Source organism: Delphinus delphis, chromosome 7, assembly GCF_949987515.2.
Source record: "Delphinus delphis chromosome 7, mDelDel1.2, whole genome shotgun sequence".
Taxonomy (NCBI): Eukaryota; Metazoa; Chordata; class Mammalia; order Artiodactyla; family Delphinidae; genus Delphinus; species Delphinus delphis.
In genome coordinates this window covers 27,934,382-28,222,739 of record NC_082689.1, presented here as the reverse complement: position 1 = coordinate 28,222,739, position 288,358 = coordinate 27,934,382, and the positions used below count along the sequence as shown (strand labels likewise).

At 40.0% G+C, this 288,358-nt stretch overlaps 10 protein-coding genes and 2 long non-coding RNA genes across 19 annotated transcripts; 4 read left to right on the top strand and 8 right to left on the bottom strand.

Annotated features, from left to right (window-relative positions):
* Positions 1 to 17,924: 17,924 nt before the first annotated feature.
* On the bottom strand, positions 17,925 to 20,321 carry LOC132428039 (gamma-crystallin F). The gene is made up of 3 exons (XM_060015578.1): positions 20,313 to 20,321; positions 19,990 to 20,232; positions 17,925 to 18,197 (listed from the first exon to the last, which is right to left on the bottom strand). Exons 1-3 carry the CDS (start codon positions 20,319 to 20,321, stop codon positions 17,925 to 17,927), a joined length of 525 nt encoding a protein of 174 aa, XP_059871561.1.
* A 7,316-nt stretch (positions 20,322 to 27,637) lies between these two features.
* Positions 27,638 to 29,351, bottom strand: LOC132428038 (gamma-crystallin D). Its single transcript, XM_060015577.1, has 3 exons — positions 29,343 to 29,351; positions 29,020 to 29,262; positions 27,638 to 27,910 (listed from the first exon to the last, which is right to left on the bottom strand). Exons 1-3 carry the CDS (start codon positions 29,349 to 29,351, stop codon positions 27,638 to 27,640), a joined length of 525 nt encoding a protein of 174 aa, XP_059871560.1.
* A 16,389-nt stretch (positions 29,352 to 45,740) lies between these two features.
* On the bottom strand, positions 45,741 to 47,300 carry LOC132428037 (gamma-crystallin C). Its single transcript, XM_060015576.1, has 3 exons — positions 47,292 to 47,300; positions 46,943 to 47,185; positions 45,741 to 46,013 (listed from the first exon to the last, which is right to left on the bottom strand). Exons 1-3 carry the CDS (start codon positions 47,298 to 47,300, stop codon positions 45,741 to 45,743), a joined length of 525 nt encoding a protein of 174 aa, XP_059871559.1.
* Positions 47,301 to 54,967: 7,667 nt separating this feature from the next.
* LOC132428779 (gamma-crystallin B) lies at positions 54,968 to 57,037 on the bottom strand. Its single transcript, XM_060017079.1, has 3 exons — positions 57,029 to 57,037; positions 56,680 to 56,922; positions 54,968 to 55,243 (listed from the first exon to the last, which is right to left on the bottom strand). Exons 1-3 carry the CDS (start codon positions 57,035 to 57,037, stop codon positions 54,968 to 54,970), a joined length of 528 nt encoding a protein of 175 aa, XP_059873062.1.
* Positions 57,038 to 65,035: 7,998 nt separating this feature from the next.
* LOC132428035 (gamma-crystallin B-like) lies at positions 65,036 to 67,194 on the bottom strand. The gene is made up of 3 exons (XM_060015574.1): positions 67,146 to 67,194; positions 66,806 to 67,048; positions 65,036 to 65,369 (listed from the first exon to the last, which is right to left on the bottom strand). The coding sequence occupies exons 1-3, from the start codon at positions 67,152 to 67,154 to the stop codon at positions 65,094 to 65,096; spliced, it is 528 nt and encodes a 175-aa protein (XP_059871557.1). The 5' UTR covers positions 67,155 to 67,194; the 3' UTR covers positions 65,036 to 65,093.
* LOC132428036 (uncharacterized) lies at positions 67,057 to 97,450 on the top strand. 2 transcript variants are annotated; one of them, XR_009520058.1, is made up of 3 exons: positions 67,057 to 67,276; positions 76,849 to 76,938; positions 97,341 to 97,450. It is a non-coding gene; the product is annotated as an uncharacterized lncRNA (long non-coding RNA). The 2 variants fall into 2 exon arrangements; XR_009520059.1 differs by lacking the exon at positions 97,341 to 97,450 and adding an exon at positions 83,105 to 85,109.
* On the bottom strand, positions 77,204 to 80,372 carry LOC132428033 (gamma-crystallin A-like). Its single transcript, XM_060015568.1, has 3 exons — positions 80,364 to 80,372; positions 79,061 to 79,303; positions 77,204 to 77,380 (listed from the first exon to the last, which is right to left on the bottom strand). The coding sequence occupies exons 1-3, from the start codon at positions 80,370 to 80,372 to the stop codon at positions 77,204 to 77,206; spliced, it is 429 nt and encodes a 142-aa protein (XP_059871551.1).
* Positions 81,074 to 102,623, bottom strand: C7H2orf80 (chromosome 7 C2orf80 homolog). Of its 4 annotated transcripts, none has more exons than XM_060015569.1 (9): positions 102,550 to 102,623; positions 99,581 to 99,710; positions 97,512 to 97,593; positions 95,403 to 95,485; positions 94,008 to 94,095; positions 93,548 to 93,619; positions 87,592 to 87,679; positions 87,182 to 87,328; positions 81,074 to 81,528 (listed from the first exon to the last, which is right to left on the bottom strand). In XM_060015569.1, exons 2-8 carry the CDS (start codon positions 99,619 to 99,621, stop codon positions 87,213 to 87,215), a joined length of 570 nt encoding a protein of 189 aa, XP_059871552.1. In that variant the 5' UTR covers positions 99,622 to 99,710; positions 102,550 to 102,623; the 3' UTR covers positions 81,074 to 81,528; positions 87,182 to 87,212. The 4 variants fall into 4 exon arrangements, with proteins under 4 accessions (XP_059871552.1, XP_059871554.1, XP_059871555.1 ...); XM_060015571.1 differs by having other exon boundaries at positions 87,182 to 87,303; XM_060015572.1 differs by having other exon boundaries at positions 87,182 to 87,295.
* Positions 102,624 to 117,234: 14,611 nt separating this feature from the next.
* Positions 117,235 to 136,819, bottom strand: IDH1 (isocitrate dehydrogenase (NADP(+)) 1). Of its 2 annotated transcripts, none has more exons than XM_060016200.1 (10): positions 136,673 to 136,819; positions 135,589 to 135,654; positions 133,112 to 133,249; positions 129,454 to 129,745; positions 126,734 to 126,839; positions 125,275 to 125,452; positions 123,785 to 123,936; positions 120,685 to 120,825; positions 119,828 to 119,990; positions 117,235 to 118,170 (listed from the first exon to the last, which is right to left on the bottom strand). In XM_060016200.1, the coding sequence occupies exons 3-10, from the start codon at positions 133,231 to 133,233 to the stop codon at positions 118,080 to 118,082; spliced, it is 1,245 nt and encodes a 414-aa protein (XP_059872183.1). In that variant the 5' UTR covers positions 133,234 to 133,249; positions 135,589 to 135,654; positions 136,673 to 136,819; the 3' UTR covers positions 117,235 to 118,079. The 2 variants fall into 2 exon arrangements, with proteins under 2 accessions (XP_059872183.1, XP_059872184.1); XM_060016201.1 differs by lacking the exon at positions 136,673 to 136,819 and adding an exon at positions 136,574 to 136,592.
* Positions 136,820 to 137,010: 191 nt separating this feature from the next.
* On the top strand, positions 137,011 to 139,462 carry LOC132428032 (uncharacterized). The gene is made up of 3 exons (XR_009520057.1): positions 137,011 to 137,390; positions 138,026 to 138,133; positions 139,242 to 139,462. It is a non-coding gene; the product is annotated as an uncharacterized lncRNA (long non-coding RNA).
* Positions 139,463 to 140,809: 1,347 nt separating this feature from the next.
* Positions 140,810 to 178,068, top strand: LOC138413842 (1-phosphatidylinositol 3-phosphate 5-kinase-like). Of its 3 annotated transcripts, XM_069540839.1 has the most exons (15): positions 140,810 to 140,934; positions 144,396 to 144,576; positions 146,361 to 146,510; positions 146,764 to 146,796; positions 149,507 to 149,625; positions 150,501 to 150,672; positions 156,866 to 157,073; positions 158,878 to 158,967; positions 165,754 to 165,892; positions 167,284 to 167,441; positions 168,576 to 168,687; positions 169,665 to 169,812; positions 170,351 to 170,518; positions 176,170 to 176,229; positions 177,849 to 178,068. In XM_069540839.1, the coding sequence occupies exons 2-15, from the start codon at positions 144,405 to 144,407 to the stop codon at positions 177,980 to 177,982; spliced, it is 1,863 nt and encodes a 620-aa protein (XP_069396940.1). In that variant the 5' UTR covers positions 140,810 to 140,934; positions 144,396 to 144,404; the 3' UTR covers positions 177,983 to 178,068. The 3 variants fall into 3 exon arrangements, with proteins under 3 accessions (XP_069396940.1, XP_059872182.1, XP_069396941.1); XM_060016199.1 differs by lacking the exons at positions 176,170 to 176,229; positions 177,849 to 178,068 and having other exon boundaries at positions 170,351 to 170,529; XM_069540840.1 differs by lacking the exons at positions 146,764 to 146,796; positions 176,170 to 176,229; positions 177,849 to 178,068 and having other exon boundaries at positions 170,351 to 170,529.
* Positions 178,069 to 178,290: 222 nt separating this feature from the next.
* LOC132428398 (1-phosphatidylinositol 3-phosphate 5-kinase) lies at positions 178,291 to 218,840 on the top strand. Its single transcript, XM_060016198.2, has 28 exons — positions 178,291 to 178,586; positions 179,198 to 179,272; positions 182,348 to 182,455; positions 185,839 to 185,979; positions 186,651 to 186,777; positions 187,014 to 188,173; positions 190,125 to 190,225; positions 191,416 to 191,487; positions 192,169 to 192,340; positions 194,353 to 194,531; positions 196,164 to 196,277; positions 196,667 to 196,775; positions 196,880 to 197,034; positions 197,930 to 198,020; positions 201,438 to 201,498; positions 202,593 to 202,730; positions 203,547 to 203,667; positions 204,451 to 204,546; positions 206,097 to 206,180; positions 206,943 to 207,040; positions 208,681 to 208,845; positions 210,240 to 210,299; positions 210,985 to 211,161; positions 211,950 to 212,053; positions 212,955 to 213,083; positions 214,180 to 214,441; positions 214,864 to 214,938; positions 215,510 to 218,840. Exons 1-28 carry the CDS (start codon positions 178,425 to 178,427, stop codon positions 215,623 to 215,625), a joined length of 4,452 nt encoding a protein of 1,483 aa, XP_059872181.2. The 5' UTR covers positions 178,291 to 178,424; the 3' UTR covers positions 215,626 to 218,840.
* The last annotated feature ends 69,518 nt before the right edge of the window (positions 218,841 to 288,358 follow it).

Genomic DNA, 288,358 nt, shown 5'->3' with positions numbered 1-288,358 from the left:
ATAGTTTAAATATTGGCTTCCTGAACATGCTCATATTTGCTTCTCACAAAAGTCTGGTGAGGTAGATAGGGCAGGAATTCTTATAGGTATTTGAGAGACAAGGAAACAGGTTCACAGAGCATAAAGCCATGCAACTAACAAGAAGCACATTGGATGGGGAGGTAATGGACAGCACGGTGACTACAGATAATAACACCATATTGTGTATTTGAAAGGTGCTAAGAGAGTAGACCTTAAGAGTTCTCACCACAATAAAAAAAAAACAACGTTGTAACTGTGTGTGGTGATGGACTAGATTTGTGGTGATCATTTCACAATATATACAAATATCAAATAATTACGTTGTGCACCTGAAACTAACATAATGGTCTATGTCAATTATATCTCAATAAAAATTAAAATAAAGCACATATGAGACCAAAAAAAAAAAAGGACACTGGAAGTTTGAATTCAAAGATCTTGACCCCAAATCTAAACCTTTTCTTGCTGCACAATCCTACTGTTACAAGCAGGAGCTTTACAAAGCTTTGGTTTAAGAAATTTACAGAAGTCCAAAGTCTGGTTTTCAAAATGACGTAATAGACTGAAGGACCATATTAGGTGTTATGGTTATGGGGAGACCTGGCCAGTCAAAGGAATGCGATTATTTGGCAGCTCACTCTAAGACTTGCCCTTAGGAGATCAGCAAGTTCATTGCCCCTATTTTTTAGACAATTCATGGTACAACAATCTTAACTTTACCCAATAATTCCATTCCAGGGTCTACTCACTTTTATCAACAGGATAGTTTGTACCTAATCCTAAATCCTCCCAATAGCAAGTTAAAAAAAAAAAAAAGCATTCTAAGTTCCAAGGAAGAAAAAAAAATCACATTTTGCTTCATAAAGTCAAAGTGGACAATGCTGACCTGAGAAAGCAAAGGTGCCAGCAATAGACTCCACTCTCAGCTTGTCTTCCTAGTAACGATGGAGCTGGGAGCTAGTTTGCGCATTTGTTAGCAGGGCTGTTTGCTACATGCTGTGCCACAAATTAAGTTACCAGTTTTCTCTGAATTTTGTAGTGGGTGGCACGGGCCCCTGGGGGGCAGGCATCTGTGTTTTTTTCCTGCTTGGAATCCATTCCACTTTCCAGTATCCCTCTTTCCTTAGGTGAGCACTTCCTCATTCTCAAAGCTTGTGGTCTTGCTCATTCTATCCCTAACTCCAGGGATACGCTCGGGCTTCATTTCAGCCACTTAGAATATTCTATTCTACGGGCCACAGTGACCAGGTCAGGAAGAGGGAAATTAAATCAAACCTGGCCAGTGAGACTCAAAGCAAAGACTTTGTAAGAACTCCCCTTCGGGATTCTGAGTGTGCCTGGAGCTGTGCAGGTCCACCACGTGGAAAGAGCCTGTTGAGAGCAGAGCCAACACAGAGGAAAACAGAGCTGAGGAAGACAGAAGGCTACGAAGAATGACTTCTGATGATCTCACTTGAACCCCTGCATGCAGTCATGCCCAGGGCTTGTCGATCATGTGCACCCACACATCCTTTCTGTTAAAGCTTGTGTGGGTGAGTTTGCAGTCATTTGCAATTGGAAGAGTCCTGCCCAGTACAATATAAGTGATCTCAGTTCAGAGTTATCTGCATTCTGACCCCATGTAGGCTGATCTTTCCTTTCCTATTTTGCAAGAAGACAGAAATATAACCCAAGTATCAGTCAGACATAACAGCTGCTGCTAATCTTTTTTTTTTTTTTTTTTTTTTAAAGAATTTATGTATTTAGAGCCTACCTGGCTCTTTGGTGGGGCTGGTGGCGGACTCTGGGAGGACTCACACCAAGGAGTACTTCCCGGAACTTCTGCTGCCGGTATCCTTGTCCCCACGGTGAGTCATAGCCGCCCCCCGCCTCTGCAGGAGACCCTCCAACATTAGCAGCTTCTACTTTGTCTTTGGATGTGGGGTATCTTTTTTGGTATTTTCTTGGATGGGAGGGGAAATGAAAAATCTGATAGAGAGAATGGTTCTTCTTCTTGGCTACTGTTGGAAGCTGTTGGTCCTTGAGCTTCTGCAGACTTTGGAAGAGGGAATCCTTAGCTGAAACTTTCAAGAACCAGGGGGCGTCCCAGAGAGCCCACAGAACGATTAGAAGAATCTTTGCCGACCCACCAGAGATCCCTGGATTCCACATGGAGAACCATCGATCTAAAAAGCGACATCTTGACTTCAGAATCCTTCTTTTTTAAAAATAAATAAATAAATAAATAAATAAATAACTTATTTTTGGCTGCGTTGGGTCTTCGTTGTGGTGCGCGGGCTTCTCATTACAGTGGCTTCTCTTGCTGTGTGGAGCACGGACTCTAGGCGCGCAGACTTCAGTATTTGTGGCACGTGGGCTCAATAGTTGTGGCTCGCAGGCTCTAGAGTGCAGGCTCAGTAGCTGTGGCGCACGGGCTTAGTTGCTCCGTGGTATGTGGGGTCTTCCCGGACCAGGACTCGAACCTGTGTCTCCTGCGTTGGGGGGCGGATTCTTCACTGCTATGCCACCAGGGAAGCCCTGCTGCTAATCTTCTACTGAAGGCTCTCTGAGCAAAGTTGGATCCAGGATATTTGGGAGATTAAGTGTAAATCATTAAACACTTATCTTTAGCAAGTGAGATATTTGTTCATACAGGCTTCTTTAAACGGTCAGCTTTATCTCTAATTTTAAGTTTAGGTTAGGTTTTTTAAATGTCTACAAATCTCCATTGTTGAAAATGTAGGCTTGAAAACGTCTGCTAAGCTAAAAACTTATTTGCAAGACTTTAAAGGAAGGGAGAGAAATGCAGCTCATTAAAAAATGAGCCTTCTATTCTTGAGGAAAAGGTTCGATGAATTTCAGGTCCATATTTTCTGGTTTGAGGATAAATAATGCCAGTTAATGTTTTTCTTTTCTTACTACTATGGGTATCAAAACTAGAGAAATATGAGTTAATTTTTTTAATTTAAAAATAATTTTTAATTAAAAATTTTTAACTAAAAATAATTTTTTAATTAACGGAAAAATGTTTAATTAAAAATAATTTTTTAAATTAACAATAAAAAATTTTTTAAATTTGGCAGCACTGCACGGCATGCAGGATCTTATTTCCCCAACCAGGGATCGAACATGGGCCCCTACAGTGAAAGCTCTGAGTCCTAACCACTGGATTGCCAGGGAATTCCCAAGTTAATCTTTTTATTTTACTTATTTATTTATTTATTTATATTTTTTGCGGTACGCGGGCCTCTCACTGTTGTGGCCTCTTCCGTTGCCGGACACGCAGGCTCAGCGGCCATGGCTCACGGGCCCAGCCGCTCCGCGGCATGTGGGATCCTCCCGGACCGGGGTACAAACCCGTGTTCCCTGCATCGGCAGGCGGACTCTCAACCACTGCGCCACCAGGGAAGCCCCCAAGTTAACCTTTTTAAAGATTATAGTGGTTATTTGTGGTGCTTTGAATCTTAAAGAAACTCAACTTATGAAAATGCGAGTAACGCATTAACCACACAATAACACAATATACAATAATGATAATACAATAGATAGAACAGCAATAGAAGCTTACATATGTTGAGCATTTATTATATGCCCCGTTCTGTGCTAAAGGCTCAACATGCATTATTTAATTTATGCCTCACAACAACCCCATCAACCATCTTGTGTAATGAGGCAGAGTGGCTAAATATTCAATAACTTAGCCCTGGCCTCCTGGTTGCTTATTGGGAAAACCTGAGTTCAAACCCAGGGCTGTCTGACTGCAGGGCTTAATTACCAAACTATACTACCTGGATTTCCAATCCTTTCTTGGTTCCTAAATGTGCATAAATTTAACTGAGGGTGTTTTGCTTGCCTGATTGTCATGATTTATAAAATTTTAGATCAGTATTACAGATTGGTGTGGTGGGTGCATTGTTAACATCAGAATGTACAGTTCTAGATTTTCATGAAAACTTGGAAGTTCTGGCCACCCGGCCCCTCCTTTTCCCAAGGAGGGAGGCAGGGATTATGTCCAGCTGCCCCCTGTTAATGGGGCAGTTCCACTCCGAGCTGGCCCAGTTCTCTGTAAATGCTCTTGCAGCTCCCCGGCTTTCCTGCTTCCATCCCTCCTCCCAACTGCCTGTCCTTTGTCTTTAAGGAAATGCAGGTCCAATTGCATGAAGCCTGCTGAATGCCTTCCAGGGTCTCCAATTACCTGAAAGCACTTCATACCCTGCTCCACCCCACCGTTTTTTTGTTTTTTTTTTAACATCTTTATTGGGGTATAATTGCTTTACAATGGTGTGTTAGTGTCGGCTTTATAACAAAGTGAATCAGTTATACATATACATATGTTCCCATTTCTCTTCCCTCTTGCATCTCCCTCCCTCCCACCCTCCCTATCACACCCCTCCAGAAGACCAAAAGACAACCCTCAGAATGGGAGAAAATATTTGCAGATGAAGCAACTGACAAAGGATTAATTTCCAAAATTTACAAGCAGCTCATGCAGCTCAATAACAAAAAGACAAACAACCCAATCCAAAAATGGGCAGAAGACCTAAATAGACATTTCTCCAAAGAAGATATACAGATTGCCAACAAGCACATGAAAGAATGCTCAACATCATTAATCATTAGGGAAATGCAAATCAAAACTACAATGAGATATCATCTCACACCAGTCAGAATGGCCATCATCAAAAAATCTAGAAACAATAAATGCTGGAGAGGGTGTGGAGAAAAGGGAACACTCCTGCACTGCTGGTGGGAATGTGAATTGGTACAGCCACTATGGAGAACAGTATGGAGGTTCCTTAAGAAACTACAAATAGAACTACCATATGACCCAGCAATCCCACTCCACTGTTTTAGTGTCTTCTCTGGCCTTTGTCTCCACCCACTCCTTATATTCTGTCCTCTGGCCATGCTGGGTTTCTCACTGTCCACCCAACGCACCGTGCCCTGTCACGCCTCTGTGTGTTCACGCCTTTCTCGTGCTGTTCTGCTGCTATCATGTCCGTCTGCTCTTTCTCAATGGTTAAATTCTTACTTATAATTTAAAACCCATCTCCAATGTTATCTCCTCAGGAGACAGAGAATCCTCCTCGGGAATTCTCCTTACTTACCCAGGAAGAACTCACATATTTCTTCTTCTGTGCCTCTGTAGCCCTTCACATCCTCAGCTCCTACCCAGTTAACCACATTTTACTGCATCAAATTAATTGTGGGTCTGGCTTTCCTACTAGACTCTGAGCTCCTGAAGCGGAAAGGCCCCGTCTTGGTCCTCTGTATTCCCAGAACCTGATACAGCGATTGGCACAGAGTGGGGACTCCAGCAATCTTAGCTCCTTCCCGCCATCTCCTTGACGGCAGTGGCTGTCTTACCATCTCCAAAATTAACTCAGTGGCTGTCTTACCATCTCCAAAATTAACTCAGCAGCACTGGGACCCGGGACATAAAAAGCGCTCAATTAACCTGTTTTGAACTATCCATTAACTCTGTGGCTGGCACGGCAGGTCTCAACCTGTGTCTGACCCCATATTGACCTTAGCCTTCTCAGTATCCCTCTTAGTTAATTTCCCCAGCTGCCAGCAATACCTGTGACCTGCAGGCTCTGCCCTTCTAATCATTAAGCCAATGAGGAGGTCGGCAAGCTAAGACGTTAGGAAGCTTGACTACTCAGGAGCCAACATGTGTTGTGGCCAGTAGTTTCAGAAGCAATAGTGGTGAACAAAATCCCAGCTTTCCACCCGACCTCAGGCTACTTCTGCCCACCAGTCTGTCTGTCCCTCTAGTGGGAAGTAGGGCTTGACTGGCCTCACTTCTTGTCTGAGTTTCCTACCGGGACAGAAACCCGGATCGAAGCAGCATCCTCGGGGCTGTGGGTTCCTGGCACCTAGCCGAATTCTCAGCGTCCATCTTCTTGGCTCCCATCATCCCTTTTATTGACGCAGCATCAGGCACTGCTCCGAAAGTTCTGCCTCCATGTTCTTGTCTGGTTTCTGGGAAAACAGATGAGAACCCACTAGCATTTGTTCTTCCCTCTGGAACCTGGTGGCACATGCAGTAAACCTTCCCTTGGAGTAGGGCACCCTTCCCTGCTCCTGTCCTCGTGACTGCGGCCTGCTCCAGGCTACCTGCTCCAGCCTGAGCTCAGCCGGCCCTCCAGAGTGGTGTCAGCTCTGCCCCTGCATCTTCTCAGCCTCTACTTCCAAGTCGATCTTTTTCCTTTTGTTTTCTGTCTGCTAAAGATTGATCTTGGATTTCCTAGTCCTTCCTGCACCTATCTAGGTACACTTGCCCTTCTATTAAAAAGCAAAAAAAAAGCCCTTCTTATTTTCAACTCAAGGGAATGAATAATAATCATATGCTAACTGTACAGGTTTTCAGTCCTGGGCTGATAAGATACCTTTTCTTTTCCTTTTTTTTTTTTTTTTTAAAGTTTCACAGGGAAACCACCCCCATCTCTAAATCTCCGTATTGCAGAAGAGTTCTATGGCCACTTTCACAGATATGAGCTAGTCCCGTTGCTTCTAAAGCGGTAAAGTGACTCAAGTCCCTTGTTACTAATAGGATGCTTGACCGAAGCGCCATCCTGCATTCGTTTTCCTTTTCTGATCAGCAGCCCAGGGAGACAGGTTTCCTCTGCTCCCTAATAGGAACACTGGGAAGCACGCTTAGGTGCTACGTGAGAATTATTCCACACGTAGATTTTTTTTTTTTTTTTTTTTTTTTGCGGTACATGGGCCTCTCACTGTTGCGGCCCCTCCCGTTGCGGAGCACAGGCTCCGGACGCGCAGGCTCAGCGGCCATGGCTCACGGGCCCAGCCTCTCCGAGGCGTGTGGGATCCTCCCAGATCGGGGCACGAACCCGCGTCCCCTGCAGGCGGACTCTCAACCACTGCGCCACCAGGGAAGCCCGTAGATGTATTTTTGATCCTTTTGTGGGAGGAGGTAAGTTTCACATTCTTCTATTCTGCCATCTTGATCTCCCTCCTGGAGAGCGTCCTTCATGTTTCCTGATGGAGAGCCACTTACCGGCATGTTGCAGCACTTTCCATGCTTTCATTCTCTTCCTTGTTTAACTTGTACAAATAGTCTTTTTTGAGAAGAGCCTGCCAGTGACTTATGATATCGTGCCCTGGATCTGTGGTGGTTTATCAAACCCCTTCCTCCCCAAATGAAGGCAGGATTGTCATGGAGGACAAACCACTATTGTAACTGGAAGTGGGGGTCTGGCAGCTCGCTGCTCAAAAGCCAATAAAGAGGCAAGATTGGTGGAAAGGAAAGTTTGCTTTGTTTTGGATGCCGGCAACCGTGGGGGAGGGCGGACTCTTGTCCAAAGGCCGACTCCCCACCGCGTCCCCCCAGACAAGCAGGGGCAAGAGCCTTTATAGACGGAGGGAGGAGGCTACATGTAGAAACAGCACAGTCAGCTCTGACCGTCATGTCGAAGTTGGAAATGCAGTGATCTGACCAGCATCATCTTGATTGTTTTAAGTACAGTTAATCTCCAGTTCCAGGGTTGGTTTGTTCCCATTTTCTTGAGGTTAATTCTCAGAATTGTGGCAGTTTATGTCATGACTACAATCTGGTCATCACGTAGTTAACTTCTTCCACCTGGTGGGGCTTTTAGTATCTATAAGAGCTCACAAGCTCACAGGATATGGCTCAGAATATTCTCTATAGCCCTTGAGGAGGAGCTGAAGGTCCTTGACTGTGTTTGCTGACTGAACTATGATTATTCAGTCTTGTTGGACTGTTTTCCTTTGTTTCTGTACTTTCTCATTTCTCTGATTAAACTCATTCATTGGCTGAAGTTTTTCCACAGGCAAAAGGCAGGCTGAGGACACGGGGGGCTAGACCACAGGGTCCTGCTCCGTTTCACTATGAGGCCTGCAAACTCCCTTTCACTGTGGGACCTGTTGGCAGCAGGGAGCCCCCCAGTCACACCCTCCTTTATGGTCTTGCTGGCGACCTTGTCTAAAATGACAGAAGCTACTATAGCCAGTCTGGTTTCATGAGTGTTGCTTTTGAGTTTCAAAGATCCCTTTTTCCTGTTTCCAGCCCTCTAGGTGGGACCCTTTTCCCGCCTCTCCCTCTGCCTCTTTTCTCCTCATTTAGGATGAGATTACAACCTTTAAGTAAATTATTGCTACAAATGGCACATCCAGGCAATAGTATACAGTTGCCCCTTGACCGACACAGTTTTGAACTGCTTGAGTCCACTTCTACATCGATGTTTTTCCATAAACATACAGTTGGCCATCTACATCCACAGGTTCTGCATCCAGGGCATCCAATTTCAACCAGCAGCTGGTTGAATCTTCAGATGCCAAACCCGCGGATGAGGTCGGTCGACCGTGCCAGCCTTTTTATAGGAGGGACTTGGGCATCTTGGTATCCCCAGGGACTCCTGCAACCCATCCCCTGCAGATACTGAGGATCAACTGTACATGTTTCTGACCCTTCCAACCACCCCCCCACCCAAGTCTTCCTTTGTCAAAGCGTGTCCTTATCCTGCCAGAGGCAGAGCCGTATAACCTAATGGTGAACCGCGAGGATTCCGGAGTCAGAGAAATCTGGCTTCAAATCCTGGCTCTGCTCCTTCCATTTGTATGTGGCGCTGGATTAATCATTTAACTGTTATGAACTGGTATCCTTGTTAAATGCAGATACTGCCAGTACCTAACTCATATGGCTGTTGTGAAAAGATTGGAACAAGCAAATGGATGTGACGTGATTGGCACTGTGCCTGCCACACTGGAAACGCTGTAAATGTTGTCAATTATTATTGGCTACATGGCAGAGAGAAACATTGTCAAAGTAGCAGGACAGCCTTCCAACGCTGTTGTCCTTTCAGCAGCTGCTTGATCCCTGGTCACTGATGCGGGAGTTATATTACACAGTGCCACCAAGTCAGCTTTCCATGTCTGGATGTATATTCCAGATGTTTAAAGAATTTCAATATCTTCCTGTCATAAAGCATCAGCAGAGACTCGTCTGAACAGTGCCAATTAAGTCTTATCTCTAAAATTATAATAATGTGTATTATACCTCATGGGGGAATTCTTTTGTTTGCTTCTGAGCTAATGGAGATATTAAAACTGATAGGTCCAATGAGGAAGTGGGTAGAGAAGAGGCTGCTTCCCACTATGTCACTATGTTAAAAAGCTCCCTGTAGGGCAGCAGTTACAATGAATCCTCACTAGCCCAGGACAAGCTGAGACATAACGGTTTAAATGGTTCCAGCTTCTGTCATTAGGATCACCATTGGGTTGGCGCCTGTGTCTCTCCCTTTGATTTTTTTAGTATTTTCTTATTTTCTGGTACCACAAAATGTTCCATACTCACATTTATTTTCCCTGCTCCTGTCTTGGAATTAACCACTTGTCCTAGGAGCCCTGGTTCCCTTTATTGGAGAAGAGTGCTTAGATATAAAGAAAAAACATTCTTGTTTTCCCTACACCACACACAATACTCCAAACGCTCTGTACTCTGGTCCCCAAATGTGTGGAGGTTCCCCCCATCCTCCACATCAAGCAATTCTGCAGCACCAACTGGGTTTCATACAATATAACTCAATTTTGACACTATCTACCCAGAGATAGCATCAGATCCCGTGGGTTAAGGGCTCAGTTTACAAGACTGCCTGCATCCTCTTCAGATGCCAATCGCATCCAGGTTATCAACTGTGCTTCTGACCTACTGGCTATAAATTGGAGGTTCCCACAACCTCCTCCCTGAATTTCGTTAATTTGCTAGACTGGCTCAGAGAACTCAGAGAAACAGTTTATTTACTAGATTACAGGTTTATTAGGAAAGGATATTTTTTAATAAAAAATAGGACTTAATAAAAAATAAGGACTTTTAAGAGGTTTTAGTCTTAGTTTGTTTAAGGAGTATAAGTGGTGGTTTAAAGAAAAGACTTTTGCTAAAAATAGCTGGTGATAAGATCATGGCTATTAAACTCGTTTCTTTCACAGGAAGTGGCTACTCTTTTGTTTCTGAAAATTTGTTAGGACAGATTTAGTATTCTAAAGAGTCTAAAGTTATATATATGTCATTGTTGTCACTTAAAAATCTTGGGCAGAACAGCCAGATGGAAGAGCTGCATAGGGCAAGGTGTGGGGAAAGGGGCTCACAGCATCCATGCCCTTGCCTGGTGCATAACCCTCCCAGCACCTCCACATGTTCACCAACCTGGAAACTCTCCAAACCTCGTCCTTTTGGGTGTTAAGTAGGCTTCATTACATAGACATGGTTGGTGAAATTACTGACCACCTCTCCCTTCCCCACAGGTGGCTGGTGGCAGTGGGGCTGGATGTTTCAAACTTCTAATTACAGGTTGGTCCCCCTGGCTATCAGTCCCCATCATTATGGACTTTTCAAAAATCACCAAAGTTCCCAGGACACAAAATGAGACAAACAGGAAAGCAATAGTTGTTCCTGGGAAGGAAAGAATCAATAACCAATGGGTAGCCCCAAACCAAATTCATGACAGTCACAATTCAAAGAACTAATTCTTACAAATGGTTTTCTCCACTAATCTGAATTTGTAAAGAAAGGTCACATTAAGCCTATGTAAACTCATATTTCCATCTGTGGTTCATCTGCACCAAACTGAACCCAACTGACTCCTACTTTCCACTAGTTATTCCTAGAAAGAATTTCTAGATTACTTTGGTAATTATAGTCATCTATTCTTATAAACCTCTTAGAGAAGAAAAATATGGACCTATAAAGAAAAACGTTTACAAAAGGGAAAATAAGGTTTTGTCCATACTTTACCTCTGTGAATAATGGATAATACCTTACAGGAGAAGAGGATTTCTTGGGGTCATCCAGGGACTTTGGAGGCATAATTGTTCACATCTACGTATTCAAGCCTCCCCTTGTAGCAGATATCTGTTATTTTTGTCAGCCCTACATCTCTTCTCTTTGAGAACTGCTCCTCCACAGGTAGAGCTAGTAATCCCTAGGTCCTATCTCCCCAACACATGGTGGTCATGTGACCAAGGCTGGCCAATTAGAATATGCCACCCTCTAGGAAGCACTCATGGTTCAGGGCTGGCAACTCACCCCTGCAAGACTAACAGGAATCCTTTTAAGAGACCAGATCTAAATGTTCAGGGAGAGAGATGGGGATTTTGAACACTAGTGATCTGGTAATCCTGGATTCCTGTGGACTATCTCATGGGAAAGCCTGTTTAAGGATGAAGCCCACACGAAGGAAAGGATATCATTGCTTGAACCCTTGAATACATTTCGGCATGAAACAGCTGTGACTTCCTAGTTCTAATCCTGTTTCAGTTTAAACTCTTTTTTTTTTTTTTTTTTTTTTTGGCAGTACACGGGCCTCTCACTGTTGTGGCCTTTCCTGCTGCGGAGCACAGGCTCCGGACGCGCAGGCTCAGTGGCCACGGCTCACGGGCCTAGCTGCTCTGCAGCATGTGGGATCTTCCCGGACCGGGGCACGAACCCATGTTTCCTGCATCGGCAGGCGGACTCTCAACCACTGCGCCACCAGGGAAGCCCAGTTTAAACTCTTTTGAGTTGACGATCTGTCACTTGCAACAGAAGGCATCTACTCCACCTCCCTAGAATTGGATAAATAAACGTCCATGAGTAAGAAGGGATGCTCAGAGTTAAGTTCAATTCCCACCTGCACAGAAACACTATTATTCGGTGGATGCCTGAGCCCCTCAAAGAACAGGATGGTCACTACCCTGTGCCTATTACATTGCCGCTATTTCTACCTACTTTAAAGTCTTTTTTGTGTTGAGCTGATAGCAGTCTCCCCATAAATTATACCCATTGGTGTTGCTTCTGTACTGGACTCAGAACATTAGTCTGGGCTCTTTTTCACATGGGATCCTTTTAAATATCTGAAAATACTTTTTCTCTACAGTTTCAGTAGTCCCAGTTTCTTTACTCTTAGGAGATGGTTTTTAGACTCTTCACAATTCTGGTATCCTCTTTAGAAAATGTGACGTTAGTAATGATACCTTTACAATGTATTGCCTAGAAATGAGAAATTTATTTGACTAGTTTGGAGAACAGTAGATCTATTATTTCCTGTATTCTAGGTACTATAGCTCCCTTACATACTCTTATAATTACATTATTTTTAGCCAAGCTTTGGACTTCTTGATAATTTTTAAAAGTCCACAACAAGTACAAAATACAATACTTAGGACAATAAAAAGATAAATAAAATGTAACAACAATAGTTAACATTTAATGAGTTACTATATGTCAGGCATTTTATAGCATTATGTTATTATTTACATCTTACAAATGCCCCATGATCTGGCTTCTATGATTAGCCCCATTACAGTTGAGAGGTTAAGTGCTTGCCTGATGTCTCACAACTAGTGGATGGTAATGTTAGTATCTAAGTCTGATTCCCAAAATTAGCTCTTGAGAATTCAGGAGCAATGCTTCTAACAGAAAACCAGCTAGAGGGTTATGGTAAACTGTTAACTGTGAAACCTGAAGTATTTTAAAAGTTGTAATGATTATTAGTTAATTTAAATTTGTTGAGTTGAAATCTGTCGCTGCTGCCACTTTTTTTTTTTCTACTGCTGATGCTTCTTCAAGGCAAAATTGAGTACTGTGAATCCTTGAATGGAGGATTATAATGGAGGATGAAGGGGGAAAAGAAACATTTTAAATAAAGCCTGATTAAGGGACTTGCCTGGTGGTCCAGTGGTTAAGACTCTGCCCTTCCAGTGCAAGGGGTGCGGGTTCGATCCCTGGTTGGGGAACTAATATCCCACATGTCATGTGGTGCGACCAAAAAAATAAAAATAAATAAAAGGGAAGTATTTAAAAAAAAAAAAGCCAGATTAAGTAAGTATTAAACAGGAAGAGTTTTCAAGAACAAAAGAGGTGCAAAAAGTGAGCTGTAGGACCTGGAAACCATGGTGAAGAATCTGGTGAGACTTAGTTTAGAATGGACTAGTCTGATTTCAAGGAAAGAAAAGATGATGAGGTACAACAGGGTTTATCTTATTTTCCAAGCCAGGACCCTGAGAGGGTGAGGCAGGTGGCCACAAAGTCTGAGTCAGTGGGAACAGGGAAGTTTCCAAGTGGGAGTGTGGTAGACCCTGGTGGGTCTCTGGGATCTGGGCTGATTTGCAGCGGTCCCCTTTCATGTGGTACGTGTGGTGAAAGTTTTCTGGAACTCTTAACAAAGCCCAAAGGCTATGAGAACAGGAGCTATATTTATGCACTCTATCAACAGTTCCCAATTCCCACCTTTGAGACCAGCATAAGCTGGCAGTGGGATGATTCAGGCAGAAAGACAAACATTGTTTGGAGGATACTGCTCAAAGCAGCCTCAAGATGCGAGCTTGGGTGTTATTCTAAAGAGCCAAGGTCGTGGCTTTCAAATGCAAGGATGCGCAGAGGAGCTGCCCTACACACTGTTCTTCATCTCTGAATACACCTAGATTGATCTGAGACATTTTAAACCAGTGGGTTATGAACAACCATATATGTCTGTAGACACTGAGAGAGGGATAGAGACACAGAGGAAGTCAGCCAATGACATGTGGCATAGCTGTCCCTGTTTTCTAAAAGAGATGAATCAATATTCTGGTAAAAGAACTACTCATATACAATGGTAAGAAAAAATGTAAAAAAGAGTTGGTTGAGAAATCATAAGTAAATAGGTGTTGAGCTTGAAGGTGAAAGTGAAGGAAGTATCTGAACAAGGGTATGGGATCTATCTTACCCATGAACTCAAAGTTTCATAAATTAGAAATGGATCTGTCAGATGTTGGGAGATGGAGGAGAAGACATAGGCTCTGTGAAAAGGCACAAACAAATGCTGGATTCCCTTCTCTGAAGGGCCACAGCCGCTCCGGTGAACACAGACCAACCAACATGCCTTTCTTCACCTTCTCTTAGGAAATACCTAGGCTGTGTCACAAAGCTCTCAAACACTGCTATTTGAGTACAATTTACACTTACTTAATAAGCTCTTTGGCTAAGTTATAAGTTTATCTTGCCTACACGGCATAACAGTATATTTAAAAGGTGCAAAATAATCTCTTAGTAATTGTGATGTTGGGACAAACTTTTAAACCATAACTGCCTTCCTTCTGGTGAGCACTGGGTGGTGCTCTTATCTAAGAGGAAGTAAATCCAGGCAGTTGTGCACCAGGCCTCTGTCGCTCTGCCTACCACAGCTTCGAAGTCCTTAATCTCTCTCTGTTAGTAATTCTAAATGTGGGTGCATAGGCACCCTGGTATTTTTTGTTTGTTTGTTTATAACAGCTTTATTCATAATCACATTTATGTTCAAACTGAAGGAGATTTATAGATGTATACAGGGCATCCTGGTATTTTTAAGTATTCATTACAATTTTCCAAATTTCCTTGAAGAATCTGTATGTAGTGCTTTTTAATATAATGGGCAAAAAATTAAAAGTGATATAAAACAATTAGATTCCACTTCTCTAATTATATTGGCATTGTTCCTGCTGACTTCAATGTTTCTGGATGTATCTGGTCTGAAGAACTAGCTAAAGAGTCATTATGTTAAAAACAAAACCAAAAAACCTCTGTTTATTGTTTAACATTTTATTTTATTATTTTTTTAAATGAAAGATAAAACTTTTATTGTGTAAGTCACTGAACTGTTGGTGCTCTTTGTTACAGCATTTAGCTTTCCCTGACCCGTACATTCTTCTTTGTCTTGTGCTCTTAAAGCTGGAGTGCACCCCAGGCTTCTTCACCTACACACACTCCCTTGGGCATCCTGTTCAGGCTTATAACTTTCAATACCATCTACCCACCAATGACTTACAAAAGTAGATCTCCAGCCCAGCCTCTCTCCTGAACTCCAGGTTAGTATAACCAGTTGCCTGGTTAACAATTCCACTTAGATGTTCGCGGACACCTCAAACTCATCTTGTCCAAAATGGGACCTCCTGGTTTTCCTCCACAAACCTGCTCCTCAGCAGTTCTCCCTGTTTGGGTTGACAGCAACTCCTTCCTTCCAGTTGCTCAGACCAAACCTCTCTCTCACCTCCACATTGAATCCAGCAAGAGTTTTTGTGTGCTCCGCCTTCAGAATATGTTCAGAATCTCACCACTTTTCACCTCCATAAATGCCACACCCTGTCCTGAGACACCATTCTCTCATCGCTAGTATCTCTCTGTTTTCTTCCTCTCCCCTTCCTCTTTCTTTTTATTTTCAAGTTTCTTCAAATAACCTTAGCAATTAATCCTAACAGAAGCAATGCATATGCCCAAACAATGTATTCAATATTCTAGTTTTGTTCTTAGAGAAAAAAAGTTGTTTTTTAACGAGAGCTGGAAGGGCCGAGGAGAAAGTAACTAAGTTAAGCAGTTATTGGAATAGTTTTGATGAAAGGTAATGTGAGAAGGAGTGGCAGTGAAAATGTAAAGGTTTTAAATAGCTTGTGTTGATTATTACACAACCACCTTTTCTTTTTTAAAAAAAAGTTATTTATTTTTGGCTGCGTTGGGTCTTCGTTGCTTGTGTGCGGACTTTCTCTAGTTGCGGCAAGTGGAGGCTACCCTTCGTTGTGCGGTGCGGGCTTCTCATTGCGGTGGCTTCTCTTGTTGCGGAGCATGGGCTCTAGGCGTGTGGGCTTCAGTAGTTGTAGTACACGGGCTCGGTAGTTGTGGCTCATGGGCTCTAGAGCGCAGGCTCAGTAGTTGTGGCGCACGGGCTTAGTTGCTCTGCGGCATGTGGGATCTTCTCGGACCAGGGCTCAAACACGTGCTCCCTGTGCCACCAGGGAAGCCCCTACACAATCACATTTTCCAGTTCACAGGTCTGAGTAGGCAGCTAGCTTCGGCCTCTTGGAGGAGAATGGGGTCACGTTGCTTGTGGAGGAAGAAGCAGTGTTAGTGTTCTGTACTAATGCTTCTCCTTTACTGGTTTTTGCTTATGTGGATTTGAAATAATTTTGCTTGTTCCATTGCTCTCCTTTTATTTTTTAAAATGCTTTTGACTTTAGAGCTCAGGTTCTAGATGCTGGTTCTGAGCCTACTGACAATATCACTTCTGTCTCAGCCAAGGTCTGATGACTAATGCTGTTTCCCTCCCAGATCTGGCCTTAACTATCAGACCACCTTCTCTCTTACTTCTCTGGGCTCTTCATACTTTGGTCAACTCAAATTACTCATTGTTTCCCTCGTATGTGCCATGCTTTCTTCCCTGTGGGACAAGATTAGTTCATGGTGTTTCCACAACATTTATATCCATTTCTCCCAAATCCATAGAACTTAATAATAATAATGATGATGATGATGATAATAATAATTGTAGGCAGTTGGTGAGCACTTACCATGTTCCAGGCACTGTACTTAGTGTTTACAGGCTTTATATCATTTTAACCTCACACCATGCAAGGGAGGGACTTTTACTATCCCTATTATACTGACGAGGTACACTCTGCCCAGATCCTTTCAGGCCTTCTTTCCAGCTCTGAGTGCCCAGCTTCGGCAGGCTTTGCTGCTAACGCTTGCCCTGCAACCTTCTGACGATTGCCCCTCACCAGCCAGTGAGGAGAGTCCAAAGGCTCTGGGAGTTTTGTGTCTCCCTTGCCCTGTGATCAATGGCAAAGGGGACTGTTGTCAGATAACCAGCCCCCAGATCCTTTGCCTCCAGGCGGGAGAAGCTCGGAGGTATGATCCATGCTCTGGGGCTCTCCAAGGGATCCGGCTAAGTTGGCATTTTCTTCCCCATCTTGCTTCTTCAACTCCCTCACCTTTCCTTGTGGGAGCACTTCCCCATAAGTTACTTTTCCTGAACCCTTGGTTCATGATCTGTGTCTGGGGTAACCCGATCTGAGACTCTTGCCTGGCTCGTACAAGATATAGTTGAGATTCAAACTAATGCAGTCTAAGTGCAGTCATATTTTAGAGTGCTAATCCCTTCGTTATATTGCTTGTCACGTCGGTATGATCATCTGTTTCAATCTCTTTCTCCTACATTCTGTTAGAAATTTTACCAGAAGAATTTTGGAGCCGGGTCTTTGATAGTTCTCAGTGTGGTGGTGGGAATTCAGAGTCCTTCCTAGGGATGGATGAAGTTGCAGTAGGAGCGTCTCAGATACTCTGACAAGTATCTTGGGCTTCTTCCTCAATGCTCCCACAGTCGTGTAGACATACATGCAACAACCATGCTGCTGGGATGATTATTTTAAAAATTCTGTTGGATATTCTGCTCCCTCACTAGACTGTAAGCTCTTGGGGACAAGGACCCACTTCTGCTCATTGTTGTTTCCTGGTACAGAGCCCAGTGTCTAAAAATGGAGGTGTTCAGTCTTTTCAGATGTAATTCTGTAGTACAGGAAACTAGATTTAGAACTGCAGTTCTTAAATTTCATTTGCATATGAATCACCTGTGGGGTGGGGTTTAGGATTCTGTCTTTTAACTGGTGTCGCAGGTGATCCTCAACCCATTACTGATACTTTGTAATGTATCTGTACAAGGTCCAGATACTCAGTAATAACTAAGGAACACTTACGTTGTAAGTTCTTATTATATATCAGTTGCTTTGTGCCTGGCATCGTTATAAGAGAATTATGGCTCTTAACTTAATTAAGCCACATTTAACTTCTATGAAGAGAAAAGTATTATTACCCCCTTTTTTACAAATTAGAAAACTGAGACACAAAAATGTTAAAAGTGCTAACTTGCTCCATTGCCTATAGCTAGTAAGTGGATGTGGACCCAGGCATTCTGGCTCCAGAGCCTGTCCTCTTAACTGCTTCCCCACACCACCCTTTCCGCTGATACATGTAAGAAAATCCACGTTATCCCCAGCTTTAGTTTTGCTGAGCCTTTCTTTCCAAGGAATCTGAAAGGAAAAGAAAGCTACATAACTGCAGGAGACACACAGGAAATATTTTATTAGCTTCCAGATGGAGAAAACAGTAGAGTAAAAGTATTTCAGTAGAAATCCACGGCCCTCCTCAGGGAGCCCACTCTGGCATCCAGGGCCCCCCAGTCGTGGTAGTGCCTGTAGTCCCCCGGCCTCACTAGGTACTGCCGCCCGCGGTAGTTGGGCATCTCATAGAGGACCCACCAGCCCTCCAGCACGTGAAGGGAGCGGATCTCATTGAAGTGGAAGCGGTCGCGGAGCGAGGAGCAGTCTTCCGTGAGCTCCGCCACCTGGCCTCGGTAGTCCTCTCGCTCGTACATCCTCAGCCGGTGGGAGCTGGTCTGGGTTCAGCAATCAGCAGATGCGAAGGGTCAGAAAACCTAGCCTTTAGCAACCAATCACTCACACCGCTGGGGGAATGGGCATTTTTTAAAATCTTTTCTATATCAAAGATGACAAATTAAAAAGACAACCAACACCAGGGCCACTGGGTATAGTTGGGTAGATTGCACACTGCAAAACTGAAGAGGGGGCCATTCACACAGATCAAGACATTCATGGTGCTCCATAGTTTTCTAGGGCCACAACCTACATGAATCATATTTAGTACCTACTTAGTACCATTCTTAAGTGACAATTTTTATATATAATTTTTGCTCTCTCCTTTATAGACTTAAACAGTGGTCTGGAGCTCTCCTTGGAGGATATAAAAATAATTAGATATTAAAATAAAAAGACAAATATATCCCTGGCAAAAGGCATTATTTTCAATCTCGATAGCATTAGAAGAGGCTGGGAAGAGAGGAAGTCGAATTGCTTTCCCCAAAGTGAAGCACAGTAGGTGGCAGTCCAGCCCAGGCAACTCCTTAATCCCTTCCTTTCTGCTTTGAGTCCTGCTATTCTAAAATCCCGAGAAGCAAGAGCCATCGTAACGATTAGGTTTCAGTTCTCACCTCTAATATATGGTCTGGCAAAACACTTTTAGGTAATTAATAAAAATAGAAGCTCAAGATCATGAAGGAGGCCTGTCTAGATCAATAGATTATAAAACCTTTAGAAAAATGTAAGGGCAGGCTGTCAGTCCTGGGCAAATCCTGTCTGTCTCTTCCTGAGCACTTGTTCTTTTATCTGCTTGTTCCTTCGCAGCAGGTACCCACTCAATTCCTTCTTCCTTCTTCCACCATTAAATCCTCGTTAGGAAATGTTTTCATAAGCAATTCATTCTGAGGTATAAAAAACTGCTAATAAGGTATCTTCCATGGTTTGCAAAAGACTCACGTGTGCGTTGTCTAATTTGATCTTCACAACAGCCTGACACACGTGGAGCAACCATTCTTAGTCTTTTCTTCTTTTAAGTGAAACTAATGACTAGAGCTTTCAGGCTGTAATCAAAGGGTCAGGGCTGGAAAGTAAAAGTCCAGATTTCCAGGCTCCTAATGCCAGTCTGGGTCCTATCAAGGCTTTCAACCCTCTGAGGGGATTTCAAATTTCCCCAGAGTGGTACATTTTCCATAGGACTCTGTCATAGGCAAATAAAAGCCTCCCTAACTGTGGAATTCCAGGCTGCTCAGGCTTTACTTGGGTAGCAGTGGGCTTTGCAGGTGCTACTAGAATCACATTGTTGGTTGTTTGTTTTGCCTAATCAAAAAGCAGAACTTGAGGGACACTTGATATTCATAATGGTTAATATTTGGAGGAGGGGTTAGTTTGCCAGGTGCTGGGCAATCTCCTTTTGACCTCATCACAGCTCGATGAACCAACTGCCCTTATTAACCCCGCTTTACAGATGAGGAAGTAGAGAAGTAGCCCAGTAACTAGCCTAAGGGCACCTGGGTGTGAGGAGTTCACCTATTGCTTATTCCTCAGCGGTGGCACAGACGCTCTAAACTAATGCCGTGCACCACTTTTGCCCAGTAGAGGTGAGCTTAATTTTAGCAAAGGAGAATACAATTTCAATTAAGAGCATTGCATCACTCAATTTTTCGGTGGAAAGAAACCTTAAAGACATTAATAAAGGGAAAGAGAACCCGGTTAGAGCCAGCAAAAGAAGGCCACCGTCCTGCAGCCTGACCACTGTGTCTGGAGCACTGGTGTGACCCGAGGGCACGGCAGGCCGAGGGGAACCGGACTCACGTGGGGGATGAGGCGGCAGGAGCGGACGGAGTCGTTGAGGCCCATCCACTGCTGGTAGTCAGGGTAGTCGCCGCGCCGCAGGAAGTACTGGTGGCCCTGGTAGTCGGGCTGCTCGTAGAGCATCCAACAGCCGCTGTCCACCCGGATGGAGTTGCAGCGGCCGAAGCAGGGCTGCAGGTTGGCGTGGTCGCTGCTGCACTCGTAGTGGCGGCCCTGGAAGCCCCGGTCCTCGTAGAAGGTGATCTGCAGGGAAGGGAAGGACAGGGCTCAGAGGCCTGGGCTCCAGCCCGGCTGCGGGCCCCTCCCGCCGGCGCGGGGCTCACCTTCCCCATGGCTGCTGGATGCGGGGATGCGAGTTCAGTGCGGTGGGGCGGGCGCGCGGGTCTATATAGCAGGAGGGCTGCTGCGTTGGCAGGAACGACACAAAAGGGGCCCCCGCGTGAGGAGGATTTCCTCTCTCTCTTCTATATAATGACGCCGGGGGTGGGCGGGGGACTTATTGTATGTTTTCTCTTAGACTCTCCAGCGCTTTCGAACTGATGACCCGCGTAAAACTGTCACTTGGTGCCTCTGGGGCCTTTAAATGAAGCCTATTCAGGAGATTGGAAGCGAGCAAAAGTGCCTAACGGGGTTAATGCTTGTAATGAAACATTTTTTAACCTTTTTGAATTTCGAAATGATCTCTTTTTGAGGAACAACACCGGGTAGTGACCGGGTCAGAGGTCAGGATGGGCTCCAGCGGGAGGCGTTTAGATGAGAGAGCGTTTCCTTGGTGTGAGGATGTGGGACGTGGGATGCACCTGCCTTCTCCGCAGGATGTTTGAAGGAGGATGGGATTCTTCTCTAAGAGAACCTCCTACCAGCCTCCCCGCTGATGAGCGGGTGCAGCAGACAACACACCGGAGGAAAGGTGGTGGGGGTTGGACTCCGAGGAAACCCTCTTTAAGCACCTGGCTCGGCTCTGCTCCCTGGAGACTGGACCAGGGCCGCCTCCAGACTTAGCTGCTGCCTCCGGCCCACCAGCAGGAAGCCCGCAACTTTGGAGTTCATGAGGGGACTAACGGGTGGTTATTACTCACACTGTAACTTTTTATTTAACCAATAATTTTGCAAACCAGGTGCTAAAGTTAATTAGTTCTAGCTGCTGAAAATTCAAGTTAACATGCAAATGTAACAGATTTAAAATCCTACAATCTTGGGAAGATTCTGCTTTCTGTACCTTCCCCAGCCCTGAACAAGCCTGGTTGCTCCCTAGTTAATGCTCTGGTTCCAGGCGCTAGAGTCTTCCTTCCTTACCACCCACCCCCCCATCCCCCCAGCAGCTTCTGGGGCTCCACTCTTTAGAACAGGATTTCACAACCTCATACTATTTGCATTACTCTCAAGGTTGTGACAACCAAAAAATATTTCCAGACATTGCCAAATGTCCCCTGGGGGAGTGAAATCAACCCTGGCTGCAAACCACTGCTTTAGAAGGAGCTGGTCCTCAAACAGATGTAACCGTGATACACCTGTCTCATTCCTTAGTGTGGATTCTTGCTATTTAAGTCTAATGCTAATAAATTGTTTGCCCTGAACAATTTTATTTGAAACACATAAATTTAATAAGCCTGATTCACATTTTTTCTTTTAAAAATTCTAATTTTATAGAAAATTGGAAACTACAGAGAAGTAGAAAGGAGGAAAAAATTCAAACCATAGTACCGTATTTTAAAGATCACTGTGGATGAATATTTTAAAACCTCCTTTCAGTTCTGCAAGATGAAAAAGTTCTAGAGATCTTTGCACAAGGACATTCATGTAGTTAACACTACTGTATTGTGGTTAAAAAAATGGTTAAGATGGTAAATTTAATGTTATGTGGGTTTTTTTGTTTGTTTTGTTTTGTTTTGTGGTACGTGGGCCTCTCACTGCTGCGGCCTCTCCCGCTGCGGAGCACAGGCCCCGGATGCGCAGGCCCAGCGGCCACGGCCCACGGGCCCAGCTGCTCTGCGGCATGCGGGATCTTCCCGGACTGGGGCACAAACCCGCGTCCCCCGCATCGGCAGGCGGACTCTCAACCACTGCGCCATCAGGGAAGCCCTGTTATGTGTTTTTTGTCACAATAAAAAAGACACCTCATTCCTCCCCTGCAAAAAAAACCTTCTTAATTTTCATTTCTTTGATCTAATACTTTCGTTTCTAAGAATTTGTCCAAAGGAAATAGCTAAAGGTACATGAAAATATGATGCACAGTGGCATTTTATCAGACCACTGTTTATAATATAAAAAATTAGATACAAATAAAATGTCCACATAAGGCATTAATTAGGTAAGTTACAGAACATCTCTTTGATGAGATGCTACACAGCTACCAAAAATCATGTTCTCAAAGAATTTATTTAATGATATGGAAAATGCTCACCATATGTTAAAATTTAAACATGAGTATATTATACACTGAAAACTACAAAACATTGCTGAAGAAAAGAAGATATAGGGGCTTCCCTAGTGACGCAGTGGTTGAGAGTCTGCCTGCCGATGCGGGGGACACGGGTTCGTGCCCCGGTCCGGGAAGATCCCACATGCCGCGGAGCGGCTGGGCCCGTGAGCCGTGGCCGCTGAGCCTGTGCGTCCGTAGCCTGTGCTCCGCAACGGGAGAGGCCACAACAGTGAGAGGCCCACGTACCGCCAAAAAACAAAAAACAAAAAACAAAACAACAAAAAAAAGAAAAGAAGATATAAATAAATGGAAAAACATCTTGTGTTCATGGATTGGAAGATTTAATATTGTTCAGATATGAATACTTCCCAAAGTGGTCTACAGATATAATGCAATCCCCATAAAATTCTAATGTTATTTTCTGTGGCAGTAGAAAAACCCACTCTAAAATTTATATAGAATCTCAAAGGATCCCAAATACCTCAAACAATCTATTTTTGTGTGTGTGAAGCCATTTTTAATTTTTATTTATTTATTTAATTTTGGCCTCACCGAGAGGTTTGCAGGATCTCATTTCCTGGACCAGGGATTGAACCTGGACCACCACAGTGAAAGCGCTGAAGCCTAACCACTAGACCACCAGTGGACTCCCCCAAAACAATCTTGAAAAAGAAGAACAAAGCTGGAGAACTCACACTTTCTCATTTCAAAACTTACTACAAAATTTACAGTAATCAAAACAGTGTGGTACTGGCATAAAAATAGACATACAGACAAATGGAATAGAATAGAGAACACAGACACAAACCCTTACACATATGGTCAAATGATTTTTGAGAAGGTTGTCAAGACCATTCAATGGAGAAAAGACAGTCTTTTCAACAATGGTACTGGGAAAACTGGATATCCACATGCAGAAGAGTGATGTTGGACCCTTACCTTACACCACATACAAAAACTGACTCAAAATGGGTTAAAGAACTAAAACTATAAAACTCTTAGAAGAAAACATAGAGGAAAATCTTCATGAGATTAGAATTGGCAGTGATTTCTTGGATATAACACCAAAGCATAGGCAATAGATAAATTGGAGTTCATCAAAATAAAAACTTTTGTGCATCAAAGGAGACTATCAACAGAGTGAAGAGGACACCAATAGGATGTGAGAAAGTATTTGCAAATCATATATGATAAAGGATTGATATTCAAAATGTATAAAGAACTGCTGTAACTCAACAACAATAAAACACCCACCTCCAAAAAAAAAAAAACCCAATTGAAAAACAAGGCTTGAATAGACACTTCTCCAAAGAAAATAATACAATGGCCAATAAGCACATGGAAAGATGCTCAACATCACTAATCATTAGGGATATACAATCAAAACTACAATGAGATACTACTCCACATCCATTAGGATGGCTAGTATAAAAAGCAAAATCAAAACAGAAAACAACAAGTCTTAGAGAGGATGTGGAGAAATTGGAAAGCTTGTGCATTGCTGATGAGCATGTAAATTGGTACAGCCACTGTGGAAGACTGTATGGTAGTTCCTTAAAGATTAAACATCAAATTACCATATGATTTAGCAATTCCACTTCTAGGCATATACCCAAAAGAATTGGTAGCAGGGACTTGAACAGCTCTTTGTACCCCAATGATCATAGCAGCATTCTTTATTACACCCAAAAGGAAGAAACAATTCAAATGCCCATTTAAGAACGGATGGGTACACAAAATGTGGTATATGCATAGAATGGAATATTAATCAGCATTAAAAAGGAATGAAATTTTGATAAATGCCACAACGTGAACAAACCTTGAAAACACTATGCTAAGTGAAATGAGCCAGACACAGGACAAATATTATATGATTCAATGCATTTGAGATACCTAGAATAGTCAGATTTATAAAGAAAGAAAGTAGAAGGGTGGTTACTAGGGGTTGGGGGAAGCTGGGAATGGGCAGTTATTGTTTAATGAGTACAGAGTTTCAGTTTGGGATGATGAAAAATTTCTGAAGATGAATAGTGCTGGTGGTTGCACAATGATGTGAATGTGCTTTATGCCACTGAATTGTACACTTAAAATGGTTATAATGGTAAATTTTATGTTATGTATATTTTACTACAATTTAAAGCATCTTCCATGAGCAACAAGAAAAGAAGGGAATCAATATGAATTTTTTCAATATTAATTTCTTGATTTCAATAATGCTACTGTGGGTTAGGACTCCACGCTCTCACTGCCAAGAGCCCAGGTTCAATCCCTGGTTGGGGAAGTAAGATCTCACAAGCCTCACAGTGCAGCGCACACACACACACAAAATCTACTGTGGTTGTAAGAAAACATTAAAATCGGATAACTCCTAGTGGTTGAAAGGGAATTAAAAAGCATTTAAAACAGAGTTTATTTTAACTTACTTATAGTCCTCTTACTTTATAAGAAGGGAATAATTAATATAATTAATGTCTTAAAATTTTTTTTACATTTCCCTTCTTGGGCTTTCTTCCTCTTTCTCCCTTTATTCATTCCATTCTGACTATCTTACACCACCAAAGCTTACATTCAAGAACTGATAATATTTCAAGGTCCTCTTTAATCTTGGGAATTAGTGCTCTGGGCACAGTTGTGCTGTAGGCAAAGCTTGTTGGTTGATTTCCTTCACCCAACCTTCCTTGTGTATTGCCCTGCTTGCAGCTAGCAGCTATGGTTTCCAGGGACACCAGCTTCAGGTTGATGCTATGGTGGGAGATGGACAAAACTTGGGGCCCTGACGATATTGTTGAGCTGCTGAACTAACCATTCCTAAATTCCGTGCTACCCTAGGACTTCCTATCATGTGAGCTAATAGATTTCCACATTGTTTATCTATTGCTATGGTGTTTTGGCTACTTTCGGTCTAATGTATGCTAACTGATTCAGATCCATTTTTGGCCAAGGGATTGGGGTGAATTCTGATCAAGCTTTGGAGATGAGTAGCTTACTGGGTAGAAGGTGGGGAAAAGTAATCTGGGTGAGGAAAAGATGTGAGAAAACTCAGAGATTGGATGTGATTGGGTGACTTAACGTGATTGGATGACTTGGATGAGATGGAGTAAAGGACAACTGGGGTCAGGTAATAAGAGAGGAAGTAGGTAGGTTGGGGCCAGTTTCTTGAAAAAGGTAGAATTTTTCCCTGTGGTCAGTGGAGCAATATCAAAGGTTTTTAATCAGGGAACTGACTTGATCAGATCAGTCTTTGAGTACAAACGTAGTCGCCACTCCTTTCTAAGATTCTAGCAATGAGGGTGCAAGTAAGAAAACAAGCAGTAGAAGAACTAATGTAAGTGAATATAGTGCTATACTTCCCTATAACCTTACACAGGCAATATACTAACACACACAGATACACACACATATGGAGAGTGTATGTATACAGTTATATAAATATATATTACTGTGTGTGTATCATGTGTGCATTTATATGGACAGAGAATGCAGCTTTGGATTATCCTATATATTTAATTCAGTTCCTTGTTGGTTGGTTGCTTACCTCATGGTAAGAATCTGTAAGCTGGTGCTGTCGTTATTTTGACAAGCATCTTCCTGATTCCACAATGGAAAAGCACTGATTTTCTGAGCTGTGAGTTCTGAATTCTGATGCCACTTCTATTATTAACTGTTTGAAATTAGAATTGAACCTTAGTTTACCTTACATAAAATGAATGAGTGATCTACGTTAGATGACCTCCAGGTCTGAAATATGTTAAACACCACATTACTTCGTTGTGCTGTAGTGACTTGCTTTCCTCCCTCCCTCTCTCCCTTCTTCTTGGCGGGGGGGATTTTCCATTAGGAATTTCTTTGAGACTCTGAATAAAGTTCTAAACAGTCACCTCGGAAAAAGTCACATGTGCTCTGTGTCAGCTAGAAATGTGTATTGAACTACAAATAAAAGAACACCCAATGGTGGTGCCGTAATCAAATGTGGGTTTATTTTACTCCCATTACAAGAAGTCTCAAGGTAAAGGGTTGCTGGCATTGTGTGATGGTTAATTTTATGTCAGCTTGACTGGGCTAAGGGACACCCAGATAGCTGGTAAAACATTATTTCTAGGTGTGTCTGTGAGGGTATTTCCGGGAGAGATTAGCATTTGGGTCAGTATACTGAGTAGAGAAGACCATCCAATCTGCTGAGGGCCTGAATAGAGCAAAAAGGAGAAGGAAGGATGAACTCCCTCTTCCTTCTGCCCTCAGACATCAGCATTCCTGGCTCTCAGGCCTCTGGACTCAGACTGAACTATTCCACCAGCTTTCCTGATTCTCTAGCTTGCAGATAATGGGACTTCTCAATTTCTATAATCACATGAGCCAATTCCTATAATAAATCTCCTCATCTATATCTATATAGATCCTATGGGTTCTGTTTCTCTGGAGAGCCCTGACTAATAAACATTGATTCAGGGGCTTGACCACATCAAGGCCAGCATTTCTGAAACTGTGACATTTCCCTCGTACTTGTCAGCTCTTGAGTGTAAATGTCTGAAATAAGAGGGAATTGTGGAACCAGGGCAGCTGCTCCCTTTCATTAGGAAGGCAAACATTTTTCCAGAACCATCTCCTCTCTCCCCATCAGCATTCCTCCACTGAATGTTTCAATGTCCAGAGAGTGTCATGAGACCAGTTCAGCATCAAAATCAAACGGGAAAGAAAAAAAAAAAAAAAAAAGGCAAAATAATGAAAGGAGAAAAAAAAAGAGTCCGCCTGCCAGAGAGTTGTGAACTCAATTTTACATACAATTTAGGGAATTAAAAAATCTTCTGAAGCCCATTGTAGCCAGCTTCAGAATCCCTGATTTAAGAAGTGGGTCACACTATCTCTGAACCTCAGCTTTCAGATCCTCACTCCTCAAAGAAAAACTGAAGAGATATCTCACTATCTGGTTTGAAGAAGCAATATGTTTAAAGGCCAGAGAATCAAATAAGATAATGTATTATGAAGTGTTTTGTAAACTGTAAAGTTCTGCTTCATTTGAAAACATAGTTCTATTGTGAGAATTTTCTTTGTTACCCGTAGATCACACACCTTGATTTCCACGTGCATCTCGTGTGTATGTGCGTGTGTGTGTGTGAGTGTATAAATAAAATAATAAATGTAGGACAAAAGGAAAAATACAAGCAAACCATTGCCAGGAAAACAGAAAATATTTTATTACTTTCCAGATTGAGAAATGATGCACTTATTTCAGTAGAAATCTATGACTCTCCTCAAGGAGCCCACTTTAGCATTCACAGCCCCCCAGTCATGGTAGCGCCTGTGGTCCCCCGGCCTCAGCAGATACTGCCTTCCCCGGTAGCTGGGCAACTCATAGAGGACCCAGGAGCCCTCCAGCACATTGAGAGAGTAAATCTCATTGAAGTGGAAGCGGTCCTGAAGAGAGGAGCAGTCCTCAGTGATCTCTATCATCTGGCCTCTGTAATCTTCCCTCTCATAAAGTCTGATCCTGTGAGAGCCAGCCTGGCCCATCCGGAGGTGGAAAGAGGAGAAAAGCAAACCATGAAATGATTCCAACACATTCATGCCATTCAGTTTGGTGAGGACCAGCTCAAGCCATTTTCAAATATATGGTAAAAATGAATTATTTCTGAATCTTTGTATACTCTTCATTTTCAAAGGTGGAGATTCAGTACCTTTCCAAGATCATAAAGTGTGACTAAAAATTAAGAAGGAAATCTCACTCTTTAATATATTCAAATATTTCCCAGGATGAACTGTTAATCACGCTCAGGACACTGTACCATAGAGAAACCCAAATCCTTAACAGCTTATGACTATTTTTGCCATTTTGAAGAATTATTTTAAATTTTCAAGCATGTGTCTTTGAACAGTAAAGTCCGTTTATGAAATGAATTACTCTACATTGAGTTTAAAATAAATCTTGGAAAAATCACCAAGGGCTTAGATGCTTTTGTTTCTGTGGAAAGCAAAGTGAAACATCTGAAATCTCTCAGTTACATACTTGATTTTCATTTAGTAATTTATGAATAGAATGAGGAAAAATGGGAAAGAAAAATGAGTAAGCCCAAGGACTAATTTTTAAAAAACCTTAGTGTTTTAAGACACGTATGAATTATTTGTAGCCTGTGTATAAAATCTCTGCATTGCTCTCTACTGAGAAAAAGTACTTTTATTTGTACAGGTGGGGAAAACCAAAACATGCAATTGGGAGGCAAAAAGGGGAAAGAGTCTTACAAGAATGAACCCTTGTAAAATTTTCCTTTTCAACTCCTGTCAGCTCAGAAACTCACTAGCACCTAATTATTTTTCTGTTGGATATTAGTGTTTTTTCTACAACTCCATTGTAAATGATTCCAGGTCAGGACCTCTATTTTATACATGCCCGGGGCAGCGGATACATTCTTAATAAATATTTGTTGATTAACTGGTACCTGGGCAACAATTTACTTCTGTTCAAGGCAAATTATATTGAACTAATATACCATAGCTTACCTTTTCCCCAAACTCTCAATTATTCTAAATGATCACTACTTCAAATATTTAACCTTTGCTTGAAACTATCCATTCTGGGTCCAAAGTGAACCAGAATGATATGGAACTGGACTCACGTGGGGGATGAGGCGGCAGGAGCGGACGGAGTCGTTGAGGCCCATCCACTGCTGGTAGTCGGGGTAGTCGCCGCGCCGCAGGAAGTACTGGCAGCCCAGGTAGTTGGGCTGCTCATAGATCATCCAGCTGCCGCTGTCCACCCGGATGGAGTTGCAGCGGCCGAAGCAGGGCTGCAGGTTGGCGTGGTCGCTGCTGCACTCGTAGTGGCGGCCCTGGAAGCCCCGGTCCTCGTAGAAGGTGATCTGCAGGGAAGGGAAGGACAGGGCTCAGAGGCCTGGGCTCCAGCCCGGCTGCGGGCCCCTCCCGCCGGCGCGGGGCTCACCTTCCCCATGGCTGCTGGATGCGGGGATGCGAGTTCAGTGCGGTGGGGCGGGCGCGCGGGTCTATATAGCAGGAGGGCTGCTGCGTTGGCAGGAACGACACAAAAGGCGCCCCCGCGTGAGGAGGGGATTTTCGTGTACTCTTTTTTCTCTTTGCTGTCAGAGTCCATGGGGCTCATTGTGGGTTTTGGTCCCATTCTCTCTGGAGTTTCTATCACTAGCTGATGCTATTGAGACAGTTTGGAAAAAAAAAAAAAAAGTAATTTGGGACATTGTCTATTTAATAATAGAAGTAGAACTTCAGCCATTTCATATATAGTCCACTCTTTTATTTGTATGGGTTGGGGAAAAACAAAACAAAACAAAAAGCGGTGGAGCAAAAAAGTCAGAGTCTTAATACGGCAAATATAAACTGATCTGTACGAAGTATGTGCCATAATATTGAATACGAAGGTTAATAAGAAGGAAATGACCTGCACTGAATACTGAAAATTTCAAATTAGTCTTTTAAGAGAGCTTCCTCATTAAAGGGTGCAAGAAATTGGAATGTTTTACCAAGAAGGTTCACAAAATTTCAAACTTTCAGTGTGGTAAAAAAAAAAACAGCAAATGCAGATCTTTAGTATTTGGTCTGATTTTGTTGCAGTCATACGTGGAAGTAGACTGAAGATTGGAGGTTTTATCTTGGTTACTTGTAATTCAAAAGGGAGAATAGTTTTAAGATGATTAATCTTAGAAAGAAGAACGAAAAGGGAAATTTCTAAAAGCTTAAGGAAATAAGAAAAAGTAATACTTTTAAAATACAAAATCAGATTACCTCTTAGGTTATTTATAAAAGAAAACCAAATTCCTAAGAAACCCATTTCTGGTAGGATCTAGATACACGTTTGTTCTATGGGGAACAAGAGTACACAAAGCTTTTGACTTAGAGGAAATTAATTGCACGAACACAAAGAGGAGCTATAGCTGGAATGGTGTAGCGAGAGGGAGGAATAAACATCTAGAAGCTTGGACTCTAGGAAGACTTTAGAAAGTATTTATCAGCCTGGAAGAGGATAGTCTGATGGACTGGAAAGAGCGCTGGAGGGGAAGATGACCTATGCCTTTAGCCTCTTTGATGTTCAAAGAATTAGTCACAGTCCTATGTTGACTCATTGAAATACTTTGTCTTTCCTTTGGGTCATAAATCTTTGTAAGTTGATATTTATCAATTAGACACCAACTATGTATAATATGGTGTTTCAGTTCTTGTTATCCAGTATGTAAAGGCATGTATTTGCAGAGTTACTTATGTTAGCCTAGTGGAATATATGCAGCCAGAATCTAAAGAATAAAAATCATTTTAATTAAAAATGAAAAAAATAAGAATGAAAAATAATAATAAATTTTTAAAAACCCCTCATTTTGCTCAGAGCTGTTTCTGTAGGGAGTGTGTTCATGGGTGAAAACAGTAGAACATGAGAACCCTAATGCAGAGTCCCAGAGAGCGTCTAGAGGAGCAGCATGGGGGTGTCAGTGGGGACCACCACTTCAGCTGACATGCAGCTACAGCCGAAATTTAGGATCCAACTGGAGGACCAAAACAAGGGCACTTTGGGCTTGGCTTTTTCATTAACCGGGAAGACAGAAGGCTTTATTTCAGCCTGGAGAAAGAAATTGGGAAAACCCCCTACTCTTCTCATAGAATTGAAATGTGAATGCTGTGGGCCAAAATGTGGCTTAATTTCAGTGCTCTACAGAAAATTCTGGGAGTGACAGATGTGTATAAAACCTAAGTCCCAAATTGTACTTAGTGTGCTAAGTGAACATAGGTTGAGACCTGACACTCCTTGCACCTGTGGCACAGAAGCAGCGCTCTACACCAGTTGCCTGGAATGAATGATAGCAACTGTCTTTGCAGGGAGAACAAGAGAGAAGAAACACCCTGTTGTCCTGAGCTCTGGTCCAGGAAGTAACCCTTTGTCACTCTATAAATATTCACATGGTTTCAAACAAAAGTGAAGAAAAAAGAGACTAGTTCAGGTTCAGATTTTGCTGCATGCAGGGTTAATGATTTGTGTAGCTAGTGTAAATAGTCTACAAAATGAAGTGTATAAGAAATACCACTTTCCTTATTTTCTGTAACTCAGAATATTTTATGAATCTAAGTCTCATTCCACTGGGATGGAGAGAAAATTTAACTTTACTCATTGTTGGGATTTCCTCTCCTCACTTACCCAGGCTCTATGGTTGGGTTTCGAGGGCTTACATGGTACCAAGGCGTTTCATGGTGGGGGAGGATTCACTGGAAACTACTGTGATGTCCATTGTTGGTGGATCTTCCCAGTTTTCACACCAATGTGGAAATAAGAACAGCCTTGAGGGCTGTGGACTTGGAGATGTATTTCGCTTGGCTGACACAGTGTTTAGATGTTTTTGGTAATGCTTTGGGTTGGTTCATTCTTTCCACAGTTCACCATACTACCCATTACTCCTTGTCATCTTTTTTTTTACATCTTTATTGGAGTATAATTGCTTTACAATGGTGTGTTAGTTTCTGCTTTATAATAAAGTGAATCAGCTATACATATACATATGTTCCCATATCTCTTCCCTCTTGCATCTCCCTCCCTCCCACCCTCCCTATCCCACCCCTCCAGGCGGTCACAAAGAACCAAGCTGATCTCCCTGTGCTATGCAGCTGCTTCCCACTAGCTATCTACCTTACGTTTGGTAGTATATATATGTCCATGCCTCTCTCTCGCTTTGTCACAGCTTACCCTTCCCCCTCCCCATATCCTCAAGTCTCTAGTAGGTCTGTCTTACCCCTAGGTTCTTCATGACATTTTTTTTTCTTAACTTCCATATATATGTGTTAGCATACGCTATTTGTCTTGCTCTTTCTGACTTACTTCACTCTGTATGACAGACTCTAGGTCTATCCACCTCATTACAAATAGCTCAATTTCGTTTCTTTTTATGGCTGAGTAATATTCCATTGTATATATGTGCCACATCTTCTTTATCCATTCATCCGATGATGAACACTTAGGTTGTTTCCATCTCCGGGCTATTATAAATAGAGCTGCAATGAACATTTTGGTACATGACTCTTTTTGAATTATGGTTTTCTCAGGGTATATGCCCAGTAGTGGGATTGCTGGGTCATATGGTAGTTCTATTTGTAGCTTTTTAAGGAACCTCCATACTGTTCTCCACAGTGGCTGTATCAATTTACATTCCCACCAACAGTGCAAGAGGGCTCCCTTTTCTCCACACCCTCTCCAGCATTTACTGTTTGTAGATTTTTTGATGATGGCCATGTGACTGGTGTGAGATGATATCTCATTGTAGTTTTGATTTGCATTTCTCTAATGATTAATGATGTTGAGCATTCTTTCATATGTTTGTTGGCAGTCTGTATATCTTCTTTGGAGAAATGTCTATTTAGGTCTTCTGCCCATTTTTGGATTGGGTTGTTTGTTTTTTTGTTATTGAGCTGCATGAGCTGCTTATAAATTTTGGAGATTAATCCTTTGTCAGTTGCTTCATTTGCAAATATTTTCTCCCATTCTGAGGGTTGTCTTTTGGTCTTGTTTATGGTTTCCTTTGCTGTACGAAAGCTTTGAAGTTTCATTAGGTCCCATTTGTTTATTTTTGTTTTTATTTCCATTTCTCTAGGAGGTGGGTCAAAAAGGATCTTGCTGTGATTTATGTCATAGAGTGTTCTGCCTGTGTTTTCCTCTAAGAGTTTGATAGTTTCTGGCCTTACATTTAGGTCTTTAATCCATTTTGAGCTTATTTTTGTGTATGGTGTTAGGGAGTGATCTAATCTCATACTTTTACATGTACCTGTCCAGTTTTCCCAGCACCACTTATTGAAGAGGCTGTCCTTTCTCCACTGTGCATTCCTGCCTCCTTTATCAAAGATAAGGTGACCATATGTGCGTGGGTTTATCTCTGGGCTTTCTATCCTGTTCCATTGATCTATCTTTCTGTTTTTGTGCCAGTACCATACTGTCTTGATTACTGTAGCTTTCTAGTATAGTCTGAAGTCAGGGAGCCTGATTCCTCCAGCTCCGTTTTTCGTTCTCAAGATTGCTTTGGCTATTCGGGGTCTTTTGTGTTTCCATACAAATTGTGAAATTTTTTGTTCTAGTTCTGTGAAAAATGCCAGTGGTAGTTTGATAGGGATTGCATTGAATCTGTAGATTGCTTTGGGTAGTAGAGTCATTTTCACAATGTTGATTCTTCCAATCCAAGAACATGGTATATCTCTCCATCTATTTGTATCATCTTTAATTTCTTTCATCAGTGTCTTATAATTTTCTGCATACAGGTCTTTTGTCTCCTTAGGTAGGTTTATTCCTAGATATTTTATTCTTTTTGTTGTAGTGGTAAATGGAGTGTTTTCTTGATTTCACTTTCAGATTTTTCATCATTAGTGTATAGGAATGCCAGAGATTTCTGTGCATTAATTTTGAATCCTGCTACTTTACCAAATTCATTGATTAGCTCTAGTAGTTTTCTGGTAGCATCTTTAGGATTCTCTATGTATAGTATCATGTCATCTGCAAAGTGACAGCTTTACTTCTTCTTTTCCGATTTGGATTCCTTTTATTTCCTTTTCTTCTCTGATTGCTGTGGCTAAAACTTCCAAAACTATGTTGAATAAGAGTGGTGAGAGTGGGCAACCTCGTCTTGTTCCTGATCTTAGTGGAAATGTTTTCAGTTTTTCACCATTGAGGACGATGTTGGCTGTGGGTTTGTCATATATGGCCTTTATTATGTTGAGGAAAGTTCCCTCTATGCCTAGTTTCTGGAGGGTTTTTATCATAAATCGGTGTTGAATTTTGTCGAAAGATTTCTCTGCATCTATTGAGATGATCATATGGTTTTTCTCCTTCAATTGTTAATATGGTGTATCACATTCATTGATTTGTGTATATTGAAGAATCCTTGCATTCCTGAAATAAACCCCACTTGATCATGGTGTATGATCTGTTTAACGTGCTGTTGGATTCTGTTTGCTAGTATTTTGTTGAGGATTTTTGCATCTATGTTCATCAGTGATATTGGCCTGTAGTTTTCTTTCTTTGTGACATCCTTGTCTGGTTTTGGTATCAGGGTAATGGTGGCCTCGTAGAATGAGTTTGGGAGTGTTCCTCCCTCTGCTATATTTTGGAAGAGTTTGAGAAGGATAGGTGTTAGCTCTTCTCTAAATATTTGATAGAATTCGCCTGTGAAGCCATCTGGTCCTGGGCTTTTGTTTGCTGGAAGATTTTTAATCACAGTTTCAATTTCAGTACTTGTGATTGGTCTGTTCATATTTTCTATTTCTTCCTGATTCAGTCTTGGCAGCTTGTGCATTTCTAAGAATTTGTCCATTTCTTCCAGGTTGTCCATTTTATTGGCATAGAGTTGCTTGTAGTAATCTCTCATGATCTTTTGTATTTCTGCAGTGTCAGTTGTTACTTCTCCTTTTTCATTTCTAATTCTATTGATTTGAGTCTTCTCCCTTTTTTTCTTGATAAGGCTGGCTAATGGTTTATCAATTTTGTTTATCTTCTCAAAGAACCAACTTTTATTGATCTTTGCTATCGTTTCCTTCATTTCTTTTTCATTTATTTCTGATCTGATTTTTATGATTTCTTTCCTTCTGCTAACTTAGGGGTTTTTTTGTTCTTCTTTCTCTAATTGCTTTAGGTGCAAGGTTTTGTTTTTTATTCGAGATATTTCCTGTTTCTTAAGGTAGGATTGTATTGCTATAAACTTCCCTCTTAGAACTGCTTTTGCTGCATCCCATAGATTTTGGGTAGTTGTGCCTCCATTGTCATTTGTTTCTAGGTATTTTTTAATTTCCTCTTTGATTTCTTCAGTGATTACTTCGTTATTAAGTATTATATTGTTTAGCCTCCATGGGTTTGTATTTTTTACAGGTCTTTTCCTGTAATTGATATCTAGTCTCATAGCATTGTGGTCGGAAAAGATACTTGATACAATTTCAATTTTCTTAAATTTACCAAGGCTTGATTTGTCACCCAAGATATGATCTATCCTGGAGAATGTTCCATGAGCACTTGAGAAAAATGTGTATTCTGTTGTTTTTGGATGGAGTGTCTTATAATTATCAATTAAGTCCATCTTGTTTAATGTATCATTTAGAGCTTGTGTTTCCTTATTTATTTTCATTTTGGATGATCTGTCCATTGGTGAAAGTGGGGTGTTAAAGTTCCCTACTATGAATGTGTTACTGTCGATTTCCCCTTTTATGGCTGTTAGTACTTGCCTTATGTATTGAGGTGCTCCTATGTTGGGTGCAAAAATATTTACAATTGTTATATCATCTTCTTCTTGGATCGATCCCTTGATCATTATGTAGTGTCCTTCTTTGTCTCTTCTAATAGTCTTTATTTTAAAGTCTATTTTGTCTGATATGAGAATTGCTACTCCAGCTTTCTTTTGGTTTCCATTTCTATGAAATACCTTTTTCCATCCCCTTACTTTCAGTCTGTATGTGTCTCTAGGTCTGAAGTGGGTCTCTTTTAGACAGGAAATATATAGGTCTTGTTTTTGTATCCATTCAGCCAATCTGTGTCTTTTGGTGGGAGCATTTAGTCCATTTACATTTAAGGTAATTATCGATATGTATGTTCCTATTCCCATTTTCTTCATTGTTTTGGGTTTGTTATTGTAGGTCTTTTCCTTCTCTAGTGTTTCTTGCCTAGAGAAGTTCCTTTAGCAGTTGTAAAGCTGGTTTGGTGGTGCTGAACTCTCTCAGCTTTTGCTTGTCTGTAAAGGTTTTAATTTCTCCATCGAATCTGAATGAGATCCTTGCTGGGTAGAGTAATCTTGGTTGCAGGTTTTTCTCCTTCATCACTTTAAATATGTCCTGCCAGTCCCTTCTGGCTTGCAGAGTTTCTGCTGAAAGATCAGCTGTTAACCTTATGGGGATTCCCTTGTGTTTTATTTGTTGTTTTTCCCTTGCTGCTTTTAATATGTTTTCTTTGTATTTAATTTTTGACAGTTTGATTAATATGTGTCTTGGCGTATTTCTCCTTGCATTTATCCTGTATGGGACTCTCTGTGCTTTCTGGACTTGATTAACTGTTTCCTTTCCCACATTAGGGAAGTTTTCAACTATAATCTCTTCAAATATTTTCTCAGTCCCTTTCTTTTTCTCTTCTTCTTCTGGAACCCCTATAATTCGAATGTTGGTGCGTGTAATATTGTCCCAGAGGTCTCTGAGACTGTCCTCAGTTCTTTTCATTCTTTTTTCTTTATTATGCTCTGCAGTAGTTATTTCCACTATTTTATCTTCCAGGTCACTTATCCGTTCTTCTGCCTCAGTTATTCTGCTATTGATCCCATCTAGAGTATTTTTAATTTCATTTATTGTGTTGTTCATCGTTGCTTGTTTCATCTTTAGTTCTTCTAGCTCCTTGTTAAATGTTTCTTGCATTTTGTCCATTCTATTTCCAAGATTTTGGATCATCTTTACTATCATTATTCTGAATTCTTTTTCAGGTAGACTGCCTATTTCCTCTTCATTTGTTAGGTCTGGTGGGTTTTTATCTTGCTCCTTCATCTGCTGTGTGTTTTTCTGTCTTCTCATTTTGCTTATCTTACTGTGTTTGGGATCTCCTTTTTGCAGGCTGCAGGTTCGTAGTTCCCGTTGTTTTTGGTGTCTGTCCCCAGTGGCTAAGGTTAGTTCAGTGGGTTGTGTAGGCTTCCTGGTGGAGGGGCTAGTGCCTGTGTTCTGGTGGATGAGGCTGGATCTTGTGTTTCTGGTGGGCAGGTCCACGTCTGGTGGTGTGTTTTGGGGTGTCTGTGGACTTATTATGATTTTAGGCAGCCTCTCTGCTAATGGGTGGGGTTGTGTTCCTGTCTTGCTAGTTGTTTGGCATAGGATGTCCAGCACTGTAGCTTGAGTGAAGCTGGGTGTTGGTGTTGAGATGGAGATCTCTGGGAGATTTTTGCCGTTTGATATTATGTGGAGCTGGGAGGTCCCTTGTGGACCAGTGTCCTGAAGTTGGCTCTCCCACCTCAGAGGCACAGCACTGACTCCTGACTGCAGCACCAAGAGCCTTTCATCCACACGGCTCTGAATAAAAGGGAGAAAAAGTAGACAGAATTAGTAGAAGTAGAAAGAAAGAAAGAAAGAAAGGAGGGAGGGAGGGAGGGAGGAAGGAAGGAAGGAGGGAAGGAAGGATAAAAAGAAAGAAAGAAGATAAAGTAAAATAAAATAAGATAAAATATAATAAAGTTATTAAAATAAACAAATAATTATTAAGAAAGAAAAAAAAATAAAACGGACGGATAGAACCCTAGGACAAATGGTGGAAGCAAAGCTATACAGACATAATCTCACACAGAAGCATACTCTTACACACGCACAAAAAGAGGAAAAGGGGAAAAAAATCATAAATCTTGCTCTCAAAGTCCACCTCAATTTGGGATGATTCATTGTCTATTCATGTATTCCACAGATGCAGGGTACATCAAGTTGATTGTGGAGATTTAATCCGCTGCTCCTGAGGCTGCTGGGAGAGATTTCCCTTTCTCTTCTTTGTTCTCACAGCTCCCAGGGGCTCAGCTTTGGATTTGGCCCCACCTCTGCGTGTAGGTCGCCTGAGGGCGTCTGTTCTTCGCTCAGACCGGACGGAGTTAAAGGAGCCGCTGATTCGGAGGCTCTGGCGCACTCAGGCTGGGGGGAGGGAGGGGCACGGAGTGCGGGGCGGAGCCTGAGGTGGCAGAGGCCGGCGTGACGTTGCACCAGCCTGAGGCGCGCCGTGCGTTCTCCCCGGGGAGTTGTCCGTGGATCATGGGACCCTGGCAGTGGCGGGCTGCACAGGCTCCCCGGAAGGGGGGTGTGGATAGTGACCTGTGCTCACACACAGGCTTCTTGGTGGCGGCAGCAGCAGCCTTAGCGTCTCATGCCCGTCTCTGGGGCCCGCGCTTTTAGCCGCGGCTTGCGCCCGTCTCTGGAGCTCCTTTAAGCAGCGCTCTTAATCCCATCCCCTCCCCTCGCGCACCAGGAAACAAAGAGGGAAGAAAAAGTCTCTTGCCTCTTCGGCAGGTCCAGACTTTTCCCCGGACTCCCTCCCGGCCAGCTGTGGCGCACTAGCCCCTTCAGGCTGTGTTCACGCCGCCAACCCCAGTCCTCTCCCTGCGCTCCGACCGAAGCCCGAGCCTCAGCTCGCAGCCTTGCCCGCCCCGGCGGGTGAGCAGACAAGCCTCTCGCGCTGGTGAGTGCCGGTCGGCCCTGATCCTCTGTGCGGGAATCTCTCTGCTTTGCCCCCCGCACCCCTGTTGCTGTGCTCTCCCCCGCGGCTCTTAAGCTTTCCGCCTCCACCACCCGCAGTCTCCGCCCGCGAAGGGGCTTCCTAGTGTGTGGAAACATTTCCTCCTTCACGGCTCCCTCCCACTGGTGCAGGTCCCGTCCCTATCCTTTTGTCTCTGTTTATTCTTTTTTCTTTTGCCCTACCCAGGTACGTGGGGGGGGTTTCTTGCCTTTTGGGAGGTCTGAGGTCTTCTGCCAGCGTTCAGTAGGTGTTCTGTAGGAGTTGTTCCACGTGTAGATGTATTTCTAGTGTATCTGTGGGGAGGAAGGTGATCTCCGCGTCTTACTCTTCCGCCATCTTCCAGGAAGCCTTACTCCTTGTCATCTTAAAGAAGGTTGTTTCGCTTACAGGCATACCTCATTTTTTTGTGCTTTGCTTTAATGAGTTATGCAGATACTGTGTTTTTTTACAAATTGAACATTTGTCGCAGCCCTGCATTGAGCAAGTCTAGCAGGGTCATTTTTCCAATGGCATTTGCTCATTTAGAGTCTCTGTATCACATTTTGGTAATTCTCACAATATTTCAAACTTTTTCATCATTATTATATTTGTTATGGTGAACTGTGATCAGTGATCTTTGATGTTATTATTGTAATTGGGGGCACCATGAACTGCACCTATATAAGACAGAGAACCTAATCATAAATGTTGTGTGTCCTGACTGCTCCACCGACAGACTATTCCCCATCTCTCTCCCCGCCTTGGGCCTCCTTATTCCCTAAGACACAGTAGTATTGAAATTAGGTCAGTTAATAACCCTACAGTAGTCTCTAAGTGCTCAAGTGAAAGGAAGAGTCACGTGTATCTCACTTTTAATCAAAAGCTAGAAATGATTATGCTTAGTGAGGCAGGCATACGCTGGTTGAAAGGTAAGACAGGCTGAAAGCTAGGCGTCTTGCCCCAAACAGTTAGCCAAGTTGTGAATGCAGTGGGAAAATTACTGAAGGAAATTAAAAGTGCTACTCCAGTGAACACACTAATGAAGAAACTGAAACAGCCTCATTGCCTATATGGATAAAGTTTGAGTGGTCTGGATAGAAGATCAGACCAACCACTACATTCCCTTAAGCCAAAGCCTAAACCGGAGCAAGGAGAGCCTAACTCTCTTCAATGCTATGAAGATTGAGAGAGGTGAGGAAACTGCAGAAGAAAAGTTTGAAGTTAGCAGAGGTGGTTCATGAGGCTTAAGGAAAGAAGCTGTCTCCATAACATAAAAGTACAAGGTGAAGCAGCAAGTGCTGTTGTAAAAATTGCAGCAAGTTATCCAGAAGATCTAGCTCAGATAATTAATGAAGGTGGCTACACTAACCAACAGATTTTCAGTGTGGATGAAACAGCCTTATATTGGAAGAAGATGCCATCTAGCACTTTTATAGCTAGAGAAGAGAAGTCAATGTCTGGCTTCAAAGCTTCAAAGGACAGGATGAGTTTCTTTATAGGAGCTAATGCAGCTGGTGACTTTAAATTGAAGCCAGTTCTCCTTTACCGTTTTGAAAATCCTAGTCTTCTATAATTATGCTAAATTTACTCTGCCTGTGCTCTATAAATGGAACAACAAAGCCTGGGTGACAGAACATCTTTTTACAACATGGTTTACTGAATACTTTAAGCTCACAGTTGAGACCTACTGCTCCATGAAAAGATTCTTTTCAAAATATTACTGTCAATAACAATGCACCTGGTCACCCTGGAGCTCTGATAGAGATGTACAATGAAATTAATGTTATTCTCATGCCTGCTCATACAACATCCATTCTGCAGCCCATGGATCAAGGAGTAATTTCGACTTTAAAGTCGTATTATTTAGGAAATATATTTCATAAGGCTATAGCTACCATAAATAGTGATTCCACTGATGGATCTGGGCAAAGTCAATTAAAAACCTTCTGGAAAGAATTTACCATTCTAGGTGCCATGAAGAGCATTCACGATCCGTGGGAAAAAATCAAAATATCAACAATAACAGGAGTTTGGAAGAAGTTGATTCCAACCCTCCTGGATGACTTTGAGAGATTCAAGACTTCAGTGGAGGAAGTAACCACAGATATGGTGGAAATAGCAAAAGAACTAGAATTAGAAGTGAGCCTGAGGATGGGACTGAATTGCTGCAATCTCATGATAAAACTTTAATGGATGAGGAGTTGTTTCTTATGGATGAGCAAAGAAAGTGATTTCTTGAGATGGAATCTATTCCTGGTGAAAATGCTGTGAAGATTGTTGAAATGACAACAAAGTATTTAGAATATTACATGAACTTGGTAACATGAACTTAATAAAGCAGTGGTAGGGGTTGAGAGGATTGACTCCAATTTTGAAAGAAGCTCTACTGTAGGTAAAATGCTATCAAAGAGCATTGCATGCTACAGAGAAATTGTTTGTGAAAGGAGGAGCCGTCAATCAATATGACAAACTTTATTGTTGTCTTATTTTAAGAAACTGCCACAGCCAGCCCAGCCTTTAGCAACCATCACCCTGATCAGTCAGCAGCCATCAGCACGAGGCAAGACCCTCCACAGGCAAAAAGATTATGGCTTGCTAAAGGCTCAGATGATGGTTAGCCTCTTTTAGCAATAAAGTATTTTTTATTTTATTTATTTATTTATTTTTTTGCGGTACGCGGGCCTCTCACTGTTGTGGCCTCCCCCGTTGCGGAGCACAGGCTCTGGACGCGCCGGCTCAGCGGCCATGGCTCACGGGCCTAGCCGCTCCGCGGCATGTGGGATCTTCCCGGACGGGGGCACAAACCCGTGTCCCCTGTATCGGAAGGCAGACACTCAACCACTGCGCCACCAGGGAAGCCCAGCAATAAAGTATTTTTAATTAAGATATGTACATTGGTTTTTTTTTTAGACACAATGCTGTTGTACTCTTAATGGATTATAGTATAGTGTAAACATAACTTTTTTTTTTTTTCGGTACGCGGGCCTCCCACTGTTGTGGCCTCTCCCGTTGCGGAGCACAGGCTCCGGACGCGCAGGCTCAGCGGCCATGGCTCCCGGGCCCAGCTGCTCCGCGGCATGTGGGATCTTCCCGGACCGGGGCACGAATCCGTGTCCCCTGCATCGGCAGGCGGACTCTCAACCATTGCGCCACCAGGGAAGCCCTAAACATAACTTTTATATGCACTGGGAAACCAAAATTTCATGTAACCCATTTTATTGCGATATTTGCATTATTGTCATGGTCTGGAACTGAACCCACAGTGTTTGTGAGGTATGCCTGTATTTACATCATCTCCCTGACCCTTGAAGGTATTGAGTTGCAACCTCAGACAAGAGTCTTCAAACTCTGCTCAGTTTCTACTAGTTTTTGCCAAATAAAAAAGCCTATGAATCAAAGCAATATTCTCAGGCATTCTTTCTTGCTCTGAACCACACTTTATTAGAAACTTGTGTATTTGAGAGGATTGAAATATTCTTTTTTAAATGTATTTTTTAAAAATATAAAATGATGTAATAATGGATAGTGCTTAGTTTTGAATTTTTGTTTTGTTTTTAATTTCAAATGTCCTTGCTTGGCAAAATAAAAATCGGCAGTCCTATTTAAAGAAAATTGGTCTGGGAAATCTAAATTATTAAGAACCCCTCGATTTTAAAAATGTGAAAATATAATGAGCAAGTTTTGGGGGGGTCTTGTTTTTTTAAGATATTGATACTTCAAAATCTTGTCCTAGAGTTATTCCAGAAATTATCCCTCCAAGGGAGGAGGGACAAATTAGGGGTATGGGATTAAAAGATACAAACTACTATGTATAAAATAGATAAGAAACAAGGATATATTGTACGACACAGGGAATTATAGACATTATCTTGTAATAAGTTTTCAAGGACTATAATCTGTAAAAATACTGCATCACTATGTCGTACACCTAAAACTAATATGGTAAATCAACAATTCTTCAGTAAAATAGATCTAACAAAAAAAGAAAGAAAGGAAGGAAGGAAGAAAGAAAGATAGAAAGAAAGTTATCCCTGCGTAGAACTCCCCACATTAGGATAAGCATAGCAGTAAAGGACATGCTACAGTCCCATCCTTGCTTCTTACTGTGGGACACTGGCTGTGGGCTTTTTTAAAATAAATTTTTATTGGAGTATAGTTGCTTTACAAGGTTGTGTTAGTTTCTACCATACAGCAAAGTGAATCAGCTATATGTACACATATGTGCCTCTTTTTTTGGATTTCCTTCCCATTTAGGTCACCACAGAACATTGAGTAGAGTTCCCCGAGCTATACAGTAGGTTCTCATTGGTTATCTATTTTATACATAGTATCAAATATATATGTCAATCCCAATCTCCCAATTCATCCCACCCCCCTGGATGTGTTACTAAGTTTAATTTAGCCCCCATTTTTTCATAAGTGTTGTAAATAAAAGGCTTAATTTGTCCAATATATAAGCTTTTTATGTGATTGAGCTAATTTTTTTTCAACTTCAAGATAATGTCCATCAAATGGAGCTTATACTAGAAAACTATCATACTCTTCTTGTGTCACATGACATTTTCATTTTAAATAAAGTAGAATTACTCAAGCATTTTCATCCCTGTCTGCTACCAATATCATTAACTATAATGAATCTTTATTCTTCTCAGAATCCTTTACTAAAGATGTATGATTCACCAGTAAAGGCACAAAACCGACTGTAAAAGTGATTGGAACCTGGTTCCTCAATATTTCTCTTTTGGAATTCTGAAGAAGAAAAAGTCCACTTCTTTTTGGGTTGCAAGCTCCCTGTGATTTTGTGTGAGAGAAAAAAAGAGAGAGAAAATAAGACATTTATAAAATGTTTGGATTGTTATTAGAATTGCTGTATGTGCGTCTTAAGCGTGTTTAGCATAAGACAAAGGCAGATTTTGTAGTTCTGGATTGTTAAAATTTCTCCTGCGGGATAGGAGAGACGTTGGAGGATTCCAGTGGAGGCTTGTACCTCAAGACCAGTGGGCTCGAGAAAGGAATAAAGGGGCAGAAATTTAGGGGGTGGAGGTGGGGGTGAGGTGGGAGGAGGGGCGAGAAAAAAGGAGGTCAGCTGGAGAAGGTCATGGTAGAGAAACAGTGACCTGTGCCTTCCTGGTCTCCCGTTCCCCAGCCAAAAGGCCAAAGGCTGGAACTGGCTACTCCTGCGATGCAACATTTTGTCTGCTGTGTCAAAAACAGTTTTTTTCCTATTCACAGGAAACTGTTTTCCTTGGCGGTGTTGTTCCAAAACAGGAAAAAAAAAAGTGCCACAGAAAGGTAAGGTATGTAATTAAGTTCTAAATGTGTATGTCATGCCAAGAAAACACTTTCCCTCCCCAAATGTTAAGGAATAAAAACACATCTCACGAGAAATATATAAATAAATATTGCTCCATTTTTCCCCCTAGAAATGCGCCATGGGATGCCTTAAGACTTCTTAGCAACAGTACTGGATAAGCAAGTGATTACATATGTATTATTTAGCACTTGGGAAGTACTTGACCAAAAAAAGTGATTATGTATTTATTGTTTAGTGTCAGTATTTAGTATTATTTCTGTGTAGAGTTCTGTGGCAGTAGGGACAATGCCTTCTGTTTGTTTGTTTTGTTTGTTTTTTCTTCCCCAGTGCTGTACACGGCAAGCCTATGGTAGGTGCTCAGTAAATGGTGATGCCCCTAACTCAAAGAAGGTAGGCTCCTTGGTGGCTAATAATTGGGCAGTCCATTAAAAGAAAAAATAACTTGCACTATGAGTGGGCAGTCTCACTTCTAGGTCTCTATCCTCCAGAAACTATGGCGTGTGTCGATAAAGGTATATGTATGACGATATTCGTTGCAGCCTTGTTTGGAAAAGCAAAATTGGAAAAGCCCAATCACCAGTGAATAAATGGTTAAATAATCTAGGGAACCTCCAACAATGGAACACTATGCAGCCATTAACAGAATAAGGTACTGACCTAGATAGATGTCCATACCACATTACATTTTATTGATAAAAGCAAGTTGCAGACTAATATGTACAGCATGATTTCACTTTTGTAAAGAAATAAAAATATGTGTTTCATGAGATATCTATATAAATGAGGGAAAATTCAAGAAGGGTACCCACCAAATGTGCAGAAGGGCTAGCGATGAAGTGTGGGATCAGAGGGACCCCTCCACTTCTTTCTTGATAGGATGTGTAAAGTAGTAAGATTATGGGCGACTATCACTTTGGAGGGAACACTTCAAGTTAAAAATAAACTAATTTTCTACTGATGAAAGAATTTTCAATTTTTTTTTTTAATATGCAGGGCTTCCCTTGTGAGCAAGCAGATTTTACTTCAATCAGAGGGCTTTAGAAATTATGTCTTTCTTCAATGTGCCTTTAAATTTGAGCCTGGTTTTTTGTAGCAAAGAACTTTTTATTGTTTGTGGTACACTATATCAGGCAAATCTATTTAAAATATTAATGTGTATCTGATTAATTTATTTGCATTAGCTGAGCACTGTGAACAGCTGTGCAGTTTCTAAAATTCACTCAGTGTTTGGTCCAGCAGCTGTACTGGCCAAGAGGTGCACCCTGGTCGGGAGGTGTTTTAGAATAAGAAGGAGGGTCTTCAGCTGAGTCCAAAAGTATGGCAATGGCTGATGGCAGCCCTGGCATTAGTTATATATTACTGTGCTTGAAAGAAAACAAAAGTATAATTCCTTATAGAGTCTAATCAGGCTTTTTCCAAATGAGCTGCCCTCACCACTCATCTGTGACTCTGTGGCTTACAACTACTTCTTGGGTCCGATGGAAACTCCTGGAATGCTCTTCCTTAGGCCCTCAGCTGAATGCCTCCCTTCTCACCAGTCACCCTCTCCCATTTCTCTCGCTTTGATCTGCCTTTATTTCTCAGACAGGCTCTCTCCTTTCTCCACCCCCACTTCTGAGCCTTGTTCAAAACTCATTCTACCTTGATGCTCTTCTAGAACAGAACCCACCTCCTCTTATCCACTCCTCAACCTTTAAGAGGGAGTATTTACAGGTGAATTAATTGGCACACAATGAAAGAAAAACAGAAGCCAGCGATTGCCAACAATACAGACTAAATACTTTATTAGGTTCCAAATGAGAAAATGGTAGTGTGAAACTATTTTAGTATAAATCCACCACCCTCCGCAAAGAGCCGGCCTTAGCATCCATGGCCCCCCAGTCGTGGTAGCGCCTGTACTCTTGGGGTCGCAGTAGGTACTGCCGGCCGCAGTAGTTCGGCATCTCATAGAGGACCCAGCAGCCCTCCAGCACGTGGAGGGAGCGGACCTCATTCAGGTGGAAGCGGTCCTGGATACAGGAGCAGTCCTCGCTCAGCTCCACCATGAGGCCTTTGTGATCCTCTCTCTCATACAGCCGCAGCCTGTGGGAGCTTGTCTGCTTGGTCCACAAAGAGAAAGAGCAGAAAAAGCAACCAAACAAGAGATGAACTTGGCAGGTTGGGGCATGAGGTTGTCAGTGTCAAAACTGAGACTCTGAAATTGCTGTGAACGCTTCATGTGGATCTGTGTTCTACTAGCATTTAACAAATGCTCATTTTCTACTTGTGTGAGAGATGGAATTTTTAAGAAGTTCAAGGTCTGGGTTAGAATCCATCGCAAGCTCAAATATCTTGATTCCTAATTCTAAATTCCATAATTTCTTGATTCCTAGGTGATAAACCTACATTTTGGGGGGAAATGATAAGTATTTTGCCTGTATTTTAATATGACTCTTATCTCCAAAAGTTATATACATATACACATAAATTTACCACTAAAACAGGATTTTAAAAAATCACATCCTTTGGTGGAAAATTTGTGTAAATAGTCTGAAACGAGAATTCAACTGATTTTCCAAATTAAGAAAAATTACCTTTTCCAAAATTGGAAGATAGCTTTGAATAGCCTATATTAACAACCGACTTTTCCATTTTTACTAGTCTGCAGTGGAAACTATCTAATTTGTTCATTATAAATTCCTTTACTATAGGTAAAAGTTAATTTGTTAGAAATACTGCCTTCTTATGCCTAAACACCTTCCCACTTGCAAGTTTGTTTTATATCCCATTGTGATATTACATTTGTCACAGACAAGCTTTGACTGACCTAATGGCAGCAAAGATTAAAAATAAAATTCTTTCCCTAAGTGAATTCTTCCTTATATTCTCTGCTGTTTTTGTGCCGGGATCTACCTGGGCTTTGGCAGATACCCAAAGCCCACTTAACCTTAAGGTGTATTTAAAGGAAAACTTCCCTCGCCCTAACACCCATCACTAACAGAGTGAGGACACTCAGGTGGCATGATTGAAATCAAGTTGAACTCACTTGGGGGATGAGACAGCAGGAACGGATGGAGTCGTTGAAGCCCATCCACTGCTGGTAGTCAGGGTAGTCGCCGCGCCGCAGGAAGTACTGGTGGCCCTGGTAGTTGGGGCGCTCATAGAGCATCCAGCAGCCGCTGTCCACCCGGATGGAGTTGCAGCGGCTGAAGTAGGGCTGCAGGTTGGGGCAGTCGCTGCTGCACTCGTAGCAGCGGCCCTGGAAGCCCCGGTCCTCGTAGAAGGTGATCTGCAAAGGAAGTATAATTCAAAATGAAATCATTTGCTCCCCGTAATAGATCTTGTATAGAGGCATTTTTCCCCGCTCCATTTTATTTCACTTGTGTTCCGTTTACCTTCCCCATGGCTGGTTGACACGATGATGTGAGTTCAGTGTGATGGGGCCCCGGCAGCGCAGCGGGTCTATATAGCAGGACGGCTGCTGTGTTGGCAAGAACAACACAAAAGGGGCCCCGGGGGTGCGTAAGGGGGTTTTATGGATCCCTTTTGCATGCTGCATTCAGTGGAAATGCCTGTCTAGTCTGCCCTCATTCTCTGGTATATTCTAACGCTGTCTGTTCGGGCTCTGGATGAGTCCCTAGAGTTGCCTTTATTTGGATTTTTAGTGTTTTATAAATTTATCAGCACATCAGTCTGAACTTTTGACCTGAAACTCACGTCTCTATACATATGATTCGTTTATGCCCTGTGTATTTTGGGGGAAAAAATCCATGTCTTTATGGAAGTGCCCCAGAATTCCAGAGAGGCTGTGGGTGAAGCAGAATGCCACAAGCACTGATTTTCCTGGACCACGGAGACCCCTCTATCTTAAAACTGCTTTCTTCACAGGACTTGTCAATCCAGTACAGGACACAAATCTGGATTCTCATTTTTGCTGGTTTTGACAATGCTTTAAGGCATAGCTTTTAACTTCCTCTTTGGTGAGCACGCTTCATATAACTGGAAACCAGCCCATCGTAGCCGACTTGTGATAAGAACCAAAAGAAAGGTTTTTATGACCACGGGGTTCAAGACTGAGAAGTATATTGCTTTATAGATTGCTTTCCCTTTACCAGGGGAAGGCAGTAAAGCCTCGTGGACTCAGAATGTCCACTTAGTAGCCACATGAACGTGGCAAGCCACACAACCTCTCAGAGCAGGAGTTATTTCATAATACTTATCTCATGGGATATAGTATGTTGTATGAGAGAGAGAAAGAAAGAAAGAAAGAGAGAAAGAAAGAAAGAAAGAAGGAAGGGGCCTGCAGCCTCTGATATTTGAAAGCTGGTCTGGCCCTCAGAGCTAGGCCATATTTCCCTATTAGACATAAACAATCTCACAGAATACCAACTGAGGCAAGGTTACCCTGAGGCCATGATGAAATGAGACAAAATAAGGCGACTTCGTAATTTTGTCTAAGCATAGGCGAAAACAAAGTAAAGGTGCCACCCACAGAACCCCAGACACAGGCCCTCTCTCAGCCAAAATGATTAACTGCTGCTTCTATATCAATTGCAGCTTAATAATCCTTGTTCTTTGCTCCCTTCCCCATGAGTAGAACTATTAAGATATCCAATCATAAAATTATCCTTGCTGTCTGACAACATCCAATTTAGTGAACTCCTGCTTTTTATTTTATTGTTTATTTTATGTTTTTTTGGCCGCACCGCGCAGCATGTGGGGTCTTAGTTCCCCGACCAGGGATTCCCTGCGGTGGAAGTGCGGAGTCCTAACCTCTGTACCACTAGGGAAGCCCAACATCTGCCTTTTTAGGCACTTCCCCAAGTCACCCAACCAAAGTACAAGTCCTATCATAGTTCTTTCTAACCCTCTTACGGAGACAGTCCATGCTTCCCCATGATGTATGTTCTCTCCGTCACTGTAACCAGTAACAAATCCCTTTGTTTCACAACAGGTGTGTCTGGTAGCTTTTGGCTAAAGGACATTGACCTGAATAAATGGGGTTATGTGTTTAATGTGTTTGGCACATACTTGGCAGAAATGAGCATTGAATAAACTTTTTTTTTTTTTTTTGCGGTACGCGGGCCTCTCACTGTTGTGGCCTCTCCTGTTGCGGAGCATAGGCTCCGGACGCGCAGGCTCAGCGGCCATGGCTCACGGACCCAGCGGCTCCGCGGCATGTGGGATCTTCCCGGACCGGGGCACGAACCTGTGTACCCCGCATCGGCAGGCGGACTCTCAATCACTGCACCACAAGGGAAGCCCTGAATAAACATTTGATATTAGTAATAGTGAGACATTATTAAGGATGACTTCAGCCCATTTGTCTCTCTCAAAAATGTTCAATCTTCTCAAAGATGCCTGAAAAATGTCTCCACCACAAAGCTGTTTTGTGGTAAAAATGTAGATTTGGAAGGAACTTTAGAAATCATCTAGTGTTCTTCGAACTCCAGGGTGCATTAAGAATCACCTGTGCTTATTAAAAATGCTAAATGCCAGGCTCTACCCTCTTCTGAGACGCTGCATCATTAGATCTGGAAGGGACTCTAGGAATCTGTATTTTTAACTGACAGCAGCAGGTTGTTCTTGACCACACTTTGAAAAACACTACTCTGATTTATTCCTTCTTCTTTTCTTTTCCATTCTTTTCCTTGTGTGTGTGTGTGTGTGTGTGTGTGTGTGTGTGTGTGTCGGGTGTGTGTGTGTGTATGTGTGTGTGTGTAGCTGATTTACAGTGTTAGTTTCAGGTGTAGCGATTCAGTTATACATATATTTATATCTATTCTTTTTCAGAGTATAGTCCCCTGTGCTATATATGAGGTCCTTGTTGTTTACTATTTTATGTATAGTAATGTGTATATGTTAATCCCAAACTCCTAATTTATCTCCCTGCCCCTCCGCCCTGCCATCCATCTTTATTTGTATTCTCACTAACTGGAAAAATGAACTGGCCCATAAAGTTTACTCAATAAGTGTCTGGGGGATATGAACGTTATTCCCTCGTCTGAAATTCATCGTTGTAATAGTCCACGGGACCTCTTTCAAAGGCTCAGCACAACAGGCCTACACACTCGCATCAAAGTTCAGCATTTGCAACTTTCAATGTGTAGGATGACATAAGCACCCTGCATTTGATCTATTTAATGGGCATTTATAATAGGCGAGATGAGTAAGCAAAAGAGAGAAAACAGAACTGTGCTGTCCCCTAAGCCCTCTGCTCCTTCGTAATTCTAATTGTATGTCTCCTGAGATGCCAAGTTACTGTGACAACAGCAGTGTCCAATTCTGGAGTTTTGCTAGTGTCTGAGGTCCAATCAACTGTCCACCTTCCTACCCACATGCTTGCTTCCTAGTATTAATAATTAACGTAGCATTTGTATCATATATGAGCTTGGTTAAATGAGAAGAGGTCATTTGGTTGGCGGCCATGTAGACCAAACTCTCCCAAACAAGGAGACTGGGTAAGGACCCGGAGATCACCATCATAGCACCAGCCTCTGGTTCTGTTTCTCGGCTTGTCTTTCTCGGCCATTCATTAAGTGACGTGAAGACAGGAAGCAATCATTGACCCACCTCTGCTTAACTCCTATGGCATTCCTCTTGGAATGAATGAATTTTAACGAATGTTAAAAATGTGAAATAAAATTCATATTTTATGGTAAGGCAGGAAAAATATCAACATAAAAATTCTTTTCTGCCCTTTGGCCTCTCCTCTCCCCCACCCCGCATTGTGTATCTGCATTATACATCAACCAGACCTCCCCCATCATCAAGAATGCCTGCTCAACCATAAACAGCAACATTCTCCTAGCACCAAAAAGGCAACTCCTTAAAAAATAACATTCCTACTTTTTGGTTTTCGTTTTTAAATAAATATTTATTTATTTTTGGCTGTGTTGGGTCTTCCTTGCTGTGCACAGGCTTTCTCTAGTTGTGGCGAGCGGGGGCTGCTCTTCATTACGGTGTGCGGGCTTCTCATCGCTGTGGCCTCTCTTGTTGTGGAGCACGGGCTCTAGGCGTGCGGGCTTCAGTAGTTGCGGCTTGTGGCCTTCAGTATTTGTGGCTGGAGGACTCTAGAGCGTACGCTCAGTAGTTGTAGCACACAGGCTTATTTACTCTGTGCCATGTGGGATCTTCCTGGACCAAGGCTCGAACCTGTGTCCCCTGCACTGGCAGGTGGATTCTTAACCACTGTGCCACCAGAGAAGTCCAACATTCCTTCTAGAGCTTGTAAAGGGTCACGTGACCCACCATGATGGTGCTTAAATCTGGATTATGTAAACTGTCAATAATATGTCATTTAATGTACAGCCCTCTGTCTCACAAAACTTATATATACACTGTGTCTTGACTTCTAACAGGCAGAACAGTTCTCAGAGCTTCCTGAGGTGCTCTTCCCAGGTTATAATCCTCAAATTTGGCTCGAGTAAAATTTTCCAATTCTTTCTTAAATTGACTGATTAATTTTTCATCGACAAGAACAATACATCTCAGGACTTCCCTGGTGGTCCAATGGCTAAGACCCCACGCTCCCAATGACGGGGGCCAGAGCTTGATCCGTCGTTGGGGAACTAGATCCCACATGCATGTTGCAACTAAGAGTTCGCATGCTGCTACAAAGAAGTCTGCATGCTGCAACAAACATCCCACGTGCTGTAACTAAGACCCCACACAACCCAAAATAAATAAACAAAAATAAAATAAATATTTTAAGAAAACAAAACAAAAACAATACGCCTTCTTGTTTAAGCAACAGGTGGTTGTGACTGTCAGTTTTGCTTTAATAAACCCACAAAGAAGAAAATTTGAACTCCAAATGTCCAGAGGGAATGGAATAAGACACCTTCTTACATCAGGACCTACCCCTTGAAAATGGGGAAGGGAAACTGGAGAGGGGACCCATAGCGAGGAGAACATTTTGAGGGTGTAGTTCAATAGAGTGGGTCTTGACTCCTTTGTGGAATAGCTGCTACTTCAGTTTCTGTGCTTGGTGGAACTTTTATAAGGTTAGTCCAGAAGACACTGTAGATTCAAAGGGAGAAAAGAGGAAAAAAAGGGAAGAAAAAGCTTTAAAATCTGGACTTATAACAAGCTAGGATATATAGGAAATACTAGCGTGTGTAGGGTATGTAGGCTGATACCAGGGTTATCGAATTGTTGGTTCATCTTCATGGGGAGAAGTTTAGTGGGATCCTGTAGGGTATCCCTTCTCTGCTTTCACCTCAGACACTCATCTCTTCAAGGTCCCAGTGTTTAGAGAGAGGATAGAGAGAAGGAGGAAGGGTAGAATAGGAGATAGTTTGGGCATAATGTATTCCCCTGGCAACTCCCCACTGTTGACCTTTTCTTTAAGTTGGGATTAGAGGGTGGATAGCATTCTCTTTGCCTGTGCCCCAGGAAGGGAAGCAACTTGCAAACTTGATCAATGAGATCCAGGGTCTCTAGTTTTATGTGCCTTCAGTTCAGGTGTTTCACATGATTTCCATGTCTGATGCCTGTGATTTTATGCCTACTAGGCAAATAATGTAAAACTTGGCACTCCAAGAAGCTTTGGCTTTCTCATTCATGTTTGCTGTATTATTATTGGCAAACAGAGGACGCTGGCTAATGTCTCCAGGAAGCCAACACTAGTTTTGGGAGTTTAAAGGTTAAAGAACTGAGATTTAGGAACAATTAATATCAAATAATACAAGAATCTATTTTCCAGGGAAGGAGCCTTTATAAAGAGCCTTACCACGTGCCCCAGTTTGCCTGGAACGGTCCTGCTTCATGCCTCTTGCTCCAGTGTAATCCTTAATAGAACACACTCACTCTCAAAAATGACTCAGGATAAGCAACAAATTATATGCTTGTCCTGGTAATAAGCCACTTGGGTGGTGGATATGGAGCCCTTGATGTGTGAGATGGAAGGAGACTCTACAGAGAATGAACAAACATGTGGGTACATCTAAGGACAGGGAAGAGAGGAGCAAGGAAGGGAAAGACAGGCCACCCAGCAGCAGGTTGGAGCTTGCAGACTAGAGCAGGGTCATCCAATATTAAACTTGATATTGTTGTGCTATTGTGATCTAAACTTGCATCTCTCCCCTCACAACCTCTATAACAATGCTGGAGGCACACATTAATGCTTTATGTGAGAAATGGTTCAGGAGTTCAAGGAAAAGGCACTATGTCTCCACTTTGGGTCAGTGTGGATCCACTCAATGACAAGGTAGGAGTTCAGAGTGGAGAGTACCTGGGAAAAGCATAAATAACTTGTCCAGAATTCCAAAAAACATTGGGTATATGTGTGTTGGAAGAAGTGGGTACATAAGTCTCCCACCTGCTGTGAGATGAGCTTTGAGCCATTTATTAGAATCTCAAAGGATGGGGGACATCAGATGAATTTTGACCTGAAGCTGTCAGCTTCACTGGGGAACTTTAGAAGAAACAGTCCTAAGAGCCATATTTAATTATCACAGGATGTTATTGAGGACGTTGTTTACTCAGTATCTTCTTTACTAGGACCCACAAGAAAATTTTCTTTTAGGTTTCAGTACTGGGAATGGTTAGGCTAGTCTTGAATAATTAATTTGTCTTATGGACTCTGTCAGTCATGGAACTGATCATGTTTCCTTCTATGTCTTGGCTGCTGGATCCAAATCTGGTTCTAACTTCAGCCACCAAAGTGCCTTTATAGCACCCAGTTTGGGTTCAAACTTCACTCCTGGCTCCATCTCTCCCTCTCATTCACTCTTGTATTTCTTCCGACCCAATTTTTTCATTCACCTGTTTTTAATTTCTTTAATTTATTATGTTGTAATTCTTTATTAGTGACCTTAATCTATGTTTTTAAAATAAAGAAAACAACTGAATCAAACAAGCAAACTTGTCCAGAAAATTTTAGTGCCCTATTTTTGATTTAGTATTATTTTTCTTTAGTATTATTTTTCTTTTTGCTGCATTGGTCTTCATTGCTGCACGTGGGCTTTCTCTAGTTGTGGCCAGCAGGGGCTACTCTTCATTGTGGTGCCCAGGCTTCTCATTGCGGTGGCTTCTCTTGTTGCGGAGCATGGGCTCTAGGCACATGGGCTTCAGTACTTGTGGCATGCGGGCATTAGAGCTCAGGCTCAGTAGTTACGGTGCACGGGCTTAGTTGCTCCGTGGCACGTGTGATCTTCTCAGCCCAGGGATTGAACCTGTATCCCCTGCATTGGCAGGAGGATTCTTCACCACTGCGCCACCAGGAAAGTCCCTTATTTTTCATGTATGGTCACAGTACTTTACTCCTATTAAAATGATGGGAGGCAGGGACTTCCCTGGCCATCCAGTCGTTAAGACTCCAGGCTTCCACTGTAGGGGGTGTGGGTTCGATCCCTTGAAGGGGAACTAAGGCCCGCATTACAGCGTGGCCAGGAAAAAAAAAAAAATGATAGGAGGCAGAGTTTTCCTATGTGCATATGGTTTTTGGTAAAAATCCTGAAAATTTTGTACAAAGCACATACAGCAAAGAGACAGTGAATTCTATTGGGAAATCTCATGGCGGTATGAGGTATTGGAAATGGGAGAAAGGGGATGGAGGCTGTTAGAAGGATAAGGAGTGCAGTAGGTGAGAGGACAGGTTCATTTATTTGTTTGTTTATGGAGCTAAAGTAAGAGTCTAGATGAGAATGGCTTTCCTTATCAATTAAGACTTGGACTATATAGGGAAGATGATGGGGATAACCTGGAGGGGTAACTTGAGGTGTTTCAATAAGTACTTGTTTATTATTGTAACTGTTTATTTATGTAACTTGTTTATTATTGTAACTTGTAAGATTAACCACAGATGGGTTGAGCCCAGTTGAACTGAACTTTGAGCCCACATGGCCTAGCCTTTAAAAGAATGCTGGCAATAATATCCTCTACTTACTTCCCCTTATAAGAGGTTGTTCCCCATCTTGAAAGCATATGTTATCATGTCTGGTCAAGTGCCATTATTGCTTTTGAAGGCCTAATAGATTAAAAGAAAGACAGGACTCTGTTAGTGCCAGAAACACAAGCTAAATCTTTTATTAGATTCTAAAGGAGAAAAGTGGAGAATGAAAATACTTCAGTAAAAATCTGTCACCCGTCTTAGAGAACCAGCCTTGGCATTCATCGCCCCCCAGTCAAGATATCTCCTGTACTCCCCTGGCCTCAGGAGGTACTGCCTTCCCCTGTAGTTGGGCAGCTCGTAAAGGACCCAGGAGCCCTCCAGCACATTGAGGGAGTGGATCTCATTGAGGTGGAAGCGGTCCTGAAGAGACAGACAATCATCTGTGATCTCTGACATTTGTCCTCTGAAGTCATCTCTCTCATAGATTCTCATTCTGAAAGTGCCGGAGTGCTAGGGTGGCAGACAGAGAAGAAAAAGTAAGTGAACACAAACAGAGAGAAATTAAAGTTCCCTTAGTCCAAGTCTACTTTCACCACAACCATATCGCAGAGTTAAGGAGCCTTCCTGGTCCCCAACGCCCACCCGTGAATCTCACGGTGGATGGGCTAAGCTAGGAACAGAACTTAGCAGCTCTTCAACTGCTATGCACCAGTCTCTGTCCTTGGGAATTTAGGTTTGTCTAAAATAAAATTGATCATTTTAGTGCTTCTTATTGGAGAACGTCCCTCTCAAAGGAGAAAAGTGAGCATCATTGGAAAGTGAAGCCTCATTTGATATATTCCCCTTGTTATAAAGGAATCAACGTTTAGCTATTTTCTGTAGGACTAATGTTTTGGTTTTCATGCATACTATGGATTATTAAGCCCTTGCAAAAAAGTAAGATGACACATCTTCCCTACCTCCGTTTTCATAACTTCATTTTCAGTTCAAATTTCCACCTATGTGACTCTTAAGCTTCCTTTCTGGCCTCCTACCCTTCACTTCCTCATTCCCTCAGCAGCAGGAATGGTCTTCTTGCAGCTCTGTTTGGATGACACCATATCTCATGCTCCCGCACTTCTACACATTCTTCTAAGAACTCTGCCATCACTCTCTAGGAAAGACTGAATCTCAAACTGTAGTTTTGGATGTGGCCTTTCCTCTAATTTCTACCTCTAGGTGAGCTAATAGGTACTGCCTACAAAATCAGAATAGAAGCCAGGATGCCTCTTCTCTAGGAGGATAATCAATTAGAAAAGTAAGCCAAAGCAAGCAAAAGTATTTTTATCAACTAAACGGAACCAGATTGTATTTATAAGTTGTGATATATTGGATTTCTGCGTTGATATGGCTTGCAATGACCACTTTAAGAAATTATATGTTGGAGTGGGAGTTTAGGGTTAGCAGGGGCAAACTGTTATATATAGGATGGATAAACAACAAGGTCCTACTGTACAGACCAGAGAACCATATTCAGTGTCTGGTGAAAAACCATAATGGAAAAGAATATAAAAAAAAGAATGTCTGTATGTATGACTGAATCACTTTGCTGTACAGCAGACATTAACAGAACATTGTAAATCAACTATACTTCAATACAAAAAAAAGAAATTATACCTCGAACAGATGATAACTTCAGTCTCTTCTATGTTCTGCCTTTTGTTAATGAGTCTTTTCATTTTTGATTCCATTTAAAACATGAAAAACTGGGAATATGTGATTTTAAAAAAAACACCAGATTTCATGAAGAATGGCTTGCTATCTGGGACACCCTTCTAGAATGGACTGCATGCACTGGGCTCACTCCCCCTTTCTGCTCTCCAGTTGGAACCGTTTGGTTGAAGGATGACAGTTTTTAATGGCTTTCATTTCCAAAGAGAGGAAGGCAAAGACAGAACCACACTCACTGTGGGGATGAGGCGGCAGGAGCGGACGGAGTCGTTGAAGCCCATCCACTGCTGGTAGTCGGGGTAGTCGCCGCGCCGCAGGAAGTACTGGTGGCCCTGGTAGTTGGGGCGCTCATAGAGCATCCAGCAGCCGCTGTCCACCCGGATGGAGTTGCAGCGGCTGAAGTAGGGCTGCAGGTTGGGGCAGTCGCTGCTGCACTCGTAGCAGCGGCCCTGGAAGCCCCGGTCCTCGTAGAAGGTGATCTGCAAAGGAAGTATAATTCAAAATGAAATCATTTGCTCCCCGTAATAGATCTTGTATAGAGGCATTTTTCCCCGCTCCATTTTATTTCACTTGTGTTCCGTTTACCTTCCCCATGGCTGGTTGACACGATGATGTGAGTTCAGTGTGATGGGGCCCCGGCAGCGCAGCGGGTCTATATAGCAGGACGGCTGCTGTGTTGGCAAGAACAACACAAAAGGGGCCCCGGGGGTGCGTAAGGGGGTTTTATGGATCCCTTTTGCATGCTGCATTCAGTGGAAATGCCTGTCTAGTCTGCCCTCATTCTCTGGTATATTCTAACGCTGTCTGTTCGGGCTCTGGATGAGTCCCTAGAGTTGCTTTTATTTGGATTCTTAGAGTTTTATAAATTTATCAGCACATCAGTCTGAACTTTTGACCTGAAACTCACGTCTCTATACGTATGATTCGTTTATGCCCTGTGTATTTTGGGGGAAAAAATCCATGTCTTTATGGAAGTGCCCCAGAATTCCAGAGAGGCTGTGGGTGAAGCAGAATGCCACAAGCACTGATTTTCCTGGACCACGGAGACCCCTCTATCTTAAAACTGCTTTCTTCATAGGACTTGTCAATCCAGTACAGGACACAAATCTGGATTCTGATTCTTGCTAGTTTTGACAACGCTTTAAGGCATAGCTTTTAACTTCCTCTTTGGTGAGCACGCTTCATATAACTGGAAACCAGCCCATCGTAGCCGACTTGTGATAAGAACCAAAAGAAAGGTTTTTATGACCACGGGGTTCAAGACTGAGAAGTATATTGCTTTATAGATTGCTTTCCCTTTACCAGGGGAAGGCAGTAAAGCCTCGTGGACTCAGAATGTCCACTTAGTAGCCACATGAACGTGGCAAGCCACACAACCTCTCAGAGCAGGAGTTATTTCATAATACTTATCTCATGGGATATAGTATGTTGAATGAGAGAGAGAGAAAGAGCGAGAGAGAGAGAGAAAAGAAAGAGAAAGAAAGAGAAAGAAACGAAGGAAGGAAGGAAGGAAGGAAGGAAAGAAAGAAAAGAAAGAAAGGAGAGCGGGAGGGAGGGAGGAAGGAAGGAAGGAAGGAAAAAGGAAGGGGCCTGCAGCCTCTGATATTTGAAAGCTGGTCTGGCCCTCAGAGCTAGGCCATATTTCCCTATTAGACATAAACAATCTCACAGAATACCAACTGAGGCCAGTTTACCCTGAGGCCATGATGAAATGAGACAAAATAAGGCGACTTCGTAATTTTGTCTAAGCATAGGCGAAAACAAAGTAAAGGTGCCACCCACAGAACCCCAGACACAGGCCCTCTCTCAGCCAAAATGATTAACTGCTGCTTCTATATCAATTGCAGCTTAATCCTTGTTCTTTGCTCCCTTCCCCATGAGTAGAACTATTAAGATATCCAATCATAAAATTACCCTTGCTGTCTGACAACATCCAATTTAGTGAACTCCTGCTTTTTATTTTATTGTTTATTTTATGTTTTTTTGGCCGCACCGCGCAGCATGTGGGGTCTTAGTTCCCCGACCAGGGATTGAACCCATGCCCCCTGCGCTGGAAGTGCGGAGTCCTAACCCCTGTACCACCAGGGAAGCCCAACATCTGCCTTTTTAGGCACTTCCCCAAGTCACCCAACCAAAGTACAAGTCCTATCATAGTTCTTTCTAACCCTCTTACGGAGACAGTCCATGCTTCCCCATGGTGTATGTTCTCTCCGTCACTGTAACCAGTAACAAATCCCTTTGTTTCACAACAGGTGTGTCTGGTGGCTTTTGGCTAAAGGACATTGACCTGAATAAATGGGGTTATGTGTTTAATGTGTTTGGCACATACTTGGCAGAAATGAGCATTGAATAAACTTTTTTTTTTTTTTTTGCGGTACGTGGGCCTCTCACTGTTGTGGCCTCTCCCGTTGCGGAGCACAGGCTCCGGACGCGCAGGCTCAGTGGCCATGGCTCACGGGCCCAGCCGCTCCGCGGCATGTGGGATCTTCCCGGACCGGGGCACGAACCCGTGTACCCCGCATCGGCAGGCAGACTCTCAACCACTGCGCCACAAGGGAAGCCCTGAATAAACGTTTGATATTAGTAATAGTGAGACATTATTAAGGATGACTTCAGCCCAATTGTCTCTCCCAAAAATGTTCAGTCCTCTCAAAGATGCCTGAAAAATGTCTCCACCACAAAGCCATTTTGTGGTAAAAATGTAGATTTGGAAGGAACTTTAGAAATCATCTAGTGTTCTTCAAACTCCAGGGTGCATTAAGAATCACCTGTGCTTATTAAAAATGCTAAATGCCAGGCTCTACTCTCTTCTGAGATGCTGCATCATTAGATTTGGAAAGGACTCTAGGAATCTGTATTTTTAACTGGCAGCAGCAGGTTGTTCTTGACCAAACTTTGAAAAACACTACTCTGATTTATTCCTTCTTCTTTTCTTTTCCATTCTTTTCCTTGTGTGTGTGTGTGGGGTGTGTGTGTGTGTGTGTGTGTGTGTGTGTATGTGTGTGTGTGTAGCTGATTTACAGTGTTAGTTTCAGGTGTAGCGATTCAGTTATACATATATTTATATTTATTCTTTTTCAGATGCTTTTCCCTTATGGGTTATTGAGTATAGTCCCCTGTGCTATATATGAGGTCCTTGTTGTTTACTATTTTATGTATAGTAATGTGTATATGTTAATCCCAAACTCCTAATTTATCTCCCGCCCCTCCGCCCTGCCATCCATCTTTACTTTTGTATTCTCACTAACTGGAAAAATGAACTGGCCCGTAAAGTTTACTCAATAAATGTCTGGGGGATATGAACGTTATTCCCTCGTCTGAAATTCATCGTTGTAATAGTCCACGGGACCTCTTTCAAAGGCTCAGCACAACAGGCCTACACACTCGCATCAAAGTTCAGCATTTGCAACTTTCAATGTGTAGGATGACATAAGCACCCTGCATTTGATCTATTTAATGGGCATTTATAATAGGCGAGATGAGTAAGCAAAAGAGAGAAAACAGAACTGTTCTGTCCCCTAAGCCCTCTGCTCCTTCGTAATTCTAATTGTATGTCTCCTGAGATGCCAAGTTACTGTGACAACAGCAGTGTCCAATTCTGGAGTTTTGCTAGTGTCTGAGGTCCAATCAACTGTCCACCTTACTACCCACATGCTTGCTTCCTAGTATTGATAATTAACGTAGCATTTGTATCGTATACGTGCTTGGTTAAATGAGAAGAGGTCATTGGTTGGCGGCCATGTAGACCAAACTCTCCCAAACAAGGAGACTGGGTAAGGACCTGGAGGTCACCATCATAGCACCAGCCTCTGGTTCTGTTTCTCGGCTTGTCTTTCTCGGCCGTTCATTAACTGACGTGAAGACAGGAAGCAATCACTGACCCACCTCTGCTTAACTCCTATGGCATTCCTCTTGGAACAAATGAATTTTCATGTTAAAAATGTGAAAAATTTCAACATCAAAATTCTTTTCTGCCCTTTGGCCTCCCCTCTCCCCCCCGCATTGTGTATCTGCATTATACATCAACCAGACCTCCCCCATCATCAAGAATGCCTGCTCAACCATAAACAGCAATATTCTCCTAGCACCAAAAAGGCAACTCCTTAAAAGATAACATTCCCTCTTTTTGGTTTTCCATTTTAAATATTTATTTATTTTTGGTTGTGTTGGGTTTTCCTTGCTGTGTGCAGGCTTTCTCTAGTTGTGGCGAGAGGTGTCTACTCTTTGTTACAGTGTGCGGGCTTCTCATCGCTGTGGCCTCTCTTGTTGTGGAGCACGGGCTCTAGGTGTGCGGGCTTCAGTAGTTGTGGCTTGTGGGCTTCAGTAGTTGTGGCTCGAGGGCTCTAGAGCGTACGCTCAGTAGTTGTGGCACACAGGCTTATTTACTCTGCGCCATGTGGGATCTTCCCAGACCAGGGCTCGAACCTGTGTCCGCTGCATTGGCAGGTGGATTCTTAACCACTGTGCCACCAGAGAAGTCCAACACTCCTTCTAGAGCTTGTAAAGGGTCACGTGACCCACCACGATGGCGCTTAAATCTGGATTATGTAAACTGTCAATAATACGTCATTTAATGTACATCCCTCTGTCTCACAAAACTTATATATACACTGTGTCTTGACTTCTAACAGGCAGAACAGTTCTCAGAGCTTCCTGAGGTGCTCTTCCCAGGTTATAATCCTCAAATTTGGCTCGAATAAAATTTTCCAATTCTTTCTTAAATTGACTGATTAATTTTTCATCAACAAGAACAATATATCTCAGGACTTCCCTGGTGGTCCAATGGCTAAGACCCCACGCTCCCAATGACGGGGGCCAGAGCTTGATCCGTCGTCGGGGAACTAGATCCCACATGCATGTTGCAACTAAGAGTTCGCATGCTGCTACAAAGAAGTCTGCATGCTGCAACAAACATCCTACGTGCTGTAACTAAGACCCCGCACAACCCAAAATAAATAAACAAAAATGAAATAAATATTTTAAGAAAACAAAACAAAAATAATACGCCTTCTTGTTTAAGCAACAGGTGGTTGTGCTTGTCAGTTTTGTTTTAACAAACCCACAAAGAAGAAAATTTGAACTCCAAATGTCCAGAGGGAATGGAATAAGACACCTGCTTACATCAGGACCTACCGCTTGAAAATGGGGAAGGGAAACTGGAGAGGGAACCCATAGCGAGGAGAACATTTTGAGGGTGTAGCTCAATAGAGTGGGGTCTTGACACTTTTGTGGAATAGCTGCTACTTCAGTTTCTGTGCTTGGTGGAACTTTTGTAAGGTTAGTCCAGAAGACACTGTGGATTCAAAGGGAGAAAAGAGGAAAAAAAGGGAAGAAAAAGCTTTAAAATCTGGACTTATAACAAGCTAGGATATATAGGAAATACTAGTGTGTGTAGGGCATGTAGGATGATACCAGGGTTATCTTGAATTGTTGGTTCATCTTCATGGGGAGAAGGTTAGTGGGATCCTGTAGGGTATCCCTTCCCTGCTTTCAGCTCAGACACTCATCTCTTCAAGGTCCCAGTGTTTAGAGAGAGGATAGAGAGAAGGAGGAAGGGTAGATTAGGAGATAGTTTGGGCATAATGTCTTCCCCCGGCAACTCCCCACTGTTGACCTTTTCTTTAAGTTGGGATTAGAGGGTAGATAGCATTCTCTTTGCCTGTGCCCCAGGAAGGGAAGCAACTTGCAAACTTGATCAGTGAGATCCAGGGTCTCTAGTTTTATGTGCCTTCAGTTCAGGTGTTTCACATGATTTCCATGTCTGATGCCTGTGAGTTTATGCCTACTAGGCAAATAATGTAAAACTTGGCACTCCAAGAAGCTTTTGGCTTTCTCATTCATGTTTGCTGTATTATTATTGGCAAACAGAGGATGCTGGCTAATGTCTCCAGGAAGCCAACACTAGTTTTGGGAGTTTAAAGGTTAAAGAACTGAGATTTAGGAACAATTAATATCAAATAATACAAGAATCTATTTTCCAGGGAAGGAGCCTTTATAAAGAGCCTTACCACGTGCCCCAGTTTGCCTGGAACGGTCCTGCTTCATGCCTCTTGCTCCAGTGTAATCCTTAATAGAACACACTCACTCTCAAAAATGACTCAGGATAAGCAACAAATTATATGCTTGTCCTGGTAATAAGCCACTTGGGTGGTGGATATGGAGCCCTTGATGTGTGAGATGGAAGGAGACTCTACAGAGAATGAACAAACATGTGGGTACATCTAAGGACAGGGAAGAGAGGAGCAAGGAAGGGAAAGACAGGCCACCCAGCAGCAGGTTGGAGCTTGCAGACTAGAGCAGGGTCATCCAATATTAAACTTGATATTGTTGTGCTATTGTGATCTAAACTTGCATCTCTCCCCTCACAACCTCTATAACAATGCTGGAGGCACACATTAATGCTTTATGTGAGAAATGGTTCAGGAGTTCAAGGAAAAGGCACTATGTCTCCACTTTGGGTCAACGTGGATCCACTCAATGACAAGGCAGGAGTTCAGTGTGGAGAGTAACTGGCAAAAGCATAAACAACTCGTCTCCGCATAAACAACTCGTCTCCTCTCCAGAATTTCAAGAAACATTGGGTATATGTGTGTTGGAAGAAGTGGGTACATAAGTCTCCCACCTGCTGTGAGATGAGCTTTGAGCCATTTATTAGAATCTGAAAGGATAGGGTACTTCAGATGAATTTTGACCTGAAGCTGTCAGCTTCACTGGGGAACTTTACAAGAAGCAGTCCTAAGAACCGTATTTAATTATTGCAGGATGTTATTGAGGACGTTGTTTACTCAGTATCTTCTTTACTAGGACCCACAAGAAAATTTTCTTTTAGGTTTCAGTACTGGGAATGGTTAGGCTAGTCTTGAATAATTAATTTATTTGTCTTATGGACTCTGTCAGTCATGGAACTGATCATGTTTCCTTCTATGTCTTGGCTGCTGGATCCAAATCTGGTTCTAACTTCAGCCACCAAAGTGCCTTTATAGCACCCAGTTTGGGCTCAAACTTCACTCCTGGCTCCACCTCTCTCTCTCTCTCTCTCTCTCGTTTTTCTTCTGACGCAATTTTTTCATTCACCTATTTTTAATTTCTTTAATTTATTATGTTGTAATTTTTTATTAGTGACCTTAATCTATGTTTATTTTAAAAAGAAAACAACTGAATCAAACAAGCAAACTTGTCCAGAAAATTTTAATGCCCTTTTTTGATTTAGTATTATTTTTCTTTATTATTATTATTATTTTGGCTGCAATGGGTCTTCATTGCTGCACGCGGGCTTTCCCTAGTTGTGGCCAGCAGGGGCCACTTGTCATTGTGGTGCCCAGGATTCTCATTGCAGTGGCTTCTCTTGTTGCAGAGCACGTTCTCTAGGCGCATGGGCTTCAGTAGTTGCAGCACACAGGCTCAGTAGTTGCATGATGCGAGCCCTAGAGCGTGCAAGTTTCAGTACTTGTGGCATGCGGGCTCTAGAGCTCAGGCTCAATAATTGTGGTGCACGGGTTTAGTTGCTCCGTGGCACGTGTGATCTTCTCAGCCCAGGGAATGAACCCTTATCCCCTGCATTGGCAGGAGGATTCTTCACCACTGCACCACCAGGGAAGTCCCTTATTTTTCATATATGGTCACAGTACTTTACTCCTATTAAAATGATGGGAGGCAGGGACTTCCCTGACATTCTAGGAGTTAAGACTCATGCTGCCACTGCAGGGGGTGTGGTTTCGATCCTTGGTAGGGGAACTAAGGCCCACATGCAGCGTGGCCAGAAAAAAAAAAAAAAAATGATAGGAGGCAGAGTTTCCTATGTGCATATGGTTTTTGGTAAAAATCCTGATAATTTTGTACAAAGCACATACAGCAAAGAGACAGTGAATTCTATTGGGAAATCTCATGGAGGTATGAGGTATTGGAAATGGGAGAAAGGGGATGGAGGCTGTTAGAAGGATAAGGAGTGCAGTAGGTAAGAGGACAGGTTCATTTATTTGTTTGTTTATGGAGCTAAAGTAAGAGTCTAGATGAGAATGGCTTTCCTTATCAATTAAGACTTGGACTATATAGGGAAGATGGTGGGGATAACCTGGAGGGGTAACTTGAGGTGTTTCAATAATTACTTGTTTAGTATTGTAACTGTTTATTGTAACTTGTAATACTTGTAACTTGTACAATACTTGTACAAGTACAAGTGTAATACTTGTAACTTGTACAAGTGTAATACTTCTGTAATAGTGTAATACTTGTAACAAGTACACAATAGTGTAATACTTGTAACAAGTACAAGTGTAATACTTGTACAAGTACAAGTGTAATACTTGTAACTTGTACAATACTTGTACAATACTTGTAACAAGTATTGTAACTTGTTTATTATTGTAACTTATAAGATTAACCACAAATGGGTTGAGCCCAGTTGAACTGAACTTTGAGCCCACATGGCCTAGCCTTTAAAAGAATGCTGGCAATAATATCCTCTACTCACTTCCCCTTATAAGAGGTTGTTCCCCATCTTGAAAGCATATGTTATCATGTCTGGTCAAGTGCCATTATTGCTTTTGAAGGCCTAATAGATTAAAAGAAAGACAGGACTCTGTTAGTGCCAGAAACACAAGCTAAATCTTTTATTAGATTCTAAAGGAGAAAAGTGGAGAATGAAAATACTTCAATAAAAATCTGTCACCCGTCTTAGAGAACCAGCCTTGGCATTCATCGCCCCCCAGTCAAGATATCTCCTGTACTCCCCTGGCCTCAGGAGGTACTGCCTTCCCCTGTAGTTGGGCAGCTCGTAAAGGACCCAGGAGCCCTCCAGCACATTGAGGGAGTGGATCTCATTGAGGTGGAAGCGGTCCTGAAGAGACAGACAATCATCTGTGATCTCTGACATTTGTCCTCTGAAGTCATCTCTCTCATAGATTCTCATTCTGAAAGTGCCGGAGTGCTAGGGTAGCAGACAGAGAAGAAAAAGTAAGTGAACAAAATAGAGAGAAATTAAAGTTCCCTTAGTCCAAGTCTGCTTTCACCACAACCGTGTCGCAGAGTTAAGGAGCCTTCCTGGTCCCCAACGCCCATCCGTGAATCTCACGGTGGATGGGCTAAGCTAGGAACAGAACTTAGCAGCTCTTCAACTGCTATGCACCAGTCTCTGTCCTTGGGAATTTAGGTTTGTCTAAAATAAAATTGATCATTTTAGTGCTTCTTATTAGAGAACTTCACTCTCAAAGGAGAAAAGTGAGCATCATTGGAAAGTGAAGCCTCATTTGATATATTCCCCTTGTTATAAAGGAATCAACGTTTAGCTATTTTCTGTAGGACTAATGTTTTGGTTTTCATGCATACTATGGATTATTAAGCCCTTGCAAAAAAGTAAGATGACACATCTTCCCTACCTCCATTTTCATAACTTCATTTTCAGTTCAAATTTCCACCTATGTGACTCTTAAGCTTCCTTTCTGGCCTCCTACCCTTCACTTCCTCATTCCCTCAGCAGCAGGAATGGTCTTCTTGCAGCTCTGTTTGGATGACACCATATCTCATGCTCCCGCACTTCTACACATTCTTCTAAGAACTCTGCCATCACTCTCTAGGAAAGACTGAATCTCAAACTGTAGTTTTGGATGTGGCCTTTCCTCTAATTTCTACCTCTAGGTGAGCTAATAGGTACTGCCTACAAAATCAGAATAGAAGCCAGGATGCCTGTCTTCTCTAGGAGGATAATCAATTAGAAAAGTAAGCCAAAGCAAGCAAAAGTATTTTTATCAACTAAACGGAACCAGATTGTATTTATAAGTTGTGATATATTGGATTTCTGCGTTGATATGGCTTGCAATGACCACTTTAAGAAATTATATGTTGGAGTGGGAGTTTAGGGTTAGCAGAGGCAAACTGTTATATATAGGATGGATAAACAACAAGGTCCTGCTGTACAGCCCAGAGACCATAATCACTGTCTGGTGAAAAACCGTAATGGAAAAGAATATTAAAAAAACAATGTCTGTATGTATGACTGAATCACTTTGCTGTACAGCAGACATTAACAGAACATTGTAACTCAACTATACTTCAATACAAAAAAAAGAAATTATACCTCGAACAGATGATAACTTCAGTCTCTTCTATGTTCTGCCTTTTGTTAATGAGTCTTTTCATTTTTGATTCCATTTAAAACATGAAAAACTGGGAATATGTGATTTTAAAAAAAACACCAGATTTCATGAAGAATGGCTTGCTATCTGGGACACCCTTCTAGAATGGACTGCATGCACTGGGCTCACTCCCCCTTTCTGCTCTCCAGTTGGAACCGTTTGGTTGAAGGATGACAGTTTTTAATGGCTTAGATTTCCAAAAAGAGGAAGGCAAAGACAGAACCACACTCACTGTGGGGATGAGGCGGCAGGAGCGGACGGAGTCGTTGAAGCCCATCCACTGCTGGTAGTCGGGGTAGTCGCCGCGCCGCAGGAAGTACTGGTGGCCCTGGTAGTTGGGGCGCTCATAGAGCATCCAGCAGCCGCTGTCCACCCGGATGGAGTTGCAGCGGCTGACGTATGGCTGCAGGTTGGGGCAGTCGCTGCTGCACTCGTAGCAGCGGCCCTGGAAGCCCCGGTCCTCGTAGAAGGTTATCTGCAAAATGGAAGATGTGGAAGCATGAAGCGATTTGCAGCCCCGCTGAAGATGCCGCGACCCGGCAAAGGTTGAGCATCAGGTACCCAGCACTTACCTTTCCCATTCTGGAGAGAGGAAGCAGGAGGTGTTCGCTGGATGTTGTGTGCGACTAGGGGGAGGGCCGCTGTATAAATAGCAGCCCTGACTGCTGCCTCCGCAGGAAATACACAAAAGGAGCCCATTTCGGTGAGTAAGGGGATTTGCAAGCTCTCCGCCCTCCCTCCCCCTGGTCACTGCGGTTAGCTGAATGTTTACTCTTATTCTTTCTGGTAGGTTCGGGTTGTTCTAATTCACAAAAGCTGTTGTTGCCACCAAAATGAAAAGTCTTTAACGTAGAAGGATGAGCGGAATTCTATCCCCATGCTTTTATTTTATAGCCTAGTCTGCTTAATTGACTCCTTAAAGGTAATTAAACTAAACCATGTGTTCTGCTCAGGGACTGGTGTTTAAAAACAAAACAGAACAAAAATACTTCTTGAAAACCAGAATTTAAATAATAAGAAATCTTAAGGAAGAGGGAATCAAGTAATCTGTGAAAATGCTTTGAAAAGCATAAAGCGTAATTCAAATTCAAGATTCTGTGATTGAAAGCAGATTGTTGTGGCCTTCCTTTCTCACATCTCCCTTGGAGCCTACATCCTTCCTTCTGCTGGCGGCTGCCCAGAGACTTGCTCGCTCTTTGGGGTCCCTGGCCTCCTTCAAATGTCCTAAGATCTATCTTTTCTCTTCACCCTGATAAACTCTTGTTCACTTGGTAAGGGTGATTTGAGTTAGTGTAAGGAGTAATGTAGAAACCCTCAAGGTACAACACCCTCTACTTCCTCAGACTTTTGAGATGCTAGACAGCACCAGACAACAGAGCATCTTGATACCAGGCCAGACAACAGGGTATCTTTTTTTTTTTTTTTTTTTTTTTTTTTTTGCGGTGTGCGGGCCTCTCACTGTTGTGGCCTCTCCCGTTGCAGAGCACAGGCTCCGGACGCGCAGGCTCAGTGGCCATGGCTCACGGGCCTAGCTGCTCCGCGGCATGTGGGATCTTCCCAGACCGGGGCACGAACCCGTGTCCCCTGCATCGGCAGGCGGACTCTCAACCACTGCGCCACCAGGGAAGCCCCAACAGGGTATCTTGATAGTATGGATTTCACAGTGTGATATGGGGACCTCTAAGGTCCCCAAGACACTTTCAAGGGGTTCATATGGTCAGAACAGTTTTCATAACAATACCAAGATGTTATTTGCCCTTTTCACTCTTATTCCTTCACAAGTGTACAGTGGAGTTTTTCCAGAGGCTATATGACATTAAAGAGATTTGGTAAAATGTAAAGCAATTCCAGTCTTTTCATTGTTTTTGCTCTGGAAAGTATGGTTATTATTCATAAAATATGTTATTTATGTTAACATGTAATAGGTTTACTAAGGCTCTTCCTATAAAAAGGGGAACCCACAGTGAGTAGGAGTCCCTCTATTGGAATAGAACCAACACAGTATCCAGCAGATACCCAGGCCCTGACATGACCCTCCATGGGATGATAAAGAATATAGGTGGCTACAGGCTGGCCCCAGTCTATTTCATAGCCTATGTCATGTGACATTGTAGAATTCATCCTGACCTCTTGCAAAACTGGTGGCAGCACTAACAGAGCCCTGAGGCAAACAATTATATTAACACATTTTAGGGATCAAATAAAATACTAGAAATAGAGCAGGCCGTCCCTCGGTATCCGTGGGATTGCTTCCAGAACTCCTGTGGATACCAAAATCTGCAGATGCTCAAGTCCCTTATACAAAATGGAGTAGTATTTGCATATAACCTACACAATCTTCCCATATACTTTAAATCATCTCTAGATTACTTATAATACCTACTACAATGTAAATGCTGTGTAAGTAGTTGTGAATACAGTGTAAATGATATGTAAATAGTTGCCACCCTCTAGGTGGTCACAAAGCACCGAGCTGATCTCCCTGTGCTATGCGGCTGCTTCCCACAAGCTATGTATTTTACATTTGGTAGTGTGTATATGTCCATGCCACTCTCTCACTTCGTCCCAGCTTACCCTTCCCCCTCCCCGTGTCCTCAAGTCATTCTCTATGTCTGCGTCTTTATTCCCGTCCTGCTCCTAGGTTCTTCAGAACCTTTTTTTTTTTTCCAGATTCCATATATATGTGCTAGCATACGTATTTGTTTTTCTCCTTCTGACTTACTTCACTCTTTACGACAGACTCTAGGTCCATCCACCTCACTACAAATAACTCAATTTCGTTTCTTTTTATGGCTGAGTAATATTCCATTGTATATATGTGCCACATCTTCTTTATCCATTCATCTGTCGATGGACACTTAGGTTGCTTCCATGTCCTACCTATTGTAAATAGTGCTGCAATGAACATTGTGGTACATGACTCTTTTGGAATTATGGTTTTCTCAGTACCCAGTAGTGGGATTGCTGGGTCGTATGGTAGTTCTATGTTTAGTTTTTTAAGGAACCTCCATACTGTTCTCCAGATTGGCTGTATCAATTTACATTCTCACCAACAGTGCAAGAGGGTTCCCTTTTCTCTACACCCTCTCCAACATTTACTGTTTGTAGATTTTTTTTTTTTTTTTTTTTGCTGTACGTGGGCCTCTCACTGTTGTGGCCTCTCCCATTGCGGAGCACAGGCTCCGGACGCGCAGGCTCAGCGGCCATGGCTCACGGGCCAAGCCGCTCCGCGGCATGTGGGATCTTCCCGTACCAGGGCATGAACCCGTGTCCCCTGCATCGGCAGGCGGACTCTCAACCACTGCGCCACCAGGGAAGCCCTGTTTGTAGACATTTTGATGATGGCCATTTTGACCAGTGTGAGGTGATACCTCATTGTAGTTTTGATTTGCATTTCTCTAATGATTAGTGATGTTGAGCATTCTTTCATGTGTTTGTTGGCAATCTGTATATCTTCTTCGGAGAAATGTCGATTTAGGTCTTCTGCCCATTTTTGGACTGGGTTGTTTGTTTTTTTGATATTGAGGTGCATGAGCTGCTTGTATACTTTGGAGTTAATCCTTTGTCAGTTGCTTCATTTGCAAATATTTTCTCCCATTCTGAGGGTTGCCTTTTCGTCTTGTTTGTGGTTTCCTTTGCTGTGCAAAAGCTTTGAAGTTTCATTAGGTCCCATTTGTTTATTTTTGGTTTTATTTCCATTTCTCTAGGAGGTGGGTCAAAAAGGATCTTGCTGTGATTTATGTCATAGAGTGTTCTGCCTATGTTTTCCTCTAAGAGTTTGATAGTGTCTGGCCTTACATTTAGGTCTGTAATCCATTTTGAGTTTATTTTTTGTGTATGGTGTTAGGGAGTGTTCTAATTTCATTCGTTTATATGTAGCTGTCCAGTTTTCCCAGCCTGGTTTAGTGTCTTCAACAAGGTAATAACCTTAAGGGTAAGGGCCATGTCACACTTCTCTATCCCTCATGATTATTTACTAATTAATTATATGGATAGAGTCCTGGAAACAAGAAAAACAGTTAAGCAGTGATGCCCATTTTATTGCAAATGATTCTGATTTTATTTTGGAGAACAATAACTCACCCACATGAGGTCACCTATGTGGATGTTCAGAGACACAGCCATCATTCTCTCCCACTCAGTCCTCTACCACGTCCCCTGGTTCTGATAGCCTCCACTCCTGTCTGGTCCTTGGTGACCTGGGAAAACTTGAAGGGAGGTAAAAATGGCCCAGAAATTGGGCAGGCTGGTGTAGGCTGGCAGCAGGGAGGCCTTCCTGAGGGGAGGGGAGGTGTTAGAGCACCACTAGAGCTCTCCCGTGAAGGTCTCAGAACTTACCTTTAACTGCTAAAGGAGAGATGGCCTGAGAAAGAGAACAAAAATGAAAGAAAAGGTGATGAGCAACATTTTTGTGAAGAAAAATAATGAGATCCCCAGTCACTTCCTTGCATTTTAGAAGATGGATGGGTCAATGGAATAAGACATTGGGTCCCGGTTGCTGCAAGACATGCTTTGTTCTGTCTCTTTGTAGTATCAGCCAACACCCCAGTCTAAAATATGTGGGAGATTAAGGGACTGAGCCAATGAGCCTTTTAGCACAAATATTTGAATACCAAGTTTAAAGTTACATACAAGTTTTTTCTTTTTCCTTTAAAAAGAAGTGCAAAACTTGTTTTAAAAAAGACAGGTCTCATTTAAATTTTAAAAAATTAAAAAAAAATTAAAAACCATTTAAAGTTCTTTAGGAACTCATGGTTAAACAAACTCGTATATCAAAATACATAGACTTGCATGTCAAAATATTTGAATGGATCTGATATAACCCTGGTTTCTTCCAAAAACAAAATAGTTCATTTAAGAGCCATTAAGGGACTTCCCTGGTGGTCCATTGGTAAAGAATCCGCCTTACAGTGCAGGGGACGTGGGTTTGATCCCTGGTCAGGGAACTAAGATCCCACATGCCGCGGGGCAACAAAGCCCACGTGCCACAACTACTGAGCTTGTGTGCCTCAACTAGAGAGCTCATGTGCCACAGCTACAGAGCCCATGTGCCCTGGAGCCTGTGTGCCACAACTAGAGAGAGAAAAACCCACAACTAGAGAGAAGCCCGCGTGCTGCAACGAACAGCTCTCTCGCCTCAACTAAGACCCAACAGAGCCAAAAATAAATAAATCTTTAAAAAAAAAAAAGAGCCATTAAAGTTACCTGGGGCCTGTTAGAAGGCTCTGTGGAAATAGTTCATTACCCTCCCTGCCTCCCTTCCCCCATGCCAATGTTTTAGTTTGTCAGCTGGGTTTTCCTGAAGCGTTTGCAGACTTCTTTCTCTGGTAACCACTTATGTGTCTCCCAGATGAAACCTCTTGAGTTCATCAGCACATCATTGACATGACCCTGCTGAAGGAAGCCACATCTGCTCTCACTTAAGTAGGTAGGATTGAACCTGTAGCAAACTTTACAGCACTCACTTGGGTCATGATGATGGAAATAATAATAGTTAATAATGACAGCCTACTGTATGAAGAGTGTTTAGTGTGTTCTAGACATTGTACCAGGAATCTTATATAGAGTACGTCATGTAGCTAACACAGCACAATTATTATCAGTACTTCCCCAAATATTTGAGAGATCCAGGGCAAGAGCATAAATAGAGGCCCCCTCTACCACCCCATGGACCGCCCTCCTCACTTCTCACTCCCTCACATGTCCAAGCTCCACCCCCGCATCCCGACCATGCCCCCAAACAGCTGCCCTTTGAGTACCAGTGTCCTTGGGTGGGTGAGTGAAGACTCTCTCTTAGATTTTGGAAGCAAGGGTGTAAATGGAGGAAATTCTGGAGCTCCAGGTATAAGGAGTGTGGTCTAGAAGACGTGTGGGCATGTCCCTGTTGTTGCACACATTCCTGTCCTGTGGGGAAGATTGTATCTGGAGGAGGCCAGAGGAGGCTCTCTGAACACCCATTCCAAGCCGGGGTCCCCAGCTGACCAAGTCTAATCACGTACTGATCACTATGAGAAACAAATTCAAAAAGGTACACACAGCTAGTAAGTAGAGGCACTGGGAACTGAACTCAGGTCTGTCAGCCTTGAAGGCCTAAACTGATTGTTTCTGCATATAACAATGACTTGTTTTAGAGGTTATGTTTCCAGATGTGCATAGCTTATATTCTCCCTAATTATACACTTCTCATAGTAGGTTCAATGTCGTTCTTTTTTTTTTTTTTTTACCTTGCAAAGGGCCTAGCACCAAAGTAGCCTGCTCTCCCTACCAACCTTGAAAATATTTGGCTTTAACAGGAATTCTGGTAAATTCTAGTGGATTCTTCAATTGACTGATTGCTGCCAGGCTGATTTCTTCAGCCTGGCTCTAGGATCTCAGCATTAACTGACTGCAAAGGGTTCCTAAATCCCTGTGTCACTGATTTATATGTAGCCTTCTAAGACAGCAGTAATGGGTGACGATTAAAAGGACATTGAGGATTTTCACATTTCCTTGAATTAGAGAATTTTTTTTAGAAAATAGCTAATTTACTTTGCCCCCCTCCCTTTTTTATGAAGTCCATATATATAGCATAACAAGGTAAAACTGATGGAGGGATGACTGCTGCTTATTGAGCTTCTTTACAGGAGGCATCTCATTTATTCCTCATAAGAACATGCAAGTGGGAAAACTGAGGCTTAGGGAGCATAAGTAACTTGCTCAAGGTCACACAGCCATTAGGTGGTCAAGCCAGAAACCATGTCCATGGACCTCAAGGCCTACATTGGTAACCATTGAGATGCTCTACGTTGAAACCTAATACAGTCTTAAAGAATCAGAGCTGGAAGGAAACATGGAGCTCCTCTTGTCCACACCCCTTATTTTATAGAGAAGAAAACTTGTGGCACACCGAGCTTTCTTAGATAAAAGGCTGTTCTCTAAACCCTTAAGTTCACTAGATTAAAGCAAAACAAAACAAAACCTCAGTTTAAAATTATTTTCAGTGAGACATCTCACCTAGGTTTTACTCTTTTTTTAAAAAAAGCAGAGCTCATATTTCATTAGTCACCCAACAAAGGACAACACACTATGGTTTAACTAAGCTGGCGGCAAAACAAATCTTTCTGTGTATTTGGTATTGGTAAGAGCCACGGCAGTTTAGTAATATGTGTATCTTCATATTTATAATTTATACCATATGTTCCTTCAGCAAGAAGGAATCTTATTCTAAAAGATTATTTATTACTTAAGGTTCTGTGCCGGGCATTATTATTTTTAAACAGCTTTGTTGAGATATAATTCACATACCATATAGTTTACCCATTTAAAGTGTATAATTCAATGGTTTTAGTATATTCACAGTTATGTGCAACCATCACCACAGTGAATTTTAGAGCATGCTCATCCCACAGTGAGAAGTCCTGTACCCTTTAGTTTTCATTCCTTTATCCACCCATCCCCCATACCTAAGCAACCCATGAATCCACTTACTGTCTCTAGATTTGCCTATTCAGGTTATTTCATATAAATGAATCCTATAATATGTGGTCTTATGTGACTGGCTTCTTTCACTTAGCCTAATGTTTTCAAGGTTCATCCATGTTGTAGCATGTATCAGTACATCATTCCTTTTTATGGCCAAATAATATTCCATTGTTTGCATATATCACATTTCATTTGTCCAATCATCCACTGGTAGACATTTGGGTTGTTTTCACCTTCTGGCTACCGTGAATAGTGCTGCTATGAACATTCATGTATACTTTTTTTAAAAAATAAATTTATTTATTTATTGGCTGCTTTGGGTTTTCATTGCTGGGCGCGGGCTTTCTCTAGTTGCGGCGAGCGGGGGCTAATCTTCGTTGCAGTGCGCACGCTTCTCGTTGTGGTGGCTCCTCTTGTTGCAGAGCATGAGCTCGAGGCACGCGGGCTTCAGTAGTTGTGGCACACGGACTCAGTAGTTGTGGCTCGTCGGCTCTAGAGTGCAGGCTCAGTAGTGGTGGCGCACGGGCTTAGTTGCTCCACGGCAAGTGGGATCTTCCTGAATCAGGGCTTGAACCCATGTCCCCTGCATTGGCAGGCAGATTCTTAACCATTGCACCACCAGGGAAGTCCCCATGTATACGTTTTTGTTTGAACACCCATTTTCAATTCTTTGGAGTATAAACATCAGAGTGGAATTGCTGAGTCATATAACTCTATTTTAACTATTTGAGGAAATACCAAACCGTTTTCCACGGTGGCTGCAACATTTTCCATTCCCACCAGCTATTTATGAGAGTTCCAATCTCTCCACGTCCTTACTAACATTTGTTATTTTCTGCTTTTTTTTTCCCTAAAATTATTATAACCATCCTAGTGGGTATTAACCCACTAGGATGGTTATAACCCAAATCAAACTACCCTACTGTGGTTTGATTTGAATTTCCCTAATGACTAACAATGCTGAACATCTTCAGTAGCTTCTTGGCTATTTGTATATCTTCTTCATAAAGATGTATATTCAAATCCCTTGCCCATTTTTAAATTATGTTGTTTATCTTTCTGTTGTTGTTTTAAGAGTTTTTATATATTCTGGATACTAGACTCTTACCAGATAAAAAGTTTGTAAATATTTTCTCCCATTCAGTGGGCTGTCTTTTCACTTTCTTGATAGTATCCTTTGATTCATAAAAGGTTTTAATTTTGATGAAGTCCAATTTATTTTTTTATTGTTGTTGCTTGTGCTTTTGGTCATATTTAAGATATCATTGCCTAATAAAAGATCACAGAGATGGGGCTTCCCTGGTGGAGCAGTGGTTGAGAGTCTGCTTGCTGATGCAGGGGACGTGGGTTTGTGCCCCGGTCTGGGAAGATCCCACATGCTGCAGAGTGGCTGGGCCCGTGAGCCATGGCTGATGGGCCTGCGCATCCGGAGCCTGTGCTCCGCAACGGGAGAGGCCACAACGGTGAGAGGCCCGCATACCGCCAAAAGAAAAAAAGAAAAAGATGTATGTCTCTGTTTTCTTCTAAGAGTTTTATAGTTTGAGTTCTTTGATTTATTTTGAGTTAATTTTTATATGTGGTATGAAATGGAGGTCTAACTTTATTCTTTTGCATTTGGATATCCAGTAGTCCCAGCACCATTTGTTGAAAAGCTATTCTTTCCCCATTGAATGGTCTTAGCACCCTTGGCAAAAATCAGTTGAGCATAGACATATGGGTTTATTTCTAGACCCTCAAGTCTATTCCATTCATCTCTATGTCTACCCTGTGCCAGTACCCTGCTGTCTTGATTACTGTTGCTTTGTTGTAAGTTTTGAAATTAGGAAGTGTGAGTACTCCTACTCTGTTCTTTTTTCAAGAATGTTTCGGCTATTCTGGGTCCCTTGCAATTCCATATGAATTTTAAAATTAGCTTCTCAATTCCTATAAAGAAGTTAACTGGGACAGAGCACTATTTTTGCTTATGTAAATTTGTGAAAAGAATTAGCATTCTGGGAGAGCAGCTCTACTCTAGTGGAAAGAAATGTCAGAGGTATGCAGGATTATAAATATTCTTACTTCACTCTGCATAGTTGAGTCTTCCATAATTGAATCTTGATAAAAGTTCATACTGGAGTCCAAAATAAAGATGACTATACTGTACTGTTGAATTTGAGGAAACCCTGAGAATACATTAATTTCTTACATTTATATTTGTACAAACATTTAAAGATAACAAAGTGTGTTCACAATCTTTCCCCAGCTTTTCATCATAGTTATCCTGGAAATTAGTGAGACAGGAATTTATTATTGCCTGTAGTTTTCAATAAGGCAATTTAGGCACAGAGAATAAGAAATGACTTGCTCGAAGAGATAAGCTAGGAAGTGGAGTAACCAACTGTCCTAGTTTACCTGAGACTGAGGGGCATTTTATTAGTAAGTAGCAGAGGCAGGATAACAACTCAGGCCCTTTAACTCTTTTTTTAAAAAATTAATTAATTAATTAATTAATTAATTTTTGGCTGAGTTGGGTCTTTGTTGCTGTGCACGGGCTTTCTCTGGTTGCGACAAGCCCCAGGTCCTTTAACTCTTAATTTAACACTTCTCCTCCCAGATGACCTCATCATGCGTACTTGACCTTCTCTACTTTGGGAATTCCGCTTAAAACTTCTCTTTTCACTCAGCTTTTCTTGACTAATCTTATCTGAAACCTCAGCTGCCCTAACCTCTCCAGCAATCCTTTGTCTTTGGTATCCCAGCCACAACTGGTTCTATATTTTCTCCTGTATATGGGTTTCATAGTTTTTCATTATGTTTCTTTCCTCTCTCCCTCAGATCGTGGGTCATAGAGGCAGACAGTGTTTCTCCCTCCTTCCCGTGACATGAGTGGGGACTTCATAATTACTGCTGCCTGACCAGCAGGAAGTAAGTAGACATTCAAGACACTTGACCTTCAGGGTCAGATAAGTTGCCAAGGGTCACCATTTATTAAAATTCAGTTATCATTTAAGATGAACAAGAATCACTTAGTGCCAGGAACACAATCTGTGTATTTAGTGCAACTCTATGTGGATTATAATAAGGAAAACACAGCCTCGTACAAATCGATGATGCATCTCAGAGAGCCGACTTTGGCATCCAGGCCTCCCCGGTCATGGTAGCTCCTTTAGTCCCCTGGCCTCAGCAAGTACTACCACCCCTGGTAGTTGGGCATCTCGCAGAGGACCCACCAGCCCTCCAGCATGTGGAGTGAGTGGAGCTCATTGAGCTGGAAGTGGTCATGCATGCAGGAGCAGTCCTCTGTGAGCTCGGACACCAGGCCTCCGTAGCCATGTCTCTCATACAGCTTTATCCTGTGAGAGCTAGTCTGTTGTGACAGTAAACCAAAGATGAAAAATAAGTTGTGGGCATCCTTGATGTCAGTAAAAGTGACTCAATCAGCCTGCAGCTTCATGAAGCAGGGTTTTCAAACCATCCTGTCATATATGTATCCTTTCCTTACATGGTTGTTCTAACAAATTAGGGAGAGTATTAAAATAAAACTGACCTGACCAGGGGTCTATCCTGTGGAAGAAACAAGAATTGAAATAAAGTCAATAAAAGGGATTCCTTTCTAAAAAAAAAACAACTGTCACAACTGTATTTAGTTCAGTCTGCAGAGAGGATTTTAACTCCGTTTACCATTATGACTGTGTATCACTGAATCCTATCAAGCTTGGTTTTGGTTTTTTTGTATTTTTTTTGATTGGAGTATAATTGCTTTACAACGTTGTGTTAGTTTCTGCTGTAGAAAAAAGTGAATCAACTATATGTATACATATATCCCCTCCCTCCTGAGCCTCTCTCCTCCCGCCATCCCACCCCTCTAGGTCATCACAGAGCACTGAGCTGAGCTCCTCAAGCTTGTTTTTAAATATTTTTATTTTGGAATTTATTTATTTTTGGCTGTGTTGGGTCTTCATTGCTGTGCGAGGGCTTTCTCTAGTTGCGGTGAGCAGGGGCACCTCTAGGCATGCGGCTTCAGTAGTTGTGGCATGTGGGCTCAGCAGTTGTGGCTCAAGGGCTCTAGAGCGCAGGCTCAGTAGTTGGGTTTAATGGCTCTGCAGCATGTGGGATCTTCCCGGACCAGGGCTAGAACCCATGTCCCCTGCATTGGCAGGCAGATTCTCAACCACTGTGCCACCAGGGAAGCCCCTCAAGCTTGTTTTTAAGTCACTTTTGTACTCATCATGTACAACAATTCATATTTACTCTGAGTCCACATGTCCAACATTTTGCCAAGTCACTTGTAAGTTGAGTTTCTTGCCTCAAAGAAATTTCTGTCTTATTTGTACCTCTTTTTGCATCTGCAAATTTCTGCAGCCGAATTTTGGTTTCACTTCTTGAATCTGCTTGTCATGACACATAATTTGGTGTCATCAGAATGTAGAAATACAAATTCCACATGATTGAAAAACATTAAGCAGCACTTTGGTGAGGACCATGTCCCATGAAATCCTAATTAATGATCTTTTTCTGACCCTTGTGAAAAACTAGTTGATAATGACTGCTGAATACAAGGAGCCACCTGCAAGCGAACTGTTCTAGTTTCTAGATCCGTAGGTCATAAAGAAGGTATTGAAAATAATCGCCAATACAGTCAGAATACATTATACTTATGTTGTTCTCCCATAGTCTGTCAGTGTTCATTAAGAAATAATGATCTAGATAGATTTTTTTCTTTACTGAACAAGGTAGTTTTTATTTAGAAATTAGGGATCAGCTAGATACTTCCAAATTCAACTTTAGAAGCTATATTGTTGTGATTTCTTGTGCCTAAAAACAATCTGCCCATTTTTAATGCTTTATTGAAATGAGTTTTAATGTTTCCATATGAGAGCGTAGTAAAGGCAATCAATTTTTTGTTAAATGCTTGAGAGTTGGGCTTTGCTATTTCACCGTGAACACTAGTCCTGAGTTGAAACAAACAAACTGACTTTTATGAACAGGAATTTATGGCCATGGATCAGTGATGCTTTCACATGAGTCGTGTTGAACTAAGACTCACGTAAGGAATTGTGTGGCAGGGGCAGACGGAGTCGTTGAGGCCCATCCACTGCTGGTAGTCGGGGTAGTCGCCGCGCCGCAGGAAGCACTGGTGGCCCTGGTAGTTGGGGCGCTCGTAGAGCATCCAGCAGCTGCTGTCCACCCGGATGGAGTTGCAGCGGCTGAAGTAGGGCTGCAGGTTGGGGCAGTCGCTGCTGCACTCGTAGCGGCGGCCCTGGAAGCCCCAGTCCTCGTAGATGGTGATCTGCAGGTGGAAAGCAAGGTGACAGCAGGGAGTCAGCTGGGAGGTACATCCCCTCCACCCCACAGTAGATACCCAGCAGACACGTTGTGGCGTATGTTTATGTAGGAAAAAAAAGATTATAACAGTGTATGTATAAGCCCAAATGTCAATCATGGTTATCAATGAATGGCAAGATTATAGGTCTTAATTTTATGTTTTTATTTCTCCTTTTTGTTGTTTTCAATTGCTTTAATTTGTTGTTACATAAATATATATTACTTTCATGAGATGAAAAAATAAAATCAATTTGTAAATGTATAACTTTGAGTTACTGGTGAAAAGCAGCAAATTTTGTAAATAGCCACATTTTGTCTTGAGATTAAACACTTCTCCTTGGGCTAAAAAGCAAGAGGTCTCCCAAGACTCTCTGAGACGCTCCAGGAGTAGGAAAATATACGGAATCCTCCCATTCCCCTCTCCCCTCAACCCAGCTTCTAGGGATGCTTTTTGTTTTCAAAACTAGCATCATGTGGACCTAGAGTCTGTCATACAGAGTGAGGTAAGTCAGAAAGAGAAAAACAAATACCGTATGCTAACACATATATATGGAATCTAAAAAAAAAAAAAAAGAAAAGAAAAAAATCGTTCTGAAGAACCTAGGGGCAGGACAGGAATAAAGACGCAGACATAGAGAATGGACTTGAGGACACGGTGGTGGGGGGAAGGGTAAACTGGGACAAAGTGAGAGAGAGGCATGAACATATATACACTACCAAATGTAAAACAGATAGCTAGTGGGAAGCAGCCACATAGCACAGGGAGATCAGCTCGGTGCTTTGTGACCACCTAGAGGGGTGGGGTAGGGAGGGTGGGAGGGAGACACAAGAGGGAGGGGGTATGGGGATATATGTATGTGTATAGCTGATTCACTTTGTTATACAGCAGAAACTAACACACCATTGTAAAGCAATTATGCTTCAATAAAGATGTTAAAAAAAAAAAAGCTAGCATCGTGATTTTCCTGAGTTTTCCCTCCCTGAAGCAACACTGTTTCATAGGACCCAGGTGACTGCTTGAAAGCTTTTCCCATCGCTGCCAACCTATTGATTTAGAAGCACTCTCAGATATTCAGGGGTAGAGGGTGACCCCAATCCCCAACTCATCCCGTGTGTATGTAGAAAGATGAAATCAAACACCTTCATGGTTCATGACTCAGGGAGGGACATCCACCTACAGCTGGCAATATGTCCACAATGCATTTGTAAAAGTCCTCAGGCAGCATGTAAAGAAAATGTGCAGATGCTAAGAGGAGAGAAATTAATAGCCACAAAGAAAAAGTGTTCCCCTGCAAGTAGCAGAGCTAGACAAAAGAAAACTGGGCAGAGTCCTATGAAGTTAGACAGTATACCCAGGGACCAGAGGATATACCTAATGTGGCAGGTGTACTGGTAAACTTCAGTTACAGCTGTAATTGAACCAGTGTGGGAAAGGCTGCATTGGTCTCCCCACATCGGAATACACACCATTTTCAGCAAAAGTCAACAAATCACACACCAGTTTTGGCGCATGTTAAAGAAAACTGTTCTGCAGAAAGGTGACACATCAAAACCATAAGGTGGTATAATTTATACTTACATTCATTTGGTCAAATTGTTACTACATGTATTTATAAGCTCAACTATGTGCCTAATCAGAATTTTGGAAATGTGTTGAAAGACCAGATCATTTTCATTTCCTAGTAGTCCTTATATTCTACTGAAAGAAAGCCTGGACCTGTTTTTCTTTTAAGGCTTTATTGAAATGAGTTTAAATATTTCCATGTGAGAACACAGTAAGGGCAATCGATGACAGGTTAATTTAATTTGAATTGAAACTTTGGAAAATTGCCTCCTACTCCACCATTCTGAAATGTTCAGTGCTAAACATTTGTAAAATGTCCTACAAAGCCAGTCTGCTCTGACACAGAAATAGTATATATTCTCCAAATCCTCCAACCAACAATCTTCTAGTCATAATGAAGCAGCATAAGATACATACTTGTTTTTTTAACCACAATACGGCCAAACAATGTGATTCTAAGAAAGCTCAACACCCGAAAAAACACTTCAATGCACTTTGTATCAAAAGCTAATTGCAAAGAAAAATATGCCAGCAAGAGTTGCAATTTTAAGATGATGCAGAGACTTTTCTTCTCCCAGAGAATTTATTACGAACTCCCATGGTGCAATTCCAAGTTTCTAAGTGACCTGTAGAATAAAAAGATAATTTTTGTATCAAGCACATCAATTTAACATGGACACAGATATTAGCTTTCAATCTATAGGGAGTTAAGGTCAAATATCAGATACCAAATTACTGACAAAGATGAATTAAAATAAAAGTGGGTGCAGAAGAATTTCCATGGAATTTTTCTCAGACATTTGGAAATTGAGTTATATTTCTCAATTAAATACAATATATGATCCCACACAGGGAAAAATATATAAAAAAGGACAGTATTGGTCAATTGACAAAATTGATACCTATATGGTAAAGTATCAATGTTAAATTTTCTGAAGTTGATAACCATCCTGTAGTTATTTAAGAGAGTGACTTTATTCTTAGGAAATACACTCTGAAGTATATAGGAGTAAAGTGATATGGTGTATATAACTTCAGATGGCTTAGAAAAAGTTTTATATACTCAGTATAAAATATATGCTGAGGGGCTTCCCTGGTGGCACAGTGGTTGAGAGTCGGCCTGCCAATGCAGGGAACATGGGTTCGTGTCCCGGTCCTGGAAGATCCCACATGCCGCGGAGCAGCTGGGCCCGTGAGCCATGGCCACTAAGCCTGCGCGTCCGGAGCCTGTGCTCTGCAACGGGAGAGGCCACAACAGTGAGAGGCCCGCGTACCGCAAAAATAAATAAATAAATAAAATAAAATATATACTGAGAGAAAGAGAAACAAAGAGAGAAGAGAATAAAAGAGTGGGACAGAGACAGACAGAGAAAAATGGTAAAGATAATGAAGCAAAATGTTATGGTAACAATTAGCAAATGTGAGTAAAATGTATGAGAGCTCTTTGTACTATTTTTGCAACTTTTCTCTAAGCTTGCAATTATTTCCAAATTAAAAAAATAATACTTCTTTTCACTAACCATGACCAAAGCAAATCATTTCTTTGCCCCTCAGCAGTTGTGTATTGTGCCTGCACCATACTATTTTGAATTTCTTATATATTGCTTTGAATTTAAACTTATATTGCCCTCTTTCCATTTCTGATAGAGAAGTGTTAGTCTCCAACTATGAAAATGGAATCATTGATTTCTCTCTGCAATTCTAATAGTTTTTACCTCACATAGTTGGATGTTCTGTTGTTCGATGCGCACATGTTAAGGATTGTTATGTCTTCTTGGAGAATTGACCCCTTTATCATTATGTAATGCCCTTCTTTATCCCTAATAACTTTCCTTGCTTCTAAGTCAGCTTTGTCTGAAATTAATATAGCTAATTTTCTTTTTTAAATTAGTTCTAGCGTGATTTATTGTTCTCCATCCATTTACTTTTTTTTTTTTTTTTTTTTGCTGTGCTGTGCAGCTCACAAGATCTTAGTTCCCTGACCAGGGATTGAACCCAGGCCACCTCAGTCCAAGCACCAAATCCTAACCACTGGACTGCCAGGGAATTCCCTACATCCATTTACTTTTAATCTATATATGTCTTTATGTTAAGAGGGTGCCTTATAGACACCATATAATTGAGTCTTGTTTTTTGATCCACTCTGACAATTTCTGTCTTTTTTTTCTTCTTCATAATTGTATTATGAAAATTTTCATACAGAAACGTTGAAAGAATTGTACAATGAAGATACATATGCCCACCACCTGGATTCTGCAGTTAAGAGTTTGCTACATATATGTATAACTGAATCTCTTTGCTGTACACCTAAAACTAACACAACATTGTAAATCAGCTGTACTTCAATTTAAAAAAAAGTTTGCCATATTTGCTATATTTTCTTTAACATACATCTTTAACACATCTGCAGTGATGGGAATGCTCTGTGCTGTCCAGATACAGTAGTTTGTGGCTCTTGAGTTCTGTCTTTTAATTGGTGCATTTAGACCTTTGATGATCAAAATGATTATTGATATAGTTGAATTAATATCTATCTTATTTGTTAATGTTTTCTATTTGTTGCCCTTGTTCTTATTTGTCTTTCACTCTTTTTCTGCCTTTCCAAGGATATGGCATTGCTCATACCCATGTTGACTAATAAATGAGCTACTAATACCAATACAGTACAAAAGAAATCTTGAAAACTGTTTTCTAGAATACCTGGATTTTTAAAAAATAATTTCTCTTTTTCCCTTATTGAAGAAATTCAGTGACTGGAATCGAAATTTCTGAATAAGGCATTGATATCTTGCAGTTAAAATAAATGTTCATCAGCTAAAAGACATGATACAGTATCCATAAGCCACAAAAGAAAAGACTAAGAAGCTTAAACATATAAATGAAAAATTTCTTCAAACAATAAACTGTGAAAGTGTATTTTTCATACATTTAATAAACTATTTAATTTATTTGTTATTTCTAACAAACTAGATAGATGTGCGTATATGTATATGTACATGTATGGCAAATATTTGAATTGAAAATTATTAATAGTTGTTATTTCTGAGGAGTAGGACAAGGATATGGGAAAGTGAGGATTCTTTTACTTTTCATTATCTATATTTTGTACTTTTGGAATTTTTACTGTAAGCATGTATTACTATTATAGTTGAAAAACTACTTTACAACCCGATCAAAAAATGGGCGGAAGAACTAAATAGACATTTCTCCAAAGAAGACATACAGATGGCCAAGAGGCACATGAAAAGCTGCTCAACATCACTAATTATTAGAGAAATGCAAATCAAAACTACAACGAGGTATCACCTCACACCGGTCAGAATGGCCATCATCAAAAAATCTACAAACAATAAATGCTGGAGAGGGTGCAAAGAAAAGGGAACCCTCTTGCACTGTTGATAGGAATGTAAATTGATACAGCCACTATGGAGAACAGTATGGAGGTTCCTTAAAAAAACTAAAAATAGAATTACCAAATAACCCAGCAATCCCACTACTGGGCATATACCTGGAGAAAACCATAATTCAAAAAGACACATGCACCCCAATGTTCATTGCAGCACTATTTACAATAGCCAGGTCATGGAAGCAACCTAAGTGTCCGTAGATTGATGAATGGATAAAGAAGATGTGGTACATATATACAATGGCATGTTACTCAGCCATAAAAAGGAATGAAATTGGGTCATTTGTAGAGATGTGGATGGATCTAGAGACTGTCATACAGAGTGAAGTAAGTCAGAAAAAGAGAAACAAATATCGTATATTAACAAATATATGTGGAATCTAGAAAAATGGTACAGATGAACCGGTTTGCAAGGCAGAAATAGAGACACAGATGTAGAGAACAAACGTGTGGACACCAAGCGGGGAAAGGAGGTATGGAATGAATTGGGAGATTGGAATTGACATATACATACTAATATGTATATAATAGATAGTTAATGAGAACCTGCTGTGTAGCTCAGGGAACTCTATTTAGTGCTCTTTGGTGACCTAAATGGGAAGGAAATCCAAAAAAAGAGGGGATCTATGTATACATATGGCTGATTCACTTTGCTGTACAATAGAAACTAACACAACATTGTAAAGCAACTATACCCCAATAAAAATTTAAAAAAAAGAAAAAGAAAAACTACTTTATTAAGTACATTACCCAAGAGTTGGAAGAGATGCCTAAAGTACACAAATAATAAAGCATGAAAAACCCTCACGAATGTGGTTTCTGCTGTTTGATTGTCAAGAAGGGGCCTTATGAGAGGGATTCATGTCAGGATCTGATCCTACTGCAAAATGGGCACTTATTCTTTTGACACTTCTGGGCTTACAAGCATCGATTAGCCTATAGAAATGGTTGGTCCCTAAAACGAGCCTCTCAGGCAGTATGGGTAGGGCACAGTGGTTTGAAAGCAGTCACCTAAGGACCATTCACTTACTGCCAATTCACTAATCAGTAATAATTACTGAATATTACTGCCTGCAAAGCACTTTATACACCTGTAGGAAATAATAAGGAAATAAAAGATCTGCTTCCATCAAGAAGCCAACAGTCTTCAACGGTTATGGAAAAAAACATACAAGGAATGAAATTATACGTTCAAAATAACATACCAATGAGTAATCTTGAGAGCCAGATTTTCAGTACATAGGTGCATAGATGAGCCTCAAGGGGCTATGAACCCCTGTCTCAGAGATCTATTTTTTCATGATTAAGTTTAAGGTGTAGATTATCAGTGTATGTGTGTATGTGTGTGGATGTACGTGTATGTTATTTCTGGAGTTATTACTGTTTTTTGATTTTCTGTTGTCTGTTTTACTTTCTAAAGCTTGCTATCCCCAAACTGACATCTTAAAAATTAACATCATCTTACTCAAAAGGATCTTAAGTAACAAAGATATAGTTCTAGAAAAGCTATACCTTCAAATCTCATTATAACAAAGACCTTTAAAAGAAAACTCAATATCATAAATATTTCCTAATAGCATGATTTTTGTTACTAGAATAACACGTATTAAAGCCCTGATGTGACTAAAGATTTCAGGCAGTTCTTAAAGCATTTGCTATGATAAGGTTACATTTCTAATCTGTCAATAGTTTGCCTCAGAAAATCTGAATAAACCCTGAGCCCTGTGTGACCCAGTCTATTCAGAGATTCACATTTTAAAAATGCATAGTATAGCAACTGAACTACATAAAAAGGAATTTCAGTTTTCACTTGTGTTTCTTGAAGCAAACCCAATTCATAACCCAGTGGTTCTGTTTTCAAAATTCCCCTTTCCCTTTCCTACCTTACAACCCTCCAGCTGACCCAGAGTCTCTCATTCAAGAAAACCCTAAAACATCCCAGCCAGCCAGTCTGTACCACTTTTCTGATTCTTTCCCTGCTCAGCTTTGGTCTCTCTGACTTTTAAAATTTCCTTTTCACTTTGCACATTGCAATTGAGAACGCAGAGCTGGAACGGCAAAGAACCCTCCTTTCTTTCTCCTTACTTTCCAGCCCTGTCCATCTCTGACCATTCTCTGAATTCTGAAGCATAAATGTCAAAGGAATTAGATGGGCAGAGCAGAAGCAGCAGAGATGCAAAGCAGACAAAGATAAAATTTTCATTAATGAGAAAGGAACCGAGAATAGGAACATTTGACACAGATATTAATACAAATCCTCTCCTCAACACACTTATTTGAATCAACAGAATAATAGCTGATTAACTGTGGATAGTATTTCTCAAATGCTATAAAGATAATAATGGTCAATATTTATTTAGGATTTACTCTGTTCTCATCTCTCTCTTTTTTTTTTTTTTTTTTTTTGCTGTACGCGGGCCTCTCACTGTTGTGGCCTCTCCCGTTGCAGAGCACAGGCTCCCGACGCACAGGCTCTGCGGCCATGGCTCACGGGCCCAGCCGCTCCGCGGCATGTGGGATCTTCCCGGACCGGGACACGAACCCGTGTCCCCTGCATCGGCAGGCAGATTCTCAACCACTGCGCCACCAGGGAAGCCCTCTTTTTTTTTTTGTTCTAATCTCTTAACATGCATAATATCAGTTAATCATTTCAACGACCTTAAGAGATAAGTACCATTATTCTTCCCATTTTGCAGAGGAGGAGAGGTTAAGCAACTTGCCCAAAGTCATACAGCTGGTATATTATACAGTGGGCTTTAGTTTCAAACCCAGAGTATCTAACTCCCAAAGGCTAGACTTTTAGGCACAATATAAATAAAGTACTCCCCAAACACCTGGTATCAGTTGGGTTCAGTTTGCATTTTTAGACCTACTTTGTTCTTTGGCTGTGTGTCCAAAGATAAATTATTTTATGGTTTCCATTCTGTGACATTTGCTTCCTTTGTAGAGCTGCTGGTGGCATTTTGATTCGTTGCTCCCCTTCTTAACTTGACACCTAGAGACACATGTAGTCATCATGTCTGTATAAAAAACATTTTTTAAAATGAGTCCACCTCAGTTTTACATCCTTCCCTTCTAGGGTGCTTTGCTTCCATCACCAAAATTTCTGAGAAATGACTTCCCTGATTTCAATGATGGAGGGAAATCAAGTCATAAATGCTCCTGATTCTTTTAAATTCCACCAGACAGAAAGATGTTACCATAACAACTTTGACCTTACTTTATAAGTACATCTCCTAGTTTTACTTAAATTTTTGTAAGCAATGGAAGTAAACAGGCTTACTCTGTTTGCGGGCATATTCTGCTGCTTTGGGTGCTGTTAACATGGCAAAAGGGTGCAAGGAGAGGTGGAAGGGTGGAGCTCTGGGAACCTGAAAAAAAAAACAGTTCTACTTTTAAAAGCTGCACCCACTTCGTGCTGTCCACAGCTGCTGGTTATAGCACTTGTTTCAGGGCTCGGCCTGTTTCCCCAACCCGCCGTCCTGACGCGTTACTAGCAGTTGAGGATCATGTTTCATGGGTCATGCACTTTCCCACGCTGCCTTTTGTTGCCGTTCTTTGCCTAGAATGTTCTTTCACACAATGATGCTCTTCACATGGTTCCCTTTACCTGGAATAGCTTTTTCCTCCTCTTCTGCCTAGAGGCTCCTACTTTTCCTTTAAGATGTGGCTCATACATCACCTTTTCTGAGAAACTGACCCTGATGTCTCCCCACCTCCTCTCCCGGGCGCTGGCACCCCACCCCCCAATCCCATCCTAAGGCCAAATTATTGACTCACTCCTCTGTGAACTCAAAACACGTCGTCACGTAGAACACCCCCAGTGTGCAGTAGTTATAACCCGCTGTCTGCTGCATTGCACCGGAAACTTCCTCAAGGTTAGGACTGTCTGTCTCTTCAACCTTTCATTCATTCAACAAGTTTCCAGTGAGCACTACTGTGGGTCAGGCCCTGTTTTAGGAGCTGTGGTTGGTAAGACAGACAAGGTTCCTGCCTTTCCAGTGCTGAGTGAGGAGAAAAAACCAATAAACTATTAGGCAATCAGGGTACCCACACACTGTGATAAGTTTAATCAACTAAACCAGAGAACCTGCTAGCAAGTTACTGGGCAACTGCCACCTCACACAGAAAGGACAGAAAATTTGGATTAAACAATAAATGAAGTCGTGCTGTCTTTATAGACAGGACAGCTTATAGCCACCTCAGCAGGGCACGTCTAGATTTGACCTCAGCCTTTTATTCAAATGGCAAACATATTTATTGAGAGTTTGTGTCATATCCAGCATTGTAAAGAATTAAACATAAGCATGAATGGTGGCTTCTGACCTCAAGAAGCACGTAATCTATTCAGAAAGATGACCCTAAAACACAGAAAGTAATTACAAGGAGGCTTTGTATCTGTGTGGAGCAAGGGTGGCTATGATAACAGCCCTGCAGCGTGATACGTGCCACGTGTAAGAAAGAGAACCAGCTCGTATGGCATCCCTGATGCATTTTCTACCCTTAGAAGACTCAAGACAGGCTTTTGCAGTGGAATTCCCTGGTGGTCCAGTGGTTAGGACTTGGCACTTTCACTGCTGTGGCCTGGGTTCCAGGGAACTAAGATCCCACAAGCCGCGTGGCATGGCCAAAAAGAAAAAAAAAAAAAAAAGACAGGCTTTTCCCTGTCCACTGGAGAAGAGAGAACCCGAGGAGTTTAAAGTCACTTCCAGCTCACATGTTCTGTGACTCCTGATAATCTGATGATTCATGCAAGCAATTAATATGGCTTCCTGCGTGGTTTACAAGAAAAATTATTTTTCAAGTAGGATGACATTGAAATCCTAAAGCTAGAGTTAATCATGTGCTCTTTTTTTACTTCAAAGTTCCTTACTGAGATCTTCAGTGTACCACACAGCTAGCAAGTGACAGAGCTGGGACTAGACACCAGTCTGTTGGCCTCTGAAGAGTTTGCTTTGGATGTAAGTCTGGATAGAGTGAAATGATGGATGGTCAGACACTAGGGTGTGGAAAGAAGAGATTCTGATGTTCTCTAGTTACCTGCCTTGGTCTTTTTCCTCTCTCTGTTACACCAGTTTTCACTCTCTCTGCCCCCCTTTCCTTTTCCCCTCTTTCTCTGTCAAAGGGAGCTGAAGAATATTTTTATTGTTTGCTTTATTTGTTGAAGGAAGATTTATGCTCCTTTTACTTCACTTATGCTCCTTTTACCCTCACTTGTGTGAAGTTCTTAGTTACATTTTTTTTCCCTATGGGTCCATGTTCCTCAGCAGAAAAATGGCTCCCTGTCAGCCCAAACCAGCTCCCTTATCGGGAGTAGAACGCGAAGCGTAACAGACTTGAACAATTCTGAGTCCAGGAGGCCTTTCTGTCACTAGGTGGCAGCAAATAGCCCTGAGGAAAGCCATCAAGCCCACACACAGTACCCATGTGGTACCAAAGTGGCCAATTTCAGCGGCCAGAAATGCTACATAATCTGATTAGTATTCAACAGCGCTTTAAGCTCTTGTGTGGGAAGGATTTTAGCTGTTGCTTAGGAGACATTTTATCCGAAGGAATCAAAAGCGATTCATATACACGCAGCAGTTAGAGAGGAACCTTTGTCAATAACTTTTTTTTTTTTGAACAACCACACCTCCTAGTTAAAACCATTTTTTTGAAGTTATGTTAAATCCCAAAGGACTGTTTTAAAATAGCTCTTACAATTTAATCTTTGAAATGCTCCGTTTCCATTAAGAGGTCCTGCTAATTTAAGATGTGGAGGGGGTGCCTGAGTAGAGCCGACGTGTAGCCACAAGAGAGAGGCCTGAGCTGGCATCCTTGAGTCAGTGAGGAGCTTGTGAGGGCCACAGGGGTAGATGATCCTCAGATGCTTATGTCTGTATCTCACATCATCTCATACCCTTTGTGAGAACTTGCTATCTAAAATAGGCAAGGTTTATAATGTATTAATAATACAATGGATGCTTGATGAGCTATTTAATTTTTGAATATTTAGAGAAATGGTTCTTAATTAGCTGTGATTTTGCCTCTTAGTGGACATTTGGCAACGTTGAAAGACATTTTTAGTTGGCACATCACGGGGCAGGAGTGGGAAGCTATTGGCATCTAATGGGTAGAGGCCAGGGATGCTGCTAAACATCCCACAATGCACTGGACAGCCCTGACTCCACCCCCTACACACACAACAAAGAATAATCTGACCCAAAATGTTGAGAAGCCCTGATTTAGAGGAATATAGAGGAAATCAGATACACCCCCTTCCCCCTGGGTACCAGAACCTTAACCATAGCTATTATTTTGAGGTTACCATGTGCCAAGCACGAAGGACTTTACTGATACAACTCACCTCATTTCCCACAGAAACTCATCTTCTGGTCCCTGTTTTTACAAATGAAATCAAGGCTGATAGAGCTTAGATTAATCCTTGCCCAGGATTAATCTGCTGATAGCTGGTAGAGCTGGGGTTTGAACCCAGGCTACCTGGCTCTAGGATTCTCATGCTTAACCCTTACACAAATGGCCTGTCAAGTACAGGACACTCATATTCTGTAACAATAAACAAACTCAGGTCTTTGAAGGAAAGCCCCTGAAACCCAGTCCCCCTAAAACCAAGTTCCTCTGCTGAGTTATGATTAACCTCTCTATCCAAAACATTATTCTGTTTCTTGTCCAACACCTGTTCCCCTCAAGATTGAGGAGTATCAAAGAAAAGGGGGGACTGAAACCGAGCAGGACCCTGTGGAGCCCTCCTGGACACCAAAGCCTTTCCATGTCCCCCATTTTTTGTTTGTAGGAAAAAAGCATCAGACATTCCCTGAGTTCCAAAGGGCAGATTCAAACAGTTACCAATTAGGGGAGTGACTGAACGCAGAGAGAGAGCAGTAGTGCAGAGATGGGGGCTGGTCCTGGTTCCTCTTCAGGGGATGTGCATGGCAATCTGATACGTATCTCTGAGTTCTTCTATGGGAACTAAGGCTCCCACCCTGGTGGAGGAGGTCACTTCAGGCTGAGCACAAGCACACGGACCTCAGACTGGTTGGAACCAGAAGGCTGATGAATGAGATTCCCAGAACACCACCCAGTTACCTCATCACCAACCAATCAGAGGAGGGTTACATACTCTGCAGCCCTCTCCCCAAATTTTGCCTATAAAAACGTCTTCCCTGAAACCCATCAGGGAGCTCGGGTCTTTTGAGCCTACGCTGCCCCGTTGTCTTTGCTCAGCCCTGCAATAAACTTTGCTCTGCTCCAAACTTAGACGTTTCGGTCATTTGGTCTCACTGTGCATCAGGCATGTGAACTTCAGTTCGAGAACACCCCCTCTCTGAGGGTACGATTTGTTTCCCTGCAGAACTGGTCATTATGTAGTCTACCTGTACATCTGGACTTTTTGTTATTGGTAACTGATTGTGAAGACAGAGACTGTGAAGAACAGAGAAGGTGCTGAATAAAGGCTCTTTAATGAATGAATGAAAGGCCAGATGGATGGATAGAGACTGGCCAGCCCGCTCCTGTTCTGGCCCCTTTAATGAACCTGGCTCATCTGAGCTACTCTGACACCCATGTTTGCAAACCTTCTTGATGGATAACCCAGCTAAGACTGGAGGGGTTCACAGTGCCATTCCTTCCAGGATGTGATTTTCTGTATTTGCTCTCTGGCCACTTGAGCTGAGACCAACCAACCAGAGGTGCCTACGGCCTGCTCTAGACCTCTCCCAGGCACAGAAGATGAAGGGGGAGAAAACACAATGTCTGAAGCAGAGGAGCTTGGGCTCAGATATTTATATGTATGTGTTGGCGGGGAGGGTTTGAGGAAAGGGGAGAAGAGGGCAGCCTGGAAGGGAGAAAGCTGCAGAAAAAACGAACAGGAATGAAGCAGCATGGTTTGCTTGTCTCTGTAAGAACACAGAAGAGCTGGGCTTTCTTTAAAAGCCAAGAACAGCTTGGGTCTCTGAGGAGCACTGAGTCTGGTGTGGCTTATACCTCAGCCAAGGTAGAACGTCAGCTCCAAGATATGAGATCCATGAGAAAGTCATCTTTTCTGACTCACCCACCCTTGTATCCCTGCACCTACAACTATATTGAATGAATGAGTGAGTGAATGAATGAATGGATAGAGTTGAAACCAGAGTGATCAGAGAGGAGGTGCTGATTTCCTCTGTAATCAAGGGAACTTGAGTCTCAGGACCAGGCCAGCTTACATACGGATTAAGGTGAGAGGGCCATTGGATTCAGTTACAACACTTCTGAGGAAATGCTCGACTCCTAAGCTGGCCCTGGTGGACTTTTTACTTTATAGGATCCCACTGTCTGCAGTATGGTCTGCAGGTAAGAGAACAAAGGATGCAGGAATTCCTGTGGCCATAGCCCTGCCCCTGACCTCGCCTCCCTTCCAAATCCTGGTGGGGGGCATTGAAAGCAGCTGTGTGAGTAGAAGTCCTCATGTGAGGGTGTGGGTTCTCCCTGCTTCCCTCCCTGACTCCCTCCCACTACGCATCCCTGCCAACCCCACCCCATCTGCCCTTTCTTCTTCCCTTTTCTAGAAGTATCTAAAGGGATCGGTAGTTCACCTCTAAATAGAAGCCCATATGTTAAATGTTTACTAAAGGTTCATACATTCATAAACAGCAAAACCTGAACTGACTGTAAAGATCATTCAGAATACTCCGTTTCTGTTTTTGTTTTTTTAAGATTAGTATACGGAAGCCCAAGGAAGGAAAGGGACCCAGTCAGAACTCACCCTGGGTCTCTGGACTCCCAGATCGTTAGTGCTTCTATTAGACTGACTTCCAAGTAGTCTTGTGGGCAGGAGAAATGTGGCAGCAGTAAACTAGATAATTTCTCATGAGAATGAATGTTGTAGATCTTGTCCTAGTGCTAGAAGTTATAGTACATCATACAAGAGGAGCGCTTGGACTTACCAGATCCACATTATGAAAGGTTTAAGTGAGAAATTCTGTTAGTCAGAGACAGAGGCAGAATCTAGACTCTAAGCCTGGTGCTCTATTGGCTGCCTCTATTTGGCCTTCCATAAAATGCATTTGGTATTGTGAATATAGTCCTCTACCTAAGGAAAGCATCTTACATTTATTACCCAAGTAAGATATGGCTACATCTGGTTTTATCCATCATGATATAAAACTGTTATTTCATGCCTGGAAATGCAACATTATGAATTCATAAAATAAAGAAATTCTCTCTAAAAATCCCTTATATTGATAGTCTCAGGTCGTCCCTACCTTGGTAGCACCAGAATTGGTAGAAGAATCAGCCCCATAAATTTTAAAGACTTCCTCAATTGGGATGCTGTTCTGTTAAACAACAACGACAATAACAAAGATGTATTATCATACCATGGCTTTTCTGTTATTACAAAACAAAGCTATTATAGCTCCCATATATCCAGTACCATGCCTGGAGACCGTGGGCACCAAATAAATGTCTTCTAAACAAATGGATAAATCAGAGTATCCTAATACCAATTATCTATGTGTTATTTTTTCCCCTTAAATAAATGTTTTCACAATACAATATAGAAGTCAATCTTTTTATTAATCTTTAAAAATAAAAATTTAATATTAGTAAATTCTACATATTTAGAAACATTGGTTGAAAAAGTAAAATAAATATTCATTAATATGAAAATGCACATTGTAGATACAAAATCCCCATGTATGCCAATAATGTTCTTTTCCTTACCATTAAGATTCCAGCATAAGACGATAAAATCATTGCTTCTCGTTCTCTGTGGTTTGGATATATGGGTCTGCCCCGAAATGGCATTTTCCTAAGGGGGAATATGAATAAATAAGAATGGAGGGTTTATTCTTGTTTTGTTTGACACCTGCTAAGGTTGTGACAATAAGTAATAAGTAATTACCAATGGCTGTGTGCTTTGCTATTCACAAAATTGATATGATTAATCCATCATCAGTAAAGTGTACACTTTGAATTTTGAATCATCCAACAGTGGTGACGAATTTGCCCTCATCTATCCACATTTCCGCAGCTATCAAATCCTGGCGGACTGGCCACTATGGTGGAAAATTGTGGTTTCACCAACCTATATCCTTTCCCCTTCTTGTGGCAGTTTGCTTGGGGGTAACTGCCTTAACCCCCTGTAAGCCTGTAACTTCCAGGGAAGCTGATGACACCCCTAGATTCCAAGGATGGAAAACACACTGTGGCCTAAATTAGCTAGCACCCCCAGATAAGTCAGAGCAAACAGAGCCATTGAGACACAATTCTGTGATTTTTAAAAAGTCCATTCTCCCCTGGCCTGAATGTTGTGATAAAGTGGGCCGAAACTAGGAATAGCGTCCATGCAGAGGAAATAGCCAAGAGGTAGATCCTGATGACCTGGTTTGAGTTTTGAATTAAGCCATGCCTAACGAGGACCTAGCCGTGGACTTTCCAGATACAGAGGCAATAAATCTCTCCTCCCTCTCTCCTTTTTAAAATTTATTTATTTTTTTGCTTAAGTCCGTTTAAACCGGATTTTCTGCTTATTACAACTAAATACTGATACAACCATTCAGCACCAGGTGTGTGTTCTAAAGTCACAGAGCAGAAGAAACAGCTGGCCTCCAGGACACGCGATTCAATCCTGGCCTCATTAGTTGCATGTTCTTCCTAACTGAGTGGGTCTGCTCGGCACACATGGGAGAAGATGCCCGTAATCCCGGCAAGGATTCAAACTGCGGTGATTCAAGCCGCTCAGCTCAGGTGCACATCTGGTTAAATGCTGAAGAAGTTGCGTTTAATAGTTCTTAGGAAAAGATTGCAGCCTTACCCACAGAACTGATCTTTTTTTAAAAAAAGTCAAGGCATGTACACAATAAAGCAGTTTTATTTCTAAGGCAGAACGTTCTATGCAAGAAAGATCTGCATCTGACAGAAACCAGCTCACAGAGATGCAAAATATGTAAGCATGCATATGACTTCCTGGAATCGACAACTGTGAGGGTTTCTTCAGGTTTCTAGTTGGAGGGGGATACGTACCCCATAGTATTTTCAAATCTGAGTGCCTTGCGGTGAACTTCCTCTGTCATTACTCACAGTTAAAAGAAAAAGAAAAAAAACTATTCAACTTACACTTTCTCCCACTCCAGCCAAGTTAAGTCTTCTGAGTGATCCAGCCACTGCAGAGCAACATTGATGGCCAAGTCATAGTGTGCCTGGAAGCAGGAAGCACAGACAGCAAAGGAATGGGCTGAGACATTGGCCGAAGCACGTGCTAGGCACAATGGCAATGGCACTGCTAAGCCTATTCTACTCGTTTGTCATGTCCACAAAGGTGAGGATCACCAGCTGTGTCCAGTAACCTGATGCTTAGGCAGAAATAACTAGTGTTCTTCAGGCATTACATTTACCTCACACTAGAGCAGTGTGTGTGTGTGTGTGTGTGTGTGTGCGCGCGCGCGCGCGCGCGCGCGAGCCAGAAATGATAGATTCATGGAATACTAAACTGGAAATCAGGGAATCTGGGTTCAAATCTAGGTATTGCCAACAACTCATGGTACCATATCCTTGGGTGAGCAACTGCTGTTCTCTGGGCCACAGTTTCCTTGAATTTTAAAATAGAAAAAGGGGAAGATAGAGGAAGAGGGACACAGAGAACAATTTCTAATTCTGTGGAACATCAGAACTGAGTGCCCAGGGTCACAGGGGAGGTGGTGTGTCCATCTGAGGAGCTGGGGGAATCCCGGGAGGCTTCAGAGAGGAGGCATCAGTGGAGCTGGGGCTTGGGGAATGAGGAGAATGTCTACAGGTGGAGAAGCACCTCCCAGGAGGAGGGTCCAGCGGAAGCAGAGAACTGGAGGTAGACCAAGTGACTTTCTAAGAGTCTTAAATGCAGTAAAAAGCTGAGGACCAATTCCATGTTCATTCCTATCCTCCCCACTACCTTTTCCTGATAATTTCTAAGCATCTTTGCCATTTGTCTATCAAAACATTCCTTTTCTCCTCCCCACCTCCAGCCCCAGTAAAAGGAAGGTCAGTTTTGTTTCTGTGTTTGTAGATGGGTTCCAAGGCTCTATGTAACTCTAACATTGTGTAAACAATGTAATTATAACAATGTAATTATTTCTTTCAGGGAGTGAACCAAAGTGAAAAGGAAGGAAGGAAGGAAGGGAGGGAGGAAAGAAAGAGAAAGAAAGAAAGAAAGAAAGAAAGAAAGAAAGAAAGAAAAGAAGGAAGGAAGGAAAGAAAGGAGGAAAGAAAGAAAGGAAAGAAAGAAAGGAGGAAGGAAGGAACGAACGAAGGAAGGAAGGAAGGAAAGAAAGGAGGAAAGAAAGAAAGGAGGAAAGAAAGAAAGAAAGGAGGAAAGAAAGAAGGAAGGTAGGAAGGAAGGAAGGACCATGCTCACTTGTTGAAACCTAATACAAAGATTGATGCCTGGACCAGCAGCACTGACATCACCTGTTTGTTCATTAGAAATGCAAATTTCCAGCCCCACCCCTGAACTCCTTAATCAAAACGGTCTTGTAATAAGACCTCATTAAAGTTTGAGAAGCACTTATCTAATTGATTTAATTTCTCCATTTAATATGTGCACAGAGAAGTAGTTTAGAACACCAAGCCTTAACTGCTCATTCAGCTCCAGAGAAATCAGCCAGGGAAGGGGAGGGGGCGGGGAGGGACAGGTAATTTCTTCTTCCTCATTAGTGCAAGAATAGTAAATGGGTAGCATAAAAAGCTGAGGGTCTACTAATCTCTTTTGGATTAGATCTTTACATAGCTTCCTTAATTTATGTGAAGTGAACTTTGATTACATAGTATGAATCTGAGTTTCAACATGTATAATATAATAAAAAAGGATTTTAGGATTATTCAATTATTTGGTTTTCTCCATAAATGGTAAAAAATTATATTTGAGAACTACACGACAGTTAATCTCGTCAACAAGCTTTTAACATCATGTCTGTCACATTTAATCTTGTACTCGTTTTGCTTTTAAATCTTTTCTCTCCTAATAGTAAATAAAGAGCAAAAGTCTCATGACTTTAATTTTCTCATTCTTCTTGCTTTCAGTTTAATGAGTTGAAGAGACCACATGGAGAATCCTAGGTTGAGAAGATGAGGAAGAGGACATTCTGGGGGGATCAAGATTAACCTTGCTTGCGATAGATATTAGATCCCCGTTCTGTCCCCATAATACACGTATGACACAGATGTGACTCGTGGCAGCATGCCTTTCTTTACCATATCATCTAGAAAGGTGAGTTGCCTTCTTCCTTTGGGGTCAAATTCATTTTCCCGAAGTCTGATGCCAATATAATCTCCCCTTAAAAGCAAGAGAGCAGGATTGAACCAGCGGGAAAGACATGGGAGCACGGTCCGCAGAAGAACATTCCTTCCCCATCCCTCCCTCCTCCACCAAATACAAGCGAAGTCACCGATGGCTCTGGTAGCTGAGTTAATATTCATTTTGATTTAAACAGACATTCTGCTACCTTGCAGGTTTAAAGTGTCTAACCATCATGAACAAATCACATTTATTGTAAAATTAAACTCACATAGAACCGAATTTCTAGGAAAGCAGGGAGTATGATAAGTCCCCAAGGCAGAACAGATATTACAAAACCGAAAGGATTGAGACCCACTATTTAAAATAAAGATTCCCTTGCTGCCCTTGCTAAATTCAGGCAGGATGTCCAAAGTTGATAACTTCCAGATATATGATATTCCATACAGATGTGTTCTTTTGCCTGAAGGCTTTTTGCCCATTAGAATGCAAATACCGTTAGGAGGAGTTATGTGTAAAAACATATTAGTGATTCCACTTTAGTGTATCCTTATCAGATCCTTTCCTAACGGACTTTTAATAAGGGGAGGGTAGAATAAGTGCCCTGGGAGGTGAATAGAAAGGAGTACTACCCTGGGAAAGTCAATAAGAGGGAATGGATATAGGAAAAAGGACTCTGGGGTCTCCAAGGTCGATCTCACAATGTTACATAAGGACAGTTCTGTTTGTCAAGGTCTTTACCAAACACTTTGGGCAAGTTCCTATGCTGGGGATAAATTTGCTTTAGGGTTCTAAAAGCCCTTCTTCTGAGTCATTAAGCTATTCTAGATTGATAAAAGTTCTTGAAATTTTGCTTTGTAATTCCAAGACACTTTATTTAAAGTAGCCTAAATAGATTCTTTGGGTAAAATTAAACTATATATACATAAAAAATTATATTTATTTCAGTTTTGAAATTACAGTTCTTTCGATGAGATATGTAGAGGAACTGGCATTCCTAATCATGGCTTGTTCTTTATTATGTTGACCTCTAAGCACATGCATGTAAACATGTGTGAATTCATACATAGTTTATTGCAGCATTTCTTTTTTTTTTTTTTTTTTTGCGGTACGCGGGCCTCTCACTGTTGTGGCCTCTCCCGTTGTGGAGCACAGGCTCCGGACGCACAGGCTCAGCGGCCATGGCTCACGGGCCCAGCCGTTCCGCGGCATGTGGGATCCTCCCAGACCAGGGCACGAATCTGTGTCCCCTGCATCGGCAGGCAGACTCTCAACCACTGCATCACCAGGGAAGCCCCTACTGCAGCATTTCTTAAAGAACTTGTTAAAAGATAATTATCTTAGTAGACAGAGAAAGGACATTTAATGGAGACTATGATAAGATCTCTAATAAAAGGGTATTATTGTTGTGCCTATAATCATGAAAGAGAACATAATAACCTTTTTCTCCTCTTTTTATATGGTCTGTGATTTTCACCAACCTCTTAACAAAGTACCAAGTCAAAGAAAAGCTACCACAGGAGGAAAAAAATTTCCATGGGAAAACTTAATGTTTTCTTTATGTGTTTAAAACAAAGTTCAGAGGGCAGAAAATGGAGATAAATTATTTAATCAATAAGCCTGACAACAGAAGAAGCAGAGTCTGCAATTTAAATGCTGGGCCCTTGGGTACATTTTTCCAGAAATCTCTCCTATATCTTTTACCAGTCGGGCCCTTTCAAAGGCATACCCTGCCCAGCACAGGCTGGGACTGTGGGCTCAGATCTTAGACTCTAGAATGCGAATGCCTCGGATGTGCACGCTGCTGGCAGAAGCATCCTCCCAAGAGGTTCAGCATCCTGCTTTGCACCACATGTGAGGCCTCTTGGGCAGGAGACAGAGGCCAGATCATCCGGCTTTCTCCTATAGCCCAGGAACAGATTCTTCCTTAGGTTTTTACCCCACTGCCAATATCCAGACCATCTATGACATAAACCCCGCCAAATGCTCAGTGCAGTAAATGTAAGTTATTCTCAATCAGACTTACAGGAGTTTTCTCATTTCCTTCTTTAGTAGCCTTCTTTCCATGATTAAAGGCTTATCCAGCTGAGCAGGTATCTGCAGCTACACTGCACCTGTTTTCCTTTGAAAAGACCCAGCCTCTCTGAACCTAGAAGCTACAGCAGCAAATCAGAGAGAATTTGAGTTAGGGATGCTATCACTCCTAATACCAGTCATGGAGTCCTAGGCTCTGGAAGGGATCCGAGAGTGTGCAGGCCTCTTATCCAGCAGGTTCCAGGTCAGAAAGCTGTGTGGAGGCCAGCGCACTGTACCTTGAGTTGATCTGACACCTCTTGTTCCTTCCACACTTTTCCAATATTCATCATTTACTTATTCTTGCCATAACCTTGCAAGTATCCATACAACAAACACAGCTCATGTAATCGTGGATGAGACTAGCTAGACAGAAAAATCCAAGCAAAGATGGCTTGTGATCTGATTATGTTTGAGTTCTGTGTGCATTCAACATAGTGACTCTCCGTGAACCTACCTGGTTCCTGGCTCATGATGGAGGTTTCTATAGAACCCAGGTACAACTTGCTATGGCCAGCAGGTCCCAGTAAGAACGTGTGGTGATGGCAAAGGTGAGGCCATACCTTCAATTCTCAACCCCACATTGAACCAGAAATTGAAGTTCAGGTGATGGGGTCAAAGGGGGCCTGGAGTCACAAAAAGGACTTAATTTTAGAAATCATCACTATTGAATGGAGTGCCCAGGGAGAGGTATAAACGGGATATCAACTTTACCTGCAATGTTTTGTTTCTTAAAAAAGATTTAAAGCAAGTTGTAATGGTTAATTAATTTTATGTGTCAACTTGGCTGGGCTACTGTGCCCAGATATTTGGTCCAACATTATTCTGATTCTTTTTGTGAAGGTGTTTTCTGGATGAGATCAGCATTTAAATCAGTAGACTCTGAGTAAAGCAGATTACTCTCCATTATGTGGGTGGACCTCATCCAATCAGTTGAAGGCCTTAAAAGAACAAAGGCTGACCTTTCCTGAGCAAGAAGGAATTCTGCCAGCAGACTGCCTTCAGACTTGAATTGCAACTCTTTTCTTTTTTTTTTTTTTTTTTTGCGGTATGCGGGCCTCTCACTGCTGTGGCCTCTCCCGTTGCGGAGCACAGGCTCCGGACGCGCAGGCTCAGCAGCCATGGCTCACGGGCCCAGCTGCTCCGCGGCATGTGGGATCTTCCCGGACCGGGACACGAACCCGTGTCCCCTGCATCAGCAGGCGGACTCTCCACCCCTGTGCCACCAGGGAAGCCCTAGAAACTTTTTTTTTAATTGTAACATATAAACATTAAACTTTATTCGATTCAGCTCTCCAACAATAATCGGAGAGGAAACAGGATGCCACTGATTTAAATAAATTCTTCACCGAATTGGTTTAATTATTTTGGACCATTCTTGCTGTGGCTGCATCTGCTAAAGCCTTGGATGGGACGTAAAAATGGGAATAAAGTCAGAGCATTCCATAGGAATGGATTAACTATAAAGAGAGTAATGTTGTGCCCTACGGGAGAATCAGTTGGGAGAGGACACTGCAAGCCAGAAAGGTTGCCTGGTGGCCTAGACAAGGAAGAGTGCTGCACCTGGGGAGGCCAGACGCCAGAATGTGGAGTCCATTCCACTACTGACTGCTGTGGCCATGGCCGTGGCCAAGCCTCCTGGCTCTTCTGCACCCCAGTCTCAGGTGTGATCTAAAATGTGAAGAGCCTGGTTAACAGCACCCAGAGCACCTTTCACCCTAACATTCCACAACTCCATAAAGGCTGGCATGTGTTATCATTCTTCTAACTCAAAAATTTAAAAAACATTTGTTGGTAGAACATCTGTCCTACCTCAGTTCCTTGACTGGGGTGGGGGAGTGGCACTTCCTTAGCTTAGATGACTTTTTTTTTTTTTTGCGGTACGCGGGCCTCTCACTGTTGTGGCCTCTCCCGTTGTGGAGCACAGGCTCCGGACGCGCAGCCTCAGCGGCCATGGCTCACGGGCCCAGCCGCTCCGCGGCACGTGGGATCTTCCTGGACCGGGACACAAACCCGTGTCCCCTGCATCGGCAGGCGGACTCTCAACCACTGCGCCACCAGGGAAGCCCAAGATTCCTTTTTAAAAAGCAAAAGATTTAGCGTTTGCTCTAACCTATTCTTGTTTTGTAATTCTGAACCAGTCTTTTGAATTTCAGAAACACCAATTATAAAATGTGAGTCTCTTGGTTGTTGGGACAGCTTCCTCTTAGACCCATTCTTCCTCCCCCTTACCACTCAATGTGGCATAATATGCAAAGATTTTTTTTTTTCCGGCCATACCACACGGCTTGCGGGATCTTAGTTCCCTGACCAGCGAATGAACCCGCACCCTCAGCAGTGAAAGCACAGAGTCCTAACCACGGGACCGCCAGGGAATTCTCATAAAGATTTTTAAAATATGAGCATCTTCCATTCCCACTAGGCTGGAGGTTAGGAGACCCTGTTGAGGCTACCTTGGACGAGTTCATTTTCCTCTCTGTGTTTTCGTGTTTCCTCCTCTGTAAAAAAAAGCACTGAATGATTGAAGAGGTTTCTGCCAGCTGTCCAGTTCAGTGACTTCCATGCATTGAGTCTCTGTGCCTGGTTGAAAGAGGACCATTTGCACAGACTCTGTTCAGCTTAGATTTGAATTCAGCCAGTTGCCCCTCTTTTCTGTCTATAGAATTTTAATGAAAACAAGACTCTGGCTGGAAATACATATAAAAGAGCTGCTGGAAAGATGTCAGCTGCCTCATGCATTAGCTGTTTCATAGAAACCAACCCCCCCAGAAGTCACAGCCCCCATTTTCTATAGGAATATCATGCCTTGAAGAAAATCTGTACACTCCCTGCAGGTCCCCGCTCTGCACCCCGGCATCTATGGTACAGGTCCTTCAGACCGTGTTCTATTAACAGATTCCCCTTTCAGAATCTCTCACCAACCGAGTGATCCCAATGCTTCTGTTCTCTCCGTGCTTCTGGAGGCGTGCTTGAGCATCCACTGGGCTGGGGCTCACAGGCATCCGGAAAATAGATGCTTTTTTTTTGGTTGCTAGGAAACGGTGACTGAATGAAAATAGTTTGTTTTTTAAATACACCCACACTCCCTGAAGGGGGAGAAAAGGTCATACATTTGGGACAGGAGTATGATCCCGACCTGAAGTTCACAGACCTTTTTTATCTGAGCAGGCTTCAGTTTCCCATCTAAATGATTCATGGAAAGCTGAGAGCGTGTGAGCCGTCCACCTCCCCCAGGGGTTTTTGTAGCGCTCGGCTGCAGACTCAGGAGTCAACTGGCCAAGCGAGGATTTCTGGGGGAGCCAGTGAACCTCGGACTCCTCACAGGTAGGCTGATTCTACTTGGTGACCGTAGACATGGGGCAGGGGAAATCCTGAACAACTGTCACCATTTATCTCCTGCTAAGTGGTCTCCCTGCTCACACACTTAACACTTCCTCCCTTGCTTAAAGCTTGCTGATGATTTCCCATTGCTCTTAGAGTAAGATCTAAACTCCTAACCGTGGCCTGTGAGTGAGTGTCCTCTATGCCCTTGGACAGGGGCAGACTGTCGCTCTGCCCCATCTAGTCCTGGGTGTCTGTTATCATTACCACTTAACTCTCTTTTCCACCCCTCTCCACCATCCAAGTCTCTCATCTACCTGATATCTCAGGTGTTCTATGAGTGACAGTAACACTCTAGATTTGGATTTTTATAGGCTAGCTGTTCACTCCATATTGAATTTATATTGTACTCAGAATGTTCCAGGTTTTGTGAGCTTGAAGTTTATACAATTTGGGGACGCTTTTTAAGACAAGGAATGCAAAAATGTGAATACGAGATTGAATGTTTATTTAGGACTATTAATCACCACAAGTTGCACATTTGAAAGAGGTAACAAATACCACAAACATTAAAAATAAAGAAAAAACTCAGTATTAATATTATCTTTATTAGCTCACCAACATACCCTAAAATCTTTTTTTCTTGCATACTCTTTGATTACCTCTTGAGGTGACAAAGATTTTGTAATAATTATTTTCTATAGAGAGATTGGAAAGAAAATTGTCTTTCCTCTAGTGTAGTTGTTTACAACTTATTTGAAATTATAAAGTATTAGAATAAACTAAAAGTTCTTTTTCAGCTTATTGATTCCATGTTGGTAATGTCTCCTTCATTACGTTTTCCACAATTTCCTTCTCAGGAGATGCTCCTTCCTCAGGGCAACTCCTGGAAGACTTTAGCCTTGACCTTGCTAGGCTTCTTCACCCCTGCCCTCCCCCTCCCCTCAACCCCACACCCACACCCACCTCCATCCCCCCCACCAGCTGAGGTTGCTGAAGCTTGTCCAACTCAGCCAAGTACTCGTCAACTTCAGTGTTCCCCTCCCCAGCTCTGATCCTTGGAGACAGAGAGAAGGTTCGGGTGCTCAGTGGTCCGTCAGGGGCTGCTTGTTGCCAAGACTCATTGGTGGGACTTCCCTGGTGGCACAGTGGTTAAGAATCTGCCTGCCAATGCACGGGACACACATTCGATCCCTGGCCCAGGATGATTCCACATGCCGCGAAGCAACTAAACCTGTGAGCCACAACTACTGCGCCCTCGTGCCACAACTACTGAAGCTCACGTGCCTAGAGTCCGTGCTCTGCAACAAGAGAAGCCACCGCAATGAGAAACCCAGACACTGCAGTGAAGAGTAGCCCCTGCTCGCTGCAACTAGAGAAAGCCCGTGCACAGCAACAAAGACCCAACGCAGCCAAAAATAAAGAGATAAAATAAATAATAATTTTAAAAAGCCCAGACATTCTCTACTTCTAAAAAAAAAAAGACTCATTGGTGAAGGCAATGCTAGCAGTGTGCCTGTCCTGCCACAATGCCAGGACCACCTGCCGGGCACGGAGGGTGACCTCTGGCTGGGGCCAGCCTGCTGCCTCCTCCTCGCAACCCCCATGGAGGACACATTCAGCCTTGGAAGAACCCAGGAAAATGTGAGACCCTCCACCTTGGCTGCTTTAGCTTTGGGAGAAAACCCACCTCTCAAACTTCTTCACCTCAGGACATTAAAATCAAAACAAAACCACTCTTACACCTCAGTGAGGAAATTCTCTGTTCTCATGGCATGTCCTTGAGGCAGGTGTAAAAATAGTATCCATGTTTTATACATAAGGAAACCACGGCTGGAAAGGGGGATGGTTTGCTGGGGGAAGTCATTTTATCAGCTCTGACTTCCCAAGCACTGCATCTTCACTACACATTTTTTTTTTTTTCTTCACTAGACATTTTAATGTCTTCTTTAAACTTTCTAAAATCCCTAAAATAGTCATGATAGCTGCATGTAATATATTGACTTGATACCGTGGAAATGGAATTACATTTTCACAGAATGTTGGTATGAATTTTTTGTCTTCATCAAAATGTATATTTAAATTACTGAAGAATAATACTACTACATAGTATGATAATGGAATAGTAACTCTGTCATTTGGGGTAAATTACTTAACTTCTGCACTTTATTTCTCTGTTCTTTAAAGCACAGGGAGAATCTACCTCACAGGTTGTTCCAAACATTAGAAAAACTTTCTATATATAAAATATATTTTGACCTGAGACACTTACAGGTCTTTCACAGATGGTAGTCGTTAATATCGTAATGTTTGCATCTTAATTGTATTTATTCATCCTTTGCTCTTTAAAAGTACTCTCTTAGTGGTTTATGTTGAATCTCCTTATTTCAGTGGTAAGCTCCTACAGTGTAAACATCGTGTTTTCTATCAATATCTTTGTGCTTCTCAAATAAGATGCATGATAACGCTTTGTGCTTATCATGCATTCACTAAACATTATCTGGAATGGGAAATTGTTTTATGTTCTGAAGGTAATGAGAACTCTGAACACATTTAACAGATAAAATCTCTGCTCTCATTTTTAGGAATGTTCTTGCCCTTATTGGTTGAACAATTAGGGGTCAGCAGGGGTTGACCAGATGGTAGTGTTTTTAGCATTTGCATTTGGTAGGGGGAAAAAACCCTGCGTGCACACATAGATAGTGTATGGTAAGCCAGCATATGTGAGCATAGCTCACAGGTTTTACACGAAAAAAAAAAAAAAGAAAAGGCACTTTCCTGGTGGTCGGTCCAGTGGCTAAGGCACTGCGCTCCCAAAGCAGGGGGCCTGGGTTAGGGAACAAGATCCTACACGCTGCAACTAAGAGTCTGCATGCCTCCACTAAGAAGAGTTCGCATGCCACAACTACAGATCCCACATGCTGCAACGAAGCTCCAACGTGCTGCAACTAAGACCCGGTGCAGCCAAATAAATAAAATAAATAAATAAGATGAGATTTAGTAATCCTCTCTGTGAACACAAGAGACCAGACATTGAAGGGTAACAAAGCTATGACTATGCTCACCCTAGGATTTTGACAAGTCTGAGCATATCTGGGCAAGTCTGGAGGACCAGGGGTTGCAGAGTTAGACCAAGATTCTATTTGCATCAGTGGTTCTCAACATTGGCTGTACTTTAGAATCACCTGAGGTGCCTCTAAAACTCCCCAGAACAATTAACTCAGAATCTTTGAGAGTAGAACTCAGCCATCCATATTCTTTACATTTCTCCAGGGGTTCCTATAATATGCAGATGAGGTTGGGAAACACTGACATGTGAAAGACCTAGGAACATCCTAGGTAATGCTCCATTATTGCAGTTACACTAACCTTCAATCTGAGGGAAACTTTTTTTTTTTTTTTGCGGTATGCGGGCCTCTCACTGTTGTGGCCTCTCCTGTTGCGGAGCACAGGCTCCGGACGCGCAGGCTCAGCGGCCACGGCTCATGGGCCCAACCACTCTGCGGCATGTGGGATCTTCCCGGACCGGGGCACGAACCCGTGTCCCCTGCATTGGCAGACGGACTCTCAACCACTGCACCACCAGGGAAGCCCTGGTTAGTGTTTTAAACAGCCTTCTTCCTCTACGACTTTGTTATAATTCCCTGTGTTTGAGGGCAATCTGAGGAGCCCCGTGATTATCCATGTGTACTCACAAACGACCCCTCTCCTCTTTTTGGATGGTTCTGCAGAATCCTTGAGCAAAGCCTGAGTATTTTTACTTGATCCAGGGTGTGAATTCTTTCTCTGAGTCTCCTCCACCTCTGGAGCAATTAAATGCCAGAATCCTGGGTGAATATGCTCAGAAAATCCTAGATACATGTGAATTTGCCGCAGGTACACAATTTAGATTTTCTCTGTGATTCGTTTCAAAAAGTAGAGCTTTTAGGTAAGTAAATAAGATTTGGGGAGAATATTCAAAGTAGTTAATTTAATTTTTTTACGTTTCTTTTTAAGAGTGAGTAGTTAAAATGATACAACTAATTCTCATATACACCTTGTTAAAAACTCAAATGGTACAGAGGTATACTGAATCAATGTGTGGGGACGTCCCTCCATTTCCCCCAGTAATCTTTTTTCTCTAGTTGTAAGTGCTATCACATCACTCAAGACACTACACTAAACATTTACATACACAGGTAACTACAGAAACACTTGTTTATTTTAATATAATTGGATTATACTGATATTTTTTGCAGTTCTCCCACCTTCATAAAATATGTCTTAGAAAGCTCTCTTTATTAGGATATATAAACATATCTCATTCTTTTTAACTGTGGTGTATATTTCACAGTAAAACTACACTGTCATACATTCAATTGTTCCTCTATTGAGAGACATTTAGGATATTTCTAATTGTTTGCTACAATAAGCAATTTCGCAGAGACAGTTTTCTAAAAATACACATTTAACTTTGTGAATAAGCATGTCCTTAAGAGAGATCTTTCAGAGTGGAATTGTTGAATTAAGGGACAGGTGCATTTAAATATTGACAGAAGCTGATAGAATGGCTGTGTCCATTTACTTTCCCCCTAACATTGTGTGGAGTCATCAGTCTCACTGTCAGCTGAGTCTCCCTGTATGATGGGGCATCATCAGGATTTTGTGTGAGCAGACAAAGAGAGATTTTGGCAAATTTTCCAGAGTACATTGGACCCCTCAGCTATTGAAAGCAGGCCTTCAGTTCCTGAGTTGTAGAGTTTGCTCCAGTAGGTGATGGAGGACAGGATTTGTACGCTTGTGGTTTCTGAAGTAAGCATTTCTTTTCATGTCTGTGAGGTTTCTTTCATAATGCTATGCTTTATTAATAAAACTTTCCAAGCACATTTCCTCCCCTCTGCAGCAGTTTGTGTTCTAAGTGTGGTTACAGCTGTCAGTAGGTCAGTTGTAATTATCTGATCTGGATTGCAACCCTGTCTCTCCTCCTAAACGACTCAGCGGGGAGAAGCCAAAACCATTTTTTAACCCTAAAAATCATTCCCTTTGGCTTTTCCAGAGCTTACGTAGGAAGAGAGACCTACTAAACTCTTAGCTTCTCTCCAGTGAATAGCTTCATTTATTGTTCAGTGGTTAAGGAATAACACTGATAGCTGGTATTCTGTGCTGTAACCCCCTCTAATCACACTGTGCTCTCTTGTCCCTGCAATAGTCCCAGCTCTCAACTTTGCAGGACCCTCCAGGCCTATCTTGAGCCAGGGAATTAAAATGCCATAGTTGTCTTTTTTTTTTAGTTTATTTTATTGAGGTACAGTCGATTTACAATGTTGTGTTCATTTCTGCTGTACAGCAAAGAGATTCTGTTACACATAAATATACATTATTTTTCATATTCTTTTCCATTATGGTTTATGCCAGGATACTGAATATAGTTCCCTATAGGACCTTGTTGCTTATCCATTCTGTATATAAGAGTTTGCATCTGCTAACCCCGAAATCCCACTCCTTCCCTCCCCCACCTCCCTCCCCCTTGGCAACCACAAGTCGTTCTCTATGTCTGTGAGTCTGTTTCGTAGATAAGTTCATTTTTGTCATATTTTAGATTCCACATATAAGTGATATCATATGGTATTTGTCTTTCTCTGTCTGACTTACTTCACTTAGTATGATAATCTCTGGGCCCATCCATGTTGCTGCAAATGAAAATGCCATAGTTTTATGACACTTTATGGCTCCTATGACAATAAATTATCTGTAGTGGGGGAAAAAAGCTGTGGAAAATTAATATGTATTCTCCATATTACATGAAGTGGAGTGGTAATGGGTGAGGGGAGAAGAAGGCTGTAAAAATATTTGGATTTTAGATGTATTTTAGATCAGAAGTAGAAAGAAGAATGAAGCAGAAAATATAACAACAATTTAAGAGGATTAACCAGCGGACATCATCTTGTTGACCACTTGCTAGTTACAGCATTTGCTTATTTCTAATCCCCATGACAACTCTATGAAGTAATGTCATTTCTTCATCTGAAGATGTGGAGACTGAGGCTCAAAGTAGCTACATGACATGGCCAGAGGCTCATGAATAATAAGCAATTTTGCAGGATTCAAACCTATGTTTGCCTTGTTTCAAAATCTTTGCTGTTCTCACCATAGTACAGTTTGCTCCAGTCAAATGCGAATTTCAGTTAGAGTAAATAAGTTTTTTTAGAATAAGTATGTCCCAAATAATTCCACAGGGTTATACTTATCCTATAAAATTATTCATCATTTATCTGAATTTAACTAGACAGACTGTATTTTTATTTATTAAATCTGGCAACAGAAGACTCCCTAACCTAGTAGAGCCAAGAGCAGGGGTGGAGGAGAGGAAAAGGTGAAAATCTCTCTCCCTCTTATCCATTGTTCATTTCTGGGTTCTCTTTATAGCTCTTTCCCTGCTTCTCTCAAGGTAGCATGACCCACACCCGGTGATATTCTCACATATGCCCTAGATTTTGATAGTAGTTTCTAGAGAGAATGTGACTGGTTTTTTTTTTTTTTAGAAGATGTTGGGGGTAGGAGTTTAGTAATTTATTTATTTATTTTTGCTGTGTTGGGTCTTCATTTCTGTGCAAGGGCTTTCTCTAGTTGTGCCAAGCGGGGGCCTCTCTTCATTGTGGTGTGTGGGCCTCTCACTACTGTGGCCTCTCTTGTTGCAGAGCACAGGCTCCAGATGTGCAGGCTCAGTAGTTGTGGCTCATGGGCCTAGTTGCTCCACGGCATGTGGAATCCTCCCAGACCAGGGCTCGAACCCGTGTCCCCTGCACTAGCAGGCAGACTCTCAACCACTGCGCCACCAGGGAAGCCCAATGTGACTGTTTTTGATGACCTGTGTCCTAAATCAATGGGCCAATTTGGACACCAAGGTTAAAGATTGCCAATCTTGTTTTAGATAATGCAAAGAAGATGTTCCTTAGTTTTAAAGTTGTCAGATGTTAGCTTGGAAGATACAAAAATTTTTCTAAAGGAAGGATATGCAAGGTGGTGGGGAGGCAATCGTGCCCAACCGTGATTAGATATAGAATTTGTTCTACCGGGGTTGTAAATCAGCCAAAACTTGCTACCTCATAACAAGCACTGTTTGGTTTTCTGCAGAATTCAAAGATAACCTCCTATTCTTAAGGATAAGATAAAGGCACTAATAGAGAAATATGTTTGGAGATGGTGCTTTTACCAAGTTTGAGGACATCTGTAAAGCAACTATACTCCAATAAAAACTAATTAAGAAAAGAAAAAAAGGGCTTCCCTGGTGGCGCAGTGGTTGAGAGTCCTCCTGCCGATGCAGGGGACGCGGGTTCGTGCCCCGGTCCGGGAATATCCCACATGCCGTGAAGCGGCTAGGCCCGTGAGCCATGGCTGCTGAGCCTGCACGTCCGGAGCCTGTGCTCCGCAACGGGAGAGGCCACAACAGTGAGAAGCCCACGTACCACACACACACAAAAAAGTTTGAGGACATCTGTGGACACCCAGCTGTATGCCACTGGCACACCATCAAGACTGGGACATTTTAAAATGGCGGCTCTGGATGTATAGAAGTGGTGATGCCACAGACTCACGGGGTCGGGCCAGGAATGTCATATGGGTGTCAAACAGAGCTGTTATTGAAGCTGTTCCTCTTTAGCATTCACCTCTGCATAAAAGAAACCTCTGTGATTGCCTGGCCAGGTTTACTTCTGGCTGCTCTTAGCCTGGTAGCACCCAAGGTCCAGGAGGGCCCAGGGACCCTGCATCTACTCACCGTAACTCAGGGGTGATTGGGAGTGTTGCTGTAGCCTTGTCTAGCTTGGTGGAGTGGGGGACTGGGTGCCCAGACACCCTGCCAGTGCTGAGAATGTTCTTCAGCGTGGGATTTGTTAGAGTAAATGACTGGACACGGGCTCTAGGTTTTGAGTGACGATAGTTGCTTAAACAAGTCTTTCTATATAATAAGGAGTCCTATCCCAGTCTATTCCTGCCTCCTCAATTTCTTTTAGAATTTATGCTACATTCTAAAGGCATGTACTGTGCTGAGAAATGCTCTGAAAGGGGGTTCTATAAAGAACGTCATTCAGAAAGATGACAAAGATGACAAATACTGTACTGTAAACTCTTCACCTCGGAATTTGGAATAAATGAACCCACTATGGTAATCAGTATAACATTAGTAGTATACAAGTGACAATCTGAGGGGAAATCCAAAAAAATCAGTGAAAGGCTTTTTTCTCTAACTTTCCTTTTCACTTCTAATTCCTTACTTTCTCTGATTTATTTGCTTGATTAAATCCAACTTTTTTGTTACCATATTTGAACAGAGCTTAGTCTCATTCCTTCCAAGGTTCTAACTTAAAGTGAAAAGTTGGTAGGTTCTGTAGATTGTTTTTAAGAGTACTTTCTTACATTTAATTTTTTTTATGTTAAAGTATAGTTGATTTACAATGTTGTGTTTGTTTCAGGTGTACAGCAAAGTGATTCAGTTATACATATACATATATCCATTCTTTTCAGATTCTTTTCCCATATAGGTTATTAAAGATTGAGTAGAGTTTCCTGTGCTATACAGTAGGTCCTTGTTGATTATCTATTTTATATATAGTAGTGTGTGTATGTTAATCCCCAAACTCCTAATTTATCCCTCTCCTGCCACCTTTCCCCTTTGGTAACCATAAATTTGTTATTGAAGTCTCTGAGTCTTTCTGTTTTGTAAATAAGTTCATTTGTATCATTTTTTTAGCTTCCACATATAAACGATATCATATGATATTTGTCTTTCTCTGTCTGACTTACTTCATTTAGTATGATAATCTCTAGGTCAATCCATGTTGCTGCAAATGGGATATATCCAGAGAAAACCATAATTGGAAAAGATATTGATACATGCAACCCAATGTTCACTACAGTACTATTTACAATTGCCAAGACATGGAAGCAACATGAATGTCCATCAACAGAGGAATGGATGAAGAACATGTGGTACATATATACAATGGAATATTACTTAGCCATAAAAATGAGAGTACTTTTATTTGTCTTTTGGAGAGAGAAATGGATGCAGCTTAGTGATGAACCCAAACCCTGGAATAACAGAGATTTGAATTATCATCCTAGGTTTACCCTTTACCACTGCAGGGCAGGAGGTAGAGCTCAACTGATTGCTATGTTTATTCAGAGCATAAAAGTGCCAACTGGGGATTTTTATGGAAGTTTCATCACATAGGCATGATCAAACATTAACTGAATTTCCAGCCTCTCTTCAGAGAACTGGGTGGGTGGGTGGAGGTGAAAGTTTCAAGCTTCTAATCATGGCTTGGTCTTTCTGATGACCAGTCCCATCCAGAAGCCCACCAAGAGTCACCTCATTAGAACAAAATACATTCCTATTATCCAGGAAATTCCAAGGGACTTAGGAGCTTCGTGTCAGGATGCAGGGTCAAAGACCCATATTAGAATAAAAGATGCTCCTGGTGTATCTATTTAGGAAATTACAAGGGTTTTAGGAGCTCTGTGCCAGGAACTGGGAGCAGAGATGAATATATACATTTTCTATTATCTCACAGCAACAAAGGCTAAGCTATGAGAGTTGGTGCCAGGCTGCCTCTGCCCAGAGGAAGGGGTGTCTTCTCCTAATTCACTCAGAGGTGCCTATGGGCTAGTGATAGTCCTAGAGAGGACAGAAGATTAACTTATTTGGGGCAGTAACTGTGCTGTGGTTCCAGAATTCTTTCCTCTCAGAAAAGTATTCTGGACAGTCTACCTCTAAGATAGGGCTTTTTAGGTCCCAACTTCTGTTAGAGATCTTCCTAAGTAGTAAACATTCATGGAGTATTTCCAGTCAACAGAAAGCTAGGAGATCAGAAGTTCTGTAAAATGAAAAAGGAATTATATCTGTCTTTTTACTTCCAGGATGCTTACCTAAATGTTTCTTATCATCATTTTTTTTTTTTCAGTGAACATACAGGATTCTAATGTTGCTAAGCCTTTCCTAATTGTCTCCGAATTCTTTAAATTAAATATAACGAATGTTGCATATTTAAAATATGCTTATCAGCCTGTTCTTCAATTAAGTTTGTAATGATTTCATTCCCTTTGTTGCGGCAAGAATGGCCATGTTGTCACCCTAAAAATATGGGACCTGGAGTCAAACTACCCGGGTTTGAATCCCATCTTTGCCACTTACCATCTGTGGCAGGTTACATTTTCCCAGATGGACACACAGTCCTCCTGTTCCTCTTGCTCTTCTTCTTTTATTTTTTTTTCCCTTATAAATTTATTTATTTTTGGCTGTGTTGGGTCTTGTTGCTGCGCCCGGGCTTTCTCTAGTTGCGGAGAGCAGGGGCAACTCTTCATTGTGGTGCACAGGCTTCTCATTGCGGTGGCTTCTCTTGTTGCGGAGCACCGGCTCTAGGTGCACAGGCTTCAGTAGTTGTGGCACGCGGGCTCAGTAGTTGTGGCTCACGGACTCTAGAGCCCAGGCTCAGTAGTTGTAGCGCACGGGCTTAGTTGCTCCATGGCATGTGGGATCTTCCCAGACCAGGGCTCGAACCTGTGTCCCCTGCTTTGGCAGGTGGATTCTTAACCACTGCGCCACCAGGGAAGCCCTCTTATGCTCTTCTTATAAGGGGATATTGACTCCACTTTTATCAAGGTAGGGGGCAGATTTATCCACTTGAATCTGGACAGGTCTCTAATTGTCATAGAAGTAAAACTATGTGACTTTCAAGACTAGGTCTTAAAAGGCATATGTGGACCATTACACAGCAACACAAGGAACTAACAATTGATACATGCACAAGTGGATGGATCTGAAGGGCATTATGTGTAGTGAAAAAAAAGCCAATCTTAAAAGGTTATGTACTGTGCGATTCCATTTATGTAACATTCTTGAAATGATAAAGCTATAGAGTTGAAGAACAGGTGTGCTGTTGCCAAGGGACAGGTATCAGGGTGGGGAGGAGTGGGCGTGACTATAAAGAAATAGCACAAGGGAGTTCCTGGATGGAACAGTTTTGTATGTTGATTGTGGTGGCAATTACATGCATCTTAACGTGAAATCGAATTGCACAGAACACAGGCGCAGGCACACACATACACAAATAAGGGCATGTAATAACTGGTAAAATGGAGTAAGTTCACAGTCTAGTTAATTGTATGGTTAATTTCCTGGTTATGATATTGGCCTACAGTTACAGAAGATCACTACTGGGGGAAGCTGAGTGATGGGTTCATGGGACTCTATTACTATATTTGCAACTTCCTGTTAGTCTATAATTAACTCAATATAAAAAGTTTTTTTTTGTTTGTTATTTTAGGTCGTACAGGTTTCATTGGTCCTTTCAGGATGCTTGTTTTTGGAGCCCAGCTGTGATGCTATAGCTATGTCCAGGCTACATGGAGAGGTTATTGTGGGGTTCTGCATGACAGCCCCATCTGCGGTCCCAGTCAATAGACACATGAGTGGGGAAACAGCCACAGCTGCCATCTGACTGCAACCGCGTGTGAGACCCCAGGTGAGAATCTCTAAATAAGAACTGCCCAGCTGAGCCTAGTCAACCTCTAGCGAGGTAACAGTAAAGTAATATTATTGCTTTAAGCCACTAGGGTTTGAGATAATTCATTAGGCGACAAAAGATGACCGGAATACCATCAATGTGACCTGGGCACCTCTGTGCCCCAGGTTTTTTATTTACTTATGAAAAAGTAATAGTGCCTGCACGACAGTTTATTGCAAGCACGAAACAAGTAATCGAGTAAAGAATCTAGGGCAGTGCTTAATGAGGTTCATAAATGTTAGCTCCAGTTATTATTACTGTGTATCCAAATTATAACAAAAGGACAAGCAAGATATTAAATAGCCCATTTAGGTCTGGGTCAATTCCAGAATGACACTAAATGACTTGTACCCTCTTATCCCCAGAGATTGAGAGCAAGCCACAAGAACTTGGCAATGGAGTGGCTTCTATCTTGAGCACATCCTGGTATGACCTCTACCCTGTGGTTTGCCTGTGGGGTAAGTGTACATTCTAAAAATAAATAATGGTTCTATTAAGTTACCCCCCTCTACCTCAACCCCAGAGGGAGTAACTTATTTGTTCTATATGGGTTAAAAGTATTTGTGGGTGCTAATCTGCTCCTTGGGATGAAGAACATTCTTTTATGGAAAATGTCTGTTGCTTGAACAACACTTCAGCTAGTTGGAAACCCACTTTGTAATACACAGCATTAAAAAAGGCCTTCTCGGGCTCCCCTGGTGGCGCAGTGGTTGAGTCCGCCTGCCGATGCAGGGGACACGGGTTCGTGCCCCGGTCCGGGAAGATCCCACATGCTGCGGAGCGGCTGGGCCCGTAAGCCATGGCCGCTGAGCCTCCGCGTCCGGAGCCTGTGCTCCGCAACGGGAGAGGCCACAACAGTGAGAGGCCTGCGTACCGCAAAAAAAAAAAAAAAAGGCCTTCTCCCTTTCCCCAATTTGAGCACAGAGTGTGCTAAATCAAAGCCCTCTTTTCACTGTGCACCATTAAACAAAAAATTATCCTATAATTCCCACCCTACTCCTACCTCCTGACCACACAGTTATTGCACCTTCAGGTCAGGACAGCAGACAACCTTTGGAAGGAAGAATTGACAGAAGGGGAGGCAGAATTGATTCAGAGGAGCATGGTGTCCTGAGGTCACCCCCAAGGAGTCTGAATTTCCCTCCAGAGTTAGTGCCTGGTTGGAAACCAAGGAGGGGCCATTTCACCCAAAAGTGCTGACTACAGCTGCCTGGCAGCGCAGGGATGCACTGCAGCAATAGAAGCCCTTGGGCAGCATCTGGATAAATACTTAGAACTTCAGACTTTGGAAAATGCCGAATCATTAACCCTTAGGTTTTAGTCCTTGCCTGTGATCTGTATGGGTGTTTTTGGAGGTTGCCCTGAAATCTGGATTCACTATGACTAACTCAGCCCAGTCAACCTTGTCTGTAATACTTAATCCCTACACAGAAAGAAAAAACTGAGAGAGGAAAAAAACTTGATGTGTGGGACAGGGGGAGGAGGGTAGGGGTGCTGGGGACACACCCACACCCACACCCACACAGATGATGGAACAGTTTCTGCATCATCAATTTGAACTCTTTATCTGAGTTATCACAAAACACCATTAAAATATAACCTGAGGGCTTCCCTGGTGGCGCAGTGGTTGAGAGTCCGCCTGCGATGCAGGGGACACAGATTCGTGCCCTGGGCCGGGAAGATCCCACATGCCGCGGAGCGGCTGGGCCCGTGAGCCATGGCCACTGAGCCTGCGTGTCCGGAGCCTGTGCTCTGCAACGGGAGAGGCCACAACAGTGAGAGGCCCGCGTAACGCAAAAAAAAAAAAAAAAAAAAAAAAAAAAATATATATATATATATATATATATAACCTGAGCTATATTTCCCTGCTGCAGTTGTAACAATGTTGTGATAGCACCTCTCCTGATGTATCTGTGATTAATGGCCTTTATCATTAAGGTTTTCACATCCAAGGTGGCTTTGAATGCAAATGTGCATTTTATCCAGGAGATGTTGGGGAAGATATCATAGAGTTGCCTGAAAACTAGGACAAATATCTCAATAGCTAGAGAATCAAGAACTCCTGCTTTACACATGACCTGTTTTACAAAGTACCACAGCTGGCCCTGACACTCTCCTGACCTCACCACTGGGAGTTCTTAAAAGAATGACAGTGACACCAACCCTAGCTTAAGTATTTGATAAAGCCTATGGGTTCTGAAGTGGAAGAAAGGAAGGAAGTTGAAAACAACAGGTTGGATAGTGAACCTCAGAGAAAGTTTCTATAAATGAAAATTGCCAATGGGGCATAAAGTAAATAACACAAGGGGCGTAAATAATACAAGTAATTCAAGTAAATAATACAAGGGGCATAAAGTAAGTAATACACCTTAAATTGCACCTGTTAGGGATTACTCACAATTCATCATCATCCTCCTCTTTATTTTTTTTAAATTTTTTTTATGAAGGCTTTATTTTATTTATTTATTTATTTATTTTTTGCGGTACGCGGGCCTCTCACTGTTGTGGCCTCTCTCGTTGTGGAGCACAGGCTCCGGACGCGCAGGCTCAGCGGCCATGGCTCACAGGCCCAGCCGCTCCGACCAGGGCACGAACCCGTGTCCCCTGCATCGGCAGGCGGACTCTCAACCACTGCGCCACCAGGGAAGCCCAACAGAGACTTTTTAAAATCAAATTCCTATGGCTAGGACCTAGCCTGGCAACTGAAGTATACTTGATAAATAAAAACTCAGAAGACTAGTCATCAGCACTTAATTTTAATTAAAATTGACAGTTTCGATTAAGAACAGGACTAGAATAGTGTTTACAATCAACTTCTGAAAAATCACATATATATAAAGGAAATAAAACAGGTCAGCAGAAGTCCAAGAAAGGTGCAGCTTGTAGTATTGCACGTGGATGAAATATGCTGTTCAGGGTAGCATAATACTTAGGCCACACAAGGCAAGGAGGAGGAGACAAATACAGAGGACAAACCCCTAGTTAGTATTTATTCTGGATTCTTCAGTGAGCTCAGAAATATGTAGTATTTTTGAAACATTCAGCTAGAGCTCTGTACAAGGATGACTGTGTCTTCAACACCTTTTAGTTACAGCCATGCTTTTCATTCCAAATCATGCACAAGTTTAACGTACAGCTTCTACCTCACATAATGGGACATCTGTTAAATCAAAACCACCCAGTGCCACAGGCCATGAAAAGTGGGAAAGGGAATGAATTTCTACTTTATACAATTTTAGGGAATAGTACTGTGGCTATAGTTTACCCTTTCAAGCACTCTTCATTTTGGTCATTTATATCAGAACATGAAGAAAAGTTGACAGTGAGTACAAATGGACACTAAAAGTAATTCCTAGGCTACTAGTAGAAAGTAAAATAAAATTTAAAAAAAGTCCCCTGCCACGTTCACAAAGGTGGCATAACTGTATGGATAAGAAAAAGGCTGTAAACTTATAGAAAAGATAAACTCTGGCTTCTAAACAAATTACAGAATTGATTTTGCCTTTACTCTTGAGTGTTATAGAGAAAAATGTAAACCAGTGGACCTAGTTACCAAAAACACACATCCTCCAAAGACGAGGGATGACCTTAAAGTTTGGCCTGAGCTAGTTTTGTCTTCAAGTTTTCTCCGAGTTTATCCATGAACTCAAATGTATTCAAGTAGTCAGAACGCTGCACACTAATAGCAGAGGAAAAAGAAAAGAAGGAAATTTAGTTTGTCTTTGATCTGGTGGCAGGTAGAGGAAAAGTCCTAGACATGCTACTTAAAGTAACATTCTATTTATTTCTAGAAGAAAACTGATTAATGTGAACAAGCTATAAGTTTATGGCCGATGACTGCGTTCAAGGTTCAAGGGGCTAACCCAGGTTACAGGCAGTCTGAGCAGAGGCTGGGCCACACACACACTCACAGGAGGTTCCTGGCCATGTAGCTTTGAGGGTGAAACTGCCCCAGAGCTTCATTCAGACTAATGCCTGGGACACTGAAATCATCCCACTTCTTATTCCTCATTCTTAAAAATAATAGAACATATCCAGGTACAGTCATGCTTTTACTCACATCCCCACAAAATGTCACATGTCCTCAAAAAAAACCTTTAGTAAAAAATTTATTCCTAAGTATTTTATTCTTTTTGATGCTATCATAAATAGAATATTTCAAATATGTTTTTCAAATATTTCAAAAAAAATAGTTTTGCTCCCACTGTGAATGTGATGGTTCTTCCATTTCCATTTTTGTTTATTGGTGGTGTAAGGAAAAGCTACTTTGTTGTTGCTTATTTATCTAGTATCCAGCTACCTTAGCCTTTTTTTGTTGAATTGTTTGAATTTTATAGATATATAATTTATAACCTGAAAATAAAGACAATTTCATCACTTCTTTTCACATTAAAAAGAAAAAGAAAAGCTTTAGTGCTCTTATTTCTACCTTTGTCTTACTTAAAAAGCAAAAGACAATGGACTGGCTATCTAATCCTGCTAATAGGTGCCTATTCAAATCGGCTTGGAAGTAACACACCCATAGGAACATTTCAAACACTGTATTCTTGCTGGAAATTTAAGATAAGAAAGATGTAGTGATGGCGTGTATCCCCATTACTGAGGTATACTGACCCTAACAGAGATCTCTGAGGACACATGGATGGGACATGGGATTGGTGTTAAATTTTAGTATTGTTTCTTGATGTGAGTCATAGTAGCCAACTTTGATTGAGGGAGGAATCCCTGAGCAGCAGCTGATCCAGCTGGGATACAGGCTACCATGTTCTCAAAAAAGTCCTGGGCGATACAGGGGCCCTCAAGTATCTGACTGCTGGTTACAGATACTTAAGGAAGGGACTATGATAAACCGGACATCTTATACCTGCACTGCTTACTTTTCTTACTGTAAATTGAAGAAAATAAAGAGGTAGAATAAAATAGTCTTGGGGGTCCCTTTGTTTCTAAATGCCTATAATTTTCTTGTTAAATTAAGCAGAACCTTGCCACCCACTTGACTGTAACTAGATCAGGGGTGAGCAAACTACAGCTTGGCCCATGAACCCAGTCTGGGCTGCAGCCCAGTTCTGTACACAGGGCTTGATTGGAACACTGCCACACCCATTAGCTTTTGTGTCACCACTGACTGCTTTCCTGCCATGGAGGCAAAGTTTAATAATTGCCGTATGTTCCACAAAGCCTGAAATGTTTATTATCTGACAATTTACAGATGTCTGCTGACTCCTGAACCAGATGACAAATACTAATTCATGCAACTCCAAAAAGCACTTGATATTTTGAGTCCAGTGAGGATAAATGGTAATTTGACCACAGAGCTTAGGGCATCTTATACTTACTTGGGTAAACCTTTAATACAAGCAGCCAAGTCCTTGGTCATGAAGCCAGCCTCAATGGTCTCAATACAGACTTCTTCCAAAACCTTTGCAAAGAAGCTGAGGTCTTTATTGTTATCCAGTTTAGCTCTGTGGGCTAAGCCTCTGGTCCAGGCAAAAATGGAAGCTAAAAGAGAGGGAGAAAAAAAAGGCACACTTCAATCACACTGGTTAGAAATATTCCCAAGTGCCTCAGTTCCCCAAAATAGAACACTTTTTTGTTTGTTTAGGTAACTGACTTCATTGGATGCTATCTGCATGAGCTGTAAGTTTTAGGAAAGTTGGAAACATTTTACCAAATTGAAACTTTTCAAAAAACCTGCACTTTTGTAGAGGAAATGTTTTGGATTTTGTTAGACCTTTAAGAAAGCACATATTCAGGGTAGGAATACAAGACGCTTAAGGCATTTATGAATTTGGAAAAGGTCACAATCTCTTCTACCTCTTGTCTATATTGGTCTCTTCTCCTCTTTCCAGGCTATAATCTGTTTTAAAGTGCTATCCCTAAAACCTAGTTAAAAGGATCTAACAATGTGGCTTTAGATTCTTAGCTACATGTGACATTTCACTGCAGCAGAGGAAAAGGAAAATGCTTGTTGATAACATTCTTCTCTGTAATGAATATTCTCCCACAAACTGGAAAAGCATATACTGTGTGTATTTTAAGAAACATATTAAAACAGTTCTTATGAGTAGAGCAAATCAGCTGTTTGGTGATGATTTTATACACAAGGCACTGGGCAGCCAAAGGAACACATCTGAGCCCCTTTGGAGATTTCTACTCTGGTTGGAAATCAATGTAGCAGCAAACAATATCTTACCAATGGGATTGGTGGATGTCTCCTGTCCTTTCTGGTACATTCGGTAGTGACGTGTTACAGTCCCGTGGGCAGCCTCTGCTTCTACTGTCTTGCCATCTGGACAAACCAGCACACTGGTCATCATGCCAAGAGAGCCATAACCTATGAGTGGCAGAACATGAAGTATGGGATTCAACTGCATGAAGAGCACTGGGTCTCCCAGAGATGAGAGAAAATGACTTCGTCTTGACCGGTCTCAGTGAGCAAAATAAACATGAGCACATGGAGTCACCAATAATTCTTCTGCCTTTCAGAAAAGGCTGTGCTTTTACTTCACTTATCTACCTCAGAGGCACCTGCTCCATGATGAAGAACTCATGGTCGGACTGCCTGCATTCCACCCTAGTTCCGTGACTCCCTAACTACTGTGGCTCAGTTTTCTTACCTGTAAAATGGGAATAGTAGAAACACCTATTTCATAGGGTTGCTGTGAGAACGAGATGAATATGCATATGTTCGTGAATATATATGAAAAGAATACATAGTCCTATTCCTTAGACTAGTACCCGCCACAGAGTAAGAGCTCAATATATTACTGTCATGCTTACGTGCAGATACTCTGCTGTTCCAGGAAAATAAAGATTAATGAGTTGTCTCCTGCCATCAAGCTGCTCACAGGCTCATGTGGGACTGGGAAGAGAAAGCTGATTAAAAACAGAATGGGATGGGGCTTCCCTGGTGGCACAGTGGTTAAGAATCCACCTGGCAATGCAGGGGATACGGGTTCAAGCCCTGGTCCGGGAAGATTCCACATGCTGTGGAGCAACTAAGCCCATGTGCCACAACTACTGAGCCTGCGCTCCAGAGCCCGTGAGCCACAACTCCTGAAGCCTGCGCACCTACAGCCCGTGCTCCGCAACAAGAGAAGCCACCGCAATGAGAAGCCTGCGCACCGCAACGAAGAGTAGCCCCCGCTTGCCACAGCTAAAGAAAGCCTGCACGCAGCAACAAAGACCCAACGCAGCCAAAAATAAATAAATTTTTAAAAAGCAACAACAAAAAACACAGAATGGGATGGGTCCAAGCACCTCCCACTCGCCCCTGCTCTCTTTCACAGCCTCCCCAGAACGACTCTATTCTGTGGTTTCTTATTCAGAGAACCACATTACAACTTTTAAGTCCATACAACTGATTTTTCTTCTTTTCTTCTTTTTTCTTTTTTTACACTCGAATTCCAAGAACACTTTTCTCCATTTTTGCTACCTCCCAATAACACCTGTGGAGTTAATAATGCAAATTTATAATAGGCTGCTACTTTGTTTGTTTGAGAGTAAGTAAATAAACCCTTTTTAAACTCATCTTTGAGTACAATGGCAATTTCTGTGCTGAATTAGCAGCTCCTTTCCTATCACTGTGTTGGTATGAGGCTTTAGTAGAGTCTCAAATATTCATTGATTGGAGACGTTTAGGGCCATATCCACGGTGAATGTGTCTATCTATTTATATTAGGAGACACTAGTTGGTACCACTGTCAAAACTGAGGACAGAAATAAAATGTTTGGTGTGAGTCTAAAGTAGTTCATGCCTCTAGAGAAGAATGAACGTAAGAACAGCTCGGCTAGGGGCTTCCCTGGTGGCGCAATGGTTGAGAGTCCGTCTGTCGATGCAGGGGACACGGGTTCGTGCCCCGGTCTGGGAGGATCCCACATGCCGCAGAGCGGCTGGGCCCATGAGCCATGGCTGCTGAGCCTGTGCGTCCAGAGCCTGTGCTCCGCAACGAGAGAGGCCACAATAGCGAGAGGCCCGCGTACTGCAAAAAAAAAAAAAAAAAAGAACAGCTTGGCTGCCTTTTAATCTGTTTAGCTACGTTGAGGTCACCTTTATCTACAGGTACTGCTCAGACACAGAGGCTTGGTTCCAGGTATCTTTATCGGTGCACTGCTGGACACTGCAATTCCACATTCCTATTTTGAAATCCTTTGAACCTCCATAACTTGACAATTACATTGGAGATATCCCTCCAGATACCCTCTTCTTTTTTTTTTTTACCCTCTTCTTATTGCCATGAGGACATTTAGAAATGATGGAATCATTTGGGTCCCTTTCTAAGAATTCTGTTTACCAGGAAGCTTTTTTACGCACCACAGAATCACCACAAAGCAACACTCCTTCCTCTGCTGCATTCAATATAAACGATTGTGAGGACGTAAGAGAAACAGAAGGAGGGTAAAGAAGGAGAACTGGGTAACTCATTTATCTGACATAAAAGTTATCTTTAACCAGGCAGATTTACTGATTTTCAAACTGATAGGAGATGATTAACTTTTCATAAGAGAAAGAAAAAGTAGTACTTCCTGGGGAAAAGCAAACATAATTAAAGCTACCACAAATATTCATCGGGGGAAATTCAGTTTACACAGCTACCCTGAGTAACTGAAGTTGGAGGGCAACTTGGTGCTGAGGAAATCAGGGAAGGGAGCAATTTTGCTCATTTGGTCCTTATCTCTGGCATGAAGCTCCTGATTCCTGGAATTTCTGTGAAAAGCCCGGGGCTTCTTTGCTCAATTCTGTGTGTTTCAAGCTAAGCAGTAAACACATGTGTCTTACAGGGTGACAGAAGAGCCGTCAAGGCTGGCAAAAGGGGCATGATCTGTAACTGTCTCCAGATGAATGGGCTCTCGGAGGGAGGCCCCTCGCTTAGGAGACAACCCTGGGCCCTCCTTGCCCGAGTCCCCTAGCTTTTCAGGTTCTCATCAGAAGGCAGATAAGGGTGGGGGGTGGTTTTCAGATCGGGCCGCTGGGCTACCATTGGAGGCAGGGAAGCTTCAAGCGGGGAAAGGGCTGAGACATAAGCTATGTCAGCCTCTGAGGCTGGAGCTGGGAGTCTCAACCCACGAGTTAATTCCTGTGCGTCCCTGCCAGAAGTCGCCTGCCCAGTCTGAGCTTAATCTCCTCATCTGTCAGCTAAGAAGATGGACCTGGACGCCTTGTGGCGTTAACATTTCATGACTTTTAGCAGCAAAGGACTACAGAATCCCCCTTCCTGTACCAGAGACCTAGCAGGGCACGACCTGTCTGCTGCAGGCCAAGCCCACCTCCACTTGGTTCTCCAGCTCCTTACCTTGGGCCACGGAGTCCGACTGCACATCCCCATCATAGTTTTTACAGGCCCAGATGAAGCCTCCTTCTGATTTCATAGCTTGGGCCACCATGTCATCGATGAGCCTGTGCTCATACCAGATATTCTGAGCTTCAAACTGAGATTTGTATTGCCTAAGAAACAAGAAAGAAAAGAGAACAACAGACAAAGAAAACTGGTTTTGTTGGGATACCATGTGCCTCTCCAAAGGAGTTGGGGTGGGGTTGGAAGCAGCACATTTTAGTTGAAGCAACACAAATTTGGGAACCAGACAGACATGGGCTCAAATGTCTGCCCACTCATTTTCTAGTTGTGAAACCCCAATTTCCCCTTCTGTAAGGGTGGTTTCATCCACTCTGCAGAGATGTGAGAATTAAACAAGACGGTGGAGTGTTCCAAGTACTACTTCTACAGTTTTCAATACACCACTAATGAGATTCATGAGATTCAGCTTACTCTAAGAATGTAATCGGGGAGAAAAAGACTACTTTACTGCTCAATATCATTCAGGAAACTAGGACAGCTTCTAGGTTTGATATAGATAGATAGCAGAAGGAGGAATTAAAATGTTTCAGGAAAGATACCTAAAATCCTAGCCGTGGCCTGAATGCTCGTATCTAAACGGGAGGGACGCCATCTTAAACGTCAATAAGTGCTCAGGTATTGTTGAACTCAAGGTTGTTATAAATGTAGACTTAAGTTCAAATGACTCCACTAAAGCAGAGTTTTATTTATTTATTTTTAATAAAATCAATCAATTAATTAATTAATTTAAACTTTTTGGCCCACGGCTTATGGGATCTTAACTCCCTGGACCAGGGATTGAACCCATGCCCTAAGCAGTAAAAGCGTGGAGTCCTAACCACTGGACCACCAGGGAATTCCCAAAAGCAGAGTTTTATTTATTTATTTATTTATTTGCTGTACGTGGGCCTCTCACTGTTGTGGCCTCTCCCGTTGCGGAGCACAGGCTCCGGACGCGCAGGCTCAGGGGCCATGGCTCATGGGCCCAGCCGCTCCGCGGCATGTGGGATCTTCCCGGACCGGGGCATGAACCCGTGTCCCCTGCATCGGCAGGCGGACTCTCAACCACTGCGCCACCAGGGAAGCCCCCAAAAGCAGTTTTAAATCTTAACAGTGGGCTTCAGAAAGAATGGAAATGGGCCCAAACTCAAACTCACACCCATGAAAAATCAGAACTTTCTATCATTAACAGGGTACCTTTACTCACACATTAAATAACTCTGGCCCTGAAGAAAATAAACATGGGGCCTTTATCTGAGAACACACTTCCCTTCTAAAAGCAATTCAAGAGTTTCGTTTCACTCCTGTTAAATCTCAGTTTTGTCCTTATCTGAATGGGATAGTGATGGTTTTCACTCAATTTGTCCCACAATAAAAGGGATAAGCATACAAATTCTATATTATAAATGCCAGCTTATGTGACAAAAAAGAAAAAGAACTGTAGTTACTTGTCATATATCTCCTGAAAGATGTCTTTAAAACGTCCATCATATTTCTTTAGAATAGTGTTTTTGGTGCTCAGATACAAAGGCCAATTCTTAGACAGAGCCATCAGGAAGGAACTGTGTGCAAAATCTTTGATTGCCTTATCTTGATTGTACATCCCCATGGCAACACCACCACCCTCTGTGGGGGGACAACAATGAGGGAAAAAAGAAAGGTAAACAGGGTATAGTTGTAACAAGTCTATATACACCCACCACCCCCAAAACACCCAATTCCCAGCTCTCATGTCTGAGTCCAGGCTTCAAACTTCAATATTCCATGAGTTCTTGAGACACATAATCAGAGGAAAGTCAGTTCTAGGTAAGGACATTCTAACTTGCTCTGAAAGGGCAACGTAAATGAGAAAAACATGGTCTTTAGGATCCTAAAGTTCTTGAAATACCGAAAGCTACTGAAACGAACCAGAAATACACTCAAGAGTTGAATAATTTTTAAAGTCTCTTTTCATACTTTAAAAATTTCAAGCATGTTTTTTAAACTCTAAGTGTGAACTCAATCCTTAGCTACTGAGAAAACTTTGCATTTCAAATACTGGATGAAAATTCTTGTAATTTCCTGGCGGATACTGAAAGTTCATTCTGTCATTGGTAGAAATAATTACACTCCATGTAATCACTGGTGTTTCACAGCTCTTGTTGTTTGAACTTTGTTATTACTGAAAGCTAGAACTTGAATCTGTGCCACTGCCCAGGGCCAGCTTGGGCTGAGGATGTTAGAGCTGCTGAAACTGGCAGAACTAGAGTCCATTAAAATGATATGATTTAGAGGAGTCAAGGAAAACAACAGCTAGGTAAGTTTTGAGGTTTTGTTTGTGTGAGTGCTTTTAACAACCTTAACAGTGGAGAAAGAGGGTCCTCTGTTCTTTCAACAGCTTTTGGGAGGGATCTGCCATAATGGACCTTAGAAGCAGCAGGACGGGGTGGGGGGGGAAAGAAGAGGCAAAAAAACCAAACTTTCCACTTTCACAGAACAAATACTCAGAAGGACAAGAAGAAAACTTCAGCAAATAAATAATGCAGCCATTTTCAAATACAAACCCTACCAGAGCCAAAGGGCAGGATTACATGACAGGCGATTTGCGGCTATTAATGTTTAATTTGTGCACAACAGACTCCTGTCAACCTTCCCTCCATGTTTTAAGAGAGACGCATAATTATCTACTTGCATTTCCAATTATCTATATGCATTTCCAATTAAGTGGCTAGTTCTTTTTATGCCTTTAGCAATGCCACAGGAAGCCATGGCATTGATTTTGAGTCCTTTGGAAATGTTGTAGATTCAGGTTGTATTTTTAGGCAGCCACACAATTTTCACAGAACTTTAAAAAAAAACAGTAATAACGCTGTCTAAACGATCTGCTAAAAAAATGAAAGATGTAGTTCATGGTGGACTTACACATACCTGTGAAGTTATGTACCAGGAATGTCGTTTTGGGGGATCCATCGCTTGGCGTGTAGGATATCTCTACTTTTCCAGGCCCCGGGACAACAAAATCAGTTGCTTTGTACTGTATGGGGGAAAAAAGGTATATTAAAAAAACAAAAACTAAAAAAACCCCCACAAAAATCCAAAACTGTCCTAGCTAGTTAGTGGTAGTACACATTAGAAATCAATATTTATCAGGGGCCTACCATGCATGGGGCAGTTTCCTGAGTACAGATATGGGTATGAGAGAGAATAACAAAGTATTTCCCCTTATGAAGCTTAAGACCTAACAAAGATAAAAGAAGTAACATTAGAGCTTTCAAATGTCAAAAGGGGGCACAGATAAAAAATGCTATTGGAGGGCTTCCCTGGTGGCGAAGTGGTTGAGAGTCCGCCTGCTGATGCAGGGGACGCGGGTTCGTGCCCCAGTCCGGGAAGATCCCACATGCCGCGGAGCGGCTGGGCCCATGAGCCATGGCCACTGAGCCTGCGTGTCCGGAGCCTGTGCTCCGCAACGGGAGAGGCCACAACAGTGAGAGGCCCGTGTACCACAAAAAAAAAAAAAAAAAAAAAATGCTATTGGAAGACAGAGGAAGACGAATGACTATCACCTGGAGGTCAAGGAAGTCTTCCTACAGGGAGATAATATACCAGCTGTAGCACTGAAGATGATGATGAGAATGCTAATGCCTGGTTCTCACTATATGACATACTTTAAGTGATTAATTTGTATCCCTTATTACCTCATTTGATTCTTCCATCAATCTTACAAGGGAGGAACTGTGATGTAGTGGAAATAATGCATCTAGGGTCAAGACTCGGGATCTGGTCCTTGGACCTTCAGGACTCGGTCTCTTCATGGTAATCACTGCTACTAATGCCCAGCCCAGCACCTGTCCACATGAAGCAATCATTCTGAAAGCAGCTGCAACAGGCTGACGACCCTTAGGAAAGGGCCTGTGGAGGACTGCTACCTTTGGTATGGAAAATGTGCCCAGCCCACACTAGGCTTATGTCAATCTTTGCTGCCTTGTATCTTTCCATGGCTTAGATTAGAATACTTTCAGGGTCAGGTACCAGCCGATGCCAGCCAAATCTATTTGTCTGTTTTGTGTAGAATAATACTAATAACAGCTGGTAGAAAAGCTGTCAGATAACGATACAGATTAAATATCTACTCTATGCAGAATATTTCTGACATATAAAGTCCTTCACTATGGGTGGTAATTGATTCCCATTTCTCAAAAGGCAGAAACCGAGGCACCAAAGTACAATAAATGCTTTCTAGAGGTTTGGAATTTTCAATCTACACTTTAATAAATAGAATGACCATTCTTCCAGGTGATTGATGCCAAAATAATAATTAAAAAAAAAAAAAAAGGAAAAGGACATCACTGAACTCGTAAGAACTTAAGAGTGGTGTTCCCAGGGTTAGTGAGCTTGTAACACTCCCATCTACATCCCCTCTCCTGGGCCTCTGAGAGGTATCTGTGAAGGGACTGGCCAGGATGAAGGGATAGTCTGAGCCACACGGTAGAACAAAGTGAACTACCCCTCAAGGATGACCTGGTGACCCTGCCCCCAGGAACAGAGAGTGGTCTGCTCTACCCATACTGTGTTTAAGGACGGCTACATCAAAGCCTCTGGGTGTCAGCATCAGGGAGACTTGTTTTTAAGGCTCTTTTAAGACATAAGCTGCTTTCTATGAAAGTCTAAAACTTCAGTTTCAACACAGAACTTTTATTTTGTTTAGCTGGCAATTTTTGTTTAATTTGGCAACAAGCCTACTTGTATAGAAGTACAGAAACTGTACTTTTTTGTTCCCAAGCAGGAAGGGAATGTTTTAAAGAGACTGTTTTCAACTACTGAGTCAGTTATTCCTTTTATGCATGAAACGATCATGTTTAACATAACCTTCGGTAGTTCTCAACTCTGCACACTAGAATCTCCTGGGGAGCTTTAAAATGCCATGGAATTCAGATTTAGCTGGTGTAGGGTGGGACTCAGGCACTGGAATTAAAACACACAAAATTTTTTTAAAACGCGAAGCAAAATAAAACAAACACCAAAAAACCTGTAAAGGGACCTTACTGTACAGCCACAGGGTTGGCTGAACCACTGATTTGGCCGAACCACAGGAAATTCTCTAAATAAAAATGTCTACATCATATGGTTTAATCTAATAAAAAGATAAGGAAGAAAAAAACATGCCTGAAAAACATCATTTGTGTGGAGACAGGTACCCATCTGTAAGTTTATCTGTATTTACTTTTATCTAAATGTATACATACATTCATTTCTCAATTCTGTACCTCACTTAATGGGAGTAGATAAGATAAATAAAGATAAGAATAAAGCACATATAAATCAGAACTGCTGGGCAGTCAAAGCCCGTGAAAAAATAATATGGATTTTTTGATGATGGCCATTCTGACTGGTGTGAGATGATATCTCATTGTAGTTTTGATTTGCATTTCTCTAATGATTAATGCTTTGTGACCGCCTGGAGGGGTGGGATAGGGAGGGTGGGAGGGAGACGCAAGAGGGAAGAGATATGGGAACATATGTATATGTATAACTGATTCACTTTGTTATAAAGCAGAAACTAACACACCATTGTAAAGCAATTATACTCCAATAAAGATGTAAAAAAAAAAAAAGAATATGGAAAATCAAGTTATGCCAACACCACTTACTTGATCGCCATAAGCATGACGACCTATGATGATGGGTTTTACCCATCCACTCACAAGCCGGGGGATATTTTTGCAGATAATAGCTTCTCTGAACACAGTGCCACCCAGAATATTTCGGATGGTACCATTTGGTGATTTCCACATTTGTTTCAACTTGAACTCCTCTACCCTCTTCTCATCGGGGGTGATGGTGGCACACTTGACACCAACGTTGTATTTCTTTATAGCTTCTGCAGCGTCCTTGGTGACCTGGTCATTGGTGGCATCGCGATTCTCTATGCCTAAATCATAGCTGGGAGGGAAAAATTGTAAGCGTAACTTTCCAGGCAAACCGACAGGAGATTGAGGGTACTCCTATTCTATCCCCATGCACCACTCTGTGCATGGTGATGGCATGCAGGGCCTGCCCTGCAGAAAGTGAAAACTCCATATGTACCCAAATCTGCTAAGTTTTAGCATTAGTGTATCCTAGACACAGAAGATGGCTGCCAACTAAAAAAAAAGCACCCAGAAAGGCTGGACTGCTAGGCCACGCATGCCTCCCTGTGTGTGGGAAGCTGTCTAGAAGGAAACTAAATGGAAACCACTGCGCTCTGCCCTGCTGCCTGCTCTTCACCATAGAGGCAATAATAATAGCACACCAGCAACCTTTCTGTAGACTGCCTTCCGCACGATTAACATAAGAATGCAAGCCCAAACATTAATTTTCCCTTAGTAAATATTGTGCTCTAAAAATAAAGGGGTCAGAGGGTTTCTAGTATTTTGGCACTGAAGTGTTGGAGTTACAGATGAGACGGACACTGCCAAAAAAAGCTAATGACCCCTTCATTAATGACAATTAGTCATATGAAGAAGCTTTCCCTACATCTTGGGCAAATCTCTTTCTTCTGGAAACAAGCCTGCAGTTTATAGAATAAGTAATGGAATCCAGCAGTGGTTTTATAGAACCCAGTGAATTATAGCTTAATACACACCAACACCCAGACTGCAGGTTATTCAGAGCAGGAAAGAATGCTGGTTGTCCATGAAGTATAGAAAAAGACTGTAAAGCTTTATTTAAAGTATGTAATAGTTTGCCAAAAGCAGGAAAAACAAAACAGTAATGAACAGTTTATTTTGTTCTCCAAGGCTTTAAAAGTTTTCCAAATTTTTTCAGCCTTCAAAACTTGCTGAACCATTAAGCCTCTAGATTTCTTGCTTCAGTTCCTGTATTTTCCTTTCCTTAGATATCCCAACTTGTGACGGAAATGCAAAAGGGAATCCAATCTTACAATGTATTTCCAAATAATAATTCCAAACTGCTTTGACTGTTTTGGCTTCCTCCCTCCCCTTGAGGGTGTATCGTGCATTTGCATTAACCAGACCTCCTTAGGAGATATCCTTCCTTCTTAGTCTTGTAAGGGGTCATGATGACCCACTACTTGCTTTGTACGCACAGATGTGGATTGTGTGTAAACTGTCAATACATGATTTGGGTCAATACAACCCTTTACTTAACTGCTCTTTCACCTCTAGCGGGCAGAACAGTCCTCAGAGCTTTCTGAAAAACTGTCTCCTGGGTTATAATCCTCAAGTTGGCATGAATAAAATTTTCCATTTCTTTCTTAGATCGATTATTGGTTAATTTTTTTTTCATGGACACTTACAAAGCCACTGACTTTCTTATCTTATGGTTTAGGGAGTGCTCAATATCTATAAATGTCTACTCCTAACTCAAACAAGCAATGTGGTCAGCAGTATTTATGTTCATAGGAAACATTTTTCATCAGAAGAACCTGCCAGCAAATTAGTGGATTTTTTGCTTCTCTTCTTAACATTTCTAAGCGAAAAGAATGAATAAATGGCCTCGATTACTGCCTAGCCAACAGAAAATAAAACAAATGAATCACTACACTCCCCTCAAAAAGAACCAATCATGTAATAATAATAGCAATTTTGGAACAACTTACACTTGTTTAAGTCTCCAAAAATTCTTTAGTCTTTAGCCAGTGACTCTTTGCCTTCTAGGCATAATAACTGTCCTTTAAACCTCCTTATGCCTCTATACTAAAGCAGCTCAAAAGCACCTTTGCAGCTACTATACTGGGAAGAGCTCTGCAAATTCACCTATTATCATGTAAAGTGTTTGTAAAATGCTTCTTTAACCACTTGGATGATTTTTTTTTTTAACTTTAATTAATTAATTAATTAGGGCTGCATTGAGTCTTCGTGGCTGGGCTTTCTCTAGTTCCGCTTAGTTGCAGTGCGGGGGCTTCTCATTGCAGTGGCTTCTCTCGTTGCGAGCACGGGCTCTAGGCACGCAGGCTTCAGTAGTTGTGGCGCACGGGTTTATTTGCTCCGCGGCGTGTGGGATCTTCGCAGACCAGGGATCGAACCTGTGTCCCCTGCATTGGCAGGCGGATTCCTAACCACTGCACCACCAGGGAAGTCCCTGGATGATGTTTTTATAGTGTCATTTCCTGTGTGTTTGGTGGACCTCTGCAGATACTTGCTCCCTCCCTCTCATGGCTGCAATATAGATATTATCCACACCTTAGGCTTAGAATAATTAAAAAGGGCATTTAATGACAACATGTGAATTAAATGTCTACACCCAAGCAAATAACAGGTCCTCAGGACAGTCTGAGGAATAATTCTGGGTCAAGGCAAACACGCTTACAGTTGCCAATAGTTTGGCTGAAATGTGTTGTTCAACATATTACCCTGCCAGTCTTCAGCCACTCCACCCCTGTGAAAATTCTGTCTCTACCTAGTCCAAATGTACAAAGAGCATGAGCAAATGTATGAAAAACATAGGGGGAAGAAAAATGAAAGAATTCCATAGAGATTTTCATATCTGTCCCCAAATACTTTTTTTTTTTTTTTTTTGCGGTACCCAGGCCTCTCACTGTTGTGGCCTCTCCCGTTGCGGAGCACAGGCTCCGGACGCGCAGGCTCAGCGGCCGTGGCTCACGGGCCCAGCCGCTCCGTGGCATATGGGATCTTCCCGGACCGGGGCACGAACCCGTGTCCCCTGCACTGGCAGGCGGACTCTCAACCACTGCGCCACCAGGGAAGCCCCCCAGATACTTTTAATACAGGGTAAAGGCTCCAATCTCCAGGACACAAATGATTTACGGAACTTCTGAAAGGTCGGGGTTGTATTAGATAATGTCAAGAATTCTTTCTGTGCTACAATTGTATGAAAAGGGTAAAAGACAAGGAATGAAAAAGACAAGGAATGAAAAAGAATGTTTCTCCAGGTCAAGATGAGCTAACAGACCCCCAAGCCATGAACCATCTGGCCAGAGAAGGTAAACAGGACACATCCTGACCCACTGAAACTAACATTTAAGAAATGTCACAGAAATTTCACAAGCTTCTCAGTTCTTCCCCTTTAAAAACAACCCCAACTCAAAGACCAATTTGGAGTGGATCTGAGACTTGTCTCCCACTCCCTTCTTGGCGCCCTGCAAATAACCCCTTACTTTGCTGCAAACACCTACTGTCAGAGTTTGGCTTTCTGCACCAGGGGCACACCAGTTACACATTCATTTGCTCATAAGCTCACCAAAAGCTTTATACACAAGGTACAGTGGTATCTATGTAAAAAAGCGACTTATAACCTGAAATCACACATGCTTTCTGACTTTGCTGCTTGGCAGAGTGATTCATTTACCTGTGCAGGTCCAATTCCACATAGGGAAAAATAAGTTTCTCTTTAATCAACTCCCAAATGATTCGTGTCATTTCATCTCCTTGCATCTCTACTACAGAACCGCCTTGGATTTTTTGAGACATTTTGACTTCAATAAACCTTCAAGAGGAAAAATGATAAGACACATATCTCATCATTTGCCTCATTACCATGTAAAAACAAAATACAATTTGGTGACTTCTAAAAGAACAATTCATAACAGCATGACTGCATAAACAGCTAATAATAACAATTACATTAACCATTAGAATCGAATACGTTTGCTGTATAAAGCATTGTGTTACATGCTTCTTGTGTGGTTTCTGAATCAACACTCACAACAACCCTGTAAGATGGAAATTATTTTTCCATTCTACTTTGCTAAAAGAAAAAAAGCTTTCGCAAGGCCATCCGGCTGGAGGGTCCGCTGGAAGGTCGGGGGAGCCTGAGCCGGTCACATGCCCTTAATAATGTAATCATTATTCTTGACTGTTGGTTTGTCCTATAAAATGAGATTATTTCCACAATATCATGTTTATTTGAAAACCTCTATCCAACTCCTCATTCTACTGGGCCCTCAAGAGGAGCAGAATGATGTGTGCTACTATTTCTCCTCTTTTAAGAGGCTGTTTTGGTTAAAACAACTATCCTTGAGGAGATTCAACAAGTTCCAGCGACCCATTTTAAAGAAACTTTAAGTCCTTTTAAAAGTGAAAGATGAAGAATTCCAGGTGGAACTATATTTTCCTAGAGACAATAACGGATATCGGGGATGTCACACTGAATACAAAGTGATTTCTCAGAGAAATCTGTACGTATAGAGAAGGACTACTGTCCAGGACACGCCCCTGTCCTGTCCTTGGTATCCCAACTCCTGGACTGTTCTTCTGGCGGTTAGTGGGCAAAGCTGCCAGTGGGTGGGACAGGGGATTGGAATTGTTCCAGGAAGAGGTGTCTTCTTGGGATGTGGGGGGATGCCAGATTCAAGTCAATCTGATTCCCAGAGAGGGCAGGGGTACACCCTTTGGATGAGGCTTAAAGAAAGGTGTGTTTCCTGAGAGGCAGAGGAGGCCCTGAGCCTGCTAAAGGTTCCCTTTCATGGTGCTCTAATGGAAACTTTTTTTCTCCCCAGCAACGTAACTGCAGATTGCTTTTATTCTTTTAAGTTATGGCTGAGGACTGGAAGTCAGGAGAACTGACTAAAAAAAATATGAAGTAAGAGGCCTGTAAACAGTATTTCTTAAAAAGTTAAGCTAAAGTAACTTGGTCTTTAAATTTTAAAACGTAATGATTAGTAGACTGTGAGCTTCAGTTCCTCACCACAAGCCAGGACATATTCCTAACCCCTAGGCCCATTTTCACTTCCCAATTTCTAACTCTGGGATCCTGCTTACTAGAGGTTCCCTAGACCATCACTGGGGAACCATCTGGAACTCAACTAGAATAAAAAAGTGAACAAACTGGTGTGAATGAGTCAGCTACTTCCCATTTGTAATTTCAAGTATAATTTGAAGTGCAGCTTAAAGTGTATGATTCAGTCATGCTGATCCCACTGTCACATCTGTCCTTGTATTTAAAACAAAACAAAAAGAGGCAGCAAACTTATCTTAGTTTTGATACATTCCTGAGGCCATACTCCTACATAGTATTATGCAAGGGCTATGATGGCTAATTTTCTTTGACGGCAAATACAGTTAATAAAAGGTCATACATCATACTTGAAATTTCAATAATGAGTGACAATGTTTTTTAGTTAATTATTTTCTTCTCAATTGAAACAAACACTTTCTGCAGTAATCTTTCTATATTTCATAATGCATAACTGAAACATTTCATGTTTTCTTCACGTTACTTATCCATTACATTTTTACTATCTTTTCACTAAAAAAGTGAAGCTTTATTGTAGACCCTGGCTTGATACAATGTAGGACACTATTTTATTTCTCCTAGATTTGAATTCCATGCAGTGAGCATTAGACACCACTGAATTCACTTTCTACCCTAGTCCCTCAGATTTTCTGTCTCCACCCAAACCCTGACTTCAGAAGGAAGGCCTTTTCCAACAAGCCAGTTCATTTATTCTGAAAGCAGCTGAATTCCAATCTCCTGACACACATGTGCAATGCTAGAAAATAAACCTGGACTAATACAAAGTAGTTTAAGAAAAAAGAGCTGCTCACCCTGTTTAATTTTATTTTCATTATTCCCAAAATTTTAGCCACATTTTTTGGGGGGCTGAGTTCATAAACTACATTAATTTCTGGGAAAAACCCCCCCAAAAACCAAAGTCTCTTGCAGAGAAGTCTAGACTGAAAGAAACAAGGAAGCAAGTGCAATTTATTGTTGGAAATATTCCTGACTCACTCCCTTGCAGTGGCTGCGACCACTTCCAAGACCTCCAAGACCAATTAAACGCAGTATTGCCATATCAAAGAATGGGAAAAATTGCTAATTCTCACCTTTACAATTTCTAATCACCCAAACTCCTCTCAATCTTGCAGACTCAGCTGAGTGCAGTTTATCTCCTAAAACAAATCAAAAAAGGGAAGAGAAAGGTAAGGTACAAGGCACTCCTGTCAGGAGAATTTAGCTGATTTCAATACGGGCCAGGCAACCCGGTTTGTCTGGTTTAAAGTACAGTGCTGAGTGTACCCAGGCGGGGCAAAGGGCAGTTTCAGGTCCGCAGGCACCTTTCAAATAAAGTAAATATCTTTGCACACACTGGAGGGTGCGTCCGTGGGGAGTCCCGGGTTCGTCGTCCGTTAGCTAGTCTTGTGGTTTGCACGTCCTTAGGGGACGCTGTGACCAGCGGGCTCATGGCCTGCATGCGTCCTTGTGGCCACTGTGCAAGAGGGCTGCAACCGAATCTGGCTCGGTTTCTCCTTCCAGGTCTCCACGTCCGCCCCTTCCCTCCCAGGTGCCGGGACCTTTAAAACCCGGGCGCCAGGAGCAGGCCGAAGGACGCCTCCCCCAGAACTCGAGAAGCCGGCGGCGGCGTGGTTTCCTCCACCCTCACTCCGCCCCCGACCGCCACCAGGTGGCCTAGCGAACGCCCCTCGCCGCCCCCCTTCAGGCTCCCCAGGCGGACGCATCCAGCTCGCCGCACCGCCAGTCCCAGCAGCCCAAGGTCGATGCACACTCCCAAGTCCTCCAGCTCCCGAGGCCGCACGGTTTCTTCCCCGTAAACGCAAGACTTCGACTTCCACGCGTCCCTGCATCCTCCCACCCCGATTTTCCTTTCTGTTGCAGACTTGGCCTTCCGTTTGTCATGGCATGCAACCTTCCGCCGCCCGGTTTTCGTCCTCCCTTGACTAAGAGCGGGCCTTCTACACATCCAGGCATCCAGCACCTTCTTCCTCTCCATTTCCAAAACCACGCCCAATACCTGGATTTCTTTCCCCTGCCTTGCGACCACGACTCGCCGCTAAGTTGCCCCTACCATACCCAAGATCTGAGCTTCCTTCCTTTTTCCCACTCCAGCTATTGACAGAGCCTCCCCACAAAAGCCAGGGTCCGGAGACGCCCTTCGAAGCCTGCGGTTACCTGCAGGAGAAGGTACGCTGGCGATGACCCGGGAATGCCACAGCCCTCACACGGTTAACCCCACAAGCGCACACTCTGGCAATCCCAGCTGTGCTCCAGCTGTTTCGGCTTCTGACACGGCCTCCGCAGAAACCGAGAGCTGGGACGGCCCCGCTTCCAGGCTTTTGTCCCGACCCAGGCCCGGCCCCCTCAGTCCACCTCCCGGAGCTCCGCCCCTGCCCCGCCGCCAATCGCCGCGCGCTGACCCGCTGAGATGGGCGGGGCCAGGGGCCAGGGGCGGGTCCCGGAAGGCTAGGTCGAATTCCGCGGCGAATTCCAAGCGCGCAAGATAGGGAAGGGCTTGCAGCGCCTTTGGAGTCGGCCGCCACTGCTCTACGGCAGAAGGACGAGATTGCCACCTGCAGGCTGGGGAGCAGGGCACGCCTGGGCCGGTCTTCTGAATCCTCCGCCGACAACCTAGGGCCCGGCGGAGTGAGTTTCCACTTCTGCAATAAAGGCAAACCGGGGACGGCGCAGCTCGGACCAATCCCCTTCCCTGCGCGCCCCGGCTGTGTGGTACACTGGAACGCGCTTGGACAGAAGGAAAAGTGCCGTGGGCAAGCGTGACATCGCTTTGGGGGCTTCGCGCAGCTGGAATGCAAAGGGTTGAACAGTTGCACAAGCAGGCATGGTACAGTAAATTTCCGCCACCGCCGATGACTAAGTCTTTAGAGCTTCGGTATCTATAATTTCAATTACTACTGAGTACTATAAATAAACGCAGTCGTCATTTGCATTAGAAGATAAGGATAATGAGATTATTATCTGGGTTCCAGAGAAGTTCAAATAAAGATCGGAAGTCTTAGAGAACAGTGGATTAAAAAAAAAATTCTGTCCTCTGCAGGGGATTATTTTTTGTGTATTCTTTATTCTTGAAAACATGCAAGGCAGGGGAGGAGTATTTTAGATCGTGATTTGTAGGATAATCGCATGCTTGGTCCAGGATTCAATACCCCCAAATTTAGTTTTTAAAATTATCTCTAATATCGGGTTATTATTATTACTCTTATGAAGGGTACTATGCGAGGTGCATTTTGGTCACTAGAGGGCACTGGTATTTTTCCCAAGAGAAAAGGAAGAAGGAAAGCATACGCAGCCTCGCGCTTGTTGATTATTGAGATGGATTAACTGAAAGTAGCGGTCACTTCCATTTATTCCTATAGAACTGATTATAGAGGTATATGGTCTTGTATTTTCATCTCTAATTTGAGACTCCAAATCACCTGAGATTGTAAATTTACTCTATATTATATCAGGCTCACGTTATTACCCCTTGTCCACTGCTAAAATTATTTATATTCATTCTTGTTCCAGAAAGGATTTAGAGCAACCTTCAAGATACATACAGTATAGCACGACAAAGGACATTGAATATAGGTGAGGAAAAGATAGAATAAATACAGGAAATTGTACAGAACCAAGGTGAGTTTAATCACAAAATGTATTCCATCAAATCCTAAACAGTGCCGAAAGGGGGGGCTACAAATTTGGCTCTAAGCCAATGTGGGAGGAAAGGTAACAGCGTAACCTTTCTAAAAATCTAAAACAGCGTTTCCTAAGTCAGTAATGTAGGAAGTACTTTTCAACTGAAAAGTTTTTTTGTAGATCCCGAGCAGTGACTTATACTAATATATACGATATATGCTCCTTATGCCGATAGCTCTCATACAACTATAAAATAACAAACTTATAGACAAAATGACTACAAGCAAAACTATAAAAAATATATTACCATTGTCAACATTAATTAAATGTAACAAACGATGTTTGGCTGAAATTAAATTACTGCTTGCAATTTGAATATAAAACGCACTGCTTACATTCTGGTTCTTTTGAATTTAGCTTGGCTTTTCCACTGGATGCCATGTGAGGATTCATTTAGAACACCAGTCTTCCAGACTCACAGACACAGAGAACAGACCTGTGGTTGCCAAGGGGGAGAGCGGGTGGGGTTGGAAGGGATTGGGAATTTTGGGTTAGCACATGCAAACTATCATGTATAGGATGGATAAACAGCCAGGTCCTACTGTATATCTCAGGGAACTATATTCAATATCCTGTGATAAAACAGATTAGAAAAGAATATAAATAAGAATGTATACACCTGTATAACTGAATCACTTTGCTGTACAGTGGGCGATCTTTACTGGGCTATCTATTCTGTTCATGTGATCCCTTGGTCTAATTTATACTTTATTGTATGTTTATGAAATATTAACATCACCAGGCTAACTACAAGAGGGGGGAATTTTTTTGCTTGTCTTTGTTTTTGTTTCTGGAAGGCATAGACTTGAGCACGTTCACGGGTTAAGGAGGAAGGAGTCATTGGAAAAAGGTTGAAGAGATGGCACAAACTTCTGTAATAGGAAAGACACTTTGTACTCTATTATGAGTTAAAGACACTTTGTACTCTATTATGAGTTAATCACTAAAGAAATGTTGCCTGTAAGCTTAAATTATACATAATGGCCCATCTCTGGGAATCCTGCCTCCCAGGTAATGAGCATTAAGCTAAAATACCTTTGTTTAGCTCACAGGAAACATCCTGACCAGGTGGACCTGTGGATGACTGCAGGGAGGAAGAAATTAACACATCTTCTATGGAGGCTGACTGGAACCAGGAAATGTTTGACTTCACTCCCTCCCCTTTTAGTATAAAAGAAGCCTGAATTCTAACTCAGGCAAGATGGTTCTTTGGGGGCACGAGTTCACCATCTTCTTGGTTTGCTGGGTTTCTGAATAAACTCGCTTGCCCCAACACCTCATCTCTCAATTTATTGGCCTGTCGCGCTGCCAGCAGTTGGAGCTTGGACTTGGTGACCCTCCCAGGGAAGAGAGGAGAGACTGGATTGAGAGCTGGGAGGATTGAGCAGAAGAGGCTCTTTTCTCCCAGAAATGAGGGCAGGAGTCAGGCCAGGGTGGATGTGAATGCAGGTAAATGTGATTGGGGTGGTTAGGTAGTTAGGGATCGCACCCAACACCTCGGCTATTTCACTCAGGTAGATGAGATTCTCTTGCTGAGAATGATAGTCAAGATGGTGTTGGTGCGGAATAGCAGTAGTGAGGAATGGAAGAGGAAGTTGACTGCTGACTCCTAGGAAGATTGCTGAGGGGCTCAGCTAAGAGTGGTGACTGGCATTGATACTGCTATCAGCCTTCAGGCTTCGATGCTACTCTCCAGTGGCTGAAAAGACCCAGCTCAAGGAGAAATGGGTGGGAACTTGCCAAAACTCTTGGGGGAAATGGGTCTGCAGAATTTAGTTAAAACAGCACCTCACTTTGGGTTTCACTTCCTTTCTGACTGCCCCTGCCAAATCCCACAATCCTGTCAGCAGGTTTTGGTATGTTCTCTTCAGCTAATGGCAAAACACTCTAGCAGGACAAAATGATGGCTAATGCTAGCCAGGCTGAGCAATACGGGGCTTGGTAACTTTATTTGCGCCAGTCTTTGCAGCACAAAACTTGAGTGAAAAAAATAGCTATAGAGCTAACATCACTTATTCCGGATTAGACATTGTGCCAAATGTCTACAAACATTTACGTACAATGTTTTACTTAATCTTCAAAAAACTATCTGTGAAGGGTACTATCATTAGCTCCGTTTTACAGATTAGAGGCCTGGAGCCTAAAGAAATTGGTAATTGAAGGTAACTTGGCTAGTTATTGGCGTAGTCACCCAAGTCTGATAACAATATTCGCTTTAGGCACAAGTGTTATGCAAGTGAGTATCAGTCCGTAAGAACGCTGAGCGCGGTAACATATTATCAGTGCCCATATCATCGGACACATACGGTAACCGCAGTCCAGCCCTCACCCATCCGGTGACCCCCGCACACTTGACGCTCACGCGCGCAGTCGCCGTGGCTTCCTCTAGGAAGGCTGAGGCGGCCTAATCTCGGTCAAGGTGTTGAGCACGACTCTATCTGGGTTGGACTCCTTCTGCCTGAGCGTCTGATCCGAACGTCGTGCGGGCGGAGCAGGGAGGGCGGAGCCGGCGCCCGGGAGAGTTACGGATTGGAGGGGAGGAGGAACAGAGGGCGGAGCCTGGGGGGTGCGGACGAGAGAAGCCGCAGCAACCATGTAAGCAGCTTTGCTTCCTGCCGCAACCGCCGGCTGCCTGAGAATCGCGGCGCTGGGCTCTGAAGCTTCCTTCCTGCGCTTGGGCCCGGTGAAGCGGGGGCTGGGGTGGAGGGTGGCCGGCGGGGCCGCGGCGGGAGGCGCAGGTAAGGGAGGGGGCTGGCGCGCGGCCGGCTGGGCCTGAGAGTGGGGAAGAAGGCGGGTTTAGGAAGGTCTGGGGCCGGAGCGGAGGGGAAGTCTGAAGTGAAGGCGAGAGCTGGGGCTTCGCAACCGCGGCTGCGGCCGAGGCTGGGCAAGGAAGGGCAGAGAACCTGTGCCCGCATTCAGGCGGCTCCCTTGATTCCCCGGCTGCCCCTTGTCTGGCGAGTGGGGAAGGGAGCCCGGTGGGGCTGTTCTGGAAGAGGTTTCCTTGGAAGCATTTGAAGTTCTCTTGCTCCTCTCGTCCCGTATACTTGAACTTATTTCGGAGGTGCATAGTCCAGTTCCTCCTCCCTCTGATGGATAAGCTCCGAGCCTGTGTTTCAGAGGTGTATACATAGACGGGACAAGAAAGTTGCTCATCTACAGAAACGGTACCGGTAGTAGGGTTTATATACTTCCTTAAATGCTTGCCTCTGCTCTTTGAGGCTATTCCATTTGTACCTATGTTTAAGAGTCTCTTGAGAAGACTTGATTTCCCAGTTAGTATTTTCCCCTTGTTTAGAACGTTCCCAACAAAAGGATGAGAGTGGAATATTTTTAGGAATTAGGGGTCTTATGTTCTATGTAGAAGTCACTGTTAAGGCATTCAAGAAATATGAGAAATGCTGGAATTCTGTTTTAGTCAAGTTATTCCTGTTTATCTGGTGTATTTATTATATTATCCCGTACTGATTCAGTGCATCCTTGACAGTAGAGGTGGTCTCTTGGTATATTGTAGTGTCTTATTTCTGATTTATTTGAATCTTGTTTTTTGGCACTCCCACTATCAGGATTATTACAAAAAAGTTCTTAGTTTCTTTCCGTTAGATTCGAGTTTGTGACAGAGAAGGGCAGGTTAAGTTTCTTTGGCAGAGCAAGACTACTTTCCTGTGTCCTCCCTTTTTCTTCTTTCTGGGAAGAATAATATGGATCATATGGTTTTCCTTTAGAAAACCTCCATCTGTTGGTACGTTGATCAAAAATTGAACAAAAAGAAGTCTTTGTAGATGGAAACTAACATTTCTACTATTCAGCTGTCCTGCATTGTTAGATATATTTTGAGTATTAAAAAAAAAAAACACTGTACTTAGAAATGACTGAACTGATACTTGCATTTTTCTGTTTGCTAAAATTTTGGTTTGGCTGGTAGAGCAGGCTTATTTTCTAAATTTCAGTTCCTGACAAGACTTTTGATAGTGCTGAGGGGGTCTGCATATACTAGTCACATTCAAGTGAGAAGAGGCAGAGTGCTGGTGATATATGAGAGGTCTTTGAATGAGTAAGTGAATGCTTCTAATTACCTCTCAGATAGGAAAGAATCCTAGTTTATATCACAGACAGTTAGTTATTAAGCTACCACAGAATAAGAGTTGTAAGATAGTTTTTTCAGGGTCCTGGTATTATTATGTAGTTATTAATATTAACTGTGTGATTGTATTGTTTTAGAAACTACACTGGTGAGTGTTTTCTTGGTAATTTTTATCCTCACATCTTCAAAACCTAATAAAAGTTTCTACATGGGTGACCCTTAGGTGTGATGCTAAGACTCTTTAGGAAGGTTGCTAACTCTCCTCATTTTACTTGCGTCAAAGTATTATGTAGGATGTTCTCTGAGGCCTTCAGGTTGTTACTGCTATCACATTATTCTTTCTCTCCAGGATCCTCTTTTTTTTTTTTTCCTCTTTTTACCTTTTTGAATTTACACTTGATCAATCACCAGCTGATTTCCCAGTCCTTTATGCTGGTATATGGGTTGTCAAGACACTTTAGAAGGACGTGTCCTTTCCCTCTTTCCTTCTTCCTCTTCTCCCCCCCCTTCCTCCTCTTCTTCCTCTGCCCCTTCCTCTTCTTCCTCTTTTTCTTCCCCCTCCCTCCATTCCAATAAACATTTGTTGCCGAAATTCTCCTCATCAGTGGTTTTATTTTTGCTTTGTTTAATTAATAATCAATTAACGTTTTAATTTGGCAGTGTCCTGAGTAGTTAGAATTCAGGTAGACCAGAATTGAAAGTCTGGGAAGAGCTACAAGATAATTTTGCTCTAAAAACTAATTCTGTGCCTCTTATGGGCAAGCACTTTGCTAAAAGTGCTTCACATATACTGTCCCACTTAATCACACTAAGACTCAGTTTCCACTATGTAAAATGAAGATGGTAATACATATCTCACAGGGCTCTTAACCCAAATTTACTCAGCGAAGATATTTCAGAGTCAGAATTTGAAACCAAGAGTGTCTGCCTTCAAAACCGATGCAAACTCGAAATATCTCTTTAATTAAAAGAAAAAATAATTAAATAAAATGCTGCCCGCAGGAATAAATAAAGAGTAATTCTGGGGTAAAACTTGGCATCTAGTTACAGCTCTACCACTGACTAGCTACGTGACCCTCGAGAAAGTTGTTTTGGGTTCAGTGTACATTGGTTGCTTCAGAGGTAAAATGTAGTAATAAGCCCAGCTCTGTATCTTTCAGGCTTTTAGAAAAATGAAATGAGATGGTAGATAGGATTTTGAAAGTGAAAAAAGCATTTTGTAAGAGTGTAGTGTCCTCCTTGTAAATATAAATTAGATTACAAGCTATAGCATTTTAATGAGTTATGCATAATTCATCGTCTTCTCTTTGAAGTATTAATATGGCAGAAAATAGACATCAGTGCTTTTCTGTTACCTGCATCTGATGATGTGGTTAGCTTTAAAGCTTTGGTTGAATTATAATTTTTGGTTATTAAAAAAAAAGCCCGTTAAGATCTTCATTTTAATGCCTATATGAATTGAGGCTTAAAAGGAGAAAACCCAGGCTCCTGTGCCTAGGAAGACATATGATGGGGATCAGTCAGCTTGTGGATTTGGATAGTTCTTATAGGTGATGAGGCATAGTTTGAGGTAACTTTTGAGGTTATATAGAAATGTCGTTAAGGGATGACTATTTCGTTTCCTGTTCTTGGAAATATTCGTTTTTTATATTTTTTTGAAAGAAAACATTGAAATAAGTAAAATAAAACTTTGAGGAATTTGTATGCTTGTGTAAAACCAGTTTTCCCCTTTAAAAAGCTATTTTTTCAAAAAAGTCTTAAAATGAAAACTATGTAAATCATGTGAAAATCCTCTTTTTTCCTTTTTGCCTGCTCACATTTATGCCTTACCTTCAAATTTTTAATAATTTTGGTATTTTTCTGTATTTGAATAGTAATTTTGAAAATGAGATTGACTATATGTTCCTAGTTTTAGATAACTGAGACTCTTCCTTATGATCTAGACTTCAGTGTTTTCAAGTCTTAATTTGGAGTGTATGCTGAGCTAGATTTATTTACTCTTTGGTTTGTTTAGGTCTGAATTTTTGAAGTCAGATTTCTAGATATTTGGATGCTGTTTGGAATCAACCTTCGGGCTTCCTGAGGAACTTACTTTTGCTTATTTCTTTTGTTTATTAGACTCATGAAATGGCCACAGATGATAAGGCGTCCCCTACATTGGACTCTGCTGATGATTTGCCTCGATCTCCTACTAGTCCTTCTCACCTCACACACTTTAAACCTTTGACTCCTGATCAGGACGAACCTCCTTTTAAATCCGCGTATAGTTCTTTTGTAAATCTCTTTCGATTTAACAAAGGTAAGACTTATTCTTAAAGATCAGAGACCCTACCATCTTGATTCTCTGAAATTCTCTTGTTCAACTTTCATGCTGTGTCTTTGCAAGAAAGTGAAATATTAACAAGGAGGTAGCTTTATAATCATAGGTCACTGAAGTTAACTGCATAAGAAGAGAAAGCTAGAATTTTCACTTTAATCTTATTAATTATTGGCAACTGAAGATCAGAATTGAAAACTAAATATTACAAGGAGGTCTCTTTTTAAAGAGAAGTTAGCATTCTTTTTCTTTTCCTTTCTTAATATATCTCAGTTTTCTTAAGTTCATAGAATGGATTTTTCTCTTTTAGGGGTTAATAGCCAAAAAATTTTTATTTTTTGCAGTATGTGGACCTCTCATTGTTGTGGCCTCTCCCGTTGAGGAGCACAGGCTCTGGACACGCAGGCTCAGCAGCCATGGCTCATGGGCCCAGCCACTCCGCGGCATGTGGGATCTTCCCGGACTGGGGCACAAACCCGTGTCCCCTGCATCTACAGGCGGACTCTCAACCACCGCACCACCAGGGAAGCCCCCAAAAGATTTTAATTAAAGCAATGAAACTAAAGGGCCAGCACATGGGAGGAAGGGTTCATATTTTTCAAAAATTGAAAGCTGTCAGCAGGCTTGTTGTTGACCTGTTAAGGTATACATTTAATGACACCAAATGAAAAGATATTTTTAAAATGAGCTCTTTTTAAGTAATATATTTTTTACTTGTTAGAAGAATTAAAAAAAAAAACATGGCCTACATCTTTTGCTTTATATTTAGCTGTATTGTTTGAAATGTGTTAGAAAGTAATCCCTCTAGTTGTAACGGATTTGGGGGTTAATAGTTTAATTAACTCAGTAGAAATTTTAATAGTATTAACTGACTTTTATTAACAGTCATGTTGAAAGCTCTGTAAAACCTGTTAGTCCATTTTGAAGACAATAATCTTTTTTTTTTTTTTAAAGAAACCACAACAATCTTATTCTTTAGAATAGTTTTGGATTTATGGAAAAATTAGGAAAATAATACAGGAAGTTTTTATATACCCTTACACCCAGTTTCCTGTGTTATTAACATCTTACATTGGTAGAGTACATTTATTACAATTAATGAACTATTATTGATTCATTATTAGTAACTGAAGTAAGTATTTTATTCATATTTCTTCAGTTTTTACCTAATGTCCTTTTTCTGTTCCAGGATCCTGTCTAGGATACGTTACATTTAGCCATTAAATGACAGTAGTTTTTTTATTTAGCATATGTTTATTGAGCACCTACTATCCACTGGGCACTATTTTAATAGTACAAGGAATCTATCCCATAAATAAAGCAGAACAACAAAAAAATCACTGCCTTTGTGTAGAGCTTGCATTCTGTTTCCTTAAATATGCTCAAGAAATTTCTCATGAAAAGTAAAACAGGGACTTCCCTGGTGGTCCAGTGGTTAAGACTCTGTGATCCCAGTGCAGGGGGCCCGGGTTTGATTCCTGGTTAGGGAACTAGATCCCACATGCTGCAACTAAGACCCAGCTCAGCCAAATAAATATTTAAAAAAAAAAAAAGTGAAACAAACTGAAGGTCACATATACCAAGGATGTAATTTTGCCACCTTCTTTGAATTTCTCTCTCTTTTTTCTTTAAGAAAACCCTAATGTTTACTTAGGCATGTAATATAAGTACACATTCTTTCCTAAAAACTTCTCATCTATTTCCTTCTCTTTGCTGGACTCTGAGTCTTAGTTTTTCCAATAATTCCAAGCTTTTGTTTGCTGCAGAGAGAGGAGAAGGGGGTCAGGGAGAGCAACCATCTCTGAGTGGAAGTTGGACCAGCCCCCAGCTCCCTTCAAGGACACAATCTGTGAGATCACCTACACCTTATAAAAAACAGCTTAATGAGGAGCTCCAGCGGCGATCTTCAGTGTTAGGTATGACACTGTTCTCATTTCATTCCTCTCTGTGTATTAGACTTTTCCCATAGTCATTGTGTTTTGCAGGTTGTTTATTGACTTAACTTTTTTTCTATTTGGAATAGTCAGGTACTCTTGAGAATTAATGAAACTGTTACCTGGATAACTGTTGATACCTAAACAAGAGTTCTTAAACATTTCATTAAACTTTAGGCAAGGCAGAGCTTTCTTTGACTGTTTTTTGATTAATTACTTGCTTGGGTTTCAGCAGAGGACAGTTTGCGACACCCCCAGGAGAACACAGGTTAGTTTCAGCTTTGTGACTGACTGCTGTATCTGTTCTTGGGGTGGCCAGTGTAATGTGATGTGCATGCCTCTGGCTGCAGAAGTCTCTCAGTTCCATTAGCGGGCTGCCACTTGCTCTTGGCCTTCTGTCCTTGTCGGGGTGCAAGCTGTCATTGTGGCTGGATAAGCTGAGCTCCTCTTGCCTGTTTGTTCTCCATCCTGGTCTGCTACGTGGTCATGTCCTTCATTTTCATGCTGTAGTGGGATCAGCCTGAATCCACAGACTAGATAAAGTGAGTTGTTTTATGTTTTATTTCTGTTAGATTATTAAACTCAGTGCAGTGGTTTGCCCAACTCAAGGTGACAGGAGAAAGGCAATGAGAGGGGGCATAAGAGAGGGAAAAGGATGTAGCATTGGAAATCAGGTGTCCGTGAATGTCAGATCCTGCCTTGTCTGGCCAGTCTTCCCCATGAGGTCTTCGAGTGAAAAGTAGGCGGGCACAGGTAATGGTTGTTGGCAGAAGGATATTTTATTGCCGGTTGAGACTTGGCTCAGAACCTTCTTCTGGTGGGTCAGAGGAGAAGGAGAAACGAAGCAGAAGAAGAGTTTCACGCTAAGGACTGGAGCGGAGCTGGCTATATCACCTCTGTAGGTTTCCCAGGGCAAAGGGACTCAGCCTGCGTCATATCAGCTGTTTGGAAGGAAGAATCAGAAGGTAGGAAGAGAGAAATGAGCTCTTTACTCCAAATGGATGGAAGGAAGAGACCATCCCCACTTTTAACCTTAAACTCTCCTTAGCTCTTGAACCTGGCCTGTGGCAACACTCCTATTTTTGTTAAGGGAGCTCTTTTGACTAAATCCTATACTGAGTCAAGCATAGGATTTATTTGTTTATAAAATTGAGGAGTTGGACTAGAGTCTAATCATTTAGGGGTTACAAACTGACAGCCTACCAAACCTTGGCTTGATGTTTTGATAAACTTTAATTTAAATATCACTAGGTGGAGCTTGTAATGTCTGGTTTGCTGCAATCCCCACCATTCCTTACTGTCTTTTATCAAGTCCACTTGATTCTTTGATTTTGCCTTAGCTCCTAGAGGCATTTGAGTTTCACAAGCCTGGGACCGTTTTACCAATCTTTTCCTACTAAAAGGCTGTGATTCCACAGTCTACTAGCTCTGTGACCTTGGGAAGTTATTTAATTTTCTAATATTCATTTTACAAGAGAAGCAACTAAGATGATTTGCTTGAGGGCAGAGTGCTAGACCAGATTTTCTCTCATGTTTCTTTCATCTTCATCCATGATGAAACCATCATCTGTTGGTTCCAGGAACAGTCTTGCTCCTGCTTTTTCTGTGGATGATGCTGTTTTTACTTTCTCATACTCCTAAGTGGCTGAATGCAAGGGGCTTCACAACTAATTGTTGCCTGTGCATGGGAGCACAGCCTTACTGTTCTAACAGCTTCATCTTTCTCCTTTTTCAATTCGTAAATCATGGAGAGTTGGTTTATCACAGAGACTCAAGAACAATTTGCTCATTCTAATACACATACATTTTTATTCTAGTAATAACCCATGAGGTATCTGCTGAAATTAAGATATTATTTATAGAAACAAAGTTTTCTAACATAGGTGCTGTTTAGATAATTATTTCCGTAATTAATATCTTGGAAAATTCTTCGTCAATTTATACCAACTTCACATTTTTTTGTAATCTTTTCTTTCCCACTCAACCGAAACAAAGAACACCTAAATCTAATCTAGCAAACAAGTGAGTTTGGGAAGGATATAGAGAGAGCTATTTTCCATCTTGCTTTACCATAGATTATTAGGGTAATGAGTTTAAGCTAATAAGGATGTTCATCCTTTTCGTCAAGCCACCTCTACTTCATCCTTAGGTTTAGTAACTGCTGGAGCCAGGAATAGGTAGAAACTTCAGTTGTAATCTTGCTCTAAAATAAGGAAATGATACATGACAGCTTTGGTGGACACAAAGCTGGAACATGGGTGTGTTTTATTATTGACAGGACTGGCTTCAGTATTGCTGTTTCAAGAGCAAGTGATCCCGTCTAGTTTGGAACTGTAGGAGTAGGGAGGTGGCAGGGAAGGGTTGCATTGGGGTTCTAGCAATTCTTTGGGGAAGAGAAGTCTGCTTGGACATCGGTGAAGGGAAGTTTGTGGATAAATTACCATCCTGGATGTTCTGAAGTCTGTCAGACTCTGTGGGGTTGGCTATTAAATTCCTTTCTGATGATCTACTCCACGAGCCTTTGGGTTTGTGGTCTGCAGACTGAACTGAACTGTTCAACTCTGTCGCTGACCTGTTTGACTGTAGAGACTGGGCTAGGTAACACACAAGGATTGCTTTTCCTTCTGTTAAATTTCTCGCAGGAATTTGTAGCAGGACCGAAGGGCCCAAGAAATCATTAATGAATTTTGGGCCATGTTAAGTGATGCTCCCATCCAGGCCTTAAAATCATCATTGGTCACAGACAGTGTTTGTCTCAGGTAGCCTTCATTTGCTTGTGAAGCAGTGTTTCACATGGTAATAAGAAACACTTTCAACAGCCTCTTACCCTTATAAAGGCTAGTTTTAACTCTCAGTCTGTGTCACTGGCTGGGAGAATGTAAGTATTGATATATGCTAAAAATAAGAGGAACTTTGCATTGATACTAGAGACTATTAAGGTAGTGTTTTTTGTTTTTTGTTTTGTAAATCTGACTCAGATACCAGAAGGAAGGCAGAACCTGCCTTTGGAGGTCATGACCCTCGTACAGCTGTTCAGCTCCGAAGCCTCAGCACAGTATTAAAACGCCTCAAGGAAATCATGGAGGGGAAGAGCCAGGTACTGTCTAGAGGCTTTAGAAGATTACTTATTAAGCACTTACCTGGGGACCATGTGGTACTCACTAAAAATGGTACAATGCCACTTGAAAGAAAGTTCAGTTAATACTAACTTCACCTGTGGACACCATATTTTTTACTCATAAGTTCCTAATTTTAGTTTATCAATTTTTTTCATTTTATGGATTGTGCTTTTTGTGTTCTGTTTAAGAAATGTTTTTCTAGTCCGGGGTAGTAAATATTCTCCCATGGTTTCTTTAAGAAGCTTTATTATTTGTGTGAAGTATATGGATAAAGATTCACTTTTTTCCCCATGGATGTCCAGTTGGACCCAGTATCATTTTTTAATTTTTTAAAATTTATTTATTTATTTATTTATTGGCTGCGCCACATGGCATGCGGGTTCTTAGTTCCTGGACCATGGATCGAACCCGTGCCCCCTGCAGCGGAAGCTCAGAGTCTTAACCACTGTACCACCGGGGAAATCCCAGCACCATTTTTTTTTAAAGACAACCTTCACTGACTGCATTACAGATCTTGTCAGAAATCCATTTATATGTGTGAGGGTGAGTCCATATATGTCCAGGGCTCTCCTTTTTCTTCCACAGCTCCGTTTTTTCCTCCCACTAATACTCTGTCTAAATTTACTGTGGCTTTGGAATAAATCTTAATGGCTGACATTATACGTCCTTCAGTTTATTCTGCTTCAAGATTGTCTTGGTCATTTTGACCTTTTGCGTTCCCATATAAATTTTAGAAATAGCTTGTTAATTTCTGCAAAAGAAATTTTCTAGGATTTTGATTAGCATTGCATTTGCCATTGCATTTTAATAATCAGTAGTTTCAAGAAGCCTTCACACATTTTTATTGTTACAGGATAGTGACCTGAAGCAATATTGGATGCCAGATAGCCAGTGTAAAGAGTGCTATGACTGTAATGAGAAATTTACCACTTTTAGACGCAGACACCACTGCCGACTGTGTGGGCAGATTTTCTGCAGTCGTTGCTGCAATCAAGAAATCCCTGGAAAATTTATGGGTTATACAGGTAAATGGGCTGTATTGACACGTTTACAATTTTTAAAGATCATAACAATAAGATAGTTATAATACAGGACCCATGTTAAGTCATTTTTTAATTTTGGACATCATGTGTGAATTATGGGGTGCACAAACATGAGGGAGACATGGCTTTGCTTTTAAGGACCTTATAGTCAAATAATAAAGTAGATGGGGATATTCATAAATAACATGAGTAAAAGACAGTGTATCATAGATTCTAAAAAACCATGGGACCGTTAATGGTTTTTTTGTTGTTGTTTTTTTCTTTAAATTTTTAAAAAAATAAATTTATTTATTTATTTATTTATGGCTATGTTGGGTCTTCGTTGCTGTGCGCGGGCTTTCTCTAGCTGCAGTGAGTGGGGGCTACGGTTTGTTGTGGTGCGCAGGCTTCTCATTGTCGTGGCTTCTCTTATTGTGGAGCATGGGCTCTTGGCGCGCAGGCTTCAGTAGTTGTGGCACGTGGGCTCAGTAGTTGTGGCTCGTGGGCTCTAGAGCGCAAGCTCAGTAGTTGTGGCGCATGGGCTTAGTTACTCCTCAGCATGTGGGATCTTCCCGGGCCAGGGCTCGAACCCGTGTCCTCTGCATTGACAGGCGGATTCTTAACCACTGCGCCACCAGGTAAGCCCCATTAATGTTTATTAGACAAGTTGGTTGGAGTGATCACTAATTTATATTATTATGAGAGGTTTTTTTTTTTTTTTTTTTTTTTTGGCGGTACACGGGCCTCTCACTGCTGTGGCCTCTTCCGTTGCGGAGCACAGGCTCCGGACGCGCAGGCTCAGTGGCCATGGCTCACGGGCCCAGCTGCTCCGCGGCATGTGGGATCTTCCCAGACTGGGGCGCGAACCCATGTCCCCTGCATTGGCAGGCGGACTCTCAACCACTGCGCCACCAGGGAAGCCCTATGAGAGTTTTTATTTTACAAAATACAGATATCCCTTGAGTTATATGACAGTGTGCTTTAGCAAATTGCATTTACTCATATTCTTCCCTAAATTTTAGTAATACAGAGATTTAAAATTATTTGTTGAAGCAGAAAAAAACTAAACGGTGTGTGTAGTGATTAGGGAGTGGAAGTGGAAGGTGGGCAGAAGTTACCAAAAAGAGAACACTTCTGTTTTGTTAAAGTATATGTGTGTGTGTGTGTGTGTGTGTGTGTGTGTATGTATAATTTAAAAAAAATTTTTATTTATTTATGTTGGCTGCACCAGGTCTTTAGTTGCAGCATGTGGGAATCTTTTAGTTGCGGCATGTGGGATCTTTAGCTGTGGCATGTGAACTCTTAGTTGTAGCACGTGGAATCTAGCTCCCTGACCAGAGATTGAACCCAGGCCCTCTGCATTGGGAGCACGGAGTCTTAGCCACTGAACTACCAGGGAAGTCTGAGAACACTGTTAGTATCTCTCTCATGTTATTTTTATTATCATGTAGATCTTCCTTTTGGCCTTACTTCAAAAAAAAAGATTTTTTTTTTAACCTAAACTGCTTCAGAGTTCAGACCCCAGTTATCTTTCATCCAGATTATGGCTGCAGCTTTTAAAAGATTTTTTTACCTTTAGTTTTTCCCTATCTCGAATTCATTTTTCATACTCTAGTCAGTATCCTATTAAATGCTAATTTGATCATGTCAAATTCCCGTGCATAAAACCCTTTCAGAGTTCTCATTACCTATAGGATAAAATCCTATCTTGTTAATATGGTTGGTGTATGGATTCCTTAGGGCTTTCTTAACAAAATACCACAAACTGAATGGGTTAGGACAAACAGAAATTTGTTGTCTCAGTTCTGGAGGCCAGAACTACCATAATAGCCCTCATTCCACTGGTCAGGAACAAATGTAGGGATTTGTCATTTGCTGAGTATGTTTATTCCAGTTATATATTCTAGAACTGAGGGATAACCACAAATGGGTTCGGGGACTCACTGAACCCACTGTAAGATGGACCTAAGCTGGAACTCTGTTGATCACCTGACCTCTGTAAGCCCCTGCTCTGACTTAAAACCATAGTAACATTTTGTGCCTCTTGGAATTAGTGTTAATTCAGTGCCAAAGTCCAGTCATCTCCTAGAAGTTTGACTATTACCTTTTTCTCAATGCACTGTCACTCTGGTGAAAGGCTCTAGGTCCTTTGGGGAAGCCTTTTAGGAAGATAAACAGTATATATTTTTTGGCAGTGTAGTGGGGCCCTTCCTCAAGGTGACCCAGCCTCCCTTCATTCAAGGAATTTTGGGTCTGTAAATGGCTTAAGTCTGAGAATTGGTTGAGGGGTCATGACTCTTTTTGATTCAAGTCTGAGTTTTGTTCACTTGATCTAGAACTCTTTTTCTTATACAAATCCAGTAAGAGTTTAGAAGACTGCCCATTTACTTTTAGGAACACCATGATCAGATGTGTCATAGATCTCTGTATATGTTACACTATTCTGCTTACAGCTTTGACTCTGATGTCTCTTCTGGTAACATGCCTACCTTGTCTTTGTCGATTAAATGCCACCACTCTGCCCCTGCCAACCTGGGATCCAGTGGTCCCCAGTGCATTTAGATTTCCCAGTTTAGCACCAGCAGTTCCCACTATAATGGGTGACTGCAAAGCTCTACAGGGATGCTGGGGCTCCCCTCACAAATTTTTTTTCTCATAGTCATGGTGAAAGGTATGTCCCCTGGCTCCTCCTGGGGCAAGCGAGCAGATCTTACTTGGTAAATCTGCTCTTAACAGTCTCCCTAAGCTTTTGGATCCCTTCCTTTATAGCATTCCAGGGTAATTCTGGCATTTCAACTTCATTTAGTATAGGACACTTTTGGTCCATGTTTTAGCCAACCAACCAATTAACCAGACTGTTAGAGCCCCTTTGAACACCTTGAGCTATAACATTAAATCCAGAATCTCTGCTTAGTGGGTCCATATCAATAGATCCAGTTTGATCTGACTTTATGTTCTTTCCAGTATTATTCTATACCCTTGGTAGCCATTCCCACACATATTCCCTGGATTTCTGTTTGTCTAAATTGGAAAAATCATGTAGTTCTTTTGGAGTGTAGTGTACTTCCCTCATGGGTCACACTTTATAACTCTCCTTTCAGGGGACCTGAGTCTTATTATAGGCCTAGAAGCAAAGAGGGTAGTGGGAGTGGGTCCTGAGGAGAGTAAGCAGGGTCTTGCAAGGCAGCTAACTCATGGGAGGCCGTTGTGAATTTTTCAGGCAAAGCAGGGTTAATCTCAGACAGGGTGGAAAGGCTACTTCTACTCGCAAAGAAGACTAAGTAGAAGTTGGCAGTTCAGTGTTCCCAGCTTCCCCAAATATCCCCTTCCAGTTTTCAGGATTTCATTCCTTTCTAATCAATGCCCTAACTTTAATAGACACACCGTAAGGTTAAGTGATTCAGTGTGTGTTGTGGTTCAGTCACTTGCATGATGAGACTCTTGGTTTGATTTTCAGCAGTCTCAGTTCTGCAGCTGTGTATGGTTCTTTCAGGGAAGACATAGACACTTTGAGGTACATTGTACAGTTCTTGAGCTGGGAATCTGAATTCCTGATGTCATTCTTTTCCCTTTTTGTCCAGTGCAATTAGGAGCAGCTAATCTCATACTCATTAGTTTGACAAAAATGTTCTAAGATGTGCAGTACATGGTAAGTCAGGTCTTTGCCTCTTATAAGTATTTGATTAGGAGTATCCATAGGTGATACTTACGTGACTCTGTTGCCCCATCACACCGTGGACTATCAGCATTCTCTTTACCACTGGAAATAGAGTCCTTATTGCCTTTAAATCTAATTAGAGAACCAATTCCAGAAACCCAAAAACGAATTCAGAAAATTCAACCTTAAGATTTTGTTGCTCTAGAACTTCTCTTGGTACCAAAATTTGTATTAGGGTTCTCCAAAGAAACAGAACTAATAGGGTATTTACGCCCCTCCCCGCCACCCCCCCAGCACACACACATTTATATAGAAAGAAAGATTTATTTTAAGGAACTGGCTCAAGTGATTAAGGGAGCTGGCAAGTCTGAAATTCTTAGCATAGGCCAGCGGGCTGGAAACTCAGGCAGAATTTCTGTCTTAAAGACTCGAGACAGGACTTCCCTGGTGGCGCAGTGGTTAAGAATCCTCTTGCCAGTTCAGGGGACACGGGTTCGATCCCTGGTCCGGGAAGGTCCCACATGCCATGGAGCAACTAAGCCCGTGCGCCACAACTACTGAGCCTGCGCGCCACAGCTACTGAAGCCCACGTGCCTAGAGCCCGTGCTCCGCAACAAGAGAAGCCACCGCAACGAGAAGCCCGTGCACCGCAACAAAGAGTAGCCCCTGCTCGCCACAACTAGAGAAAGCCCGTGCACAGCAACGAAGACCCAACGCAGCCAAAAATAAATAAATAAATAAGACTTGAGACAGAATTTTTTCCTTTTTTTAAGAATCCTCAGTCTTTGATCATAAGGCCTTCAAATGATTGGATGAGATCCATCCACATTATGGAGGGTAATCTGGTTAAAGTCAGCAGATGGTAAATATTAATCATGTCTTAAAAAAAAACCCTTCACAGTAACAACTAGACCATTGTTGGACCAAATAATCAGTCTTGCCAAGTTGACACATAAAATTAACCGTTGCAGATGGGACAATGAATTCTGGGCACAATTGTATATCCAGGCTGCGAATAAATACCTAGAATACCTAGGCACATAGAAACAGATCAATGAATGTTAAGTTATAGTGGTGTAGCAGTGCTATCTCTGTATCTGCTGTGCAACTTTCTGATTATATGTGTCTCTTGTCCCCAGTGGACTGAGTTCTTTGATGGCAGGGCTGTATCTCATTGACCTTTTTACCACATCCTTTAATTTAGGCATGCGCTCAGTAGGCCCTTGCTGGTGAGGATTCTTCAGGAAATGAGAACTTTTCTGGTCTGGGTTGGCTCCCTTTATTGATCTGATCATTTTCATTCTAACAGCTGAACGATGAAGGGAGATTTCCTTTACAGTGTAAGAACCAAGCCTTTGTTATGGCAACTTAAGAACCTTTCTGCAGGAAGTAATTTCATCTCCTTACTACAATTCTACTTTGGTCAGCCGGTGGTAGTATGTCCTAGCACTCTCATTTATCCTGGACTGGAATTCAATTTTTTTGGGGGGGCTCTTGATTGGAGATATCGTTCTTTAGATTCATCTGTTGAATCATGGTGTTAAAAATGAGTAACACAAGTGATATGTAACTTTGCTTAAAATACATGCATAATTTAATAAAGCTGAGTACTATGTAATAGTTTTCTTAAAATGAGAAATAAAAGACCCTTTATTGTACTTGGTAGTAATTATGGTAAAAACACAGTACAGTTGACTTTCAGAAGTCTTTTGTTCTTGTCACTTCAGTTCTCTAAATGTTAATGGTAAAAAGAATTATGGTAGAATTGTTACGTAACATGTTATTAGTAAAGTTTAATTATCTTACCTCCTTTTTTAGTACACTAAATTGTTATAGAATCACACAAAAATTGTAACAGAAAAAGGGTAGAAATGAAAACTTACATTTGGGCAGGACTGCATCCTGAAAAAAGATGCATTTAAAATTATTAAATAGCCTTATTGTTTGTCTTCCCAAGAATATTTCATTTCCACCCTTACTTTCACTATAAGAATTTCCTTTATACTTCCCCCCCTATATTTCATATTGCTTGTAAGCCAATTTTGTTAGTTTGTTTTTAAAACTGTGCCCCCTTGTGGAGACCACTCTTCATGGCTTCATATAGATAGCTAAATAACATTTTCCTCCTTACTTGTTATTTAGGGAAAAAGTGTTACTTCTATTTGTATTGGTTTATATACTCAATTAAAAAAAATTTTTTTCTTGAACATTCTGTCTCTGATAGATCCCTTACTTCATTTTTAGAACCTTGAGGAATATTCTTTTAGCAGAGTTTTCTAGTACCTTGAGTCATATTTTCTTGTTATAAATATTTGAGGTAATTTGGATACCTCGATGGATTTTGCATAATGATGGTTTTTAAAATATATAACAGAGCTAACAAAGTTACTTTACTTTTAAAAGATGTCTTTTTTGGTAGTCTTTACTTGAGGATGGTTCCTGTTATTAGATTAACTAGTAACCCAAGGGTTTAATGTGTTCTGGTAAGTAATATGTTAGTTATCTTTTACTTAATTTTCTTTTTTTTTTTCCTCCTAGGGGACCTCCGAGCCTGTACATACTGTAGAAAAATAGCCTTAAGTTATGCTCATTCCACAGACAGCAATTCCATTGGTGAAGACTTGAATGCTCTTTCAGATTCTCCTTCCTCTGTGTCTGTACTTGATCCGAGTGAACCCCGAACACCTGTAGGGAGTAGAAAAGCCAGCCGCAACATATTTTTAGAGGATGATTTTGCCTGGCAAAGGTACTGTCACTTACATGTAATTTTATTTATATTTGATAAATACTGATAGTCTTGTGACCTAAGGGTGCTTTAAGTTAACATTTAACTTCTTTGAATTGTTTCCTGAAAATACACCGTTTTCTCCTTTTTTCTCAGCTTGCCTTAGGAAGGATCACAGAAGATGTTTATGGATAGTGATAATGTTGACTAATTAGAATGTTAGCTCCACAAGAGGAGAGACTTTTTCTTGTTTACTCTTCTACACCTGGCACCAAGAACAGTGTGTGGCGTATATATGATCCTGATAATATTTGTTGAATAAACAACAGAAGTTATTTCCATTAATAATTTCTAACGTAGCCTTCTTTGAGAAGGAGGATGCTCATAAGATTTGTGTTCATAATATTTGCAAATGAAATTAGATTTTTTTCCTTCCTGAGGAACATTTCATCTCTTCTTGTATGTCTAAATATGCTACACTGTCTGGTTGTGGAGGATGTTACTCTTTCTTTACCTGGAACTGTTTGAATTAGAATCCTAGATTCATCAGTTTCTGGTTGTTTTTCGTTAGCTAAATAATTTTCTCATGCATCGTACCAAATATGGCCACGTCAGAGTGCTTGAAGTTTTAAGTAGCATCTTTCTGTTATTTTCTCAGTTACCTCTTAATGGAGTGAGGAATTAATAGGTAACCAATGAATTTAGACAAAAGTAAAAAATGAATGAATTATACCTACATTCAACATGTATGAATCTCGGGGATATAATGTGGAGGAGAAAAGAAAGTCACATATGATATAGCCAGTGATTATTTATAGAAAGTTCAAAAATATACAAATGAATACACTGTCTAGGGATACAAACATGGTAAACTTAAAGAAAAGGAGGAGAATGATAAATATAAAATTTACAACAGTAGTTTCATTGAGGGCAGGGAAGGGAATGGGATTGGGTCAGGGGAACAAGCACTTCAAAGTCGATGGTAATGTTCTTTTTCTTAAATTGCTCCATGGGTGCATTGGTGTTTGTGGCATCCTGATTCTTTATACCTTACATATATTTTATAAGTTTTAAAGATTGACTCTGCGTTTAATGAACAAGAAAGAAAGGAGAGGGATTCTTCATTTCTTACTTCAGTAAGCAATGCCATGTGGATGCCTGGCCCTGTTGTGTGAGCCCAGAATTGGCAAGTGTGATTTAATAAAACAAACCAGGTTTGAAAGCTTCCTGGGAGATGCCGGATAGATGTCAAAGGCAGAATAACTTTAGGTTCTGTGCTAATAGTTTAATGTTCATTCTCTTTTAGCCATCATATCTCTGTGGTAGGCACTACTTTCTCCTTTTGACAGATGTGGGTGCTGAAGTTCAGAGAGATTAAGTAACGTGCCCAAGGTCACACAACTAGTAAGAGGTAGAGCCTGCACTTGGACCTAGGTTTGTGTGACTCTGCAGTGCTATTCCACCTAGTTATGGGGACTGAGAATAACATATTTGAACTCAGGTTTCCGGCCCCCCTCAAAGCACTTCAATTTTGTATATGTGATGTGAGAAGGAGTTCTACAAGTCACTCATCCAGCCAATTTTATTATTTTATTGACACCCATTATACTTAATATAACTCTCTTTATCGCTTTTTTGGTATTTGATATCCTTAAGACAAAAACCATCCTATTTCCACTTCAACTAAAAGAAGAGAACAAAAATGACCCATAAGCTCATTATTGCAGAAAAACAACCTGCTTTTAAATGTTAAAGCATTTTATTGAAATTGGATTTGCCTGTAACTCTCTTAAATCATCTCAGTATTTTCTTATTTTCTTTATAGTTTGATTCATCCAGACTCCTCAAATAATGCTCTTTCAACAAGACTTGTATCTGTTCAAGAGGACGCTGGGAAATCTCCTGCTCGAAATAGGTAAACTGCCAAATGAAAACACTGTTCTGTGTCTGGTTTTTCTTTTTTATAGTAATGAGAAGAACAGACATAAAATGGAGGGGATTGATTGTTATACACTTTCTTAGCTCTGAAAGCTGAACTAAACTATCGTTTCCTTTTTGCTAGTTAGCTGTCACTTGCATTCTCTCAGTGGCCATTTCTACTACTCTCTATTGGCTTCAGATCTCGGAAACTTCATTCCTTCTTTCTTCACGCTTAACAGGTGACCTCTCTTTCAGTTACACAGCAAAGAGGGGAGATAACAGACGAGGATGTCCTCAACTCTTAACATCACTTACCAACTTGATTACAGTTGCAGCTCATGCTTTCTCTTTACTTCTGGTTCTCCACTTGTGTTCTGGTTCTCATCCCTTACTAGTTTTTATTAGTTACTCTATTAGTGTTCCTTATCTTTCACTTCTCTCTGCTGACTCCTTACTGTCTGCATTTAAACAAACTCATGTCTTACCTATTAAAAACAAACAAACAAAACCCCTCCTTTGTGTTTTACCTCTAGTTATCTGTAGTCTCAATTTATTTTCTTAGGCAAATTCCTTGAAATAATAGCCCATAACTGTTCTATACCTGCACACTTCCTTCTCCTTTTCAACTTACTAGAGTGTTACTAACATCCACACCTCCCCACCAAAAATAGTCATTACAAAATCAATTGGTAAGTGGTTATAAACCTGAAGAACTAGATATCTGACTCACCATGGTTTAACATACTTTCAGTTTATTCTTCAACAAGTAATTAATAGGTACTTGTATAACAGTGAATCAAATAAACAAAAATTTAAAGCATATGAAAACATAAGGAATAGGGGAGGAGGTTGGAATTTTTGTGTTTTTTTTTAGATTTTTTTTTTGATGTGGACCATTTTTAAAGTCTTTGAATTTGTTACAATATTGCTTCTGTTTTATGTTTTGGATTTTTGGTGGTGAGGTGTGTGGGATCTTAGCTCCTCGACCAGGGGTTGAACCCCCCGCACCGCCACCTGGCATTAGAAGGTGACGTCTTAACCATTGGACCACCAGGGAAGTCCCAAGGTTGGAATTTTGAATAGTGTGGTCAGTGAAGACCTCAGAGATGGTGATGTTTAAGCAAAGACTTGAGGAAGTGAGGGAGTAAGCCATGTGGAAATTTTGTAGAAGAGTTTACCAAGCAAACAGGGAATCGCTAATTTCTGAGAGGGAACATGCCTGGCAGGGAATAACAAAGAGTCCTGTGTGCCAGGAGTAGAACCTTCTTACAATTCATTGTAAGGGCTTTGTCGTTTAATGAGTGAGATGGGAAGCCGTTGGCGAGTTTCATTTTTTATTTATTTTGAAAATATTTTATACTTGCAAAAAAGTCGCAAGTAATAGAGTTAAATAAGTTTTCACATATTCTTCATTAAGGTTCACTAATTTACATTTTGCCCATTTGCTTTGTTACTTTTTTTTTCTAGACTATTTGAGAGTAAGTTGCAGACATCATCCTTTACTTCAAAAAAAACTTATAAACTTCACTTTGTAGAGCAGTTTTAGGTTCACAGCAGGATTGACGGGAAAGTACAGAGAGTTCCCATATCCCCCTGCTCCCCACAGCCTCCCTCACTATAACCATCTCACACTAGAGAAGCATGTTGTTAAAGCTGACGAACCTGTAATGACACAGCATTGTCACCCAAGTCTGTAGCTTACATTAGGGTTCACTCTTGGTGTTGTACATTTTGTGGGTTTAAACAAATATATAAGGACATATATTCACCATTATAGTAAAGTACAGAATAGTTTCCGTGTTTTAAAAATCCTCTGTGCTCTGCTTATTGATCCCTCCCTCCCTGCCTCACCCGTGGCAACCACTGATCTTTTTACTGTCTTCATAGTTTTGCCTTTTCCAGAATGTTATATAGTTGGAGTCATACAGTATATAATCTTTTCAGGTTGATTCCTTTCACTTAGTAATATGCATTTTAGTTTCCTTCTTGTGTTTTTATGGCTCGATAACTCATTTCTTTTTAGCAATGAAGAATATTCCATTGTCTGGAAGTACCACGGTTATATTTATCCACTCACCTATTGAAGGACATCTTGGTTGCTCCCAAGTTTTGGCAACTATGAATAAGGCTTCATAAACATCCATGTGCGGGTTTTCGTATGGATATGTTTTTTATTCATTTGGGTAAATACCAAGGATTGTGATCACTGGATCCTGTGGTTAAGAGTATGTTTAGTTTTGTGAGAAACTGCCAAACTCTCTCCTAAAATGGCTGTACTATTTTGCATTCCCACCAACAATGAATGGGAGTTCTGTTGTTACATATCCTTGGCAGTATTTGGTGTCATCTGTATTCTGGATTTTGGCCATTCTAATAGGTGTATAATGCTGTCTCATAATTTGCGTTTACCTAACGATGTGATGTTGAACATCTTTTCATATGCTTCCATCCTTTCCATCTGTATACATTCTTTGGTGACGTGTCTGTCTAGGCTTTGGCCCATTTTTTAACTGAGTTTCCTTATTGTTGAGTTTTAAGAGTTCTTTGTATATTTTGGATAACCGTCCTTCGTCAAATGGGTCTTTCGCAGATATTTTCTCCCAGTCTCTGGCTTGTCTGCTGACTCTCTTGCTGTTGTCTTTTGCAGAGCATAAGTTTTTAATTTTAATGAAGTACAGCTTATCAATTTTTCATGGATTATGCTTTCGTGTTGTATCCAAAAAGTCATCTCCATACCCTAGGTCATCTAGATTTTCTCCTATGTAATTTTCTGGAGTTAGTTTTACGTTTTACATTTAGGTCTGTGATTCATTTGGAGTTAATTTTTTAGAAAGGTAGAAGGTATGTGTCTAGGTTAATTTTTTTGCATGTGTATGTCCAGTTGTTCCAGCACCATTTGTTGAAAAGACTGTCTTTGCTCCATTGTATTGCCTTTTCTCCTTCATCAAAGATTAGTGACTATATTTATGTGGATCTGTTTCTGGGCTCCCTGTTTTGTTCCATTGATCTATTTGTTCTTTTACCAGTACCACATTGTCTTGGTTACTGTAGCTTTATGGTAAGTCTTAAAGTTGGATTGTGTCAGTCCTCCCACTTTGTTCTTCTCCTTCAGTATTATGCTGGCTATTCTGGGTCTTTTGCCTCAGCATATAAACCTTAGAATCAGTTTGTCAGCATCCACAGAATAACTTGCTGGGATTTTGATTGAGATTGTATTGAATCTGTAGATCAGGTTGAGAAGAACTGACACCTTCACAATATTGAGTCTTCTTATCCATGAACAATGACTATTTCTCCATTAATTTAGTTCTTTGATATCTTTCATCAGAGTTTTGTGGTTTTCCTCATTCAGATCTTGTATATATTTTGTGAGATTTATACTTAAGTATTTCATTTTTTTGGGTGCTGATGTAAATGGTAATGTGTTTTAATTTTTTTTTTTTTTTTTTTGCGGTACGCGGGCCTCTCACTGCTGCAGCCTCTCCCGCCACAGAGCACAGGCTCTGGACGCGCAGGCTCAGCGGCCATGGCTCACGGGCCCAGCTGCTCTGCGGCATGTGGGATCCTCCCGGACCGGGGCACAAACGCGCGTCCCCTGCATCAGCAGGCGGACTCTCAACCACTGCGCCACCAGGGAAGCCCTGTGTTTTAATTTTTAACTTCACTTATTCATTGCTGTTATATAGGGAAGTGACTGACTTTTGTATATTAACTTTGCATCATGCAACCTTGCTATAGTTCTGGGAGTTTTTTTGGTTGATTCTTTCAGATTTTTACACAGATGACCATGCCGTCTGTGAAGAAAGACAGTTTTAATTCTTCCTTCCCATTCTGTATTCCTTTTATTTCCTTTTCTTATTACATTAGCTAGTGCTTCCAGTATGATTTTGAAAATAAGTGTTAAGAGAGGACATCCTTGCCTTGTTCCTGCCTGAGCAGTTGACAGAGTTGCCATTTATTGATATGGGGAAGAGGGGAGGAACATTTAGACATGTTGAATTTGAGATACCTTCTAGACATCCAACTGAGATATCAAATAGTTGGAGGTATACATCTAGAGTTCAGGAGAGGAATATAAGTCGGAGATATAAACTTGGGTGTTGTTATCATGTGGATGGTATTTAAAACTATGAACCTGTGTGGAGATAATCAAAAGAGTGAGTGTGGAAAGTGAGGAAGTACAGACCAGGGACTGAGACTGGGGAAATGAGGAGGAACCAGAAAAGGAGACTGAGAAGGAGAGACTAGTGATAAGGTGAAAGGGAGTCAGGAGAGTGTGTTGTCTTAGTAGCCAAGTGAAGAAAGTATTGTATTTCAGGGAAGAGGGAGTTATCCTGCTGATATGTCAAATGAGATGAGGAGTAAAAACTGATTATGGGATTTAACAATAACAGTGGTATAGGCCATTTCAGTGGGTTGTTCGGGGATCTGGCGAAAGTGGAAGAAGAATTGGAGACGAGTTTTGTTATACTGAAGCAGGGGAATGCACTAGAAGAATGTGAAGTCAAGACAGTTTTTTAAAAGATGGGACAATTTCCAAGATTCCTGTTGGCACATATACAAATGTAGAGATAGCTCTGCTAGTTTACAGTGTATCTCTGTGTGTTTTGAATTAGTGCTAATATTGATGTATGTTTTTAGGAAAGATGTAATTTAGTCAGTGAGTACTGTCTCTAAATAAAATTTTAGCTAGCATTCTTACCACTAGGCTACTTATTTGAATATTTGACAACAAAATTGACTAATTTTCTTTTACTTTCATTGCCACTATATCAGAATATGTGTAGGGATGATGGACTTTTAGAGAAGAAGAATGCATGGATAAAGCACATATTGGACAAGAGACTTTAATTGGTTGAATAAGACATAGTGGCAACTTTTCACTAAAAGAACATGCCAAGTCATGAAGAAGAAAAAAAAAAAGAGGAAAAAAAACCCATGAAGAACTGGTTATTTAAAAAGTCTTGTTTATAGACTATATTTATTTGATATCAGGGTTTCTTATTAAGAATGATTTTTTTGCCTAAACCTGTTACAGACCTGTGGATAATTTCTTAAATTATTTTACGAATATCTTTATGCTAGGAGAACATAGGTTTTCAATTGAGACCTGGTTTGAATGGCAGTCCTGTTATTTATTAGCTGAGTTAGACAAATTCCTTAATCTCTGACTCTTGATTTCTTTATCTGTAGAATGGATCTAGTTGTACATATTCAGTAGGATTCTGTGAGACCAAATGAGGGAAAATACATCCTGGGAGGGACTTGAACACATTGTAGATGCTTCTGCCTTTTATCCTTTATATAGAAGCTAAATTGGGTTTCATTTTCTCTGCGTAGAAGCTAACTAAATTTCTAGTTAAAATTTATTTATAAGTAAATGCTTGCTGCTGTTGATATTTCATTTGCAAGTCACTTATCTGGTAACTTATTGATATTACACTTACCTAATGATTGACTGTAAACTTTAGAAATACAATTTTTTCCTGTGTTAAAAAAAAAAGGATATTTTGTAAGTACTTATATACCAAGAGAGGAAATAAATTTTCACTACTTTTTCTATTGATCAAATTCAAAATAATAATTGAGGACAATATTTTTAACATAGGTCTACTAATGAGAAGAAAGGAATTCTTTTTCGGGGGATGATTTTGCTGAGTTGGGGTTCAAAATTAGGGGGTTTCTTGTCATCAGAATATTATAGATGTTCAACTAAAAAAAAACTCGTTAGTTCAGTGGTTATGCAAAAAGTTTTTGGATTGTGGGCCATAATTTCCCATGCCTGATCTGCAAGATTTTTTCTGCATTTAGACTGTGATGCTTTGTATTTGTCAATTAAAAAAAAGAAAACACCCTAATTTTCAGCATTTTAAGAAGAGTTTGTATTTATTCCTTTGAGATATTACTGCTGTATGAACTAAATCTATAATTTTTTTTCTGTAGTTTTTTCATGATGACTTTTTTTAAACATCTTTATTGGGATATAATTGCTTTAGAGTGATGTGTTAGTTTCTGCTTTATAACAAGGTGAATCAGCTGTACATATACATATATCCCTATATCTCCTCCCTCTTGCATCTCCCTCCCACCCTCCTTATCCCACCCCTCTAGGTGGTCACAAAGCACTGAGCTGATCTCCCTGTGCTATGCAGCTGCTTCCCACTAGCTATTTTACATTTGGTAGTGTATATATGTCCATGCCACTCTCTCACTTCGTCCCAGCTTACCCTTCCCCCTCCCCGTGTCCTCAAGTCCATCCTCTACGTCTGCGTCTTTATTCCTGTCCTGCCCGTAGGTTCTTCAGAACCATTTTTTTTTTCTTTTAGATTCCATATATATGTGTTAGCATATGGTATTTGTTTTTCTCTTTCTGACTTAACTTTACTCTGTATGACAGACTCTAGGTCCATCCACCTCACTACAAATAACTCAATTTCGTTTCTTTTTGTGGCTCAGTAATATTCCATTGTATATATATGCCATATCTTCTTTATCCATTCATCTCTCTATGGACACTTAGGTCCATAATGACTTTCTTTTAAACTTAATTTGAAATAATTACAGACTAACATAGAAGTTGGAAATAATAGTGCAGAGAATTTCTGGATACTCTTGTCCCAACTTCCCCAATGATAGTATCATACATAACCATCATAACTACTTTTAAAAGTGCCCTTAACATTGGCAAGTAACCATTTATTTAAAAATGAACTTTCATTGTAATCCTGTTTATTGATGAAGAACTTACAACTGTGTTTTCACTTTCTGTTTTTATTTCCAGATCAGCCAGCATTACTAACCTGTCACTGGATCGATCTGGGTCTCCCATGGTACCATCATATGAGACATCTGTCAGTCCCCAGGCTAACCGAACATATGTTAGGACAGAGACCACTGAGGATGAACGCAAAATTCTTCTGGTACCGGTCTAGTGTCTTTGACCCATTGCAACTTTTGAGCATAAAGAATGTTTATCTCACTAATTATTTTTTTAAGACAAATACAAATGAAATAGCCAGTTATCATATAAATTAAATAGAGGAAATAATTTGCTTAAGTTTTTCTTAGGATGACCTGAAATTGGTCAAGCATTCCATGCTCATATGCTACATTAATATTTTCTTATTTTTTTTTTTTTTTTTTTTTTTTTTTTTTTTTTTTTTTGCGGTAGGCGGGCCTGTCACTGTTGTGGCCTCTCCCGTTGCAGAGCACAGGCTCCAGACGCGCAGGCTCAGCAGCCATGGCTTACAGGACCAGCCGCTCTGCGGCATGTGGGATCTTCCCGGACCGGGGCACGAACCCCTGTCCCCTGCATTGGCAGGCGGACTCTCAACCAGTGCGCCACCAGGGAAGCCCCTAATATTTTCTTGACTGCTTTCATCTGGCAAAATCAGAATTCAGATGCTTACATAATACTAGAGCTTAACTTTGAGTTAGGTCCCAGATCGCTGTTTAAACTTTGGAACATGTTTCTTATATACATGGAATACTTTTCAGAGATTTAATATTATATGTTTAAATAGGTAGTAATCAGTTGTTTATTGAATTTATCTTTGTAAAATACTGTGTTCAATCATAAGAGTGACTCAAAGAAATGGAAGATATGGCTTCTGTCCTCAGGTTTATAATTCAGAAGGTATAGAGATGAGAATGAGCATGGCATTTTTTGTGGACTGAAGTGAGGTCTATTAATTGGGAGATGTTGGGAGGGATATTAAGTTCAATTCTGTGGGCAATGAGAATGGAAAGTTATTTGGGGCTACTTGGTGGAAGGTGGTGAATTCAGTCTCTATAAGTTTTAGATTTGAACCTGTAGGTGCTGAGCAGTGTTGAGGTTTTTTTGAGCAGGGAGTAATTCCTTGATGGCCTTTCTCTAGGAAATTCACCTGGCAGTTGGGTATATGAGAGAATGGTAAGAATCTGGGTGGGGTAAAAGCTACAGAAAGTTACTTTAGATTAATGTGATTCACTGTTCCCGCCTTCTCTTTTGTTCTGTCTCCAAAGAGGGGTGTGACATTCTGTGTTTAGATAATCAGGAGACTGTAGTATGTGCCATTGACTGAAAAAAAAAATTATTTGGGATAGTTTTGTTTTTTTTTTCCTCAAGAGAAAAAGTTGTGTTTGCAGTTAGATGAGCTGAGTTCAAGCTGTTCCCCATGCATGTGTCATTTCTATTAAATCATGTCAGTTAGCTATGACAAAAAAATCTGAATTGAGTTTCCTTTTATGAATCTAAAAATCACAAGAAGCAGTCTGAAAAGGTATATAGCATCCTCTCAGGAGTAATTACTTCCTCATAATGTGATTTCAGGACAGTGTTCAGTTAAAAGACCTGTGGAAAAAAATCTGCCATCACAGTAGCGGAATGGAGTTTCAGGATCACCGCTACTGGCTGAGAACTCATCCCAACTGCATTGTAGGAAAGGAGTTAGTCAACTGGTTAATCCGAAATGGACACATTGCTACAAGGTAATGGAGCTTAAGAAAGACTTTTTGATATTATTTATGAATTTATTTTTAATGACATATCATGTAGATATAAAGGGAGCAAATTTCTTTGTGAGTGGGGTGCTGCTTGTTTTCTGCATTTGGTGTTTGGGGTGCTAATTACTCAACCCTCCTCCCTTCTGAGTTGTAATGAGTAAAGAATAGATGCAAGGAGCCAAATGGGGTCACAGTTCACATTATTTATTAAAAGCAGAAATGTGCAGTTAATTCCCAAAGCCCAGAGCTCTCTAGTTAAGCCGGATTGGGGAATGCAGCTAGATCCTAAGGCCACAGTAGATTCTCCTGCTACTGCTCCCTAATCTGAACTTTCAACCTGTCTTGAGAATTGGGTCCATTAACCACACCTGGAGTGTCCTACCCTGCCTCACAAATCATTTGTGAGAAAGAGACAGACAGGTCTTGTTGCCTTTCAGGGTAATGCGTCACCTGGCTTTTCTGCTTGCTTAGAAGAAACAAGTATGTAGGAAGAGAAGAAACAGCTGTAAGCAGTGAAGCCCTGGGTTCCAGTTTGGGTTGTATCTCTTTTTAGTTTTGTGCCCTTCGTCAAGTTATTCAATCTCTTAGAGACTTGCCCTCTCAGCTCTAATATGAGGACAATTTGTGATCCTATGAAGAAGCTGTGAGAATGAAATAATATGGGCTAATGTGTTTGGTACATTGCCATATAAATGTAATGTGTTAATAAGTGTCTATTTCGTGTATATATATAGATATACATTTTATATCTATATTTATAATATTTGGTATTGTCTTCTCATCAAAGACTGTAAGCTCCTTGAGGACAGGAGCCATGCTATTCTCAACACTTTTTACTCCTAGTAAGTACAGGGGTATGCATGCACTGAGTACTTGTAAATGTTTGTGTAATTGAAATTAGGTTTTCTTGGGACTGGTTCTCCTTTACTATGGTACATGGGAAGATCTTTTAATTTAGCTTCAAGTCTCTCTTGTTTTATCCCTCACCTATCCAAGGACCATTTGAAATTCCAACTCTGATTAGAATGGAAAAAAAATTCAGTTTGTGTCTCATCTTGTACTTGTAAAATTATTCTGACTGACTTTTAAAAGTTTTCTTTTCTCTTGGTCTTGATTCAGGGCACAAGCTATAGCAATTGGACAGGCAATGGTGGATGGACGTTGGCTGGATTGTGTCAGTCATCACGACCAGCTCTTCAGGGATGAGTATGCGCTGTACAGACCGCTGCAGGTAGTGTTCAGTGGTACCGCCAATGAGAGTATAGTGAGCTTTGTTGCCAAGTCTTCTTCATCAGTGGGAATAAAAACTAGTTGAATTACCCAAAGATACACTTTTCTAACATGTTTTCCCTGCCATTTGAGGAAAGTTAAACATTTTTACTTGATAGGTAGTGGTGATTAAAAAACCCATTGGAATCAAACACTATTCAGTTGGTGTGGCTTCTCTTAGGCTTGGCTTTGTGATATTGTAGTTGCTTGTCATTTATCTTCAGTGGTTTTCAGTTTTACTATGTCTGTAGTTTTAGGACTAAGAGGGAGTATATATAGTAAAATAATTGAAAAAACTTAATGGTACCATTGCAGTAGATTTTGACTCTATAGCAGTATTCAAATGTATAGTAATGGTAAAACGGTGAATATTCTCTTTTCTGGTTTTTATTTTTTTACTTTAATTAGGAAATTGGAAATTACTTAAAGATAGAACTTTTAAAAAAGATATACTTTCACTTTTGGTTTATGTTAATTTGATATAAATAATATTCAGTAACACCTTTGTGAACTAAAATTGAAAAATCAGTGATTGATTAGAAAAGACAAATGACCCAAAACACTAGTGTGGTGTTATGTGTTAAAATCTCTAACAGTTGTTTTCCAGGATGTTGGCACAGGGTTAGGATAAATTCTAAGCTGTCTTTACTCTCAGGAATAAAAGATGAAATGAAACACTATAAAATCTGTATATTATGTTTTGTTCGTAATATGCTGCCTTTAAGCTTACTGATTCATAAATATTATAATTGTAAGAGTGGAGTTGCCAGCATGATGCTGGTTTACAACTTAGCTTTTATTAATTTGCTTATTTTTACATAAATTTATTTAGTGGTTAGCCTTGTACAAATATTGGGCTAGAATTTATTTGTAGTGTGACAGCTTCAACATTGTTGCCATTGAGGGTCAATTGCTTGGATCCTGTCTTGACCCTTTCAGAGTACAGAATTTTCCGAGACCCCTTCTCCGGACAGTGACTCAGTGAACTCTGTGGAAGGACACTCTGAGCCATCCTGGTTTAAAGACATAAAGTTTGATGACAGCGACACAGAGCAGATAGCTGAAGAAGGTGACGATAATTTGACCAGTGAGTTTCACTTTCTGACATTTTAGTTTTTATGAATCATTACTGTGTACGTATGATAAAATGAGTGTTCTGTTTATGTAGTTGAAACAGTCCTACTTTTAAGATTTATGGCTCCAACTAAATGTAACAACATCTGATAGCAATCCTTGTCCTAGATACAGTATTTTCTTAAACCAACTTGTTAGGCTACTGGTGTTTTCAGATTTTGCCGTAGTCTTTAGTTTGCAGCAGCTTAAAAATAACTCCAAGCTAATATTGCAGTAGACAACTTTCTCACCTCTTCACTATGATATCAGACCTTCTCTCTGCAGAACCTCCAACATATTTCTTCATTTTAAAAATTCATTTTATATTTAACTTGCTCAAATTTTATTAAGTCTACACAGAAGTACATGAAAATACTGTATCCATTTTGGTATTGCACATTGGGCTTGTATATTAAAAAAAACATTTTTCTCCTTTCCTCCAATACCCTGATGAAACCCATTTTTACTCCCCCCCTCTCCCTATATTTCTTTCCCCTCCCCAACACTAAAAGATTCTGCCAGTCCTAGCAAGCGCACATCAGTAAGCAGTTTCCAGTCCACAGTGGACAGTGACTCAGCCGCTTCTATCAGCCTGAACGTGGAGCTGGACAACGTGAACTTCCATATCAAGAAGCCCTCCAAGTACCCACATGTGCCCCCTCACCCTGCTGACCAAAAAGGTAGGAGGTAGTCACCATCTGCAATCCAAACACAGGCTGGAGAGATCTCAAGCCAGCTTGTCCTTCTGGCTTCCTCTGACCCCTATGGCTGAGGGGATTTGGTATGGGTTTTGGTCCACCCCTTCTCATTTTCCCCACACCTCTTCCCCACATGTTTGGTTTTTTTTTTGGTTGGTTCTGGTTCCTTTTATTTCTTGTTTTCTACCTCAGTACCACCACACCCAGTTTAAAGCTTGTAGTCTTTAAAAGGAAACTACATCTGACTGCTTTTCCCTTAGCATAATGTGCAACTTCCAAGGTGGCATTTCTTTGCATTTATAACATGGATGTTCTGCTCTATTCATTTCTCTTTCTTCATTTAATATTTTAAAGCTTATTTGCTTATGCTATTACCCAGTAGCATAGTATTCCACTAAACCTTTCCAGATGCTTGAACTAGATTGGTGAGAAACATTCACATCCAAAACATCTTTCTACTCTAATTTAAAATGCTTATTGTGCATATGCTATATTTATAAAAAAGGTTTCTTCTTTAATACAAAACAAATTCATTCTTTTAGCTGTCTTATTTGAGGCTTTAGTCTACTGAAAAATAATAATTCAAAGACATTCGGTATAAAAGGAAAAATAAGGTAAACCATTACTAAAATCTAACATAGCAGTACGTAGAAATGAAATGCTTTCTTTAAAAATGGATGATGATGTTTACTTTGTTGGATATAATTAAAAGGAAATTTAAATTTTAGCTCTAAAGTGGCATTAGTAAAGGTAAATAAATAAAAAATACATAATTGGGAAGTCCTTGGCGGTCCAGTGGTTAGGACCCTGCACTTCACCGCAGGTGGCACGGGTTCGATCCCTGGTCAGGGAACTAAGGTCCCACATGCTGTGCGGCCAAAAACAGGAAAAAAACATAAGTAATAAGTAACTGTGGCATTTCATTATGTTACAGTAACTGAAAAAACATTATTCTACAGATGAAGCAATTTATTCCATGATTTCACCTGTACTTTGAATTTTTAATATTTAGCCCTCTAAATTTGAATTGTCTCCTTACTTAGATCTGAAATTCCTGCCTAATTCTTTGCTGCTGCCTACTTTGAGCCTCAGAATATTATCAGAAGATAGAAGCTTTTGAATTTAAACTTCTATGCTAAAATAATTGGAAACAAATTCACATTTCTACAACAGATTTCTCATAATTGTTGATATTAGCCACTATCATCAAGATGTGGTAAAATGGCATTTAAGGGTTATAGTAATAAAAAGGTATATCTTATTTAAGAATAGAAACTTAGAGAGGGTGTGAGAAAAGAGGAGACCTGACTAGCATTGAGCACAAGTAAGATACACATCTTTATGGGAATCCTCAAAGCAGAAATTGGAAAAATGATGGCAGACATTTGGGTGAGTATGAAAGGACAGTGAAGCAGACGTGGCACTTGTGGGAGAATTAACTGTAGACTGTGGTCACATGGAGGATATTGGATTTTTGTAATATAAATGACATGTGGTTCAGAGGTGGGATGATCTGTGGAGGATATCTGTTCTCTGGACACTTCTGTTGGCAATTTCATTGTGCTGAAAGAAGAGTGTGAAATACATTTTTGACTTGCTGGTGATTTCATCTCTTGTAAAGTTAAGGAACTTTTGAAAATCATGAAGAAAGTGACCTGTCATCACGCAGCTGATAATAGCAAAAGGTGGACTGCTGAGCACAGTCAGGCACTTGCTTTAGGAAACCTAACTTCATAATGTTGGGGGAAGAATGGGAATAGAAGGCTCCGATAATGACGTTTTTACAGTACCACCTCAAACTGCATTTATAAGGAAAATTAAAGGGGCAGCACCTGCAGTTGAAAAAAAACCCATCATGACTCCTCTGGCAACTTTCTGATCTCAACCTTTAAAAATTTTTTTCTAGAAAAATTGTGAGAGGAAACCTTCATATGAGGATCAGTCTGAAAGAGGGCCCAGTGCTTTTAGAAAAGTGGCAGGATAGCGGAAGTCCAGACTGCACTGAAGATTGGAGGAAATGCCAAGGATATCTTGGGAAAGATTTTTAAAATTGTGATGCAAAGAAAGAAAAATTAGGCCAGTTATTTGGAGAAGTTGATACAATATTAATTGACCTTTTTTTTTTTTAACCTCTGTCAAGATAATCTTAACCAGGAAAGAACACTCTCTGTTAAGAGGACGTGAAGTCCAAAATAATGAAGAGTTAGAGAATGCCTTGTTGTTGTTTTTTTTCCCTTCTAGTTTTACTGAGATATAGTTGACATAAAGCACTGTGTAAGTTTAACGTGTGCAGCATAAGTTTAGTGAACATCCATCATCTCATATAGATAGAAAATCAAAGAAATAGGAAAAATTCTTTTCTTTGTGATGAGAACTCTTAGAATTTACTCTCTTGACAACTTTCATATATGACATACAGCAGTGTTAATTGTATTTATTGTGTTGTACATCCGTCCCTAGTACTGGAAGTTTCTACCTTTTGACTGCCTTCGTCTAATTTCCCCTTCCCCACCCCCTTCCTCTAGTAACTGCCAATCTGATCTCTTTTTCTGAGTTTGTTTTTGAAGTATAATTGACCTCCAACTGTTAACACATCATAGTGATTCCATATTTCTATACATTTTGAAATGATCACCAGTTAAGTCTAGTTACAGTATGTCACCGTACAAAGATATTACATAGTTATTGACTATATGCCCCACCTTGTATATTTTACACCCATGACTTAGTTATTTTGCAACTGAAAGTTTGTACCCCTAATCTTCCTTACCTATTTCTTTTCTCCTTCCACCCCCCTCCCCTCTGGCAACCCCTGTTTGTTCTCTGTATCTGTAACTCTCTTTCTTTTCTGTTCTGTTTCTTCATTTGTTTTGTTTTTGCGATTGCACAAATAAGTGAAATCATACAGAATTTGTCTTTCTCTGACTCATTTCACCTAACATAATACCCTCTAGTTCCACCCCTGTTTTCAGAAATGGCAAGATTTTATTCTTTCTTGTGGCTGAGTACTATTACGTTGTATATGTGTACACACACACACACATACACACACACACACACACACACACTCACACTCACACTCACACTCACATACCCACCTACCCCAGAAAGAAGGTAATTATTAGATTGACCTCTTAGGTCATTTGCAACCTTGAGAGCCTGTATTTGAGGACCGTATAAATCCCTTAATAAACATTTCTGGCTTTCACAGTTCTCTCTTGTTAGTTTTTAGCATACTAACAGGAATTTTTCTTGTGAAGTTGAGATACAATAAATTATTTTTTTCCTCACTGTAATTACAAGGAACACTGGTTGCCAGAAAATAAAGGTCGTCAGAGTGACCTAGTTAGGGAAGTGAAAGACTTCCTCTGCTTCTGGTTTTCATTTCTCTTAAATAAAAATGAGAATGGGTGCTTTTTATCTTTCCATTAAAGTTAAAGGTATTATTAAATCTTTTCTTTGGGATCATCTGCTAGCTTTTAAGGCTGAGGAAATTTGAATTTATAAAATTGATTGTAATAGCTATACTTAAAAAAAAACTGGTCGGGCTTCCCTGGTGGTGCAGTGGTTGGGAGTCCGCCTGCCGATGCAGGGGACACGGGTTCGTGCCCCGGTCCAGGAGGATCCTACATGCCGCGGAGTGGCTGGGCCTGTGAGCCATGGCCGCTGGGCCTGTGCGTCCGGAGCCTGTGCTCCACGGTGGGAGGGGCCGCAGCAGTGAGAGGCCCGCGTACCGCAAAAACAAACAAAAAACCGGTCATGTTTTTTATGTTACATAAGCAAACCCCTCATTTTCAGAAACTTGTAAAACTGAGACAGTGCGATCTTCTGGTTTGATTAATTTTTCATTATTGTCTTGGAGAGTTATGCAATTAAAATATATTTTATTCTGTGTTGGATGCAGGATTCTGAACCACTCTTGGAAAGTTAGCAAGTAGAACCTAGAGAAGAAGGTGAAAATCGTGGCTTCCGCAAACCTCTAGACCTAATTTCCGATTTATAGGGAAACAGGGGGTATAAGCAATTTAAACAGCACCATGAGGAAACAATCCATCAAATCCAGAATGTGGGATGTTCACCAGGACATTTGGCCTGGGTTCTTTCAAAATTCAATATCATGAAAAAAAAAAAAAGTAGGAAGTTTACTTTGGACTAAAAGAGAATAAAGAGAATGTAATGTATGAACCTTAATGGATCCAGGTTTGAGGGGGAAAAAAAACATTTATTAAAGCATTTTGGGAACAGTTAGATAAATTTGAATATGGACTAACTCAATGATATTAAGAAATTGTCAGTTTTCTTAAGTGTGTAAATGTTACGGATATAGAGGAGAATGCCCTTATTTTTAAGAGATGCATGCTGAAGTATTAGTGGTAAAATGTCATGATATGTATAATTTCAAATGGTCTGGAAAAAAGCACACATATAGAGAGAAATCAGCTGTGGCAAATCATTAACAATTGTTCAGTCTAGGTGGAGGGTATACAGGATTTTCTGTATGTTTGAAATTTTTTCATAATAAAATGGGGAAAATCCATCGCTTCTGGAATTTTATATATATATATCTATATCTGTATCTATATATATATCCTTTAGTATGAAGAGTAAAGCTTGTAAAGCCTCTACATTAGTTGAACATTAATTTCTGTGCGGGAGGTATAGGAATAAAGTATAACATCTGTTTTCACTGGTCCATATAATACTTGATTTTATTGTATTTGACATGGCACACTTCAACTTTCTAAATTTTTTCCTCCACTTTCTTGTTTGAAGAATGAGCATATTGGCTTATAGACACATTGACTTTTGAAGCCTATTTGTTTATAAATAAACTCTACCTGCAAAGAATTTTGTGGAGCACCTTTACCTTAAAGGGCTTAAAATGCATTGTGGTTAAATTTGCACGGTAGAAAGAACCTCATTTGAGCTATGCTTGGTCACAGACCTAGAGAAAAGGTCATGGGGAAGTAAAGAGTAAGTTTCACTTGTAAGAAATATATTTACTATTCTAAAAGTTCTAAAAGAACACATTCACAGTGTGTTCAGAAGTTACCTTTCAGCAACTATTTGGAAGTATTTGGTTAGAATTTTTGAAAATTAAAACTCTAAAAGCTAATATAAATCCTTACGAGTTACATCTTTATTCCCTGCCATTGTCACTTTTGTATTAATTTATTTTATAGCTTATATTCTGAAATTTAAAAAACCCCACCTTATATTGTGTTATGAGGTGGCTTCTCTATCTGAACTCATTGTTTGTTAAATAATACAGTTGTACATGAGAAAAAGTAACTTTTTAGGCTTGTCATGAAAATTACTGACAATCTCAGTTTTCATAAACAAGTTCAGTTTTGATAAGGAAAAAATGATATGTTACAGATTATCTGTCATTACTGTTTCAAGGTTCTGTTGAGTTATTAATTTAAGTCTACCAAGTTTAGTATGAAGTGTGCAGAACAAGTTATAAAGCATCATTTTAGCCCAAAGTTTTCGTGACTTGGCTGTGTACTGATGGGTTTAGTATGGGTAATACTTCGTGTGTGGGTGTGTTTTCTGTATAATTATGCTGGCATGTTATAGTCATAAGCTTCTCCTTTCCTTCCTCCTCTCTCTCCTCTCTCCCTGCTATGCAGAGTATTTGATTTCTGACAACGGAGGACAACAGCTCTCAATAAGTGACGCCTTCATCAAAGGTAATTTTATCAAAAGCTATACATGGTATGGTGTCTCTTTGTTCATGGGGATATACTTGAGGCTTAGCACATTGATAGGTGCAGACTAGGTACTGACAATGTATTTGATTATTTTAGTATCATGGGAACACAGGTTTTAATATGTGTAGTAACTTTGAGAGTGTTGAGAACCAAAAATGTAAACTTGGACTTGGTTTGAAAGAAGGTCTCTGATCTGAAAAGTAATTGTTTAAAAGCTTTTAAATAGATTTTGAATTTTATTCATTTAAAGGCATGAATAGCTTATGCTTTCCTATATCATGAGTATAGTATTAAGTATTGATATACGTATCATCAGTGATTGTCAAGCTTATCAAAAAGCCTACAGGCAGATCTCATCCAATTGAGGATGCTGCTTGCCCTGGGGAGTTGGGAAGACAAGTGGACAGAAGAGATAAAGAGATAAAGAACTAATTCTGCTGATCATTTCCCTGGAGACAAGAGAAAGTACAAGCCTTTTCTAACCGTGACCCTACTTAGCTTGCTGTGGAGTGAAGACACACTTAATTGGTCCATAACACTCTACAGCTTAGGCCTCAGATAATGGGAGGGTTTCACATAAAAGAGAGAAGGTAGGGCAAACTGGTACAAAGGCAGCCACTTGCAGCTGTCATAACTTAGCAGTGTTTCTAAATCCACCTCCAAGCATCTGATTCAACTAGATGTTTATAGACCAGGGGTTTAAATAATTGAAATGTGCCATTTTTGTACTTCACTTGTCATGGACACTTGCTTTACTGTGTAAGCTGCTGGAATGTTTAGTTGAAAGTTTTTTTGTTTGTTTAGTTTGCTTTAAGAGGGGAAAGATTTGACAATTTTTGTAAGCATTTCTCACCTCTTTTCTTTCCATTTATTCAATCACATTTTTCAACATTTAGTGAGCATCTTTTTTTGCAAAGCATGTAGTATTATCTATTATTTTTTTGGTCTCGATCCATTAACAAAATTTTACATAAATTGTTATTTACCGTGTTTTAGTTTCTTTACAGTTAATTTTTAGGTCTGACTTGTAAAAGTTTTGCCAATTAAAAAGAAAGCCTTTTGTTCCTGTATTGAAAAAGAAACACTAAAAGGATTGTCTGAGTAGACTTTCTATACTGTCATGTACTGGTTCAGACATATAAGGGCTGAGCTTTTCTCTTTAAAGTTCAGCACCCACACTATCACGTGTTCTGCTTGCATTCCGACTTCTATTAAATGCAGTTTTCAGTTTGTGATTTTATAGGAAAAATAAACCACCTCGTTTTGTTAATGTCCCCAAATAAATAAAAAGAGTGTAAAAAAAATCTCATTTGCTTTTCAGAAGCTGTATTTATAATTATTTTCTTGAGAGTCCTGGTTGCTTATGTAAATTTACTTTTCACACTTCTGTCTCTGATTTTGTCTGTTGAGAATATTGATGATCTAACTCAGAGTTCATTTTTTTATTTACGAATTTAAACATGTCCTTGCTTTTTTTACACCAACAATTGAATTGGCTAACTTAAAAAATGTAAAAACGTTAAGTTGGCAATTTCTAAATCTACGAGTAGATGGTATAAAACATGACAATGAAGTATAATTTCTTATTTTACACTTAGAATCCTTATTTAACCGTCGAGTTGAGGAAAAATCCAAAGAGCTGCCTTTCACACCTTTGGGTTGGCATCATAACAACCTGGAGCTGCTGAGGGAGGAGAATGGAGAGAAACAAGCCATGGAGAGGTTGCTGTAAGGCAGTGAGCTTTTTAATTTTAATTCTCCATTTTTATTATCTTCAATGACTTGATAGGCATGTGCATAGTTCTTCCTTAGAAAGTCAAAAATACTAACATTACTTAGGAAATAAAGCCTGTTCTGATGAAATTTCTTATAAAACAAAGTGTCCTAAATTGTCCTTGTCTGTCCCCATTGTCATTTATGTGTTAAAGTTTAATCAAATTAAATGGGTCATCTTAGTTGAGAATATTCACAGATTTTCTTTATGTGAAAAATCATTAAGGTGCAGATATGCAGAAAGAATAAAATTGACCAAGAAAATCTCATCTGTGAGCCATAATTAGTGTGCTTATTTCTTTGTAGACTGTGTTGTATCTTCAAAACTGTTGTCTCTGGCAGTATTAACTATGCAGACTTCTTTCCTGTAACATTTTTGTAGCTCAGCTAATCACAACCACATGATGGCACTACTTCAGCAGTTGCTCCATAGTGAGTCATTGTCACCATCTTGGAGGGACATCATTGTATCACTAGTCTGCCAGGTTGTTCAGACAGTCCGACCTGATGTCAAGAACCGGGATGATGACATGGATGTCCGCCAGTTTGTCCACATCAAAAAAGTGAGCTCTGCTAATGCTTTCCTAATGCTAGGAATTGATGAGATGGGCCTGATAATAATTTGTCTCTTAATGGTAATCTGAAAGGGTCATTACCAGGAGGGGTGCTAGGTGAGGAGGGGGAAGTTTTTCTGCCTGCTCTATTTGTTAGCAGTGCACTTAAGGGTCATAGAAGCCACTGTTAGGAAGTGAGAGGTGAATGGGGGTGGGGGGTAAGTTGGGCTTGCAATGAGTTGGGAACCCAAACTTTCGTGCTTCCTCTTCTTGATGTGTCATCTATGAGAAGTCCTCTTCCTACAGATTACTGTCAGTGTTCTGAGTAAAAGCAGTGGGTAATTGCTTTATTTAGAGTGTAGTGGAGTTTTGCCTGTATTTTTTGCCTATGATATGTAACTTAATAGTGGTCTTAATTGACATCTGGCATCAAGTACCAGGTAGTATGTTAGAGTGTTGATGATCATGCTAAGAGACCTTTGATTATTGGTTGAAAGGAAGAAATGCATCCTGGAACTTTTTGTACTTATTTGGAAATAAATAATAAATAATAGAATTCATTTGACTGGATTCTAAGGATGTATCATTGAATTTTGTTGTTTTCTTAATTGTTTCATTAGATCCCAGGTGGAAAGAAGTTTGATTCTGTGGTTGTCAATGGGTTTGTTTGTACCAAGAATATTGCACATAAAAAGGTAATGTGATTCAGTTCAACAGTGAAGTTCAGCAAACTATGACTGTGTGCCAAGCTAACAAGCTGGGGGTACCTTAATCATGGAAGAAAAGGAGATTGGACATTGAGGGGTGACTAGCAGTGTGTCCCATAGGGGTGAAATTTTGGGGGTTGAGGGAGAGTCTCCCAGAGCCGATGATGACTGGGACTTGTACAGTGGGAACTCATCAGACAGAAGAAGGCTTCCCAACCAGCAGGCTGACAGGACACTGATATCATTTCTCCCTTCATCCCACCGCATCTCAGGGAGACAGGACTTTCTAACAGACTGGAGTCCTTCCAGAGGCCTACCATTTGACAACTTTGTTCTTCCTCATAGGGCTGAGCTCAGAATTATCACTGGAATTCTGTTATCCTTCTCCCCTTTTATCTCTACCTTCAACCTTGAGGCTCTTTCTAGCACTAGCACAGAGAGTAGGGTGAAATAACCTGGTGGACTAAGGAAACTCTGAGATCCTAAGGTGCAAGATGGGAAATGGCAGGAGATGGGGCTCGAGGAAGCAGGCAGAGGCTTTGTATCTCACTTTATTCTGAAGGCTACTGATTAGCGAAGTGTAGTGTGCATCAGGATCACCTGTGGACCTTGTTAAAAATGTAGATCCCCAAGTCCAAACCCTGGAAATTCTCATTCAGTAGGTTTAGCGGGGTGGGAATTGGGGGGTGAGTACGGGAAGGGTGGGACTACTTAAAAAATTTTTTTTAAGGAAGTTTAGTTAATTTACAATGTTATGTTAGTTTCCAGTGTACAGCAAAGTGATTCAGTTTTTTATACACATATATATATTTTTTTCATATTCTTTTCCATTATAGTTTATTACAGGATATTGAATATAGTTCCCTGTGCTGTACAGTAGGACCTTGTTGTTTGTTTATTTTATACACAGTGGCTTGCATCTACCATTCCCAAACTCCCAATTTATCCCTCCCTGCACTACTTTCCCCTTTGGTAACCATAAGTTTGTTTTCTATGTCTGTGAGCCTGTTTCTGTTTTGTATATAAGTTCATTTGTGTCATATTTTAGATTCCACATATGAGTGATATTATGTAATATTTGTCTTTCTCTGTCTGACTTCACTTAGTATGACAATCTCTAGATCCATCCTCGTTGTTGCAAATGGCATTATTTCATTCCTTTTTATGGCTGAGTAGTACTCCATTGTGTATATATGTACCACATTTTCTTTATCCATTCATCTGTCAATAGACGTTTAGTTTGCTTCTGTGTCTTGGCTATTGTAAATAGTGCTGCTATGAACATTGGGGTGCATGTATCTTTTCAAATTAGAGTTTTCTCTGGAAGTATCCTCAGGAGTGGGATTGCGGGTCATGTGCTAACTCTGTTTTTAGTTTTTTAAGGAACCTCCATACTGCTTTCCATAGTGGCTGCCCCAATTCACATTTGGCTGGGACTGCTTTTAATGGAGGCACTCTGGGTGTTTCCAGTGTCGTTTATGGGTTCTCACATTTTGAGAAACCATTGATCTGTACAGTGTTCTCAAACCTTGCTGTGCTTCAGAATCACTAAGGGAACTTATTAAACATAGAGACACCCTGGCACCACCTGATTTGGTTACAGTGAGACCTCAGGCAGATCTCAAGCCTGAACAACTAGATGGAGAAACTGCAGTCCTGTTTTCACTCTTTTCTAAGCAGAGTCTAATAATTTTTTTTTGTAAGTCATTAAGCCTCCTGAAAGTTGTTAGTGACCAAAGAGAAATAAAAGTATGTTTGGATTTGATATTATAGCAATGATCCAGAGTTCATATTTCTACATAGAGTCTTATTAAAACATTTTACCCATCAAAGTAGTACTTTATTTTTTTAAAGATTTATTTATTTTTTATTTTATTTATATTTTTTAAAAAAGTTTTTTTTTATTTTTGGCTGTGTCGGGTCTTAGTTGCAGCACACGGGATCTTTGTTGTGTCGTGCAGGTTTTCTCTTCTCCAGTTGTGGTGCATGGGCTCCAGAGCATATGGGCTCTGTAGTTTGCGGCACTCGGGCTCCAGTTGAGGCAGCAAACTGAGTAGTTGTGGCGCGCGGGCTTAGTTGCCTTGCGGCACGTGGGATCTTAGTTCCCTGACCAGGGATCAAGTTCCCTGTATTGCAAGGTGGATTCTTTGCCACTGGACCACCAGGGAAGTCCCCAAAGTAGTACTTTAAATCAAATTAAATGGTCTTTGTTGAATTCAGAGGTAGGTATGTTGTGCTCATCTCCGGAATTAAAAACTGTTATGTGGGTGTGGTAGACACATATGCATGAATGACTGTCTTGCTCCACTGACCATATTTAGAGGTAGTCTTTAATTTGTAGTTGCTAAAAGAGCCCTGAATGTAGTTTCCCAGCTGATGAGTCACTGTTTTCAGGACCATTTACCGGTTTGGCCCTGATAAGCTTGGTCAGTCGGAAACTTCGATTGCAAGACCCTGGCTGTTCTGCTTGTGGCTTTAGCTGCATGGTTAGGATATATTATTTGAGTCACTGCTTCAGGATATGCTTTGAGGTTTTCTGTTTTAACTTCTTATTACCCAATTTGGCTTGCAAATTTATGACTGTTTGGAAATTTATTCCATTAAAAATATATTCAGCAGGTGTTTTAAATCTTTTCTCCCTCATCTACCCTTCTTGAATTTCAGAAAAGTTAAATTCTGCCTTCAGAGTTGCTGATTTGTGGGAGTTTGTGGAGTAGACTGTCTTTAAGCCCCTCTCTGCCCTACCCAGGGCTGGATAGCTTTTCTTGCAACATTAGAAATTAAAAAAAAAAATAGTTAAGAGTATAGAAGATTAGGTAAAATAGCATTAGTAGAAAAGAAGCCAATTTTTGAAGAATTTTGCATAGCCCTAAACTACTAATTTGCTTTGAAAAAAAGTAAGAGAATACCACAGAAGAACTAAATGAGAGTATTTTAATATGAATGTAATGAGATCATCTATTTAAGAGGAATTATGAACAGTGTGAATTTAAAGTTGTGCTTAAAGGAGGACTATAAGGTGCAAACTTCAGAGTTTTAACAAACTGTTCATTTATTTTTTAGATGAATTCTTCTATTAAAAACCCCAAAATTCTTCTGTTGAAGTGTTCCATTGAGTATCTCTACAGAGAAGAAACTAAATTTACTTGCATCGATCCTATTGTGCTTCAGGTAAGAACTTACTGAAACAGTAATCTGGAGGGATGTTTGTGTACTATGATGCTTGCCAGCTCTTATAACGCATTCCAGCTGCTTAAATTTGACAGACAAACTTAATTGCTGTTGTTTCATTTAAAAAATTTATTATAAAAGGTGCTTTTATGTATCACACTTTAGAAGCTTACCAAAACCTCTGTCACTAGTTTTAGTTTCAAAGTGTTAAAGGCAACACATGACTTTTTGGGAATATATGAAGAAAATGTGACAATCCAAATCCTGTTTTTCCTTCCCATCTGGGTCATGGATTTACTTTAAGGATTTCTCTAACTTTATCAGGTTCACAATGATAATACCTGATTTTTTAATACGGTCTGTTCTACTAAAACACGTGTTTCTAGAACACTGAGTAGCTTACACACAGTTGGTAAAAGACAATAACATCCTATGGAAGTTGTGTCAGTTTCTGTCTGGTTTTGCTTAAGTGAGGAGGCCCAGAATAACTGTGGTAGGATTATAACCCTCAACTGGAAAGAAAATCAGCCTCAGCTCAGCTCCTATAAAGGCAGGAACCCTTTTAGTTCTATTTTAAGAAATTAGAAGTGAGCTCCTCTTCGAAGAGTTCTCTCCCTAGAGAGATGCAACCCCTGGTCCTGGATGGCTCTTAGGCGTTCACTGTTCAGAGTTCCATTTCCAATTGTACTGTTGCACTTGCTTTTGTACATTTTAAATTTCCCTTGAGGCCACCTCCAGCTACACTGAGCTGCCTGTCTGGGCTGTCCCAAGTTCTCTGTCAAGGTACCAATTTTTATTCTTGTTAGTGCTCTGAATATGAAGTTACATAGGTTTTAAGTTGTCTGCCCCAACCTCTTTTCTCCCATAAATGCTATTAATTAATTTGTAGTTGTTCAAAATGCGAAGTTTTCAGGAATGTGTATTCCTATTATAGCAGAAACACATTCAGTTCCAGAAACATTTAGGAAAAGCATTGCTTGAAAATTCATAGGTGATAGGTACATTTTCTCAAGAGTGGTAAGAGCAATCACTTTTGTTCTGAATTCATAGACAGCAACAGAAAAAACTTAATTGTGGTGAAAGGCACCACGGGTCATGAAACTCTGCTCTATTGCTTAAGGAACTCTGTTAACTAGGACTGTTTTCTTTTTGGAATTCAGCTATGTATCAGTAAAAGTGAGGGGTTTCAGCTAGATTTATACCATTCCTTCTAGCTCTTATTTACTATGACTTTTCAGTGACAACTAAAATAAGGAAAAAGGGGAAACACAATTATCGTTCGTGGAATCTAAGGTACTGTGATGCTGGGACTTTTCTGGATCTCACTGAAGGTGTCAGTGAAAGACTTTTCTAGGTTTAGATCACAACCACATGGATTGCAAGATGCATCCTAATTGCAGAGATGTTAAAATGTGTACAATTTCATGTCTTGGAGTTGATGAACTAGTAATCAGAATCCATAGATACTTAGTTACAAAAAGGTTATACTTAAGTTTATCTGCTTTATTTTAACTCCATCCTTACAACCAGGTTAACAGACTAAAAACTTTATGTTAGAGAAGTATGCTCTGGGCAATGTATATTAGTAAACATTAAATTTAATTCATATAATGTAAAGCATCTGGTTCATCAGTGCTATAAAACATAGTTTATTATATCTTTAAGTGACCTATTAAAGTTTTTAGTTTGAATTGATAGAAAGTATCAATTGATATGACTTTTTTTTTTAATCCTTTTTTTTTTGGTCCACTCATTGTGGAATAACCAATCAAAGAACAAGCTGAAAGGTAAATAAAAAAGGAGGATGAGAAACAGTGGGCAAAGAGATCATTAGCCTGTGGTGCCATACTGTCTTCTCAAGGTCAGCCCTCAAGATCTGTTGGTCTGCCACTGCTCCATTGTGTTCCTGGCCTACCTTCTGATACTCTTTCCTTGCTGAGCCTCTCTCAGGACCCCTTTTTAGCATGGTGCTTCATGTATAATCATAATAGTTGACTGGAGCTGGAACTGAGAGGAAATGTATTTGCTATCCCTATATCAGAGGCCAGAAACTTAAAAAAAAATCAACTTATTTTAGTTATTCTTTTTTTTTTTTTTTTTTTTTTTGCGGTACTTGGGCCTCTCACTGTTGTGGCTTCTCCTGTTGCGGAGCACAGGCTCTGGACGCGCAGGCTCAGCGGCCGTGGCTTACGGGCTCAGCCGCTCCGTGGCATGTGGGATCTTCCCGGACAGGGGCACGAAACCGTGTCCCCTGCATCGGCAGGCGGACTCTCAACCACTGCGCCACCAGGGAAGCCCTATTTTAGTTATTCTTTATTAGAGCTGCACAAATAAAATCATTTAAAATGTCATTAAATAACAATTTATTAAGCAGAGAAGGAAATTAACACGTTTCAAGGAAAAAAATTCCATTTTGTTAATAATGGGAGAATTTGAAAATGTACAATTTCTATCAGTAAAACAGAGAAGGGTGAGAAGAAATATACTCCATCTAACAGGGCAGGTTCATTGCAGGGGATAGGCTCGTCCATTGCTGGTGGCACTGACCATGAATACGGTCTTACTCAGAAAGCACTGGGCATAGGGAGCAGAAGTGACAGACGTGCTCCCGCATTCCATTGTCACCTCTCTGAGCCCAGAAATTTTATGAAACAATTAATGAATTATATTGTTTTAACTCTGGTTGTTATTTACAATATTCATTTGCTTTGAAAGTAAGCCTTTGTCATGAAATTGTATTAAAAATGATTTAATTTTTAACTATAGCTGTTCTAGATAGAATATTATCTGTTCGGAGATTGAAATTAGGAAGTAGCTGAAATAGCATCTGTTAGAGAGTTATTTATTCAGATACCCAAAAGAAGAGATATTCTGGTTAGTTTCAGAATGTAAAAGGGGGAATTCATAACTATATTAAAAGTGTTTAGAAATTGCCTTCATTTAGGGTTAGGGTTTTTATTTATTTATAACCTTTGAGAGCTAGCTAATTGGATTCTTGGCTTTTATGTCATAGGTTATTAAGAATTCAAAATCCTTCAAAGTAAAGGTAGTGAGTTGGAGAATGAAATTTCTCCTGAAACTCTTTTCAGCATAATCGGCAGATTAGAGTGATGAAAAATATTCTTGGTTGTGTTTGAGTTAATTTGCTTATAGCAATGGTAAGTGATCTTTAGCATAGTTTCACCTGAGATTGGCGACCTGAGAAATGAGTTAACACATCAGTACTGCAGTGTTTACTTAGTAGGAAATATTTATTAGTAGTGGTTTGTGGGCAAAGAAAACTTAGGCTGAGTTTGATATTAATAGTCAAACTATCCTGATATTTTTACATGTCTAGATCTTGAATTGTACCACACATAATATTTTTGATTTATCTTACTTAGGAAAGGGAATTCTTGAAGAACTACGTTCAGCGAATAGTTGATGTTCGGCCCACATTGGTTTTAGTTGAGAAAACGGTATCTCGAATTGCCCAGGATATGTTACTGGAACATGGCATTACTTTGGTCATTAATGTAAAATCAGTGAGTGTTCTTATTTTTCTATTTTTATATCATTTAAAAATAATCACGGCTTGTAAATTTATATGCATGTGTGGTAGATATGCAGGGATCTTTAATTATTTATTTCTTTGCTGTGCCATATATATTGAAAGTAGGACAGGCATGGCAGTGATTTCATTATTTATAAGACTGGAGGAACTCAGGCTGGAAGAAAGTACGATTCATATAGCACTCATACGAGTTATATAATGCTCATCATAGGTTCTACAAGACCAAAGGTGTAATAGACATTAGTTAATAAGTAGTATTTGTGGAGACTTCATTTTGTAGTAGAAAATGTTCTCTCCCTTGAAAAGTTACCCTCTTCAGAATAGAGGTCAGTTCTGGAGGTTTCCCACCCTCCTGGAAGCTTCCCACCCTCCGCTCCTGAATCAGTACCTTTTGCCAGTGCATGATGCTTAAATGTGTTTTGATAATGTCATTAATATGAGTATGGTTTATTTTAGTAGGCTTATATTGATTTCTAAGTGTAGACTAATCTAGAGTCAGTAAAAGTCATTTAATTATTAAAATCAAGGAAATTCATTGCGAGGGCATTTTCATATGTTCCTATTATTTTTTCATATTAAATTTTCTAAGAATTTTATTCTTCTCTGTCAAATTTTGTAATATAATGTTGTTCTGTGTTCTAGCAAGTTTTAGAACGAATCAGTCGGATGACCCAAGGTGATTTGGTGATGTCGATGGACCAGCTGCTTACAAAACCTCACCTGGGCACCTGTCACAAATTTTACATGCAGATGTTTCAGTTGCCTAATGGTGAGTGATCTCTAGTATAGATTTACCTGGAATTGGGGACCTGAGGACATGAGTAAATTCATCAGTACTACAAGGGTGACTTAGTAGGAAATAGCTATTAGCAGTGGTTAAATGAGGACAGGCAACTGTTGTTTTACTTAAGGGTTTTTCTCTGGTAGATGTTAAGATGGTGAATTCTGTCTGGACTTCTGGATTGCCACCTAAGCCTTCTTAACCTTGTGTTTGTTTATTTGTAGAACAAACCAAAACACTGATGTTTTTTGAAGGCTGTCCACAGCACTTGGGCTGTACAATCAAGCTTAGAGGAGGCTCTGATTACGAGCTGGCTCGAGTTAAGGAGATCCTAATATTTATGATCTGTGTAGCTTATCATTCTCAACTAGAAATCTCCTTCCTCATGGATGAATTTGCTATGCCTCCTACATTAACACCAAACCCCTCCTTCCATTCTCTGATTGAGGGACAGGAGGATGAAGGGGCTGCACAAGAGCCGTTCAGCGGAAGTCCCCTCCCCCGGGAGCCTGACTTCCCTCCGGACTTTCTGCCCTCTGATGATAGCAGTTTGCTAGAATCAAGGATTCTGTTTGAGAAGGGTGATCAGGAAACTAAAAGTGTGCCACAGGATGTTGCCTCTTCGAAGCATCAAGAGCATGCCACAGCAGCTTGCCCAGCAGGTGCCCCCTGTGCTCTCTTTCCATCGGTACCGGAATCATTGCTGCCGCTCCATATAGATGACCAACAGGATGCCATAGGCAGTGAGCAGCCAGAGGCTTTGCAGCAAGCAGAGGAGCTACAGGATCCCAAAAGCCAGATGAGAGCCTTTAGAGACCCTCTACAGGATGACACTGGCCTGTATATTACTGAGGAAGTTACCTCCTCTGAAGATAAACGAAAGACTTATTCTTTGACCTTTAAACAGGAATTGAAAGATGTGATCCTCTGTATCTCCCCAGTAATCACATTCAGGGAGCCCTTCCTTTTAACTGAAAAGGGGATGAGATGCTCTACCCGAGATTATTTTGCGGAGCAGGTTTACTGGTCTCCTCTCCTCAATAAAGAGTTCAAAGAAATGGAGAGCAGGCGGAAGAAACAGATGCTCAGGGATCTCTCTGGCCTTCAGGGCATGAATGGAAGTGTTCAGGCCAAGTCTATTCAAGTCCTGCCCTCACACGAGCTAGTGAGCACCAGAATTGCCGAGCACCTGGGTGATAGCCAGAGCCTGGGGAGAATGCTGGCCGATTATCGGGCCAGAGGAGGAAGAATTCAGCAAAAAAATTCAGACCCTTTCGCTTATTCTAAGGATGCATCAGGTACTTCAAGTGGCAAATCCGGAAGCAAAAGTGAAGGTGACGAAGAGAAAGGGTTGATTACAAGTGATGCAGTGTGGTCAACAAAGGTGAGCAAGTCCACTTTGTGTGCTTGTGTAAATTTAAAATGTGTTGGGGACTTTCCTGGCTGTCCAGTGGTTAAGACTTCGTGCTCCCACTGCAGGGGGCGCAGGTTCTATCCCTGGTTGGGTAACTTAAGATCTCACATGCCTTGAGGTGCGGCCAAATAAATAAATAAATCTACGTAACATACATGTCTTTAAAAAAAATGTGTTGAAAATCTCTGCTATGGCAGGGTAAAAATAATCAAATATGACAAATTGCATGCAGATTTATTAAATATTTCCTTTATGCTTTTTTTGTCTAGGTCTTTCAGCTTATGTGTTGCTTTAAAATGTATGAAATAGGAGTGTAATGTAATGAAACTGGATTTTGAGGGTTTCAGGCTAAGTTCACAGTAAACTCAGGAGGAGCTCTGAGGTAGGGCGGTGTCGTGGAGCTGCTTAAAATTTCTGGCATGATGACTCGGGTTTAGTGTGATGTGTCCTTGATCCTTTTAATGGCAGTGAGCAGGACAGTAAGGGTTGGAAGTTTATTGTAGGAAACGGATGTGTTTTAAAAAAATAAGGAAGCTTTATTCATGGATACATTATTGATAATGGTGGTAATAAAACTAATGAACAAATTTATCTCTAGATGAGGAAATACAGTTTTTTAATAAAACAAAAAGATGTTTGCTTTCACAAGTCTGGGAATGATTAATAATGGTACACCGTTTTTAATACATGAAATTGGCAAAAAAGAATGTGATAAGAGACATGGCTAATGAGGTATGGAAAAATACTTATAATAAACTAAATAAATTTATGTTCATATACATTTATGTAAACTTATTAAAAGTGATAGGGTGGTCTTTTAAATTTACATGAGTACATATATATTTTTGATTTAGGATTCCCATCTTTTATAACTTATTTCTGCAGATAAGTAAGCGTTTGGTATAAGGATGCTTACATTTTATTATAATATATGTACAAGGGTGTTTACTGAAGCATTATTTCTAATTGTTTGCTATTAAAAGGATGAGTTGGATCTCGTTTAATGACCCAGAGAGAACCCATGATATATTTTCTAGTGTTAAAAAGCAAATTGGGGCTTTCCTGGTGGCGCAGTGGTTGGGAGTCCGCCTGCCGATGCAGGGGACACGGGTTCGTGCACCGGTCCGGGAGGATCCCGCATGCCATGGCCACTGGGCCTGCGCGTCCGGAGCCTGTGCTCCTTACAGGAGAGGCCACAACAGTGAGAGGCCCGCGCACCACAAAAAAAAAAAAAAGAAAAAGCAAATTGTGTTTTAATATATGTAGCATCAAACCATTTTTGTAAAAAACCAAAATCACCTGTGTATACTTAAGTGAGTGTTTTTGTGTGTTTATGTTTATGAGCTAGCGAAAGTACATGGTTTTTAAACATACAGTCAAATTTGTCAATTTGGGAGGTAGGGCAGCATCAAAGGAGGAGAGGCTTTAAGTACTTCATGAACTTCTTCATATACCTCTGTACTGTTTGAATTTCAGCAGAGACAGGTGTTACCTTTGTTATGATCAAAAACAGGTATAAAGTACAAATAAATAAATACCTCAGGATTTAGATTTCTGTGTATCACAGGTTGATGTTATATCCAGCTATCAATTCAGACTATTTCATATTTAATTAACTATTTACTTCCAAGATAATTTAATGTAGTTTTGTAAAAATAAGAGTATTTAAGAAAACAAGCTATTTAGACATCTATTGGTATTTTTACGTTTCACTTAAACTTTTTGGATTGTTTTACCTCAAAAACTAACTGCTCTTCTTCCTTATATTTAGTGTCTTGTAGTTTTGAATCTTCACTGAAACCCCTGTAGTGATGACGGAGGCTTTACAGATCGAGTGGAGTGTGTTGGATGTTGGAGCCAGGCCTGGGGTTGGAGTGCGTTATGACTTGCGGTGCTCATCTGGATGTTCCTTCTCTTCCAGGTGGACTGTCTGAACCCTGCCAACCACCAGAGACTGTGCGTGCTCTTCAGCAGCTCTTCTGCCCAGTCCAGCAACGCTCCCAGTGCCTGTGTCAGTCCGTGGTAGGATTCCTTGCCCACCCCCCCGCACCCTCCCACTATTGTACTTGAGGATAGAATTCCAGCAAGTCTGAAAACAATTCAGCCATTAGGCTCTGTTTTTAGGTGCATGGCATGCTGCTGGTCATATGTGAATTGATGGAACTTTTGAACTTGTGAATTACGTATGAAATTTGTATTTGTTCATGGGTAGAAGTAAATGAAAGTACCTTTAGTGAGAGTGAAAACGGATGTGAGGGATGGAAGAGAAATTTGTAGTTATAAAAGTGAGAAAGTTGATACATAAAAGCTAGATTTAAGCATTTTGATAACATGTACAAATCAGGCAGGTTTTCTTTAGGCATTGCTTTCATAAAAGCGGTCAGTCTTTTGTCTTAAGTTTTATTCTAAAACTTAATTCGAAGTAGATTGATAGAAACACATTTTATAATGTTATAATTTATTTCCAGTGATAGTCACAAAAGCCTAGTTATTACATAGTTTAGTTTTAAAAGTACTAAAGAACATAACTGCTTGTTTTTGGAGTACTTTCCATGACAAAATGTGTTCCGTATTTTAATTTTGGACACCAGAAACACTTATTTCTACCAGTGAGATCAGGGATTCTTCCAGCATCAGTAGAGCTCTAGCAGTCTGACTTGGGGCTGGGTGAGCCCATGGGGATTTTCTCTGGGAGTTTAGGTCAAGGCTTGATATAAGATGTGGGTTTCGACAGGGTATGTATAGCTGAACTCTCTTATTTGTGGGCATTTATAAGTTGGGTATAAAGTTAAGAATTGGCTTTCCTGGAGGAATGTGAGCTGCTGCTCTTTGTGCTCAGTAATGGTGTGGACTAGAGAGCAGAGACAGGAGTCCCATTTTATACTGACTGGGCTTACGGCTTTGTAAAGGAAACTTCTACTTCTTCCTAACTCAAATCAGTTTTACTCATTTAATATTACAGTTTGTGCATCCTGATTAAATAGTTTCATAGGATACTAATGGACTGGGAATGGATATGATGCTGTAGTGTGGCTAGTACAAACCTGTTTTATCAGATGAGGTAAAACCTGTTCTGTAACAACAAAAGCATAGTACCTGTTTTAATACTGTATTATAAGCAGATCTAACAGGTATCAGTTTGGAGTCTCATGAAATATCTTTTGCTGGGTGGTAATTCATATGATATGTTTCTAAGAAATCTTTTCTTTTAGGATTGTAACAATGGAATTTTATGGAAAAAATGATCTTACATTAGGAATATTTTTAGAGAGATACTGTTTCCGGTAAGAACCAATTTTCTCCTTATGTTCCATTTATGCTTTTTTGATGCCCAGAATTTCAACCTAAGTATAAACATGAGTTGGAGCACTGTTGTGTGACCTTCCTGTTCATGCCACATGCCAGGGTTTACTATACAGAGAAGTAATCCTTTCATATTTCAACCCAGCATGTCTTCTCCAGTTCATTCCTCAGATCTTTGCCCATCTAATTGCCCTGCAATCCCACAGACTTTTTTTTCGGATGTCTGTTTTTACAGTGATTCAACTGGGAGGCAAGAGAAGCTAAGGACCTCAGTTTAAGTCTTAGAGCTATCACCTGCCACTTAATATGACAAAGAACAAGTAGTTTAATCTTTACCAGCCCCCTTTATAGGTATTAACAAACTCCACAAATGTCAGGAGTTTTAATAGGTAAAATGAGATGATGTTTTAGAAATACTTGGCAAATAGAAGGTGCTTAACAAGTGGAACCTATCACTGTGATGTGGTTGAAGGCAGGATGTGAGCAGGGTGAGGCTGCAGGCTCTGAGCAGGGTGAGTGGTACCCCGAGCAGATCATCCACCAGTCGTCCTTACTCTTGACAGGATGCTGCACTTTCTCTACAGTGGTCCTGATTAGCCAGGATTCACTATACACTGCTCCTCGGTTTCGTGGTTAATGTGAGGACTTTCTTTTTGTCAAAGGCCTTCCTATCAGTGTCCTAGCATGTTCTGTGATACCCCCATGGTGCATCACATTCGACGCTTTGTCCATGGCCAAGGCTGTGTGCAGATAATCCTGAAGGAGTTGGATTCTCCAGTACCTGGATATCAGCATACAATTCTCACCTATTCCTGGTGCAGAATCTGCAAACAGGTAAGTGTACCCTGTTGCTATAATATATCACATAGTATCTTTTATTTCTGTATTTATATAGTTCTTTTTTGGGGGGGAGGGTGGCCTCTGTTTTTTTGGATTTAGTATTTGTCTTTGGGCTCTTATTTATTTTACCTTCTAGTGCTGTATGTTCCCTTTAATGTTTGTTTCCTAAAGATTCCATTTTAGGATTTATCAGTCATTATATAAAACATAGGGTACCATGCCCAGTAAAATAGATCTTGACAGTTCTCCATTATGTTTGTTTATTCATTCAGTAAATGCTTACTGAGCACCACCTAGGTGCCAGGTACTGTGCTAGGCCCTAGGAAAGAAGGAAGAACAAGGTCAGGCTCCTGTCCTCTAGCGGGGGAGACAGACTTACAGTGATTACAGTATGCTAGAATGCTTGTGTAAGTTTAAGTCTATGTCAACATTTCTATCTTAAGACATACAGATGTGAGACCATGTTTAATTGATCTCTGCTGGTTTTCATATACATTCTTGAGGAAAGAACCATGTGTTTTACTTCTTCTGTGTGTTTTTCTAACTCTGCAGAGAATATTTGGTGCCAATATTATGTTTTTAATATATACTTTTTACTCAAATTGTTAACAGTGAGCATATGCCAAATTTAACTTCATTGTTATCTTAATTGGCTTATTTTGGAGTGTATGTTTGGAGGCACATATGGGAATTATAGATAAAATAATAGTGCAACCCATTTCAGTATCAGAGGTTGAGGAGGGCAAAGTCAAAGGTAGTGCCTTCTTCGGTAGGAACAAAGAGCCATGAGATCATTTCTTGCAATGATTGGTCTTTTTAGACTTGTTCTTCTAGGCCTTTAGTTTGCTGTTAGACAGCTGGCAATATTTTGTTGTAGAAGATGTGAACTTCTGTAGATTGACCAGTGAACTAAATGAATAACTTAATTCGATCCTTATATCTTGCATGTTTGGTGTATGCACTTTATTTTAAAACAAAAACTTCTGCCTTTGGGGTTATGTTAGAAAGGAAAAGGTAAACAGTTTTTGTTACACAGAAATGAAAACTTTTAGGTGTCCAAAAAAGTTATATATGACCAAATATTAGTATACTTACTATTAAATTTCTGTAAGCCATGATAATAGAAAAATGGGCAAGGGGTGTGACAAAGCAATTTAATACAAATGGCCAGTAGACGTGTGCAAATACATTTTACTCATTAGTAATAATCAAAGAAGTATAAATAAATAAAATAAATGGAATGTGTTTTTATTTAGTTAGTTTTTAAAGAAGGTACATTTCAAAGATTTATAATTCCTGAGATTGGTAAGAAAGTAGGGAAATTGATATTCTCAGATACTGTTGGAGATTGTCTCCCAAAACAGGTGTACTGGTTTACACAATGTGGCAGAAAGTATCAAAGACCATATAAATGTCCATGCCCTTTGACCTACCGATTTCCATTTTCGTTAATTTATTCCAAGGAAATAATAATTATGCATATTTATAAGTGTATATATATATACATATATATGTATATATATACATACATACATACACACACAATAGGGAAGTTCATCAAAATAGTGAAAAACTTGTAATGTCTTAAATGCACATCAATAGGGATTGGTTAAGTAATTCCATATTATGGGATACTCTGCAGCCATTAAAAATCAAATTGTATAAGAATATTCTATGTGGGAAAATATGATATATTGCTAATAAAAAAAGGTTATGAAGCTAATTATAAGGAACAGTTTTTATTTATAAACATCCCAGCTAAGCATATATGTATTCATGTATAGAAAGAAAGCAAACATACTAGCATATTGATGGTGGTAGTGGGATTACTGGCAAGAGAGTTTTCCCCAGCCATCCCTAACTCCACCCACCTTGAAGCATTTTTTTCTTCTTCTAGTTTTCTGTAGTCAGAATATACTAGATTTGTACTAGAGAAGAAAATACATTGTTTTTTAAAAAAGAGATTCTCAATATGTGATTAGATAACAATTTATGCTGAATTTCAGGTAACACCAGTTGTTGCTCTTTCCAATGAGTCCTGGTCCATGTCATTTGCAAAATACCTTGAACTTAGGTTTTATGGGCACCAGTACACCCGTAGAGCCAATGCTGAGCCGTGTGGTCACTCCATCCACCATGATTATCACCAGTATTTCTCCTATAACCAGATGGTGGCATCTTTCAGGTAAGAAGTCTGAGCGACCTTGTCACAATCACATACTCCCTGGAAGGCTTTATAACATTTCCAGTATTACTAGATTGAATTAATTTTTGGTGTGTGTTGTTCCCCATTCCCACTCTTGCAAAGGCAGAGGGCCATACTCTGTGAAGAGCTTTCAGTGTTATTATTTTATTTAATCCTTTAAGAAATATGTATTATTATCACCCTAACTTAGCTTATAGCTGACAGATAGAGCTAGCAAGTCATGATCCATGATTCTTGCTACTGCAGTTGTTACTCTTAACCATTGTTTTTGCATCTGAGAGCTTATCAGAATTTTTGCTAAGACATTACTTAGCCATAAGGGTAATCGGATATTCCGGATAGAGCTAAAATCACTAGTTCAAAGAATGGGTGTTTATACTTGTTCTTAAATGATTTGAGAAAGCCTTTGGGCTGTGCCTTCAGAATATACCCAGAACATGTGTCACCACCTCCACCACTACCACTCTGGACTGAACCTCTGTTGTCTTTTACTAGATTATTGCACTAACCTCAATCAGTTTCCTTTTGGCCTTACCCGCTGCAGCCTGTTCTCAACACAGCAGTCAGAGTGGTCCTGTTATATGAAAATCAACTCAGGCCACTCATGTGCTCTAGAGCCTCCAGTGGGTGTCTGTTTCACCCTGAGTGAAGGCCAGAGTCCATTTATGAGCCTGTGAGCCCCTACATGCTCTGGCTTCTCACCCCGTACTACAGCCCCCCTCGCTCACCATACTTTAGCCTCACTGGCCTCCTGGCTGGACCTCAGCTATGTCAGGTAGGCTCCTACCTGGGAGCCCTGCACTTGCTCTTCCGTCTCTGAGCTGCCTGCTCCCAGATATCTGCCTACTTTTCCTTATTTCCTGCAGGTCTTTGTTCTGATTTCACCTGCCCTGACTCCCTCTCACTCCTGGCACTCCTTGCTTCCCTTTCCTGCTTTATTTCGCCCTGTAGCACCTACTATCTGGCGTAAGATATGTTTTAAGTATTTGTTTTTGTTTATCGCCCAAGCCTTATTATTCCTGAATCACGAGAGCAAGAATTTTGGCCCTTACTCCATGCTGTATCTCAGCACCGAAAACAACATCTGACACATAATAGGCACAAATAGGTACACAAATAGGAAATACTTGTAATTGAACCCTATTTCCTTTTTTAAGCAAGAGCTGTTAACCATGAACCTAGGGCCTAGGTGAGATATAGCATTTACTAGACATCGTGAACTTCAGGTGGAAAGGAAACTCACAAAGAATCCTTGGGAACTGAGAAGGTAGTGAATACCTGTGTGTCTAAGCTAATTGTAGGAAGGAGTCCCTCTGCTCATTCATGGAGGTTTATATCCCAGTCATTTGTTTTTAAAGCACGTGAGGATGGCCTCGGGGGATAAAAGATGACATCACAATGCAGGGGAAAAATAAAACAAAATCTTTTTAAAACTGGGGAGGGTATTTGTAATGGCTGAAAGTTGCCTTCAGTATTTTTGATTGTTTTAAAAATGCCATTTCATAGAAACTTTATGATCTCTTGCACCTCATAGGACTTAGTTGGCATCTCTACTCAAAATATTAAAATATTTTTCACTTTTCTACTATTACTTGTATTTTTTCCTCTCAGTTATTCTCCCATTCGGCTTCTTGAAGTGTGTGTTCCACTTCCCAAAATATTCATTAAACGTCAGGTCCCACTAAAAGTGGCCCTTCTTCAGGATCTGAAGGACTTCTTTCAAAAGTAAGTTTTATTTTCTTTGGTCATCTGTTTTTGTTTAGTACTGCCTGAAATCTAAACTATTTTAAATATCATGTTTGTTCCTTTAGCTTTCTTCGAAAACAGAAATAACCTGTTTTTCTAATTGTATGTTATATATGCCTGATGTAAAAAAGGAAAAGTGTAGACGGTTCATAAAAGTACTAACAAAGAAGTCAAACGCTCTCAGGCATAACAACTATTAAAATTTTGATATACGTCCTTTTTTGTTCTGCAAAATTGTATGTGATTCTTAATTAGATAAGACCTAGTTAAAGTTTTGTGTGTACATCTTTTTTCTACTTGTGTGAGATTAGACAATTTGATTCTGACTTTTCTAAAGTGTTTAATATTGTTTATGTTTATATTGTTAGAGTTTCACAGGTATATCTTGCTGTGGATGAAAGACTCGCATCTTTGAAAACTGATACATTTAGCAAAACAAGAGAGGAGAAAATGGAAGATATCTTTGCACAAAAAGAGGTAATTCATTTTTCTGACAGAAACCCAAATGTTAGCTGTGAACTTGTTAGAGGTTCCTTTTGGGGTGTGTCTCAGATTGCTGGAGTGGTTTCTGTTCCTCGTAGATGGAAGAAAGCGAGTTCAAGAGCTGGACTGAGAAGATGCAAACACGGCTCCTGTCTTCCTCTGTGGAGACCCCTCAGCAACTGCAGTCGGTCTTTGAGTCACTCATCGCCAAGAAACAAAGCCTCTGCGAAGTGCTGCAGGCTTGGAATAACAGGTGTGACTTTGCAGTCCGGTGTTTCTTTTAAATTATTGCAAAATTTGCTCTGCTGTCATGTTTTTGATGTAAATGTCCTTATTAATTTGGATGTTTCCTTTTACTCTCAAGTTGTAGGAGCTTTATTTTTATTGCCACTACCACCCTTCACCTCTTTCATCCTTTAAAGTGTAGGTTGTGAAGTTAAAAAAAACAAAGATGAGAATAGCCTTCGTTGCTGTTGCAAATACAGTGTGTGTGCTTAATGAACCTAATTTATCTGTATTAGTATGTCATGGAGTGATTATTGGGTTTTAGGCCATTACTTTCAACTCTATTATTTTGTGTATCTTGTACCTTTATTTAAATATTTATTTGGGGAAATATTTCCCTTTAATGCTTATTGAAAAGTTCAGTTAGATTATTGTAGCATTTATTGAGCACTTGGACCACGCTAGGCACTAAGTAAGGCAGTAGATGGACATGCACTCTTTTATTTGATTTTGAGTCCTACAATGTATATATACTGATTGCATTTTACAGAGGAAACTGTGGCTGTACGAGACTAAGGGATTTGCCCAAGTTATATAGCTGTTAATTGTCAGAGCTCGGCTTTGAGCCCAGGTCTGTTGGTCTTTAACACCCGTATTTTTTACGTTATGTTGTATTGTCTCATTATAACTTGCTATTCTTTTATTACTATAGTCATATCAGTAACAAGTGATTAACTGATTAGAAAGAAAACAAAAATTTAGTCTTAGTTATGTACAGCTTTAAAATCTATTGCATTCGAAATAGGAAAATCTAATTCTTGTGGTTTCAAAGCTATAAGGAGAATATGTGTAAACATTATTCAGGATATTAGAAGGAAAATCATATTCTTCTTTTCTCTTTTCCTTTTTTTCATTAACTATAGGTTGCAGGACCTTTTCCAGCAAGAAAAGGGTAGAAAGCGGCCTTCAGTTCCTCCAAGTCCTGGAAGACTGAGGCAAGGGGAAGAAAGCAAGGTAATGAAATGTAGTTTTGTCTTTGAGCCTATGTATATTGGTATAGATATAATTAATTTCTCTTATGACACTTAGAAGTGGTAGTTTAGGGACTTCCCTGGTGGTGCATTGGTTAAGAATCCACCTGCCAACGCAAGGGACACGGGTTCGATCCCTGGTCCGGGAAGATCCCACATGCCACGGAGCAACTAAGCCCGTGTGCCACAACTACTGAGCCTGTGCTCTAGAGCCCACGAGCCACAACTACTGAAGCCCGCGCACCTAGAGCCCGTGCTCCACAACAAGAGAAGCCACTGCAGTGAGAAGCCCGCGCACCACAACGAAGAGTAGCCCCCGCTCGTTGCAACTAGAAAAGCCCACGTGCAGCAATGAAGACCCAATGCAGCCAAAAAAAAATGAAGTGGTAGCTTAATATATACTTTATTAATAATAGTAGGAGTTTTTAGTTTTGAAGTTATGAGGTTTCTTGGTGATGTGACCTGGATTAATTTTTTTTATCTTAGCCTGAAATAAAATACATTATAATTCATTTATTGGAAACATTTATCAAAAGCTACTGTCTACTGGCATCACTGAGGATAGTATCACAGAGGCAGTAAATGCTATAAAGGAGAAGGTGTGGATGTGCTGAGTGTATAATAGAGTCCTAATTTACTTTACTGTGAGTTTTGGGTGTTCTTATCTCTGTGTTTAAGTGAGAAGCTTTTCTTAAGGGGTCTGCACCAGGTTAGTTCTACATGTTGATTTAATTAACCTTTTCTAACTGTATTAGTTTTCTCTTGCTGCACAGCACATTACCCCAAACTTAGTGACCTAAAACATAAATTTATTATCTCACAGTGTGTCAGGACTCTGGCACAGTGTGGCTGGGTTCTCTGCTCACAGAACTGAGATGAAGGTTTTGGCCAGGGCTGTTACCTGAGGCTCAGGATCTTCTTCCAAGCTCATCTAGGTTGTTGGCAGAGTTGAATTCCTAGTGGTTATAGGACTGAGGTCCCCCATTTGTTGCTGGCAGTTGACTAGAGGCGATTCTCAACTCCTAGAGGCTGCCTGATTCCTTGCATGTGGCTCTGTTCATCTTCAAAGCCAACAGCAGTGGATTGAATCCTTTTCATGTTTCAAATCTCTGAATTCTTCTGCTGTATCTGACCTCTGGACACAGATTTAAAGGACACATGTGATTAGGTCAGGCCTACCTGGTTAATCTCTGTAGTTTAAGGTTAACTGATTTTGGGACCTTACATACGTGGTAAAATCCCTTCACAACAGTATCTGGATTAATGTTTGGTTGAATAACTGTGTGTGTGTATGCCAGGGGGTGGAGTTCTTGGGGGCCATCACAGAATTCTACTTACCATGCTAACCATGAACAGATGAATTAATGTCAGTATATTATAAGGGCTTAATATTCTGTTATCATGAGGGCTTTTGAGAGAATATCTTTTTGTACAAGGGTGTAATATTTGTAGCAGAGTATTTTCATGGAATGATGGGTTCAAGTGCCTTGGATCTTTGTGTTATTTAGTAACACTGTGTAACTGAATTCCTCCTTTTTGTCTCATGAATAACTGTGTAGGAATCACTTTTCCTTAAAGTTTAGGTGAGAGTAAGAATAAGAATTACTGAAGATGATTTATTAGTATTTGCCAAGTAGTTAAGGACAATTAACGGCTATCACAAACTGCTAGTGGCCTGTTTGCCTACTGATGAAACAGTGAAGCTAGTGGTGTAAGACCTCTAATTATAATATTGAGACATAGAATTGAAAATACAAAATCAGTCAGTAGATGATTATCTTTTTTTTCTTGTGCGATACGCGGGCCTCTCACTGTTGTGGCCTCTCCCGTTGCGGAGCACAGGGTCCAGACGCGCAGGCTCAGCGGCCATGGCTCACGGGCCCAGCCACTCCGTGGCATGTGGGATCTTCCCGGACCAGGGCACGAACCCGTGTCCCCTGCATCAGCAGGCAGACCCTCAACCACTGCGCCACCAGGGAAGCCCCGATGATTATCTTTTTGAAAGATCAAAAGTTGAATTGAAAATCTGTAGCACTGCCTTTGTATTCATTCATTTGATAAATAGTTCTTGAGTGCTTTTAGGCACTGTTCTGAGTGCAAGGAATTCACGTTTGTGAATGAAGGCCATAGTTATTGTCCCTATGGAACGTTTGTCTAATGAGACTGACAATAAACAGATGAACCAATAAACATTTAAAAAACAAATGGAAACAAGGCTATGAAGAAAAAAATTGAAAGAAATGGAGAGTATTGCTAGGGGAGTAGGTGATGGTGAGTTATTTTACATAGGGTGCCCAGGGAGGTCTCTCTGGTATGGTGAACAAATCAAAGAACATTTTAAGTAGCAGTCTAAGAAATGACTTTGTAATGAAATTGTACTCAGGGCTGATAGTCATTTAAAATGTATCTTATCTATGGATAATGGGACTTGTGAAAGTCCAGTGGGTAATCAAAGATTACTAGGCTTAATGGATAATCATAAGTAGTTCCTAGATGCTTTAATGGGTCTGTGAGCTATTGTTTAGAACAGTATTCTCAAAGTATGGTTCAAGGATCCTGGGGGTCCAAGACCCTTTCAAGGGCTCCACAAGGTTTCTCTTTTTCTTTTTTAATTAATTAATTAATTAATTAATTTATGGCTGTGTTGGGTCTTCGTTGCTGCGCACTGACTTTCTCTAGTTGTGGCGAGCAGGGGCTTCTCTTTGCTGCGGTGCATGGGCTTCTCATTGCTGTGGCTTCTTGTTGCGGAGCATGGGCTTTGGGCGCACGGGCTTCAGTAGTTGTGGCACGTGGGCTCAGTAGTGTGGCTCATGGGCTTAGTTGCTCCGCAGCATGTGGGATCTTCCCGGACCAGGGATCGAACCCGTGTCCCCTGCATTGGCAGGAGGATTCTTAACCACTGTGCCACCGGGGAAGCCTTCCCTTTTTCAACTGTATATCTGTGTGAGGCTAGATTTTCTTTATATACTTCAATCATAATAATATAGCTCAACAGGTTAAATGCAGAAGTCAGAGAGGAATTTAACTGTCTTCTATTAAGCTAGGCATTAAAGTAATTGTAAAAGTGTAAAACAATGCCACTCTTAATTTTTTTTAAAAAAATCTATTTTTAATTAAAATATGTTTTTATGTTAATATATAATGGGTTTATTGTTATTTTTAAATAAATTAATAAACGTACGTTCTATAACTTTTTCAGTTTTGATTTTCTAATAAGGAAAAATTGGAAGATATAACCCACATAAACAAAAGCTATCTGAGTGTCTTAATGATTCTTAAGAGGTTGAAAGGGTCTTGAGGACAAAATGGTTAAGATTCACTGGGTTAAAAAAATTTTTTTTTAAATTTAAAATTTTAAATTTAATGTTTCCTTAAGAATAAAGTATTTTGTTCTCTACAGATAAGTGCAATGGATGCATCTCCACGGAATGCTTCTCCAGGACTTCAAAATGGGGAAAAAGGTTGGTCCTTGAGTCTGGTGATCACCTGTCATTGAATTTAAGACATTTCTTAGTCTATAAGTTATTTTTAACTACTAAATATTGAGAATTTTTTTCTGATGCAATTGGACATAGACTTTTTTTTCCTTCCTGTAAAACGTTTGTAGCACTCTAAGTTTAAGATTATCATAAAGTACATTGCATAAGATAAGTTAGGATATAGAAATACATGATAAATAGAGAAGATTGCTTTTAGGGAAAGAACAAAAAGACAAAAGGAAACTGAACTTCTGTCTGGATTGTTATAAAGTCAACTGCCAGGTTTCATGGAAAAAAAACTTATAAAGTTTAATTTATATTTTTGTATCACTAAAATCCTTTCCAGACTTAATTTTTCCTCAGTATTTCGTAGAGTAACTTTTCTAGGTGCTATCCTAGAAAATTGGTAGGGAAATTTACTTAGACTATCTTTGTAGAACAAGAGCTCAACTCAGAATTCTTGGCATTTTTCTATCATAAGTAAGTGAATTTCCCCCCTGAGAATAAGCATGTGATTTTTTCCCCCCAGTAGTGTCATAATTGCATCCTCTATTAAATTGAATGAACTAATATTTAGGTAGGCATTATGGTCTAGTGCAAACAATGTGGCATAGGAGCCAGAACTGGTTACCAGTCACAGTGCTGTCACTAAGATCTGATTGGGGTCAAGTCATATAACCTGTCTGGATTTTTGTATCCATTTCTTTTTTTTTTTTTTTTTTTTTGCGGTACGCGGGCTTCTCACTGTTGTGGCCTCTCCCGTTGCGGAGCACAGGCTCCGGACGCGCAGGCCCAGCAGCCATGGCTCACGGGCCCAGCCGCGGCTGTGGGATCCTCCTGGAGCGGGGCACGAACCCGTGTCCCCTGCATCGGCAGGCAGACTCTCAACCACTGCGCCACCAGGGAAGCCCTCCATTTCTAAAATACGCACTGAAATGGCCTATGTAACTTTTAAGAAGCTAAAATTCTTTGGTTTATGAAGTAGAAATAGGAGTTGGCATTTTAAAAACATTGCTGTTAGGTAGAAATGGACATAATGTTTTAAAGTGACTCATTTGCACTCTGTTTTTCTTTAGAGGACCGCTTCTTAGCTACCCTGTCCAGTCAGAGCTCCACCAGTTCCCCCCACCTCCAGCTGCCCACTCCTCCCGAAGGCGTGCCTGAGCAGGCCGTGGGAGGGCCCCCAGAACTTGATACCACCAGCAGTTCCGAAGGTACAGGTCAAGTCACTTTTACTGCACTTCGTCCAATAGAGACAAACACTCTGAGTGCTGTGACACAATTCTTTCTTAGCCCTTTAGGATTTAAAGTTTTTACTATTGAAAGGGCTCTTTCAGATGTAGCTTTTTACCATATCCCTTCTTCAGTTGCACTGCTTGACATGTAAATATCTCAGTAACAAAATGTTATTTCAGCTTCATCTACTTTCTGGGGATATTACTTTCTTGAGTCTCATTAAAGCCCATGATTTTTGCCTTGTAAGAAGGAAAGAGAAATTGCAGCCTTTGTCTAACAACAAATATTTGTTTCACTAATAGCAAATTTATACCTTTTTTCTTTCTTTCCTTGCTTTCTGTTTAAGCACCAACTACTTAATTGTAGCGTAAACTTAAAAAATATCTTTTAAATTGCAATTAGATGTAATAGCCACAGTGTGCATAACTGATTTGAAGTGGCAACAGGAACAGCTGTGACTGAGTTCACGCATGCTCGGCCAGTAATTATGTCATGGCTGCCGCCTGGCCCTGTGATGATAAGAGGCCATCGGTTGCAGGATGATCTCAACTTCAAACATGTTGAAATGTAAAAAAAAAAAAAAACAAACCACTTGGGGTCAGTGCTATGTATGCTTCACTATTGCTTCCTGTTTGATAGTCATTATTCCTAGATCAAAAATTTTACACCATAATTGGTAATTATGGTGTGCACATGTCTGTGTTCCAAAGAGGAAATGAAATATAGTTGACGCTTTATACTTTCTTTTACTCTTTCTGAATATTAATGTATAAGTAGAATATTTTTCATTCTAGATGTATTTGATGGACATTTGCTGGGATCCGCAGACAGCCAGGTGAAGGAAAAATCAACCATGAAAGCCATCTTTGCAAATTTGCTTCCAGGAAACAGCTATAACCCTATTCCGTTTCCTTTGTAAGTATTATAAAAGCCAGTGGCTGTTGGGTGGTTTTATTTTTACTTCATTTAAAAAATCTCTCGATAGATATACTCTCTACATATTTAAATATGTTTATTTAACTGCATATATGTATTTCTCAATCCAAAATTATACTTCATCATAGTAAAAAAGATATCTTTTGGTATAATATAATTTGTAGAACATGTAATCATTATATAGTAAATGAGTGGATTAAAAAAGCATTAACTAACATTACTGAATGCTTAAGAGTACTGATTCTGAAAAGAATTGCTTATATATATATATTATTAAGATATACTGCTACATCCATTGATCTCATAAAAACATATTGCTGATTGTATATGAGGATATTACTGACCCAGTAATTTACTGGGACGTGATGCTTTTTTAATAGTGATGATGAATTGCAATGGCTATACAAGTTTTCGTGTGATTTTGTTTGTACTGGACTTACTCAGAGTGGGGAAAAACATAGGGCTGGCTTTCTACACTGCCAGTGTGGAAAGCTTTGTTTGGAGTGATGATTCCAGAACTCTCTCATTTGAAAAAGAATTCTGATAATTTTCAGTTGTCTTCAAAAACTCTCTGTTGATGTATTTTCCTTGGCTGTTTGTTCAAGTTCTGCATACATTTTGGCTTAATTATATTCTTGTAATTGTGCATTATTTAGTTAACTTAAAATTGTCCTGAGATTTACTTGTAGTAGTGCTAATGGTTTGTATATGTGATTTTCTGCTAATTTTGTTCTGATTAATGTATTTAAAAATTTTGAACAGTGATCCAGATAAACACTACTTAATGTATGAACATGAACGAGTGCCCATTGCAGTCTGTGAGAAGGAGCCCAGCTCCATCATTGCTTTTGCTCTCAGGTATTATTCATGGGGCTTTTCCACCTATGGTTGTATCTTTATATTTTATGTGTATTTATTAATCGCTGTATTTTGAGTTCTGTTACATAGAGTAGAGTAAAATATAAGTAAATGTAAAATATTAAATATAAGTAAAAGAATGTATTCTTTGAATGTGACAGCTTATTCTTTTTGTATCTGATAATGTACGCTTTACCCAAATAATAACAGGATGATTCTTAAGCTCCTAATAATTAAATTAACTAGGCAAGTTATTTACTAATCCTTAATATCCTTTAACCATTCTCTGTATTATAATATGTATCCATTGTATCCATCCTTTCCTTTGCTTTATTTATTGACATAATACTTGGAACATATCTGCCTTATATCATCTGAATGTCTTTTTTGTATTCTTCATTCATTTCCTTCCTGCTTCCCACACATAGCAGGTAAAGTTTCCTTACTTAGAGTAATGCTGTTCCTATGCCTTAACCCATTTACATGCCCACAGTTATCATGTGCCTTAAAGAAGGACCCCTCTTTAAAAATATTTATATATCATGTCTAAAAGAATAAAGCTTTTTAATCTTAATGGTATCTTGGTAGTGGTAGAACCTAGTTTAAGTCGAATCTAAGATGTTTAATAAAAATTTTTTCCTCTTGGAAGACATTGAAATTAAAATTTTATTTTTAATATTGGTTACAAGTTGTCCATTTATCAACAAATATTTGAATGTCTGCAATGTGTGGTATACTAGGTACTGGGTATACAGGGGTAAACAAGATAGATTTATAGGCTTCAGCATTTATGTAGTTTAGAGTTACTATTTGGATAATGAAGAATTTTTTTCCTTTAGAAGATTCCATATGATAAATTTTTTATCTTTGCCTTTTGACATTTATGAAGATAGTATTTGCTTCTCCTTTTATTGGTTAGACATACTACATTAATAGATAAGAAAGGCAAGAAAGTCAACCAAGAAAAACATATATTTTGTACTATGAGGAAGCAAATTTTCTAGCTGAGGTCACCTTTTTCTAATGTCTTGGAAAAATAATAACATGCTAAGATGCTTCCCTTGTTCCCTAACATCTGATTTATCTAAATCAGTGCTTCCAGACTGCTAGTCCAAGAGTTGGATGTTTTTGGCCAAGGCAAACTAAAAAAATATGCTTTTTCTTAAAGTTCAATACCTTTAAGTTGAAAAGTACTCTAAGTTCCTTTCCTCTCTATTATACTAAACAGTGAAGTTTCATGCTCTTCAGTTAGCTGTTCGACCCCTGAAGGCATTTGATCTAAATGTTAGTGTGGAGGCCTTGACAATCATATTTAGGATATTGAGCCTGGTTGGTGTGTTGGGTCATATTTTGTATTATTTTTTGTGAAGACATTGACCTTCTTCATGAAGCTTGTACTTGATAACTTTTGTTAGTTAACTTGTGTTTGTTTAATTATGGATGCTTACAATGATTGTGTTTCTACAATGCAAAGCTTATTCTAAAGCATATGATTTACTTTAAAAGAAGACCATAATGTTTAACATTTTTCCACCTATTTCTACCCTAAGTTGTAAAGAATACCGGAACGCCTTAGAGGAATTGTCCAAAGTGACTCTGCGGAACAGTGCTGAAGAAGGGCTTTCAACAAACAGGTGATCTGCGATTGATTAAAATCTATTTTCATTGAGCTACGTCATCATTTTCTAGGTGCTCCCACTCCAATTTTATTTTAGCTTATTGTCAATATAAAAGTTCTAGAATATAGTCAGTGGCACTCATTCTTTAGCCAATAGTTGATAGAACAAAATTCAGGTATAGCAAAAGACCTTAAGAAGTCTTTTAGGATACAGTTTTCTGACAATTTGTCATAGAAGTTCATTGTGTATTGCAGATTTAAACTTTTAACATTTTAAGTTCTCTTTATTGTTTTCATTTAAAAAATAATAACTCTGAAATTAGTAAACTACTGCTTGATTTTGTAATTTAAAGTATTTATGAATTTTCCATAATAATTAAAGATCTTAACAGTTAAAAAATAAAACAGCCCCCCACCAAACCAGTTCTTTAAGTGTGTTCAGTATTTTAGACATTTGAGACAGAAATTGTCGTCATTGTTGGACTTATGGATGCTAATATAGCTCTGATAGACTTGTGAAAAATATTGTAAGAGCCTATATACTTTCATATATTTTTCCATATGCTTTTATAGCTTTATCATTTTGCTTTTTCTTAAGCCCAGTAGACATTTCAAGCCTTTTTCTTCCATGCTAACCTGTGTTTATATAAATTATGAATCAGATTTCTGATATTGTGGGTGGGGTTAGGTGGGGGATAGATTAATACAGGAATTAGAGTACTTGCTATTTTGTGTCTGAATCATATAAAACCAACTTTCCTTTTGTTTTTCATTTTAGTACTTTAGACAGCAGACCAAAGAGTAGCAGCCCTATTAGATTACCTGAGATCAGTGGAGGACAGACAAACCGTACAGCAGAAGTAGAACCACAACCAAGTAAGATTACAAATGGAGAAGTAATTCCTAGTTTTGTTTGTAATTGTGGTTTGAAGAAGAAAACACATTAAATAAGAAATGCCATCTGGCAAGGATATATTACTTCTGGTCTTTGAAATACAGTATGGATGTAAAATTTTTTGTATATCTTCTTTTGTACATATTTCACTTTTCTTTGATTCTTACCTTAAGTTTATTGAGTTTGAAACTCCTAGAAACTCATAGGTCTATGCAAAAATCTGCCTTCCTGGCTAGAGCTTTCAGTTTAAAGCATATAACTGAAGAAATATAACAGCAGTTTTTGCTTGTTTGTTTTTGCAGCATTGTTGGCATTGTGAAAAGAACTTTTCATGTATTGTCTCCTTTAATTCCCATAATAACCCCGTAAGAGTTATTTGACATATCTCCATTTTTCAGAAAGTAAGTTAAGACTTAGATAATGCAATTTGCTGAAGGTTACACAAGTAATGGGGAGCTGCGATTTGAACTTGGATCTCTTTGACTTTGTCAGTCAGGAATATTCACTGCGAGTAGCAGAAAACTCAAGTGACTGTTGGATCTTGAATGACAGTTTATTTTTCTAAGATAGCAACTGCAGGTAGACAGTTGCTAGCATTGGTTCAGCTACTCAGCATTGTAATGACAAAATAGGGGTAGTTTCTCTTTGATTCTCTTGTTTTACTCATGGTCAAAAATGTCCCACTTAATGTCTGCATTTGAGGCAGAAGGAAGGGAGGTACAAGCTGCAACTGTTCTCTTTTATTGGGAAATTCCCTTCCCCCTTCAATCTCATTGGTTAGAAGTGAGTCTCATGGCCACCCTTTCCTGCAAAGGAGACTTATAATGTGGTAAGCAGCATTGTCCTGGTTGGCTTACATAAATCATGATTCATTTCCTGGGACTCTACACATTGCTGCCTCAAACAAAACTGGAGTTCTGTTAGCAAGGAACAAGGTGGGATTGGATATTAAGGATATTAAGGCCATGATGGTGTCTGCTGCCCTAAGTAAGCACTTCATGATCGACATTTGATGTGGATTTTGTTAATGGTAAATGTACAAGATTAGGATCATATGTATTAGTGATATGATGAAGCTCAAAACTAAGAATAAAAGTATAGAGCAAGCTTTAGTGATAGTTTTGGTCATCCTGTACTACTTATTTTTGAAAAATGCTAAAACTAAAATTGTATATTTTGCTCTGTTGAAGTGTAGGAAGACAGATGATATAAAAACCTTTAACTTTGACGCATTGTAGCTTGGAATACTGTTTTGTATTAGTTTAATTAACTATACTGTGATACTGTAAGAACCCAGCCTTAACTTAATCTTGTTGCTTAAGATATTCTGACAGCCTTGGAAAGATATTTTTAAAAGGCTTTCTATATAATTTCTCACATTTTGATATATAGCTATCTGAACATTGCTCTTCTTTCATGTTTCTGATAATAAGAGTGCTTGACTGCCCCCCTAAAGATCCCATAAAACATGTGGAATAATAATCTGTGTAAATAAGACTATCAGTGTTACTCATATTTATTACTCTCATATAATGGTTACTGCTAACAAAGGAATGAGTTGAAAATTTTTATTTTTCTACTTGCAGTGACCTGTACTTAATATGTTACCTCTTATTTTTAGCCAAAAAGGCTTCTGGAATGTTGTCCTTCTTCCGAGGGACAGCAGGGAAAAGCCCTGATCTCTCTTCCCAGAAGAGAGAGACCTTACGTGGAGCAGATAGTGCTTACTACCAGGTTGGGCAGACGGGCAAGGAGGGAACGGAGAATCAAGGCATTGAGCCTCAAGGTGTGTTAAAGGAGACCAAATATGCTTATTCTAGGTTTCGATTTACTTATTTCAGTTGGTTATGTTCCTTATAGCTTGAAGTAGATGCTTCTGTTGCTGAGACCAGGGCATTCCCTCTCTTCTCACATCTTGGTGGGGGTAGAGTGGGAAAAGCATGGTGCTTGGAGGATCCAACTGGTTTCAGATGTCATTGCTATCACTTACTGTGTGGTGGAATTAGAAATCCTTACTTTCTGTACTCGTAAACTGGAAAAGCAGTGTCTTCCAAGGTTTACTGGGTTTACTGAGGACTAAGGTTTACTGAGGACTAAGTGACATTATACATGTAAAACATCTGTCTCACTATGTAGCTCACAGTATATATTCAAATGTTTTCATCCCACTACCCCCTCAGACGTTTCCTTTCTTTTCCAGTCTCTGTAAGGTGGAAGCTGTTGATACCCACCTTCATTTGGATATTTAAAAAATATATCTACCTGATTGTGTTTGAATACGGGGCTAGTAGACCAGGAGTTGGCAAACTATTCTGACCTGTCTTTGTTAATAAAGTTTTGTTGGAACACAGGCACACCCTTTCATTTACTTACTGTCTGGCTGGTTTTGCATTATTTTGGCAAGTTGAGTAGTTGCAACTGAGTAAAATACTTACCATCTGGCCCTTTACAGGAATAGTTTGGCAACCCCTGGGTTAGATCATGAATTATTAGTTTAAAAAATAGGAACTGCATGGTAAGTTTTCATCAGTAATTAAGATATGCGTTAAGTATTCTATAGGCTGCTATTGGACTGTGATCCTTGGAAGGCATTGGTGCTTTGAAAAAAATAATTTTGAAATGTGAAACTTAGTGGATGACTTGTTCTTCTAGATATTAAAATGTATCACAACTCTGCAATAATTAGAGTGGATCTGGCAGTAGGTTTGCCAGACAAATCAGTCAAATAAAAAAAATAGCTCTGAAGTAGACACTAGTATATTTTCTATATTGTACATATATCTTAGTATATGATAAAGAAAACATCTCAGACTATTGGGGAAGCATTATTCCATACACAGGGAAAACTGGTCATAAACTCTGATAAAGAAGCCACAGAAAGTCGTGATGTTAGAGCCGAGTTATTTTATTGCTCTCATAGAGATTACTTAACTATAAGAAAAATTATTCTTCAATCTGAATTCTCTGATTTTAATCTAAAAATTGATCTTTCAAAAGGTACATAGATTTTTATTGTAATTTACACAGTTAATTGTATACATGATGCTTGCTTGAGAGTGACTTGACTAGGATAACATGAATTGACTTGTTTTTAGTATTACATCAGGGGAAAAAGAACAGACAAAATGACCTGATAACTATCTAAAACTTTGGCTTTACTAATGATGTTAAATCTTTTAGATGAAGTAGATGGAGGAGATACACACAAGAAACAACTCACAAATCCTCATGTGGAGCTCCGTAAGTATGAGATAAATACTTTGGTTTGGGGACCAGGACTATAATTGAGCAAACTCCATTATTTGAAGCTTCTAGCTTCTCACTAGATAAATATTCTACTTCTTGAAATGAATATTAAGTCTGTGTACTGATGAACATTTGTTTAGTCTAAATTTAGTTTATAAAATATACATTATTTAATTTAGAAGGAAATTTATTTATAAATTTAATTAAAATTATAATTTAATTTATAAATTATAATTTAATGCAATGTCTGATGTTTAAATAATTACTTTTTGTGTAATCTAGAGCCACAGAGCCTTAGTAAGGCATCTAGAATTGTGTGTGTACATGTGAGTGCCAAAAATTTATTATCCAGCATTATAACACTGTAGAAAAATTTAAGATGTAAAAGTACAATGATGAAAATACAGTGGCCAGCATAAAATTAGAAATGGGTCTTATTTTCTGTTTGATTTTTCTAGAAATATGAAGGGTGGTCATAAGATGCTCTTTAATCCTTCCTGAAGATAACTTTAACTGAATTGTGATAAACAGGGATGTAGTAGACTTAATGTGAAAAATGCTATCGTGGAGAAACTTAAATGATTGCATTTGGTGGGGGTGGGGAGTGAGCAAGAAGGAAAAGGAAAAGGTATTTCTGATCCAGAGGAGCTTTTTTTTAAAAAAACACTTCTGTTTATAGAATTTTCCGATGCCAACGCCAAGTTTTACTGTCGTCTCTACTATGCGGGAGAGTTTCATAAGATGCGAGAAGTGATTCTGGGCAGCAGCGAAGAAGATTTTATTCGTTCCCTTTCTCACTCTTCTCCGTGGCAGGCCCGAGGAGGCAAATCAGGAGCTGCCTTTTACGCGACTGAAGGTAAGTCTTTTTAATCATTTACTAATTAAGCGGTATCCATCTTTTTCCCTCGGATAATTTATGAATCCCTTGAACTGAGGTAATACGATACTGTCTTTTTGCAAACATGTTTTTCTTTTTATGCTTGAGAGGATGAAAGAAGCACATTTAAAAGAATATATGGTGTACGGTGTGTAATGAGAGACAAATATTGATCAAATCCTTATTAAATTCTTTCTAGTCCTGAGTTTTCCAAATGTAAATAATAACAGAGAACTTCTAGAAGACTCAAAAGGTACCTCAGAGCTCATGAGAGAAAGATAAAAATAGAAACATTTGACCTGAAAACCAGAAGGCCAAGTTCTTAACCTACAAAGTTTTACAGAAGATCATGAGCATTTTTATTTCACATTCCATTTTCCATACTCACTGAAAGCGAAATTATTTGAGAAAATGCATCAGGAAAGACGTGCTAGATAAGAACTTTCATAACTGTTACTTATTGGATTGTTAACAAAGGAATTTATAACATTTTACTTGGTAGTTAAAAAAAAATAGATCATTTAGCTATGACTTCAGGTGTGGTACTGTCGAAAGTAGAGATTTCTTGACTATATAAATCCTCAGAAGCCCTTCCAAACCTTCAATTACTTGAGAACTGTGTTCTGATCAAAATCTTCTCAGTGGTATCAGAAAATATCCCTTAAAAATGTGAAGCAAACAGATCATTTGGGATTTTTAGAATGATTTATTTTGGAATACCTCAGTAAATATTGCAATTGAATAAACATGAAATTTTTGCCTTTTAGATGATAGATTCATTTTGAAGCAAATGCCTCGTCTGGAAGTCCAGTCTTTCCTTGACTTTGCACCACACTACTTCAATTATATTACAAATGCCGTTCAACAAAAGGTAGAAACCCAAACCTTGATCTGTAAGTCTACTGGGCTTTTTCACATCCTGAGAGTCCTAATGGCAGTTTTCTCCGTGGTAATATGTGAACAGAACATGACTAGATCTCTGCTGTGCTATTGAGGTGTGGTAGAATGCAGGGATTTCAAACTCTTTTTCCTACATATATATAGAGAGATTACCCACTTGTCATGAAGCAGTGAGCCTCCCGTGAGTATGAAAGAGTCACATAGATTTTTTTTCCATTTATGGGTTTATTGCCTATTATTGGAGGAATTATGTCATAATAAAATTTGTGAGTTTGAGAAATTGAGAACGATTACCCCTTGGGAGAATGTTAAAGATCTAATAATTTTGTTGGCATTGCTGCTTTACTTCATAGATTCAAAGGTTTGAGTTTGTTTTAAGGTCCTCTGACTGATCATATTAATAGAAAATCATGTTTGGGTAATACATCAATAATCCAGATATTGGTATTAAATTATAAATAATCCTTTTGAAAAATTGAAGTATAGTTGATTTACAATATTAGTTTCAAGTGTACAGCATAATGATTTGGTATTTTTGCAGATTATACTTCATTGTAAGTTGTTACAAGATAATGGCTATAATTCCCTGTGTATATAATATATCCTTATTGCTTATCTGTTTGATACAGAGTAGTTTATTAATCTCATATAAAAAATTTGTCCCTCCCCCATTCCCTTTCCCTTTTGGTAACCACAAGCTTGTTTTCTATATCTAAGTCTGTTTCTGTTTTGCATGTACATTCATTTGTATTACTTTTAGATTCCACATATAAGTGATATCATACAGTATTTATCTTTCACTGACTTATTTCACTAAGCATAATATTCATACATAGTCCTTTTTGATAAGAGTTTACTTTTTTCTTGATTAGAGGCCCACTGCATTGGCCAAGATTCTTGGAGTTTACAGAATTGGTTATAAGAATTCCCAGAACAACACTGAGAAGAAGCTAGATCTCCTTGTCATGGAAAATCTTTTCTATGGGAGAAAGATGGCACAGGTAAGGATACTGGACTATGCAAAGCATTTAGCTAGCATTTACCCTTTGTATTTCTGCTTCCTGAACATAATGAGTCAGAGAGTAACATGATACTTGAGAGTAAATATTAAACTTTGGTTACTAGGCAAAATTTAACTTTTGAGTTATTGAACCCTGTAGGAAAGAATAAAGAGGAATATTGTGGACTGGTCCTAAAATTTAACATATCCAACATCCTAGAAACACAGAATTATAGAAAAAGAAGGCAGATGCAACGTAACAGTTTTAAAGATGAAGAAACTGAGGCTCAGAGACATTGAGTACTTTATCAAAGTCACACAGCTATGCCTAGAACTCAGGTTGGTCTAGATTCTAGAACAGTACTCTTCAGTGTGCTGGTCCTTGAACTGTTTCCAGTCCGTGGTGAGATAAGAGCTTGTACTAATCAATAGAATGTAATTTAATGCACTGCTTTCTTCATCGAGAATGTCTTGCTATGGCAGAAGCATCTGCTGTACTAAATTGTGGGTTTAATGATGTAATTGATTTACATTCTGGCACTAGCCTCTCTGTCATCATGAACCAGGAAAGCCTGTCTAGCAGTGGTCTGTTGAATAACACTTCAGGTCGCACTGGTCTAGTACCCAGGTCCCTGACCTTTGAGTGCGTTGCTTTTCCTAATGCCCAGAAATTCCTAGAGATACGCTGTTGCTTCTACATTGTCCTAAGTAATTGCACAGTTTTGGTATCAGTACTTAAAAGTTTCCTCTGAATGTTTGCATCTGTTTTTTAAACTGCTTTATGATTCAACAATATATTTTTGGAGTTACTTGTTAATGTTTCTTAGAGTTGATTAAATGGGTCAGTATATTTCTGAAATATTTCAATAAATGAGTACCTAGCTATTAATTTCATGATACAATTACATCACCATGTGTTTTATGTATTATACAATTACAGTGTATGCATTTAGTGACATATAAGTTATTAGGTTTTAAAATTAAATTTTAAAGTGTTTATAACTGTAGTGGCTACAAGGAAACTTTCTGCCTTTTTAATTTAATTAACCATTTGTAACAGCTCACACATAAATGACAGAGAGTTTTCTTTCTGCTAGGTTTTTGATTTGAAGGGTTCACTTAGGAATCGAAATGTAAAAACAGATACCGGGAAAGAGAGTTGTGATGTAGTCCTGCTGGATGAAAATCTCTTAAAAATGGTTCGAGACAACCCTCTGTATATCCGTTCTCATTCCAAAGCTGTGCTGAGAGCCTCAATCCGTAGCGACTCCCACTTCCTTTCTAGCCACCTCATTATAGATTATTCTCTGCTGGTTGGGCGAGATGATACCAGCAATGAGCTGGTAGTTGGAATTATAGGTAAGTTGATGAGCATGCCTTATGTATAGTTCATGATTTAAGCCAGAGTGAAATTTGAAGACTATCTGGTGTAGTAATAGCTTATTGAATAATTTCACAAACTTTCATTTGAAATTTTAAAAATAATAGTTTTTCTGTTCTGGTACCTTTTATTCAGGTTCCTCATTTCCATTTTCATTATTTTTACCAAAAATATCTGTATTCAAAAGTCACTTGAAGATGAAGCCCTATGAGGTTGTTATGAGGATTAAATGAATTAATATGGTAAAAACCCTTAGGACAGTCCATGGCATATTGTCCGTACCTGCAGTATTGCCAGCACTCAATAGCTATTGTAGAAGTAATAGTAATGGTAATTGCGGTTGTCATCTGCTTATATTTATTAAGAGAACCTTTACTGCTAATCTCGCCCCCTGCAACAGATTATATCCGAACATTTACATGGGACAAAAAGCTTGAGATGGTTGTGAAATCAACAGGAATTTTAGGAGGACAAGGTGAGCAGAATTTTTGTTCTGTTTACTCTTTAAACTGTTCTCATTATCTTCCTCATCAGTTACCATATACTAAATGGATACTTAAAAAAAAATTCTAAAACATAAGTGGTTATCTTTGATTTTATCATCATTTCCAAGGTGATCAAATAATAAGGGGAATTGTTTAGGTGGGGAAATATGGGGTTTTAAATTTGTGTTAAGATGGCAGAGGTTCTCAAAATGGTAAGTTAAAAAGGCCAGAAGTTCTGAACAGGAGGTTGTCCTGAATTAACACTTGAAATCCTCTAAGTTCTCTGAGAGCTGCCAGCGCCATTTGTGCTTTTAGACTTCTCTCATCTCTAAGCAAGAGCGTCTTTTAAAATAAAAAAAAAAACCTCCTACCAAGAAGGACCTGTCCCTTGTCATGTGGCACAGTGAACACCCTCCCTCCTTTCTGAGCCCGCCGTGGTGTGTTTGCTTACAGACCACGGCATTTTATGTCTGTTGACATGAAAGAACATAGACGTTGAAGTCAGTTGTCTTATCAATTATGTAACGGCTTCCTTTTCCCTCTTCGCTTTCATAATCCTAGGTAAAATGCCGACTGTGGTCTCTCCAGAGTTGTATAGGACCAGATTTTGTGAAGCAATGGACAAGTATTTCCTGATGGTACCAGACCACTGGACAGGCTTGGGTCTGAACTGCTGAAACAAAGCACATATTTTGAAATGGACCAGGAAGAAAAGGGGCCTGGAACCAAGGACCAAAAATAAGCTACATGTTTTATTCCTTCATCACATTCACCACTATATGCAAAGCCCTTTCAGTTCTGCGGCTGTGGAGGCCATCTGTAGCCTGAAGGGTTAAAACTCTGTGGATTTGCACTTTGGTTTTTGAAACCTACAAATGAGCTATCCGTAGGCTGGGACATTGCATGAACATTTTGTTCACTTAAGCTGAAATCTAGGCACATTTCAAAGGGCTGAGGACAAATGTATGGTTAGAGATGAGATACGGTGAAAAAATCGGTTGTCATATTGGCTAACAATCCTGTTGCGAAAACAGTGTCTCATAGATTATGACTCTCCTGGCATCATATTGGACAGATTCTTTACCTAGAAAGCATTTGTAGAGCTGGTGAATTTGTTTTGTGTTTCTTATGTAACAATTTAATGTTACCTCTTATCAGAATTTCTGAAACCTTAAAAAAATTCTGAATTATTTTATTAATGGCCAGTTAAACAGATTGATACAATCTATTCTTGTTTTGCTGAGGAATTTGACTTAAATTGAGAATCGTGTCATGTTCTGTATCTTTCCCTGTTTTCAAGTGTGTTTGATATTTTTCAAGTTCTGTCTCTACTTGTCTGTGGGTGACAGGAGGCTACAGCCATTAACTTTAAGCCTTTTCCTGGAGCTGTTTTTTTAAGCTTATTTACAGCTTTTGAGCAAGTAATATGCTGAACTGCACTTGTCTACACATGCTCATACTCTAGGTTTTTCTCCCACTTTCAGGGAAACATTAGTAAATTAGTCTACGGTGACTAAATCCCCAAAGGGATAATTATTAATAAAGGATTTTTTTTTTAATATAAAAAATAAATTAGGCCTGATCCAATAAATTGGGTGAGGGAAGCACTTGCTTTATTTTTTATAAAGGTAAAGTATCCTTTTCAATATAACTAGCAATTTATGTGGCATCTATAAAATTAAGAAGTTTCCAGTGTGGACATCCCTGTTTTCTAACTTTCTGTACCAGTTTCTAGGCCAGTTCTGACTATTGAGAAATGTTAACAGTTAAGATATTCTTAGTGAGAAACTTATTGTTTACTAGAGTTTTTGTTTAGTTAAAAAGTGATCAGAAGTATACTAAACTGTCTTTGAGGAAATAACACAACCCCGAATATTTTCTCTTGGTTTCTTTCCCATAATAAGGATTATTATTACGGATAATACCCCAAATAAGGATAATTTGGGGTTTGTAAAATTTTAAGGGTTCCACTCTTTTCAGGCTTCCTATAGTAGCACGTTTCTATTGCACCTTTCACATAATAAGAAAAAAATCTGGTTACATTCCAATTACAGAGACTTAAGTATGTAAAATAGGAACATTTTGGAAAGTTTGCTCGAGAAGACAAAAGCATTAGTTCGGTGTTTGGTGCTTATTAGAAACATGATTTGTTCTGTACTAGAAACAAACTGACCAAGGACTTACTACTGATCTGATGATAAGCACTTTTTTCTTTTTTAACATGTGATGTGCCTTTTGAAAACGTACAAAACAATGACGATTTTAGTTTTGATATCAAAGGCCAGTAAAGGAGTTGTACAGGGCTGAAAGATGTGGAACATTATTCACTTCTCATGTGTCAGGAACATGGATTTTGCATCTCATATTGAATGCAAACATATTTTGCATCTGTTTATTTTTTCTGTCAGGAGGCTTGGGGTTATTTATCCTGTCCATTTCCCTCACCCCAGTCAGGAGCACTTCCAGGGGCAGGGGTCTTCCCGCAGCTGTAATCACGTTGTTTCTTTGTTTCAGTCTCAGTACCACCTGTATAGCTTGAATGCTCCATTGGAATAGCTCTTGACAATAATGTGTCATGTTGATTTTATTTTCCTTGCCCATGACTTGAAGAACCGGTTTTTTTTTAAAGTACTGCTGCTGCTTAGGTAATTTTGTGGCTAAAAAAAATTCCAATATGATATAATCTGAAACAATACTTGTTGCCTTGCAAGGGTGATCTGTCCTTTTAAAACTGTCTTAATGGAGGGGAAATATAAAATTTAATTTGTTTTGAGTGGTAGAACTATATACCCGGCCTCTTGCTGCTCTTGTTTAGGCCACTACCAGATACATAAGGCTTTTCAAATACTGTGTACTCAGTGTCAGGCACTGAATGGCTGTTTACCTCTCTTGAATTCCCCATTGAGGCCTGGAGAACCTTGATGGTGATAAGTTAAGAACAAGGAAGAAATCTTAATACTTTCTTCTTTAGAATAAAAAAATGAATTCTGAGAATAATTGATAGCACAAGAAAGCTATGTGAACATGTTGCATTGTATAAAAATCTTATTTATAAATGTGAAGTGTTTTGATGCCATCAAAACTTTATTTAAAAATAAAAAAGATTCACTTTTTTCTTACCCAAGCCTAAGAAAAATAAGGGGAATAAGCTGTTGCAAGCCCTTTTGTAGTCTATTGAATATTTTAAATTTATAGATATTCAAATTTTCCTACAGAATGTCCTACTTATAATTTTTTCCTTGATCCAGCAGTGAGTGGTTTTCTAGCTTTGGCCTTTATTGGGTATTGTAAATAGTAGGGTTGTATTGTTTTTTGTGGCATCAGCTTCTCCTTGGCTTTTTACCCATTAGTGTCGTGGGCTTGTATAAAACTGCTGAGGAAAATAATCTACCTGTATAGAAAGTTTGCTTAGCTGGCGGAGTGAAAACCCTTGCAAATGAGCCTGGTGGTGAAACAGATCAGGCCATTCATTATTCCTCAAGTGTTAACATACTGACTTAAGCAGTATTCAAACCATCTAGTGCAATGCCTTTTTTGTTTGTTTTTGTAACACGGGTGCAGTTGTATTATAGAAAAATAAAAATTACAATCATGAGCAGTTTTATTAATGCTGCTCTGCTTGTTTTGTAAGAAATGTATATTACGTCTTTGACAGGTTTAATTTTAACTAGAGAAATGACATTGTAAATCAAAATAGCCTCTTTTAATTTAATATGAACAATTCAATTAACAATACTGAAAATACTTAATGTATTATATTGTATATATTTCTCTACTTTGGTTCCAGCTGTTTTATATGATTGACATGTTATTTATGAGATAAAACTGCCTTGACCTTTTGGAGACTTATACTGTAAAAAGAGGACTTACAATAAACTGAGAATCAACTTCACTTTGTTTTGAATCTGCTTGAGGAAATTAAGAGGAGATGGAGTTGGTGCCCCCGGCCCAGCAGTGTTGTCTTCTGTTCATTCTCTCCCCCTTCCGACGGGAGAATTGAAGTCTTTCTTCAGTAAATAACTCTCCTCTTTAGGTCTCAGAAAGGGGGTGCTAAATCCTTGGGTTCACTTTGCCCCATATGGACCTGGCCTTTTCTGTCCTCCCGCCTCTCTTCAATTCTGTTTCTGGTTTCCTTATGGGGCGCTCTAGAAAGCTTGGCCTTGCCCATCAGGGAATGGCTGAGTCCACCTGGAGGGCAGCCTCCACTGTTAGTTGTTCCCACCCTTCACAGGATCCCTGAAGTGGATCCAATGTGCTGCAACTCGCAGCTGTAAGCACAGCGACTCCCACTCACCATGCCCAGACTCACAGGGCGAAAGTGAGAACCGCTGGACAGAGGGGATGGCCCCTGTGCCCAGGGATGCCCAGGCGGCCTGGCTCTGCTCCCTCTCAACCCCCAACAGTGGTGGAAAAGGCGTATGCATAGTACCAGTTTTCTGTCCCCACTATCTTGACGTCTTGTGTCAGAAATTAATTACTTATAAAATTCCTGGGTTAACGCTAAAAGAGACTTGTTAAAACTATTTTTTTTAATTAATTTATTTATTTTTGGCTGCGTTGGGTCTTCGTTGCTGCACGCAGGCTTTCTCTAGTTGCGGCAAGTGGGGGCTACTCTTCATTGCGGTGCTAAGGCTTCTCATTGCGGTGGCTTCTCTTGTTGCAGAGCGTGGGCTCTAGGTGCGCGGGCTCAGTAGTTGTGGCATGCGGGGTCAGTAGTTGTGGCGCACGGGCTTAGTTGCTCCGCAGCATGTGGGATCCTCCCGAACCAGGGCTTGAACATCCCTTGCGTTGGCAGGTGGATTCTTAACCACTGTGCCACCAGGGAAGTCCCTAAACCTATTTTTTTTAATTACAGAAAAGAAATTAAAAATTATCATCTTAATTGTTTTTAAGCATATACTTCAGAACTGTTACATGGCACAATACATCTCCAGAACTTTTTCTTCTGGCAAACACTGAAACTATACCCATTAACTCTTTTTTCCCCCTCACCCTAGCTCGTGGTAACCACCACAGTCTACTTTCCATTACCATGAATTTGACTACTTTAGATTCGTCCTTATAAGTGAAATCATGCAGTATTTGTCTTTTTGTAACTGGATTTGGCCCCTTAGCATAATGTCCTCAACGTTCATCCATGTTGTAGCATTTCCTTACTTTTTTTTAAGGTTGAAAGGTATTCCGTTGTATGTTGCTACATTTTCTTTATTTATTCATCAATGGACATTTAGATTACTTCCACCTCCTGGCTATTACGAATAATGCTTCTATGAACATGGTAGTGCAAATATGTCTTCAAATTCCTTTAAAAATTCTTTTGGGTAAATACAGAGAAGTGGGCTTGCTGGATCATATGGTGGTTCTATTTTTTAACGTTTTGAGGAAACTTCATACTGTTTTCCACAGTAGTTGCACTATTTTACAATCCCATCAACAGTGCACAAGTGTTCCAATTTCTCCACATCCTCTCCAATGCTTATCTATTTATTTATTTATTTTGATGGTAGGCATCCTGATGAGCATGACATAATATTGTGGTATTGATTTGCATTTCTCTGATGACTAGTGACGTTGAGTGTATTTTCATATGCTTGTTGGTCATTTAAATATTATCTTTGGAGAAATATCCAAATGTTTCGGCCACTTTTTAATCGGGTTACTTGATTTTTTTGTTGTTGAATTGTAGGAGTTCTTTATATATTCTTGATATTAACACCTTATCAGGTATATGATTTGCTGATATTTTCTCTCATTCCATTGGTTGCCTTTTGATTCTATTGATTGTATCTTCTGATGCACAAACGTTTTTAAGTTTGATGTAGTGCCATTGGTCTACTTTTATTTTTGTTGCCTGTGCTTTTGGTGTCATATCCAGAAATCATTGCCAAATCTCATGTCTTGAAACTTTTCCCCTGTTTTCTTCTAGGAATTTTATAGTTTTAGGTCTTACATTTAGGTCTTTATCCCATTTTGAGCTAATTTTTGTATGTGGTATAAAATAAGGGTCCAACTTCATTCTTTGGCACTTGGATATCCAGTTTTCCTAACACCATTTGGTAAAGATACTGTCCTTTCCCAGTTGAGTGGTCCTTATCAAAGATCATTTGACTATAAACAAGGGTTTATTTCTGAGCTCTGTATTCTATCCCATTGGTCTATATATCTGTCTTTATGCCAGTACCATTGTTATTTTGATTATTATAGCTTTGTAGTATGTTTTAAAATAAGGAAGTATGAGATCTCTCTCCAACTTCATTTTTCTTTTCCAAAATTGTTTTGGCTATTTTGGGTCCTTTGAGATTCTAGAGGTGTTTTAGGGTGAATTTTTCTATCTCTGCAAAAAATGCCTTTGGCATGTTGATAGGGATTGTGTTTAATCTGTAGATTGTGTTGAGTAATATGGACATACTAACAATATTAAATTTTCCAATTCATGAACACAAGATGCTTTTCCATTTTTGCTCTTTCTTTAATTTCTTTCAGCAATGTTTTGTAGTTTTCAGAGTACAAGTCTTTCACCTTTTGGTTAGGTTTATTCCTAAGTATTTTATTCTTTTTGATGCTATTATAAATTGAATTGTTTTGTTAATTTTCTTTTTGGATTGTTCATTATTAGTGTATAGAAACACAACTGATTTTTCTGTGTTGATTCTGTATCTGCAACTTTGCTGAATTTATTCTAACTATTTTGTGTGTACTCTTTAAGGTTTTTTGTATACGTTTCATTTGCAAACAGAGATCATTTTACTTCTTCCTTTTCAATTTTTGTGCCTTTTGTTTTCTTGCCTAATTGTTCTGGCGAGGACTTCTAATACTATTTTGAATGGAAGTGACAAGTGTGGGCATTCTTGCCTTGTTCCTGTCTTTAGAGCAAAAGCTCTGTTTTCACCATTGAGACTGATGTTAGCTGTGGACTTTCCATATATGACCTTTATTACGTTGAAGTAGTTTTCATGTATTCCCAGTTTATTGAGTATTTTTATCATGAAGCTGTATTCACTATTGTCAGGTGCTTTTTCTGCATTGATTGAGATGATCAAGTGTTTTTTGTCCTTCAGTTAATGTGGTATATTTCACTGATTGATTTTCATATGTTGAACCATCCTTGCATCTAAGGGGTAAATCCCACTTCATCATGGTTGTCTGATCCTTTTAACATGCTGTTGAATTCAGTTTGCTAGTATTTTGCTGTGGATTTTTTTTTTTTTTTTTTTTTGCGGTATGCGGGCCTCTCACTGTTGTGGCCTTTCCCGTTGCAGAGCACAGGCTCCGGACGCGCAGGCTCAGCGGCCATGGCTCACGGGCCTAGCCGCTCCGCGGCATGTGGGACCCACCCGGACCGGGGCACGAGCCCGTGTCCCCTGCATCGGCAGGCGGACTCTCAACCACTGCGCTGTGGATTTTTGCATCTATATACGTTAGGAATATTTGCCTATAATTTTCTTTTCTTGTAGTGTCTTTCTCTAGCTTTGAGGTCAGGGTAATGCTGCCTTCATAAAATGAGTTTGGGAGTATTTCCATCTCTTCAATTTTTTTGTGGGATTGGCATTAATTCTTCTTTTGGTAGAATTCACCAGTTAAGCCATCTGGTCCTGATTTTTCTTTGTTGGGAGGTTTTCAATTACTGATTCAATCTCCTTACTAGTTATAGATCTGTTCAGACTTTCTATTACTTCATGATTCAGTCTTGGTAGGTTGTATGTTTCTAGGAATTTATCCATTTCTTCCAGGTTATCCAATTTGTTGGCCTATAGTTGTTTGTAGTATTCTCTTAATGATCCTTTTTACTTCTGTGGCATCAGTTGTAATGTCCCCTCTTTCATTTGTGATTGTACTTATTTGAGTCTTCTCTTTTCTTTTTCTTAGTTAATCTAGCTAAGGGATTGTTAATTTTGTTGATCTTTCCAAAAAACCAACTGTTAGTTTCTTGGATTTTTTTTCCTATTGTGTTTCTATTCTCTATTTTGTTTATCTCTGCTCTAATCTTTATTATTTCATTCCATCTGCTAACTTTGGGTTTAGTTTGTTCTCCTTTTTCTAGTTCCTTGAGGTATAAAGTTAGGTTATTGATTTCTTTCTTTTTTAATGTACATATTTACACCTGTGAACTTCCCTCTTAGTTCTTCTTTTACTGCATCCCTTAAGTTTTGGTATGTTGTGTTTACATTTTCACTTATCTTGAGATTTTTTTCTAATCTCTTGTGATTTCTTCTTTGATCTTTTGGTTGGTCAAGAATGTGTTGTTTAATTTTCATATATTTGTGAAATTTCTAGTTTTCCTACTGTTACTGGTTGGTCATTTCATTCCATTGTGGTTGGTAAAGATACTTGGTATGATTTCATTCTTGTTAACAATTTATGCCCCCGAAGAAAATTTTTGTTCCAGAACATCTATACTGATGTCTTAGGCCAAAACAAAAGAGAAGAAAGATGAGGCAGAGATCAAAGTAAAGTGATTTGAAACTGATAGTCATGAGTGAGATATATGAGCAAATCACCAGTTGCTGCCCTAGGAATTTTTTCTGATGTCTTCACCTTACTGAAAGAAGTTAACATTTTTTTTAATTAAGAAATTTTTTAAACTTTATATCTTCTCCTGATTTGTTAAATTGAAAATAAAATTTATGAAAAGATAATTTTACTGCAGTCAATGTCCTTTAATGCATCTTTGGAGTTAGGTGTCTTGAATTTGGCCCTGATTGGTTGTTGTTTGCTGACTATTACTTTAAAAGTTTTCAAATTTGCCACAATATGTGTGGCAGGGTGTAAACTTTTAACTGTATAAATTTTCACCTTTAAGACATTGTTTGCACTTATGTGGCTTTTAGCAAGGTGCCTTAAAAGCTGACCTCGCTCATGTTGGTGGAGGAGGATATTTTCAGGGAGATCACTAGGGTCAAGAATGGACCAAAATGAGGTTGCAGTAGTGAGCAGTGGCCAGTGGAGGGCTCTGAAGTATCACTACTTGATTTTAAGATTTACAGATCTGCTTGGCAGAGCAGTATGAAGCCGTTAGAGGGACCAGTGGGACTGGGGGAACCCAAGTCCCCCAAATCTTTGCCAGAGTCCTAAGTTATTCTTTTATAAGAGTGCGTTAAATCTTAGAATATGTAGTTTTCATATGGAGGTTTAAGTTGGAAATAGCTTAATATTTTTTACTGAGTGTAATTCTTTTTTCAGATGAAGGTAACACTAAAAGCTTTTCATTTGACAGAGCACATGCTTGATAAATTTGTTGTCCACGCATCCCTGAAATAGTAGAGTCAAGGCTGTACAAATGAGGACTATCAGAAAAAGGACATTAGGAAAAACTAGAGAAATCTCAATAAAGTGTGGACTTGAATTAATGTTTCAACATTGATTCATTAATTGTGACAATTGTACTTTACTAAATGTAAGACATCAATAGTAGGAGAAACGGTACAGGAGAAACAGGGTACAGAAATAGTAGTAGATGGAAGCTGTCTATACTATCTTTGCTATTCTTCTGAAACCAACAAACAAAAACAACAAAACGAGTGATTCTACAGTGGATAGGAAGAGCCCTACCTTAGAGACGTTGATTTTAGTGAGATTAAGTTAGAAGGTCTTTTTTGTTCTTACTGTCCTATTAAAATATCTTCTCTTTCCCCAATCCAAAGAACCAATTGCTCTACATTTTGAAGCTAAGCAAGTGAAATGAAGATACACAGTTGGGTTCTGCATCTGTGGATATGGATGGCCATCTGCAAGGGACTTGAGCAACTGTGGCTTTTGGTATCTGTGGGGGGCCTGGAACCAATTCCTCACAGATAATGAGGGATGACTGTAGAGCCATTTCTGATGGCTCTCTCCCTGGCCTTGGGTAGTTTCTTCACGTATGTCAGATCAGTGCCCTGCTGGATACCCATCCTCTGCAGATCTCTGAGGCTCGCTCTCTCTGCAACTCTCTCCTCTAGTAGTCTGCCCTTCAAACTCAGGGTCTTGGTCTCTCCCTGGATTCTCAGCTCTGTCTCCTGACCCCAGGGAGTAGAACAGGATCCTTCCAGGCATAACTGGGGACAAACAGGACTCACCTGACTTGTTTCCTCTCTCTCCAGGATTGCTGTCCTTTATTGGCTAATATCTGCTGCCGTCTCAAAAACTGCTGTTTTGTATATTTTGCCTGGTTTTCTTGATTGTTTCAAGCAGGAGGGTAAATCTGGTCCCTATTATCTCACCTTGCCCAGAAGCAGAAGGCCAAGTCAGACGAAATTTTATAACGATTATATCTAAATGCTGTGTTGGATCATTGATACAATGTTTTCTCTGTCCAAAGTAAAAGGTAGTTCTCTATTCATTACTGTTTTAAAAATGTTTTTTAAAAATCCAGTCTCTTCTCCTAATTGAAGTCCTGTTATCTGCAACAAATCAGAATAGACAATGGCATACCAGGAAGAGAAATTTTCTTTTTTTTTTTTTTTAGGAAGAGAAATTTTTAATTAGCTCAATATGGGAAAATATGCCATGAGCATAATTGTGACCCTGTCCACAGACACATGTCATCTCCTGGACAGAGCACACTCCAGGGAGATACAGCGCCTGAGCCAGACTCCTGGTGTTGCCACCATCTTTGCCTTTTAGCTTCTCATCTTGAGAGCGCTGCTGCACATCGGGATTGCTCAAGAATGTCTAGGTATAATTAATTGTCCTTTAGCTTATCGGCAGCAGAACTTGGCAGCTTCTTCTAGACTTTTCCACATAGAATTTGATTGTCATTTCTGCTGCTAACTTGCCACTTCATCCAGGAAAAACCCATCTGGCAGCTGCAGCCCCCCAGACTGACAGTCATCATCCCCTCCAGTAATATCACTTAAAGGGCCAAACGGCAACATGATATCACTAAAGAGCTACTCCTTAGGGGAATGCAGTTCAAGCTGCTTCCAGAAGCGTACACCTCAGCATTCTGGAAATGATTCCTTTAGTAAATTCTATATTTTGACTGTTCTCATCTCTACTGCACAGGGCTCCTGTTGTTTCTTTTCTGTGTCCATCTATAAATGCCCAGAGGTGGAAATGACAAGGACTTTTCTTACTTTAAGAGGATTGTGCTTCTCTTCTGTCCATTAGAAGTGAATATAATTATCGGTGACACTGGAGAAACTGGATGAGATGACTGAGAAATCCCAGCTCTTTGGTTATGTTGGAAGGTGGATACTCACTGCCTTAATCCAAGTTGGGAAGATGCTATCTGGCACATTCAGTCTGGCTGCCACAGGAGTGGGATTTTTGTCTGCTACTTCTCAGCAACATGGCATGTGCTATTCTTCATACTATATCAGCAGCACTTTATGCTCTATCCTGGTGGTAATAAACCACTGAGTGAATAGAGGGTTTCCCTGGAATAAATCAACCCATGGCTATTTTGCTTCATGTTATTTTGGTTCTCAATTCTTGTGTGATTTTGCAACATTTTCCCAAATTGCTGTGTGTACGTATACTCTAATTCACAGGGGAAATGATCAACATGAAATCCCACCTAAAAACATATTAATAGTTTGAAACTGCCCTAGGAAGGCAGGGACCTCTCCTTACTCACTTTTGTGTCCTTGGTAACAGTTCTTTGCATAGTTGAACTAGAGACAAGGCCACGGCACTCTAGGGACAGAGTGCTACTATGTTTAGCTGTAGTTTCTTCAGTTTTTTTGTCATGTGACTTGGTTATCATGACCCTTACTGATGGATCCAACCCTTCTTTACGCCCAAAGCAACTCGCCACATAGGTTAGAAGCATAGAGCCCACCAGCCAATGAGGTGATCTGATTTGAGGACTCAGTCCAATAGAGACGCTCCATGTTGGATAGTGTCTAATGGATGCAGCCAAATTCTCTCTCTTGGTCGTTTGGATGTCCCGGGGAAGGCAGTAGAACATGGGACTGCGTGTGTCAGCCGGGATGGGACGTCAGAGGGAGAAACTGAGAGGGAAGCTGAGTCGTGAGTGTTGTGGGCTCAGTAGAAGGAGTTAGAGAGAGCTGGCTTCTGATGGGATGACTAGACGATCGTGTCTCCGGCACACCTTTGAGTTGTGAAAGTTGACAGTTCCTCGTGAATAAGAATGACTTTTCTAGCTCTCCGTGAAGCCCAAATAGGTCCGAGCGTTTCCCGCTTTTTTCCTGCGCATATGTAACAAATGCCTGTTGGGTGACCTGGGAATAGCCGGCTCCTTGCAGCTTGTGAGAGTCTAATGCCTAATTATTAGGCGCTAATAATTCTAGAAGGAATTATTAATACCTCCATTGCCATATCACACATTGTAGCAGCATGCCAAATTCACCATGTTGTTTTATGTTTTTCAGTCAGTAATGCTTGCATTTTTGCCAAAATAATATAGTGTTAAATGGCATAACTTGAACTACTATGCTTTTTAATGTAAATGAGCACTCTAAGAAGTAGTACAAAGAAAACCAACCCGGCAAGCTTGAGAAGAAATTTTATTATCCATATTATTTTAGACTAGTTCTTATTTAAACCCCTGCTGTTAGATTTTAACGTATTTTGTACATACAAATAAAATTAGGACTCCAAATATGTGCTTTTCATCAGATAGGTTTTGTTTGATTGAAGATTAAATATGGTTGTAAAACTTGTCCTTGTTTGAAGTCGAAATTTCATGTTACGACGAGAACTGATCAGCAGAAGCTCATTTACAGTCTGTAAATTGATTCGTAAGAGGACCCACAGGGTTTTGCTATTATTTTTGGACTTGCTCCCCAGCCGACACAGGCAATTAAGTAAGAATAAGAAAAAAGAAATCTGAATCATCAATTAAAATCTAGGTTCCACTCAGTGACGTAGCATTTTATTTCTTCATTCATAATATTTAGCACATGCCTTGGTCATATTCACATATACGAGCTCTGTTCTCTGCGGTACCCAGTCCCCCTTCCATCTTCCCTTATTATGTGCTCCCATTCCCACCCCTGTAATGGAAAATGCCTCTTTCAAGTGTCTAAGGTACATTTGACAGATGATTGTCTTCAGCACCTAATGCCTCCCCTTTCCTCAGGGGCTTGAGAACATGTGCTTTTTTTTATTCCTTTTTTTTAAAATGGTCTGTCTGTACACATAAAACCAGGAATTCAGATTCAAATGGGGGAAAAACTGTTATTCAGACATGTTTGGTCTCATAGGCATAGCTGGTATCCTTCCTTAGTGCCTAAGACTTACTTGAGCTCTTAACAGAATCCAGATCTGTTTTGGTTTAATTTAATTAAGTTATCAAGCCAACTCAGTGGGCCATTCAGGAGTTTCCAGGTGGCACTGAATTTACGGGGCACCTGACAATATGGGTTTTCTCCCAGTTCCTATTTAAAAGCATTTAGTAAATATTTTTAAATGATTAACCCAGACCTTTCATATGAATAAATGTTATAACTAGTAAAAAACTATAAGTATACATGCGGGAAATATAATGGCCTCTTCATGAAAGCTCAAGAATTTCATAAGGACATGGAAAAATACAGGAAGGCAAGAAAGTAGCCAGATTATTTAAGGATTGTTGCTGGATTTGTATTAGGCTCCTATGAATTTAATTTAAGCCTGAATTCACAGGCAAGCATTTATTGCTAAATTAAGGTCATGGAAGTTCTAAACAGAGCCTGACCTATGATTCTATAAATTTTGGTAGTTTTTCTTTGTTAGTTTTCTTTCTTGACTCATTTTACTGGCAGATCTTCACTTACTGAAAATAATAACTCACATATAAAGAATAACTTTTATTTCGGTGAAAAGTTATTTCTGTTTCAATAAAATTCAATAATAGCTACTTCCTCTCAAACAGGAGTATTGCCAGCAGTACCTTACAGCTCTCAGAGGTACCTTACAGTACCTCTCAGCTATGCTCTTTGGAGTCTAACTAGTTGTTACTACAAAGGATATAAAAAAGTTTCTTCGGTGCAGTCATGATTTTTATTCTGATACACTGCCAGCCCTCACAAGCCCTGTGTGGTTCTGTCTTACATTAGAGGTAAAATTCTGGCCTATTTATATTAATCAAAGTGTATAATCATTTTGTTTTTCCCCCCAGAAAAACAAATTTTATATTCATTTCCAATTTGTTTGCTGCATAATATTATAGATCCATAGAACCTATCTTTAGTAATTTCTTTATTCTTTATTTATTCTTTATTCTATTTAGGTTTCTTTATTCTCTAATCAGGTTTATGTTTATATCCAGAGAATAGAGAAATTACTAAAGATAAGTTCTACAGACCTATATTCTATGCTAGTAAACAAATTGGATATGAATGTAAAATTGTTTTCCAGGAAAATAATAGTCTTGTTTAACTCATGACATTTAACCAAGTGAGCATGTTTCATTCTTTCCCAAATCAGCCTTGAAATGAGAAATTGATTTCCGTAAAAACTCTAGCGAACTATTTAGTAATAATCATACAGGCCCCATTTTTATGAAGTCAGCACCATAAACAATTGATTGGACATATTAAATATTCATATATATATATATATATATATATATTTTTTTTTTTTTTTTTTTGCGGTACGCAGGCCTCTCACTGCCGTGGCCTCTCCCGTTGCGGAGCACAGGCTCCGGATGCGCAGGCTTAGCGGCCATGGCTCACGGGCCCAGCCGCTCCACGGCACGTGGGATCTTCCCGGACCGGGGCACGAACCCGTGTCCCCTGCATCGGCAGGCGGACTCTTAACCACTGCGCCACCAGGGAAGCCGTAAATATTCATATATTTTAATAAAACAAGAAACATGTGAATGGTATTATTAAAATCACTATGATGGAAATATTCAGAAAAATACACTTTTCTTAATAATGAGTTATTTTTTAAAAAGTGTTTCATTTTTTGACTACTTTTCTCCTAAACCAAACTTGGAATAAAAATCTTTCTTTCTTTTTTTTGAGGAGGTGCCATGTGTAATGGAATGCCAGGCTTGGTAGAGGGAACATGCCCCTAAATACCAATTTCAGCTCCCATCACTCATTAACTCTGTGACTTTGGGCAAATCACTTACCCTTCATGGAGGCTTGTTTATAAAATGGGGGTGATAATAGCTACCTTATTAACTAAATACATCGTCGTAGAATTGCTAGGTCCTATGATAAGCATATGTTTAAGATGATAAATTGCCCAACTGCTTTCCAAAATGCTTTTACCATACTTGATTTTTAAAAGAAGAAATAGGCTAGCTCTTTGGATGCTATATATCCACCAGCTTAGAGAATCAAAAAGCTTCCCCATCAATGTAGGAATTGTCCAGGTAATACACGGAGAGTGTGGATGGAGCAGGTACATGGGAAACTTGGCTTGGAAAACTGCCCATCCCATCTCACTGTTGAGTCTGATCTCCTGAACGCCTCACCTTTAGAGGCAGTCTTCAGGCTTTAGGCCCTTTTCCGCTCTAGTTACTGAACCATCAGACAGAGGCGGGAAGAACTTAAGCTATTTCAAGGAAATTTTGATATTACTCTGGACTTACAGATCTCTGGTTGGCCATACAGGTCACCCCCAGCTGCCAACTCATCCTGGGGTTTATCAGCCCAGCACTGACCAGTACGCTCTGTTATTCTCTGAGGTTCATTCTGTGCTGTTAGTGTGCCCTGGATCCTAAAGCTGGGCCTTCAGCATCGATTCCACTCTAAGCTCCTTGCTCTGCCTTCCCATTACTGTCCCCTTGGGAGACCTGGGGCTCTGACTTATCATTATTATTAGTCTAGTCTGCCTAAGAACTGCACCTGGGCACTAACCAGTTTACTCTTTCTGTTTCACACTAACGGGTAGATCTAGGGGTGGCCCAAACCCTCAATTCCTGTGCCAAGACTGTTTTACAGTCACGCTGTTATGTTCTCTAGAAATTCATCAGTGAGAAAACTACTCCAGGGGAAGTAGTTAGAGATTGTAAGGTGCTAAATATTTTTCTTTCTTTTTAAGTGTAATTTGGATATAAAGCAAGGATGATTTTCCTTTTATTATTTGTACAGCATATACCAATTGATACTTAAACTTTGGGCAGAAATTTTTGAAAGATCATGGATATGAAGTAAGGGTGTATCTGTGTTGTTTCAGAACCTTAGGAGCTCCCTGGGTGAAATCTGAAACCGGCCCGTGGACATGGAGGGCAACGAGAGAACAAAGATTGGTAGGTGGCCGGTTTAATTAGCAAAGGAACTTACATATGAAGCTTGTCTTGGGCGGCCACAAGAAGTAGATCTCTGCACCTGCCTGCCGGAATCTTAAAAGTTGAGATAGAGGTTTTATCTGAGTTCAGTGTCCAGATGGTCTCAATAACATTGCTCTCTCAAGGTTGTGTCCTTGAAAATGGCTCCGGCTATGGGAACGGAGGGTGGGGAGCCTCCGATTGTCCAGGTGCAGCTCATATGTCAGGTATCGGTCACGTCCTCTTGATGACCTCCTCCAACAATCGGGCATCTCTGCTTAACTGCTCTCGTGTAGCTACAAGGCAGAGATTTACAATGGGAGCGGTATATACGGCCAAGGAGAAATAATAACATTGTCACGGACCCCAAGGCACTTTAGAAGATGTAAGGAATTCCTTAAATTTCCTGGTAGAATTGTTGCAAAAGGTAGAATTGCTTAAATGTTGAAATGTCCTTGTGAAACTCAGACACTATTCAGTGAACGCTAACAACTCTCTAAAATGTTATATATTCTGGCCATATTGTGCAGCATAGAAAAATGTGATTATTTTTGGCCTCTTTATCTAAATTTCTTCTAGACTGTAAACGGTCCCAGGAAAACAGTCTAGAAATACAACATTTGGTTGAAGTAATGAATGGGGAACATGTCGATAGCTAATAGCTTGAACTTAAAGTCTGGGTGTGAGGGATGGTGGTAATGATCCACAATGAAAACAGTTCACTATCAATTTTGTGCTGAGACTCAGGGAATCATCCCATCCTGCACTCCCTTCTTAGAAAAGAAATAAAAGCCTTTGCTTTAAAATACTGGATAGAGAAATTTTCTGTGTACTTGTCATTCTCCAAGTTACAATTGTTAACCTGATAGTGATAATAATGCTTTCATTTAATACCTTTCTTTAAAAAATACAGAGAAACAATCTGTTCCAAGAAACCATGTTCTTTATTTGGACATGTGCTATGATTATTTTCAGATGGCCTGTTAGGTAAAGGACATGAACAGGTCATTTAAAAACCAAGCAGTGAAAGTGGTTAATAAACACGTCAAAAATGTTCGCTCATTAATAGTCAAAGAAATGCAAGTTAAAATGCGATTTTGCCTCTCAAATTAATACTTTTAAAATTGTTGCGTACATTTTATGGGTAGGGTTGCAAATCAACACACATTTTGGGAGCACAAATTGATGCACATAATAGAAACTTCTAAAATATTTTTATGTTTTGACCCAGCATTTCCACTTCTAGGCTTTGCTACATAAAGCTCTGTGGTCACTGAAAGAAACCCTGGTGAGGTTAAGAGGTGTCAGGGTAATGTAAAGATCGGGAAACACTGCAACTCTCTCCTGGGCTGTAGTGTTTTTTGCAGTGGTTCATTCTCTAATTTTCAACCACATATTACCAATCAGTCTCCAGGGTCAAATTTATATGTAGGGCTCTGGATTTGAAATGGAATCAGGCTTTCAGCCTTGATGTGAATTCTCCCAACTTCATAGTAAAAGACCTGTGAAGACCTAGACCCGGAAGATAAACAAATTTGACCGATAACTTACTGCCAAAATTACCAACTACCAGGACAATAGAGTTAAACTGAGAAAAAAGTTCTTCTGTAAGAAAAAGAAGTTTTTTTCATATTAAACCAAGCAACTCTTCCCTCCTGAAACACACATATGAAAAAACTCACCATGCCTACACTGACTCAGAGACCCAGAAATCTGGGCATTCATTTCTACCATGTTCTGTTAGTAATCAGTTTAAGTAGCTAGATTACTGTTCTCCACTCCTGATTTTACTATGTACTGTTCTCCACTCTTGATTTTACTATGTCTCTTCAAATGCAGAATCCTTGAAAAGATCTGAATCATCAAATCTTTCATTTGTTTCATATATCTGGCAAAGAAGGTGTCCCAGTTACCTTATTTAAGAGAAAGTGAGATTTAGACTTATATCCTTCATCATATTCATCTTCTGGACATCACAGGTTAATTAATCCCTGATGAGTCGTGCTCATATAACTCACATGAATGTGTGTATACATTGTGTATGTGTTACACATTGAGTCTGTGTTGTGATCCATGGATTTAAATGTAGATACACCCAGATGCTACAGATGGCTGTAGATACAGTATTGACATACATACAGACAACTGTATAATTACATCTATATTTCATATACATCTGGACTGTATCTATATCAATACAATAATGAGTTGTGAGGCTTAAATAAATTGATACTTGTGAAGCTCTGAGCACTTGGCACACTGCCATCAATCAATAATTAGTGAGACAGTTGGAGAGAGACAAGCAGAGAGAGCCACAGAAAAAGAGAACCTGCTAAGAAGCATAACAATTTATTTGTATGATGTTTTAGCTCAGGCTGCTGTAACAAAATACCACAGGCTGGGTTGCTTACATAACAGACATTTATTTCTCACAGTTCTGGAGGCTGGGAAGTTCAAGGTTAGGGTTCTTGCAGTACCCTCACATGGCAGAAAGAGAGCTCCAAACTCCACCTCCAAATACCATCACATTGGGGGTTAGGACTTCAACATATGAATTTTGGGGGTACACAAACATTCAGCCCATAACAAGTAAGGTAAAAATTTTAAGAATTTATATTCTATATTTAAAACCTAATTAATAATTGGTAGAATTTTAAGTTAAAACGTTAATCCAACAAGCAGTTCCTGACTTACAACACTACGCACCCTCCTAAAAGTCTCCCTCCGGTACATTCTCTGTCCCTGCCTTCCCAATCGCCGGACCTCCTGACTCTGCTGCTTTGATTCCTATAGGACAAATGCCTGGGGCTTCAGAAATGAGAGCCACTTAATCATATTAGAATTTTATCCCCTTTTAAAAGTGTGGCTCTGTTCTTTGCAATTAGATCATTTTCCATAATGAAAATGACTGAGTCAAAATGACATTGGGGAGATTTTGCTTTTTTATTCTACCATCATACTAGTGTACTTAGAGGTATTGTAATCTTTTTACTTGACTATTCTCTGAAGGGGAGTGACCACATCCGTCTCAGTCACGGATTCCATCATTGCAACAAATCTCTGATATAGGTATCGTTCTCCTCTGCTTTGCTTTACAAAAAGCAGGAAACTGGTGCTTAAGGGTTAAATAACTTATTCTAGGATCACAGATGATTCTGGCACTGACAGAACCTGGATTTGGGTGCAGGGCTCTTGCACTCAAAGCCAGTTCACAAACTCCTTGGGGAGATAGGCTACATAGTAGTAGATGAGGTCAGGATGAACTTGCAACAGCTTAAGACCAATTGCATTGGACCTAACACCACTAAAGTTAGAATTTCACACATACTTTCAGGAAGGTCTCATCTTGGGTAACATTTCATGCCATCCCTCAACACTGCCATGAGATCTCTTTCTTCTGTTGTGTCCACTCATGAGTCCCATTCCATCAAGACTTGGGGTAAACTGTTAGGTTATATTTATCTATCTACCTACTCTGTGTTGGTATCTAGCTATTGCAACTCCTGAAATCCTCTATCTTTGAATGAAATACATGTTTACGGATTGTGTGATTTGAAATATCAAGTAAGAGTAACTGCTCTGGAATAGACAAAGTAGAAGTGGTGAAATAAACACGACTTTAGAAAGAAAACTGTCAAAAATGATGGCCAAACCATTAGGATACGACACACGCAAATTCACTGCCCAAATCCCTGAAACTCTGCTTCTTCTGGTGTTTGGTTATCATGCTACTCACCCAGGGTCTGATACCTGGTAAGAACTCATGGATGTAAGCAATGAATATCCTGTAGCCCAGGTTCCTTGCAGCATAGCACACACATAATAAGAAAGCAACGAAAGAATATTTGAACCTTTAATGAATATGTTGAATTGAATAAAGTAACCTTAGCATCAACATCTTTGCCCCCTTTATCTTAGAATCAAATGATTATGATTATGGACTTCCCTGGTGGCACAGTGGTTAAGAATCCACCTGCCAATGCAGGGGACACGGGTTTGAGCCCTGGTCTGGGAAGATCCCACATGCCGTGGAGCAACTAAGCCTGTGTGCCACAACTACTGAGCATGTGCTCTAGAGCCCTCGAGCCACAACTACTGAGCCTGCGTGCCACAACTACTGAAGCCCACACACTTAGAGCCTGTGCTCCGCAACAAGAGAAGTCACCGCAATGAGAAGCAGGTACACCGCAATGAAGAGTAGTCCCCCACTCACCACAGCTAGAGAAAGCCTGCACGTAGCAATGAAGACCCAATGCAGCCAAAAATAAATAACTAAATAAATAAATTTTAAAAAGATTATGATTAATAATAAATGGGCATTCATCATGAGAAGATGCTTTCATTATATCAGAATTTAAACATCAGAAAGTATTATACAGTCAAGCTATTGGAAAAGACTGAATTTCTAAAAATTTATTTTTCATTACTCTGAATGTTAGGAATATGCTATACTTTATAGAATGATACATTAAAAACAAGCACACACACACACGCGCAGTTTATTAGGGAAAATTTGCAAATAAACTGTCTACACTCTTTTGTGCAGCTCTATAGCATTATGCACCGTTTCATTAAAATTCTTCCTTCACATTATTTTTAGCTCTTGACAACTGTTCTGCATAATTAACTCAATCAATTGTGGATTACTGCCAGTTGTATTTGCAGAAACCATGGCAGTTTATTAACTCTCATAAATGTCAAAAGATAACAGAAGCACTGGAGGACTGATGATGAAAGGCATCTTTTAATTTCTAGCATGCAAATAGGATTTAGCTCCTGTTAGTTTGCAGGTTGCTGTGGGTATGTAGACCTGGAATAGCACCTTCTTGCCAAGTCTAGGCTGTACATGACCCAGAAGGGGAAGTCGTGAATCACGGTTAAACTGGCTCTGCTATTACCTCTAACACAGTGCGCCAAACACTGATGTTTTATTGCAGACTATCAATGAGCAAAATTTTAAGATCCTTGAAGAAAGATTTTTTCCTGATTCTAAAAAACTGTGGGTGGCATGGACATATATACACTACCAAATGTAAAATAGATAGCTAGTGGGAAGCAGCCGCATAGCACAGGGAGATCAGCTCGGTGTTTTGTGTCCACCTAGAGGGGTGGGATAGGGAGGGTGGGAGGGAGACGCAAGAGGGAGGAGATATGGGGATATATGTATACGTATAGCTGATTCACTTTGTTATAAAGCAGAAACTAATATACCATTGTAAAGCAATTATACTCCAATAAAGATGTTAAAAAACAAAAACCAAAACCCAAAAAACTATGGTATTGCCACAACCTAAAAGCATCTGGCACACAGTAGGTGTTCAATAAATTTTTTTTGGAAAGATAAACAATGTGCTTTTAGTCCTGTCTTTGAGAGTGTAGTCATATTTTTCTTGGTTTCCAAATACCACATATCAGAAGATATTAATTGAAAGTATTTATTATTCAATGAATAATAGTAGTAATAATACATGTGATTTATTACTAGAAAGCAATTTATCATCCAGCCTAAAAATAAAGTCAAAGAATAGAAAATTAGTTTTTTGGATTTTTAATATTCTGTAAGCCACAGAAATCATGGCCAAAAATGAATTTACTACCCTAGGCATTTTGTTCAAAAATATTAGTTTCTTTTTCTCTCAGAATGAAATATTTTAAGTCCCATAACAGATATATCTTCATTATCTATAACAAAATAGTGATGTTTCTTAATTTTCAATATACAGAGTCCACGTCACACTTAGAACTCTTTGGAATTCTCTTCAAGGATCTGATGCCAGAATGGCCGTGAAAGGCACACACATGTTTTATGCAAGAAATGGAACAACAAGCTCACCGTGGACTCACAGTGCTGGTTGGTTGGAAGTGTTTAGTTTTTTGTAGCAGCTGCCGTCAGTGCTTCACCCATTTCCAATTACCATTGTGATTTAGTGGAGGAGTTAAATGTGTGTCCTTAGACATCGAATCTTAGACACAAAAAAATGGAGAAGGAAGACAATCACACTCTTGGGTTCAAAAGGAAAAGCTTCTTTAGGGACATATTTTTATTTAGAGAGAGTCATTTTAGAGCCCATACATTGGGTGTATGGATGTGGTTTGGGAATGCGATGAGAACATTCCGCTAAGAGTATTTAAAGGGACCTCTGTCTTTCCCAAAGTTGTTATATTACCAATTTACTTGCTATTTTGATCTTGTGCCATTTGATTCATACCTAGAACAATGTGTCTTAAAGCAGAGAAGAGTTGTCTCGTTGACCCATGTCCTGGTGATAACACAGCAGAGGCTTGAATTTTCAAATTAGACTCTCTTGAATTCTAGCTCTTAACCAGCACCAAACTTGGCTAATGGTTCAAAAGATCAGGCAAACACCAGGCACAAATAAAATAATCTTTTCTTGGAGAAGTCTGATACCTCTCAGCAAATGTCCCTCTGAAAATGTCCCTAATCTCCTGCAGTAGAACGAGCTTTGGTTTTAGATTAAACAGACGGGTTTCTTTCTAAGCAATGTATGCAGAGACATTGTTCAAACAAAGGGTGTAATTCTGGTTATGAAACATCTCTTCTTCACACCCTATTGATTAACTTTGCATGGTCATCTCATTTTGTAGCAAACTATATCACCCATAAATCTGTAAATTCTAAGTTTATTTATAATAAACAACATAACATAGTCAAGATATATCCTCCTAACAACATTTTACAGATATAGATCTCTCCCCATTATCTTTCCATTCCTAGTAAATACCATTTGTATCTTTATTGGGAAGTCTGGTCATTAACACGTGTGCAGGGTTAGCTCAGCAGGCCTGGGTGGATCTCTTCCTTCACATTCCCGCAAAAGGCCAGGTCTTCAGGATTGGCCCTTGGGTGACTCGTGAGAGATAAGCTCTGAGCCCTGGCAATATTCTGCTGGATGAAAGTATTTTTGTATGCCTGAGACCTTGCTGACTTGACCAGATAGTTTATGCTAAAAAAAAGGATCTATGTTTTTTTTTTTGTTTTTTTTTTTGCGGTACGCGGACCTCTCCCTGTTGTGGCCTCCCGCTATTGTGGCCTCTCGCGTTGCGGAGCACAGGCTCCGGACGCGCAAGCTCAGCGGCCATGGCCCACGGGCCCAGCCGCTCCGCGGCATGTGGGATCCTTCCAGACCGGGGCACGAACCCGTGTCCCCTGCATCGGCAGGCGGACTCTCAATCACTGCGCCACCAGGGAAGCCCCTAAGGATCTATGTTTGAGCATCTGTTTTGGCTTGAGTTAGCGGGAGGATGGAGTAGGTGCGGTCAGTAAAAACCCTGGACACTAATGCTTGGGTGAGCTTCCCTGGTCGGCAGTGCTTTGCATGCATCACTGCTGAGAGAATTAAAGTCTGTGCAACTCCACTGGGAGAAGACACCTGGAAGCTTGTGCTTGGCTTCTCCTGAATTTTACCCCATGTGCCTTTTCCCTATGTTGAATTTAATCTGTATGCTTTCTTTGTAATGAATTGTAACCACACATATAATAGCTTCTGTGTCCTAGGAGTCCTTCTAGCAATTCATCCAGAGTGAAGATTGTGGGATTCCCCGCCCCCCACTCCAATACAGCATCTTCACAAAGAGATTTGAGGTTTTTTCTCCCTCTGACAGAGAAAAGTTCACAGGCTTGCTGCTTACCTTTTCCTTTCCAGCATCTGAAGTAGAGATGCAAACCTCTATGTTAATATTCCTCCAGCCCTTTATAATGACACTCACTTTTTCTGGAGCCTTAAACCTTCATTAATTACCTCATAGAAAATAAAACTTTATTTCAACAGATCTTCAGTTAAATCATCTGGAAAATGAATCTCTTGCTAAATCTCAGACTGCTTCCTTGAGTTATTTAACCTATTTTGTCTTTGCAGATAATGCTGCTTTTTTTTTTTTTTTTTTTTTCGGTACGCGGGCCTCTCACTGCTGTGGCCTCTCCCGTTGCGGAGCACAGGCTCTGGACATGCAGGCTCAGCGGCCATGGCTCACGGGCCCAGCCGCTCCGCGGCATGTGGGATCTTCCCGGACAGGGACTCGAACCCGTGTCCCCTGCATCGGCAGGAGGATTCTCAACCACTGCGCCACCAGGGAAGCCCAATGTTGCTTTTTATAGCTTACGAAAATAAATATTGTATTATAGTAGTTGTATGTCCAGAGGCTAGTACAGTACTTGTTTATTGCAAATAAAACAAAATATGAATTCTAACTAGTGAGGTCCGAATTCCTTAAAAGGTAAGTGGTAGAATTGACTTTAGTAGACGTTTCTCTTTTGTAATATTATAATATCCTGAGAAGTACCTGCCAAAAAAATCTGCCCAGTTATTGGGTTAGTCATCGGTACCTATCCTTGGGACCACCTAAAATGAAAGGCTATGGCTATTTACTCTGTGAAGAGATATTCTTTTACTTTCAGGAATGGCAAGAGCAATTTGAATTTCTCATTAAAGCCTCCTTATTTTTTAGATGTCTAGTTTAACCTGTTAACCTATTAAAGATAGCATTACGCAGGTCACTAATGGATGGTTCAGAATAACTTATGTTAGTGGTTATTTTGGTATTAGGTTTATTACATTATCTATAACTTTTTATACAGATCCCATTGATTTATTTTAATTTAGGGAAAATTATTAGATCTGAAAAGATTAGACAATAACTTAACTTTAAACATTTTGCAAATCAGGTCAGCTAGAGTTCTGTATATAATGGCTCTATTAAGTTTCTTTAATTTCTAAAGCCTATTTATGTCTTATTGGAAATACAGTGTATGCGTATTATAATTCAACTAATCAAGATAGTCTTTTATCAAAAGATATTTGACGTCTGCACAGATATTTGTATCTCTTGAACTTTTCCGTACAAGCAAAAAAGTTTTGTGGAGAGAATAAACGCACATTTCATAGTGCATCTTAATAAATGTTTGACAAGTGTTGACCTCATAGTTCCAGATTAGAAACCAACTGGATATTGATACGTGAGAGTCAGTAGAGCTAGTTTACCAACATCCTGCTCATTTGTTAATTATACTCCAAACGTCTGAAGGAGGCATACAACAGCATTATGCTATACTCTATGTATTAGATGTGTGTGTACAAGTTCTATGAGAAAATAATTTATATTCTCATTACTTTGAGTTTCTTCAAGTAATTCCTGCACAGGTGGTCTCGGCTTCCACCTGTATCTGGACGATTCCTAAATGTGGCTCTAGCGCTCATCTTAGCCCCACTCTCCAATTTCATATTCTCTTCAATCCCCAAATTCTTCCCCACCTGCCACCTCTATTTCTAATATTACCTGAAATTTAATACGAGGAAAGTCAAGATTAGCTTCCCTTCCCTCTCAAAACAGTACCCTTCCTACCTTTCCATTACAGCCAACACTATGCCCATTCTTTACGTCCCTAAGACTTGCAAAACTTGGGACTTTTTAAAACCCCATCATCCCTTTTATCTTCCAGTGCCAGTCGGTGACCAAGTCCTGTTAATATTTTCTTTCAAGTTTTCTCTCAGCTCTGCCCTTTCTTCTGTATTTTCCTGCTTGTCATTTTCATCCTCAGGACTTGCAGCTGCACTTCCCCTTCCTTCTCACACTCATGTTCCATCATGCTCTCCCCGATCTCCTTCCCTTTAAGCAGACTTTGCTCCCTGCCTTGAATGTCCTCTTCAGCATCCCTCCCCTGTGTTGACTCACATGTAGCCGTTCTTCACACTCAGTTCCCATGTTTCCCCTAGAAACCTTCTCTCACCCACACAGGGTGCAGTGGGCTTCCACTGCGTCCACTGCTCCCTCTTGGGACCACATCAGAGACAGGATGAGATTGTTCTGTCTGAAGCTCTAGTACTTAACACAGTGCTTGGTGTGTTGTTATTATTGCACGTGGACCTCTTACACAATACCCTGGCTACTCCTCAGTGCTCTACACAGAGCGAACAGAATGCTTTTCCTATAAAGACATTTTCATGTCTCAACTTTCCCTTGGTGTATGACTGGCTGCCATGCCATTCCACATTCCATATCTTAGCCCAGAAGGAGGGACTCCCAGCCCCTGCTGCTTCTCACCTTCCCATTCTTACCAACAAGGCAGTTTTCTTCGTGGTTTCTTATACAGATTAGAAATTTATAATATATAATATGTAATGCATCCAGCTTCTTGGTAAGCTCATGCCATACAAAACACATAAAACACCTTCTCCATCCGTCATATCACCTAAGGAGCTTTGCATATCTTCCCGCCTCCTAGAACCTTTAAAGTAACCTCAGCCTTTTAAACCTCAGAGTGATCATTCCCTCACTCCGCCGCCTGTAGCTACTTCTATAATACCTTATTTCGTCTATGTTGATATTTTTGCTTTGTCATATAAATTCTTTAGGACACAAACCATATGTCCTCCTTCTTTGTTTTTATCAACATTTACTTCTTACCGTGAGCTTCTGTGTCTAGAAAGTACTGAGTATAAACTGCTAACAAACTGTTATGCTCCCTAAGTCTTAAAAATCTTAGCCAAATTATCTTTTTCAAGGGTTCTTGCATCTTTTTTTTTTTTTTTTAAGAACTAGAGGAATAACTAGTTGGAAATTTTCAATGTTCTTTCCTAATCTATCCCCAAGTTATCATTCCTTTTCTTATCTAGGTTAAATTTCTCTTTTAGTGGTATTTGGTACATTCTTGGGAGCATATGGCCCCTTGTGTTGAAAGACTGAAAATAAATCAGTCAGAGATATGTCATACTGTCTGAGATGTGACTAATCCTGCAGTTTAAGAAGAATAGCTTTAAAAATGTGATTCTAATAGGAAATTATCTTTGTGGGAGAAATGAGAAAATGAAGGAGAAGGCACTTAGTAGATCTGCGAAGTTCTATACGAATGCTAAATGGTGCGTCATATAAAGGTAGGATAGGATAGTACGAAAAGTGATAAATGTGAAAATAGAAGACCAAAGCTTAAGTCCTTACTTGCTGCTGTGTATTCTTCTGCAAGTCACTTAGCTTCTTTCGAGTTGCAGTTTCCTCAGCTAAATGGGTACCATCTTTAAAATGGGCCCCTTAGTTTACCTAACTATTTGCTTGTTTGAAGGACCAGGATATTTTGCTGACACAAATATTTTGCAAGGTATGAATTTTTGAAGGGAATTTGTAAAGTTTGTAAAAATTTTATACAACACTATAAAATATGAGTTATAAAATATGAGTTATTGTTATAGCCATATAGTTATTGTTATATGGCTATTGTTATAGCCAGCTGTAGCCATTGAATCCATGGTATTGGCTAGTCCAATCAGTTGTTTTCTGTGTAAATCTCACTACCTACTCAATTAGTAAGATTTTCATCACTTGAATTATTCTTATTGAGGAAATACAGCTTTAGATTTGTAGGGGCAATTTAAGTATTGGGAAGAAGTTGAAAGGTTTTTCAAATTCCAATATTCTGTGTCATTTCTAGAGAAGAATCATAGTTCTTATAAATTCTGGACAGAAGACAACTCTGAGAAAGCCAGTAGATTTTGGAAAGACAAAAATAGAGTTAAAAGGACAGAGGAGGTCACCTGTCCAGTCAGTACTTGGTCAGGATTGAATTCTGGTCACGAGTGAACTAACAATGGAACCAAATTATTCTCATATCTTATGCCATCAGCTAGATAAGATTTCTTTCAAGATTTAATTTTGTAAAGAGTAGTTTTAGGTATACAACAAACTTGAGAAAAAGGTACGGAGATTTCTCTTATACCTCCTGTCCCACACATGCATGGCTTCAATTTTGTGTTCCAGATTTTGGCCATTCTAGAGGTATGCAGTGGCATCTCTTTGTTCCTTTAATTTGCGTTTCCTTAATGATGCTGTGGAGCACCTTCTCATTTGCTTATTTGCCATTGTGAGGTAACTGTCAAGGTCTTTGGCCCATTTTTAAATTGGGTTGTTTGTTCTTTATTGCTGAGTTTTAAGACTTCTTTGTATATTTTGGATAACAGTCCTGCATCAAATGTGTCTTTTGAAATATTTTTTCCCTCTTCTAATTCTCTTGATATTGTCTTTTGCAGCGCAGAGTTTTCAAATTTTAATAAAGTCCAGCTTACCCATTATTTCTTTCATGGATGTTTGGTGTTGTATCTAAAAAGATATCACCATACCCAAGGTCATCAGGTTTTCTCCTATGTTGTCTTCTAGGAGTTCTATAGTTTTGCATTTTACATTTAGGACTGTAATCCATTTTGAGTTAATTTTTGTAAAGGGTATAAAGCCTGTGTCTAGATTCATTTTTTTTCTGCGTGTGGATGTCTCATTGTTTCAGCATCATTTGTTGAAGACACTGTCTCTGCTCTATTGTATTGCCTTTACTCCTTTGTCAAAGATCAGTTGACTGTATTTATGTGGGTCTGTTTCTGGGCTCTCTATTCTGTTCCGTTGATATATTTGTCTGTTCTTTCACCATTACCACACTGTCTTGATTACTATAGCTTTTTAGTAAGTTTTAAAATCAGATAGCATCAGTCCTCCAGCTTTTTTCCTCCTTCAATATTGTGTAGGCTATTCTGGGTCTTTTGCCTTCCATATAAACTTTGGTAGGTGAGTTCGCGAGGCCACAGGAGTAGCAGTTAGATGGCATGGTAGTGTTTGGTTATGGCTACGGCATAACCTGCCAACCCCAAATGCAATGACTTAAAGTAACTATAACCATTCATTAGCTCAGAAATCTGTAACTTGGGCAGGGCTCATCTCTGCTCCCCACAGCATTAGCTGAGGAACCTCAACTTGGGCTAGAGGATCCATTTCTGACATGGCTCACTCATATGGCTGCCTTGGCATTGGCTGTTGCCTGGAATATCAGTTAGGGTTGAGAGCTAAGATCCTTAGTTGTCTCCATGTGAGTTTCTCTGTGGGCTTCTTGGACTTCCACAGAGCGTGGAGGCTAAATTCCAAGAGTGAAATTGAGTCCTTAGAAGTGGAAGCTGCCAGTTTCTTAAAGCTAAGGTTTACTTCCACTGTATTTTATAGGTTGAGCAGTCACAGAATCAAGGGGAGGAGACAGAGACTATCCCTCACTTCCTGCAAGAAGGGAAGAGTTTCAAAGAATTTTGGGGACAAGTTTTAAAACCTCTATAGATAGAGAATATAAAGAGGGAACAGAGGGCAGAAGTCTTGGAGGGAAGGTTGAGCTGAGCCATTAGTTAGCTTTTGGGAAAGACATTCTCATCTAATTATTCAAGAAATGAAAGAAAAATATTGGGTATTTAACAAGCCAGGGCAAATGTAGATTTAACAGAGAGGAAGTGGTATTTGTCTGTCTCTTTCTGACTTACTTTGCTTAGTATGATAATCTCTAGGTTCACGCATGTTGCTGGAAAGGGCATTATTTCATTCTTTTTGATGGCTGAGTAATATTCCACTACATATATGTACCACATCTTTTTTTTCTTTTTTACAGTACGCAGGCCTCTCACTGCTGTGGCCTCTCCCGTTGCGGAGCACAGGCTCCGGACATGCAGGCTCAGCGGCCATGGCTCACTGGCCCAGCTGCTCTGCGGCATGTGGGATCTTCCCAGACTGGGGCATGAACCCGTGTCCCCTGCATTGGCAGGCGGACTCTCAACCACTGTGACACCAGGGAAGCCCGTACCACATCTTCTTTATCCACTCATCTGTCAATGGACATTTAGGTTGTTTCTATGTCTTGGCTATTGTAAATAGTGCTGCTATGAACATAGGGGTGCATATATCTTTTCAAATTAGGGTTTTGTCTGGATATATACGCAGCAGTACGCAGCAGTAGGATTGCTGGATCATATGGCAACTCTATTCTTAGTTTTTTGAGAAAAATCCACACTGTTTTTCCATAGTGGCTGCACAAATTTACATTCCCACCAACAGTATAAGAGGGTTCTCTTTTCTCCACACTCTCTCCAGCATTTGTTATTTGTAGACTTTTTAACGATGGCCATTCTGATATCTCTTATCTGTGGAATCTAAAATATGACATAAATCAACATATCTATGAAGCAAAAACAGACTCACAGGTATAGAGAACAGACTTGTGGTTGCCAAGGGGGAGGGGGTTGGGGAGGGAAGGACTGGGAGCTTTGGATTAGCAGATGCAGACTATTATACATAGGACAGATAAACAGCAAGGTCTTACTGTACAGCACAGGGAACTATATTCAATATCCTGTGATAAACCATAATGGAAAAGAATATGAAAAAGAATACCTATATATAACTGAGTCACTTTGCTGTACAGCAGAAATTAACACAACATTGTAAATCAACTATACGTCAATAAAATTTTAAAAAATTAAAAGAAAAGAGAGAGGAAGTGGACAGGCACATAAGTGTTCAAATTCTTAATTTTCTTTGGCTTTATCTTGACTAAGGTAGGCTCTGAATTAATTAATTGTTTTCTTTAATTCTCAGTAGGAATATTTTAGGATTTGCTGTTGCTTCCTTTTCATTATTTTCTCTTAAGCTACCAATTAATTACTAAGTATTTTATAATAGGCTTTGCATATTAACAATTACAAGTTGAGTGTGACAGTGTACATGAAAGTATTCTGTAAATACCAAACTTACTATCATATGTGTAATTCTGTGCAACTGGTAAAACTTTCTTGACGTTGTCATTATCTCGTTTAATTCTCACACAAACATTGTAAGGCGAGTCGTTATTACTAATAACAACCTTTCCAGATGAAACACACAGGTAACCACTTGCATACGAACCACTGAACATCATTCTGGGGTCCAGACAGAAGCCCTTTCCTTGTGGAGCACCTTTTCTCTTCTGGGGTAACTGACCAATAACTGTGTTTAAATGGCCAGGCTTTTTCCTGCTGCTATCTGCCTGCTTCCTGAGTTCCAGCCAGAAAGTCTTCAAGACTGGGCCTTCAGAGGGCTAATTTCTTACAGCTCTCCAAATCTAACATTCAGATACTCAGAAGAAACATTGCCAACTGTTTGGTAGGGGCTTTTGACATCTGGATTTGATGAATGGGATTCCACCCTGGATAAAATGGACAGATGCTCTAAACGTCTTCTAGCATAGCGGCCTTATGTGGAGCCGAAGTTGTGATTTTAGAGCCATCAGCAAAGTTCATTCTCCACATTTCTTCAAAATATCTTCCTCATTAAATGGATGGATTCTTTAATAAATGATGCTGTGTTAACTGGTTAGGTACTTGGGAAAATGGTTAAATCACCATTTAAAAAAAGTCAATACTTTAAAATGTTAAATGTAAAATTACGAAATAGTAAAAAAACAGAAAAATATCTGATGAAAAGATGTTCTAATTTTTAGAATGCAATTGCTTTCTTGGCTTAAAAACTAAGAAAGAAACTATAAAAGATTGATAGATTTAGATCCATAAAATTAAAAAAAAAAACTTCTGCACTGATTAAGACGTTTTAAATTAAGCTAGAAACAAAATTGAAAGGACATTTTGGTATTTATAACAGAAAAAGACTTAATATTCTAAATAGAAATAATACTTTTCTACATAAGTAAGAATCACTCAAACTCACCACAGTCCTTTGCCCATTCACACAGTATGGTCACAAGACTAAAATCATTAATAATAGTAATAGTAAATAAAACAATACTAATTACAATAGCTAACATTTATTGAGCATTTCCGCTGAACCAGATATGTTCTTAGTGCTTATGTTTGTTAACTCACTTAACTTTTCCAACAAACTTTTGAGGGAGGTACTCTTATTTTCTCCATTTTACAATTGAGGAGATTAAGAAAAAGGAAGGACATTATGTAATTTTCCCCAGGGTTACACAGCTAGGAATGGCAGAGATAGAATTCAAACCCAGGCTTTCTGCCTTCAAGCTGTGTGCCACTTCATTTCTTCCCTCAAGAGGCAAGAATAAGTTTTGAAAAGAAGTGACACAATTGGCCAATAAATGTATGCAATACTCAACCTTATTAATAAACTAAAAAATGAAAGTAAAACAATAAGGACACGTCGGGAATTCCCTGGTGGTGCAGTGGTTAAGAATCCGCCTACCAATACAGGGGACATGGGTTCGAGCCCTGGTCGGGGAGATCTCACATGCTGTGGAGCAACTAAGCCCATGTGCCACAACTACTGAGCCTGCGCTCTAGAGCCCGTGAACCACAACTACTGAGGCTGCGTGCCACAACTACTGAAGCCCATGCACCTAGAACCCATGCTCCGCAACACGAGAAGCCACAAAAATGAGAAACCCACGCACCACGACGAAGAGCATCCCCCACTCACTGCAACTAGAGAAAGCCTGAGTGCAGCAACAAAGACCCAACACAGCCAAAAATAAATAAGTAAATAAATTTATAAAAAAAAAATAAGGACATGTCATCTTTGCGAAATGGACAAGATTCTAAAAAAATGATACCAGTGAAAGCAAGAAAGTAAGGAAATGCTTCACAATGAACATAAACAAGTTCAGTTTATAAATATCTACAATAAGCCTTAAAGTTGAGCATATCTTTTTACAAAATTTTTGATTTAAAAATTTAAGACAATATTCAATGATTTACATAAAAATACATGTTCAAGGATAGTCATCCCAGTTGTTTTGTTGTTTCTAGAATATTTAATAACTTTTTGTTTCCAGAATGCTTTATCATATAATACACAGAAAGTATAGAAAATTAAATAACAAAAGCCACCCAACTGAACATTCTTATTGAGTCTGTTTTTCATTCTTTAAAAAATGTTATGTACAAGGAGTCAAGATGGTGGTGTGGAAAGATGCAGAGTTAGTGTCTCCCCACAACTAGGGCACCTGCCGGCCGTTGGTGGGGGACTCTGATGCCCAAGGAGATGGGAGGAACCCCAAAGTGAACAGGTAGGATGTGGGGGGACAGAGAGGAGAGGAGAAGTGGAGGTCAGACAGGATTGGCACCACGGAGGCTGGGGAGATCAGGAGAGGCAGGCGGGAGGGACTCTCTGGGAAAAGCTGGAGAGGAGCAGAGGGCGTTTGCCCTGCCCACTCCAGCACGGGGAGCCTGATGAGCTCCCAGGCCGGTCCCCTGCCCTCCAAGGCCGCCCCTCCTCCCTGGCCGCATTGGTCCTGGGCGTATAGGAGGGAGGCCGGAGAGATCAGGAGAGGCAGGTGGAAAGTGCCCTCTGGGAGGAGCAGGAGAGGAGAGGAGGGCATTTTCCCTGCCCACTTGAGCCCAGGAAACCTGCTGGGCTCCCAGGTGAGGTCCCCTGCCCTCTGAGACCAGGGGTAGGGGGCATGCCTGGGCCCCTTCTGTTCCTTGAGCCTAACTCCCCCTCCTCCCAGCCCCCCAGGGCATTTTCCAGCCCTCTGGGTCCTAAGCATAGGCCCTGCCCACCACCCAAACCTCGCCATTGCTTAGGCCTCGCCCTCCACAGCTGAGGCCTTTCCTCCCATTTTTTTCCTTTTCCCTCCTCCTCTTTTTTACTATTGTGGTACTGATGTACCTTCCATTTGTTGATTCATCTATATTTTTATTTTTGTATTCTTTCTAACACATCTGTTAGTTTCCTAGTCTAATTTTATTTTTTACTTTGTTATTGTTCTCTCTCTCTCTCTCTCTCTCTTTTTTTTTTTTTTTTGTAGCCCCATGCAGCTGCAGGATCTTGGTTTATGAGCTGGGGGTTAGGCTGAAGCTCCTGTGGTGGGAGCTCTGAGTCTGAACTGCTGGAGCCTTAGACAGAGAACCTCAGACCCCAGGGAATATGCATTGGAGTGAGGTCTCATGGAGTTCCTCATCTCAGCACCAAGACCTAACTCTACCCAACAGCCTACAAACTCCAGTGTTGGAAGCCTCAAGCCAAACAACCAGTAAGGCAGGAAGAAAATCCCACTCATTAAATAAATAAATAAAATGAGAAAAAAATATGTCACAGATGAAGGAGTAAGGTAACCTACAAGACCAAATAAATGAAGAGGAAATAGGCAATTTACCTGAAAAAGAATTCAGAGTAACGATAGTAAAGATGATCCAGAATCATGGAAATAGAATGGAGGCATGGACTGAGAAAATACAAGAAGTGTTTAACAAAGATCTAGAAGAACTAAAGAACAAACAAACAGAGATGAACAAAACAACAACTGAAATGAAAAATACACTAGAAGGAATCAATAACAGAATAACTGAGGCAGAAGAATGAATAAGTGAGCTGGAAGACAAAATGGTGGAAATAACTGCCGTGGAGCAGAATAAAGATTGAAACGAATTGAAGACAATCTCAGAGACTGCTGGGACAACACTAAATGCACCAACATTCAAATTATAGGGGTCGCACAGGAAGAAGTGAAAAAGAAAGGGTCTAAGAAAATATTTGAAGAGATTATAGTTAAAAATTCCCTAACATGGGAAAGGAAATAGTCACCCAAGTCCAGGAAGCACAGAGAGTCCAATACAGGATAAACCCTAGGAAAAACACACCAAGATACATATTAATCAAACTAACAAAAATTAAATTCAAAGAAAAAATATTAAAAGAAGGAAGGGAAAACCAAAAAATAACATACAAAGGAATCCCCATAAGGTTATCATCTGATTTTTCAGCTGAAGCTCTGCAGGCCAGAAGGAAGTGGCAGGATATACTTAAAGTGATAAAAGAGAAAAAACCTACAATCAAGATTACTCTACCTAGCAAGGATCTCATTCAGATTTGATGGGGAAGTCAAAAGCTTTTCAGACAAGCAAAAGCTAAGAGAATTCAGCACCACCAAACCAGCTTTACAACAAATGCTAAAGAAACTTCTCTAGGTGGAAAACACAAGAGATGAAAAAGACCCACAAAAACAAACCCAAAACAATTAAGAAAATGGTAATAGGAATATACATATCGATAATAACCTTAAATGTAAACGGATTAAATGACCCAACCAAAAGACACAGACTGGCTGAATGGATACAAAAACAAGACCCATATATATGCTGTCTACAAGAGACCCACTTCAGACCTAGGGACACATACAGACTGAAAGTGAAGGGGTGGAAAAAGATATTCCATGAAAATGGAAATCAAAAGAAAGCTGGAGTAGCAATACTCATATCAGATAAAATAGTCTTTAACGTAAAGACTGTCACAAGAGATAAGGAGGAACACTACATAATAATCAAAAGATCAATCCAAGAAGATACAAAATTATAAATGTTTATGCACCCAAAAGAGGAGCACCTCAATACATAAGGTAAATGCTAACAACCATGAAAGGAGAAATCGACAGTAACACAATAATAGTAGGGGACTTTAACACCCCACTTACATCAATAGACAGATCATCCAAACAGAAAATAAGTAAGGAAGCACAAGCTTTAAATGGCACAATAGACCAGATAGATTTAATTGATATTTATAGAACATTTCACCCAAAAGTGGCAGAATACACTTTCTTCTCAAGTGCACCTGGAACATTCTCCAGGATAGATCACATCTTGGGTCACAAATCAAGACTCAGAAAATTTTATCCAAGAGATCACTGAAGAAATCAAAGAAGAAATTTAAAAAATACATAGAAAAAAATGACAATGAAAACAAAATGACCCAAAACCTATGGGATGCAGCAAAAGCAGTTCTAAGAGGGAAGTTTATAGCAATTCAACCTCACCTCAAGAAACAAGAAAAATCTCAAATAAGCAATCTAACCCTACACTTAACACAGCTAGAGAAAGAAGAACAAAGAAAACCCAAAGTCAGGAGAAGGAAAGAAATCATAAAGTTCATAAAGATCAGAGCAGAAATCATAAAGATCAGAGCAGAAATAAATGAAATAGAAATGAAGAAAACAATAGCAGAGATCAACAAAATTAAAAGTTGGTTCTTTCAGAAGGTAAACCCAATTCATAAACCCTTAGCCAGACTCATCAAGAAAAAAAGGGAGAGGACTCAAATCAATAAAATTAGAAATGGAAAAGGAGAAATCATAACTGACACTGCAGAAATACAAAGGATTATAAGAGACTACTACAAACAACTATATACCAATAAAATGGACAACCATGAAGAAATGGAGAAATTCTTGGAAAGGTACAATTTTCTTGGAAAGGTACAATTCTTCCTGAACCAGGAAGAATTAGCAAATATAAACAGACCTATCACAAGTAATGAAATTGAAACTATAATTTAAAATCTTCCAACAAACAGAAGTGCAGGACCAGATGCTTCACAGGTGAATTCTATCAAACATTTAGAGAAGAGCTAACACCCATACTTCTCAAACTCTTCTAAAAAATTGCAGAGGGAGAAACACTCCCAAATTCATTCTATGAAGCCACCATCACCCTGATGCCAAAACCAGAAAAAGATATCACAGAAAAAGAAAATATAGACCAATATCACTGATGAACATAGATGCAAAAATCCTGAACAAAATACTAGCAAACAGAATCCAACAACACATTAAAAGGATCATACACCATGATCAAGCAGGATTTATCTCAGGGATGCAAAGATTCTTCAATATACACAAATCAATCAATGTGATACAGCACATTAACAAATTAAGGAATAAAAACCATATGATCATCTCAATAGATGCAGAAAAGCTTTTACCAAAATTCAACACCCATTTATGATAAAAACTCTCCAGAAAATGGACATAGAGGGAACTTACCTCAACATAATAAAGGTCATATATGACAAACCCACAGCAAAAATCATACTCAATGGTGAAAAACTTAAAGCATTTCCACTGAGATCAGGAACAAGACAAGGATGTCCACTCTATCCACTCTTATTCAACATAGTTTTGGAAGCCCTAGCCACAGCAATCAGAGAAGAAAAAGAAATAAAAGGAATACAAATTGGAAAATAAGAAGTAAAACTGTCACTGCTGATGACATGATACTATACATAGAGAGTCCTAAAGATGCCACCAGAAAACTATTAGAACTAATCAATGAATTTGGTAAGGTTGCAGGATACAAAATTAATGCACAGAAATCTCTGACATTCGTATACATCAACAATGAAAAATCAGAAAGAGAAATTAAGAAAACACTCCCATTTACCACTGCAACAAAAAGAATACATTACCTAGGAATAAACTTGCTTAAGGAGGCAAAAGACTTGTAGTCAGAAAACTATAAAACACTGATGAAAGAAATCAAAGATGACATAAACAGATGGAGAAATATACCATGTTCCTGGATTGGAAGAATCGATATTGTGAAAATGACTATACTACCCAAAGCAATCTACAGATTCAGTGCAATCCCTATCAAGCTACCAATGGCATTCTTCATAGAATTAGAACAAAAAATTTTATAATTCTTATGGAAACACAAAAGACCCCAAATAGCCAAAGCAATCTTGAGAACGAAAAACAGAGTTGGAGGAATCAGGCTCCCTGACTTCAAACTATACCACCAAGGTACAGTAATCAAGACAGTTTGGTACTGGCACAAAAACAGAAATATAGATCAATGGAACAGGATAGAAAGCCCAGAGATAAACCCACGCATAAATGCTGGAGAGGGTGTGGAGAAAAGGGAACCCTCTTGCACTGTTGGTGGGAATGTAAATTGCCACAGCGACTATGGAGGACAGTATGGAAGTTCCTTAAAAAAATAAAAATAGAACTACCATATGACCCAGCAATCCCACTACTGGGCATATACCCTGAGAAACCTGTAATTCAGAAAGAGTCATGTACCACAGTATTCACTGCAGCACTGTTTACAATAGCCAGAACATGGAACCAACCTAAATGTCCATCCACAGATGAATGGATAAAGAAGATGTGGCACATATATACAATGGAATATTACTCAGCCATAAAAAGAAACGAAATTGAGTTATTTGTAGTGAGGTGGATGGACCTAGACTCTGTCATACAGAGTGAAGTAAATCAGAAAGAGAAAAACAAATATTGTATGCTAACACAAATATATGGAATCTAAAAAAAAAAAAAAGGTTCTGAAGAACCTAGAGGCAGGACAGGAATGCAGACGTAGAGAATGGATTTGAGGACACGGGGAGGGGGAAGGGTAAACTGGGACAAAGTGAGAGAGTGGCATTGACACATATACAAGAGGTAAAACAGATAGCTAGTGGGAAGCAGCCCCATAGCACGGGGAGATCAACTCCATGCTTTGTGACCACCTAGAGGGGTGGGATAGGGCGGGTGGGAGGGAGACGCAAGAGGGAGGAGATATAGGGACATGTGTATGCATATGGCTGATTTGCTTTGTTGTGCAACAGAAACTAACACAGTATTGTGAAGCAATTATACTCCAGTAAAGATCTATTAAAAAAAATGGTATGTACAGTACAAGGCCAATCTTAATTCAAAATAATTATGAGTAGACAAAAGATTAGGTAGAGAAATTTGTTTGGATTTTATTTTCCTCTGTGTGACTTTATGCATTTGCAAAATTTTCTCTTCGAATATGTATTATAATAAAAAATGTGACTAAGAATTTTTAAATATATCTTTCCCTTGAGTTTCCAAAAAAAGTGAACAGAGAAGATACATTTATTTGTACTTCCTGTTTAAATCACTATTGAAATGAAAGGAAATGCATATAATGCGAGCGATGGGGAGCAGCAGATGAAGCTTCCATCACTCACCAGCCGCTCACCTCCTGCTGTGCTGCCAGGTTCCTAACAGGCCGCTGACCGCTATCGGTCCGCAGCCCTGGGGGTTGAGCACCCCTTATTTAGATCTTGCTACTTTCAAAAAGCACATGAAATTGTTTATAATAAATATCTGTACTATAAACAATAAAAATAGAGATAGGAGTGAACTTTTTCAGACATAGAATTAGAAATAAAAGTCATTTATTTCTCCTGTTTTAGACCTGGCCAGTCATTAGTTATCTGTTTTAAAAACAAACCCAGTTTTCACTTTGGCACTCAAATGAAAACCAATGGTGACAAATGTCAAATCCGAGGAGGTGAGGGAATTTTTGTGTTTCATCTATGGGACTCATTCCTTCCCAACTGTATCAGATCCTCGGAGACTGTATATTCTTCAACTCAATGTCTGTGAAGCAAGGTCTCTGGCACCTTGATGATTATGCCTGTAAGAAAAATAAAGAAAAAGACTTTGTGTCAAACGAAGGCGTTCACACACAAAAAACTGTTAAAGAATATTAAATAGTTGTCTTTTTTTTAAATGCATGGATCCAAAATATAAAACGATCCCCAAATGTTTCGACCCAGAGATTTCTGCTGGAGCAAAATCTTTTTCTCTCTCTCCTTCATTCACACACAGACGCACGCACGCACGCACAGTATTATTACAGTGGTTAAGAGAACGGCAATCAGAGAACTTTAGCGCTGTAGAGACTGCTGAGCCCAGAGCCCTGGATGGAGAATGCGCCTGGCCTCGGAAACCTTTAACCACACTGTCCAGGTCGCGGTGGCTAGTGGTCAGCGCGCGTCTGGACAGGAGGGAACTTTCGGACTCTCCCCGACGACCCAGGGCTTCCCTAGAGACAGGGCGTTGGAACCTGGGACAGAGTGGAGGGAGGAAGAGACAGTGTGAGTCGGCGGTGACGGCAGCAGCGCTCTGGATCTGTCGCCCTCGATACCCCGGGCTGCGGGACAGAGAGACTCGGAAGAGGAGCGCGAGCGCCTCCCCGCCGCCCCTGCAGCCACTCCGGGCGCGCACGGATCCACTGGGCGCTGGAGCCGCGAGTCAAGGCCGGGACTCGAGCAGCTCTCCCCGGAAGTAGCGACCAAGGCGCGAGCCTCCGCGCGGCAGAACGGAGACCGAAAGGCACGGGGCTCGGACAGCCTGGCCCCGGGCATCCCCGACTAGTAGCCTCGAGCCCGACACCCCAGCTGCGCCGCGCTCCCGGCCACAAGTTTGCCTCGCGCCGGCCAAGTTGCGAGTGTGAATCTTTCTTCGGGCTTCGGGAAGAGTGTCCCTGTTCCTCGCTCGGGCTGGCTCGGGTATGGCCGGACCCCACCTCTGGGGGTGGCTGCTGCTCGGCGGCTGCCTCCTCGCCAGAGCCCAGGTAAGAGCCCCTGTTCCACGGCACCTGCTTCCCGGAGCCTCCGGCCGGTGTTCAACGTTAGGGCGGCCGAGACCAAGGCGCGCGCGGGCGCTGACGCTTACACATTCACGCACTAACACACTCAGAGAGAGACAGACACACACACAAGTACACCCGGCAAGGTTTGACAGGCATTTAGTGGAGCTAGGATATTTATGAACAACGGGGTTCTGGGTCAGGAGGGTTGAGAGGTGAAGAACTTTTCTTACTCTTAGTCTCCCTGATCCCCGTTTAATTAATTCAAATTATTTTTTGTCTGCTGGCAATTTACCGTCCCCCCCTTTTTTTTTTTTGCGGTACGCGGGCCTCTCACTGTTGTGGCCTCTCCCGTTGCGGAGCACAGGCTGCGGACGCACAGGGTCAGCGGCCATGGCTCACGGGCCCAGCCGCTCCGCGGCATGTGGGATCTTCCCGTACCGGGGCACGAACCCGTGTCTCCTGCATCGGCAGGCGGACTCTCAACCACTGCGCCACCAGGGAAGCCCTACCGTCACTTTTGAGAACTTAAATTTCTAGGATTGTTTGTGACCACTGTCTGAAAGGATAATTGACTCTTCCTGTTACAGAATCACGTATCATTAAAGCGAGGAGACTAGATAGAAAAATACATATAACTTGTTAAAGCTGAGTTATGTTTAGACTAAATGGTAGTTGTCATTTTCGTACTGCTAATATCGTTTAGAGATTTTCTGGGTGATCTTTCACAATGGACCCTTTCTAATGCGCAATTCATCCTCACATTTTTTTGAGTCAAATAAAATGTAGGATTTACACTCAGCTTTTTAGATGAGCTAGAAAGAGTTGCTTGTAGTGTAATGCAGTTTAAGAGCCCTGTAACTTTAAATGGAAATCAACGTTATTTCTCTTTTCTGTTCGGGAGGGGGCGCACTTTGACCGTCAAATAAAGCCCCAAATTAGGTTTTTTAAATTCTTTCCCCATGAGAAAATTAAGGCATTAATTTATGTACTGGTACTGTCTAAACTTAATACTATGTTCTTGGCTTTCAAATGGCCAGTTTAAATTTGTTATTCTAAACGTGCAGGTTTTTTTGTTTTGTTTTTTTAACCACATAGCTACATACGTTAATAGAAATAGGTGTTCTCCTAAATACTGGGCTTTATGTAATATGACCAGGATATTTCAAGTGAACTTAATATGTTAAAAAAATCAAACGATGTGTGTTATACATTGACTAATAAGATGGTCAGTGAATGCTCAAAAGTAGAGTATGCTCTAACCTGAACAATTTCACCAAGGTAACAGAAGGAATTATGAATGAATGGAAAAACTCTTAAGAATTTGGTGACAGTTATAGAGCTCGGGTGATCTCTAATGTATTTCCTGCATTTCTCTCTCATAAGATATTTGGATAATATGCTTGAAAACTCCCCTTCCTTGTATAAGGGACAAGTGACCTCTAGCCATTTATTTTATTCAGCGTTCCAGATTACTTTTTCTAAGGAAATAGAGAGACATTGTTTAGTACAATGGAGAAGAAAATCACTGTGCGATTATGGGAAGAATATTTAGCTTTCAAAAAAACAATCAGGACATTGAACGCTTTTTCTATGATTTTAAACCAAGGTTTCTCAACATTTTGGGCCACATAATTCTTTGTTATGAGTGCTGACTTGTACATTGCAGGATATTTAGCAGCATTCCTGTCCTCTCCACCAGAAACCAGCAGCAGCTCCCAACCCCTGCCTTGTGGTAACCAAAAACGTCTCCAGCTATTGCCAAACGTCCCTTGGGAGGCAAAATCGCCTCTGGTTAAGGCCCATTGCTTAAAACCCATTTCCATTTATATTTATAGATTAAGAATTATGTGAAATGAGTTTGTGATAATACGTTAGATTTCTGGCACTCTAAACAAAATCTGAAGGTTACATTAAAGTGATTTACGTTGACACGCTGACACCTTCTTTGATCTTCAGTTTCTTCATTCCCAGCAAAGACACATATTAAAAAATGTAATATATTGATAGAACAACAAAGGAAACTCGTCCAAGCAGAATGAGCTTGTGTAGAATAAATGTTTACTATCTGGCAAACGTTGGATTACATTACACAATAGGCAACATAGGCTAGTATTTGGAATTGTTTTAAATATCCCTGTGGTTTTTGGTTGGTGAAGATGCTGCCTTTGCCTCAGTGCACAGTTCAAAAGCCATGAATTCATGCGTCAGGCATCATTGAAGAGCCCAGCAATGCAGTTCCTAGAGTCAGAGTGAGGACAACTGTGTGAATATGTGTAGTATTTTCTTTATTGGAGGGTAAAACCTGAGAAAGGTAACAGGGTGAGGAAGCAGGATTGGACAAAGAGAGCCTCAGACTGGGCTGCAAACCTGACAAAGTCTTGGCCAGCCCCATGGAGAGCTCGGGGGCAAAGGATGCCCATCATAGGCATCCCACATGGTGAAGAAATGGCCACGTCCTGGTTCTTCCACTGTGCTCAGTCATCGGCTAGGGTTTTTTGTATGATTGTTGACTGAGATCCAGAGCTGAGACAGATGCTTGAAAGCACGGCAGCTGGAGGCTGTCAGCCAACTGCACTCCTTCCAGACAGGTAGCTGGTTCCTTCTAGAAGGACTGTCTCAGGGGTGTACCTCCATGGCTGTTCCCTCCCTTACAAAGTTATCCAGGAACAGCACTGGTTTTGCTGGGTTTGAGAATGGGCTGACGCCACGCGATGCAGGCACTTTCTCCAGGCTCCAGGGCTGCAGATCAGTGTGGCTGTCAGACAGTGTGTGAGAGGAAGTGAGTACAAATCCACCACCACAACTGGAAAAAGTTCCCAGGAGCTCGTGACATACTGAGTGGAAGTACCTCAGTTCCATAGAGTACCAGGTGTGAGCAGATGCCAACGCAGGGCAGGTTTCGTTTTCTAGTTATTACTCATTTTTGCCTGAGTGGAATCCCAGCGCCACCGTGGACATTCTGGTACAGGGGAAGGAACACTGGCCTGGGGGCCCGGAAAGCTGCATTCAGATCCCTCCTCTGATAACATACAGCCTCCTCAGGCATGAAACTTGATCTCTCCATTCTTCCTCTGTGCAGTTAGGAGGATGGGCTTTACTGACCTTCCAGTGTGGCAATTCAGGGTCTCCTGGAAAGTCAGAAATCTCTTACTGGGTGGGAAGAAAATGATGACCACATACCACATACTGTGGTAGGCACTTTATCATTATTTCCTTTAATTCTCACAGTAACTTTATGAGCTAGGCACTGTAAATTGTTCACGCTTTATAAATGAGAAAATGGGGCTAAGAGATGTTAGGTAGCATTCTTGGATCACACAGCTAACAAGTAGAGTAGCCATGAGTCACACGGGGCCTTCTGCTCCTGAACCCACCCCTCAGACTGATGCCGTCATTGTGGAGATCAGCTGGGCACTGACTAGCTGGATTATGTGTACACACATGCTCTTTCTCAGCAATATCCACCCTGGGTCTATTTCCCCAAGAATTTCTCACACAAGTCCATAATGGTTATTGCAGTAATTCTGTGGTGTTAGAGAGCTGGGAACAATCTGGGTGTTCAGTGGGGTAACAGGCAGCAATAAAAAGCAATGGATTCAATGTACACAAAGCAGCATGAATGAGATCCTTAAAATAGGCTGAGATACAGCACAGAAACAATGAGATGTATATCACCATTTACGTACATTCAAATACATGCACATAAAACAGCAATACATATTGTAGCAACATATTTAGTTAATATTTTGTATATATATTTCACGTAAATGGTTGTGTATGGGAAGGTAGAGAAGGAGGAGTGGGGTATAGAGATGCAAGGGGATAGATAATCAATCAATCAAATAAACCAACATGCTGTATTGGAAATTGTGGTGATAATAAATGGAATTACCAACAAGCCATTATTGGTAGACTTAACAATGAAGACATAGGGCTTCCCTGGTGGTGCAGTGGTTAAGAATCCGCCTGCCAATGCAGGGGACACGGGTTCGAGCCCTGGGCTGGGAAGATCCCACATGCCACGGAGCAGCTAAGCCCGTGCGCCACAACTACTGAGCCTGTGCTCTAGTGCCCACGAGCCACAACTACTGAGCCCACGTGCCACAACTACTGAAGCCCTTACACGTAAAGCTGGTGCTCCCCAGCAAGGGAAGCCACTGCTCCGCAACAAGGGAAGCCACTGCAACGAGAAGCCCGTGCACCGCAACAAAGAGTAGGCCTCGCTCGCCACAACTACAGAAAGCCCATGCACAGCAACACAGACCCAACTCTGCCAAAAATAAATAAACAAATAAATAAATAAATAAAATGGGGGCAATAATGACATTTATCTCATAGAATGTGAGAGTATTAAAATTAAAAACATATAAACAACAAAAGCCTTAAGGTGTCTGATAATGAAAATGTCAGCTCTTTCCTTCTATCAGCCAATTAGTAAAGAGCTTTTTAATGGAATGATTATTAGATTGAGATAGTTTCTAAACAAGATTGGGGGTAAGTGAAGGCTTTTCAAAGGTGTGTGTGTGTGTGTGTGTGTGTGTATGTGAATTTTGCAAGGCTATTCCCTCTGCCTGCAACACTCTTCCGTCTATTCCTTATGCTTTCTTTTTCAGAACCCAACTCCTTCAGATAGCAATAGGACATTTTATTCATAATGCTGATAGATTTTATAGTTTGCCATTTATTAATGAGTCCTTGATTAACATCTATCTCCTCCTTTGAAGAAGTCGTTCTGAAGACAGTACAGCTAATCATAAGGCAGTTGCAGCAGTCTTATAATCACTGGTGTGTCCTTGTAGAAGTGGAGATGCAGGGAGGCAGATGGATTCGAGAGGTAGAAGGTACATTCAGCTGAAGGAAGAGTGGGTTGGGGCAGGTATCATCGATGAGTTAGATTTTTAGATAAGCTGAGTTGGTGGAGCCTGTGAGATATTTAGGAGATGGTTGGATATTGGATTATGGAGTTTAAGAGAAGCTCTGGATTTAGCATCATCCCTTTTTAAATAGGGAGTACTTGAAACCACATGAAAGAATGATATTCTCAGTGAGAGTATCGTGGAATTAAAAGGGTTGGCTAACTAGTTTGAAAAAAGACATGCAGATTGGTTTTCTATAAGATTACCCCTGAATTGTAAATTCACAGGGGAAAAGGGGCTAATAAGCAATTTGGAACCCTCTGTGACAATTAGCATGGTGCCTTTGAGTGGTAGTTCTCCATAAATGTTTGATTAAGGTAATTTGTATTTCTTTTATTCATCTTCTTTGATCCCACTTGGTACTCAAGTCTCTGATCATTTACTCCAGTTTTTTTTGTTTTTTTTTTTGCGGTACGTGGGCCTCTCACTGTTGTGGCCTCTCCCGTTGCGGAGCACAGGCTCCAGACGCGCAGGCTCAGCGGCCATGGCTCACGGGCCCAGCCGCTCCGCGGCATGTGGGATCTTCCCGGACCGGGGCACGAACCCGTGTCCCCTGCATCGGCAGGCAGACTCTCAACCACTGTGCCACCAGGGAAGCCCTACTCCAATTTTAATTGAAAAAATGTCATTCTATTCTAAGGATCAGAGATGACTGCCCTGGGTACCAATGATGCAGTGGAACCTATATCTGGTCACAAAGATGGAGGAAAGAGAGCTGCTGGTAAAGCAACCCTGAGGGAGTTGGGTGTTTCCAGAGATCTCTTGTCTTAATAACTGACAAACTAGCAGGCTAAATGTTGAGCTTGCCAGTTAGTCCACTGGATGATAGAATTTTATAGACTCTCAAAGAAAGTAAATCATGGCTTTCTGGAGGAAGAGGGAACTACACAAAACGGTCAGGATTATGGACCTTCTAATCGGAACTGAATTTGGAATCTGTGTTTCCTATTCTCATGCTATTACTTATCTCAAAAACTCAGTTTCTTCTTCCCAAAAAATGGGGTGAAAAATAGGAAAAAAATGGGATGACCTAATGCAAGTTATTTTTTTTTGACATGTGTATTACATGAAACCCTCAGGAGAAGCATTTAATGTAGTGCCTGTAACAGAGTTTGCTCACTGTACGTGTCAGCCATCAGTGTTGTCGTCATCATCATCATTACCATAATTTCTATCACATTTTAAATTAGTTATTGTTGGTATAGAGAATCTCTATTATTTTTATTTATTGATTCATACCTATGAAGTTTATTCCTGAACAGTAACAATTTTCTCCAATATCTGTATCTGTTCTTTCTTTTTTTTAGAGATAACTTCTATTTACAATAATAACATTAATAACAAACAGTTACTGAGCACTTCATCTGTGACTGTGTTTTACCGTCATATTATTTATCTCAGATTATAGCCCAATAGTGTAGATTTTATTTTGTTCACTTTGTATAGATCAGGACTATGAGAACTAGTATTTCATGAATTTCTAGAAGGTACATCTTTTTTGTTTTGAATACTTTATTTATTTTATTTTTTTGTAATTTTTATTGGGGTATAGTTGATTTACAATGTTGTTTTAGTTTCAGGTGTACAGAAAAATGAGTCTGTTATACATATACATATATCCACTCTTTTTTAGATTCTTTTCCCATATAGGCCATTACAGAGTATTGAGTAGAGTTCCCTGTGCTATACAGTAGGTCCTTATTAGTTACCTATTTTATATATAATAGTGTGTATGTGTCAATCCCAATCTTCCAATTTATCCCTCCCCCCCTTTACCCCTTGGTAACCGTAAGTTTATTTTCTACATCTGTAACTCTGTTTCTATTTTGTAGATAAGTTTATTTGTAGCCTTTATCTGTTATTTCTTTTTATCTTTTTTCTTACATTACATTAGCTAGAAATTCCATATAAAGTTGAACGATAACAGTAATTATTGTGGGCATCTTACCTTGCTTATTACTTCAGTGGGATGCTTCTAAAGATTTATCTTTAAGTATGATAGTTGCTCTAGGTTTTTAATAGAAGTAACATCATTGCTAATTTTGTTAAGTTGTTAAATGTAAGGCTAGTATAGAACTTTTGAATGACAACATGTATAATTTTTAAGTCACAAATGATACGTTATTTCTTTAAAAACTGTCATATTTGTTGTATTGAGCTCCTGTCACAGGTATTGGACTACTTGAGGGCAGGAACTGATTCTTAATCATTTTTCTAGAGTGAATGGTACCAGTAGATGCTCATTAAATATTGGTAAGTGTTTTCATAATCATAGGTAGAAGGATTATTATATATTGCTTCTTAAATTAGCAACTAAGTCAAATACTTTTGTTATTATGAGATACAGGATAACAAATTCAAATGTCTAGCAAACAAACAAAAATGTTGTTATTTGGCCAACTTTTCAGTCCCTTGTCTGCCCTCTCTCAAGAATTTCCCTGGATTCTTTCCCCTGTGTGCATCACCAAGTTAATTTCCAGTTTGTCTTCTAGATATCAGCTCATGTGTACCTTATTCAGGAAAGCCTGGCTTACCCAGTAAGGCAAAAATGTCCTTACAATAAGCTCTCAGAACCCTGTATATCTTACTTTCTCTTGTAGCATTTTTCAGAGTTGTAACTTAACATTTTCTGTGATCATGGTGTAATTACTCTTTCTCCTTTTCTAGACTGCACTTTTCATGAAGGCAAAGGCTGTACTTGTTTTTGCTCCTTTTTGTATCCCAAATGGCCAGCACAGAGCAAGGAATCATAAACACCACTTGAATAAATGAACATTTAGTCAAGTAAAATAAACATTTCTCTGTAATAAAATGTAGTTCCCAAGTTTTCTTGGTCCTGCAGAGATTATGAATATTTTGGTTGATTGAAATGGCATTAATTACACATTAAAAATTGTGTTCTGATTTTAAATTAAAAAATACTATTTGGCCAAATATTTATATGAGAAGATTGGAAGAAACTTATATGTATAATTAAGGTAATTAAGGTAAAACTGCCTCTCTTTTATGAAACCATTTACATCAAATTGCAAACTGGCTGAAATTTCCGAGATGAGAATAGTTTATACTGCTTGTCACTTTCCTTACTTTTATAATCAGGTTAGTTCTGTTTCCCATGATAAAAAGTTTCTCAGTGGGCTTCCCTGGTGGCGCAGTGGTTGAGAGTCCACCTGCCGACGCAGGGGACGCGGGTTTGTGCCCCGGTCCGGGAGGATCCCACATGCCGCGGAGCGGCTGGGCCCATGAGCCATGGCCGCTGAGCCTGCACGTCCGGAGCCTGCGCTCCGCAACGGGAGAGGCCACAACAGTGAGAGGCCCGCGTAGTGGGAAAAAAAAAAAAAAAAAAAAAAAAGTTTCTCAGTTATTTTTTAAAATACATTTTTTTTGACAGCAGAGACTGTATTTAACAATGCAATTTTGTGGCCATGAGATATGCCTAAGCTTGAATATTCTTCTGTTTACACTGTAATAGAGTCTGCCTTTAGCAAGCCACTCGTGCATGTAATGAGTACCAAGGCGGGACGTCTCCTCTCAACATATATTCTGGCATCTCATTTCTTAGATGAATAAAGTCTGTAAGACACAATATTCAGAAGCTTTTGGTAGTTATCTAAACAAAACTTAAGCACAATTTCATGTTGATTAATTGAGCTTAGAGATACCTAAAAACTGGAAGAAATCGTGAGTAGAAGATACGTGGGGCTTTCCTGCATCCTCAAGAATGCCTTTTAAAATCATTCCAAAGACACGGCATACTCTGTTTCCCATCAGATTGGTAATATTTAGTTATAACATTTTGTTTGTGAGTTTATTGCATTTCTTACCACTCATGGTTATAGTGTAGTCTGAGAGCCACATTGTACCCCTTGACCTACCCCCAGGCAAGATCCATGGCTTGAATTTCTTTTATGTCTACCTTTTGCCACAGTATCTTGCCCTTGGGAGGATTCAACGAATACTGTTGAAATAAATACTCTCAACACTCCTCAGTGCTAAACCAGAACAATCAGTGTAGAATGAGTAGATGACTGGCCGAAGGCATTTCTGTGAACTTGAGGAGTTGCCCCCAGTGAAAATTCGTTTTCCCCAGGACTTTTTTTTTTGCGGTACGCAGGCCTCTCCCGTTGCGGAGCACAGGCTCCGGACGCGCAGGCTCAGCGGCCATTGCTCATGGGCCCAGCTGCTCCGCGGCATGTGGGATTTTCCCGGACTGGGGCACGAACCCGTGTCCCCTGCATCGGCAGGCGGACCCTCAACCACTGCGCCACCAGGGAAGCCCCAGACTTCTCATTTTTAATTCAATAAAATTGCACTGCATTACTAAGTATTATGTTCATTGTGCAGGTTCTGAAAGTGGTTAAGAGATGGCTCTGTTCTCCAAGGAGCTTTCACTCTATGGGAGGAGACAAGATTGCCACTACTGCAAAAAGGAGCTCTTGGCCTCTGCTCATGACTTCTGTCTCCCCTCCCTGCAGGATCTGTTCCTTTTCCTTCTTTCTAATATATCTTGTCTGTCTTTGACTTCCACATTTTTGCAGTGTGAATGGTACTCAACTAGAACTGGGAAAACCTCTGCCAAAGGTTTCTTATGTTCAACCTTTTGTTTTTTTTCTTTTTCTTTTTCCTTCACTAAGTTTATTTTGGTCAAATATATTTAGAATGTAATAAAAGTATAGGCTTGGTGATAATAGCAGTAGTAATAGTTAACATTTTTACAGTGTTCACTATATAAAGGCATTAATTAGGCATCTCTATGCATTATTTTCTTTAATCCTCACAACAATCTTATGAGGAAGGTAATGAGCATTTTTATTGCCTCTCCAAAATCCACTCCATTTCTTACCAATTTTGTGGCAAACAAGGACAAGTGGTAGAGTAAGTGAAAAAAAAAATGCAAAACTGAAAATCCCTGCCCTCATGAATTTTACATTCTCCCATTCTCCTGAAGCCTGCTCTACCTATGGAGTCAGATATGTGCACCAAGAAATTTCCTTATGTTATCTAGTTAAGCATATTGTTGGCACAGTCTTATGCTGAAATTACATAAGATCTGTGCTTTAATTCTGTAGATATGGGGAAACAAAGAATAACTTACCTATTAACGTCTTCTCATTAAAATTTCAGCCATGCTAGATGACTAAGTTCTAGAGATTGGCTATTCAACACAAGGCCCATGGTTAGCAATATGGTGCACTTTTTTTTTCCCCCTTAGCTTTCTTAGTTTTTTTTTTCTTGACACTTAGTGCACTTAAAGTTTGTTTAGAGGGTAGATCTCATGTTAACTGTTCTTACTACAAAAAAACCAAAAACTAACAAAAGGGTCAGAAGTACACTTTGGGAGATGTTGGCTACATCTTTTATTTTGATCATGGTGATGGTGCTATGAGTATTTGCACATGTCCAGACTCATCAAATTGCACACATTAAATATGTGCAGCTCTTTGTATATCAATTATACCTCAAAAAAGCTGTCTAAAAAAAAGGTATCCTAGGGCTTCCCCGGTGGTGCAGTGGTTGAGAGTCTGCCTGCCGATGCAGGGGACGCTGGTTCATGCCCCGGTCCAGGAGGATCCCACATGCCGCGGGGTGGCTGGGCCCGTGAGCCATGGCCGCTGAGCCTGTGCGTCCGGAGCCTGTGCTCTGCGACGGGAGAGGCCACAGCAGTAAGAGGCCCGCGTACCGCAAAAAAAAAAAAAAAATGTATCCTATCTAATTAAAAAAAACAAAAACCGAAACAAAAAACCCCATAACGTTTTATTCATGACAGTTCCAATCGGCAAGTATTGATACTTTGATGGTCTCTCATGCACCAGACAATGTGATAGTCACTGGAAATATAAATATAGTGAAATACATGCTCACGTTTACAAGCAGAGCACGTTCAGCATTTTTGTAAATGTTTCTAAACTTGAGTTAATGTTTAAACCAGCCTTTGAGTGATGATGGTTCCTTTGGGAGAGGAAATCAACTTGACAAAACATCTTATTGTTGAATTGTAGCCTCTTGTGTCTCTCCCCCTAGTCTCTCCAAGGTTTGTGTCCCAAGTTACCCTGATCTCTCACAATGTTATCAAATATAGTACCCCCCTTTTTGCCCTTAGTGGGTTAAGTTTTGTTGGTTCAAAACCTCAGGAGCTCCCCCGGTAAAATGTGAAACTGGCTCCTGTACACAGAGGGCAAGGAGAGATGGAAGAAAGAGGCAGATCACTCCACATTGGTAGGTGGCAGGTTTAATAAGCAAGGGAACTTAATATGAAGCTTGTCTTGGGCAGCAGCAAGATGAGGAGATCTCCACACTCACCTGCCACCTCTTATAAGTTGATATAGAGGCCTTACCTAGGTTCAGTCACGTGTACCATCCAGATGGTCTCAACAACATGTTCTCTCCAGGCTGCGTCCATGAAAACAGCTCTCACTGTGGGAACAGTGGACAGAGTGTGCATTCCAAGGGCAGGGGAGGGGGTGAGGAGCCTCTGATTGCCTGGGTCCAGCCCTCGGCTCTACCTGTGGTCATGTCCTCTCGATGACCTCCCCCAGCAGTTTTACTTTACCTACAGTAAGACCATAGACTTTCACTTCTTACTTGTTCAGAACCCCTTTATCATTCCCAATCTATTAACTAAACTGCTCAATACAGCCTACCTTTTCCTCCTTTTTTCTCCTATTATTCACTCAGCTATCTAAGAACTGTTACATCTTGGCCTCCTCTTTTTCGTTCATAAAACTAGCTGTTGTCTGATGGAAAACTAGCTGTTTCTGATATCATTATATCAGAAATTAGGGAAACCAAAGTTTTATTCACACCTTTTTTGAGAGGCCTTAGAACATTGTTTAATTTACAAGTTCTCATTGTAATTTTTCTTTATTCGCTTAGTAAACATGCACAATTTTTATAGCTAATGAGTGCACAGTGTTTCTACTATGTGAAACTTTACCTTATAGTTTGTTGACCTATTAATGGTGATTTTACTTCATTGCTTTTGCTCAAAATTATTCTCTTCACTGCTGATGATATAATACCAAACATGTTCATTTTCCAAGCCACTACTCTTTCCCAGGATCCTACAACTGTGCCACATGACAGATGTGTTGCCTGGGGTGGTAACACCAATTATAAATGGCATATTGGACACTGCAGTTTGGCCTGTAGTGTGATTTTTCTGTAACTCAAATTCTGGTTGCCTACTGCCTGAAGGAAATGATCTTCTTGATGATTTGTTATGTCCCCACAAAGGTCAACACTGTGTGTGTGTGAGGAGTGGCTAATTTATTTATTATTTTATTCTTTTTTATATTATATAATGTGATTTGCAAAAAGGTGTACAACTTGGTGATTTAATATATCTATATATCGTGAAATGATTACCACTGTCAAGTAACCCATTCGTCACCTCACATAATTATCGTGTGTGTGTGTGTGTGTGTGTGTGTGTGTGTGTGTGTGATGAGACCACTTAAGATCTACTCTTAGTGGGAATTCCCTGGCGGTCCAGTGGTTAGGACTTCTGGGTTCAATCCCTGGTCAGGGAAATAAGATCCACAAGCTGTGCAGTATGGCAAAAACAAACAAACAAAAACTACTCTCTTAGCAAAATTCAAGTATACATACAGTATTGTTAACTCTAGTCACCATGCTCTAGGTTAGCTCCCCAGAGCTTATTCATCCTATAACTGGAAATTTGTACCCTTTGACCGGCAGCTCCACATTTTCCCCACCCCACAGCCCCTGGTAACCACCATTCTAGTCTCTGGTTCCATGAGTTTGACTTTTTAGGTTCCACATATAAGTGAGATCATATACTATTTGTCTTTCTGTCAACACAGTTTTGATAGTGCTAATTATTGTCTGCTTTCCTTTCCACATGAGATGGACTCTGTCATAGTGCAGCACATTATCGAACAGGCTTGAATGACAGAATCAGTCCTGTGTGAGAACATTTCCTTGGGAGACAGGAAACTTGGCTTTTAGTGCACATTTTACTATAACTGAGCTGGGTGACCATAGATAAGTGGCTAAACTCTGGGTTTCATTTTTTATTTGTAAAGAGTAGAAGGTTTTGATCTTTAATATATTAGGGATTCAGACTTCTTCAAATTATCAATATAGTTTTAACTTTTAGAAAGAACTTTATTGAAATTAGTATGTAAACATAATAGGAATCCAAGACAAAATCTGCCTACATTCTCATTTAGTCTTTGGCTATGCACATATCCAATGAATACATACTTTCAGTTATGTTATAAATGAAACTTTATATGTTACTTTTTCATTTGACATACAGTACATATTTTTCCAAAAAATGACTTTTTTTTCTGTTTCACACACACTTTTCCTCCTTCTTTCCTCTCACCACCATTCCACCGTCCCCATCCCACTCAGGTAATATGTGTCCTTCCACCTTTTTCTCCATAACTCATTTGATTGTATAAAATATAAACATATATGTAGGGGTGAAATAGCATTTTGTTGATGGTTTCCTTTGCTGTACAGAAGCTTTTTAGTTTGATGTAGTCCTACTTGTTTATTTTTGCTTTTGTTGCCTTTGTTTTTGGTGTCAAATTAACAAAACAAAACAAAACAAAAACACCTGCCAAGACTGATGTAAAGGAGCTGACTTTGTATATTTTCTTCTAGGAATTTTATGGTTTCAGGTCTTGCCTTCAAGACCTTAATCCATTTTGAGTTTATTTTTGTATATGGTGTAAGATAGTGGTCCATTTTCATTCTTTTGCATGTCCAGTTTTCCCAACACCATTTATTGAGGACACTATCCTTGAAAATTAGTTGACCATATATATGTGGGTTTATTTCTGGGCTCTGTTCTGTTCCATTGATCTTGTATCTGTTTTTCTTCCAGTACCATACTTTTTTGATTACTATAACTTTGTAATATAGTTTTAGATCAGGAAGTGTGATGTCTCCAACTTTGTACTTCTTTCTTGAGACTGGTTTAGCTATGTAGGGTCTTTTGTGATTCCATACAAATTTTAGAAAAATTTTTTCTATTTCTATGAAAAATGCCATTGAAATTTTGATAGGGATTGCGTTGAATCTGTAGATTATTTGGGTAGTATGGACATTTTAACAATATTAATTCTTCTGATCCATCAGCATGAAATATCTTTCCATTTATATGTGTTTTCTTCAATGTCTTTCATTAATGTCTTATAGTTTTCAGTGTAGAGGTTTTTCATATCCTTTGTTAAATTTATTTCTAAGTATTTTATTATTTTTGATGCAATTGTAAATGAGATTAAAAAATATTTTTCTTTCTGATAATCCATTATTAGTGTATAGAAATGCAACAGATTTTTGTGTATTCATTTTGTATCCTACAACTTTATTGAATTTGTTTATTAATTCTAACAGTTTTTTTGGTGGAGTCATTAGGGTTTGCTATATATAATATGTCATTTGAAAATAGAGACAGTTTTACTTCTTCCTTTCTGATTTGTATGCCTTTCCTTTCTTTTCTTTCCTAATTGCTCTGGCTAGGAATTCCAGTAGTATGTTGAATAAAAGTGGCAAGAGTGGCCATTCTTGATCTTAGAGGAAGAGCTTTCAGCTTTTCACCTTTGTTTTGTTTTTAGCAAGTAATTAGGTTTATTTTTTTCAGGTTTCTATTGACTTTATTTTTTAAATTTTTTATTTGATATTGGAGCATAGTTGATTAAAAATGTTGTGTTAGTTTCAGGTGTACAACAAAGTGATTCAGTTATACATAAACATGTATCTGTTCTTTTTCAAATTATTTTCCCATTTAGGTTCCCTGTGCAGTGTTCCCTGTGTTATACAGTAGGTTCTTATTGGTTATCTATTTTAAATATACCAGTTTTCCACCTTTGGGTATAATGTTAGCTGTGGGCTTGTCATATATGGTCTTTATTATGTTGAGGTACGTTCTCTCTGTACCCATTTTGTTTAGAGTTTTTATCATGAATGGATGTTGAATTTTGTCAAATGCTTTTTCTGAATCTATTGAGATGATCACATATGACTTTTGTCCTTCATTTTGTTAGTGTGATGTATCTCATTGATTGATTTGCAGATACTGAACCATCCTTGTATCCTTGGAATAAATCCTTTGATCATGATGTATGACCCTTTTAATATATTGTTTAATTCAGTTTGCTAATATTTTGTTGAGGATATTTACATATATGTTCATCAAGGATGTTGGCCTGTAATTTTCTTTTCTTGTAGTGTTCTTATCTAGTTTTGATATAAGGGTAATGCTGGTCTCGTAAAATGAGTTTGGAAGTATTTCTTCATCTTCTGTTTTTTGAAAGAGTTTGAGAAGGATTGGTATTAATTTTTCTTTAATGCTTGGTAGAAGCCACCGAGTCCTGGACTGTTGTTTGTTGGGAGGTTTTTAATTACTGATTCAATCTCCTTACTAAAATTGGTCATTTCTGATTTTCTATTTCTTCCTAATCCAGTAGTGGTCAGTTGTATGTTTCTAGGAACTTATTCATTTCTTCTAGGCTGTTTAATTTGTTGGCATATAACTGTTCATCATTTAAGTGTAGTTTCAATCAAAGCCAACAGATTTCTTTTTCCTAATTGGACTAAAATTTAATCTTTAGTAATCAATATGGAAAAATTGCATAAATAAGGGACTTTTGCTCAACTAGCTGTTAAAACTTACGTATGGCAGAAATAAATACTTGGGTGTAGATAAAACTTGAGAGAGAGTAAAAGTGTACCAGTTTCCTCATTTTCCAGAAAGGTTAAGGTCAAAGGGCTAACTAAACATTTACCCTGGAAACTTAATCAGGAAGAAAGTTAAATGTTAGAATTGTATAGTGGTAAATCCAAGATTAAAAAAATACCAAAGAGGAAGGTATAATTTACAATAAATACACAACTGATATACAATTGTATATGACTAATAACAGTACTAATATTTAAAGACAAGTAAAGGACGAATCCAATTAAAATACTACTACCCAAAGCAATCTACAGATTCAATGCAATCCCTATCAAATTACCAATGGCATTTTTTACAAAACTAGAAAAAAACTCTTAAAATTTGTATGGAGACACAAAAGACCCCGAATAGCCAAAGCAGTGTTGAGGGAAAAAAACGGAGCTGGAGGAATCAGGCTCCCTGACTTCAGACTATACTACAAAGCTACAGTAATCAAGACAATATGGTACTGGCACAAATACAGAAATATAGATCAATGGAACAGTATAGAAAGCCCAGAGATAAACCCATGCACCTCTGGTCAACTAATCTATAACAAAGGAGGCAAGGATATACAATGGAGAAAAGACAGTCTCTTCAATAAGTGGTGCTGGGAAAACTGGACAGCTACATGTAAAAGAATGAAATTAGAACACTCCCTAACACCATACACAAAAATAAACTCAAAATGGATTAGAGACCTAAATGTAAGACTGGACACTATAAAACTCTTAGAGGAAAACATAGGAAGAACACCCTTTGACATAAATCACAGCAAGATCTTTTTTGATCCATCTCCTAGAGTAATGGAAATAAAAACAAAAATAAACAAATGGGACCTAATGAAACTTAAAAGCTTTTGCAAAGCAAAGGAAACTACAAACAAGACGAAAAGACCACCCTCAGAATGGGAGAAAATATTTGCAAACGAATCAATGGACAAAGGATTAGTCTCCAAAATATATAAACAGCTTAATGCAGCTCAATATTAAAAAAAACAAACAACCCAATCCAAAAATGGGCAGAAGATCTAAATAGACATTTCTCTAAAGAAGACATACAGATGGCCAAGAAGCACATGAAAAGCTGCTCAACATATCACAAATTATTAGAGAAATGCAAATCAAAACTACAGTGAGGTATCACCTCACACCAGTTAGAATGGGCATCATCAGAAAATCTACAAACAACAAATGGTGATGAGGGTGTGGAGAAAAGGGAACCCTCTTGCACTGTTGGTGGGAATGTAAATTGATACAGCCGCTATGGAGAACAGTATGGAGGTTCCTTAAAAACTAAAAATAGAACTACCATATGACCCAGCTATACCACTACTGGGCATATACCCTGAGAACACCATAATTCAAAAAGACACATGCACCCCAATGTTCATTGCAGCATTATTTACAATAGCCAGCTCATGGAGGCAACCTAAATGCCCCTTGACAGATGAATGGATAAAGAAGATATGGTACATATATACAAAGGAATATTACTCAGCCATAAAAAGGAACAAAATTGGGTCATTTGTAGAGACATGGATGGATAAGAGACTGTCATACAGAGTGAAGTATGTCAGAAAGAGAAAAACAAATATTGTATATTAATGCATATATGTGGAACCTAGAAAAATGGTGCAGATGAACCAGTTTGCAGGGCAGAAACTGAGACACAGATGTAGAGAACAAACGTGTGGACATCAAGGGGGGAAAGTGGCAGGGGTTGGGGTGGTGGTGTGATGAACTGGGAGATTGGGATTGACATATATACACTAATATGTATAAAATGGATAGCTAATAAGAACCTGCTGTATAAAAAAGTAAATAAAATAAAATTCAAAAATTAAAAAAAAAAAAGAGGGCTTCCCTGGTGGCTCAGTGGTTGAGAGTCTGCTTGCCGATGCAGGGGATGCGGGTTTGTGTCCCGGTCCAGGAGGATCCCACGTGCCACAGAGCAGCTGGGTCTACGAGCCATGGCCATTGGGCCTGTGTGTCCAGAGCCGGTGCTCTGCAACGGGAGAGGCCACAGCCGTGAGAGGCCTGCATACTGCAAAAAAAAAAAAAAAAGAAAGAAAAGAAGTAATACAGAGATATTGTATACCTTTCACACATTTTCTCCCGTTGGTAACGTCTGTCATAACTGCAGTGCAATATCCCAAGCAGGAAATTGACATTGATATAATCCACCTACTTTATGCAGATCTCACTGGGTTTACATATACTCATTTATTTGTGTATTTTGTTTTATGCAGTTTTATTACATGTTGATGCACGTGACCACCACCACAGCTAAGATATAGAACAGTTTCAGTACAGGAATCCCTCCTGCTACCCTTTTATGGCCACAACCACTTCCCTCTCCTCTCTTGCCTCCCATGCTCCCCCAATAACTGGCAACCACTAATCTGTTCTCCATTTCTATAATCATTATATGACTCTTAAAAGAATTAACTGTGCTTTGATTCTAATTATTAATTGGAGGTCTGTAAATACCTACAATAAATTCATGTGGTTGAAATGAAAGAGAAAGAATGAATAATAGGTGTGCAGGATGACAGCTCTATGTGATCGCATTCCGAATGCTGTCATCTTAACTGTTACTGAGCCATGGTGTAGATAGACACATTTTATTCTTTAAAGAAATTCTTTTTTATTAAAATTAAAAAAAAAATTTTGTATTGTAGTTGATTTACAATGTTGTGTTAGTTTCAGGTGTACAGCAGATTCATTTCCCATATAGGTTAATACTGAATATTGAGTAGAGTTCCCTGTTCTATACAGTAGGTCCTTGTTGATTATTTTATATATAATAGTGTGTATATGTTAATCCCAACCTCCTAATTTATCCCTCCACCACTTTCCCCTTTGGTAACGATAAGTTTGTTTTCTATGTCTGTGAGTCTGTTTCTGTTTTATAAAAAAATTCATTTAGATACATTTTATTCTTAAACTGCTTTTAATTTGCTTCTCATATGAACAGGGTCATGGGGAATTTTATACAGCCAAATGTGCAAAATGGCCTGGTCTTCAGATTTAGTTCTGGGTTAGAGGTCAGTTTGTGAAAGGATTATAAAACTTGAGAAGTATGGACACTTTTGTGGTTTTTATGGTATTTATGCTTGTATTTTATACATATTGCTTGTTTTTCTTTGAATTAAAAAAAGGACAAATTGGGGGAACACTTCCATAGCTGGTGATTGAATTAAAGGTGGGTGGTTCAATAATATTTTCCCCCAAACTATCAGTTTATTATGGCAGATTCCTGTCTCTATTCTAACTGAATATTACAGACAATACATTCTAAATAATTAAAAACATGTTTCATTTTCAAACTCCCTTTACAATACGAAAACTTTGGCCACTCTCAAGGGAATCATACTCTTGAGAGTGACAGCAGCATTTAAGAATGTAAAATAAAACATTAATAGGTATATATGAACTCTTTTGAGGCCTGTGTGAAAACATGGATTAGAGAGTTAATAAAATGGATTTATTATTTGGCAATCAATTCTAGAGTATACGAGAAACCCTAAATTACAAGCAAAATACTTTATATTAGGCCAGCTCATCCTTCTCATGGACTATGGAAAATAGAATGTCGCCTCCAAGGGAATTCATTCTCTTTAAACGTATTCTTTTTTAAAATGTATGTCCTATGAGCTGATTATCAGCCTTGCTCTGAGGGTCAGCAGCTGTCCAGATCCCATTCCTCAGCAGAATTCAATAAACATATTCTTTTAATCCTTTCCAAATTATAGTCTAATTTGATATATGAATGTTATAGTAACTTTCTAAGAGGACTTTTAAACATTAAAGAAACTTCACTTTATGAGAAATGTTTTTCAAAATTATAAAATAATCATATTTGAACAATTCTCACTTTGTTTTTTACAACCACCTTGTGGCAAATCTTCATTTACTAGAATGAGGTAATGTTTTTACGTATTGTGTTTTTTAAAATGAGGACAACATAATTCTTTTTTGAAAAATTAACTTTTGAGATAATTGTAGATTCACATGCAGTTGTAAAAAAAAAATGCAAAGAGAACTGTGTATCCTTTACCCAGGTTCCCCCAGGGTAACATCTTATAAAGCTATAGCACAATACACAGCCAGCACATTAACATTGATACAGTCAAGATACAGAACATTTCCATCCCAACAAGGATCCTTCCTGTTGCCCTTTTATAGCCACACCCACCTCCTTTCCACTCCTCACTCCTCCTCAACCCCTGGCAACCGCTAATCTGTTCTCCATTTCTATAATTTAATATGTCTGCTCTTTTTTTTCTTTGTCTGCTTGCTAGAAGTTTATCAACTTTATTGCCTTCTCAAAGAACCAGTTCTTTGTTTCATTGATAATCTATATTGTTTTGCTGTTTCAATTTCACTGATTTCTGTTTTTATCTTTATTGTGTCCTTCCTTTTATTTTCTTTGGTTTTATTTTATTCTTGAGGTGGGAGATTATGTTGTTGATATATGACTTTTCTTCTTTTGTAATATAGGTATTTAGTGCTATAAATTTCTCTCAGCATTGCTTTATCTGTGTCCTATACATTTTGATATGTTGTATTTTCATTTCCATTCAGTTCAATGCATTAAAAAAAAATTTCCCTTAAGCCTTTCTTTTTGACCCAAGGATTATTTAAAAGTGTGTTTAGTTTCCAATGTTTGGAGATTTTCCTGGTATTTTTCTCTTATTGATTTCTAGTTTGATTCCACTGTGGGCTGAGATCATATTCTGAGATCGTATGATTTCAGTTCTAAACTTGTTGAGATCTGTTTTACGGCCCAGGATATGGTCTACTTTGGTATCTATTCTGTGAGCACTTGGAAAGAATATGTATTCTGCATTGTCGAGTGAAGTGTTCTGTAAACGTTTATTAGATCCTCTTGGTTGAGTTGTATCTTTGTTGATCTTCTGTCTAGTTCTATCAGTTGAGAGAGGAGTATTGAAGTTTCCAACTATAATTGTGGAATTGTCTGTTACTTCTGTCACTTCTATCAGTTTTTGCTTCACATGTTTTTCTCTTTTTTGATGTGTACGCATTTAGGATAGCTATGTCTTGGGGGAATGACCCTTTTATTATTATATAATGTCCCTCTTGGTCTCTGGTAGTTTGCTCAGAAGTCAACTATCTGGTATTAATATAACTGAGGAAATGGGGGCATCTCTTTGTTACCGCTCAGTGGAGGTAGAAGTTGAGGTTCCCCAGCCAGCATCTGTTGCACTCAAGTTGGAGAGTTCCTTGTTACTGCTGGGTGGGGGTGTGAATTCTGCTCCCCATGTGGTCTTCACCAACACCACAGTGGGGTAGCCTCATTGTTACTAGACTGACTCTCCACTAGGTCTTCTCTGACACCACCCCAGTGCAGGGGATGTAGGGGCATCTCGTTACTGCCAGCTCGGGGTGAAAGTCTAGGCTCCCCATATAATCTCCACTGATACCAGGGATGTGAAGGGCCTTGTTACAGACCACTGTGGGTAGGAGTACCGACCCTCTACTTTGCTCTGAAACCACTCTGGGGAGGGTGTAGGGACCCCTCCTTACAGCCTGGCAAGGATGGAAGTCTAGGCTCTCCACTTGGCCTTGGTAGGTATGGGTTGGGGTAGGACTGCAGTTTTTCTGTGGTGTTTGGCTTGGATTAAGCTGTTATTGTCTAAAAGTTTTCTGTCTTGTCAGGCTGCCCCTTTCCTTTCTTTGCTATAGAGAGCAGGGTTTTCTTGAGGCCTGTTTTTTTTTTTTGGCCAGCACTTGTTGATATTTCAGAGTTGCCCACTTTCTCCAACTCCAAGTTGGGAATATATGAGATAAAAAGAAAACCCCGAGAATTTACCACAGTATTGTTATTCAGGATCTGAGGTCTTTAGCTGGTCTATATTTTGCTCTCCACTTTTCAGATTCATCTTATGTTCATTTTATATATAATGTCCAGAGTTTTTAGTTGTACTCATTGGGAGGAATAGAAGGAAATGCATATACTCCATCAATGCCAGAAGTAGAAATTCCAGAATGCTTCTTTTTGTATACTACATCTAATTTATGGATTCATGGTTGTTTGAAAATGGAACATATGTGAATATTGTAATTATGAAGATTCACATGTACTGGCAGTAACAATTAATATATATAAAGATAACTACGTACTTTTAATAAAATATACATGATCAAATTACGGCTTCTTTTAGTCGTCAAATATGTGACAGATTGAAATTTAACATTTACTTTCAAATTGTAAATGATCACTTGCCCAGGAAAAATTGCTAACATCTGTTTTTCTAAATGTACCACTTTGTTTTGGATGCAATTTTGCTTTTGGAGTAATAGACATTGAATATGAAGACTGTTCTTCTCTTTTAAGTACACTGTGATTTTAATGTCCCTCTATGGTAAAGAACACTTGTTTCTGTAACAAAGGCAGAAGAGAAAACAATATAAAGGAAACAGTTTCTTACTCTCATTTGAAATGACTAAAAATCAATTTAACAGGTCATCAATTAGCACACGCTAATCAAACTTGCTCCTGGTTAAACTGGCCACATTTTTTAGAACAAAATTATCTTTAGAAGCTGTAGTTTATTTGATGATTATGTGCCTGAAAAGGTTATCCCAGTAAAAAGGCTACATCTGCACAAAAGGAAACAAAAATGAATTTGTTCAGGTAAAAATGGTACAAGGGGTGATTTGAAATGTTCATGTTTAATATTTGAGGTCAGATTTCTCTGAATCAAATTTATAGTTCTGAAACTTGGTCACAGATTACCCAGTGTTTTCTGGGATTGAAGTAAAAGAAAGTAACTATTGAACTGAAAAAACAGCCAGAAAAAATTAAAATAAAATAAAAATAAAGCCAACCAATTTGAATGGTGCCTGACTGTTTCTAGAAAATAGATGGGAAGAAGTCAGTTTTTCCTCCTGGCCCATTCACTTGGCTTGTCTCTTTCCATTTTGTTCTCCCTTTTTGATAAGTGAGATTTTTTTTTTTTTTTTTTTTTTTTTTTTTTTTTTTGCGGTACGCGAGCCTCTCACTGTTGTGGCCTCTTCCGTTGCGGAGCACAGGCTCTGGACGCACAGGCTCAGCTCAGCGGCCATGGCTCACGGGCCCAGCCGCTCCGCGGCATGTGGGATCCTCCCGGACCGGGGCACGAACCCGTGTCCCCTGCATCGGCAGGCGGACTCTCAACCCCTGCGCCACCAGGGAAGCCCGATAAGTGAGATTTTTATGGCTCACTTTTAATGTAGCTGCTTTTAACTCAGAATCTGCATTGTGTTAGCCTGATACCTAAATTATGGTGTGTATTCCAATCCCCAAAACTAGTTTTATTTTCTCCTTTCACATTAAAATAAATATGGGCATTGAACTATGACTACTATCCAGAAATCTTTAAACTACATACCTTTTTACTGATCTACTCTTTGTATTACAAATACATTAGAAAATAATAAATAATAAATTCATAATTTTCAGGAATAAGGCAATTTTTTGATGCTAAAACTAGTTCTTATGATAGATATTCTTCCTGTATCCTTCATTTCAGTTTAACCTGCCAGTCTATAATTTTATGTCATTTAAAATCATAATGATCAATAATCTCTAAGTGTACTTCCTATAGCTAGTAGTGTAAACATCTTTCTATTTCTAATGTTCAGTCCATAATGTCTTATTGCACAACATTAAAAGATTCGTTTTCCCACTTTCCTTAAAGAACAATTCTAGAGGATAATTTTATTTGCAGCCTGATATTAAAGATTTGGGGTTGGCAAAGGATTGTATCATTGAGAGGCTATCAATTTAGGTAAATTGATAGGTTTTATTATCATATTTGATTAAAGAATCTCTAAGTCCCTAACAGAAAACAGAAATTCAAAGCTCTGGACCCTATTATTGTTAACAAATCCACAGAAAACATAATTTTCAGTATTCTCTTTCTAGAAAACAGATGACCACCTGCAGAAAATTGTGATTGTTTAAAAATATCTTGCCATTTGTGACATCACAGACCTTGAGGGTATTATGCTAAATGAAATAAGTCAGACAGAGAAAGATAAATACCTTTTGATTTTGCTCATATGTGGAAAATAAAAAGAAAAAAAAATCAAACCAAACAAAAACAAATACATGGCTACAAAGAACAGAGTAGTGGTTATCAAGGGGAAATGGCAGGGAGAGGGCAAAATGGATAAAGGGGATCAACTGGAGACTTCCCTGGTGGTGCAGTGGTCAAGAATCTGCCTGCCAATGCAGGGAACACATGTTCAATCCCTGGCCCAGGAAGATCCCACATGCCGCGGAGCAACTAAGCCCATGAACCACAACTACTGAGCCTGTGCTCTAGAGCCCGTGAGCCACAACTACTGAGCCCGTGCATGCACAACTACTGAAGCCTGCACACCCAGAGCCCGTGCACCACAACTACTGAGCCCGCATGCCGCAACTACTGAAGCCCACGCACCTCAGCGCCTGCGTGCCACAACTACTGAGCCCATGTGCCGCAACTACTGAAGCCAACACGCCTAGAGCCCATGCTCTGCAACAAGAGAAGCCACCACAATGAGAAGCCTGTGCACCACAACAAAGAGTAGCCCTCACTCACCACAACCAGAGAGAAAGCCCATGTGCAGCAACGAAGACCCAATGCAGCCAAAAAAAAAAAAAAGGATCAACTGTATGGTGACAGATGAAAAGTAAATTTTTGGTGGTGAACACATTATAGGATATACAGAATTAGAAATATAATGTTGTACACATGAAACATATAATGTTATAAACCAATATTATCTCAATAAAAATTTTTATATTACCTCAAAAATTTTTTTTAAAGAAAGAAAAAATATATTTATAGATATTTTGATACCTTTCTTTAAGAGGTAGAGATTAATTCCTCTCCCCTGGAATGAAAGTTGGTGACTTGCTTTTAACCAGTAGAATCTGATGGGACTGACTGTAAGTGATATCTGAGACTGGATCATAAAAGGCATCGAAGCTTTCTCCTTTTTTCTCTCTAGAATCACTTACTCTGTAGGAAGCCAGTTGTCATGTTGTAGACACTCAAGCACTCAGATGGAGAGAAGCATCAGCTACTGAGGAACTGAGGCCCCCTGACAATAGCCATGTGAGTGTGCCATCTTGGAGGTGGATCCTTCAGTCCTAGTCAAGTCTTTAGTTAATAGCATCTATGGGTAAATTCTTGACTGAAACCTCATAAGAGACTCTAAGCTAGAAGCACCCAGCTAATCCTCTCCTAAACTGTGAGATAAACAATGTTTGGTGTTTTATGCCACACAGTTTTGGGTTAATTTGTTACACAGCTATAGATGACAAATACAGATTTTTCCCTCCTTAAAATTCTGTCCCTCTGGAATCACTCTTGGTACCAAATGAATTGTATCGTGTTAGATGGAAGCATGACTTTGTTATGGAGTTTTCTGGAAATTGTGTGGTTTAAAGAGCTGTATATGGATGCCAAGTTGACAGATGTGGATTTTGGTGGCTTTGTAATGTCAACTTGGCTATGTTAAACTGTATTACCCAGAATTCCCTTCCCTTCATATTTTTGTCTAAGATGAGCCACAAGAGACATTTTTTCATGAGTGTTTGAGGGCAAAGGTGAAGCAGCAGCTATTTTGTTTTTTACACTCAGATAGTCAAAGCAGGCACTTCTGTATCTCATGGACATTGTTGCTTGTCTGCTGGCTGATCTCATGGGAGAGGGATAGCAGCCAGGCCTGCAACTATGTCATCTTTCTCTGGGTCCTCCTTTAACTTACCTGATTCCTTGGCAAAGTATATATTTAGGTCCATGATGAGAGTGCTGGCTTCTTCTGCTTGGCACCCCCATCATGAAGGTTGGAGGCACCAAGAATTCCCATGGATTCCAGTGTGTCCTCATGGTTTCTAGCTCATGCTGATGGTTCCAGCTTGTTTTCACTCTCCTTCTCTTTACACTCATCTTCTCTTTTTGACTCCTGACCTACAGATTTCTAGCTTCAGCATCAGACAAAAATATTAGCCTTCTGGAGACTGTTAAACCAGCTCCCACAACTGTATAGGTCAAATCTCTGTAACACATACTTTATTCTATTTCTAGCTTTATTTCTATTTCTACCTCTATCTTTTTATCTATAATCTATTTCAATCTCTTAATAGTTCTGCTCCTCTGAATGAACCTTGACTAATAGCGTGATCTTCATCATCAACTTGTACCTTCAAATATGTTTGTTCTCAAACCCATTAAAGTAAGTTTAAGAATCAGGGGTTCCTGTGAAACATGAAAATTACCAGCCTCTACCTCCAGAAAAAAATTCTGATTCACTGGGTGGGTGTGCAGCCTAAGAATCTACATTTTACATACGCATCAGATTCAGGTGGTCCAGGCACCATACTTTGAACACATGCTTATGAATGTTTTATCATATTTAAAAGATATTTCTTTGAAATTGAAGTTTTCCAATAATAGAATTTCTTTTTAATGCTAGTAGTGTTAAAACCAAATCTAGGTGAATTCATCCAACAAACATTTATTATTCGTGTGTTATATGTTAGAAACATGCTCCAGGGTGGGAAAATGTATGATGGTATCTAGTGAAAGATACCCAGTAGAAAGAAACATTGTGTTGGAGTCCTATAAAATGTTGTTATACATCTTTCTATTCCTATTGATAGTGATTTTTTCTGACAATGCTTTAAAAAGCCCTGTGGTTTTTCAGAGCAAGTTCAGGTATAAAGAAAGGTACAGATTAGTGAGACAGTGTGATTCTGCAGTTGCCTCTTCCTAGGTTTCAGCCAGGAAAGTACTGTTATTTTACACACACACACACACACACACACACACACACACACACACACACGAGGTTTTCTCATGAGGTATTTTATTTGAAGAAAATGTACTACATAAAAATAATTGAAAATGAAAATCTTTACTATAAAATATTAAGCATATTATTTTTCACATTAAAAAGTATTTAACAAATATTGATTAAATGGATAATGGATATGTTGATGCATTTTACCATTATAGAGTCACAGTATTAATGCAAAAAGGACAAACCATAGCTAACATCATATGCAATGATGAAGTGTTGAAAGTTTTCCCTCTAAGACCAGGAACAAGACAAAAGTGCCCACTCTCACCATTCCTATTCAACATAGTACTGGAAGTCCTAGCCAGAGCAATTAGTCAAGAAAAAGAAATAAAAGGCATCTAACTCAGAAAGGAAGAAGTAAAATTGTCTTTAATGGAACATGCTATGATCATGTATTTAGAGAACCCTAAAGATGCTATCAAAACTAATAAATGAGTTCAGTAAAGTTTCAGAATACAAAATCAACATACAAAAATCAGTTGTGTTTGTATACACTAACAGCAAACTTCTGAAAAAGAAATAAGGAAAACAGTTCCACTTACAGTAGAATAAAAGATAATGAATAAATTTAACCAAAATGGGTAAATATCTGTACACTGAAAATTCCAAGACATTGATGAAATAAACTGAAGAAAACAGAAATTAAGGGGAAGATATCCCATGTCCATGGATCAGAAAAATTAATATAGTTAAAATGTCCATACTACCAAATGCCATCTAGAGATTCAGTGAAATCCTTATAAAAATTACAATGGCATTTTTTTACAGAAATAGAACAAATAATCTTAAAATTCATGTGAAATCACAAAAGTCTCTGAAGAGCCAAAGCAATCCGGAGAAAGAAGAGCAAAGCTAGAAGCATCACAATTCCTGATTTCAAACTTTATTACAAAACTATAGTAATCAAAACTGCACAGTTCTGGCATAAAAACACACATAGACCAATGGAAAAGAATCAGGAGCCCAGAAATAAACTCATACATGGTCAACTAATCTTTCACAAGAGAGCCATGAATATCTACTGGAGAAAGGACAGTCTCTTCAATAAATGGTTTTAGGAAAATTGGGTAGTCACATACAAATGAATGAAATTGGACCCCTATTTTATATCACTCACAAAAATTAACTCAAAATGGGTTAAAGACTTAAATGTAAGTCTCAAAACTGTAAACCCACCCGAAGAAAACAGGGAAAAAGCTTCTTGACATTGGTCTTGGCAATGATGTTTTTGGATATGACACCAAAAACACAAGCAACAAAAGCAAAAATAAACAATTGAGACTACCTCAATCTAAAAAGCTTCTGCACATCAAAAGAGACAATCAGCAAAATTAGAAGGCAACCTATGGAATGGGAGAAAATATTTGCAAACCATCTATCTAATAAAGGGTTAATATCCAAAATATATAAGGAACTCATACAACTCAACAGCAAAAATTAACAATCCAATTAAAAAATGGGAAAAGGACTTGGATAGATATTTTTCCAAGGAAGACATACAGATGGTCAATAGATACATCACTAATCATCAGGGAAGTGTAACTCAAAACCACAGTGAGATATCACCTCACATTTGTTAGAATAGCTATCATCAAAAAGACGAGACAACAGATGTTGGCAAGGATGTGAAGAAAAGGGAACCCTTGTGCACTGTTGGTGGGAATGTAAATTGGTACAGCCACTCTGGAAAAAAGTATGGAGTTTCTCAAAAAATTAAAAATACAACTACCATATTATCCAGCAACCTCACTTCTGGATAATATCCAAAGGAAATGAAATCACTATCTCAGAGTTTAGATATCTGTACCCTCTTGTTTATTGCAGCATTGTTCACAATTGCCAAGACATGGAAACAACCTAAGTGTCCATGGATGGATGAATGGATAAAGAAAATGTGACACACACACACACACACACACACACACACACACACACACAGAGAGGAATATTATTCATCTGTAAAGAAGAAGGAAATCCTGCCTTTTGTGCAAAATGGATTGACTCTGAGCGTATTAGGCTAAGTGAAATAAGTCAGAGAAAGACAAATACTGTATGTTCTCACTTGTTTGGAACCCAAAAAGGCTGAACTCATAGAAATAAGAGAGTAGAATGGTGGCTGCCAGGGTCTGGGAGGTGGGCGAAATAGGGAGACGTTGGTCAAAGCATTCAGACTTCTAGCTATAGGATGACTAAGTTCTGGGGATTTAGTGTATAACATGGTAACTATAATTAACAGTACTTTATTATATACTTGAAAGTTAAGAGAGTAGATCTAAAATATTATCATCACACACACACACAAAAGGTAATTACGTGGGGAAGGAGGTGTTAACTAACTTTATTGTGGTAGTCATTTCACAATATATAAATGTATCAGGTCATTACATAGTACACCTTAAACTCACTTATGTTATCTGTCAATAATATCTCAATAGAAAAAAGTTAACTAGAGACCATTTGGTGTAACCCTCTTATTTCATAGATGAGTAAACCAAAGCCCCAAAACATGGAATGATTTGTTTCACTGGTAAATTTTCAGTAGAGCTAAGCATAGTCTTCTAGTCCATTTCTCCTTTCTATGTGCCATAACTGACATATTGTAAGAGGATTAATAAATATTGGTCTTTGTAACATTTCAGGAAATTTTCAATATGTTTATTATTTTTTCTGATTATATTATGTCTATTAGACTTACCTAATTAAATTAAAAATTTCTGGAGTTTTTTAACTTTTAACAAAGGGGATTTTTTTCCTTTAGGCTAATCAGGGTAAAAGTATGATTATTCTAAAATCTTATGCATTGATGGATTTTTGAATTTTGATTCAGATAAAGAACTATTTCAGATAGCTTCACATCAAAACTAATTTTTAATTATATTAGAAGGTGAAATAATGAAAGATTGTATCGTGGCTTTAAACAAAAGTAACAGGCATGTTTTTCTCTGCTTGTATTTTGTTCATGTCTACAGCTGGATTCTGATGGCACCGTTACTATAGAAGAGCAGATTGTCCTTGTGCTGAAAGCTAAAGTGCGGTGTGAACTCAACATCACAGCCCAGCTCCAGGAAGGAGGTAAAGATGCTGAGAACACTGGTCTTCACAAAAAATGCAAATTTCCTCCTTAGTGAGTATTAGGGAGTTCCTCATCAATCATTCCATGTTTCCATGTGGAGAGCTGTGTAGCAGAATAACGCTCTTTTCATCTCTTTAACCTACCAGCTCTTCGCTCCCTGTGGATGAGTGACTTGCCTGGTTTGTGAGTTTGAGAATGACCGGGCACGTGCACATCAGTGTCTCCCTCAGACCTGTCTTTGGGATCTGTCTGTCTGCAGAGAGCATGCATATTGTTTTGCCCTTGACTGTGCAGTAAGCTTGGAGGAGCAGGCTCTGTACTTGTGGGTATCACCTGCAGTTTTAGGTAGTATGTAAAACTCAAAGGAGCCAATAAGCAAGCCCATTGATACATACATAGACCATGTTCTCCAAAAAACTTTCTGCTTAATAAAATGATTATTTTATCTTCATCTGCCTGACTCCTTATGTAATTTCTCAGTTAGCTCCAAGTTCAAGTGGGAAACTACAAAAACAAAACTACAAAGCTGCAGATGAGTTTGTGGTAGTGTTGGTGCTCTTGTGCGCCTCTACTGTTGCAGCTGCACAGGGACCTGTGGCTTGTGTTCCTTGGGGTCTGATGGTCACTCACAGTCCTAAATGGGGCCACTGAGTAAAGTCATTTATTGAATTGGAGTAGTGGGAAGATTATAATGTTTTATATAGTGAAATGCCTTGATAGTTGAATATATTCAAAGACATTTTTTAAAAAGAGGGAGGTGCTACTTACTGAACGCTTTAAATTCCCAACAATCTGAATGAAGTAGATAATGTCCTTAAAGCTATGCTTTAAAAAAAATTTGTGATTGATTTCTCAGTTGGTTATGATCAGAGAATGTGGTCTGCATGATACTAATTTTTAAAAGTATGTTGAGACTTAATGGCTTATATTGGGGTCAGTTTTGATAAATATCCTATATGGTCTTCAAGAGAATGTGTACTGTCCAGTTTCTGAGTACAGTGTTTTATAGTGTCCACTAGGTTAAGCTTATTGGATGTGTGGTTCATGTATTCTGTGTCTATGATTTTTCATCTATTTGACCTATTCTTTCCTGATATATATATATATATCTTAAAATATCCCACTCTGAGGATGAATTTTCTTGCTTCATATATTTTGAAAATATGTTATTGAGTATATACAAGTTTATAAATGTTATACTTCCTAGTAAATCAAACATTCCATTGATATGAAGCAGCCTTCTTTATTTCTAGTTTACTTTTGTTTTAAATATTAACTAATAAACATCCCAATCCAAAAATGGGCAGAAGACCTGAATAGATATTTCTCCAAAGAAGATATACAGACTGCCAACAAACACATGAAAGAATGCTCAACATCACTAATCATTAGAGAAATGCAAGTCAAAACTACAATGAGGTATCACCTCACACCAGTCAGAATGGCCATCAAAAAATCTACGAACAATAAATGCTGGAGAGGGGGTGGAGAAAAGGGAACTCTCTTGTACTGTTGATGGGAATGTAAATTGATACAGCCACTATGGAGAACAGTATGGAGGTTCCTTAAAAAACTAAAAATAGAACTGCCATACAACCCAGCAATCCCACTACTGGGCATATGCCCTGAGAAAACCATAATTCAGAAAGAATCATGTACCACAATGTTCATTGAAGCTCTATTTACAATAGCCAAGGCATGGAAGCAACCTAAGTGTCCATTGACAGATGAATGGATAAAGAAGATATTGCACATATATACAATGGAATATTACTCAGCCATAAAAAGAAATGAAATTGAGTTGTTTGTAGTGAGGTGGATGGACCTAGAGCCTGTCATACAGAGTGAAGTAAGTCAGAAAGAGAAAAACAAATACCGTATGCTAACACATATATATGGAATCTAAAAAAAAAAAGGGTTATGAAGAACCTAGTGGCAGGACAGGAATAAAGATGCAGACATTGAGAATGGACTTGAGGACACGGGAGGGGGAAAGGTAAGCTGGGAGAAAGTGAGAGAGTGGCATGGACTTATATATACTACCAAATGTAAAATAGATAGCTAGTGGGAAGCAGCTGCATAGCACAGGGAGATCAGCTCGGTGCTTTGTGTCCACCTAGAGGGGTGAGATAGGGAGGGTGGGAGGGAGACGCAAGAGGGAGGGGATATGGGGATATATGTATATGTATAGCTGATTCAATTTCTTTTTTTTTTATGTAAACACATACAGTGTATTGAGACCATTTGGGCAGGAATTAGTCTCACTCTACATATAATGGACAAAGTGATCATTATTTCATTAGTCATTGTTGATTCAATTTCTTATAAAGCAGAAACTAACACACAATTGTAAAGCAATTATACTCCAATAAAGCTGTTAAAAATATTAACTAATATATAATATAAATTATTATATTAAAATAATAATATTTAATAAACAACATTAGTTCTTTCTTCTTTGGTATTTGCCTTGCACATCTTTTCCCATCCTTAAAAAACCTTTAATTATTATACAATACACATAATATTAAATTAATCATACTAAATGTTTTTAGATGTACAGTTCAGTAGTGTTAAGTGTATTCACATTGTTGTGCAAACCAATCGCCAGAAAATTTTCATTTTCATTTCATTTCATGTTAAACTTTTCTGTTTACTTATGTTTGGGGAGTATCTTTTATAAAGGAGACACAGGTGGACTTCTTGTTATTCTGTTAGGCTTTGTCTATTAACTGAAGAGTTTAACTAGTTACATTAATTATGGTAATGAATATACAGTATTTGAATTTAATTTTACCATCTTATTTGGGCTTTTAATTTCACCAGCTCTTCCTGTGTGTCCCTTCTACTCCCCACTTCCACCTTCTGTTGACTTCTTTTGAATTGATTGAAACTTCTTTCCTTATTTTATCCTCCCTCCCCCTACTAGTTTGGAAGATATATGTTATATTTAATTCTTTAGTGATTAACCTAGAATTTTTTCATGTATATTTAAGAAAGTTTAATGTTATCAATAACTTCCCTCTCTCAAATAATGAAAGCATTTTGAAATACTTTGCTTCCAAATTATGTGCTATTATCATATAGTTTTATCTTAATTGTATGTTTTTATAATTTTTCTTCTTCCTGAAATCCATCTTTTTTTAATAGTATTTTATTTAATTAATTAATTTTTTTAACATCTTTATTAGAGTACAATTGCTTTACAATGGTGTGTTAGCTTCTGCTTTATAACAAAGTGAATCAGTTATACATATACATATGTCTCCATATCTCTTCCCTCTTGCATCTCCCTCCCTCCCACTCACCCTATCCCACCCCTCTAGGTGGTCACAAAACACCGAGCTGATCTCTGTGTGCTATGCGGCTGCTTCCCACTAGCTATCTATTTTATGTTTGGTAGTGTAGTGTATATATGTCCATGCCACTCTCTCACTTTGTCCCAGCATACCCTTCCCCCTCCCCATACCCTCAAGTCCATTCTCTAGTAGATCTGCATCTTTATTACTGTCTTGCCCCTGGGTTCTTCTGACCATTTTTTTTTCTGTTTTTAGATTCCATATAAATGTGTTAACATACGGTATTTGTTTTTCTCTTTCTGACTTACTTCACTCTGTATGACAGTCTCTAGGTCCATCCACCTCACTACAAATAACTCAGTTTCATTCCTTGTTATAGCTGAGTAATATTCCATTGTATATATGTACCACTACTTCTTTATCCATTCATCTGTCAGTGGACACTTAGGTTGCTTCCATGTCCAGGCTATTGTAAATA

Excerpts from the sequence above, each read along its gene's own strand:
- LOC132428779 (XM_060017079.1), bottom strand. Across the intron at positions 55,244-56,679 it reads CCTGCCGCCTCATCCCCACA|CACTCCGGCACTTTCAGAAT; the intron begins GTGAGTGTGGTT and ends CTGCCACCCTAG.
- LOC132428035 (XM_060015574.1), bottom strand. Across the intron at positions 65,370-66,805 it reads CCTGCCGCCTCATCCCCACA|CACTCCGGCACTTTCAGAAT; the intron begins GTGAGTGTGGTT and ends CTGCTACCCTAG.
- LOC132428398 (XM_060016198.2), top strand. The coding sequence starts at position 178,425 with ATGATGGCACTACTTCAGCAGTTGCTCCATAGTGAGTCATTGTCACCA. Across the intron at positions 192,341-194,352 it reads GGTGCAGAATCTGCAAACAG|GTAACACCAGTTGTTGCTCT; the intron begins GTAAGTGTACCC and ends GCTGAATTTCAG. Across the intron at positions 197,035-197,929 it reads CTGCAGGCTTGGAATAACAG|GTTGCAGGACCTTTTCCAGC; the intron begins GTGTGACTTTGC and ends CATTAACTATAG.
- LOC132428039 (XM_060015578.1), bottom strand. Across the intron at positions 18,198-19,989 it reads CCTGCCGCCTCATCCCCCAC|ACCAGCTCCCACCGGCTGAG; the intron begins GTGAGTCCGGTT and ends TGCTGAACCCAG.
- IDH1 (XM_060016200.1), bottom strand. The coding sequence starts at position 133,233 with ATGTCTCAAAAAATCCAAGGCGGTTCTGTAGTAGAGATGCAAGGAGAT. Across the intron at positions 129,746-133,111 it reads GTGGAATTGGACCTGCACAG|CTATGATTTAGGCATAGAGA; the intron begins GTAAATGAATCA and ends TTTCCCTCCCAG. Across the intron at positions 126,840-129,453 it reads GTCATGCTTATGGCGATCAA|TACAAAGCAACTGATTTTGT; the intron begins GTAAGTGGTGTT and ends TCCCCCATACAG.
- LOC132428038 (XM_060015577.1), bottom strand. Across the intron at positions 27,911-29,019 it reads CCTGCCGCCTCATCCCCCAC|GCTGGCTCTCACAGGATCAG; the intron begins GTGAGTCCAGTT and ends CGGATGGGCCAG.
- LOC138413842 (XM_069540839.1), top strand. The coding sequence starts at position 144,405 with ATGGCCACAGATGATAAGGCGTCCCCTACATTGGACTCTGCTGATGAT. Across the intron at positions 146,797-149,506 it reads ACACCCCCAGGAGAACACAG|ATACCAGAAGGAAGGCAGAA; the intron begins GTTAGTTTCAGC and ends AATCTGACTCAG. Across the intron at positions 167,442-168,575 it reads AATGGACACATTGCTACAAG|GGCACAAGCTATAGCAATTG; the intron begins GTAATGGAGCTT and ends GTCTTGATTCAG.
- LOC132428037 (XM_060015576.1), bottom strand. Across the intron at positions 46,014-46,942 it reads CCTGCTGTCTCATCCCCCAA|ACAAGCTCCCACAGGCTGCG; the intron begins GTGAGTTCAACT and ends TGGACCAAGCAG.
- C7H2orf80 (XM_060015569.1), bottom strand. The coding sequence starts at position 99,621 with ATGGAAAGAAGGCTACTAAAGAAGGAAATGAGAAAACTCCT. Across the intron at positions 87,680-93,547 it reads CCAATTCTGGTGCTACCAAG|GTTCCCAGAGCTCCACCCTT; the intron begins GTAGGGACGACC and ends TTTTTTTTTCAG. Across the intron at positions 87,329-87,591 it reads AGAATATGCCCGCAAACAGA|ACATGATGACTACATGTGTC; the intron begins GTAAGCCTGTTT and ends TTTTTTATACAG.
- LOC132428033 (XM_060015568.1), bottom strand. Across the intron at positions 77,381-79,060 it reads CCTGCCACACAATTCCTTAC|ACTAGCTCTCACAGGATAAA; the intron begins GTGAGTCTTAGT and ends CTGTCACAACAG.